Source organism: Podarcis melisellensis (genome assembly GCF_964234715.1).
Source record: "Podarcis melisellensis genome assembly, chromosome: 5".
Classification (NCBI taxonomy): domain Eukaryota; kingdom Metazoa; phylum Chordata; class Lepidosauria; order Squamata; family Lacertidae; genus Podarcis; species Podarcis melisellensis.
In genome coordinates this window covers 94,158,204-94,436,810 of record NC_138537.1, presented here as the reverse complement: position 1 = coordinate 94,436,810, position 278,607 = coordinate 94,158,204, and the positions used below count along the sequence as shown (strand labels likewise).

General features: G+C 44.3%; 2 protein-coding genes across 2 annotated transcripts in view; both read left to right on the top strand.

The window, feature by feature from the left end:
* Positions 1-55,088, top strand: part of VWF (von Willebrand factor) — a 166,087-nt gene extending 110,999 nt beyond the window's left edge. The window contains exons 38-52 of the mRNA XM_081911652.1: positions 7,542-7,747; positions 11,804-11,906; positions 13,693-13,767; positions 14,637-14,741; positions 15,333-15,538; positions 18,028-18,177; positions 30,531-30,641; positions 31,386-31,569; positions 33,501-33,541; positions 38,707-38,823; positions 41,906-42,004; positions 44,074-44,202; positions 45,434-45,473; positions 52,699-52,796; positions 54,733-55,088. Of these exons, the coding sequence (XP_081767778.1) occupies positions 7,542-7,747; positions 11,804-11,906; positions 13,693-13,767; positions 14,637-14,741; positions 15,333-15,538; positions 18,028-18,177; positions 30,531-30,641; positions 31,386-31,569; positions 33,501-33,541; positions 38,707-38,823; positions 41,906-42,004; positions 44,074-44,202; positions 45,434-45,473; positions 52,699-52,796; positions 54,733-54,921 (1,853 nt within the window). The 3' untranslated portion in view covers positions 54,922-55,088. The remainder of the gene's footprint in view (positions 1-7,541; positions 7,748-11,803; positions 11,907-13,692; positions 13,768-14,636; positions 14,742-15,332; positions 15,539-18,027; positions 18,178-30,530; positions 30,642-31,385; positions 31,570-33,500; positions 33,542-38,706; positions 38,824-41,905; positions 42,005-44,073; positions 44,203-45,433; positions 45,474-52,698; positions 52,797-54,732) is intronic.
* Positions 55,089-82,647: 27,559 nt separating this feature from the next.
* ANO2 (anoctamin 2) lies at positions 82,648-235,436 on the top strand. The gene is made up of 24 exons (XM_081911712.1): positions 82,648-82,879; positions 88,399-88,782; positions 114,953-115,051; positions 117,599-117,750; positions 118,391-118,445; positions 119,339-119,390; positions 120,827-120,882; positions 123,532-123,573; positions 130,750-130,814; positions 136,593-136,727; positions 140,412-140,572; positions 144,729-144,811; positions 158,836-158,919; positions 195,785-195,859; positions 197,449-197,650; positions 200,106-200,217; positions 204,203-204,260; positions 204,967-205,067; positions 210,124-210,272; positions 225,874-226,026; positions 226,168-226,220; positions 229,514-229,695; positions 233,789-233,894; positions 234,530-235,436. The coding sequence occupies exons 1-24, from the start codon at positions 82,850-82,852 to the stop codon at positions 234,809-234,811; spliced, it is 2,871 nt and encodes a 956-aa protein (XP_081767838.1). The 5' UTR covers positions 82,648-82,849; the 3' UTR covers positions 234,812-235,436.
* The last annotated feature ends 43,171 nt before the right edge of the window (positions 235,437-278,607 follow it).

Genomic DNA, 278,607 nt, shown 5'->3' with positions numbered 1-278,607 from the left:
TGATGGGACCAGTGGCCATGATCTTCGTTTTTTTGATGTTGAGCTTCAAACCATATTTTGCGCTCTCCTCTTTCATCCTCATTAAAAGGTTCTTTAATTCCTCCTCACTTTCTGCCATCAAGGTTGTGTCATCTGCATATGTGAGGTTGTTGATATTTCTTCCGGCAATCTTAATTCCGGCTAGGGATTCATCCAGCCCAGCCTTTTGCATGATGAATTCTGCATATAAGTTAAATAAGCAGGGAGACAATATACAGCCTTATTGTACTCCTTTCCCAATTTTGAACCAATCAGTTGTTCCATATCCAGTTCTAACTGTAGCTTCTTGTCCCACATAGAGATTTCTCAGGAGACAGATGAGGTGATCAGGCACTCCCATTTCTTTAAGAACTTGCCATAGTTTGCTGTGGTCGACACAGTCAAAGGCTTTTGCATAGTCAATGAAGCAGAAGTAGATGTCTTTCTGGAACTCTCTAGCTTTCTCCATAATCCAGCGCATGTTTGCAATTTGGTCTCTGGTTCCTCTGCCTCTTCTAAATCCAGCTTGCACTTCTGGGAGTTCTTGGTCCACATACTGCTTGAGCCTTCCTTGTAGAATTTTAAGCATAACCTTGCTTGCGTGTGAAATGAGTGCAATTGTGCGGTAGTTGGAGCATTCTTTGGCACTGCCCTTCTTTGGGATTGGGATGTAGACTGATCTTCAAATGGTTTACTTTACAACATTTCTTTGGGTGTCCTGATATTAGGGCTACCTGGGCTTGAACGAGAAACTATATGGGCTGTATTTGGAACCTGGCCCAATGAGTATCTGGGACCGTGTGTGTGCAGGACTTGGACATCTCTTTTGAACAGGAGCCTGTGATGCTGGCTTCAACAACTGGCCAGCAGCATGCAGCCTGTGTACTGACCATGCCTGTCATTCTGCCCTTGCCTGGTCAACAGGCCAGTAACTTTTGCCTGTTGCACTTCAGGTTCTAGCCCCTTGATTCCTCATCTCCAGCCACTGACCCCAGGGATTCCGAGCTAGAGAACATAACGACCAGGTTCAGATTTAGGATCACCTGCCACCACTCTCGGCCCTGATTCGTGAGTTTGACAATGATTGTACCTCTGGTGTTGATTTGCAGTGGATTTTTCAGCTAGCTGTTCCATATTCCACTGCCTCCCTCAAAAGTTGAGCAATGCGCAATTTGTATCTCCTCTTTCCCACCAGTCTAATTGCTACACTGGCCCACTTTTAAAGGTAAAGGGACCCCTGACAGTTAAGTCCAGTCACGAACGACTCTGGGGTTGCAGCGCTCATCTCGCTTTATTTTATTTTTTTTAATGATATTTATTAAAATTTCCAATAAAAACATACAAATACAAACAACAACAATAAAAACAAACATAAACAAAGGACAACAAGTATAATTTCAGACCTTATTTTCTCAACCTAATTTCCCCGACTTCCTCATACCTCCCCGTTTTGTATTCTAATTTCATTATCCCATCAGCAAATCCATTCCCTTATTTCCCAAAAGTTTTTTTTTATTAATTCCATTCCTTTTCTTACTCAACATCTCTGAAAGCCATATTATTTTTAAACCCATGTCAATCTAACATTCATTAATCTTATAATATTTATTAAGATAGTCCTTGAATTTCTTCCAATCTTCTTCCACTGTCTCTTTCACCTGGTCTCGGATTCTGCCCGTCATCTCTGTGAGTCCCATGTAGTCTATCATTTTCATCTGCCATTCTTCCAGAGTGGGTAGATCTGGCGTCTTCCAATACTTTGCAATAAGGATCCTTGCTGCTGTTGTGGCATACAAAAACAAAGTTCTATCCTTCTTTAACACCACATGGCTGACCATGCCCAGGAGAAAGGCCTCTGGTTTCTTCAAGAAGGTGTACTTAAACACCTTTTTCATTTCAAGCGCTCATCTCGCTTTAAAGGCCGAGGGAGCGGGCCTTTGTCCGCTCCACAGACAATTTTTCTGGGTCATGTAGCCAGCATGACTAAGCCGCTTCTGGCGCAACAGAACAGCGGCACCTGAGCAGCACACGGAAACGCCGTTTACCTTCCCACCGGAGCAGTACCTATTAATCTACTTGCACTTTTTGACATGCTTTTGAACTGCTAGGTTGGCAGGAGCTGGGACCGAGCAACGGGAGCTTACGCCGTCGTGGGGATTCAAACCACCGACCTTTTGATCGGCAAGCCCTAGGCTCTGTGGTTTACACCACAGCGCCACCCGCAGCCCATTGTTTTTGACTCATAATGTGAAGGTTGCCCAATCTCTGAGCCTCTCTGCTTAAATGTTGATTGTGCTGAGAGCCAACTGAACTTGTCTAATCCTTTTCTGAAGTCTATCGATCACATTTTGTGTTGGAATCCACTTTGGGACCACATCTGAAGTGAAAAGCAGTCTACAACTTTTATAAATGAATATAAAATTGAATAGTCTTATAGTGAATTGATAAGTTAAGCTAAGTTAAGTGTGCATTGTGTTGGAAAATAGTTATGTCATGCTAAATCTACCGTCAGTCAGTTTCATTGGTTGACACTGAGTTACAATATTTGTGGAGGGAGGGAAATCTCTCGCCCACTGTTCATAATTTTGTTTTCTAAACAGATTGATATATCTGCACAGCTCACTGTAATAGTAATACTATTACTTTTAATATAATTTTGTTTAAACTTTTGTTTATTTCATCAAATAAAATAAAACCTCAAAGCAGTTTACATTTCGATAATGAAATAAAATAAAGAAAAAATCACAAACCTACTTTAAAACATAATAAAGATAAAAATTACTTCAACTTTCTAAACATCTGGGAAGGCTTGTCTAAACAGGAATGTTTTAAGCAGGTGCCGAAAAGAGTAGAGTGAAGGCACCTGCTTCATCTCAATTGGCAGGGAGTTCCAAAGTTGTAGGCGCTGCCACACAAAATGATCAAGTTTTTACAAATGCAGAAAACGGGTATTATGTGGCATCTGTGGCAGTTCCAATTCTGCCGACTGAAGCGGTCCAGTGGGCACATGTGGCGCAAGGCGAGATGTTAGGTAAACTGGTTCGATGAATTTTCTATGCAAATAGTAACACTTTGAACTTGGCCCGGCAGCAAATGAGCAAGCAGTGCAGATCTCTGAGCATGGGTCTTATATACTGACAAGGCCTCACTCCTGTCAGCAATCGTGCTGCAGCAGTCTGCACCAACTGCATCTTCTGGATCAAGCACAGGGAAAGCCCCACATGAGAGGCTTTATGTCTCCATTTTGGTTCAAGCGTTACAAATAATACCTCTGACTTTTATAGCCCTGAACATATTTTAAGGACCACATCTAGAGCTAAAAAGAAAGCAACGTTGCTGCGCAATTAAGTAAACACAAAGGTATGATGTAACCTATGAGCATCACGCCTTGCAACGGACAACTTGCAGATGGATGCTGATGGTGTTTAGGAAAATGCTCTCATTTCTGAACATGACCTCACTGTCTGTGGAAAGGAGAGGGCATTGTAAAACTAAAAATAAATTAATCCTTGGCTAGTTACCCGTAGTAATGGATGTGAATGAGCAATGCATGCCTGCGACAAGAAATAGCCAGGGAATACATTTACAGTCCACCTGCCACCCGACCCCAAAGGCACAGATTTCATAAGGTCCAAATTGTATATGCTATGGGGTGAGATGATCCTACCTGTAGGGACTCGGGTGGCGCTGTGGTCTAAACCACTGAGCCTCTTGGGCTTGCCAATCAGAAGGTCGGTGGTTTGAATCCCCATGATGAGGTGAGCTCCCGTTGCTCTATCCCAGCTCCTGCCATCCTAGCTGTTTGAAAGCACGCCAGCGCAAGTAGATAAATAGGTACCATTGCAGCTGGAAGGTAAACGGTGTTTCTGTGCATTCTGGTTTCCACCGTGGTGTTCTGTTGCACCAGAAGCAGTTTAGTCATGCTGGCCACGTGACCCGGAAAGCTGTCTGTGGACAAACGCCAGCTCCCTTGGCCTGAAAGCGAGATGAGCGCCACAACCCCATAGTCACCTCTGACTGGACTTAACTGTCCAGGGGTCCCTTTCCCTTACCTGTAATATGTACGTAGTTGACAAATGTGTGACACGACATGGTGTTACATCACCCTTTTCCAATGACTCCTCTGTTCTAGGTTGGCTTGGGCTATGATGGGGGAAAGGGGGTAGGGAAGGAGAACTTGGGGGGAGTTCGGAGAGGCAAAATGTTCTTTCATCCAAAGGAGGTGGTATCAGGATTCTTGCGCTCAGCTCATGGCGCACCAGTGCCAATGGCAGCCACCATGATGACAGCAATGACATTCCACCATGACCCTCCCTAGGTTACACATAATTTTGTTTCATTCCTGAATAGCCAGTGATGATCCTGTCCAGTGTAAGAAAGAATGATACATGGGATAGGAAAAGTTCTGGGTTATGTTTGCGCTGAAGTCTAATAAAACTCATAACAGTCACTTAAATAAATGAGATAGCAGGCTCAGCAGCTACAAAGCCAACTTTCTGGCAGGGCTTTCGATAAAGATGTCTCTGTGATATATATTTTCCCCCGTTTTAAGATGCTACAAGGGTAACACCTTCGTTAAAGTCCGCTGCAGTTGCTTTACTAATATCCTTCAAGCACAAACCCGAACATATTTTAAATACACTATAGGTTGGATCAAGGGCCCCGTCTTTGAATCTTTCCTGCATAGTATATCCCACGAGAGGGATTGAGATGTCAAAGACCCTCTGCAGTCTTCTGCCAAAATGCAAAGGCAGAAGGAGAAGGGAGGACAAAGTTTGTCTGATGACTTCTGAATTGTCACAGTGATGTGCAGCCTGCAAGGTTAACTGCGGCACCTTGAAGCAGTCTCTGACAAAAAAATTTGAATTTTGCCCAAATTTCCACTTTTGCCATTTCGAACTCTTAAGTATCAAAGTTTGCTTTGAATGCCAATTCTGCATTCAAAATTTGAGTGCTTTAGATTTGTTGGTATGCATTGACTTCACTTCTCTTAACTTTGAGCTATCTCCTGCGTTGGAGGCAGTACGCCTCTGAATACTAGTTTCTGGGATTCCCAACTGGGCGTTGCTGGCAGGCATCACAGCCTGTTCTCCCCGGGAGAGCAGGATTCTGGGCTAGGCTGTTCTTTGGTCTGATCCAGCAGGGCAGCTTTTAGGGTTCTACAATCCTATATTTGATTTGAAGTGTATTGCGTTGTACAGGTCACAATATTGATGTAAATAAGATCTTTAACAAGCTCTGCTTATGTTCATGTCTGCACAGAAAATCCCTCTCATCAAAAACAAGAGAAGATGTTCAGTAGTTCAGTTTCACTGAAGCCTGTCAAAATCAACTTTAGGAAAACACAATACAGTGGTGCCTCGCAAGACGAAATTAATTCGTTCCGCGAGTTGCTTCATCTTGCGATTTTTTCGTTTTGCGGAGCGCGGATTCCCTGGGTATTAACGGCTTTAAGAAAAAGGAAGCAAACCCACAAGATGTTTTCGTCTTGTGAAGCAAGCCTATAGGGAAAATCGTCTTGCGAAGCAACTCAAGAAACGAAAAACCCTTTCGTCTTGCACGTTTTTCGTCTAGCGAGGCATTCGTCTTGCGAGGTACCACTGTACAGGGAATGATTGAGGTGTACTTCATTCGTGTAGCTAAGGGTCAGAATAGGTTTTTTTTATAGAGAGAGAGTGAGGAGGACTGTCATCCCATTCCCCTGATTTAAATTACCTCTCTTGAAGCTAATATTAGCCTTCACTGAGGGAGGGGCGGGATGCAGGTCCAATACGATACCTAGCATCCCCCACTTCCCAATGGCAGGGCTACTAATAACTATGGAGAAGGTTATTAGTTGTTAGCCCCTAAACCAGCAAGAATATGCATTGTTGGATTTTGATGGCAATCTCCCATGAAAGTAAGTGTGGAACGGGTGTTCTGTGAGCCCTTGTAGATTTCTAGATTCCACCCACAATGGAGTCTGGAGAGACAGAGAGAGGGGGGGCATTCTGAAATGGCATCTCCCATCTGCACATAGCCAGCTTTGCTACCTCAAGATCCCCAGCACTCAGTCTACCGCATGTGTAGACCAGCCCCTATTGACTGAGCTTGAAAGAATTGCTGTGAGACATGGAGATGCTCCAGAAGCACTCATTCCATAGTAAACACCCCCTGGAGTGTTAGGATATTTCCATTCCACCTTAAAAGGGAGCAGGATGTTTGTGTCACAGCCTGCGTATTTCCTGTTCACAGGATGTTTATGTTTTGTCTTTGCTTTCGTTTCTCTCTCTGTGCCTGAGACATTGAAGCAGGCAGTCATGTTTTCTTTGTTCTGACCAACGCTGAATAAAGTTGTAAATAATGCTCTCCTGCGTGCATCTTTCGCTGTGCGAATTCTGCTGATCAGAATCAGCTCTGGAATGTGGCAAGCTATTTCTGAGAGCTCGTGTCACTAATTGAATGATACTGCGTGTCTACGGGAGATCGATGGATCGTCTGGAATCGACGTGGGGCCTTGATGGCTGATGTCTCCCTGGCAATATCCCAACATGGAGCACTCTAAATGCCTGCATGTGAGCCATGTGTGCCAAAGACGGACATCCATTTGCTTGAAAAAATGGCATGCTGTCCAGTGCTGACATTTTTATAGGTAAAGGTAAAGGTACCCCTGCCCGTACGGGCCAGTCTTGACAGACTCTGGGGTTGTGCGCCCATCTCACTTAAGAGGCCAGGGGCCAGCGCTGTCCGGAGACACTTCTGGGTCACGTGGCCAGCGTGACATCGCTGCTCTGGCGAGCCAGAGCCGCACACGGAAACGCCGTTTACTTTCCCGCTGGTAAGCGGTCCCTATTTATCTACTTGCACCCAGAGGTGCTTTCGAACTGCTAGGTTGGCAGGCGCTGGGACCGAGCAGCGGGAGCGCACCCCGCCGCAGGGATTCGAACCACCGACCTTTCGATCGGCAAGTCCTAGGTGCTGAGGCTTTAACCCACAGCGCCACCTGCGTCCCGACATTTTTATAGTTGGCATCAAAAAGTAACCACAATAAAGACTTCAGAAAGTCGCCTTCTTCTTCTTCTTCTTCTTCTTCTTCTTCTTCTTCTTCTTCTTCTTCTTCTTCTTCTTCTTCTTCTCCTCCTCCTCCTCCTCCTCCTCCTCCTCCTCCTCCTCCTCCTCCTGTATTTTAATATTCAATGTGCCCAACTGAAATCTGAAATGGCACTCTTGGCATTTCCTATGTCAGGAAATGCTTGATATTTTACTATGTTTTTATATATGCTGTAAGCCGCCCAGAGTGGCTGGAGAAACCCAGCTATATAGGTGGGGTAAAAATAATAAAATTATTATTAATATTGATTGATTGAATTGAATTGAATTGCAGTTAACTTAGATTTTTCTCACCCTAGTCCAAGCATTCAGGATGGATTTAAGATTGACTGTTTTTATTTTGTATTGCATCTCCATTGCAGACAAATAATAATTTTTATTTATTTGTTTACTTACTGTTTTGTTTATTTCCTTGTGTCTGGTGTTCTTAACAGCTATGGAATGTCCAGTCTCGATGAGGTATGGCTACTGTCAAGGAGGCTGCATAAAGCACTGTGGGAATGGTACCAACACAGAAATCTGCATGGATTATCCCACAGAAGGCTGTTTCTGCCCACAGGGACAAGTGACCCTGGATGGCAGGTGTGTTCACGAAGAAGAATGCACCCAGTGCACCAGTGAGGATGGGACACGCCACCAGGTAGATCTCTAGATACTGCTTAACGGTTCTGAATCTTGGCTGGCTCTTAAGGAGTCAGCGTTGTTTTCCAGGGAGATCGTTCTTAGGTTCCAGCTCACTTAAGGACATCCATGTTACTCCAACTTTCTGCTCTCCATTTTGCCTTTGTGCTTCTAACCACCAAGAGAGGGAGCCCCACCGATTTGCCATTTGGCACAAGAGCCACTTGCTTTGTTCCCCTTAACTCACCAGGAAGCTAGCTTGGCTATTTCAAGAATTAGAAGGGGACCTAACTGCCCCTGCCCCCCCCACAACAATACATTTGCTAAAATCATAACCCATTACAGGTCAGGTGTAATGATGTCTGTATCCTTGGGGGTATCATTTATAGCAGGGGTCAGCAAACTTTTTCAGCAGGGGGCCGATCCACTGTCCCTCAGACCTTGTGGAGGGCCGGACTATATTTTGAAAGAAAATATGAATGGATTCCTGTGCCCCACAAATAACCCAGAGATGCATTTTAAATAGAAGCACACATTCTACTTATGTAAAAACACCAGGCAGGCCCCACAAATACCCCAGAGATGCATTTTAAATAAACGGGCACATTCGACTCATATAAAAACATGCTGATTCCCAGACTGTCCGCTGACTGGATTTAGTAGGTGATTGGGCCACATCCGGCCCCCAGGCCTTAGTTTGCCTACCTTTGATTTATAGCCACTAAAGAAAACACATAACCCTACCCCCCTCTTCACCTTTTCCATCTGCTCTCTCACACTTTTGTTCCTATACCTGTTGGTTTAAGAGTTCCCTCTTTTCTTCAAACCCCGATATAGCACAGAAGCCCCCTAAGGGTATCCCATGAAGAAGAAACTGCAATTAAATTTGCTCCAAGTCTGTAGTACATTATTGACAAAATAAATGAGTGCTGACCATTTAGGGAGGAACGTTTTGGCTTGCCATAGAATCTTTCCCCTCCCACTGCCGAGGGACACGAGGAAGGACATAAGACTCCCCGCTGTCTGTGCCTTCCCAGATCTCCAGCATTAAAGGTAAAGGTAAAGGACCCCTGACAGTTAAGTCCAGTTGCGGATGATTCAGGGGTTGCGGCACTCATCTCACTTTCCTGGCGGAGGGAGCCAGCGTTTGTCCACAGACAGTTTTTCCAGGTCATGTGGCTAGCAAGACTATGCTTCTTCTGGCGAAACCAGAGCAGCGCATGGAAATGCTGTTTACCTTCCCGCCAGGGTGGTACCTATTTATCTACTTGCATTTTCTGGCGTGCTTTCGAACTGCTAGGTTGGCAGGAGCAGGGACAGAGCAATGGGAGCTCATCCCGTCGTGGGGATTCGAACTGCCGACTTTTTGATCGGCAAGCCCAAGGCTCAGTGGTTTAGACCACAGTGCCACCTACGTCTGTCTCCAGCATTACAAAGGTTAATATGCATAAAACTCTGAAGGACATAAAAGCAGCAGAAGAAGGGTGATGCAATACACACGAACTTTTTAATAGCCTTGCAAAGGAACCAGGGTTAGGGCGTCATCGCTTTGCAGCAAATCTCCATCGGTTTTCGCAGCATGACAAATATGGTGCTCTTACAATTGAGAGCCACTTTTCTAAGGGCTCATCCTACGATACTGTTGTAATACTTCAAGATCCACAACAATGAAGGTCGGGGCAACCACAGTGTGGGCCAAATTTCCCCTGGGATCATAGTTATTAAAAGTACTGCTGCCCTGTCATATAGTAGGTGTATGTTTTAGAGTGGATTTCGTGACAGCTGTAAGTGGGAGTAACTTAATACCAGGAGTGAGAAAGAAAGAAGTAGCCTGAGAAGAGGTGGAGTAAGAAAGGCAACTAGGATAGGCTTTTCTCACCTGGCCATTTTTAACAGCTCCTAACCAAGGTGGTGGATGCTCTATATCTGGACCTTCCTGAAATTCCCACAGAGTCCATCTAATTCAGGGGTAGGCAACCTAAGGCTCATGGGCCACAAGCAGCCCACAGGGGTCATTTAACCGCCCCTCGAGCTGCCCCCAAACCAAACCACCTACTTGGCAAGTCCCCGCGCGCTGTGCTAAACTGGTGCGGCACAGGGATTTGCTTCCATGGTGCTGGAAATTGCGTCTGTGCCCACGGACGGATCTCTGCTGGAGTGAACCAGCCCAGGTGAGCTAAACCTTGCTGACCCCTGATCTCATCCTTCTGTTGGCCATTAAAGTGGGGGAAGACATTTTGGCAACGGAGAGGGAAACTGTCTAGGAATTTTCAGTATGCATACATACAATGGAAAGTACAGTGGTACCTCAGGTTACATACGCTTCAGGTTACACACTCCGCTAACCCAGAAATAGTGCTTCAGGTAAAGAACTTTGCTTCAGGATGAGAACAGAAATCGTGCTCCGGCGGCGCGGTGGAAGCAGGAGGCCCCATTAGCTAAAGTGGTGCTTCAGGTTAAGAACAGTTTCAGGTTAAGAACGGACCTCCGGAACGAATTAAGTACTTATCCCGAGGTACCACTGTAGTGATGGCAGAGGCTTTAAAAAAAAACTTATCCCATTTTTCTCAATTCCCCCTCCTCAGAAATCTCCAAATTTCCTCCCCATAGCTTCCTCATTTCCAAAGACAAAAAGTGTATGCCACACTCCCTTCTCAGCCCTTATTTATTTATTAATTGAAAATATTGCTTTACTGATGTCAATGTATCTGTCTATCTTTTTGCAAAGTCCCCCAATTTAGAGTTCCTGGCTTAAAATACACTGAGACTGAGATTGTTGAAATTTATTTACTCAAATCAATAAGCTATTCTGCACTTTTTGAACTTTGTTTTGCTTCTGTCGGCAACAGCTGACTGAATGCCTCTGGAAAGCTTTTAAGCAGGGCTTTAAGGCAGTGGCTCTTCCCTATCTGCAATGTTGGGTTTTCAGAGAGACTGGCTGTGGGGGAAAATGGTGCACTTAACTGTAATGAATTATAGATTTTGAATTATAGATTTTGGTTTTCCAATGCTGTGTATTCACTTAAAGCTCAGTCGAAGCAGGTTCTTTCCCTCAAATAATTCTGGGCAATGTAGTTGGTTAAGGGTTGCTAGGAACCATAACTCTGTGAGGGTTAAACTACAGTCCCCAAGATCCTTTAAGAGGAATAACGTGTTTCAGGTGTGCTTTAAAGGTATAGTATATACACAGCCTTATCCTCCGTGAGAATTTATTAAATCCATTTTATAGCCCTCAGAAATGGTGATAGTCGCTGCATCTTGCTTTAATGTTGATTATGCATTGTATGAAGAAGTAGGTGTTTTTGTGTTGTGAACTTACTATCAGTTGACTTTGATGGGTGACCCCAGGGACTTCGCTTTCCTCCTTTACATCCCATTTCTGCCTCTGTCTAACTTTTATATGAATTTCTGCATGTTCTGTGTGTATGTAGATCCACTGATCATGGGTAATGTACTGATGCTTTGGCTGAAATCCTAGGACTAGGCTTTTAAGTATTTCCCCTCAGTTTCCTTCATGTGCAGAACACCTGTCAATTGCTGGTCAGCTACCAATTTATTTATTGTCTTTTAGCAATGTCTCTGAGGTTTTTTTGATGTCTGTTTACTCCCGGTCTGAATCCAATAGAAAAGGACTACAGTCATATGCTGTAGCGAGAAATCTGGAACATTCTCAGCCTAAAATAGGATTAATTTGAAACATTTCGTTTAGTGAAACTTTATAAGGTCCAGCTTTACTTGGCTTACTCAGCCAATGTTTGGTATGTGTTCTTCAGCTTATAGAACCCCAGAATGCCTTGTATTTCCTCTAGTATTTTATAATTGTGCTCATAAAGTCAGGAAAAGGGCATTGCAGAGATCCAATTCATTCTTTTCATCTTGTGCTAAATGTATTAGCCCTAACATCTCTGGTTTCTTGTAATTATACTAACAAACCAAAGCAAAACCATATGTAGTATTCTGTTTGCTTTATTTTCTGAGTAGCTCTCTCTCTCTCTCTTCTCTCCCTCTCTTCCTCTCCCCCCCAACCAGATTGCATAACAAATAATCAGACAATTTCTCTTCTTCAAACATATAGCACTTGGAAACGTGGATTCCTTCCAATGAACCCTGCAAGATCTGCATGTGTCTAGAAAACAGGACCATCAGCTGTGCCATTCAGCCTTGTCCAACTCCCCAGCGTAAGTCAAGAATTCCCACCCTTCAAAAAAGACATAACACTTCCTTTACCATCTAAAACTTCCCTGCTTTTTCATGGATTAAGCTGTCGGTCCGACATTACCTGTACTTTCACCCCATGCCTTCTACGTGCATCCGGTAAAAAACACACTTAAAACATGTGTGCAGACCTTTCTGTTAAACACATGAAGATGTGAAAATGAGCCCTAATAATAATAATAATAATAATAATAATAATAATAATAATAATAATAATAAATTTTATTTATATCCCGCCCTCCCCAGCCAAAGCCGGGCTCAGGGCGGCTAACAACACTAAAACAGTACAACATTATAAAACATTATAAAAATGAATTAAAATCAAAATTGATGGCAACCATAAACTAAAGTTTTGTAAAGATTGCCAAAGGAGGGAGTCAGGCTGCGCCCTGACCAAAGGCCAGGTGGAACAGCTCTGTCTTGCAGGCCCTGCGGAAAGATGTCAAGTCCTGGAGGGCCCTTGTCTCTTGTGACAGAGCATTCCACCAGATTGGAGCCGCAGCCGAAAAAGCCCTGGCTCTAGTTGAGGCCAGCCTAACCTCTCTGTGGCTTGGGACCTTCAAGGTGTTTTTATTTGAAGACCGTAAGTTCCTCTGTGGTGCATACCAGGAGAGGCGGTCCCGTAGGTACGAGGGCCCTAGGCCGTATAGGGCTTTGAAGGTTAAAACCAGCACCTTAAACCTGAGCCTGTACTCCACCGGGAGCCAGTGCAGCTGGTATAGCACCGGATGAATGTGATCTCTAAGTGAAGACCCCGTAAGGAGTCTCGCTGCTGCATTCTGCACCCGCTGGAGTTTCTGGGTCAGTCTCAAGGGCAGCCCCACGTAGAGCGAGTTACAATAATCCAGTCTGGAGGTGACCGTCGCGTGGATCACAGTGGCTAGGTCAGGGCGAGAGAGGTAAGGAGCCAACTGCTTAGCTTGGCGGATATGCCCCCTGGGGGTGTTGGGATGGATGGAGCTTGCATGCCCATCCCTCCCTATCCTCTGTATTAAGTCCACTTGTGCTCAGTTAAAAGCCTGAGCAGGGCTAATTGCTCTTGCACAGTGTGGAAAGGCAATAGCAAGGCACAGAGCCACTGGAAGAGACTTTTCAGGAGCTGCATTAATTCCTACCTCTTACTATACCTCACTCAGGAGGCAAGGTGAGGTGACTACTGTTAAGTTGTGGGTGAACATATCACACGACACAGCAATTCTTCATATAGCTCTTGTTTATTCACAGGCCAGGACAGAACTCAACTGAAGGGTTCAGCCAGCCTGCTTATATAGCGCTCCACTACAACGCAACTGTAACAACTTTCCAAAACTATCCAATCACTGAACGTCACTTTCGATCCCTTATTTGCATAACTATCTACAGTATCCCCCTGCTGGCCCAGGGTGAGAACTTCAGTACATAACTACCTCAGGCAGCAGATCCACAGGGGCAGCAGATCCTGATGTAGATCTTCACTCACTTTTTCTTCCCCTATGGGGAGGGAGGTTCCATCTTGTGATTTGCCTCAGGTGCCAAAATGTCTTGGGCCGGCCCTGCCTCTACAGGTCATTGATTTCATCTGTGAAGCCCTCACTACTAGGCAGGGCCAGTTTTTAAAATATATATAGGGCCTGGTCATCTATGAGAAATATACCGCAATTCTGGCCTCCAGGTTTGTGTCTGTAGAGGAGAGTGGCCCTTGAGGGAACGTTTGGCTGTTCTTGCTTTGAGTATTAATGGACGTGGGTTATTGTTTCCCTCTTGTTGTAGCTCCTACTTGTGGTTCCTGTGAAATTCCAAGATTACGAAGGGATTCTGAGCAGTGTTGCCCGTTCTACGAATGTGGTGAGTCTCTGGGGGAGGTCGTATGCACAGACCCTCCAAGTGTCCCTATTTTCCAGGGACAGCCTTGATTTAAAGAAGCCATCCCGCCTTCTGATTTGATCCTGGATGAAATATACTCGGAGTCGAGTGTGGATTTCATGCTCTTTATTCAGCTCATAGTAGTGAGGAAGGAAAGTTCCCCCGAAATATCTGCTTTATATATATTATTTACACAATGGGCCACACGTGATTGGCTAATTCCTGGATTCGCCTGTAGCCAATCAGGTTGTGGATTCACTTCCACCTGAAGCTGGATTGGGTGGCTCATGCGGACCAGTCATACTGCTGCATTGTTCTAGGACCAATCAGACTGCTACATTTTGGATCCTACTGTTCTAGGACCAGACTGCTGCATTTGGATCCTATTCAACTCAGTATATAACACTGGAATTTCCCGCTTTTCCTTATTTTCATTGGAGAAATGTGGGAGGGGATGGAGTTATCCAAACCCCAAGCCACCTGAAGGCAATCCTGTGTAGGGAAGGTTTTTTCCGAATGTTTATTGTGTTTTTATATATGTTGGAAGCTGCCTGGAGTACTGGGACAACCCAATAAGATATGTGGGGTATAAATAGTAAAATTGTGTGGCCATGCGGAGACCCCCCCGACCCCCGGGAGGAATAATGACTCATGACAACGTGTTATGGGTTTAAAATTGGCCACAACTTTATTAAATTCTCAGATGTAGACCTTGGCTTAGGCATTGGGCCTTTATCCCTCCCAGCCCCCATCCGGGGATCTGGGGAACATCAGGGTTATCCAAACTGTGTGGGGATTGGGCTGGCTCTGAAAATGCATAACGCTTGATTCCTTCTGTTTTCTGTTTTTAGTCTGCGACCTGGTCAGTTGCAAAATGCCTGCTGTACCTCATTGTGAAGATGGTCTCCAGCTTTTGCAGACAAATCCTGGAAAATGCAGGCCAGATTATGCATGTGGTAAAATTCCTTTGAAACATCAAATACTGGTTTTACTTATGCAATTCTTTCTGGTGCATGTTTGTGTGTTTATGTGTATGTGTGAGCATATGAGATGTGCTCTGTGAGCTCCATGTACCGTATTTTTTGCTCTATAAGACTCACTTTTTCCCTCCTAAAAAGTAAGGGGAAATGTGTGTGCGTCTTATGGAGCGAATGCAGACCGCGCAGCTATCCCAGAAGCCAGAACAGCAAGAGAGATTGCTGCTTTCACTGCGCAGCGATCCCGCTTGCTGTTCTGGTTTCTGAGATTCAGAATATTTTTTTTCTTGTTTTCCTCCTCCAAAAACTAGGTGCGTCTTGTGGTCTTATAGAGCAAAAAATACGGTACCTGATTTCATTTTGTGGTGTTCATCTTTATTGCTGGTGGTGTTCTGTTTTTTTTTTAAAAAAAAAATATATGATTATTTGTTTTTGCTAGTTTCTTAATAAATTAATTACTGTTTTCAGATTTCACAAATACTGTTCTTAAAAAAAAAGAAGAAGCAAATGCTCCTTTTGCAGCTTGCTTGTTGCATAGCCTTGTTTGTTTCTGGATTTTTTGTTTCCCAGTGTGCAAAAAAGAGGATTGCAACCCACAGCCAATTGCTCCCTGCCCACCTCACCGGAAGCTTACTATTAAGAAGACTCAGTGCTGTGATGAATTTCAGTGTACTTGTGACTGTGTCAATTCAACAGTGGCCTGCCCTGCTGGATACTTATCAACAACTCTCACTAACGACTGTGGCTGCACATCTACCACCTGCAACCCCGACAAGGTGAAAATAATGAATTGTCCTACCTGCTCATGAAGAATGACTTTGTTGACAAGGCTCGCACCATGCATGGGCTATTCCTGCCCATCTCACCCCGACCATCTCCTTTATTCCCATCAAGAATGCTACCTTTGCAGAGTTTGTGCAAGTCAGGGGCTGGAATTGTGCCTCCCTCTCCCATCTTCCGCCAGCTCTGGTGTATCCAACCCAAATCCTGCTGGTATCTGAACGTTGTGTCATTTTGCAATAGGGGTGTAATGCATAGGGCTCCATCAGAATGGGAAGATAACATCAAAAGGAGATTGTTGTTATCAGGGCTGGATTTACCATATTTTTCGCTCTGTAAGACGCACCAGACCACAAGACGCACCTAGTTTTTGGAGAAGGAAAACAAGAAAAAAAAATATTCTGAATCTCAGAAGCCAGAACAGCAAGAGGGATCGCTGCGTAGTGAAAGCAGCAATCCCTCTTGCTCTTCTGGCTTCTGTGATAGCTGTGCAGCCTGCATTCGTTCCATAAGACGCACACACATTTCCCCTTACTTTTTAGGAGGGAAAAAGTGAGTCTTATAGAGCAAAAAATACGGTAGGTTTGATGAGGCCCTAAGCTACTGAAGGTAACGGGGCCCTTTATAGGTCCAGCTGTCCTTTGTCAACAACAAATTATTGCTGTTTTTTGTGTTGAATATATACTATATAGTAATTTATGGACCTAATAGGTATCTAAAGCCACTTGCACATAACAAAATACGTATTTTATCAAAGTGGTATTTTAGGGAGCATGCTAGCAGGTGGGGCCCATTACTCACACCATAGGAGCCTACACAACACAAAACACTGTTGCTGTATGTAGGTTTTATTTTATTTGTTTTTTATCTTATATTTTGGGAATGTACATCCAGGGTTTTTTTCCTTTAATTTTTTGGGGACCCCCAAAGAGATTGGGGCCCCAAGCTATAGCTTGTTTAGCTTATAAGTAAATCCGGCACTGGTTGTTATGTAAGGCAAGCTCTGGCATGCTAAATGTCAATGTTTGTTTTTGAATCCTATCCTAAGTTTCTTTGTAAAAGATTTCAAAACAGCTCTGGGGGTTGCTAAAATACATAACACACAATAAATGCAAAACACAAAACAAAAAAATACAAAGCAAGATGGACTGAAATCAGAATTACTGTATTTAATAAAACTGATAGCAGATTGTAGGCGCTTCCAGACAATCCGTTTATTGAGCATTCATTCTGATTTTTTTGCAGGGAGATTAGATGACATTTCATGAAAGCAAGTGTCATCCCACACTTTCCAGTGCATTTCTCTATCTCACGCCCCATATCAGAAAAAAATATGGTGTTTTGGGGGACCAGATTTGTTGTGCAAGCTTCTTGCTGAAGTGGTTTAAATTTGCTAAAATGTTTTGCAAATATATAAAACAGTTGCTGGGACCCATTGTATCTGCATCAGCATAAGGATTAAACTGAGAGTTTGCCCTGGAAACAAACTCAAAGCTTCCACAATTTCACATTGTGAGGGATGTTAGCAACTGTGAACAAACTGATATGCCTGTTGTCATACAAGAATATACATGTTGTCATACATACACCTGACCACCTGATAAATCAGGTCCTCCCTTAAAGAGGGCACGTGTTGCAGTGAGACCTGGCAACCAAACCGTGTTGTGGGTGGCTACGATTGGATAGCCACAACACCCAGTTGGTAGGTCCCTTGAGGCTGGGTTTAATCAAGCCAATGGGATGCAGCCTAAATGGATCAAGGGACCTATTTATGCCCATGCACATGACCCCGAGCTTCCTCTTTTGGCTCGTGCATCGGACCACCCGCCCACCTCTCCCTATATTTAGGGCTGTGTGCTTGATCTTGCTATTCCGTCGCGTGTCGTCTGTCGTTGGGACAGGGGCATGGCAGGAATTTTCCCCACTTGGCTGATTCGCTGGTGCCATTGGCGTTTTGCCTGCCGCGTAGCAAATCGTCACAACTTGTAAGGTTTCAGATAGGCTCTGGTTCAGGTGATAGGGATGGGAGAACACTCTCCCCATCCCTATGTGAAGGATATTCTGTTAAAGGAATCCAGGGACTCATTGGTTTGGTCAACCCCTGAGAGGGGGTTGAGCCCGTGCCTGAGTCCAGGGGGACATTTGGGTGGTGGAGATAGCCTGTTCCCGGCTTTCTGCTTATCCAGGTGTTCACCCTTGGCTGATATATGCTGGAACCCTGGGTCAGCGCTACCTGCATGGCAGCGAGCTAGTCGAATCGGAGCCTATGCAACCACTCACTTGCTGTAATAAGTAAAGTTGTGGCCTAAATTCTGCCAAAAACCAAACCAAAATTTGAGTCTTGTCTGAATTTATTTAAGGGGGAGGTTTAAAGGTCTGAACATGCAAAGGAATTCTTGCTTTCCTTGCAACCCAGCAAAATCCTATGAGAACAGTTAGTGTGCAGTTTTCTGTGAAGTAAGTGTCACGTTTTAATTATTGGCAGGTTTGCGTCCATCAAAATGTTGTCTATCCTATTGGGAAGATTTGGGAGGAAGGCTGCACGGAATGTTCTTGCACCGATATGGAAGATGCTGTTACCGGGCTTCGAATTACAGAATGCCTTGAGAAGGAGTGCAATAAGATTTGCCCACCGGTATGTAAAACTCCAAGATCTTCATTCGAATAGCAGTTCTGTCTAATGGGGAAATTGCACCCTTGCATAACTGCTGTGAAGCAGATGGCCTAAAGGCGGCAAGCTGTTCTTAGAAAGCACCCTTCTTCCTATGGCCATGTTAGTCTTCTGTAGGGATGGGAAAGAAATTCGATTCAGACCCAATTTGCACATTTGGAAACAATATGAGAACTTCTTTGAAGTTCACATTTCTCCAATATACTATGGTAAAGTGCCATAAAATGCACATATAAGTGAAAGCAAAATTAAAAATGCACAATATTATAGAAAATTTCTTGCAGAACTTTGTAAACAAGCATGCCTATGTTAGGAGAAATTAGCATTAAAATGCTGGTGGTTTTCATGATTCTCAAACTGATGCGGAAATGTGAAGAAGTGAATTTAAGATTGGAAAAATGAGAAACCGAGAGAAACAGAAAACGGGCAGATTCGCTCATCGCTGAACTTCTTTCCCTTCCCCACTGCAGCTTCTACTCTAAATGGAATGGTTGGCTGATTTGCATACCTAACACTTTATATTTGTTGTTCTTTGGTAACAAAGTAGTTTAGTTTCATTTCATAACTACCGACTGGTGAGCTTGACATCGATACGAGGCAAGGTCCTAGAACAGATAATGTGAGGACTTAGAAAAGGATGCTGTGATTACTAAAATACAGCATGGATTTCTCAGAATTAAGTCTTCAAAATTTGCAGTTAGCCGCTTGGTGCTACAAAACCTCAAGTTCAAAATGATCTAACAAAATATAAAAAACCAAATATGTATATATATATAAATTTTAAACCGCTAAAATATTGTGTGAAGACTTGTGCAGTACAGTAATAATTTCACTTGCGTAGCTGTAAGCATAGCAAACATAAAAAGGCATTCAGAGCTGAACCACACACTTGGCTCTTAATTTCCTGGCTGTCGACACAAACAAGGAAACATGCAACGGGACATAATTTTTCTCGTGCAATAGCAAAAAGCACAAAAGGTCATCAAAAGGTAACTTCTAAAAGTGGATCTGAGGCTTTTAAAACCATATTTGGTATGGTTTGCCTTCCTTCTGCTCCCTGGAGTGAGGCCTCATTGTTCATGGCACACAATGTAGGACACTGAACATATATCGCATGGGGACCTGCGCTAGCTCTGGCGCAACTGGGCGTGGGAACTGTTCCTTCTCAGTCTCCTCTTAACCTAAAACTTTTTCCATAGTTTCATTCCCCTCCAGACCATAATGTAGAAGAAGACCTAGACCTGCACATTCTCTCAGTTGTGTAATAAAACAAATTCATTAATACATCGCAAACCAGTGTTGTATTAAATGTTCCTAGCCAGGTTATAAAATCTGACACCTATTGCTTGACTAATATTAATAAAGCAATTTTAACTCTGGCTTCTGTTGTTTTCTGCGAGGCCGGTTGCCAGTTACAGTTGGTTTCACGCTCCAGATTCCCTGGCTGTGTGTGGGTTGTGGCAGGTAGTAAAAAACTTAAGAACTGACATCAGGAATACTCCTTTGCAGACGATCTAGGATGCAGCCAACAGAATTTAATAACAGGCTAGCACTGCACTCTTCTTGTGCATATGAGCAGAGCTGGTAACATGTTTGCTGGATTTTCAAAAACTTGAGGTGCTGCCAAATCTCATTTTAAACTCCCTTTACTTTAAAGAGCAGGTTTGCTGGGGGCACTTTTGCTAGGAAGCCACTTATAAAAAAACAACAACATTTCCACAAATGATTATGAGCTATCCACACTCCCTATTGTCAGTTTAAAAACCATTTTCATTCCAATCCCCCAAACAGATTTTTAAACTCCAGGGTGCTTAAAATGCAGCAGGAGAAGTTCTGTGGCGGAAACTCAGAGGGGAAAAAAGTCCAAAAAGTCCAGGTGTGTTCACAGATGGTTCCTGTGTGCTCTTTTGGATCATGGACATTATAACTTTTAGATGGGAAGTCCAAGGGACAGTGTAAAAATTATTTGTTGCAGGAGGGATGTTTTTTCTGCTCTAAACCAAATCCACCATCTACTTCTAAAACATTGAATTCAGAATGTTTCTTTGCTGAGGAGTACTAAAATGTTTTATCTGAGGATTTAAACCCAGATAAGATTTTCAGTTTTTGCTAAAGCCTTTCCTTGCTTTCCTTGCGGGTGGCGCTGAGGGTTAAACTACAGAGCCTAGGGCTTGCTGATCAGAAGGTCGGCAGTTCGAATCCCCGCAACAGGGTGAGCTCCCATTGCTCGGTCCCAGCTCCTGCCAACCTAGCACTTGAAAAGCACACAATGCAAGTAGATAAACAGGTACCACTCTGGCGGGAAGGTAAATGGCGTTTCCATGTGCTGCTCTGGTTTTGCCAGAAGCGGCATAGTCATGCTGGCCACATGACATGGAAAAACTGTCTGCGGACAAACGCTGGCTCCCTCAGCCAGTAAAGCGAGATGAGCGCCACAACCCCAGAGTCGTCCCTGACTGGACCTAATGGTTAGGGGTTCCTTTACCTTTACCTTCCTTGCTTTAATGAAATACAGGGTTGTCTTTTTCAAACGGGAGATCAAATAATATTTTCTGTATATACCGTCAGCTGCGGGTAGCCAAGATGGCTGCCTCTGGGTGTTGTTGGGCCTGCAGCTTGGCATCCTGGATCTTCAGGCGCACTGCTTGAGGCTTATGAGACTAATAACCCCACACAGTATGGAGGACACCATGTTGACTTCCCCTGCCCTAAGCCATAGGTTCGAATTAGGGCCAACACTTTATAAAATGAAAGCCTCAGCAAAAGACTGGCCCAGAAGCTGCTCTCAAAATGAGTGGCAGCGTAGAATCCTATCTCCCTCTTGTCTGTTTCATCACACACATACCCCCATATTAAAAAAAAAAAACCAACTGGGGCCAAGCATGAAGCCGAGCACAGCTGGACTTCAGCGCCTGTCTCCATCTCCTCCTGCTCCAGCTGTGGAGGCGAAGGAGGGCATGGAGTATATGTCCGCGCTACCCAGGGCGGGCATGCTCCTGAGGGGGGCATGGTGTGGAGGGTGCCCTCCCAGGCCTGTGCTAGCTGCTCTGACACCCGGTGCGGTGCACACGCACTGCAGCCAGGGGTGGAGCGAGCCGCAACTCCCAAGCCTCCCCCAAACCAGTGGCGTAGCGTGGGGGTGCAGGGGGGGCCGGCCGCACCGGGTGCAACATCTGGGGGTTAGGGAGCGCAAATCCATGGGTTAGGGGGTGCAAATCCACGGGTTAGGGGGTGCAAATCCACGGGTTAGAGGGTGCAAATTACTTGCCTTGCCCCGGGTGCTGACAACCCACGCTACGCCACTGCCCCAAACTGTCAAAATGAAGGGGGGAATTGAAGGCAGGCTTGGGAGGCTTGGGAGTTGTGGGTTGGTGGGGCGCCGAATGTCACACCCCTCCAACATCCTGACGCATGGAACACCCCCCTTCTCCCACTCTATCTCAAAAATTGGCTCTTCACTAATTAATTATATGCAGCCCTATGCTGAAGTGTTGATTATTAGGTACAATGAGCAATGAATTCAGGGTCAAGCGGTCTTCTGATTCCATCACAAAATACAAAGGAACAACTCCTAATCTGTGTGGATGATGAAGTAACCATGTACCTCCATACATTCCAGGCTGGCTTGCAAGAAACACTTACTGTGTAGCAGAATTTTCAGAAAAGAACTTCTAGGGCAGGCATAGGCAAACTCGGCCCTCCAGATGTTTTGGGACTACCACTCCCATCATCCCTGACCACTGGTTCTGTTAGCTAGGGATCATGGGAGTTGTAGTCCCAAAACATCTGGAGGGCTGAGTTTGCCTATGCCTGGATTAGAAGCATACCTGCACATTTTCCTTTCATAACTAGAGACTTAATCCCCTGCCCCCCTTTTAAAGGAAGCACAGAGTCTGGTGCCTCTGCCAGGGGTGCTTTGCACCTCTAGCCATTGGGTTGGTGACCCCATGTTTAAACCAACATTTAACTTAAGAGGCAAACCAGCCTTCTGTAACACATATCTCTCTCGCCTGATCTCTCTCGCCCTGACCTAGCCACTGTGATCCACGCAACGGTCACCTCACCTCCAGACTGGATTATTTTAACTCGCTCTACGTGGGGCTGCCCTTGAGACTGACCCAGAAACTCCAGCGGGTGCAGAATGCCGCGGCGAGACTCCTTACGGGGTCTTCGCTGCGAGATCACATTCATCCGGTGCTATACCAGCTGCACTGGCTCCCAGTGGAGTACAGGATCAGGTTTAAGGTGCTGGTTTTAACCTTTAAAGCCCTATACGGCCTAGGACCCTCGTACCTATGGGACCGCCTCTCCTGGTATGCCCCACAGAGAAACCTACGGTCTGCAAATAATAACATCCTCAAGGTCCCAGGCCTCAGAGAGGTTAGGCTAGCCTCAACTAGAGCCAGGGCCTTCTCGGCTGCGGCTCCAATCTGGTGGAACGCTCTGTCACAAGAGACTAGGGCCCTGCGGGACCTGACATCTTTCCGCAGGGCCTGCAAGACAGAGTTGTTCCACCAGGCCTTTGGTCAGGGCGCAGCCTGACTCCCTCCTCTGGCAACCTGCACAGAATTTTGCTTAATCGGTTGCCATCAATTTGATTTTAATTAATTTTTATAATGAAATATTTTTAGAATGTGTGATTATTTGACTGATTATTTGATTGTTGTTAGCCGCCCTGAGCCCGGCTTCGGCTGGGGAGGGCGGGATATAAATAATTATTATTATTATTATTATTATTATTATTATTATTATTATTATTATATCAGATTGCTAATGCAGCCTTGTGAAATGGACTTGGAGCAAGGAAGCAATGATAGCTTCGTTCTCCCTTTCCTTTGCCAAGAGTGCTGTGTTGTGGGCTGGGTGGTCCATAATGACCTTGATTGTCCATAAACCAACAAAGATGCCACATAAATCTTCTCTATCTAGCCTGCTGCTATTGCTAAGTTAGCCACAAGGTGGAGTACTGCCTGGACCAAAATGCCTTCTGGAGATTCATAAGCATGATTTTTGTGCACATCTTAAAACACAGCAATAATATAAAGTGGGTGACAACTTTGAAACCCTCCATGCAGAAACAAAATAACAAAGCATTTATTTCTTTATATGCTTCCTTGATTCTTTCTTCCTGGAAATTGCATTAATTATATATAACCACTTTTAAAGCAGAATAATTACCCGATTCCTGATTTTCAGAAATATACACTTTAATCATACACACATTGAATCATATGTAAATTGACAGTTAAATATTTCCCAACCCTTTGGACCAATGTGTGACATAGGAAAACTAGAATATTTGCTTCACTTATAGTGGGACGTGATGCATTATTAGTGTAATAGAGGTTGACCATGAAATCTATGAGTTTAATCACTAATATTTCAGTTTGATAGTTTTATTTGAAGTCAAAAACTTCCCCCAGATGTTCAGCATGAGTGTAAAAGGACTTACCATGAGATGCACTAAAGATCAAAAGGGCCTTTATTTAAAGGAATGCTAGCATTTAAAAGAAAATAGCACATTTAATTTTTAAATAAAATATTTAACAAGTTAAAAAGAAAGGCATTGCCAGAGTTGAAGGCATTAATACATGAAATATCAAGTCACCTTATATTTTGAAGACTTGGTATTATTCATTTATCACATTAGAAGTACTCAAAGCAGTTTGCATACATTTGCTTTGTAATCATTACCACTGTGTAAGATAGGCCAGTTTTATTATCCTATATTTATAGAGGGGAAATGGAGACTGAATGGTTGCATTCAGTTGCCTTATAAGAAAGAATGTAGAGTCAGACGAAGCTTAGTAGATGTAGAGCTTTATTTTATATCACCTTCCTTTCAAACAGACATACTAGTATTCTTCCTCCCAGATTTCCCCCTTTCCTGCTAATTTGATATAGGTCTTGGGGTAAATTAGTGTGCGCTTAGCCCGTGGACGCAGGTGGCGCTGTGTGTTAAACCACAGAGCCTAGGACTTGCCGATCAGAAGGTCAGCAGTTCGAATCCCCGCGAGGGAGTGAGCTCCCATTGCTTGGTCCCAACTCCTGCCAACCTAGCAGTTCGAAAGCATGCCAAAGTGCAAGTAGATAAATAGGTACCGCTCCGGCGGGAAGGTAAACGGTGTTTCCGTGCGCTGCTCTGGTTTGCCATAAGCAGCTTAGTCATGCTGGCCACATGACCCGGAAGCTGTATGCCGGTTCCCTCGGCCAATAAAGCAAGATGAGCGCCGCAGTACCAGAGTCAGCCATGACTGGACCTAATGGTCAGGGGTCCCTTTACCTTTACAGCCCAGGGCATTCTGAAAATCCTGGCATTTTATCGAGAAATGGATTTCCCACAAACATTAAGCAATGTTGGCTGTCATTTCTGGCCAAAGTGAGATTTGTACTAAGGATTTCCAGGTTCACAGTTCATACTCCTGTGTTATGTGTCATACTTGTGTGTTATGGACAATATGACTTATTCCTAAGTAAGCATGTAAAGTTGTGGCCTCAGCTATTTTACAACAGCTAATAAGATTACCTGTCAGAAGTCAGTCTCCCCTGGGAGTAGTTAATCTGAGGAAAAGGCTTTGGACCCTGCAGGATGCTGCAACATGCCTGACTCACCCAGGATCCTGAATGAAACTTCGGGCCACACCACAGACTCTCTTTATTCACCTTCTGATACCTAGGAGATATTTTGGGACGCAGGTGACGCTGTGGTCTAAACCACTGAGCCTTTTGGGCTTGCTGATCAGAAGATCGGCACTTCGAATCCCCATGACAGGGTGAGCTCCTGTTGCTCGGTCCCAGCTCCTGCCAACCTAGCAGTTCGAAAGCACACCAGTGCAAGTAGATAAATAGGTACCACTCCAGTGGGAAGGTAAACGGCGTTTCCGTGCACTCTGGTTTCCATTGCGCCAGAAGCAGTTTAGTCCTGCTGGCCACATAGCCTGGAAAGCTGTCTGTGGACAAATGCCAGCTACCTCAGCCTGAAAGCAAGATAATAATAATAATAATAATAATAATAATAATAATAATAATAATAAATTTTATTTATATCCCGCCCTCCCCAGCCGAAGCCGGGCTCAGGGCGGCTAACAACACTAAAACAGTACAACATTATAAAACATTATAAAAATGAATTAAAATCAAAATTGAGGGCAACCATAAACTAAAGTTTTGTAAAGATTGCCAAAGGAGGGAGTCAGGCTGCGCCCTGACCAAAGGCCAGGTGGAACAGCTCTGTCTTGCAGGCCCTGCGGAAAGATGTCAAGTCCTGGAGGGCCCTTGTCTCTTGTGACAGAGCGTTCCACCAGGTTGGAGCCACAGCCGAAAAAGCCCTGGCTCTAGTTGAGGCCAGCCTAACCTCTCTGTGGCTTGGGACCTTCAAGGTGTTTTTATTTGAAGACCGTAAGTTCCTCTGTGGGGCATACCAGGAGAGGCGGTCCCGTAGGTACGAGGGCCCTAGGCCGTATAGGGCTTTGAAGATGAGCGCCGCAACCCCATAGTCACCTTTGACTGGATTTAACCATCCAGGGGTCCTTTACCTTTACCTTTTTACTGCCTAAACGGATGAAACTAGAGATTAAGCATTTGTTACAGCTTCATTTTGGAGCAAATCAGTTCCACAACGGGGCTCAGAAGGCAGGCAATAACTGGACTGCATACTTCTCTGAATTATATGGTGTGGTTCTTACAAAATGTGAAGAAAAAATCATATTTTAGGGGGGAGGACACAGAAAAGCATGCGAAGATGAATATTTCAATCATAAAACACATCCGAAACACAAAATTTCAGGGGATGTGCATAAAAATGTGTGCAACTGAAAAGCAATTGTGTGTGTGTTTAATGCTCAGAAAATGAGACAGAACAGATTTACAGCTGAATACAGTGGTACCTCGGGTTACATACGCTTCAGGTTACAGACTCCGCTAACCCAGAAATAGTACTTCAGGTTAAGAACTTTGCTTCAGGATGAGAACAGAAATCGTGTTCCGGCGGCGCGGCAGCAGCGGGAGGCCCCATTAGCTAAAGTGGTGCTTCGGGTTAAGAACAGTTTCAGGTTAAGAACGGACCTCCAGAACGAATTAAGTACTTAACCCGAGGTACCACTGTACATGCAACACTGGCCCAGACTGGAAATTGGCTGATGCTTCCAGCTGGCTCCCTCGGCCTGAAAGCGAGATGAGCGCCGCAACCCCATAGTCACCTTTGTCTGGACTTAACCGTCCAGGGATCCTTTACCTTTTACCCAGGAGATAAGATAAAGGCAGGAGCAACAGGAGATATAGAATGGGCAGAGGAGCAGGGTTACCTTGTCATGGCTCCTGTTTGCTCCATGTCCTCTGCCTGACCCAGAGAGACCTTCCTAAACTGTGGGGTTGTCCCTGCACAGATGCATTGCAGCAGATTCCACATCCTTCCTTCAGTCTTAATCTGACCCCAGGTATTTTCATATAAAGACCAGAACATGTTGTTGTTGTTGCTTAGTCGTTTAGTCATGTCCAACTCTTTGGACCCCATGGACCAGAGCATGCCAGGCACTTCTGTCTTCCACTGCCTCCCACAGTTTGGTCAAACTCATGTTGGTAGCTTTGAGAACACTATCCAACCATCTCATCCTCTGTCATCCCCTTCTCCTTGTGCCCTCCATCTTTCCCAACATCAGGGTCTTTTCCAGGGAGTCTTGTCTTCTCATGAGGTGGCCAAAGTATTGGAGCCTCAGCTTCAGGATCTGTCCTTCCAGTGAGCACTCAGGGCTGATTTCCTTAAGAATGGAGAGGTTTGATCTTCTTGCAGTCCATGGGACTCTCAAGAGTCTCCTCCAGCACCAGAATTCAAAAGCATCAATTCTTTGGCAATCAACCTTCTTTATGGTCCAGCTTTCACTTCCATACATCACTACTGGGAAAACCATAGCTTTTACTATACGGACCTTTGTTGGCAAGGTGATGTCTCTGCTTTTTAAGATGCTGTCTAGGTTTGTCATTGCTTTTCTCCCAAGAAGCAGGCAATGACATTTTAAAAAAAGCAATTCAAACGAAGCCATAATAACACTCGAAACACAGATATGTCCGAAAACCACCAGCAAATGAAAAATAGTTTCAGCAGTTGGCGGTAAGCAAGCAGTGAGACTTTGGTAGGCTTCTTTGAGCACATTGTTCCATAATAGGAGTATTGTCTCCCAAAAAACCCCAATTCTGTCTTTACAAGTAGAAAGAACATGGTGAAAAGTGCAAGTGTCGTCTTCAGTCTCACTGTTGGATTGTACTTGTTTTGGCAAAGCAAGTCAAAAGAGTTATTGTAACAGAATATGAGCCAGTCTCCCCACAGCTGCTGCTTATTATTACTCCCAAATCACCTGCTCAAACCTAGAAAATTACATAAAACGTGACCTCCTGGGACAAGTATTATTATTATTTTCCCCCACAAGTCTCGTAGATAGTGATCTTCATGCTGTCCATATGACCAACTTTAGGAATATTTATCACAGGAACATCTTGTGTTTTAAATCTTCGTTAAATTTCTAAATCCCAACAGCATAATACAATTGGATAAACAATACAAGGGAAGCAGACATTCTGACGGTGAAAACATCCAGGTTAGCAGAAAGCCGAGGTGACAGAATCATCACAAATTTGACTGTAGCAGATGCAAAGCTTTCTACCACTTTCCGTACGTTGTTCCCATGTAATCATTTTGAAAAGGGACAGGAAACGCTCTTGGACTAAATTAATTTATGTTCCGAAGTATCAGAACTATTTACTGTATTTTTTCGCCCTATAGGACACACTTTTCCCCCTCCAAAAATGAAGGGGAAATCTGGGTGCATCCTATGGGGCGAATGCAGGCATTCGCTGAAGCCTGGAGAGCGAGAGGGGTCGGTGCGCACCGACCTCTCTTGCTCTCCAGGCTTCAGGAAGAAATCCCACAGGGCTGTCTAGGCTGCGGATAGCAGCCTGCTTCCCGGAGCGCCAGGCGCACTGAAAGCAGAGCGCCCGACACTTCGGGAACACATCTGCAGCCTAGGCAACCCTACGGGAGTTCCCCGCAGGGCTCCCCACGCTGCGGATAGCAGCCTGCCGCCCGGCGCGAGCAGTACCCTGAAGCAGAGCGCCCCGCGTGCTGGGCAGACATCCGCAGCATGGGGAGCCCTGCAGGAGTTCCCCGCAGGGCTCCCCACGCTGCGGATAGCAGCCTGCTGCCCGGCGCACGGGGCACCCTGAAGCAGAGTGCCCCGCGTGCTGGGCAGACATCCGCAGCATGGGGAGCCCTGCAGGAGTTCCCCACAGGGCTCCCTACACTGCGGATAGCAGCCTGCCGCCCGGCGCACGGGGCACCCTGAAGCAGAGCGCCCCGCATGCTGGACAGACATCGGCCAGACCCACAAGCTCGGGGAACAGCAGGGAGGCGCAGCGCCGCCATCCCGCTGTTCCCCGACCTGGTTCGGTTTCCCCGACCTGGTTTTGGGGGGGAAATAAAGGGGAATTTTTTTCCTTTATTTTCCCCCCAAAAAACTCGGTGCGTCCTAAGGGACAGAGCGTCCTATGGGACGAAAAATACGGTAAATGCTTTAGTTTAAAATAATCTGTTCATACTACTTTGGTTTATCATAACCTGTGGATTTGGCACTGTTCCGTCTGTTAGATGATGATAATGATTTACTTATTAAATTTGTATACCACCCTTCATCCAAATAATACAGGGCAGTTTCCAACATGAACATACAAAATGAGAACACAAAATACGTAATAAAGCAGACACAAACTAATAACCCCCTCCCACAAACACAGTTAAAAGGCGACAGATTAAAAGGCCAAAGGCCTGGTTATAGAGGAAAGTTTTACCCGGGAACTTAAAGATAGGTAATGATGCTCTCTGGGGAGAGCATTCCACAGCTGGGGGGCCACTGCAGAAATGTCCTGTTCTCGTGTTGTCACTCTATGGATCAGATGATGATTGCAGGATCTGGGTTGGTTCATAAGAGGAGAGGTGATCCTTGAGGTAGATCATATGAAGATAATATAAAGAATGAATGGTTAATAAGAATTTGGCATGTAGCAGGATATGGCAAACACAGTGAAACCAAGATATAGAATAGGTACCGCATTTTTCGCTCCATAAGATGCACCAGACCATAAGACGCACCTAGCTTTTGGAGGAGGAAAACAAGAAAAAAAATATTCTGAATCTCAGAAGCCAGAACAGCAAGAGGGATCGCTGTGCAGTGAAAGCAGCAATCCCTCTTGCTGTTCTGGCTTCTGGGATAGCTGTGCAGCCTGCATTTGCTTCATAAGACGCACACACATTTCCCCTTCCTTTTTAGGAGGGAAAAAGTGAGTCTTATAGAGCAAAAAATACGGTACCTAGAAGTACCTGAGTTAAAAATCTGGTTGGCTCTGGGAAAATGGCTGAATATGTATATAGCAAGTTATTTACTGAGGTTTCAGAAGAGCCTTAGCAAGGGTGATTGGAGGGGCAGCTCACTGCTCTGGTTGCTTCCTTTGCAAGAGGTATTAGGTTCTTTGTCAGGGGTCAGCAAACTTTTTCAGCAGCAGGCCAGTCCACTGTCCCTCAGACCTTGTGGGGGGCCGGACTATATTTTGAAGAAAAAAAAAATGAACGAATTCCTATGCCCCACTAATAACCCAGAGATGCATTTTAAATAAGAGCACACATTCTACTCATGTAAAAACACCAGGCAGGCCCCACAAATAACCCAGAGATGCATTTTAAATAAAATAACACATTCTTTTCATGTAAAAACATGCTGATTCCTGGACCGTCCACAGGCCAGATTTAGAAGGTAATTGGGCCGGATCCGTCCCCGGGCCTTAGTTTGCCTGCCCATGCTCTACGTAGTCACTTCTGGGGGATGGGATCTGCTGGAGGGGACCTGCAGCCGGGGGGGGGGGGGAGAGACAGACATGAAGGGAGGGGGAGAATGGGGAGGCACATCAGTATGGACATGCCAGATCCTACTCTTGCCTAGGTCCATACACAACCACCCCATCAGGTATAGCTGTCAGGGCAGAATGGGAGCAAGGATCTGCTCACAGGGCTTGCAAGAAGGTATAGCTTAAATAAAAAAACGCAGCTTAAATTTAAAAAAAAAATGCTTGCCAATGGTTAACTAGGGTTAGTCATCTCTCTAGTTGCGTGTGTTAATTCTGTAGTTAATGTTTGAGGGCAATCTGTAATGTTTGAGGGCAATCTGTAATTGACAATTCCTTCTCCCCCGCCCCAGAAAGGAAATAAACTAATTTCTAACTCACCTTTGTTTCTATTGTATAATCAGAATGTCTTTTATTCCATTCCCACCCCCCAGGGATATAAGTATGTGAACAAGGAAGGAGCGTGTTGTGGGAAATGTCTCAAGACGATGTGCGACGAGGTATCACACTGGTCTCCGGGAGATGAAGATGTCCATTGGCATGAGGTCAGTCTGTCGGTTGGACCATGGAAAGGGCACGGCTGATGTCTTCCCCCACTTATATATCACTATAATTAGACCTCGTCCAAGAGTACACCAACTAAAGTGTAGTGACTGTTGGGTGTCTAATCTGTTGGGATAGCCCCACAAAGTCCTGCACTGATCCTGACAAGGCCTGAAAGCCTTGGGCACCTCAGCACTAGGTCTCCGCTGGCGAGTCCCATAGGGGGTTATATATTCAACACCAGATATAAACACAATTGGGACTCCTAAAAAGAGAAGAACATGGTGGTGGCACCCCATTGAGAAGCCACATAGGGCATAATTGAGAAACTAACCCTCTTTCTGCCTTTGCCCGGCCAGGTTTTGGTGATACAAGGCAGATTAACGCTATTAAGTGTCGTCATCCTGATAGCATCCTTGGCAGCTGTTTTCTAATGACTGCTTGACATTTAGCAACAGCAAGGCCTAAGGCAGGCACAGGCAAACTTGGAACTCCAGATGTTTGGGGACTACAACTCCCATCATCCCTGACCACTAGTCCTGTTAGCTAGGGATGATGGGAGTTGTAGTCCCAAAACATCTGGAGGGCCGAGTTTTCCTATGCCTGGCCTAAGGGCTGGCTGACACGGTCGCCACAGTTTGCTTGGATGGGAGAAGGCAACTGCCTTGACACATTTCTCCCTCCGCTTTAAAAGAGGAAGGCAGTCTTCATTCCACAGAAGCCCTTTTCCTGCGTTTCCTTTACAGGTTGGCTCTGAGTGGCATTCCCCCTCCGATCCATGCATCGTCAGAGAATGCGTCCGGGTGAATGAAGAGGTGTTTATTCAGACAAAGAACATCTCCTGCGCTCAGGCACAGCAACCCAGTTGCCCATTCGGAACCGAACTGCGCTGTAGCCGAACAACTGGCTGCTGTCCTACATGCCACTGTGGTACGGAATGGTCTGTCACACACAAAAAGGGATCATCAGGAAAAATGGTCCACAGTCAAAGTTAAGCATTTGGCTTGGGCTATATGACTTAGCCTACAAACTCAACAGTTCACTTTCTGTTTTGTTTTTCTGTGACATCAAGAACATACTGATGCCACTATTTATGCTTTTTCCCCTCTCTAGCATCACTCACTTTCCCACTTTTCTCCTCAGGCCCCACTCACTTTTGCTTTTTTTATTTTTTATTTTTGCACTTTTCTTTTCAGACACACAATTGCCTTGTGGAATTCATTGCCCCAGGATGTTTTTTCTTGGAGGAGAAGACGACTGACTAAGCACTTTACGGCACCACTTTGTTGCCTAACAGTTTTGGAAGCAGAAACAGGCTGCGGAAAATAATATAGCAGTTTCTGCTTCCTTGGGAAATCAATGGTCCATTTCCGAATCCTCAATGTGGCCTGTTCCATTATGAGGTGGTCTGAGGGCTGTGCGCTGCCTCTGCTTCTTCGCTCCCCTTTAAAATGGTACACCACTTAGGGATTTGTTTATTTTTTAAAGAACTATTGAGAAATGGTAATAACCAGCTAAATAAAAACTGGATATCCAGCTACCCACAGCCTGAGCAGCTAGTGCCTGGGACTCCTGGCCACCAGCATTTTCTTTTCTTTTCTTAAATATTTTTTATTTATTTTTAAGCATATTAATTATCGTACATACCACAAAATTTCACATCTTATACAATCTTTTTGGACTTCCATCAGCACCTCTGATGATCCCCCATTTTTATCATTTCTTCTGCATTACTTAAATTCATATTGCCTTTAATTATCTTAACTAACATCTCCCTTTTTGTCCAATTATGCAATAATTCAGATTATTCACCTCACAAAACCTCTTGCAAACCTACAAATGTAATCTGATCATCACAATTACTTTTCAAATAGTCTGTAAATTTACACCAATCTTCTGTGAATCTCTGGTCCTGCTGGTTTCGAATTCTTCCTTGTCTAATTCTGCATAGTCCATCAATTTCATCTTCCAATCTTCTTTCGTCGGTAATTCTTCTTGCTTCCATTTTTGTGCCAACAATATTCTTGCTGCCGTCATTGCATATAAAAACAGCTTACAATCTTTTCTATTTATATCATCTCCTACAATGCCCAGTAGAAATGCTTCTGGTTTCTTAATAAATGTATATTTCAACATTCATCTAATTATATATCATTTCCCATAAGTTTTTAACCTTTTTACATTCCCACCACATATGATAAAATGTTCCTTCCTTGCCACCAGCACTTTCAACACAGATAGAGCAAATCTCTGGGAGTGATAGGACTTGATGTTCCATTGCTCCCAGAGGGAATCATACAGAACAAATGTGTTATTTGCCCCATGTATAGCACAATGCAGTAATCTACCCATGAAGTTACCAGGCCCCAAATAGCCTGATGGGGTGGAGCTGGGGCATCAGCCAAAGCTGGCGGGAGGCACGCTATGTCATGGGAGCGATCTGTACCACCAATGACAGCAATGGATCCAGGAGTACCCCCAGCTATGAACCTGATTCTTCAGGGGCCGTGTGGCTCCATCTAGTCCATCACTGCAGTCCAGAATGGTCATAGACGGATGTGCTTCTCCTGATGAACAGGAGAAATAGGGCTGCATGCTGTCTGCATATGGGTGACAGTGCACTCCAGATGACACCATGGAAATGCAGAATTTGTTGTTGTTGTTTAGTCGTTTAGTCATGTCCGACTCTTCGTGACCCCCTGGACCAGAGCACGCCAGGCACTCCAGTCTTCCACTGCCTCCCGCAGTTTGGTCAAACTCATGCTGGCGTCTTTTAATTTTATGGCTGCATATAGATTATTATAATCCCTGTGGTTGCATTGAAGGTACTCATGCTAATGGACACCCATTTTCTCTTGTAGAACCTGTAAGCGGCTGTGTTTTGAATGGCACCGTTCTTGCGGTAAGATAATAGCTAATCAACTTTTGAAATGATCTTCAGTTTGGAAGTTAAGAGATCTCTGTTTTGAAAATTTTCTCATTTCTCTCCGTCAGTTTTAAACCTTTAACCACAAACCTTAGGCTTAGTTCTCACCAAGGTGGTAACCCTGAACATCAGATCTCTGAAGAATGAATTTTGTCGGTGTGAAACATTTTTTTGGCACAGAAAACTAGATGTCAGGGTTAAGGACCTAGGAAACATACTGGGCCAGGCTATCTAGGTCAATGCAATCTACACAACAGGAACCACCAGTGGGTCCCATCCTGTTTTCAGGTGAACATCAGAACTGCAGCCCATTCCTTGGTTTTGGAGTAGCTTTTTGTTGGACAGACACTGGTAGCAGTAGCTCCACATATGTGCTGTTCCTGGGTGTGTATAAGAACAGGAGTAGGCTGGAGGGTGAAGAGAAAGGATGGATAGACCCAAAAGGAATGGCCAGACTGAGGAGGAGGTTCAGGCTCCGGGGAGGGTCTCATCACAACTCGGAGGTGCAGTAGGGCTTTGTTGAGGCTGCTTAGCCTTTCCGCCAAAGAGTTGACATGTGGGGTAGCACAGCAGCAGCTGCATTCCCACACATCAGCTGAGCAAAGCCCTGTTGTACCTCTGACTCACGAGGAGACCCTCCCCAACATCATCTTTGGGCTCTGGGGAGAGTCTCTTTCTGAGCCACAGTGCTCCCCACTTATGTGTGTTCCATTCATGTGCACAGGGACATAACCCCTGGGTAAGTGGGGAGTTGCCTGTATAGGTTTATGGTATAAATGAGCCTCATAGTTCTTCTCCCTCTACATTCGCTTGATCTGAACCATCAACCAGTTTTTTTGAGTACATCCAGCCTCGGGGTGCTTTACTTCCATGCTCTATATTCTCTCGCTCTTTTAAAAATTATTGAAGTAAGTCAAACAAAGCAATACCATAAAAATAACGGAAGTATAATTACCCCCCCCCCCAAAAAAAGTAGTACAGCATATCTGGAAAAGACTTAAATCAGATAAGCAGAGTACAGTTAAGACAGTGGAGAAGAGAGTCTTGTATGTCTGTGTTTGGCAACATGTGATTTATGCATTATTTTCCCAGCTACTGCTAAACTCCACATATTTTTATACCGATTATTATCGCAAGTCCATTTGAGGGGTTTTGATTTGGGGGGGATTCTCTACTTATAACTGGTCTTACTACTTTATGAATTAAATGTTTACACTGCTTCTTGCTTTTTACAATTTCAATAATATACAAAAGCTCTACTTATCAAAATCACGATAAAAATAGCCAATACTATGCGGAGTCATAAACGTCAGGAGACCATAAGGTTTCATAGGCTGCTTGAATCACTGATGTATAGAATTGTAGAATTGGAAGGGACCCTGAGGTTCATCTAGTCCAACCCCCTACAGTGCAGGAATCTCAATTAAAGTTTACATGACAGATAATCGAGATAACCTCTGCTTCGAAAACCTCTAAGGAAAGAGAGTCCACCACTTTCCCAGGGAGTCTTTTCCACTGTCAGACAGCTCTTCTTGTCAGAAAGTTCTTCCTGATGTTGAGCCAGAATCTTCCTTGTAAGTTGAAGCCATTGGTTTGAGTCCTACCTTCCAGAGCAGGAGAAAATAAACTTGCTCCATCTTACATGGGACAGTCCTTTACAAAACTAAAGATGGCTATCGTATTTCCTCTTATCCAGGCTAAACATACCAAACCCTCTCCACTGTTCCTCTGTTTCCAGACCCTTGATCATCTTACACACACCAGAAGTGGTACCATAAATTGGAGAGTTTTTCATACAATTATTCCCTTTGATTGACCAGGGAATAAACTCTCATCTCCTCTTCTGGGTTGTCTCCTTCTTCTCTGGCTTTCTAAGCACTTGAGTGACATGTCCCCGCTTGATTTCGCTACCCCTCTTACCATGAAAGGGATGCAGGTGGCGCTGTGGGTTAAACCACAGAGCCTAGGGCTTGCCGATCAGAAGGTCGGCGGTTCGAATCCCTGTGACGGGGTGAGCTCCCGTTGCTCAGTCCCAGCTCCTGCCAACCTAGCAGGTCGAAAGCACGTCAAAGTGCAAGTAGATAAATAGGTACCACTCCAGCGGGAAGGTAAACGGCATTTCCGTGCGCTGCTCTGGTTCGCCAGAAGTGGCTTTGTCATGCTGGCCACATGACCCGGAAGCTGTACGCCGGCTCCCTTGGCCAATAAAGCGAGATGAGCACCGCAACCCCAGAGTCGGCCATGACTGGACCTAATGGTCAGGGGTCCCTTTACCTTATTACCATGAAAAGGAACTGAGACCAAGGGACTTTCCTTCCAACATTTGCATTTTCCTCCATGGAGGGAATGCCTGTGGAGAAGGGAAGCTCACTCTGAAAGCAAAAAAAAACCCAAAAGGATTACAGAGAAGATGCCCAAGAAGCAGTTTGATTGTTCAAAAAGTTCTTCATTATTTTTCAATCCAATCTGGAGCCCCAGCAGCAGTTTTTAAGTAAGAATACAATTGCCCACAAATCTAATTAAGGCATCAAAAGCTTTGCCCAGAGAGCCAGAGAGGGAATCAGAGAAAGGCAAATTAGGATAGGATAGAGAAAGACAGAAAAAGCGGGGGAGGGGTAGAGAGAGGGAGAATGCTAGGAAAATATTTTTAAATCATTCTTATTAGCTCTATCTAAGGCCCAGTATTAGTTCTTCATTATTATAACTGCTTCAGGGGGCATTTATCTGTTTATAGTGCAATTCCATGAAAGTCCACTCAGAAGAATATCCTACTGAATTCATGGCAATGTATTCCTAGATAAAGCAGTATAGGATTGCAGCTTTGTTTGTTTGTTCTAAAAGTTGTGTCCTGTCTTCGTTCCCCAGTTGGAATGTCCAGGACAAAAGTGCAAAAAAACTAAAACTTTACAAAACTAGAAAAAAAAAACAATAGCACTGCAAAAACTCTCAGCGGTTTAAAGTATGTGTGTGTGTTAATTAAAAGTTTTTTTTCTTTGTAGAACACCCTTCCTAGTTCAGTTCAACCCATCAGTGTTTCTTTAGTACACCCACCCATCTTTCCTCCAGGGTTTCTGTTTTCCCATGAAAAAAAACAAGAATCTCCAAATGCGTAATCTGTGATTTGTAATATTTAGACATTCTCCTGAGAGTCTGGCCTTCATCCAATAAAATACTACTGGAAGTAACATGGAAGCAGGACTTGGTATCTCACACGCTTACATTTCCCAGACTTGAAAAATGTATTGTTAACCACCCTTGAAGTACATATTTCACTTTCCATTAAAGGAAAATCCCCTCTCTTCTTTCCTCACCTCTCCCTACTGGCCCCCATTAACAACGTTCAGAGTCTTCTGTTGCCATTATATCACTGGAGCCATTTGTTTTTGCCTTAATCCCTTTACATTTCCACCTCGTATCTAGTTACCAGCTTTATTCTCCCATAGTTTGGTTTAACTGCGTTCATTCTGAATTGCTTTAAACTTCCAACCAGGTGGCTTGACTTACCAAATGGAATCGCCTTGCAACAGTCATCTGGTTTCCCAGGCTTTTATTGAGCAGAGTGATTAAGGAAGACCCGGGTGCTCTTTGCCTTGATACTGACTTTTACGGCTTGCATTGGCCAGTAGTGTGTTAGCAGATGTTGTAGGATTCTCATGCAGCATTTCATAGGTGTATTTCACAAACCTAAATAATCTTAATAATATGCATTTGCCAGCTCCCAGTAATCTCCTTATTAATGGGGCTTTACTGTCCAGGATCCTGCCAACCTAGCAGTTTGAAAGCATGTCAAAGTGCAAGTAGATAAATAGGTACCACTCCGGCGGGAAGGTAAACGGTGTTTCCATGCGCTGCTCTGGTTTCACCAGAAGCGGTTTAGTCATGCTGGCCACATGACCCGGACGCTGTCTGCAGACAAATGCCAGCTCCCTCGGCCAGTAAAGTGAGATGAGCGCTGCAACCCCAGAGTCATCCACGACTGGACTTAACAGTCAGGAGTACTTTTACCTTTTGCCGTCCAGGAACAATCCCTGAAGAAATTATATAATAATTTTATCTGGGTGGCAGCTTTCCCCCAAACATGGGATATTAGTGGGTTTTTAATTTTGCCTTGCTGCTAGGTTGCAGCGTAGAAACTTCTTTTTTTCTAAATAAATGATTCACGCTAAAAGAATGGAGAACCATTAGATTCAGTTCTGTGGATATAATTCCCAGCAACCCTAGGATATAGTAATTTTAGATTTTCTGTGGCAACTTTAGCCAATGCAAAAATTAAATTCTCCTACTTCATGTAGGAATCTAAGAAATCAATCCTGTGTATGTGACCCTGTCTTAAACATAGGGCTGTGAATTCAGATGAAGGGGATCAGTATAATCAGGAGCCTGGTATAGGTTTGTCTGGTAATAATTGGCATATCATTTCCATGCGTGTGTATCCTTTGTTGCATTTATTGTCAACTAATGGATTGTAATGTGGGACGCGGGTAGCGCTGTGGGTTAAACCACAGAGCCTAGGACTTGCCGATCAGAAGGTCGGCAGTTCGAATCCCTGTGATGGGGTGAGCTCCCGTTGCTCAGTCCCTGCTCCTGCCAACCTAGCAGTTCAAAAGCACGTCAAAGTGCAAGTAGATAAGTAGGTACCACTCTGGCAGGAAGGTAAACGGCATTTCCGTGTGCTGCTCTGATTCTCCAGAAGTGGCTCAGTCATGCTGGCCACATGACCCAGAAGCTGTATGCCGGCTCCCTCGGCCAGTAAAGCGAGATGAGTGCCGCAACCCCAGAGTCGGCCACGACTGGACCTAATGGTCAGGGGTCCCTTTACCCTTTACCTAATGGATTGTAACCACAGCTGGAGAAAGCGGAAGGAGTTCATGCCACAATGGGGACTGAATGGAAAGGCAGAAGGACATTTGCTTGATAGTTCATTTCCAGTACATTCCCTGGACACCTTAATATTATTATCATTTTTGCTTGAACTATCAGCAAAGTAGAAGTTTTCATATCTTTTTTGGGGAAATTATATGTTTAGAGGCTGAACGGTTTTATTATTATTATTTTTCATCTGGTTAAGAATGGTCCATTCTTCATGTTTCTGATGAGAATGCATGATCAGTTGAAACTGCAGTTTTGTTCTCATCTTTCAGCCTGGGAAACGTGTGCTGTTGGATCAATGCACCAGCTGTCAATGCAGTCTACAGAGGGGACTGTTTCTGAAATATAAATTGACATGTGGAAAAATCACCTGTGAACCTTGCCCCAAGGTAAGAGAGTGTATGTTATGGCCCTGCTGATATTGAAGGTCTAGGATATATTCCAAGCTACTTTATTCTCACACCTCTGTTAAAAGACGTACACTCACAGTCGCAAATTCTACCAAAATTCATGGAAATGTGCAACATGCATTTTGTGCCACAGGAGTTGGCTGGACCATATAAATTAACTACATCCTTTTTCTTACAGTATCACTGATTTCCATACTACTTTGAGGGTTTTTAAAAATAACAATCAGTGGTATACAACTTTTACAAAATAAGTAAATAAATACTTGAAGCCGAAGGCCCTTTAAGCCTTGCCATAAAGAAAAGTAGGAGTTAAAGCACATGGTCTGCAAAATGTTTTAAATGTTTCTAATGCTACCTGTAAAATAATAATAATAATGAGATCAGGGTCTTTCTGTACACTTGACAGCTGCTGCCGGATAATTTTCAAGACACTTTTTCATTCTTCACGGCCACAATTCTTACCTGAATTTTCCATGTTCCCTCACTCCGGTTGGCTCAGAACGGAATATTGTTACATATTTAGTGTAAGCCTTATTTTTATTAAACTTGGTTAGAGTCGCATTTTGCATATTTCCACATGCAATGAGGTAAAGGATCTGTTTAACATCGCTTAAGAAAACATTTCTAAATACCTGAAATTACTGTTTTCATAGTGGATGCATCCCAAACTGGCGGTGACTTTAGGTTGGAGCATGTATGGCTCAGAACCTTGCTGAAATTCTCCCCCTAACTTACCAGTTCATACAACACAGCTTATACTGGTAGAAACTGCATGTGTGTGTGCAGCAGCAGCAGCAGCCAAGGTTTCTAGGGACCCCTATATTTCTCAAGAGTTCCTGGATGGACTGGACACTTTAAGTCTTTACATGTTAGAAATACAGCCATTATTTCAGGAAAATTGTAATATTTCTTATGTAGGCCCTTTGCCATCCAGATTTGCTCATTTAGTTTTTGTGTGAAGGCAGAACCCCTTCAGCGTCATTCAGTATAGATTTCCTATTCTGTGCCCAGTTCTGTTCCCACAAGACTTGCTTCGGAGATGAAGGGAGGTCTTAACATTCACTTCATCCCTGAAAGCAGCTGTTGAAAAGAGGGATTAGACTCCAGGGAAGCTTCCTCATCAAATGATGAAATCATTGAGGGGGGACAGGAAGAGGGGAGAAGGAATAAAAATAGACCTTTGCCAATCTCCCCCCAAGCAACATTGCATGCAGTATTTATGTATGTGTTGTTATAAATGACGACAAATGTGTGACTTCTAAGGACAGAGTCTCAGGTTATTGTTGCAGAACAGTTGCACTTCGAGATGCCCCCAAAAATGAAGACACAATTGACACGGGATTTTAGTTTAAGTTATTGGGCAAAATTCTGGCCACAACTTTATTGAATACAGAATGTGAGTGGTATTGGCTTAGGCATAGGAATCATCCAAACTATATCAGACTCCCACCCACATCACGGGGAATCTGATAAAAGGGTGAAACACAACCAGAGGGAGCCCTCGTGGGGTCCTGGTATGGCCCTAGCCCCTACCGCGGGGTTTCGGACAAGACCCAGGCCAACCCCTGATTCCTTTAACGGAATACCCTTGAGCTTGGAGTGGCAGGTGATAACCGCACCTCTCCGCCCCACACACTGCTGATCCAATGCCTAACCGCCAAACCTTACAAAGTTGTGACGATTGCTATGTGGTAGGCGAAAACCAAATGGCTCTGCCAATCTGCCAGATGGAAGAATTCCTACCAGGCCCCCATTGCAAAACAGGCGACCAACAATGTCCATAGCAAGGCCAACACACCAGATAAAGGGGTGGGCAGGCAGGGGATCCGCTGCGTGAAGGCAAAGAGGTCTAGCAAACATCACGCAGGGCTTAAATAATGTTTTGTGGCCACCCCCCAAGCCAAGCAATGGCTTTAGGGACCAAGTGACTGCGAAATGACCAGAGTTGAGCAGGGCATAGCCTTGCCCACACCAGGAGGTGAGAGATGCCTGGGGGCCCGAGTGCAATGCGTACCCTCCTTAAAGAGGATCTGATTTGCCACGCAAAAGTGTTTCAGCACAGAGTTGCCTCCCACCAATCGTCATCTGTAACCCAGTAACTACATAATCATATGGGGTATCTCCCCGCAAGGGACATGAGCCACTGGTGTGAGAAAGCGTGTTCTCCATCATGAAGAGCACGTGTTGTGGTGGGGTCTAACAGGACACCCCCTCTTGGTTACTGGATGACCATGACTATGATTGGGCCAATTTGGGTTGTTGGGGAGATTTTGATGTTACCATTTAGACAGATGGCCCGAAGGTTATATATTCTTGGCACACAGTTTATTTCAGTCTCTTTTGCTGCATGCATCGGATCACCCTCCCTCCCTAATTTAGGGCTGTTGCGCTTGACCTTGCTATGCATGTCATGGGGTCGTCAGCTTTGAGGCAGGGGCCTGGTAGGAATTTTGTCCATTTGGCAGATTGGCTGATACCAATTTTGGTTGGTGGAGGGTTGACAGTGCCTGTCCCTCCAACGCTGCTGCTGCAAGGGAATTCCGTTAAAGGAATCCAGGGATTTGCCATACTTTTGTCCGTAACCCTGGCTAGGGGCTAGGGCCATGCAAGCCCCTGGGAGCATGTGGGGAGGGGTGACGGTATGGTGCCCAGCCCCATTTTCTCCCCAATATTGTTTTCCCTTACTGGCTCTCGCTAGAATCCAGGAAGTCAGTTTTGTCCCTGGGCGTGGGGACAGATAGTCATAACCAATGCCTAAGCAACCACTCACATTTTAATAATGTTGTGGCCAAAATTATGCCAAAAACCTTAAACACAAATTTCTGTGTGAATTGTGATTTATTTAGGGGGTGGCTTGGGAACCTCAACACACAATGGATTTGACCATCTCCTGAATGGCATGTCCACTGGGTTACAGATGATGTGGCTTCAGTCTAGTCTAGTGGACTGCCATAGTCGATTATGTCCGTGAAGTGAGGCAGTGCCACTGCACTTTAGCAGATTACTTTGATGTCGGTGAAGACTGAGGTTCAGTGAAATCACCCATTTTATTTCTTTGCAGAATTACAGGATGGAAACAGTCTCTGGCTCCTGCTGCGGCAAATGCTTGCCATCTGCATGTTCCATACAGCTGAGGAACAGAACCATTATTTCCCTGAAGGTGAGTTGGTTTCACTTAAAACTGGGTCCACTATAATGCCAAGTGAATGCAGTTTGTCTGGAAGATTCCACTCTAGCATATATTCCATTGACAAGAAAGGGGCTTCTGCAAGAACATTTCCTGCCTTTTCAAACTCCAGATGAAAAGGCAACAAGCAGTCCGGTTCCTTGAGTGTCAGCTACATACAGGAGAGAGTCCCTTTTGTTTAAGAGGCACTTAGACAACTACAGTCATGCCTCTGGATGAATACGCTTCAAGTTAAGCATTTTCAGGTTGCACTCTGCAGTGACCCTGAAGTAACGGAGTGTGTTACTTCAGGGTTTCGCCGCATGCGCAGACACTCAAAATGACGTCACGCACATGTGCGGAAGCGGCGAAACGCAACCCGCAGATGCGCACTCATGTGTTACGTTCTCTTCAGGATGCGAACGGGGCTCCAGAACGGATCCTGTTCGCATTCAGAGGTACCACTGTACTGTAAGGAACTTGCAACAGGAGATGCACAAAAAAATGATGGTGATTATTTTATTTATATGCCACCCATCTGATTGGGTGGCCCAGCCACTCTGGGCGGCTCCCAACAAAACATTAAAATACAAAAAAATCTCAAACATTAAAAACTTCCCTGCACAGGGATGCCTTCATGTATCTTCTAAAAGTCAGATAGATGTTTATTTCCTTGACATCTGGTGGGAGGGCGTTCCACAGGGCGGGTGCCACTACCGAGAAGGCCCTCTGCCTGGTTCCCTGTAACCTCACTTCTCGCAATGAGGGAACCACCAGAAGGCCATCGGAGCTGGACCTCAGTTTCCAGGCTGAACAATGGGGGTGGAGATGTTCCTTCAGGTATACTGCATATATATCTCTGGATGCTTCCAGATGCTGAGCCACAACTCCCACAGATGGCTCCCCATAAGGTTGTCTTAGGAGTGGTTGTCTCTAGGCCTGAGTGACTGTCTGGCTTTCAGCATCATGAAATAATAATAATAATAATAATAATAATAATAATAATAATAATAATAAATTTATTTATACCCTGCCCATCTGGCTGGGTTTCCTCAGCCACTTTGGGCGGTTCCCAACAGAATATTAAAAACACAATAAAACATTGAACATAAAAAACTTCCCTAAACAGGGTTGCCCTCAGATATCTTCTAAAAATCAAATAGTAGTTTTTCTCTTTGAAATCTGGTGGGAGGGCGTTCCACAGGGCGGGTGCCACTACTGAGAAGGCCCTCTGCCTGGTTCTCTGTAACTTGGCTTCTTGCAGTGAGGGAACCCCCAGAAGGCCCTTGGAGCTGGACCTCAGGGTCCGGGCTGAATGATGGGGGTGGAGATGCTCCTTCAGGTGGAAGGTATCCAGCTTACAGTCAGGGGGGGGGGGACTTGAGGGAAGATAGGCAAAAGGTATTGTCTTGCTTAAGATGGAGGGCACAAGGAGGAGGAGACAACAGAGGATGAGATGGTTGGACAGTGTTTTCAAAGCTACCAGCATGAGTTTGACCAAACTGCGGGAGGCAGTGGAAGACAGGAGTGCCTGGCGTGCTCTGGTCCAGGGGTTCACGAAGAGTCGGACACGACTAAACGACTAAACAACAACAGTTGTCTTGCTTGGCTTCTTCCTTTTTGAACATGAACAATAAGGACTGGTTTATACATGTTTTGCAGACAAATACACTGTGTATCTGGAGGGAACAGTGGAGCTATCTCTACCCCCACAACATGAATTCTGCTGAACATGTTACGCATACCATGAGAACACATGGCCAGTTACCACAACACTTCAAGCTCCAAAAAATATTCACATTTATTTCTTTATTAAATTTGTATCCCATCCTAAATCCGAAGATCACAGGGCGGTCCCCACCTTTTGCCATAAGCAGATGACCAGGAGCGCATGGGACTGTTCCACAATCAGCATCCGGTGAATAATCCCTGGTTGGTAGAAGTACAAGCTGACCTTGAGACTTTCATCTGCTTGCTGTAGGGAGGGAGGGAGAAAAATGCAACTTGATGGTGGTAATGATGACTATAATTTGTATAATTGGAAACTCTGGTTTTTCCCACAGCCCACTGAAATGATCCAAGACGGGTGCGACACCCATTATTGCAAAGTCAATATGAAAGGAGATTTCACCTGGGAGAAGAGAATCACTGCTTGCCCGCCATTTGATACCAACAAGTGTCTGTCTGAAGGAGTAAGTAATGAGCCAAGTGCCCTGTTGAGTAGATCGCACAGTGTGGCGATGATGCTGCCGCCGATTATTATAGCACCATTTGTGTGGTTGGTCCTTTGCAGAGCAACACAAGCACTCTGCTGCTTTGATTTGCAGAACTGGCCCTGCTACAGGTGCCACATTGTGCATTTGTATGAAATCCGTATTTTAGTGTGACAGCACCCACACTTGGGGATTCCTGCTGTCAGGGAACTGCCATCGGAGAGTCAGGTGGAGGAAGGGCTCAAGGAGGCTAGGAGAGCTTCGGATGCGGAGGAAGGAACCAGTAGGGGGAGAGGGAGAGTTCCTGCAGAAACTCAATCAGAGGAATGGCTCCAAGATGTTTCCAGTGAGAACAGCGGGGAGGGCTCTGGACCTCTGCTGGGGACGCCCACTCCGCGGAGGAAACTGTCACGCAGAGAATCCAGAAGGAGAGTTTCCGTCAAGGAACTCTTATGTTGGCGTAAATTCCGGAAACGCCCACTGACGGATTCTGCCAGCGATTGAGGTAGCCACGCACCCATGGCTCCTCGGACTGGGAAAGTTTAGGAACTGATGGTAAAGCTTGGAGGACTTAGACGCTTACGCACGAGCAGCCCCCTTTTCCCATTACACCTGCCTATGGACATCAGGCAGGCACCTTCATCTGCTGAAACATTTTTTGTTTTTAGATAAGCTAACTCAGATATACAGAATGTTTGCAAGGGTTTTTAATTTCTCTTTAGCTTATTGTTAATTTTAATTATGTTCTGAATGTTTTAAATAATATATTTGAGGAGGACGGCCTCTGCCTCCCCCAGTTGATGGGCATTGGCTTTAAAAAAAGAGTGTGTGAGCATCGCTTACTTGCCCCCCCCATTATTTATTGAAGTTGGCACCCCTGAAAGAGAATTATTATTATTTTATTCGTACCCCACCCAAATGATTGGGCTGCCCCAGCCACTCTGGGTGGCTTCCATATACAATCACATCTCGGGTTACAGATGCCTCAGGTTACGCGATTTCAGGTTGCGCACCGTGCTGAACCCGGAAGTACCAGAACGGGTTACTTCTGGATTTTGGCGCTTGCGCAGAAGCGCGCCCAATCGTGACCCACGCGTGCGGAGATGCGTGGGTCACGGGTTGCGAACTTGCCTCCCGCACGGATCACGTTTGCAACCCGAGCGTCCACTGCATTTTAAAATATTTTAAATGAGATGTGTTCTCTTTTTAGGGCAAAGTCGCAAACCTTGACAACACATGCTGCAAAACATGTAAGTAGCTGTTTGGGTAGCTGCATATCTTTTATTTATTTTTACATTTGTGTTTTCCTCCAAAGAGCTCAAGGTGGCACATTAAGTTCCCATTTGCTGACTTGATCCTCACAGAAACTTTGTGAGGTAGGATATCCGGCGAGTTTCATGGTTTTCTTAAGGTTTGAACCCTGGTCTCCCAGGTCTTAGTCCCACACTCAAACCGCTATGCTGCACTGAATCACTTGCCTCGATTGGATGTGACTGGACTGCAGGATTCTTTCTGACACAGAGATATAGCACCCTGAGATGCAGGTATCCCCCATTTTTGGAAGCTTTCAGAAATGTATCTAGTACTTGTTGGAGATGTAGAGTAGAAACTGGTACTATGTTCCACATGTGGTGGCTATGTAAAAAAATGTAGATCTTCTGGGATGACATCTATATAGAACTTTACAAAAAGTTTAGGGTTTCATTTTTAAAAAGACCAGAAGCAATATATACTCCGAATTACAGGATCAGACGTTCCTAAGAATGTAAAAGAAGTTTTTTTTTTTATACGCCACAGTCGCAGCGAGAATCTTAATAGTGACTAAATGGAAAAGTGATGAAATCCCTTCCAGGTCAGAATGGTTACAAATACTAGCCAAATATGCAGAGCTAGCCCAACTATCTGAAAAAATGAAAGTTAACAAGTATTTATTGCAAAATGGGAGCTTTTCAAATCATATCTTAAGATCAATTGTTGTAGTATGAACTCGGTCGCAACCTTTGAATAGCTAAGTAAGAAACAAGGATATAAGAGAATAATACTTTAATATAAAATGAACTGATAGATTTATGCAATAAGTTTGTAAATATTAAAAGAAGCATAGAGAAGACGGGAGGTTAGATGTACCTTAAGAAGATTTACCATCAAAACAGATGATTTTACCCTTTTGTTTATTTTCTATTTGGTGTAACGACATAAATGTATGGTTTTTCTTTTTGATTTTTGTTGGTGTTTACAACAAAGCATAAAAAAAAGAGATGCACAATGGTCAATGACTCCTGCAGAAAAAAATGCATGCAAGAAAGTTCCTTCCTCAGGGGTTTGTTTTTGCTTTTGGTTTTAATTGCCTTCTCTAAAGCATAAACCTTTTGAGCTGATGATTCCCACTGCCAGAGGTTTAGGAAACACTATATTTCTAAAAGTGGAGACTTTACCCTGATTTTCTTCTTTTGCCTGGATCAGTCTCCAAAACTAATTCTTCAACATGACCTCAAATAAAGGCGTCAGTTGTCAAGTTATATGGTGGATAATTACAGAATTTGTTTATCACTGAAAACTATCCCTCCTTTGAAGGTCAAAATGTCAGCACCTCTTCACCCTTCATTCTCTCTCCTCTTACTTTTTGTTCTGTTCATGTGCCAATAAATAAAAGATGGCCATCCCTATGCAGCCACAGTTAACTGCTGTAACAAAACCCCAGTTTGAGGAATTTATTCCAAGATCATTTCTTGCCGTTGCCTGTCCATATATCAGCAAGTTCCAGTTTTAAGAAATAAAAGTCACTGGAGCTCTTGAGATAATAGACTCTCACTGTAAAGTGCTCACAGGTTAATTTAATTAGGAGGGTTTCTTTTATCTGCACAATGACTATTACTGAAAATAGCCAATTAACCATTACATAAAACAGATGTGAATGTAATACTGAAAAGGCTCAAAGACAACGTTAAAGAAACACTGCAGAAAATGAACAACAAAGCAAGTAAAATTTAAAAAGCCTCCTAACAGTGTAATCTGCCAGTTCTGGCTTTCATCTGCTAATGGAAAGCTTTTTATAGGATGATGCTGGATATGTTGGAAAGTCCGAACATTGACCAATATCAGTTTTCTGATTGGATTTTCTACTTATTCAAGATTGAGGGAAACCAGTGAAAATTCCAATGAATGGGCCAGAAGTTGCTTTTAGGACCAACATGTCAGTTCTAGGGCTAAGTCAAAACTGCCTGCCTCTTTTCTGCAAATGTTGAAAAGGACCTCCTCTTTATAGCCATTTTTGGCACTTGTGTTCACACATCTGCATGGTCTCAATGATATTCTTGTATTTCCTAACACTGACACTTAAAACCACATAGGAAGCCACTGCCAAACGACAGGATTAAATGACAGCTTGGGCAAATGAGTCTTATAATGGCAATGAGAGCAGACAAAATGAAGGAAAATGGCAACAAGAAGGAGCAGCAGCCAAGGGGCACAAATCACAGTCCAAGTTCAAGGTGCCATGAGTCACGTGCCACTCTTTCGCCACACCTTATCATGTACCAGTTTTGGCATGAAGATCCTGTTGTTGTTGTTTAGTCGTTTAGTCATGTCCGACTCTTTGTGACCCCCTGGACCAGAGCACGCCAGGCACTCCTGTCTTCCACTGCCTCCTGCAGTTTGGTCAAACTCATGCTGGTAGTTTTGAGAACACTGTCCAACCATCTCTGTCATCCCCTTCTCCTTGTCCCCTCCATCTTTCCCAACATCAGGGTCTTTTCCAGGGAGTCTTCTCTTCTCATGAGTTGGCCAAAGTATTGGAGCCTCAGCTTCAGGATCTGCCCTTCCAGTGAGCACTCAGGGCTGATTTCCTTAAGAATGGATAGGTTTGATCTTCTTGCAGTCCATGGGACTCTCAGAGTCTCCTCCAGCACCAGAATTCAAAAGCACCAATTCTTCAACGATCAGCTTTCTTTATGGTCCAGCTCTCACTTCCATACATTACTACTGGGAAAACCATGAAGATCCTAGACTGTATTAAACCAGAGTTCCCAAGTTCAGACATAAAAAGAGTTTGTGGCTTCTTGACTGAGACCGAGCCATTGTTCCTTGGTATGGAAATAACAGGGAATTCTTGCTTAATACAAGCCAGGAACGTCACAGTGAAGTTGGCTATCAGCAGGAGGAAGAAGGGACAATGGAGGAGAACGCAGCTCTGACGCTCATTCAAAAAACCCACACCTTTCAAAGTGAATACATTTAGCACAACCTTGTTGTTGTTGTTTAGTCGTGTGCGATAATGCTGCTTCATGCATTTGCCAGTGCCTTTGCAGAACCCATTTTAAGAACCTCTTATCTGGTGACAGCCATAGTGATGCAAAAGGGTAACATTGCTATTACAGATAAGATTTCTTGTACTGGTCATGTCGACAAATACAGTAGCAAACTATATATATTTTTAGCATTTTATTTATTTATTAACATTCTTATATTGCATCGGTAAACATTGTCATATTACATTACAGGACTTACTATAATATAATTTCCAACATGTATACAAAAATTATATACAAATTTTATATACCTAAAAAGAAAATGAAACAAACCAACAAAAAGAACAAAGAGAAAAAACCAATTTCCCTCCAAAAAATCATATAAATACCAACACACTAGACTTCCTGTCTTTCCCGTTGTATATTCCTTTTTTACAAATGAATTTCTTATTATTGTATATTTCTTTACATATTATCTAATACATTCCTATATCAATATGTGCTCTTAGTGTTATTTCTCAACTCAGTCTCACTCCAACGTCAATCAAATGCTAGCATAGATAGCGAAACTTTACTGTATTTTGGAACATATGTTTTACATCTATCCCACTTTTCCATAAATTTTTGTTTTGAATTGCCTCTCAGGGTATTTGTTAATTGCGCCATTTCAGCAAATTCTTGTAGCTTGTAATGCCAGTCCGTTATTGTTGGGGTTATTTTTAATGCAACACTAGAAATAACTGAAAAAATTATCAGTTTATTTGGGTACTTATCACTATGAATGGATGAGTTTGTATTTTAGTTCTTTAAGTATTTTCCCATCTTAAATTCAGCTCTTCACATTTCTGCAGCAATATGTGGTTTTTCAAAAATAAAAAATCCCTATTAAATTGCATTTACTGCAATTTTCTCCTAGCAAATATATTTTTGTATGCTGGTTTAATTAATATGCACATTTTTGTAAGCAATTTCCCCAAATAAAATACATTTCATGTGTTATTTTTGCTGATACATTACTGTATATATTACCGTAATGATACATGCATATTTGTACACCTTGCTTAGTTGGAGAGTTGCATTGCAAAATTCAGATAAGTGCAAATATTGAAGGATAGGTGTATTTTGCTTTACATATTGGTTTGAGAACTTAAGTTGTTTCTTATTAAAATGCAAACAAAATCAAATTTTCAATTCATCTGCCACATGCATTCTAGGTCATCTTTTAAAATTCATTTTACGAACACCAGCTACTATGCCCATATAGCTTAGTATATTGAGCCCTAAATCTCCATTTCTAAATCCCTGTCTTAAAGTTTTTTTACAACTAGGCTTGCCATACGTCAGGAAAATTCCTGACATGTCCTGGTTTTCAGTGTAAAAATGGCGCTGGGGGAATTTTGCCGAATTGGCAAAATGTCAGGGAAAACCCAAATGTATGGCAACACAATGGGAAAAGCTGCGGAAACAGCTGAAAAAGCTTTAAATCTCTATTTTTGGGTTAGGTCTTCTTTAAAAAAAGTCAACAACTTTGCGGCTGTCAGGAATTTTACTTTTTGAAATATGGCAACCCTATTTTATTTACAACAAACTGTACTCATGCGGCAGCAACTAACCCTCCATTTCAAAACATAGTTACATACAGAGCACATTACTGAAAGAGCAGGAACAAATACTTATATGTATACTCAGACGTCTATGGCCTTTATGCAGCCAGAATCTCCTTTTATAGACAATTCATAACGTTGCCCATCCAGTTCATATTTTGATTTAAGCCCCTGGGGGATTTTGTATTCAGAGTCGACATCCAATATAGTTCTTTCTGCAGGAATTTCTGATGGAATTGTAATCCTTTGGCACGGACCTTTTCCAGGCAGAAAAATTTAGGTCTTCCTGAATACATCCATATTCTGGAAAAGGCTGGATAAGGGGAGCTTGTATTCTGTGGTTCCTAGTGCAGCTTTAATGCTCACAGATGCTAACCTTGATGGATCTCACTGTTGTTCCCACATAGATCTCATTACAGAGGCACAAAATAGCACACACCGCTCCTTTTGCATTAAAGTTATAAAACCGTTTGTCTGCAAGACAGAGTTGTTCCACCAGGCCTTTGGTCAGGGCACAGCCTGACTCCCTCCTCTGGCAACCTGCACAGAATCTTGCTTAATCAGTTGCCATTAATTTGATTTCAATTGATTTTTATAATGAAATATTTTTAGAATGTGCAATTATCTGATTGTTTGATTGTTTTGATTGTTGTTAGCCGCCCTGAGCCCGGCTTCGGCTGGGGAGGGCGGGATACAAATAAAATTTATTATTATTATTATTATTATGTATAGTGTTTGTTGTCAGTAGGGTTCAAAAACCTTTTCCCCATGAGGCAATTAATTGTATACAGAAATCAGCCTCCAATTTCTTCTGCTAACAATGTCTCTAAGGTTCTGCTCACATCTTCATGAGAACTTGGGGCCAGCCTAACACTATATAGGTTGATTGCTTTATTGATTTGTCAATCATGTCTCTGATTTTCCTAGTATATCACTCATATATGAAAGGGACCACAATTTATTTTGGGGTTTTTTGTGTGGATTTTTGTGTGGTTCTATTGAAAGTTAGTAAAGCCTATCCTTTGTCAGCTGATTGAAATATCACATAAAATTTGGATTAGACAATGCTCCACCATTAATTTGTGCTATGCACACACACCAGTTTTTTCAATGTTCTGTACAAATTCACGATGCCTGAATAGTGGATTGATTGAATGGATTGAATGTAAACCTTGGTCTAAATAGAGCAGTTCTATCCTGGAGTGGTGCAATTTCCTCTATTAAATGAATCTGCAATTTTTTTTACATTTCTGATTATAATGCAACCATAGAATGCATCAGTATAATTGGCTACTGTTGTTGTTGTTTAGTCGTTTAGTCGTGTCCGATTCTTCGTGACCCCCTGGACCAGAGCACGCCAGGCACTCCTGTCTTCCACTGCCTCCCGCAGTTTGGTCAAACTCATGCTGGTAGCTTCGAGAACACTGTCCAACCATCTCATCCTCTGTCATCCCCTTCTCCTTGTGCCCTCCATCTTTCCCAACATCAGGGTCTTTTCCAGGGAGTCTTCTCTTCTCATGAGGTGGCCAAAGTATTGGAGCCTCAGCTTCAGGATCTGTCCTTCCAGTGAGCACTCAGGGCTGATTTCCTTCAGAATGGAGAGGTTTGATCTTCTTGCAGTCCATGGGACTCTCAAGGGTCTCCTCCAGCACCATAATTCAAAAGCATCATTGGCTATTGGCCAATTGGCTATTATGATGGACCAAAAGAAGGCATTTGGAATTATTTAAACATTCACAAAACAAAACAAAGCTGTCCCGATTGAGCTTCTGATTCAGATTGCCATAGATTTGAGTCTCCTGGACACTACCAAGATTTGTCAGAGCTCAGGACACAGAAGGAAGGAATCTATCAGACCTGTGAGACCCACAGCTGCATGTCTGCATGGGTCCCTGAGACCACATGTGTTAGTGAGGATGGACAATATGAATGCTAAAGCCCACACATGTCAATGGCATGTGTGATGCTCCTGTAGATTGGCTCCTAAACAGCTTTATTACTGGTGGTAGTTATTAAAGCAGTGACAGCCTTATTGCCATCTCATGGAGAAAAACTGCTCATGTGATATGCAGCACATGCTTTGGTCATGTCAATCCACCCATAGAACCCAACAATATTTACCCTGTCAAGCTCAGCCCACTTGTGTCACAGAAGATGGCTTACAGTTTTGGTATGCAGTATAGGGTGGAACCACTGAGCCTCTGAGGCTTGCCAATCAGAAGGTCGGAGGTTCGAATCCCCATGACGGGATGAGCGCCCGTTGCTCAGTCCCAGCTCCTGCCAACCTAGCAGTTCAAAAGCACCCGCCAAAAGTGCAAGTAGATAAATAGGTACCACTCCAGTAGGAAGGTAAACGGCGTTTCCGTGCACTGCTCTGGTGTTGGTGTTCTGTTGTGCCAGAAGTGGCTTAGTCATGCTGGCCACATGACGCAGAAAAACTGTCTGCGGAAGCAGACAAACGCCGGCTTCCTCGGCCTATAAAGCGAGATGAGCACCGCAACACCAGAGTTGTCCGCGACTGGACTTAACTGTCAGGGGTCCTTTACCTTTACCTTTTTATAGAATGGTAAGATGCATGCCTCTTTCTTACAGATGCTACCACTGCATTTTTCCTTCCTCTTTAGGTGTAGAGCCAGAATGCAAGCAAATCACAGGCAGACTGGAATATGTGAAAGTGGGCGACTGTGTGAATGAAAGCCAGCTGAATATCAACTACTGTGAGGTAACCTATCCTTACCCATTTCGTGAACTCTGGGTGAGCAAAGTTGGAGGAGATATTTCTGTAGACAATCTATGACATGTCCTAGCATCAACTCACAAAGAGCAGGCTGCAGGGATGCATGTTTCTTCCTCTCTGGAACAGTATTTTCTGGCTGTGTACACATTGCCAGCCTAAAACACACCCAGATCATTCTGTTTCTCAATCTGGATCAAAGTTGATTTGGCTGGGAGTGGAGAAGCATCAAAATAGACAATAACAGAATAGATCCAGGCTAGATATGGGTTGTGGCTAAAAATGTGCACTGCTCCCAAACCACCAGTAGGAGCGCACTGGGTACAGAGTAAACAGGAATGTGTACACAGCATCAGTCATTCTCCCTGTCTTCTGCCCAGCCTGAGTTGCATCATAATCAGCAACTTAAAATCTTCCAAGGAAAGAAGGCTTGCTGAGTGTGGGCATATAGTCAGGGACAAACTACACACGAGGCCCGACAACAAAGCCCTGATGGCCACTTTGCATAAAGAAAAGCAACTCTAGGGGTTTATTTCTCAGTAGAAACACCATGAGTGGGGAAGGGAGCAATCACTGTAGTGGAAGGATGGCCAACAGGGGAAGTATTAATCATCTCTTCTCCTGCCACTTAGCCAATTCCAAAGGTCGTTTCCGTTTTTGAATAGTCATTGGGGTTTACGTTTATATTAGGCCTCCTTTCTGTGTCTCTAGATTGGAGCCAATCCAACTATCTTAACCAGGCATTGGCAAACTCGGCCCTCCAGATGTTTTGAGACTACAGTTCCCATCGTCCCTGACCACTGGTTCTGTTCTCTAGGGATGATGGGAGTTGTAGTCCCAAAACATTTGGAGGGCCGAGTTTGCCTATGTCTGATCTTTACTCTTTCCTTCGTAGTTCTGGGATGGAGGTGAGGTAGCAGTCATTGTGACTCTGTGCTGCTAGCCAAGAGCCTTTTTAACTAGAGATTCAAAGATGTCACCTGGGGAGGGACCTTCGGAATGCAAAACATTTACTTCCCCAATGGTCTATAATACTTTGTGAACATTGTTTATACTTTAAAATGTTCTGTGTATCAGGAGGGTTTTATAGCAATAAATATCTACTCAATAAAGGAATAGAATGGGAAGCATCCAGGCAATGTTTAGAAACTCTTGAGTCCAATTAGAGGCCTGTCAGTCTCCATGTTAATGACCGAAGCTTTTCCAAGAAGTTGTTGGCAAGGCTATTACAGCTGAACACTGATGCTCCTTTCTGTGTTAGTGGGCATGATGTCATTTTTTAAAAATTTATTTTTTAAATATTTTTTATTGCTTTTTAACATACATATCATACATATCACAAACATACTTACACAGCCAAGAAAAAAGAAAAAAAGGAAAAAAAGAAAAACGAAACATGTAATACATAAAAACATAGACAACTCAACTTACATTGACAAACACTCATCGACTTCCCTTTACCTCGATTTCGGAATAAAGTTATCATATTTTTTATCAGCAGTGTCTCATTTTTCAAGCAATTTTTACGTAGTAAGCGTTATCTCATACCTACTGTGATTTTTCAAATATATATTTGTTTTTATCAACATTTTTGTTTTCCTTTTATTTCTGTTTCCATATATAACTTAAATTTATCCCATTCATTATTAAATTTTGTACTTTTTTGATTTTGTACTTTTTTGATTTGATGTCATGTTAAGTCATGGTTAAGGCAAATAAGGTGGAATTTTTGTTTAGGAGGAGTGTAGATATTGCAGCCAGAGTCCAATTTGCAAACCATGGTTTATAGAGAGCTGGCCTTCTGTCTGCACCTGACCTTTTACAAAACTAATTTCCCAGAGACTGTAGGAGCAATTGTCATGGCAGAACATTTTACTCTGGAAATAGTGTGGCAGGAATAAAAGATTTCTAATTTCACTTTCAGGGCAAATGCACAAGCAGAGCCATTTATAACATTACACTGAACAGCATTGAAGATCAGTGCACCTGTTGTTCGGCTACAGCGACAGAATCCATGCAAGTACCCCTCCGCTGTGCCAATGGCTCCATCGTACAGCATGAAGTCTTTAGCGCCAGACAGTGTGAATGTCTCTCTCGGAAATGCAAGCCATAAATATCTCTGGGAGCTAATGTGATTTTTTTTTTTTTGTACCCAGCTGCCAAGAAATTTACAATCCAATTCTAATTTTCTTTGCGTATTTTGTATTTTGATACCGTTCTTCTAGCCAAGGCATTCATTGTAACATACCAAGCAATAAACTCTGAACTCATTTAGCCACATATTTGGGATATTTTGCTTCCTGAATCTTGCAGTGTTCCTTATACGGGGTGGTGGTATGGACAACTGTCAGTTCTAGAATCTAGACAATTCACATAGCTACTCTGGGTTAAAAATTAAGGTCTCTGATCTACGTTTCTGCTGTTCCCACTGAATGAAGAGCACTGAAGTCAGGAACCATTGACTTCTAGGCCAGTGGGTTTTGCTGATGGGTGAACTGCCATCCCAAACTTTCAACTGAGAATTGTTTGCTCTCCAAGAACAAGAGTTTTCTTCCAGGTAATATGAGCCCAGAAACTCTTTCCGTCAGTCCTCCCAGCGCTGTCTTTAGCATATGCGCCGCCAGGGTTCAAAGATCCACCCAGCGCCCCCAAATTTAGTTTAGCCCCCAAATTAACTTTTATTATGCTTATTTCAGACACCACGCTTACGCCTTGTTTACGAAAGAAGGGAGGAAAAATAAACTTTTTATTTCGCCCTGACCCCGCTGCCGCGTAGCAGTGCAGCTCAATACAATACGTAACATAATATTTTGATGTAGGAGTTAATTTTGCGTGCATGGCGCCGTTGTGCATGACAAGTGCCGTTGCTGAGTCAAACGCCGCCGTTGTGAATGACAAGTACCACTGCTGGTGCAGCGCGTCTTTGGTAAATGAGCGCACAAAGTCGAATGCCCTCTAGGTATACATTTCGGTAATACTTGGGTATATATGTGTCAGGGAACTGCCATCGGAGCTAGAGGCGGAGGCAAGGCTCCAAAGCGATGCTGGAGAAGGGCCCAGCAGGGAGAGAGGCAGCTCATCGGCTGGGGAAGGAAATCAGTGTAACACCAGGGATAAAGGGGGGCAGATGGGGGAATCGGCGAGGGGGCTCCAGGACTCCTCGCCGGAGACCAGCGGGGAGAGCACGGGTCCTCCGTTGCCCACACCCACCCTGCGCAGAAGACTTCCACGCAGGGAGAGTAGGAGGAGACTTGGCATCAAAGAACTTCTTTGCTGGAAGAGGTTCAAGAAACGCCCACTGACGGATGCTGCTAGCGACTGAAACAGCCACAAAGTGAAGAGCTGTCCAGACAGAAAAGGTTTAACCAGGCAACCTAGCCAGGAGTGACGGCAACTTACGCACGAGCAACCCCTATAACCATTACAATATGTATTTTGTTTTTCTAGCTTGATCAAAATTATTTCATAACAGGTAGACAGTTAAGAGCTTAGGTGGCTTCAGCGGTGGGTGCCTAGCACCCCCCAGAATTTGGTGCCCGGATGCCCCACACCCCTTGCACCCCCCAGGTAAAGATGGCCCTGGTTTCAGCCGCTGAGAATCAAGACTGTTCTTGTAAGCATAGCCCAGTCCCAGGTTCTGCTTTGGGTGACACTGGAAAGAGATGGGACATTGGGAACTGGTTTTTACATATACTACATATTTTGGAAAGTGATTTGCCTGTCCATCCATCTCTTTATTCCCCATAGGTTAGGCCAGCTTTTGAGAGATCACAGCTAAATTTGGTCGAATGCCCTTTAGTGAAACACCTAGGTATATGTGTATTTTGTTTTTCTAGCTTGATCAAAATTATTTATTATTTCATAACAGGTAGATTAGGGACGCGGGTGGCGCTGTGGGTAAAACCTCAGCGCCTAGAGCTTGCCGATCGTAAGGTCGGCGGTTCGACTCCCCGCGGCGGGGTGAGCTCCCGTCTTTCGGTCCCAGCTCCTGCCCACCTAGCAGTTCGAAAGCACCTCTGGGTGCAAGTAGATAAATAGGTACCACTTTATAGCGGGAAGGTAAACGGCATTTCCGTGTGCTGTGCTGGTGCCGGCTCGCCAGAACAGCTTCATCACGCTGGCCACGTGACCCGGAAGTGTCTCCGGACAGCGTTGGCCCCCGGGCTCTTAAGTGAGATGGGCACACAACCCTAGAGTCGGACACGACTGGCCCATATGGGCAGGGGTACCTTTACCTTTAACAGGTAGATAGCTTAGGTGGCTTCAGCGGTGGGCACCTGGCGCCCCTCAGAATTTGGCGCCTGGGTGCCCCACATTGCTTGCACCCCCAGGTAAAAATGGCCCTGAATCCTCCCATTAGTCCCTTTCCTGAAACTTAACTTGTGAATGGGGGGGGGACGGACACAATGGATTGAGGAGTGGGCATTACCTGCAGCAACGGAGACAGTTGCCTGAACTTGAGGCAGTTTTCTGAACTAGAGAAGTTTAGCTCTTGACTTCACAGAGACAAAATCCAAATTCTATTTTCATCACAAATGAAATAATAACGTTTCCTGTCCTAATCTTCTCAGAGCCCACCTAAGTCATCACTGCCTTAAAAAAACCAAATCCTTATGTTATATTCATTTTCACTGATTGTCAGCTGCCTTGGAGTCCTACTGTCAGACAGAAAGACAGGATACAAACATTTGAAGAAAAGACATAATAAAGTACATTTTGAAAATTAATAAATTCTGTGTTCTCCCCCTACTCAATGTTCACACAACATTGCTGGTAATGATGACAAATACCTGAAGAGCCAATGTTTCATTAAGTCCCTGCAAGGTATACTTGCCTCACCCAGTCTTTCAATAATGAGGATGTATCCCGTTCAACTGAATGCGTCTCTTGTAAATAAGCTTCCGTATGTCAGCTCCCATCATTTTCAAATAAGTTAAAATTAGCCTTTGTTTCTTGGATTCTCACAGCCCTTTGACATCAACACTAACTGTCTTCAAAATAGTTTTAACTCCTTTATCAAAGTTCTTCCATTATTTCTTCATTTAACAATTTAACCTTATAGACTAAGATTCAGTTTTAATATTTTCTACATTCAAACGTTTATTATAGTCCCTAAAAAGTCTAAGTTCAAGAATTACACAGTCACTAAACTTGTTATATGAATTTGATTCTATTAAATATATGTGTGCTCTATTTCCCAGATTGAGAATAAATCTTAAACAATAAAATATTATTTTTTAAAAAAAATGCTTGTGTGAATTAAGAAAAAAGAAAAAAGTAATCATATTTTAAAAAGTAAAACTTGCAGCATGCTTAAAAAAAATTAAAAGTATATAAAGCAGAAAGAGAAAAAGAAAGACAAAAGGAGACCGTTTTTTTAACTTTCTACTTGAATCAGGTTTATGAAATCCCTCTATTCTTGACAATGGAATTAGAACTCATTAAAAAAAATTAAAAGGCAAAAAATAATCATGGTAAAAAGAGAAAAGGGGGTGGAGAAAAGAGAAATAGGGAAGGGGGGGGAGAAAAGCCATTTAAAAATATTTTGCAAATAAAATGATGAAGAAGTGAGCCTAACAATTTACATTTATGGCAGGAAAGAGAGGGTGGGTTGGGGGAAAATGCTTCACTATTAATGCTTCACTAATACAGCAGTAGTTTGGCTGAGTTCTGCATATTGTTATATGGAAGATTTAGCTGAGTGTTATCTGCTTCTTGGCGATGTGCCCAGAACAAGGAAAAGAAAGTTAAAAAGTGAAGAAGAAGAAGAAGAAGAAGAAGAAGAAGAAGGACAAAAAAATTAGAATCACGTCTCTCTTTTTAGTGTGAAGAAGTATCACAACGCTGGAGGGCGATTGTCAGGGGCTCAGGAGCAGAAGCACAGGAAAGGGAGGAAATGGAGAGCGAGGGGGAGGAATCCGAAGGAAACGTAAGCGATGACAGTGGTCCGAGGTCTCTGAGTCTTTCCAGCGAATCGGAAGACTCACAGAAAGGGGCTCCCATGGTCAGAGCAAGGGGGATGCCTAGGGGGACACCCCAGGAAGAAGGGGCCAGAGGGGACTCAGAGAGCAGCAGTTGGAAATCAGGACCAGCTTCCCCACCAGAGCGCAGTAGGGGGGAGGAGTCCCAGGTATCGGGATCAGGCTGCTCACCGCCAGCGAGACGAGATGAGTCAGGATTGGCCACGCCTCCATCGGAGAGCGAGGAAACGGTCAAGAGGAAGGTTGGAAGCTGGGCGCGCGCGCCAAGTTCAAATGTACAGGTGAGCGGCACAGTGGGTAGCCCGGATAGGGAGCCAGGTCCTAAAGCCCGCCGAAAGGAGGGACAGGAGTCAGGGGGGTCAGCGTCAGAGGAGTCCAGGAAGGAGGAGACCCCGGGGGGCAGAAGGACTCAGAGGAGAAAGGAGCGACGGAAGAGGTGGAGTAAGGCGAGAGTCTTAAACTGGTGTACAGGGGGTGGAGACTCAGACGGAGCTTCGCCGATCTAGCTTCTAGACGTAGAGCTGCACGCTGCAGCTTGTAAATGGAAACTGAACTTCAATAAAGACTTTTGTACATTACTACCGGCTAGCGTTGGTCCTCTGTGAGCTGGGACCTGGAGGCAGCTCTGACAGCGATGAAGAACTCCTTTTCAGTAATGGAATTACAGTGACCTGGTCTATTTCAAGTGGGAAAACTTCCCCCAAAGATAAAAGTTTTTTAAGGAGGTTCACCATAAACACAGAGCGGTTTTCTTGATAGGGAATTTTTCTAATGTCAATTATATGAAGATCGCATCTATGCATCTGGCCTTTAAGGACTGTTGTCCTCTTGTCCAGAATGCTGTAACTTGCCCGAGAAATCGTCTCTTGGAAAATCAGGCGTTTTTCAGAAGAACCGACTTCTTCATTTGTTTGTTCTGAATCTTCTTTTATTCCAGAAATGTCCGCTCTAAAATGGGCAGCACCTTGAAGCATGGAAATGTTATCCCTAATGGTTCTTAAGTTCTCTTCAAAAGTTGAAGCTGATCCAAGTTCTCTTTGAGGACATCTGAAGAAGTTGTCTCCAGGGCCATGTTCCCCTGCTCAGCCAAGACTGATTGATTGCAAATTGAGGAGGGCGAAGCACAGGCAGAAACAGCAGGTGGTCTTTTAGGGGAAATCTTGTTAAGGAAATAGATAAGATAAGAAATTTCATAAATCCCTGTTAAAGTCCAGGCAGACCGATAATTTGGCTACTCACGAGCTGATTTTTGCAGAGAGCGAAGAGGAGAGCTGTTCTCAGCGCCATCTTCAGAACTTGGGTCTTTTGTAGCAAGATGCAGAGAATGTTAACATGGTAACTTGCCAAAAGAGGCAACTTCTGGCCTACCCTCTGCTGTCCTTCAGATCTACCACTGTGGAAGACCGGAGGGCGAGACTTCAGTTGCCAGTTCAAGCTGAGCTGCTCATCCGTCAGGTACAAAATGGTGACACCGCCACTAGTAGGCTACTCTTGGTGCCCCCCCCCCCGTGTTCCAGATCAAGGACAACACCCATTGGGGATGCAGGTGGTGCTGTGGTCTAAACCACTGAGCCTCTTGGGCTTGCCAATCAGAAGGTCGGCGGTTTGGATCCCCTCGACGAGAAGAGCTCCCGTTGCTCAGTCCCTGCTCCTGCCAACCTAGCAGTTCAAATGCACGTCAAAGTGGAAGTAGATAAATAGGTACCACACCAGGGGGAAGGTAAACGGTGTTTCGGTGCGCTGCTCTGGTTCGCCAGAAGCGGCTTAGTCATGCTGGCCACATGACCCAGAAGCTGTACGCTGGCTCCCTCGGCCAATAAAGCAAGATGAGTGCCGCAACCCCAGAGTCGGTCATGACTGGACCTAATGGTCAGGGGTCCTTTACATTTACCTTTAAACATTCATTAAGCCACCCTCATCAAGACACCGCTGCTATCATAGCTGAAAAGGAAAACATTCACTCTCTCACGTGCAGTGGGGAGCTTTCCCACCAGAGGGCAACCTTCCTCATTAACACTAAGCAGGAAGTATTCCTGGCTGCTATTTTTTTTTAGATTGCACTGCTAAATATTTATTTTAGCATTTTGATACTGACTTTTTAAGTTGTGTTTGTATTCTAGACTTGAATGTATGCTTTTATTTTGTAAACTGCTTAAAGATTTTAACATAAAACAGTCGATTGGGTAGATAAATGAGCTTGGGGTTGATGCTTGGGGTTCTTCAACCCTTTCTATTCTTACAAACAAATATAAGTATTCTATACTTGATGTTCATAGACCCATATATTGTTAAACTGAGACACACATACAAAGATGTGTATGTGTATACACACCCACACCCCATTGTGAACCAGTGCTCAGACCTTGCCAATAGTAGCCTGTCAAATAATGGCCTTGAGCCAGGATCTTCTGGCCAGGGGATGTGAGTACCCTTCCCACAATCCAAGCCAGTGTGGGTATTGTTTAGAGCAGGGGTCAGCAAGGTTTACCTCACCTGGGTCGGTTCACTCCAGTGGAGATCCCTCTACGGGCCGGATTGCATGCGCACCCTCGATTTCTGGCATCTGCACAGACGCGATTTCCGGCATCTGCACCAGTTTAGCGCAGTGGGCGGGGACTCTCCAAATGGGCGGCTCGGTTCAGGGGCGGCTCGTGGGCCGGTTAAATGACCCCCGTGGGCTGCTTGTGGCCCATGGGCCTTAGGTTCCCTACCGCTGGTTTAGAGTGAATTGGGAGTTGGAAGAAAGCCTCCTTGCAGCCTGCAGATTGCAGACTTCAACCTTGAGAGTGACAGCACAGATTTTCCAGATGAAGAACCTGAATTAGCCCATGAATTGCCCAATGGTGTCCACTCATCAAGAAGCTCCCAACAGAGAAGACCATGGGTTTCCAAGAACATCCAGCAGCAACCCAGAAGACAGTTTTCATAGCTGTTAATGCCATTTGTTTTCCTGCTGCAACTCTGACTGTTGCAGGAGTGGGAATCTGGGAATCAAAGTCCCGGGCGAGAGATAGACAGGGTTATTTAAAGTGGTATGATAGTACCACTATTGCCCATGGTAGGCATACTCATCTTTTATCTCATTGCCACTTCCACTCAAATAAGTTTTCAGGCCTTTGATGCATTATACTTTGAGCACGTTTGATATTTATCTTACCTTTCTCTCTCTCAAAAATTATTGCCAGTGTCCAGTGCCCAGTGCTGTGCAAGCCATGCTCCTTCCTTCTGCATCTATTAATTTAATCAAGCCACTTGGGGCGCACGGTTTGATTAGATGGCTCAGAAACAGACCCTCCCCCTCAGGGCTGCTAATGTTGGCTCTTTCATGAGATCAAGAGATTAGATTGAGAAACGAGATCGGCCTGCAGCCAGGTTGAATGTTCTGCACATAAACTAGTTTAGCAAACTGCAAGAGCATGATAAGGACTCTACGGCTCCCTGCTGTTTTGCAGTGAGAGTGCATTTGAGTTGAGTCTCTAGTGGGGAAAAAAAATCTTTGAGCTGCTGTTCCTGGGTCAAGAGCCAGGAATATTTTTTTCCCTGTTGCATTTGTTACTGTGGGCGGCGACACAGTTATATAAGCAAGTCATGTGGGAAGGTTCTTGCTGATAATAAGGAACAGGTATTTTCTCAGGTATTTTCCTTCCTTAAAAACAACAACACAATAGCAATCAAATAAATAAATAAATAAATAAATAATAAATTTTATTTATATCCCGCCCTCCCCAGCCGAAGCCAGGCTCAGGGCGGCTAACAACGATAAAATAGTGCAACATTCTAAAAACATTTCATTATAAAAATTAATTAAAATCAAATTGATGGCAACCATTAAGCTTAAGTTCTGTAAAGATTGCCAAAGGAGGGAGTCAGACTGAACCCCGACCAAAGGCCTGGTGGAACAGCTCTGTCTTGCAGGCCCTGCGGAAAGATGTCAAGTCCCGCAGGGCCCTAGTCTCTTGTGGCAGAGCGTTCCACCAGATCGGAGCCACTGCTGAAAAAGCCCTGGCTCTAGTTGAGGCCAGCCTAAACTCCCTGTGGCCTGGGACCTTCAAGATGTTTTTGTTTGAAGACCGTAAGTTTCTCTGTGGGGCATACCAGGAGAGGCGGTCCCGTAGGTACAAGGGTCCTAAGCCGTATAGGGCTTTAAAGGTTAAACCAGCACCTTAAACCTGATCCTGTACCCCACCGGGAGCCAGTGCAGCTGGTATAGCACCGGGTGAATGTGATCTCGCAGCGAGGACCCCGTAAGGAGTCTCGCCGCAGCATTCTGCACCCGCTGGAGTTTCTGGGTCAGTATCAAGGGCAGCCCCATGTACAGCGAGTTACAATAATCCAGTCTGGAGGTGACCGTCGCGTGGATCACAGTGGCTAGGTCAGGGCGAGAGAGGTAAGGAGCCAACTGCTTAGCTTGGCGGAGTTGAAAAAATGCCGCTTTTGTTATTGCTGCAATCTGCGCCTCCATGGAGAGGGAGGTATCGAAGATTACACCCAAACTCTTAACGGACAGTGCTGGCACTAATTGCACCCCCGCAAGAGATGGGAGTTGGCCAAAGGACCTCTGTCTTCGAAGGATTTAACTTCAACCGGCTCCCACGTAACCATCCAGCCACAGCTTCCAAGCATCTGATCAGTGTGTCTGGGGCCGAGTCAGGATGGCCATCCATCAACAGATAGAGTTGGGTGTCATCAGCATACTGATGGCAGCCCAGCCCAAAACTCTGGACAAGCTGGGCAAGGGGTTATTTTTTTAAAAAAGAGTCCAAAGGCTCATGCAGGTCAGCGTCCTGTTCTCAGTGGCCGACCAGATGCTTCAGGGTAGCCTGCAAGCAGAACCTGATCGCAACAGAAGTGTTTCCACTTGTGATTCCCAATAAATGACGTTCAGAGGCCCACTGCATCCAACGCTGGAGTTAAAACTGAAAGCCCTCAACAATCCCCTTATAAAGGCCATCACTACATTTTAATGGGAGTGAATTCTATTGTTTCACTAGGTGGTTTATTTCATTTCTGTATCTTACAACATACGGCTTCATTGGATGGTCCAGGTTTTAGTATTATGAGAGAGGGCTAAAGACCCTCCCTGTACATTTTCCCCCTACTATGTCTTACATTGCCTTCCGTTAAGAGTTAAGACTTCCATGGAGGCGCAAGTTACAGCAACAGCCAAGGCAACATTTTTCCACCTTTGCCACATCAAGCAGTTGATCCCTTACCTTTCTGGCCCCGACCTGGCCACAGTGATCCATGCGACAGGCATCTCCAGGCTTGACTACTGTAATTCGCTCTATGTGGGGCTGCCCTTGAAGCTGTCCCAGAAACTCCAGCGGGTGCAGAATGCTGCAGCGAGGCTCACGGGGTCTCTGCCATGGGAGCATATTCACCCAGTGCTTTTCAAGCTGCACTGGCTTCCGGTGGAGTACAGGGTCAGATTTAAGGTGCTGCTTTTGACCTTTAAAGCCCTTCACAGCCTAGGACCCTCGTACCTACGGGACTGCCTCTTCTGGTATGCCCCACAGAGGACCTTAAGGTCCATAAATAACAACACCCTAGAGGTCCCGGGCCCTAAGGAAGTCAGATTAGCCTCAACCAGAGCCAGGGCCTTCTCAACACTGGCCCCGGCCTGGTGGAACGCTCTGCCTCATGAGACCAGGGCCCTGCGGGATCTGATTTCTTTCCGTAGGGCCTGTAAAACAGAGATGTTCCGCCTGGCCTTTGGCTTGGAGGCAATTTGATTCCCTCCCCCTCTTTCTTTTTTCTTTTCCTTTCTCCTCCTGCGATGAGGTTTCTATATTTTAATGCTGTATTTTAATTTTGCTTTTAAGTTGTATTCATTCAATTTGTTTTTATTATTGCTTGTGTAAGTACACACACGAGAGAGAGAGAGAGAGAGAGAGAGAGAGAGAGAGAAGGCAGAAGTTTTATAGATAACATACCATTGAATTCTGTAGCATAATGATGATCAGTGTAACAAACGAGCCATGAATACATGGAAGATGGAGCAAGCTTGTTTTCTCCTGCTCCAGAGGGTAAGACCTGAACCAATGGATTCCAGCCAATGGATCCAAAAGGATCTATCCAAATTGGGTGAATGGGCATTAAAATGGCAGATGTGTGTCAACAGGTAAGAGACATTGGAGCAATTATCCCTAACATGACAAGAAAGAGACCTTGGGATTGCGGTAGATACCTCAGCAAAACCTTCAACCCAGCATGCAATATGCTGCTGGCAGGTTTTCTGTGTTGATGGGCTCCCCGAAGAAGTCTGCACTGGGACCAGTGCTTTGAAACTTATTCGTAAATAACCTTCACCTCACTGGACTCTTTGTTTTAAAACACTATTTCCTGCCCCCTTCCCCAAACTCTGGAAGGCCGTTTTCCCTGGCCAATACTCCCAGTTCAGTCTGGAGGCAGCTTTTGCCCCAAGTTCCCTGATGGTGAGCAAGGAACAGATAGGTAGCCGTGTTGGTCTGCCATAGTCAAAACAAAAAAAATTCCTTCCAGTAGCACCTTAAAGACCAACTAAGTTAGTTCTTGGTATGAGCTTTCGTGTGCATGCACACTTCTTCAGATACACTGAAACAGAAGTTTCCAGACCCTTCTATATAGTGAGAAGGTGGGGAGGGGTATTACTCAGAAGGGTGGTGGGAATGGGTGATTGGCAGATAGCTTTTGATGAGCCTCTTGACGACTCTTAACGACTGCAATAGGTCTTACAGGAAAAAGCAAGGGGTGAGAAGGTGAAAAATGGCTTTGTCATGTATAATGAGATAAGAATCCAATGTCTTTGTTCAGACCAGGTCTCTCCATGGTTTTAAGTTTGGTGATAAGTTGCAATTCAGCAGCTTCTCTTTCCAGTCTATTTCTGAAATTCCTTTGTAGTAAAACAGCTACTTTGAGATCTTGTATAGAATGTCCTGGGAGATTGAAGTGTTCTCCTACTGGTTTCTCTGTCTTGTGATTCCTGATGTCCGATTTGAGATCTTGTATAGAATGTCCTGGGAGATTGAAGTGTTCTCCTACTGGTTTCTCTGTCTTGTGATTCCTGATGTCCTGGCGGTGAGGTGTGATTGGCTGGTGGGTTGCAGCCCATATCAAGAGCTCCTGTGATGGTGTTGGCATGACTGGGGTTGGAGGTGTGGGGCATTGAAGATCTCCATCTTGGGCCCTTCCATTCATTCTTGTGGTGGAATTTCTTTCCCTACCCATTCCTCACCCTTAGTCACCTGTCCACCTGTGCTTCTTCCTCTGCATGGTACCTCTTTTGGGGGGTTGCTAAAAAGCATGGCACTTACTGTTAACAACTTCATGGTGAGTAGCAGCACCTATTTTTCCAGAAAAAAACCACTGGTGCCACCACTGATATTGTATATTTAAATACGTTTTGAACTTGCCCCAACCATTTCAGCCAACTGGAGAAGAACTGATTTAATTGCAGCTCACCAGAGAAGATGGATTACAGGAACATTAAATGGATTTAGGGAGAAGTTTTATATAACTCCTCAATTATTAACTGCATGTAATCTCTCAGTCAACTTTAAAGACTTTCAAGCACTATTCTCCTCCAGTACGTGAAACACTATCTAGCATAACGGCATTATTTGTCACAGCTCTGCATTATCAGCTAACACCACTCTCCTAGCCTTGGGAAGAAAACAAAAACACCCAGTGAAGTTGGAACTAGGATGCTTTATATAATCTAAAAACACCTGTGTTTCTCTATTCATCTCAACTGGAAGTTGTACTACATTTATCATTTATTTAATTGGACATGTAACCCACCCCAAGGTCTTGGGTGAATAACAATATACCCGTTATTCCGTGCTATCCCTGGACACCAGAATCCAGTTTGAATAAGGACATCTCACAACATTTCCCAAAGGGAGAGAAGAGAGGCTGAGGTTCTGCTGAAGAAGTAGGAGGTGATCCGAAAGTTGAGTAACAATGTACATGACACCACTCAAGCTTGCAAAAATATACCATTTGCCCGATAATAAGTGTTGGAAGTGTAAAGAAAATCAAGGTACACTCTTTCACCTTTGGTGGACGTGCCCAAAGATTAAGGCTTTCTGGGAAATGATCTATAATGAAATGAAAAAGGTATTTAAATATACCTTTCTGAAGAAACCAGAGGCCTTTCTCCTGGGCATGGTCGGCCAATTGGTGCCAAAGAAGGACAGAACTTTCTTTATGTATGCTACAACAGCAGCAAGAATACTCATCACAAAGTATTGGAAGACACAAGACCTACCCACCTTGGAAGAATGGCAGATGAAAGTGATAGACTATATGGAATTGGCGGAAATGACTGGCAGAATCCGAGACCAGGGAGAAGAGTTGGTGGAAGAAGACTGGAAGAAATTTAAAGACTATCTGCAGAAACACTGTAAAATTAATGAATGTTAAAATGATGTAGGATTGAAATGAGATGGCCTTAGCAACAAAGTTAAAAGAATATGTAAAAATGGATTGATAATTAGATGAAAATATGAAGTTCAACATGTTAAGATATAAAATTAAGATAAAAACAAAGAGGGTAAGGATTTGCTGAATTACCATGTAAACTGGAATACAAAAAAGGGAGGCGTGAGGAGGTCAGGAAAATAAGTAAATGAAATATAAGACATGAAAAGATTGATTTGTTTTTAATTGTGCTTTTTTACTTATCACTTTTTTATGTATTTTGAATCTTTCATTTGTATTCTTGTATTTTTTTCCTATTTTTATTTTTTCTCTTTTTTATTTTGTAACTTTTTCTTGTTTATAAAATTTTAACAAATATATTTTTTACAAAAAACAAAAAAAAACCACAAAGTTGAGTAACAATGTCTCGCCACCCACCCATGAAGATCTGTTGGTGTACTTAAGACAGCATCCTTTATTTTGGCAGAAACTGCAAAACAGATTGAATCTTGGTTTGTCACCATGTCTTAAGTTTCTTTTAAAAAATAATGAATTATTTTCCTCCCCAGATCTTCTGGGAGATATCTCACCTTGTCAATATAAACAGCAATTGGGGATCTGTGGGAAGATAATTGTTTGAGCTTCCAAAAGGTGGGTAGTCAAATAGAAGGGGAAGACTCCCTTCTTTTCTATAGTCCAAATTTTTAACCTCCTTAAATGCATAAAAAAATCTAATGAAACTGAAAGTTTTGACAAGTATACGGTATCCCTTGCTTGCAAAGATTGTAGTTACTGACTTTAATTGTAAGCACCACTGAGGGGAATAACTAAAGGAAGATTCATCTTCATTATCTAAAAAGGTAATATCTATCCCCCTGGTAACTGACTTTTAACTCAAACCATCTGAAATAAATTTACAATCTCCAGGAATACAAAAGTTGGAGGTCTCAGGCTCTACCAGAGGGATGTGTCAATGGACAAGGAATGGCCTACTTCATATCCTGTAAGCTGCTTTGTAAAAGTTAGGGTCTTAAGAAGATTTTGAACTGGTTACAAAGATGTTAGCCTCAACTAGATGAAGTAAATAACAATTCCTGTTTTGGAAGGGTGTTTGGGGAAGTAGTCAGGAATTGGGGCTCTGGGTAAAAGCAGACATAAAGCCTTACATACAGGCAATGGTAGGGGACGTGGGTGGCTCTGTGGGTTAAACCACAGAGCCTAGGACTTGCCGATCAGAAGGTCGGCGGTTCGAATCCCCGTGACGGGGTGAGCTCCCGTTGCTCGGTCCCAGCTCCTGCCAACTTAGCAGTTCGAAAGCACATCAAAGTGCAAGTAGATAAATAGGTACTGCTCCAGCAGGAAGGTAAACGGTGTTTCCATGCACTGCTCTGGTTCACCAGTAGTGGCTTAGTCATGCTGGCCCCGTGACCCGGAAGCTGTACGCCGGCTCCCTTGGCCAATAAAGCGAGATGAGCGCCGCAACCCCAGAGTCGGTCACAACTGGACCTAATGGTCAGGGATCCATTTACCTTTACCTTACAGGCAATGGTGAAATTTGGGGTGGGGGGCAACATGGCAATCCAAAATATACCACAAAATATTGCTTGCCTTCTTTATCTCAGCAGAGACATTCCCATGGCAGCATGTAAGAAAGAAATACAGACTTTCCTTGGGTCAAAGACAAACTTCACACATGATTCTTTCATGGTATCGTTTCCTGTAGATGGAACAAAAGGTGGTAGATTTAAGCAAATGGTGAAGTTAAATTCGTATTTGATGTTAAATCTTTGCCTAAAATGGGAGGAGTTGACCTTAGAAAGGGGTGCAAAGAGGAGAAACTGATTCAACAGAGTTGCTGACTGAAATCAAGAGAGGTGTTTTAGTTTATATAATCAACCTAAAAAAAATAATTCACAGCTTGGGCAGCCTTTCAATTTAGTCATAAGTGCAATGCAACATTCAAGATATTTACTTCCCATTATTCCTGCTGTGCCTGTAACTGTTGCATCTGTGCGGAGGCTTTTTCAAAGTGGATGGACATTGAAATTATCTGTACGGTTCTCAGTGGTGGACTTGGGTACCATGGCACCCTGTGTGAAGCAAAAGTGTAGCGCCCTCCGTCCACGTACTGCCTTCCCAAGGGCCGGCAAGGAGGCACCCGGCTTTGGGAAGGAGAAGGGAGGACTATAGGACACAGTCAGAGCATCATGCCTCCTTTTCCTTCTGCTGCAGGTTTGACCCTTGGTGTCGCTTCTAGCAGGTGGACTGGAAGTCCAGCTCCTTTGCCAAACCTCTCACATCTGTTGTCAATAAAGCTGTGGCCTTATTCGATCCAATCTAAGTGTGTTGTGTCCATCATTGCAATGACCATGACAATTGGCAGAAGATGGTGTTTCATGACTGATATGCAAAGTAATATGACTGTGAGCGGCTGCTGAGACCACATAACACCGGTCTTGAAAGACCTACATTGGCTCCCAGTACGTTTCCGAGCACATTTCAAAGTGTTGGTGCTTGACCTTTAAAGCCCTAAACGGCCTCGGTCCAGTATACCTGAAGGAGTGTCTTCACCTCCATCGTTCTGCCCGGACACTGAGGTCCAGCTCTGAGGGGCTTCTGGCAGTTCCCTCACGGCGAGAAGCCAAGTTACAGGGAACCAGGCAGAGGGCCTTCTTGGTAGTGGAGCCCGCCCTGTGGAACACCCTCCCACCAGATGTCAAAGGAAAAAACAACTACCAGACTTTTAGAAGACATCTGAAGGCAGCCCTGTTTAGGGAAGCTTTTAATGTTTGACACACTATTGTATTTTAATATTTTGTTGGAAGCCGCCCAGAGTGGCTGGGGAAACCCAGTCAGATGGCAGGGTATAAATAATAAATTATTATTATTATTATTATTATTATTATTATTATTATTATTATTATTATTATTATCATCATCATTATCATTATCATTATTAGCTAACTGAAGCTTCAAAACTGTCTCACAGTTTCAGGTTAACAGTTTCAGGTTAAGAACGGACCTCCAGAACGAATTAAGTTCTTAACCAGAGGTACCACTGTATTTAAAATACACCACAGTGATCTGGAAATAACTAGATCATGAATAACCTAGGCCACCTATAGTTTCTGGTGAAGCTCAAAACAAAGGAAGTGCAAAGTGGTCCTAGCCACTGCCACAACATTTCAGTTTAGAATAATGGGACACATTTTCACAGGTAGCATTAGAAAAGGCTGATATCAGTCTGCACAATGACTGCAGACCAGGCAGAGTCTCATGTTGTCAACAGTTTAGTGGTATTACGCCTATCAACCAAGACAATAAAGAGCACATGCAGCCACTCGAGAGCTTGGGGCTTGGCTAGATGCTTCTAAATGAAAAGCAAAAGTTAGGAGAGGTTTTTGTACCACAGCGTCTGGCCTGACTCATCCTAGTCCTGTTGTAGCCAAAGCAGTCTCTCTCTCCCAGGTGTTGTTGGACTCTGGTGCTCTCAACATGATCAGGGATGATAGGAACTGCAACTCCACAACATCAGGAGGGCACAATGTTGACTATCTGAGACGAGAACTTGGCATCGGTACCCTGCAACCATTCTTAATTCACCCCATATTTACCAGCCACTCAGCATAAATAAACAATACATGGCCTTTTAAACTGTGTGTGTGAGAGAGAGTATTGATTTTGTTTGTTACTATGGTATGCATTTCTGTGTTTTTAAATTGTAAACTGCCCTTTAATCCTCAGATGAACGGTAGTATAGACATCTAATAAATAATATAATATAATATAATATATATGTATTTATTTGACAAGCGTCCCAAACATGCAATGCCATGGCAAGCGAAGGAGGAAACACCCATGAAAATAAAGGTGCATATTTTGCACAGCCCTTTCACCGCTAATCTGTTTCCTAGTAAAGAGGTCAGTGATCTTTTTGGAATACTAATCTAATGTGGATTGGTTCCCTGTGGCTCTGTCTCATTTCCTAAACCAATAAGAAGCAGCAAGTGTCTTTTTAGATTATTGCTAGTTGAAGAAGGGAGAAACTTGCTGATGTGAACTAATTAATACCACACTGACCACAGTTAATGCCTGGGTTTTATTCTACCCTGTCATTAAAGAACACATGGTCAGCATTTCTAAGAGGCAAATCCTTTGCAATGTTCTGTCTTTTTGTGCTTTAAGGAAAATGTTTTCAATAAACAGGCAGCCTCATTTTCTATTTCTCCCATGTGAGAGATGTCGCAGTACAAAATTGTCTAGGCTACAGAAGACAAAATAAAAAATCATTTGGGATACCAATGGCAAAAGGGACATTTCCCTGGGGATCCACACTTGCAACATTTCCATTCCTCTGCCCAAGAAAACTTTTACCAGCAAGAGCTCAAGCACAGACAAGGACTTGCTTTTGCCTCAGGGTTCGAGGCTAAGTAGGACCCGGTGGCCTTGCTCTGATTATACCATTGATTACAAGATAATCCCTTGAATATTTCATGTTGAAATGAGCATGCAGCAACCAGGTAGTATGGTAACATGAGCAAGCGGAGGTGCAGGCTTTTTAAAAGTCTGCCACACTTACCTCCTGCCAGGTAGCATTGTCCACTCTTTCAGATGAACTGCGGCTTTTTGCAGCAGTAATAAGCTAGGATTCCTTGCCTAATCCTCACCGACAGAAGCAGCTGCTCCCTTTGGCTTTTGAGCAGAGCGGATTCTAACTTAAGACACTGGCTTTGCCCTGGATTTTTCTTTTTCTTATCCCTCGCTGTTTGTGCTCTTGCTTTTGGCAGTCTGTACAGCTGGAGGCAGAGATGCTGCCGTCCCACCTAGGAGATACTATTGGGCGTCAGCGGCTGGTGGCTGGTTATTTTTGCTCTTTGCTTAGATGGTGATTATTGAAACAGAAGATCTGGCTAATTTGCTTTGGCTCGTGGTTGACTTTCAGAAAGCACAGGCTAGGATGGAAATAGCTGCTCATCAATGATACCCCAGCGTGAGACCAACACAGCCGCGTCCTCTTAGTGTCCAGGCAACTTCTAGGCAACTTTAAGCCCTTGCTGAAATATGGAAGCCCACGGTAAGGTTACCCTTGGCTTCACTGTTAATTTGACACTAGGAGGCGAACTCATGGAGGGGAAAGAACGGAGGTGACTTCAGAATGGTATTTGACTGGTTTTCTTAATTATGCTTTCCCTCCTAACAGGGTCCAGGGAAAAGGTCTTCTTGTATCTAGTTTTAGGTTTCTTGCTGGGAAAATATAAATTAGCACAGGCAACATAATCTATATGGGAAAACTAGAAAAAGAAAAATGGCAGGGGTGATAATTTGAGTATTATTATCTGTATATTTCCCCATATTTGTGGATTCTGAGATCATGTTCACAGGGTGCTGTCCTACAAGGAACTGGGGAGTTTTCAAAGGGCTTAGGCATGCTCTAGCCTGCATATTTCACAGGCTACAGCAGTGGGAAATGGGAAGTCACACTGGGATAAGAGCATCTTAGCAGCAGAGAGAGGGTCGGTCAGGCCTCTCAAATGAGGACATTCTGTAACCTTCTGTGACCACGGGGTCTCAAATTTCAGTGACCCCTTTTGGTGTGACACCAAAATCTGGTACCTCTCACACTCCACTCTGAATCATAGCTGCACCGTCCCCTGAGGCATCCCCAAAGCTCCACACCCAGTGCAACTGAATCAGTAAAGTAAAGGTAAAGGGACCCCTGACCATGAGGTCCAGTCGTGACCAACTCTGGGGTTGTGGCACTCATCTTGCTTTATTGGCCAAGGGAGCCAATGTACAGCTTCTGGGTCATGTGGCCAGCATGACTAAGCCGCTTCTGGCGAACCAGAGCAGCGCACGGAAACGCCGTTTACCTTCCCGCTGGAGTGGTACCTATTTATCTACTTGCACTTTGAGGTGCTTTTGAACTGCTAGGTTGGCAGGAGCAGGGACCGAGCAACGGGAGCTCACCCTGTCACGGGGATTCGAACTGCTGACCTTCTAATCGGCAAGTCCTAGGCTCTGTGGTTTAACCCACAGCGCCACCCGCATCCCTAACTAAATCAGTAGTGCTCCCCTAAATCCGCCTCTGCTGGCCGCCACAACAGGGAAGGGCCAGGGGCGTAGCAGGGGTGTGTGGTGGGTGCAGCCCACTCCGGGTGTCCCCACTGGGGGGGGGGCAAAATGGTGGGCGGCACTCACCATGCGGCCTGTGCCACGCGTCTCTCCTGGGAGTGACGCGGTGGCTTGAGCACCTGCAGCCTCCATGCTGCCCAAACGGTCTGCCTGTTGCCTCCCCCCCAGCTGTAGGGTGGCTGAGTGGGAGGAGGCAGGCAGACTCCTCAGAGGTCCCATGGAGCATCCTGCCCCAGCTGCCCCCCCCCCGGGCACAGGGCACGTGCACCACCCCAGGTGCCCGATCGGCTTGCTCCGCCGCTGAGAAGGTCCTGCCAATCTGAGCCCCAGTGGGAATGAGATGCCAATTAAAACTAGCCGTGTTGAAATCAATTTGAACAGGAGAAACCATCAGCCTGCTTCAAGCAGCCTGGTCCCAAACAGCCAAACCCTCTTCCTCCCCTGCCTTATTTCCCCCGATGTGCCTTTTGTCTCAGTATGGCTCTTGGACAGAGCTGGACAGAAGATCAGGCTGTGGGACTCACTATGCATGCCTTTTGTAAAACAGGGACCTCACTCCAGCCCCTTTTTTATTTGACTGGGGCTGACATACAAATAAGATCGGTGCCTACCCCATCAGATCTACTGTGGTTCTGATGAAACACTTCATGCAGAACTTTCATATGAGTGTAATAAATTATTATTATTATTATTATTATTATTATTATTATTATTATTATTATTATTTTATTTATATGCCGTCTGTGGGGCTCCCAACAAAATATTAAAAACACCACACACTAAAAACTTCGCTGAACAGGGCTGCCTGTTTATCTCTTTGGCATCTGCTGGGAGGGTGTTCCACAGGGCAGGTGCCACTACCGAGAAGGCCCTCTGCCTGGTTCCCTGTAGCTTCATATCTCGCAGTGAGGGAACCACCAGAAGACCCTCAAAGCTGGACCTCAGTGTCCAGGCTGAACGATGGGGGTGGAGACGCTCTTTCAGGCAATTAGCTTCATCTGCTAATTGTTTACTGAAGGCAAATGAGTGCAACGGTCACAAATCCAACTCTTCGGGATTGGCATAGTCCTTAAACTGCAGCAAAACCTTAAACTTACAATAAGACTAAAACCTTAGCACTTAAACATGCTATGTACAGATCACCACACAGGGACGAAGTAGAGAGAACCAAGAAAGAAAGAGAAAGTGAAACCAGGCTCCTTCTGGCCTGTTTTTATAGTTAGCATGACCTTGAGAGAGATAATAGAATCAGTTTGAACCATCTTAAACCAAAACAACACCTGCTCTCAGCACAAAGGAAACTTACTTGTCAGCTAGAAACTTCCAGCTTGCACCAAACAGAGAAAGTTCCAGAACCTTCTTGAATCAAGTAGAATAGAAAAGATCTCTATAATGTGACCCAATACTTTCTGTGCCAAAAAAAAATGCCAGCCATGACACTGTTACCCCATTCAGGACCCGGGAGTCCCCCACACCTGCCCTCCCCCTGTCCCCCAGAAACAGTAGTTCTGTCTTGTCAGGATTCAATCTCAATCCATTAACCGCCATCCAACCGCCTCCAGACATTCACATTGGACATTCGCCACCCTCACAGGTAATTCCTGTCAATGGAGGCAAATTCACACATGCTACTATGAATCAAGTACTAAGTAAGTAGTGAATTATTCAGCTGATTTAAATATTACAGAATTATTCCTCTTCTTGACCTTTGCTCCTCAGATATGCCTTTAACTCTCCCACACCCTGCCTACAACAGAAAAGTCACCCAGATCTCTGCTTCAAAAAACAGCAAAAAATACCTCACCGTTCCTCAAAATCAGCGCTCTGTACATTTTGGAAGAGTCAATGGAGCTTCAGAACCTTCTGGCTACAGAGTGACTCATAAAAATTCTGTAAGTAGAATCGGTGGAATGACCATTGACTTACTTGAACTTATCTGGGATCTGGTTAATTAAGCAGTTATGAATGAGTCAGGATATGTCTGATTAAAAAGTCGATCTTAGCAACTGGCTAAGTGGATGCCCTTCTGCTAGAACTCCCACCACCAGAGCTTTTTTGCTAGTCTTACCAAAACTCTTCTTTCCTCAATATTCCTCAGACATTTCACCTCAAAAATGGGTGACGTTTGATTGCAGCTTAAAGATGTGTGGAACCTCCTCCATGTGGAAACTCACTAGCCTTATCAAAAGCAGCAACAGGTGTGCTCCTCAGGTGCAGCCTGAAACATCAGAGGGGGTTGTACAGAAGAGGAAATTTCAAGCAGGAGTATCTTACCTTGCCTTTGCAGGGCTGCATCTACCAAAATTTGTTCTTGCATCACATGGAGTCTTAGCCTTTCTATCACTGCTCCTGGCTGTTGTTGCTTTATAAAAAGACTCCGTCTTATGTCTCTCCACAGCCACTACCACTTTTGCTGTGTGAATATCTATGTCTTGTCTGAACTTGCATTGCTCTCACACTCCTGTCCTCTCTCCAAACACACTGGAACCATCCCCATGTGCAGGTAATCTCTGGGTTGGCCAAGGTCAGGCACTCCACACCAACCATTGCAACTCATGAGCGGTTTTTCCTTGCAGAACCACACCCCAAAAGCACCTAGGGGAGCAAGCTGTCACCACAGTGTTTGTTACCAGAAGAAAAATGGAAGGGGTGAGTATACTCGCAGTCACTCTAGCCTCCTTCTTCCCCAGTGGCAGGACCTAAGGGAGCCCGGGGCACCTGGCATTGCACTCAGGTGGCACCACTCCTGCCCAAATGGCTTCTGTGCACGCAGGGGCAGGGACCATGTGCTCCAACTGCTGCCCTTTGCTCTTCCTCCGTGCCTTTCCTTCCTTTCCATTGATGCTCTCCAGCTGGCACAGGACCCATTCTGTGCTGACAAGAGCAGAGGCCGCCACCTTACAAGAAGCAGCAACCATGATGCTCCTGGTGTTCTGCTGTGGGGGTTGCTTCATGCAAACTCCTACATTCATACATTGCCAGAAGTTCAGCCTACACTTGAGTAGGACCCTGGTAGAGACACATGCCTGACTGGCATGTTCCGTCCCTCCTGGTCTTTCGTTCAGGAGCTTCAAAAACTTTCTTCAGCCCAAACATCACAGCAACTGATGCCAACTGACACCGGCACACTTAGGGATCCGCAGAGTTTGCGCAGTTGCGTAACAGAACTCAGCAACTCAGCATTTTGGCTAATCTACTTTATATAAACACACACTGCAACATGGCTCCTCCCCCTCTCTAGCATCAGACAGCAAAGAGGAAAAGAACAAAGGACAATAGTCCCACTTCACGGAACACAGGAACACAAACATCCTGCCTCCGTCACTTCTGTGGAGTCAAAACATATACCGTCATGTGAAAGACAACAATCCCATGAGTGCAATCATGGAGCAGGAATTCTAACAGTGCTGGTCTCCTTTTATTGAACTGGTGGCATAAGGGGCACTCTGTTTGCTAACCTGATGTCGGTCTTGACACCCCCCAAGTCATAGGAGCCCTGCAGGAGGGACTGGCTGGCAATCCTAAATGTTGGCGTTGTGTTTTTAGGATGTGCTCCATCCCTGGTGCTTTTCACTCAAGGTTTTAACTTTATTGATGGGGAGTGTTAGGCAGGGCCCCTTGCCCACTTCAGCTGCCTCAGGAAGAGATTCACTCGGGTTCCCAAGGTTGCGAGGGAACAGACTTCTCATGGTACCCATGGGGGATACTGCCATGGTGTGAGAGATAATCACAACAATACGAACACAACCCGTAGGCTAATAGTTAGTAGAGAATATATAATAGAATAATGATATCATTCAAATTGTAGGAATAAGCTAATCAAAATTCATACGTAGAATATAACAGCAAGGACCGTCAAGCCGTGTGTTCAAAACAGATGTCTAAGGACAGTATCGCAATAGTCTTTCAAAAGTTTCAACAGAAGACGTCTCAAAAGTTTCAAAAGTAAAATCTCTCAGTAGTCTTTCAAAAGTTTCAACGGAAAATGTCTCAAAAGCCTCAAAAGGACAGTGTCTCCGGAATGATACTACTGTTTAGTAATAGTCTTCATCAGCTGGAAATAAGATACAAGGCATACAACTGATGAACTGAGCTACCTGCATACACATTGTTATTGTACATATTAATTTTGATTGGCTTATTTCTACGGGTTGTGTTTGTATTGTTGTGATGGGTTCTTATTTCAACACAGGGGTTTGTTTTTGGTTCATGGTGTGAGAGATAGGCAGTTGGACATGGGAGGGACAATTGACTGGTAGGGAAGAATGCAGAGTTCTATCGGGCTACAATGAGGGGGCAGCCAAAAGAACTGGTTGACCCATGAAGGAGCCAGGCTTTGGGTTTCTGCAGGGCTCCTGCCGATTGGCTGAGGTGTGAGCCCCACCCCCCACCCCATATGTCGTTGTGCCTCAGAGACAAACCAGGAGTCTTCCACATGCATGTTCTCTGCTCCCCAGAGCCAGGTTCCTCCGATACCCCCTAAGCTTGTGGGATCTTTGTTGGGACTGGGGGAATGGCCATCTGCAGCTGTGGCTTAGTGGTTAGGGTGCAGCTCTGTGGTGTCTGCAGTGTTTGAGCATAGGAGCTTGTTGATATGGAAAAGGCAGGGGGGTCACCTTTCCCCCTGGTGGTGCTTGAACTCCTGCCTCCAGCTTATCTAGTGGACTTTGCCATTGTAGCTACCTATCCATTCTTAAGGAAATCAGCCCTGAGTGCTCACTGGAAGGACAGATTGTGAAGCTGAGACTCCAATACTTTGGCCACCTCATGAGAAGAGAAGACCCTGGGAAAAGACCCTGATGTTGGGAAAGATGGAGGGCACAAGGAGAAGGGGACGACATTGGAAAAGATGGTTGGACAGTGTTCTCAAAGCTACCAGCATGAGTTTGACCAAGCTGCGGGAGGCAGTGGAAGACAGGAGTGCCTGGCGTGCTCTGGTCCAGGGGGTCACGAAGAGTCGGACAGGACTAAATGACTAAAGAACAACAACATGCTGAGGTTGTGTGTACAGAACATTATTGGGGGCTGCTGTCTCCATATGTCTGTGCAGAGACAGCAACTGTGGGCTTTATCCTTAATTAGTTACTGTAGGGTATAGCCAACCTATTCCAGCGACCAACGCTTTTTTCTGCTGGACTTGTCTTTTCATCCTGTTGTTTTTTAGCCTCGCATGCTGGGCCGAATAGGTTGTGGCCAAAACTCAATTGGGAAAGTGCTGCTAAACCTGGCATAAATGGGAATATAGAATTGATCTCCCCAAGTCATGTTGCTTCTAAAATTGGAACTTGCCTATATAACTAGTGGCCATTGGTTAGACTCCTCTCCCATGAATTCATTGACATTTTTTAGTTGTCAAAATCCATTCAAGTATGTTGTCAAAATCCGTAACAGCCTTGCCACACAAGGCTCAGATGAACATAACACCTTCTCTTTGAAGCTTTGTAGCAGTTCTGTATATGTACAGAACATGATTTATATCTCTTGCAACGCCAAGCCCTGGGTCCTATTTACTGTTCTGAAAGACCTAAGCAAACAAGGATGATTTTGAAGGCTAGAAGAACCAGGGGGAAAGCCTTGTGATGCTTCAAAGTCTGATGTCAGGGGAAAGCTGTGCAGCTCCTGAATTTGTTTCTGGACAGCTTCTAACTCCAAGGAACCAACAGCATGTGTAAAAGGCTCTGTTATTTCCCATATTCTAATTTTTATTATTTATGGTGAGAAATTGGAAAAGATAATGACAACAACTACCTCCTTGATTGCTTGGTGCTTAATGCATATTAATAATCCATACAAGACACCAAGACTTCTTCAAGGCAGTCTTTCCTCCCCGCACCAGAAGAAAACAATTCTTTAAAAACTGAGACTAAGGGGTGGCTAATTGCAGGAGACCAAGTTGCTGTTTAAGTGTACAAAGTGATAGGGTAAAGGGTAAAGGGACCCCTGACCATTAGGTCCAGTCGTGGCTGACTCTGAGGTTGCGGCGCTCATCTCGCTTTATTTATCGGCGTACAGCTTCCAGGTCATGTGGCCAGCATGACTAAGCCGCTTCTGGCGAACCAGAGCAGTGCACGAAAACGCCATTTACCTTCCCACCGGAGCAGTACCTATTTATCTACTTGCACTTTGACGTGCTTTCGAACTGCTATGTTGGCAGGAGCAGGGACCGAGCAATGGGAGCTCACCCCGTTGCGGGGATTCGAACCGCCGACCTTCTGGTTGGCAAGTCCTAGCCTCTGTGGTTTAACCCACAGCGCCACCCCCGTCCCTTGTACAAAGTGATAACCAGGTGCTTATACAGTAGTGAGACCAGGCACCCCGTATCAGTGAACACAGGGGCAGGAATCTCTGCTCATTCAGTGCTCTCATCTCTGTGAAGGAAATCCTATGAATGCAGAAGCAGTCATCCTCAGATGGATGCCAGCCATGGATCAGTTGGGGTGGCAGCAGCAGACAGACTGCTCCCTGTTGTTGAGGGGGTTGGCTAACCCTATGGGTTCCCATTGACCCTGTCAGACATTTGGTACCCATGCACACCGAATGCCTGAACAGAACTTATCTCTAGGCTACACCTTTAACAGTTGTCTTAAAGGAGGGAATTTTGTTACGAAATGTTTGCTGTGCAAGGATGAAAGATAGTGAGGGACTTGGTTAATTCCCCTCTCTACACAGTTCTGCAAGGCAGAAGAAACCTTTGGCTATCCTATTGTTTAAGATCATTGCAAGATGTAGGGGAATACTTTTGAAACATAAATGGGTATTCAAAATGGCTATTTAGAATAAGTGATAAGCTAAACAAATTATGAAGCTAAATGCAAATTGCTGTTAATTAGCTGACTGATCATGCATGGAAAGGACCCTGGTATGTTGTGATAATGGGGCATTCCCCGTACACATCTCTGCATCACCAGAGCACCTCTACTCCAGCCTCCAGTAGCTCACTCCATTGGGCATTGGCCAGCATGCTCCCAGTCCCCTCTTGCATGCTTTGGGCAGGTGGGGTGAGCCATATTGGGGTCCAAGACTCCAAGCCACACTGCAAGCTCCACAGAGCTGTTCTCTGACCACTCAGCCACAGCGATTTATGACTCTCCTTGGATGTTCCCAGCCAGAAGATCCAATCAGGCTCCACAGGAGCTGCCTTAACCACTCTGCAAAAATGCGTACGTCAGAAGAAATTCACACAACAACGCTGATGAATTTTCATGAGGACTCTTTTAAAGAGAGAGAAATAGCAAACTGATGCAGAGAATCTGAGGTTGGAAAAAGGTGAAAGAGACAGACACACACACACGCCAACGTGGTTGTGGTGCTGGCCAGGAGGTGGGCCTCTCTTCCGGCCAGTGTGGAAAGGGACGTGAGGGGGGGCGCTGCACCTGTGGGAGAGCAACCTGTTTGAGAGCAAGGGGAGAGACCGAAAGAAAGGTTCAGTCGGCAGCTGGAGCACATCATCCCTGAACCAGCATGCACAGGAGGTGCCTGTGGGGGGAGGAGAGGAGAGGGTATGGTGCCACCTGAGTGTTCAGGTGGGTCTCACGCCTCAGCCCCTGGAGAGGGGGAGACTTCAGTGACTGCGAATGTACGTACTCTTCTCCCCGTCCCCCGCCGCCGCCCTGTTTGGGTGTGGCAGTGAAACACTCCATGTATGGTGACCGAGTCTTCTGCTCTATGTATGTGGCCATGTGAGGAAATTAAAAAATGCCCTTGCCCTTAGTTTCCCCTCCTGATAGTTCCCCGTTGTGAGCGATAAGTGTATATACCAAAATGCCAGAGATATAGCCCCATATCTCTGGATGTGACTGGATGCTGGAATAACACTATAAACAAACCTCTATTGTAGCAAATTAATGGAAGGGAAATGTCTTGCGCCAGGGTTGGTGATGGTGCAATGGATGCACCAATGTGGGCATCAAGGTGTATAGCCTTTGGTGCATGTGTGTTCAGCGCCACATCCTTACTCTGTTTTCTCCCAGTTCAGCAGTGTATCTTCGCTGGGGGAACAGTGCTGGTGGAGTGTACCTCAGACTTCGCCCACAAGGTAGAACAAGGCTTCCACCAGATTGCATGACATTTTAGCCGACAGATCTTGAACAGAGGAGGATTGTGACATTAGTCCCAGTAAACATGCACTGCAGTGAGGCAGTCCAATCTTGTGCATGTTTACTTGGAAGTAAGCCTTGCTGAATTCAGTGGGACTTGACTTTCAAACAAGCGTACCTAGGCTGCAGCTCAATACAAAATTACCCAAGAGCAAGCTGTGATGAACTTCAGTAGGATTTGCTTCCAAGAACTATGCAAATGCTTAGACCTTTAATCATGGATGTGGTGCATGGCGTTTAACAGTTCACGTTGAAATGATGAGTTGACCAAAGATGAGTGACCAAATTTAAAACTGTGAAACCTTTTTTTCTATCGAAGTTTGGAAGATGATAGTGGTGACGGCAAGGCATGGGATCAGATTTTATTTTACAAATAGTCCTTCCTAAATTTATTTGCCATATAATGTGAACCTAAGCATATTTAAAGGTAAAGGGACCCCTGACTCTTAGGTCCAGTCATGGCTGACTCTGGGGTTGTGGCGCTCATCTCGCTTTATTGGCTGAGGGAGCCGGCGTACAGCTTCCGGGTCATGTGGCCAGCATGACTGAGCCGCTTCTGGCGAACCAGAGCAGCACATGGAAATGCCGTTTACCTTGCCGCCAGAGCAGTATCTATTTATCTACTTGCACTTTGACGTGCTTTCGAACTGCTAGGTTGGCAGGAGCAGGGACCGAGCAATGGGAGCTCACCCTGTCGTGGGGATTTGAACTGCTGACCTTCTGATCGGCAAGTCCTAGGCTCTGTGGTTTAACCCACAGCACCACCCGCGTCCCAAGCATATTTACCAAGATGCAAATTGAGTGAGTTCAATTAGACTTACTTCCTATTAAGCTTGCTTTTGGTTGCAACCATGCAGCCCAACTGTATGTATATTTATTTGGAAATAGCTTGCACAGGGTTCAATAGAGCTTGCTCCCACATGAGTGGCCCATAGGTTTGCAACCGTAGGATTCAAAACTGTACATATATCCCTTGCTCCCCTGAATCTTTAGTGCCGCAAAACCCACCTGAGTCTGTAACTTTATGCAACCAGAGGCATCTTTGCAAGCTCCTGAAGTTCAGCCTCTTTGCAGCCACACCTGCTTCTTTGTCCCTGGTGTTGCTATGGTGACTTCTCAGGTGGCAGCCATGGAATGAGGCCCCTGGGTACCTCGAGATGATAAAGAGCACAACACTTTCAGCAACAACAACACTGGTGTTGTTCTCTTTCCTTCTGGTCCGGAGTGCTTTTTAAATATATATATATACATATACTTTTACATGCAAGGAAGGAGAAATAATAGTTGAAGACCATCTTCTCTAGACCTGGCTTATAGATTTCCTAGGATTCCCACCTGGGCCAGCAACTACGAAATGGTGCCGCGTACGGTGTGTCTCCCTTTGAAAGGGTAGGCTGAAAATCTGAGTCTAGGCATTTTCACTCTTGCAGGGATGGAACCAGAAAATCTGCATGGACTGCCTGTGAGTACAGCATGACAATTACACAGTGGGGGATGCTATAATCGACCCAGGGCTATGTCTCAAATAAATATGTAAATAGTCTGCACCAAGAAAGCCACGTTTCTACATTTTCCCCATGTAATTTATTCTGCTTTTCCTATTCATGGAAGGAGGGAGAGTTAAGTTCTGCAGGGCTCTAATGCTTCTCTTTCAGCCAATGAACGTTCTAATTCCTCTGTTCCTTTGGCTCCAGAGATTTCACCAGGCATTGCCTACACACTTTACCTGAAGGTATGAAGGTTGTAAACTTTCTTTCTTTTTACAATCAATGTCAGATTCTATGGCTGTTGCGCCCTGCAAAGCACTGTAGAGCACACACACAAGGCACTGAATATGCTATCGCCATCGCTTCCTCAATCTGCCAGTGATAAGTGTGTATAGAGGAGGCATGACATGGAATGACATGGAATCTGTGCTCTGTATTTGAATGGGACAAATAGGTATGTCTTTTGAATGCAGTGCATCATGAAAAATAAATAAATAGACATGCCTGAGTTGTAGGTATGGCAGATGGAGAAGGATGGAACACAACACAATGGAAGAGTGAAATTCTGTCTCCAGAGAAGGTGACAATGAATTTGTTGGGCAGGGGGGATATTCCAAAGAAAGCAAAGGCTACTATTCACTACTGCGTGGCTACAAAAGGAAAGGTATATCAGCTAGCTGATTTACATGGTGCTATAAGCAAAATAAACTATCAAAGGGAGGGGGGAGTCCAACAGCAAGCAGATCCTTGCTTCAAAGACAATCAAATTTTCAACAAGTGAGAGACATGAAGGAAAGGAAAGCAAAGCAAAGAAGCAGGGAGAATCAGAGAGATGCAATTACTTGTTTTTAGGCTTTGTTTTACGTTGCAGGTGAGGCCAAGGTTAAGGGGTGAGTGAGGAAAGATTTGAAAGAAGAGAGGAAGAGGCATCCTAAAAATAGTCCTGTGTATAAGAGCTCAAATGCACAGCATTATACACAAAACTGAACATCAATGTTGAATGAATTGCCTCCTTATTTGCATTCTGTTGCTAGGCTGGGTTTTGAAAGAAGGACTTGTTTTCAAATTCATATATCCCAAGACAATAACTTCCTCACACACTATTCCCTTGCTCTTGACTAGAAGTTTACAGAAGCTGAAGCCATATTAAAATGAGGGTTGTTGCTCTGGGAGTTTCGTAGACCAACCTGGCATGCCTTTATTGCTTTGCTTCGTCAAGTTAACTGTACACAAAATACTGCACCTCTAAATCCTGCAACAGCTGAAATAGCTTCTCGGGGTCTGTCGGTTGTATATACAAGATTTATTCAAAGTATTTGAAATGTTCACCCCAGGATGATGTTCCTCCTTCTGCTAGGCAATATTCTTCCATTCTGCATATCTCAAGTTTGTTGACCTACCACACAAAAAGTTTCAAAGAGATTCTCTGAAAAGTATTATCGATAAAAGCCAATAATAATCTTCCCCCAGTCCAACATAACAGCTTTGCCTCCAATATTGGGAAACAAGACATCCTTTATCTTTATTCCCTCAGGGGACTCTTCACTGTGGACATATACTGAGACAGTAATTCATAATTGCTTGTTGTTTATTCATTAATTCACATCGAAGTCCATATCTTCCAATTCCATTTCCTGTTTTCCATCCCTTTTTTTTAAAAGTCGGCTTCCGTTTTCTCTTCTTCCATTCTTTTTTTCAACAATGTCGTCAGAGACTTAGTAGCTTTGCCCTCTAATTTAACTCCAAATTTTATGCAGCTCTGTCTCTGCCGGCTCAGGATAATTATTAATTTCTCTGTTCATGCTTTCCTTCTCCTCCAACATCATAACTCCACCATTTGACTGTTTAACTCCTCCAGACACCTATGTGGAAGACGTCTCGATTTCATCATCTATTGCCTCCAGCTTACCATTCCATTCTCACATTCTGGCAATCCTCCATTAGTATTTTTCCCCAAGTACTCTTTCCCCCTCAGTCCATTTTTATTTGCTGTTCTGTGCATTTCTGTTCTAAGTTCTTCCAATTGATCATTCAGTAGTTGTCGCATGATACCAGCAATCAGTGGGGGTGTTTTTCCAGTATTTTCACCATACTGAGTATCCCCACCCCCCGAGATCCACACAGTCCTTGCTTACATTCCTAACATTCAACTCTCACAGTGAGCAGCCATGTAGTTTCACATTACAGTCAGCACATTCATCAGTGAATAGGAGGATTTAAAATAGGACAAAATAAAGTGAAAAATTCTCAGAGTTGGAGAATCTCCTGTCTGTTTATAAAGTTTCTTTGCTATTTATTACTGGAGCATAATTTTTGCTAGTTTTGCTTTCAGCCCCTTAATGGTTTCTCCTCTTAAGCCAGCAGCCTGGTCATATTGCAGACGAACATTTTAGCCAGCAGAGAGATGGCCTTGGTCATAATTTATACAAGTTTTGGAAATAATTGAAGAAAGGGAAGTTAGCTTATATTTGTCCTAAGGACTAACACCTAGGATGGTTATGCAGTGTTCAGGAATGATTACGGTTCTTCCACTCTTGGATGCTCACTCCATCCGTCGAGGTCCTTTGAAGATTTATTGTTCCTGCAGCATGGGAGCAGCCCTTTTAGAGCACTGGAAGTTAATCCCTGTTATCCCTGTTCCTCAGAGGTCACTGTTTTACATGCTGCAGGTCCTTTTGTGCCATTAGAAGCACAAAGCATCAGATACTGAATAGCCCTTGATGGACATCATTGCAGTAAGCGCTACGGCAGTGAGTCGCTCCCCTTCCTCCCTGTGCCATTTTGAGAAATCGAACTGGCTTGCATTCCAGTGACCTTCTCCCAATCTTTTTCACGTATGTAGAGCTGCACTTTGATAGGTTCACACCCATGAAGATACTTAGAAGCCCCCTTCATGGCAAACACGTGTATATAAATTGGAAGCAGAGCTGGTGGGGATGTGGACGTTGAGGTTCTGCATGCAACCACCACCAACGTCTAATAAGCCTGAATATGGTTTATATCTTTTCCAGTTTGTTTGTTTGTTTGTTTGTTTGTTTGTTTTGTTTTGTTTTAAACTCCCTCAAGTTCCCTGTGGGAAATTCTTAGCATAGGTAAGAACTAATCTTTGTTTATGTGGGGCTGAAATGACTCTTTACTGGTTTCCAGATACATTTAAGCTGCAATCCTTATCTATATACCATATTTTTATTTTTTGCTCTATAAGACGCACCAGACAACAAGACGTACCTAGTTTTTGGAGAAGAAAAACAAGAAAAAAAATATATTCTGAATCGCAGAAGCCAGAGCAGCAAGAGAGATCGCTGTGCAGTGAAAGCAGCAATCCCTCTTGCTGTTCTGGCTTTTGGGATAGCAGTGCAGCCTGCATTTGCCCTATAAGACGCACACACATTTTCCCTTACTTTTTAGGAGGGAAAAAGTGAGTCTTATAGAGCAAAAAATACGGTATTTGGGGGAGAAAGCCCCAGTGTACACAGTGGAACATGTTTCCAAATAAACATGTAAAGAAATGAGTTACAAATCTGATGCATTTTCTTTGACCTGAAAATATTGTGGCCCTTTAGAGTCAGAGAAGTTTTTCTTTAACCCCTACATACGATGGGGGGGAAATTCCTCCCAATGTCCCCAGGAGCATCAGAAACTGTCTGAAACATGGGGCTTGTGCACCATGAAGATGTGCCCAATTAAATGTTAGTGGGGTTTTCGCATAATTGGGAGTTTAATTTGCTGTATTCGGGATCAAAAAAGAATTTCTACAGGTCAGATTTGCAATGGTGAAGCACCAACTATCTTGCATAGTATATTTTTAAATTTAAACCCACTGCTGCATTTTTTAATTTACAGAGCAAGAATGAATACTCAGAATCTTTTAAAAAAAAATTAAGTGATCCAGAGTATCTTTAAAAACATCAGAAGAACCTTTCAGCATTAGGCCCAGGTCTACTTAGCTCTGCACTTAGATCCACTTGGATCATTTCAAGGAATACTGGGAACAAGCAGGTACAGTGGTACCTCGGGTTAAGAACTTAATTTGTTCTGGAGGCCCGTTCTTAACCTGAAACTGTTCTTAACCTGAGGTACCACTTTAGCCATTGGGCCTCCCGCTGCCACTGCACCGCCGCCTCATCCTGTTCTCATCCTGAAGCAAAGTTCTTAACCCGAGGTACTATTTCTGGGTTAGCAGAGTCTGTAACCTGAAGCATCTGTAACCTGAAGCATCTGTAACCCGAGGTACCACTGTAATTGGTGGTCCACCAGAATTTGGCCAGTGGAACACTATGAACCTTCATCTTCTTTCTGTCCACTTCTGGATTAAAATGTGGTTTAGAAGAACATGACACATATTTCATGACATATATAATTTCTGATAGATAATTCCTGCATTGCAGAGGGTTGGACACTAGATGATCCTCGGGGCATATTCCAACCCTACAATTCTATGATTTATGAAAGTATGAACAACGAGGAGAGAGGAGCTCCCACCTCTCATAAATTAGGACTTGGAGATCCCACAGTCAAGCTGATTGACAGTAGGCAAAAAGATGTACTCCTTCATATAGTCCATAATTGACTTATCCGGTTCACTAAGACAAGGTCTGGGAATGACAAGTGGCTTAGATGGCTTTTAGAAAGGATTAGACACATTCACAAATGATAGGACTTTCAGGAGCTATTAGGTAGGCTAAGCAAACATAACTTCTGTGGGGGGAGTTGCAAATGAAAAGATGTGTATGTGTCTTGAACCCCAAGCAGACTGACAAAGGTCAGGCCTTTGTGGCTATCAGGACCAACAGAATTTTGAGAACAGGTGAGGATCAGCTGAAGGGATGGGGGTAGGATTGTCAAGCACAACCAACACCAACAAAGTTATAGTACAGTAGAGAGGCCAAACTCCTCGCTCTGTATTATATAAGGAGGATTCAGGAAAGATATTATCTCTCTCTCTCCCCCCCCCCCACTTGCTTCTTCCCCAACTTCTGCCATGTAGCAGGTTCTGGCTCCAAGCTGGCAGGAGCAAGGAACTGGAGCACCTTTCTTAGGGGGCGTAAGATAGCAGGTCCCTCCTTCTCACTACCAAATGTAGTCAGGGGAGAAACGAAAAGGGGTGGCAGTCACTCCAGTGCCCTGCTGTTGAGTACACAGGGGCATCTGACCAGATGAGATGACCTGATCCATCAAATTGGCAGATACAGCAAATCGGTTCTTATGTTCTTAGGGGGCTGGGGGTTGTGGCTTGCAGTCCATTGCCTGGCTTGAATAATCTCAAGTTATTTGTTCCATAAGACGCTTTCTGCAGGGCACCTGCACTCTGTTGCGTTATACTGCTTAATCTGAGCCTCATCCGTCTCACTCCTCTCATACAACTGCTAATGACTGCAGTTACCGCACACATCACGTGTCTCCATGGCTTACGGGCAGGAAGACATTGAGTCCCCTTTCTTGAATTTGTCACAGGAGGCTTCTTTCAGTAACTTTCTTTGAACTTTTCCTCCAGGTTATCAACAACTACCTGGATGGGGCTCAAGCAGGTTCCACAGAGAGGCTCACACCTGGAGGGATGCACTTCCGAGACAGCAAGAGGAAAGTGGACTATGTTTTAGCTTATCACTATCGGAAATCTACCTCGCAGTCCAGTGGTGGTTCTCCAAGCCTCTCGCAGAGACCTCCTTCTTTGGCTATCATTTCTAATGGGGAAACGGCCAAAAGTCAATCTGAACAGCAGGCGTTGCCGCCACAAGGCCAGGAAGCAGCTTCTCCAGATGCCGAGGTCATCGATCTGGGGCCGTTGGAGGCTCTGGAGGAAGCGAAACGAGAGCAGAGGAAAGAGTTCGAAAGCAACCTGATGGAAGCTGGTCTGGAGATAGAGAAAGATGCAGAGGTAAGAGGAGGAACTGCCAACAGACAGGTGAGGCCAGAAATCAGGCCGGACTGTTGGCTTTCATTTTGCAAACAAAATAAGTACCTAAGTGTTGGTGCTGACCTTTAAAGCCCTAAACAGCCTCGGTCCAGTATACCTGAAGGAGCGTCTCCACCCCCATCATTCTGCCCGGACGCTGAGGTCCAGCGCCGAGGGCCTTCTGGAGGTTCCCTCATTGCGAGAAGCAAAGCTACAGGGAACCAGGCAGAGGGCCTTCTTGGTAGTGGCGCCCGCCCTGTGGAACGCCCTTCCAGCAGATGTCAAAGCGATAAACAACTACCTGACATTCAGAAGACATCTTAAGGCAGCCCTGTTCAGGGAAGTTTTTAACGTGTGATATTTTACTGTATTTTTGGTTTTTATGGAAGCCGCCCAGAGTGGCTGGGGAGTCCCAGCCAGATGGGCGGGGTATAAATAATAAATTATTATTATTATTATTATTATTATTATTATTATTATTACTAAGGCAGTCATGTCCAGAGTCCGGCCAGTGTGGCAGTTTATAAAAAGCTCAAGAACTTTTGGTAAAAATCCCCCCAAAAGCTCAAGGACTTCAATTCTAAAAAACGCTCAACAACAACAATTTCAATCCTTTAAAAAGCTCAACAATTTCAATCTTAAAAAACAAAAGTTCAAGAAAAGGTCACCAATGTTGGTCGGCCCTCACACATGTTCACTTCATCAAATCTGGCCCTCTCTGAAAAAAGTTTGGGCACTCCTGGGCTCTTGCTCAAAAGTTGTCAGACAAAATGCGAGCTCCTCCCCCAGACCCAAGCATCAATGAAATGGGCTGCCCTGGTTGGTAGTCCCTGCCATATGGGATTTTAGCCAGTTAAGTTAAATCAAAGCTGTGATGGGCAAGTCCCATTTTGAATATTACACAAGAGCTAGTGATTTCTAGAGCTCCCATTTCTGCTTCTGTCTCATTGTTGCCCAATCCAGACCTTGCGTGTTGGTAATAGTAGTGCCCGTATGCATAGCAGTAGCTCTCCACGGCCCATCCATTTTCTCCTCTCTCTGTGTCCTTCCAGGCATGCACATTCAACAATTTCATAGCTGATAATAAGTGTACATGCGGCTTTAAATTATCATTATTTTTGCAAAAAAAAAAAAAAAAGGAAGAATGTTATACATTTTATCTATCAACTATTTTTGGAGAGAAATATAAAAGTGTACATTCAGTTTATGATGCCATTAAAATGTGTTGGACTTCCTTCTCAATGTTTGAATATTTTTATTTATTAGACTTATACCTCTACGCCTTCTTCCAAAGGAGTCTAGAGCTATTTTTCCTGGGTTTCTAAACCGGACAGCTTGGCCTGTTTTGAATCTGGTCTTTGTCAGCTTCCTATACTCACTTTTCTGTGAGTAAGGCTGCAATCCTAATCCTATTTATCTGGGAGTAAGCCCTATTGAATTTAGCAGGACTTATTTTTCAATAAATGTGGTGTGTATGTGTAGTTTTTCTTACAACCTGTGAGGCAGGTTGGGCTGAGAGTTGGTTCAGTCACCAAAGCACATGGCATGCTTACAGTATTGTGTGGGTTTGGGGTTTTTTTTGCCAGAGCTGGCAAGCTTTTCTCTTTCTGTTTGATATAGCTCTTGCTGTACAATAACATGACAGTTGAAGCAAAAGCTCAGTGTCCCTTTTGCAGCGATTTTATACCTCCTGCGCCTTCACAACAGCCATGTGAGATAAGTTTAGATGAAAGTTGGTGGCTAGTCCAAAGCAGTAAGCCCAACAATGCTGAACTGAGTGACTTTTAAATGTTTAAACCGTACGTTTCAGAGGATGTATGTGCGTACCTGTACCTGCGTATCTAGTTATCAAGGTTGGAAAACTGGTTTTTCTTTTTGCCTGCTATGAAAAATCAGGAGTGGAGGGTGAGAGGTTGCCTGTTTTCCTAGGTTTGCTTGTGTTTTTATTTCCAGCGTTTCATCACCTTTTTATTCCAAATTATACGGTTGTAGACGTTAGTTTTTAATATATTAAGCTGCTCGGATGTTTTGGTGCTCTTGTTTTTACCATATGGAACAGGGGAATGCTGGTGTAGAGAGAAATGTGCTTTATAGTAGGGAGTGTAGTTGTTATCCAGTCTCTTGGAGAGTGTATTTCTTCTAGGGCAGGGGTAGGCAAACTAAGGCCCGGGGGCCGGATCCAGTCCAATCACCTTTTAAATCCAGCCTGTGGATGGTCCGGGAATCAGTGTGTTTTTATATGAGTAGAATGTGTGCTTTTATTTAAAATGCATCTCTGGGTTATTTGTGGGGCACAGGAATTTGTTCATATATTTTTTTTCAAAATATAGTCTGGCCCCCCACAAAGTCTGAGGGACAGTGGACCGGCCCCCTGCTGAAAAGGTTTGCTGACCCCTGTTCTAGGGAAATGCAGCAGTCAGATAGCACATGGAGAGGGGGGTGTTCGTTAAGTTGATTGTGGCACCAATTGGCAGGAAGAGGTGATTAGCTGCTTTCCCACCCATGGAAGGAATATGGGGTTCTTAGGAGTGGGTTGGTGCTGCTGGAATAAAAACTTAAATAAATTGTTATTCAGAGAGCTTGAGGTGGTGTTCATGGCTCTTTCCCTTTCCATTTTATCCTCACAAGATCCAGGGGAACCAAGGGAGCTTCATGGCTGAGTGGGGGTTGTAAATCCTTTGTACTCAGAAGATCTTAAATCTTCACTGTATTCAGCATGAGCATCTGAACAGAGTCGCTGTAACTCTCAAATCGCTTTTGACCCTCCCTCTGTAAGAAATGCCATGCACAAGATCAGCAGGTGAAAGACTGACAATAACATAACCCCTTGGCAGCTCATGACACTTGATGTTGTGTAGGTCTGCCATACGTATGGTATTTCCAGGACACAGTCGGTATTCAGCTGTCGATAACAGTGCCTGGGCAGAAAAACGATTAAATGTCCAGGAAAACCCGGACGTATGGGAACCCCTCTCAACAACTTTGGCCAAAAAAAACCTTAACAACTTTTGTGTCCAGATTTTCACTTTTTGAAATATGGCAACCCTAATGTTGTCCCTGCTGCCCTGCCCTGGTTTGGGGGGTGGCATTGGAGAAGAGCAGGGTGCTCATGCCTTAAACAGCTATATGACAAGCAGATATTAAACACAGTAAGCAACAGAGAAATACAATTATGGGGGAAATGCCACCCTATTTAAAAGAGGAAACAACTTTCCTAGAAACATAGAATTGTAGGGCTGGTTCTCTTGCATGCATGCATGTACACACATACACACACACTGAGTGACATCTCTCTGCCCCACCCCCCAACAATCATGCAAGCCCCTTTATATAGCTGGTGGCCTCTGAGCATGGGCCCTCCTGAGGTCATGAGCGCTCAGCCAGTGCCCCACTAAGCCAGCCACTGCCCATAGCTGTCAACCGTCCCATATTTGGCGGGAAAGTCCCTTATCCCAGTGCCGTGTCCGCTGCTGTCCCTTATTGATGATGTCCCTTAAATTTCCCAGGTTTCAAAGGAAGCAGCTCCTCTCCCTCCCTCCCTGCCGGCCAGGGAGGAGAGAGGCTCCAGCTGTGTTGCTTGGCTGCGTTGCTCACCCAATAAGGAGTCTAAGAATGACTGGGGGGTGGAGCTTGCATGCTTTGTGCTGATCAAATTGGCTGTGTTGCCTGGGGACTTGCTTTTGCTCAGCGCTTCCCAGCGGAGAGGTGACGGTCGGTTTCCTTGCTGCAAACCTTTGCCAGGTTGCTGCGCTGTGGGAACCACCACATGAGGCTTCGTTTGGCTGCTGGTTGACTAAAATCCCTTATTTTGGCTGCTGATCCCTTATTTTCGAGGCTGCTGGTCCCTTATTTTCAAATCTGTAAGTTGACAGCTATGCCACTGCCCATGATTCTGATGTTTACACCCATGATGCAGTCATGCTTATGAACATAAGAAGTGTCTTGCTCTATCAGACCAAGGCCCACCTACCCCACGTTCGCAGACTCTACCCCTGCTCTACATGGACCATCAGTAGTTAAATGAAGCTTCAGTTGCGCTGCTCTTTAATAACCACAAATGGATCCTTTGCTGTATTCATTCATTATAGTATATGTCAAAGCTATAATAGGGCAGTCATTTGAGATGAGCTTTGGCACCTGGACAAAAAAGATTGCCTTGCAGGCTGTTGTGAATGAAAGGCGGATTGAAAGGCACAGAGCATTTAGGAGATGAAGGCTATTTTTAAAAAAGCAACCTTTTTTTAAAATTTTTCTTCTAAAGGCAAATAAGCTTGTACCTCTCAGGACTTGGTCCCATAAACCCAGAGTTTTATACAACCCAGAACATCTTTTAGGCAAAACATCCCTGGTAAAGAAAGCCGAAAGGTGTCTGGTAGTTGCCTAGATGAAGATATAAGGCATCGGTTTATGTTTCCTTGCTTAAAGATAGAGATGTTCTTATATTGTGATTTTATGTTGTGAATTGCCCTGAGACCTGCATGTATAGGGTGGTATACAAATATAATGCAGGTGGCGTTGTGGGTAAAAGCCTCAGCGCCGAGGACTTGCCGATCGAAAGGTCGGCGGTTCGAATCCCCGCGGCGGGGTGCGCTCTTGCCGCTCGGTCCCAGCGCCTGCCAACCTAGCAGTTCAAAAGCACCCCCGGGTGCAAGTAGATAAATAGGGACCGCTTACTAGCGGGAAGGTAAACGGCGTTCCGTGTGCTGTGCTGGCTCGCCAGATGCAGCTTGTCACACTGGCCACGTGACCTGGAAGTGGCTGCGGACAGCGCTGGCTCCTGGCCTATAGAGTGAGATGAGCGCACAACCCTAGAGTCTGGCAAGACTGGCCCGTACGGGCAGGGGTACCTTTACCTTTACCTAATAATAATAATAATAATAATAATAATAATAATAATAATAATGCTCCTACTTAATCCAGCTCCATCTATCATAAATGCTCCTCACATCTGCCAATTTTGCCTCATTTATTGAAGAAAACTACTCAGCGAAAAGTGGAAGCAACAGGTTCCTGCACATTTATTCTCTCTTTTTTTTTCCAAGTGAATTTTTATTGTTTTCCTTACATATTCTTTTCCAACAAATTGTAATAGCACCATACATGCCCTTTGACTCTGCCGAGTCGCGACCCCCCTCCCTCCCCACAACTGGTATATTTATCCTCTTTCCATCACGCACATCATTCTCATATTAGTACTATTATACATTGGAGGTATTATGTCAATCCTGCTAGTGTCTTGACCTAAATTCTTCTTTAAATATTCAATAAATCTACTCCAGTTATTTTGGTATCTTTGATCTCCCTGGTCCCGGATCCTCCCTGACAGTTTGGCAAGTTCTGCAAATTCTGTCAACTTCGCCTGCCACTCCTGAATAGTTGGTATATCTTGTACTTTCCATCTTTGGGCCAGAAGGGTCCTCGCGGCAGCTGTAGCATACATGAACAAATTTTGATCTTCTATTTTAATTTCTGTTCCTATTAAGCCTAATGGACAAGCTTCTAGTCTTTTGGGGGAAGTATATCTAAATATCTTTTTGAGTTCATTATAAATTGATTCCCAATTTTTTTTTACCTTATCGCAGGTCCACCACATATGGAAATAGTCACCATCTGCCTTTTTAGCACATTTATTCTCCATAAGAAGTTGGATGCCAAATTAGAGGAAATTCTTAGATATATATTTCAGATTCTGAGATCAACAAGTCAGCTGGCATCAAGTTTCTTCAGAAATATGTCACTATTTACAGAAACAGTGGGTGAGGTTCAGCGCTGGTCCTTCTCAGAGCAGACCCATTGAAGTTAATGGACATGATTAACTTGGGGTCATGGATTTCAATGGGTCTGCTCTGCACAGGACTTAGCTGAATGCAACCCATTATGGATAGGGATAATTGATAATCTGGGATAATCTGCTAGGGAATGAATGGGACTATGAACACCCTATTCCCACACCCCCTGGGGTGCCTTGGAGATGACCCTTTGTTGTTGCTGTTTAGTCATTTAATCGTGTCCGACTCTTCGTGACCCCATGGACCAGAGCACGCCAGGCACTTCTGTCTTCCACTGCCTCCCGCAGTTTGGTCAAACTCATGCTGGTAGCTTCAAGAACACTGTCCAACCATCTCGTCCTCTGTCGTCCCCTTCTCCTTGTGCCCTCCATCATTTCCAGCATCAGGGTCTTTTCCAGGGAGTCTTCTCTTCTCATGAGGTGGCCAAAGTCTTGGAGTCTCAGCTTCAGGATCTGACCTTCCAGTGAGCACTCAGGGCTGATTTCCTTCAGAATGGAGAGGTTTGATCTTCTTACAGTCCATGGGACTCTCAAGAGTCTCCTCCAGCACCATAATTCAAAAGCATCAATTCTTCGGCGATCAGCCTTCTTTATGGTCCAGCTCTCACTTCCATACATCACTACTGGGAAAACCATAGCTTTTACTATACGGACCTTTGTTGGCAAGGTGATGTCTCTACGTAGGGTCCCTCTACAATTCTAGGATTCTATGGGTTGGGTATATGGCTGGCAGGAGGAAGAAGGGGCCAAGACTAGACTAGAGGCTTCTTGTGATAACTGAGTGAAAGCATCACCAGGAGTACAGTACAAGGGGCTGCACTACTAACCCCAACCATAAAAGCCACATTTGGAAAACTAGCAGAATCTAGCAGACGTTCCGTGCTCATTTCTGTGAGATTTGCTCCGGGGAAATCTGTTTGAAGCTTTGTTAACCCAGAAAATCATGGGGATTTTGAGCTGTAATTGAAGAAATTTCAGGTGGTATTCTGGCATACAGATATTTTTCCCCATCATTTGAAATTTAGTGCAACATGGCAGTATATTGATTTTTTAAAAAAATTACAGTTCCATAACAGAACGGGTAATGCAGCATAAAAGGAACTTCTGGGACAGAAGTGCTAGCGTTAGAATCAGGAAAATGAAGATGGCCATCTCCTCTTCTGCACATCTCTCATTGCTGGTTCTTAAGGGCAGCTTTCTGATGGTGCCATAGAGGCAGGATTCTAATGTCCTGTTAGCCTGTGATAGCCGTGCAGCTCAGCTTCCACCCTGCTGTCCTTCCATTAGTGATCTTTCAGCAGAGTCATCATCCATTCAAACCATTCACTCATAGGATTACAGTACATAATTAGGAAATTAAAGACAGCAGTAGCAACAGAAAAGGTGTCAGGGCTCGGGTTGCCACTCATCCTCCAATAATACGGGATTGTCCCGTATTTCAGTGTTTCAAAGTTTGTCCTGTATTTGCGTGCCGAGGTCCCCAGGTCCACCCCAATAACTCACACATCACACAGAATTTTTGTTTAAGGTATTTGGCATAATTTTGGCCACAACTTTATTAAAATACAAAAATGTTAGTGGTTGCTTAGGCATTGGTTACAATTATTTGCCCCCCCCAATTGGGGGACAGACTGACATTCCGCACAATGCGAAAGTCAGAAAAGGGGAATACATTTGGGGGTTGAGACGGAGCAGGGAACCTGCCCTCCCCAAATGCAGCCAGGAGCTCTTGCAGTGGCCCGAGCCCCCTTGACAGGGTGGACAAGCAATAGTTAGCCCCCAATTCCTTTAACGGAATCCCTTGCAGCAGCAGCATTAGAGGGGCAGGCACAGTCAATCCATGCCCCTCAACCAACCAAACCATAAACCAATGCCTAACCGCAACCTTACAAGTTGTGACGATTTGCTACGCAGTAGGCAAAAACCAAATGGCCCCAGCCAATCAGCCAGATGGACAAAATTCCTACCGGGCCCCCACTCCAAAGCAGACGACCCCATGACAGGCATAGCAAGGTCAAAGTTAACAACCCTAAATATAGGGGGGGGGCAATCTGATGCACGGGCGAAAAGAGGAAGCCCTAGCCTCGTGCAAGGAGTTTTAGCATTTCTGGCTGTCAATGGCAACATTAACTTCTTCCCAACGACAAGGGAAGCCCAATTGCATCAATTGGCTCACCCCCAACTTTGGAGTGTCCTGGTGGCCCCCACCGCAACACGTGCTCTCCATGGAGGAGAACACGCTTTCCCCTATTTCCACTCTGTTGCTTCTCTCTCTCTCTCTCTCTCTCTCTCTCTCTCTCTCTCTCTCCCTCCCTCCCTCCCTCCCTTCCAAGATAAGGATCCTTTCTAAATGCCCATCTCCGGACTCCAGCAGGGAAGGCTTGGCTGGAGAAACCTCTCCTCGCTTTCCCCCTTTCCTCTTTTTGCAAACACATCCACTGAACCCTGTCTGTGGAGCCTACCTCCCCAAAGAATGAGAAGTATTGGTTCAAATTAGCCACAACTTTATTTAACTTCAGAATGTGGGGAACTTGGCATAGGCCTTGGCATGTAACCCTCTCAGCCCGTCCGGGACTGAGGATGTGCAGGGCAATGAGGTGCAGTGGGCGGGGACGGCAAAGCACAAACTTACACAGCGTCCCCTCGCACCTTACCTCTGCCGGGAGTTTGACCTATATGCCGCAGCTCTAGGGCCAGGGACTCCTGCAACCAATCCTTTTATGAAATGCCTCCCCCCAACTTGAAGATAGACTAAAGGATACCTTGCCAAGGCCTAAGAACCGCCAAAGTTGTGATGAAATGATACAGGGAAGGCAAAACCTTCCAATGCAAGGAAAATTCCTACCCGGTTCCAAATACAGCAACCATCTTATGACCATAGCAGCGCCCGCTGGAACAGAAAATATTAGGCTGCAAGGAAATATTATTAATTTGGGAGGGATAGGTGGGCGAACCTGGAAGAGGAAGAAACAAAGTGAGGTTTGGCCGAGGGGGGTCGGCCTCTTTCCCTTGGCCTTTGCCCCACCCCCAGGCAGCCATCCATTGTCCTCCCAGGCCGGGGGCGGGACGATAGCCACCCTAACCCAGGTGGGAGGCACCAGACCAGGTAAGCCTTCTCGGTTTTGCAAACCCTGCCTACCTGTTGGGAAGGGAGGGTGGAAATTCTCTTCACTCTCTCTCCTCATCCCGCCCCCACGGAGGAACAAACTAGGGCAAGGCTTTCATGTTGCTGCTTCCATTTCCCCGAAACTTCGGTGTGGGTTAAGGCAGCCATGCACAGAACTGCAGCCTAGGAGCACCGGGCCTCATCCTTCACAAGAGCAACAGGTTCTGAGTCCCTAGAAACAAGTGGTTTTGTGTCAGTGTGGCCCAGAAGCCCAAATTCTGAACTTAGTTATCTGCATGACATTTAAGAGAGGAGGGTGGGGAGAAGTACCGTATTTTTTGCTCTATAAGACTCACTTTTTCCCTCCTAAAAAGTAAGGGGGAAATATGTGTGTGTCTTATGGAGCGAATGCAGGCTGCGCAGCTATCCCAGAAACGAGAACAGCAAGAGGGATTGCTGCTTTCACTGCGCAGCGATCCCTCTTGCTGTTCTGGCTTCTGAGATTCAGAATATTTTTTTTCTTGTTTTCCTCCTCCAAAAACTAGGTGCGTCTTATGGTCTGGTGCATCTTATAGAGCAAAAAATATGGTAGCTCCCCACAAGACTTGTCCTCCCCTCCTGACACCTAATATTTTTATATCTCAGAAATTTGAAAAGTGGAACAAAGCCTGCCCCCCATCAGAATATGCCCCCCCCCGCTGTTTATTTATTGCCCTGGTCTGTATGTATTGCTGTACGCAACTGGATGTGTGTGAAAGGGTGTGTCAAAGGTCATGTATTTAAGCATGGGTAGCATAGCATAGGCAGATTTACAAATTCGTGTGTGTGACAAATTTCAAAGCAGCCCTCTGGTTAGGCTGCAATAGATTATAATGGATTGCCATGGAGTAATTTCAGCACCAGGTGGGGGGAGGAAAGCCTCCCACCTCCCGCTGCCATCCTGTCCTTTATTTTGCTAGAACAAAGGTGACAACCCTATGTCAGACAAAAGAGAAATATAAAGCTATACAACTGTAGAGGCACAGCACATTATAAAATACTTAGCTCAATACTTCACATAGTACATTCTGCTTGACTTGTAAGAATGCAGAACCACAGAACAGAGGTTCTGAGAGAGACAGACAGGCAGGCAGACAGACAGATCTGGACTCTGAATTAGCCGGTTTCAAGTAGATAAAATACTGAACCACACTTTTTAAGGGAATCTGAGACCAGTAAAAGTCAGACCCTTGATAGACACAGACTGTTGTTTGGTGTGCTGGTGAAATGTACTTTGTTATGTACTGAAGCTCTCACCCTGGGCCAGTAGGGGGATACCATAGATAGTTTTCACCCAGGTCCACATATGCAAATAAGGGATTGAAATTGACGTTCAGTGATTGGATAGTTACAGAAAGTGTAACAGTTGCGTTGTAGTGGAGCTCTATATAAGCAGGCTGGCTGAACCCTTCAGTTCAGTTCTGTTCTGGCCTGTGAATTAACAAGAGCTGTTTGAAGAATCGCTGTGTCATCTGGTATGTTCACCCACAACTTAACATACTTCATATCTGAAGTCGGTGACCCCCGTCACCCTTGAAAAATGTTGTGTGCACCTCCTTAATTACACTTTACTAACCTTACAGAAAGACTAGTCTCAACTACCTGAGATATTGTAAATAAAAGGATTAATCTCAGAATGCATACTGGGAACAAGAGACAGGACATCAGTCAGTCACAGGCTTGAGATGATTGCAGACCTCCATGCTCAGTGCATGGGCATTGTGGAAAAGGGTCAAAATACTGCTTGACTTGTACTTGAGGAAATCCCTTCTGTGATTCATGTGCGAGCAGGAGGTTAGATATCAGGCCCTGTGGGAGCCAGTGCTGCCCACAGGATTTACAGACCCGAGAACATAGAGGAGAGAAAGAGTGAGCTGTTTCCAGAGAGCGTAGACAAAGAGACACTACAATCCAGGGAATGCTGTTTAAATGCTTTTGTAATGTTCTTAAGTGGGTCCCTTGTGCATCTACGCACATGGTCACATTGTCAACCGAGCACCACAGCAGGATCCAAGAGAACAGCAGAATGGTGGCTTTACTAACTAAACAGATGATAACAGGATTAGCTCTGAGAGCAGCTTACAAAGAACTGCCTTGGTACGGGGCCAAAACACACACACACACACACACACACACACACACAAACACGTCATAAATCTTGCCAAGTCATAGGAAGAACTATGGTTTCAGTGTTCCCAAACAGTTCTTTAGAATAGACGACCATGCCACTAGACCCCAAGATAATAATAATTAGGTAAGTAGGGCTCAACCTTTAAAAGAACCAGGTAGGCAAGATTTTCCCCAAATCCAATTCCTGCCATTCTTAGAAAAAATTGCTTTCCAAATCTCCCTGCCTAAAGAAGGGTGAATCTGTATGTTTTGGTTCTCTCTGTTTCTCATTTTTCTAATCTTAAATTCAGTTCTCCACATTTATGCAATAACTGAATACTCGGTAGCTCAGTAGGCAGAGCATGAGAATTTTAATTTCAAGGTCATAGCTTTGAGCCCTGTCTTGGGCAAAAGATTCTTGCATTGCAGAGGGTGAGTCTGCTCTTGTGGTTCCTCCCAACTCTACAATTCTATGGTTCTCTTTGAAACGCATTTTTAAAAAATCCTTTGAAAATTCACCAGCATGGGGCCATTTGGAGGCTTGTTGGGAATTTGCAGATTTAAAACTTTATTGTACTTTGAGCGTTTTTGCTTAGTGCTTTGGAATCAGGAAAAGAGACAGGATCATTACTCCAGCAGAGAAAATATTTCTCCATTGATTTGTTTTGCATGCAGTTGTAGTAAAAGAGCTTAACAGACACCAGTGGATATTCATTGCTCAGCCCAGGAAAGCCCTTTGTAATTATCAATGACTTTGTTTTTAGCAGAAACTGATCTTTAAATCAAACCCAGTGGGAAAGTCAAGGCAGGAACTGGTGGGTGCCTCTAGGGAACACTTAGCAGTACATAAAATACTAGAAGCAACATGCGCATAGAATCTCATGGGAAGGAGTGATTGGTGGTTGATTTGGAGTGACAAAGTTTGGTGGGGAAATGTTTAAGAGCAACTGCTTTTCAACTCAAAATAGCCCACCTATTTTGCTTCTTTTCTTTAAGAAAAAACAGAACTCACCAACAATATGAATATTGCAATAATCAATATGGGGAAATACGAAGGGAATAAAGGAAAACATTGGTTGACTCTGTAGGGCAGATTTTAGAAGCATCAGTTAATTGAAACTGCCAAGACACAACAACAGAATATGAAAACAGAAACCCTTGCATTGCAGGGGGTTGGATTCTGCAGTACTATGATTCCGTACCTGAGGTGAACAAAACTGCATATTAGCAAGAAAAAGAGATAATGATGTTGAGCGGCAATGCAAAGCCAAAAAGAAAAACGGAAGTTCAATTTTAGCACTGCAAAATTTGAGAGAATGCGTTTATGGCCTGTTCTAATCAAATTATTATGAATTAAACATGTCAGATCATAAGGTCACACACTCCTTATCCCCATCTCGTGCAGAAGAGCTGGATAGCAGCACATCTTTGGAGAAATTAATAAGAACCCTTCCGAAATAGACCAAGGACTTCATAGCCTAGCACCCTGATGCCCACAGTAGTTAACTAGATGCATCTGGGAAGCTCACAATAAGGTCATGAGAGCAATAGCCTTGTCCTTGATCTTCCACCATCTGACTTCACCGACTGATCCTTGAGAGGGAGAAAAAGGTTTCTGTCATTACTTTCTCCACACCATGCAAAATTTTCTAAACATCTCTTATATAACCCCTTATCCATCTATTGTTTCAAGGAACCTATGGGGGTATTATTTGGCTAAGATTTGGGGGAAGTCAGTAGGGTTGTGGCTCCAGGTCCCTTGAGGCCGTGAGCAGCTAGGGGCTTACATGGGAAGATGAAAGAATCACGGGAGAATTGCTTTGGGATAAAATAGGTCACGATTTTATGGATTACAGATGTAAGTAGGTCTTGGCATAGGCATTGTAACCTGAATCACCCAGTCTGATTGTTTGATGGGATAGCTCAGTCGGTAGAGTATGAGACTCTTAATCTCAGGATTGTGGGTTTGAATCCCATGTTGGGCGAAAGATTCTGCAATGCAGGGGATTGGACAAGATAACCTTCGTGGTCCCTTCCAACTCTACAATAATATTATTCTATGATATTATTCTGTGATTCCAAGTGTTAATCCCAGGTTAAGAATCATCTCACAATGTACATTAAATGTTCATCGCTAGGGAGGGAGATGTCATCGTGCCACTCCTTGGTGTGTGGAGTGCCCAGGACCCAATCCTCTCCCCAATGCTTTTTAACATCTTCATGCACCCCCTTGCCCAGATTGTCCGGAGCTTTGGGCTGGGCTGTCACCAATATGCTGATGACACTCAGCTCTATCTATTGGTGGATGGCCACACCGGCTCGGCCCCGAACACACTGACCAGATGCTTGGAAGCTGGGGCTGGATGGTTTCGTGGGAGCCGATTGAAACTAAATCCTTCAAAGACAGAGGTCCTATGGCTGGGTTGGGATGGCACGGGGATGAGGGACCAACTCCCTTCTCTTACGGGGGCCCAATTGGTGCCAGTGCCTTCCGTTAAGAGTTTGGGTGTAATCCTTGATGCTTCCCTTTCCATGGAGGCACAGGTTATAGCAACAGCCAAGGCGACATTTTTCCACCTTCACCACATTAAGCAGTTGGTCCCTTACCTCTCCCACCCCAATCTGGGCACAGTGATCCATCTTCTCACTAACCCTCAAGCAGAACCTCAAGCAAAAAGTGAAGGGTGGCTGGCTGGGGCTGCCGAGTGCCAGCTGAGCTCCAGGCAGGAGGTGTGGCCTGGCTTTATAGTTTTCCCTTGGGTCCGCTCCAAAGCCACAGCCACCATGTTGCCCACGATCAGTCAGAATCCAGAGCAAACCACCAGAGGTCTGTGCAACCAACTGGGGGAAGAAATGGCATTATCCCCAGCTGTGTGGGAACACAGCGCCTGCCACCCGCCCCCGGGGCCGCTCACCAGGAGAATAGTAAGCGTTTTTTTGTGAACTTCCTTTTCTTTCAAGCAGTGACTTGAAGGAACCAAACCCTTATTTGCCCATGTTTAAGTTGGTCTTGGGAGGTGAGGTAAAAAGGTAAAGGGACCCCTGACCGTTAGGTCCAGTCATGGACAACTCTGGGGTTGCGGCACACACTATAGTAAAAATAAATGACTTTTTTTCCTGTTCACTTTTTAAAAATAATACTTTAGGACAACACCTGTTTTCGTGTTTGGTCCCACTTTTATAACCCTTGCCGCATCTAACAAATGAATTCTATTCCCAGAGTGACAGTTAGCGTGCAGTGATGTTCTGGCACAAACAATCGTGTTTTGTCCTGACAGATACTCTTAGAAGTGGAAAGATTTTGTTGTGGAAAGGCTGTGGAGCTGGTGCTGGAAAGAATGCAGAAGAAAAGCGTTCATCTTCATAAGCAGAAAGCAAACTCCTCCTCCATTACTTCTAGAATTTTCTATACAAGCTGTTTTTAAAAAGCTCTGACAAAGCTGAGGGTGCACATTTGTTCACTTTTATCGCTTCTTGCTTTTTCAAACGGATTTTTCCCTGGGGTGGGCGATGAATTCAAGAGGACATTATTAAAATGCATGAAGATAAATCTTTAACCAGTTGTAAAAATACACAATAAAGCAGTACTATACAGCACATTAAATGCAATTTAAATTAATTTAGCAGTTGCATTCAACTGCCTTTCTTCACAGCTTTAGGATGTTAAAATAAAATATTATTTTCTATGGTTTTTAAACAATCTTCTCCGTCAGTTCTGATACCAGTTTTTGGGTCTATATTTTCTTTGCACAGCTTTACAGACAATATGCACACATACATATTCTCCCACACTTAACAGCCTCAAATAGATCTAAACTTTATGTCTTGACAATAACAGGCTTTTTTTCATTCTTTTCTAGCAGAGTACTGCTGATCAAGTTCAATGCTGTGATTATAACACTCTGGTTTGGGCAGGAGTGCTTTCTCCTAAACTTTTTTGATCAGTGATCCTGTCCCTTGTTTGTGCTGTTATCACCCGTCATTTAATTGTAAAATGTATTTCCTCTGAAACGGTGATTGTAACACCAGCAGTAGTTGAAGAGTGCCTTGTAAAAAAATGCAAGCTAATTTAAGACATTTTGCAGCAGTCTGTTTCAGCAGTATGTGCCTCTCCATAATCTGTACACTGGGGAAAAGAGGTGGCTAACTTTGTCCAATTTCCTGTTGGTGGACTGTCTGTTCACTGCATGTTGTTGTTGTTTAGTCGTTTAGTTGTGTCCGACTCTTCGTGGCCCCATGGACCAGAGCACGCCAGGCACTTCTGTCTTCCACTGCCTCCCGCAGTTTGGTCAAACGCATGTTTATATCATTCGAGAACACTGTCCAACCATCTCATCCTCTGTTGTCCCCTTCTCCTTGAGCCCTCCATATTTCCCAACATCAGGGTCTTTTCCAGGGAGTCTTCTCTTCTCATGAGGTGGCCAAAGTCTTGGAGCCTCAGCTTCAGGATCTGTCCTTCCAGTGAGCACTCAGGGCTGATTTCCTTAAGAATGGATACGCTTGATCTTCTTGCAGTCCATGGGACTCTCAAGAGTCTCCTCCAGCACCAGAATTCAAAAGCATCAGTTCTTCAGCGATCAGCCTTCTTGATGGTCCAGCTCTCACTTCACTTCACTGCATGGTAGCGGTCATCTACATTCTCTGCTCATCTATATTCCCTTTCTTCCTTTCCATCCCAGGCCCCAGGCCCACAGGTTTTATAGGCATTATCTGGGCATGAGAGGGACAATTGCTGGGCACCCCGCTAAGCGGGGGAAATAACAGTGATCTTCTGTGATATTATCCCAGTAATATGCATAGCAAGCAACACTCCCATTTGAGTACAAAACAAGAACACCACTTAGGGCACAAAGACAGGCTAATGTTTGGCTCTGGGGAAATGAAATAGTTTGGGGGATAAAAGAGGGAAACCCCCAGTTCACAATGCCATGCAAAACGCAATGTTCTGTACAGGCACTCACCAGCTAAAATGTCCCTTTGCTGCCCTGCCCTGTGCCTCTTTGTCATTTCCGCTGCATGTCATCTTTGCACAAGCTTAATCTCTTGTCATTTGCATTTCATAAAATACATGGCAGCTCTGCCTGATCTTGCTGTTTGGGAAGACATCAATTCTTCTGTGCTGAAGATTTCACTGTTTGCCGGTCTGCTACCTTTAACCACAGTCTCTGTTTGTATGCCCCCAGGGGTATTGTCATTTGTCTATTTCCCTTGAAGTCATCCAAGGAAGTGGAGGCAGTGGCAGGAAGGTGGGGAATGACGAGGACTGAGATTTAGTACTTTCTTTTACTATTTGACTATTTTTATAATTTTTTTTAAAAAAATAATTTGATTGAAGAAATTTTAACATAATCAAACGTTCTAATTACCTTTTACAATTTCAATTAACACCCCGCCCCCACGCGACTCCACCCAACTTCCTTCCCTGGTTTACAACTTTTTTAAAAAAAATGTTTTTACTGTATTTTATAATTGGTGTTAGCTGCCCTGAGCTGGGTCTTGGCCTGAGAGGGCGGGGTATAAATATTATTATTATTATTATTATTATTATTATTATTATTATTATTATTATTATTATTATTATAATATTCTTCTGCTTATATTTTTATATAGCTTATGTATATTTTTAACTTCATATTTATATTTTCTATTTGCATTTGTCCATTGTAAGTGTATTATTCAAATCCTGAATATTTGACCACAGTGGTACCTCAGGTTAAGAAATTAATTCGTTCTGGAGGTCCATTCTTAACTTGAAACTGTTCTTAAAATGAGGTACCACTTTAGCTAATGGGGCTCCCGCTGCTGCTGCACAATTTCAGTTCTCATCCTGAAACAAAGTTCTTAACCTGAGGTGCTATTTCTGGGTTAGCAGCGTCTGTAACCTGAAGCGTCTGAAACCTGAGGTACCACTGTATTTTTAAAGTTGATCCATTCATCAATTCTCAGTCATTTCCTTAGCCCTAGCTGTTTTTTGTTCACTGTTTTGGTGCTGCTGACAAGTCTAACTTGTCTGTAATTGTTCAAAGGATCTGTAAAGTTTACTTTCTCTTTGAAGAAGGAGAATTCATCTTGGCCATAACTCTGTGGATTAATACTAGCTAGAAGTAGTAGTAGCAACAATATCATTTGTTTAGCTTTAAGCCATAACAAAGAAAAAAATACCGTATTTTTCGCTCTATAACACGCACCCAACCATAACACACACTTAGTTTTTAGAGGAGGAAAACAAGAAAAAAAATATTCTAAACGAAACAGTGGATGTATGATTTTTGTGGTTCATGCTGTGGCCACAGACATGTGATCTGACAGTGAGTTTGGAGTAGCCCAATGCAAAAATCCTGAGGATCCATGTGGATCCGTGCTTTGTAACCACATTTTAAGTGGGGAGGGAAGGAAAAGCACTCAAGGGACAAGGAGCACACGTGGGGTGTGTGGAGAAGGATGCTGCTAATAATGAAGAAGAGGGGTATAAGAGGAGAAGGCTCCTCTCCTCTCCCACTTTGCTCCTTTAAATCAAGCAGGCTCTGCTTTTCTCCCTCCTCCCCGCTCATCCCCGGCTTAGCGAGCTGAAAAACTTTGCTGCTATGTAGCGAGCTGAGTGGGGAGGAGAGAGGGACAGAGAGCCTGCTTGCTTTAAAGGAGCCAACTGGACAGGAGCCGCTTACACTTGTGTAAGTGGCTCCCCTCCTCTCCAGCTTTGCTCCTTTAAAGAAGCAGGCTCTCTGTCCCTCTCTCCTCCCCACTCAGCAGCTCTTCTCCCGCTTTGCTGTTTTAAAGCAAACCACGGAGGAGGGAAGGAAGGGGAATGACTGCAGCAGATCCCCCCCCCCCCGCCACCCGTAGGCATTCGCTCCATAACACGCACAGACATTTCCCCTTACTTTCTAGGAGGAAAAAAGTGAGTGTTATGGTGCAAAAAATACGGTACTTTGAGGGTTGAGCCACAAATTCCCTGGCAGCCAATGCAAATAGAGAAATGTCCAAGCTGACATAATTTTCTTTGTCCAGCAACAGAAAGTACACAAACTCACTTGATGAAACAATCCTGCCGATGAACTCAGACATATATTTTTCATAAGGATCTTTATATTAAGGATACTGAGTAGGTCATGAACCTCCAATTTCTTATAACTCATCCATAAAGGTAGACGGCAGAACACAATTCTGTAAAAGCAATTTTATGAGAAGCCAATGTAATTACCGTTAATTCCAAGAAGTCAGTTTTCCAATAAGGTGGGACAAACCATAGCAATGATCCTTGGAGGAATAGAAATTTCTAAAACCAGCTTGCTCTTCACACAGAATACAGTTGAAGGAGACCTACTTCTACGCCTTATTAAGTAAAAAAGTGGCATATATTTTAGAAGAGATAGCCAACAAACTGGTTGACTTCTTATTCTGCAGAAAATAGGGAATGCGTTTGTTTTTTTAAAAAATAGGATAAACAATAGAAGAAGTGAACACATAAGATGGAAATTAAAACAATATATTTAAAGTAAACATTTCTACAAAAATCTACTGTATATGATACATCCCCATTTTTCAAAGAATCATTTCCTTTAACAAATAATTCTGGTTTTTTTATGCTACTTGCTCAAAAAGAATGATTAATAATGCCTTCAGTAAGATTAACATTTTGAATAAAAACTTACTTCTCCAAACCTTTATTAGGCATTACAAGAATAGGCCATCATAAAACATCCATGGTACAGCCATGTAAAATATAGTTTTTCTTTGGGATTCTCAGCCACCCTTGCAGTTACTTCTGGGTTAATGTCAGACAGATAGAATCTGATATTTTCATTGCTCTTTGGTGTTAGCCTACCCATAAAAAGGGGATAGCATGCATTTTTGTAGCTGGCTGTACAATGGACAGTAGAAAAGAATATGTTCTATGGTGTCCGGCACATTCAAAGAACATCCACAATGTCTATCATATCTGGGAATGTTTAAATATCTGCCCTTGACCAAAGCTGAGGGGGAAACGTTCAGTCGTGCTCACATAAATGCCCTGTGTTGGACTGGAATTATGAATTCCAGAGATATAAATGACCCTGTTATCTGTTGCATTTAAACCATAGAACATGGGGGAGCAAATTTTATTTACTCGTTGTTTTGTTTTTCAATGTACCTTAATCTGGTTTGAATATTGCAATAGACATATTGCTCACTTGAATTATACAAGAGTTCCAAGTCAAAACCGATAGATCTGATTTTGCTATGTAAGAGTTGGAACCATCTGGACTTATAAGAGTCCTTAAGTAAGTTGGAGAGCAGGCTCGAAGGTTGGCAACGAAAATGGCAACGCAACCAGTATTTTATAGTGCTAGTCGACACCCAATATTCCGTCATGTGTATATCTAGTTCTGCACACATCGTCTCATACTTGATTTAACTTGGGAGCCCCAGGATACGTCTCAAGAAACTTGAGTTTATAAATGAAAACATAAACTGTCAGTTCTTTGAATTTCCATCTTCTCCTCAGTGGAAAAAAAGCCTGCTTTTCCCCCTCTTTGTATGAGAAATAAATGAAAAACATGATATTAAGAAGACTAAATAAAACTTGTGTAATTCACCATGACCTCAGTTTTCTTTATAAAGCTGCTCATAGTGCCATTAAGCATCATTACCTTTTCGGCACCCTAACCACTTGCAATCCTGTCATGCAATGGGGAGGAGAGCTATATAGGTAGGAGACAGAGTTTGGGAACCTACAAATGCCTGTTAATGGCTACTGTCATCACTTCAATAAGTGATTCCCAAGAGTTCTTGCGAATATATATTTCAGTATTCAGAGCTGACAATGAAATGCATTGCACAATTATAATGGTCTGGTTCAAAGGTTGCTAGTTGTGTTTTGTTACCTTTTCGCTGCTGCAACTAAATATCACTAACACTTGCATGACAGCCCAATCAGTGTATAAGGTAAAGGGACCCTTGACCATTAGGTCCAGTCGTGACCGACTCTGGGGTTGCGGCGCTCATCTTGCTTTACTGGCTGAGGGAGCAGGCATACAGCTTCCGGGTCATGTGGCCAGCATGACTAAGCCGCTTCTGGCGAACCAGAGCAGTGCACGGAAACACCGTTTACCTTCCCGCCGGTGCGGTACCTATTTATCTACTTGCACTTTGAGGTGCTTTCGAACTGCAAGGTTGGCAGGAGCAGGGACCGAGCAACGGGAGCTCACCTTGTCGTGGGGATTCGAACCGCCAACCTTCTGATTGGCAAGTCCTAGGCTCTGTGGTTTAGACCACAGCGCCACCTGTGTCCCAATCAGCGTATAAATCATTGCAAATGAGAGATCAGGACTCAGCTTGCATTGAGGTTTGACTGTTTCAAAACTCATAAACCTACTGTGGAGTGGAGTGGACTAGGTGGGGGGGAGCTCAATCCCAGCTGTAGGGGTGAAGGTCTCTCATCTTGCAGAGAAGGCCCACCAAGATGATCAAGGATCTGGAAACCAAACCTTATGAGGAAGTGTTGATGCAAGTTGAGTATGTTTAGCCTGGAAAAGACGCTGTCCCATGGAAGATGGAGCAAGTTTGTTTTACTCCTGCTCTGGAGGTTAGGATCTCCTGTGGTGCAATGGGTCAGTGCGTCTGGCTGCTAACCAGAAGTTTGGTGGTTTGAGCCTACCCAGGGATGGCTGTGGGCAGAATTCCTGCATTGCAGGAGGTTGTTTTCAGACTACAGTTCCCATCATCCCTGACCCCTGATCCTGCTAGCTAGAGATCATGGGTGTTTTAGGCCAAAAACATCTGGCGGGCTGAGTTTGAGGAAGCCTGGACTAAATGATTCTTGGAGTCCCTTCCAGCCCTAGAATTCTATAATTCATTGACCCAAATCAATGGCTTCAAGTTACAAGAAAGGATATTCCAACTAAATGTTCAGGAAGAACATTAGTAAGAGCTGGTCGACAGTGTTCAGAAAGCGGTGGACTCTCCTTCTCTGGAGGTTTTTAAACAGAGGCCATCTGTCAGGGATTGCTATGATCGCAGGGGTTAGAACTAAATGATCCTTGAGGTCCCTTCCAACCCCAAATTTCTCTGATTCTGCAACATGCTATGGCTTATGTCAGGGAACTGCCATCGGAGCTAGAGGTGGAGGGAAGGCTCCAGAGGGAAGCCGGAGAGGGTCCCAGTAGGGAGAGAGGCAGCCCATCTGCTGGGGAAGGAAATCAGTGTAGCACCAGTGGAGAAGGGGGGCAGATGGGGAAATTGGAGAGGAGGCTCCAGGACTCTTCACCGGAGACCAGCGGGGAGAGCACGGGTACTCCACTGCCCACACCCTCCCTGCGCAGAAGACTTCCGCGCAGGGAGAGTAGGCGGAGACTTGGCGTCACAGAACTTCTTTGCTGGAAGAAGTTCAAGAAACGCCCACTGACGGATTCTGCCAGCGACTGAGACAGCCACAAAGTGAAGGGCTGTCCAGACAGAAAGGGTTCAACCAGGTAACCTAGCCAGGAGTGGCGGCAACTTACGCACGAGCAACCCCTTAGAACCATTACAGCTTAGCTCAAAGTAGCAGGAGAACTGGGGAAGGAGCAAAATGGCTTCTATCTCCTTTTCAGGAACCCATGCATTTGCAGAAAGCCACGATTCGTCTCAGTGTTCCATGTGAACCAGATCACAGAAATGGAGCCAGGAAAAAATGTTGATAAAATATTTTTTGCTTATATTTTAATGTAACAACATAAACATTATTATTCAATGGAATAATGATGGAGTTGTGGAGGAGGCGCCAGAAATCTAAACTGAGCCCATCTGAAAATGACTCAAGCAAACTGTTATTTCAACAGCTCAAATGCCTTAGCAGCTACTAACAGGTAGGACCAGATAGTTCGAGAGATCATGAATTAATATGCGCAGGGGCATGATGAGCACAGTCTGATTGTTAATATAAGAAGCATTTTCCCCAAGGTATTAGTTCATCTCTGAATGTTCAGCCCTTGTAGAAAACTGTTTTAATGGGGTTGAACCAGAATGGGTAATCCATGATGAAAGATTATATATTTCTGCATCTTTCAACAATAGAATCATTCGTTGTCAGCTATTTTTCCAACCAAGTAAACAAATGCTGGGTTTCAGCTCTTCTGGACACATTAATTAAATTTTGCATCTTTCAACAAGGGAATATAACAATACAAAGGTTATTCAATAAACTGAAATTAAACACTGTGCCTTTGTTATTGCATGCAAAAAAAAAAATCAGACGGGAAATATTATAAATATATTTTATTGTTCCTAACATACTTAGTGTTTTAACAAGTGGGGCCTACAGAAAAACGTTTCAAACTCCCCTCACCCCTTTATAGGCATGCTCCTGTTTAGGGTGCCAGCCAGTTATGTTGTCCTGTGGTCTAAACCATTGAGCCTCTTGGGCTTGCCGATCAGAAGGTTGGCGGTTCAAATCCGCACAATGGGGTGAGTTCCAGTTGCTCAGTCCCAGCTCCTGCCAACCAAGCAGTTCGAAAGCACACCAGTTCAAGTAGATAAATAGGTACCACTGCAGCTGGAAGGTAAACGGCATTTCTGTGCACTCTGGTTTCCATCATGGTGTTCTGTTGCACCAGGAGTGGTTTAGTCCTGCTGGCCACATGACCCGGAAAGCTGTCTGTGGACAAACACTGGCTTCCTCAGCCTGAAAAAGATGAGCGCTGCAACTCCATATTTGCCTTTTACTGAACTTAACTGTCCAGGGGTCCTTTACCTTTACTTTATTTTACTTCAGTGGGACGCAGGTGGCGCTGTGGTCTAAACCACTGAGCCTAGGGCTTGCCGATCAGAAGGTCAGCGGTTCGAATCCCTGTGACAGGCACTGGCAGAGGAAGAGGAGTGCGGGAGGAGCTCACCAGCCCTGGCAGCACGATCCCAGTGGGGTGCCATTGTGGCTGCCGCCCACCTCCACTGGGCACCACGGCCCAAGGATGCGCACCAGCCCTGCCCCCGCCTGCTCTCCGCTCCCCCCCCCTCTGCCACTGGCAACGGGGTGAGCTCCTGTTGCCGGTCCCAGCTCCTGCCAACCAAGCAGTTCAAAGGCACATCAAAGTGCAAGTAGATAAATAGGTACTGTTCTGGTGGGAAGGTAAATGGTGTTTCCGTGTGCTGCTCTAATTCACCAAAAGCGGCTCCGTCATGCTCGCCACATGACCCGGAAAAACTGTCTGCGGACAAACGTTGGCTCCCTTGGCCAGTAAAGCGAGATGAGTGCTGCAACCCCAGAGTCGTCCGCGACAGGACTTAACTGTCAGTGGTCCTTTACCTTTACCTTTATATTAGGTATGGTATATAGTTTAAGATGATGTTATCCTCTGAATTTTTTAACTCTTCCCCCACAATAATACTTATATATCCAAAAAATTGCTAACACTGAACTGGAATTACTCTCAAAATGTAGATTAATCTGGGAATAATATTCATTTTGAGAGCATTAACCCTTCCCCACAGGGTACGGTTTAGTGACTCCCATCTATCAATAGCTAAATAAACCTCATTAATTACAAATATTCCTATATTACTGGAAGCTATTAGTCATTATTTTTCAACCAATGAGGACATCTACATAGAGATTTCTTTTCAACGCAGTGATCAGGAATCAGGCTTTGCAGTGCAATTCCCATTAATGTTAAAATGAATTATAAAATTCAAATCCCATACACAAACATGGAAAATCTGTATCTTGATGTTTGTTAATTCAATGCACATTGTGAATTGCTTGGTAGCTCCCTGGGACTAGTGACGAAGCAATTTGTGTAAGCAGAGGCAGTACCAAGTGACCCAGAAGGATTCTGTAAATACCCTAGACACCACCTCTGAGCGATAGCTGGTCTCACTTTACATCAGAACTGCAATAAATCAGCAAAAAATACCCAACAGAAAATCCCATTTCCTTGGCTTCATCTTTTGGAGATGTATTTTTGTAAAACGAACAGGAGCAGTTTTATTCACAGTTTCACTTGATTACAACGCAGCTGTGTTACCTAACTCTGTCAAATGTAGTAAACAGAGCCCCTGAGTGTGCTGGGTGCCTTGAGAAAAGTGCATAATAGAACATGAGAACTTAGGAAAAGCCATTTCCCGTTCCCGGGGAGATGACGTTGCGGGCTGGGAGCAAGCCCTCCCCACGTGCACAGGGTGGGATCACCCCTACACCATTGGATGATCCCCGGCCACGTCATCCTTAGGCCGTCCAATCCGGATGGTCCAGGGGTGAAATATACTCAGAGTCGCAAAGTGATTTCATGCTCTTTATTCAGCTCATAGTGGTGAGGAGGAATGAATGAATGTCCCCTCAAAGTATCTGCTTTATATACATTATTTACACAATGGGCTGCACATGATTGGCTAATTCTGGAATTCTACTGTAAGCCAATCAGGTTGTGGATTCACTTCTATCTGGAGCATGATTGGGTGGTTCCTGCCAACCAATCATATTGCTGCATTGTTCTAGGACCAATCAGACTGCTGCATTCTGAATCCTATTGTTCTAAGACCAATCAGACTGCTGCCTTTTGGATCCTATTGTTCTAGGACCAATCAGACTGTTGCAGTTTGGATCCTATTCAATTCAGTACATAACAAGGGGCATGGTGCAGGCTATTTAAACTACCCACGGCCGAGGGCTTGCCCCTGTTTTTCTCCCTGCTAGGTCAGTTCTCCCACCCTCCCTCCCTTAGGTTAGGCTCTTCTGTTTCTTGACCTTGCTATGGACTTTGGTTGGTTACCTTGGTTGTCCAAGGGGCCTGGTAGGAATTTTTCCACTTGGCAAATTGGCACCGGCCATTTGGATTTTTCACCTACCTTGTAGCAAATCGTTACAACTTTGTAAGGTTTAGCGGTTAGGCATCAGAGTATTAGGTTGAAGGTGAAGGGACGTAGTGGCCTCACCTACCCCTCCTAATTTAAGGGTATTCCGTTAAAGGAATCCACTGGGCGTGGTCTCCGTCCAAAGCCCCAGAGGGGGGGGCTGGGGCCATGGCCGACCCCTAGTAGTGACCCTGGGGGAGTTTCTGGTTGATGTCCATCAGCAGGGCTCCCCCTACTTGTGGTTAACCATTCCAAGACTCCTGCAGACGGGCAGAAGTCAGATATAGTCAGGTGGTTTCCAATGCCTGAGCCAATACCACTCACATTCTGTAAACAATACAGTTGTGGCCTTTTTTGCCCATTAACCTAAAATACTGTTTCATGTGTCTTTATTCCAATTCCTGGGAGTGTTTGGGACCTTGCCACGCAACTCCTTCACAATGATTAACAGGATTGATCTATGTAGCCCAAGTGTCAATATTTCTAGCAAGATACGACATGCTACCATCCATATCACCAGTACTAGGACTATTTAAAGTGTTGTTGTAGCATTGATCGAAGGACAAGAATGTAGCATCGTTAGTGTTCATGTTGCATTACAGAAATAGCATAAACAAAATATGGGTCCCTGACTTGCAGGTCTCATTATGTAAATTAAGGATAGGTTTAATCTTAAATGAAGGGAAAAAACCCACCCAGTAATTACGTAGTCAGAGCATCTCTAACTGATTTCTATATTGCTCAAAGATTTTTTTAAAACCCTCAACTCTAGTTACTAGCTCTGTACATATTTTTAAAGGAAAGAATAGGAAGGATATATGTTGTATCATAATTATCCATTTTTGTTTTTTTTTCATTTTTTCATGCAATGTAGATCTCTTATTTAATGCACTATCTCAATCACCTTCTTTGTGGTTCAGGCCATATTGATATATTGATATTGGTATTGGTATTGGTATTGGTATTGATATGCAGGCAGGAAAGTGAGGTTGAAGATGGCTTTTCCAAGATACCCAATGGCACTCCAGCTCAAGCTGAATGAGACGTGAGCCCAGGATGCTTCGTGCCTTTAACCCTGAAACACTTTATCCACTATAATTAATATGTTATCACTGAAACAACACTATAAAAGTGTGCTCTGTTGTGAAATCAGAAAATACAAGGTAAAGGGCATTACTTTTATATAATCTGCACCTTCTTTTTCAGCTGCCGCTTTGTTTTGTATGTTGCGCCTTTAGTTCCTCTAATTTAATTTGTTATTTAATTTGTATTTCAAGAAAATATGTCCTCTTTTCACCTTTCAGAATAAGACACAAGGACTGAGTTTTGTCCGGATACATGCACCATGGAATGTACTTAGCCGAGAAGCAGAGTTTCTTAAAATAAAAATGCCCACTAAAAGGGTAAGTAGTACGCAGCTCTGTTTTAATTATTTTGAAACTTGCAGAACATTACAGAGGAAAGGCAGTGAAGGCTGGTTATTTCTAACTTCTGATTATGGCAATGAAGAAGCCCCCCTCTCCAGTGACTACCTAGGCTATGCTCCCCTCCACGTATAAAGTTGTTGTTGTTGTTGTTTAGTTGTTTAGTCGTGTCTGACTCTTCGTGACCCCCTGGACCAGAGCACGCCAGGCACTCCTGTCTCCCACTGCCTCCCGCAGTTTGGTCAAACTCATGCTGGAAGCTTCAAGAAAACTGTCCCACCATCTCGTCCTCTGTCATCCCCTTCTCCTTGTGCCCTCCATCTTTCCCAACATCAGGGTCTTTTCCAGGGAGTCTTCTCTTCTCATGAGGGGGCCAAAGTATTGGAGTCTCAGCTTCAGGATCTGTCCTTCCAGTGAGCACTCAGGGTTGATTTCCTTCAGAATGGATAGGTTGGATCTTCTTGCAGTCCATGGGACTCTCAAGAGTCTCCTCCAGCACCATAATTCAAAAGCATCAATCCTTCATCGATCAGCCTTCTTTATGGCTGCAGCTCTCACTTCCGTACATCATTACTGGGAAAACCATAGCTTTATAAGGAAATTGGCATGACACATGTTAGTTGTTTAATGGAAATGTTAGTTGTTTAATGGAACTGTAGTGTTGGGAGGGACCTGAAGAGTCATCTCGTCCAACCCTCTGCAATGCAGGAATCACAGCTAAAGAGGCCCTGACAGATGGCCACCGAACCTCTGTTAGGAAATGTCGACTATCTGAGGTTGGGGATGCAGGTGGCGCTGTGGTGTAAACCACTGAGCTTCTTGGGCTTACCGATCAGAAGGTCGGCAGTTTGAATCCCCGTGACAGGCTGAGCTCCCGTTGCTCGGTCCCTGCTCCTGCCCACCTAGCAGTTTGAAAGCACGTCAAAGTGCAAGTAGATAAATAGGTACCGCTCCGGCGGGAAGGTAAACGGCATTTCTGTGTGCTGCTCTGGTTTGCCAGAAGCGTCTTAGAAGCTGGCCACATGACCCAAAAGTTGTCTGTGGACAAACACCGGCTCCCTTGGCCTATAGAGCAAGATGAGTGTGCAACCACAGAGTCATCCGTGACTGGACCAAACGATCAGGGGTACTTTTACCTTTACCATCTGATGTGGTTTGTTCCACCATCAAGGAACTCTTAACCCCCAGACAGTTCTACCCAATGCTTAGTCCTTTCTTGTAATCTCTTGATTTGTAGCAGCATCCACTGGTTTGAACCATCTTCCCATCAACAGCTGATACCTTGATATTTTCCTTGTTTGATTGTTAGGTTTCTTTTCTTACAGAACTTCTCTCCACTAGGACTGCCTTGAAATAACTCAAGCTTCTCCCTTCCTTTTCACTTGGTGCTACCTAAGCCAATATATTGCTGTTCTGGGGGCGGGGGGGGGGGGAGAATATAAACTAACCTGATGAGGAATGATTGCTTCAGTCTGCCTCTTAAAATAGATCCCTTCGCATTCAAACATTCTATATCCTGTGCTGCGTGGGACATGGGTGACACTGTGGGTTAAACCACAGAGCCTAGGACTTGCCAATCAGAAGGTCAGCGGTTCGAATCCCCACGACGGGATGAGCTCCCATTGCTCGGTCCCTGCTCCTGCCAACCTAGCAGTTCAAAAGCATGTCAAAGTGCAAGTAGTTAAATAGGTACCACTCCGGCGGGAGGGTAAACGGTGTTTCTGTGCGCTGCTCTGGTTCACCATAAGCGGCTTAGTCCTGCTGGCCACATGACCTGGAAGCTGTGCGCCGGCTCCCTCGGCCAATAAAGCAAGATGAGGGCCACAACCCCAGAGTCGGCCACAAGTGGTCCTAATGGTCAGGGGTCCCTTTACCTTTATCCTGTGCTGCAGATCAGCTGAACGAATGATGGCTGAGAAGCACTATTGAATGTTTGTACGTTAGTAAACCAAAGGCAGAGACGTAATCTTTTTGTAAACTACTTTGAGGTTTTATAAAAGCAGTATATAGATAGGACTAGCCCAAAACATTTTGGCACCTGAGGCGAACCACAAAATGGTGCCTCCTCACCACCAGCGAAGAAGGGGTGAGTAAAGACCTATATCAAGAACATGGCGGGGAATAAAGATCTACTTTGACATCTGCTGCCCCTGTGGATCCTACTGCCCGAAGCAGTTGCCTCACCTTGCCTCAGAGGTGGGCCGGCCCTGACACAAATGTTGTGAAATGATAAAATAAAATAAATATTCCTAGCTAGCAGTTCAAATATTCCCAGGGTCTATTCAGACATTGCAGACAACTACTTCTGGGGGTGACATTTTTTCTTTAAATAGGAGCTCATTTTCTGGAACCAAAACTGGTGGTGGGACAATACTCAGTAATTCTCCTTCAATATTGGTGCTTCACTAACTTTTCTTGGATATGGGCTCTGGGAACACTGCTGGTGAAAAGATGCCATTCAATTATTCTAAACAAATTAATATTTGGGAAGCCACCTGCTTACGTATGCTCTCTTTGTTTCTCCAGACGTATGAAATAACAGAAGAAACGGGAATTGTCAATAAGCTGTCTGAAATATGGCAGAAGTTTACAAAACCTTTGCAGCCTAATGTGCCACAGCAAAATACCACCAGAATGAAGCATTTATCTTACCCTTTCTCCAGAGAAAAACTCTATTTGTGAGTACTTAACAGTATAATTCCCTGAGAAATATAATTCATTGAGGAATGTTGTGGTGATTGAGACTGCACATACCTTCCCATCGTATACAGTCTTCATGGGACTGTACTATTTAAGAAAACAGTTGAAAGAGTTACATCTTTGAGTGCCCTCACCTACCATGTATGGTGTCAGGGATCTCAAACTGAGGATCGTAGCATCAGAACGGGCACCTAGATGCTTACAGAATTTGATTTCAGACCTAATCCTCTCTAAAGTTAGTGTGCAAATCAGAGCGTGTGTAAAGGTGTGTGCATACATATATATTTGTTAAGTATTGTTGTTTAAAGTTGCAGATGCAATAAATCCTGTATTTTATCTTGGCTGTGTGTTGTTGTTGTTGTTTTAACCAGCTAGGTTTGGAATGTATAGATTCTTATTCCTCATATACGAATTATGATAATGATAGAAAAAGAAATTGTGCAGCTCAGCAGGTAGAGCATGAGACTCATGCTCTCGGAGTCTGGGTTTGAACCCCACATTAGGCAAGTTTAAGGGCCTTACTCTCAGGGAAGTATGCATGGGACTGGCCTTCTTTTGCTCTTCTGGGAATTGCATAAGGCACATTTTAACTGATCTTGTCTATCACTGTTTCTCAAGGTACAACATTCAAGATAAAGACACGTTTTTTGACAATGCTACCCGCAGTCGAATAGTAAGTCAGCTGAGGGGGTGTGACGCATGAGGGAACCCCCCTGTGCTTAATTGCATTCACTGTTATTGCTGATGAATACATATTTTTTTAAAAATCTATATTTGTGTCTCTCTACAAGTGGGGGAGGGAGTTATTGGTTTGTGGGGATTTTGCTCCTTGTTTTTATCATGTATTTTGTGCTTTTATCTTGTATTTTTATGTTGTGAACCACTTGAGATCTGCGAAGGAAGGGTGGTATTCAAATTTCATCATCTTGGGTCCCTGGTTGCATGGTGATTTATAGTCACTGAATAAGGGAGAGGCTACAAACCCTGATTATTTCTAGCGCTTTTTTTCTGGGGAGATGCAGCGGTACACAAACTCCTAAACATTTTGGGAATCTTTGTAATTTTGTCCATTTACTGTATTTATTTTTCCTGATTTGAACTATAAAATGGAGTCAAAACGAGAGTACCCCTAAACTTTTTTTTTTAAAAAAAGAAAAAAGCACTGCTTATTTCTATTATTTTTCATTGGGGAGGGTATCTTCTTTAATTTTTATATACTGTACGTTGTTTGACTCTTATCAAACCCTTGATGGGGAAGCCATGACGGTCAAAGAGAAGATGGGTTCAAATATAGCCTTCTCTCTGATATGATAGTTTGCTATATACACGGGCTGTTATTGTTGTTACCGTATATAGGAGCTTCCAGTTGCTTGATCCTTCACCTGCAGTTTGACATAGCACAGGACTATGAAATACTGGTTGAAGAAAGCTATTTTATTTAAATATAGTTTAAAAACTATGGTATGTTGAACATCATCTTTATGTCTTACTGGCTTCATGCAGAACATCTATTTCTTGGAAAGAAGTTATCTGTTAGTTACACCATGTTTGTGTGTTTCGATGCAGGTACATGAAATTTTGAAGCGTACATATACTACAAAAGCCAAAAACAGCATGGGTAAGAAATAATTCGCTTTTAAAAAAATGTTATTTCAGAAGCTGCTTTTTAATATTCTTGAATTCTTGTTCTAAATGTTGAATCTCAGATGCTTGTAAAGATATATTCATAGTGCATTCTGCTATGTCTTAATAGGTTAGGGCAAATCCTGGATAATCAAATAAAAAGACATGTTTCTGAATCCTGCTCTGTTGGACATCATCGAGAATAAACTACGCAAAATCGTAAAAAAAAAATATATTGACAGAATAAATTGTCTAAAACCAAAGGTTAACAATCTGCATAATTTATACAGGTTACATTATTAGTTTTTTTGTTGGAAGAAAATGTAAAGGTTTTGTTAAATCACAGATTGCACACATTTTTTGAATTTTGCATTCAAAGAAAAGCATTCTCCTTGGGCCAGTATGAACAACACCTAACATTAGGGTGCAAACTGTTCTGGAAACATTTTGTAGCTGAGTGAATTCAGAATGAATTCCCTGCAAGAAAATAATATTGCTTGATTTTAATTTTAATTTTATGGCTAATATTGAGCCTTGAGCTTTATTGGCCTTGCCTAGAATATAACTGGAAACTTCCCTTCCCCCTTCTCCCAAATTCTCTTCTGCAGCTTCTGTTAGATGACATAATCTTTAGTTCTACAAATATTCAGTACATAGGTGGCATTGAACGTCGACACTTGATATAGGATTATTTTTCAGTAGCACTCACACTTTAAGCACTTTTGATTGGAGTGGCAGCAATATGTGAGCAAATCTTGGTCAAAATTGGTGAATGGAGATACTGCAATCCAAAAGCCAACTCGGATGTGACAAAACAAACCAGCTAGATTTCAGATTCAGATGCCAAGTTTTTATTGCAGAGCTCAAATCATTTTAAATTACCGTATTTTTCAGTCTATAAGACGGCCCCATGTACAAGATGCCCCCTATATTGGGGGGACTCTGATTTAAGAAAATGGGAAGGAGTTGGCCCCCGTGTATAAGACGCCCCCAAATTTTGGACATTCTTTTTTGGGGGGGAAACCTAGTCTTGTACACAGAAAAATACGGAACTTTGAATTTACTTGTAAAATGTATATCCAACTCTGAAACATAATATTTCCACTAATCAGATTTTAACATTACATTCATAAACTGGAATATAATAATAAATAATAATAATAATAATAATAATAATAATAATAATAATAATATATTTGTCTCCCCAGCCACTCTGGGCGGCTTCCACAAAGACAAAAAAGTACACTAAGACCAGAAATACACTAAGATGTCACACATTAAAAACTTTCCTGAATCCACATTGATTTAAGGTGGCATTGGGGGAAGAGAAGGGAGGAGTTCCATTGTGCTAGTGGTATCGCATTCTTTGGCCGAAAAGCAAATATATATGTGTGTTTAAAAATAACTATTGCTATCTTTATTTTTCTTTAGGTATTAACACTTTAATAGCAAACAATGTTTATGAAGCAGCCTTTCCCCTCCATGATGTAGGTATACACTCTCTTGTCAATTTCCTAAGAACCTTGTTAAAAGTCAAAGAATGCTTAATTGCTGCTACATATGAGATTCCGCTGGAGTGCAAACCTCCTGTTAAGAAGCAGTATCCTTCAAATAAATAAGGGATATTCAGTGTTATGTTGGAGGGGATGCCAGGAAACAGGGAATTATGTTCACATGTGGTGGGGGTGTAAATATGTACAAATTTTTTGGCAAAGGGTGTTTAAGGAGATAACAGAAATCACTGGATTAAAGCTGAGCAAAAGTCCAGAGGTAGCATTATTATCAATTTACAATGGCGTGGAAGGTTCGCAGACTATGAAGGACTTGCTCACAAATTTATTGACAGCCACACGAATCATTACAGCTAGGAAGGGGAAGGGGCAAGCACAATATAAAATGGGAGAATGGTACAAAGAGGTTTGGGATATAGCTATTAATGATAAATTAACATGTGCCATTAAGGTAAGATGGGGAATATCTAGGAGAAATGATTTTGAAGAGATATGGAGGGTGTTCGTAGAATTTGTACTGTTAAAACGGAAAGGGGTTAAACCAGCACAAGAAGTGTTGAAATTTTGGGAGGTTGGATAGTTATAATGGAATGGTCTTGGTGGTGGGGTGCACGTTTTTGTGCTTATTTATGTATGAATAATAATAAGAATAAGAATAAAAGCAGTATCCTAGTTTTAGGCTTATACATAGGACTCCTTCACACAAAAAAGTTCTCGTGGGATTTCTTGTTGGTCCATTGGTTTCAGTGGGCCAACTCCAAACATGATTTAGTTGATGACCACCCCTGGTCTTCAACATTGAATTGCATTCTAGCAGGCAGGAGAGGTCAATATTATATTTATCACCATCACCATCCTGCTTTAGTTGAGATTCCTGCATTTCAGGGGCTTGGACTAGATGACTCTTGGGTCCTTCCAAGGCTATGATGCTATGATTATATATAGCAAGGGTGGGGAAACTATGGTCCTCCAGCTGTTGTTGGAATCCAGCTCCTAGCATGGGAAGAGGTGATGGTGGATGGTAGATGCAATGTCTGGAGGACCCCAGGTGTGCTGGCCCCGGGGGGAAGGTTACTGTTACCGTAGTCAAAGTTCAGTCCTGAGTCACTAGCCTGGAAATAGTCCACAAGGTGTGAGGCGAGGTCCGAAGCAGGGAGCTGGGCGGGGACAGGAACACTCGAAGATCAGAAGCCAGAAGCCGGATGGGGAACAGGAACACTGGAGGAACAGGACTGGATGCTGGCCGAAACAGCTCTTCAATGATGACGTTGCTCCCGCAACCTGGGACCGGGCTGACTGGCCTTTATCTTCTCTGAGGCCAGGGGCGGTCCCGGCCCCCAGGAGACCCGCCTCTCCTGGCCTTTAGGCGAGCACTCCTCCTGGGAGAAACCAGTTCCCTTCGCCTCTCTGCCCTGAGCCTCTGCAGTTCAGGAGAGGCTGAAGGGTTACTGGGCCCAGGGGGAGACTCACCTGCAGGCACTGAGTCCTCAACCACCTCTGGGGCCAGAATGGATTCACCTGGTGCCTGCTCCTGAGGATCCGGCACAGGTGCAGGCTCCTCAGAATCAAGGCCCTGCCCCAGTTCAGCCGGCCCTGGAGGCGGGGACTCCTGTGCAGGCTGGGATTCCTCCGGTTCACTCTCAGAATCGGAATGCCAGGCCATCACACCAGGTGTCCCACTGTTGGTAGTGGTTAAGAGCAGTGGACTCGTAATCTGTTGAACCGGGTTTGATTCCCCGTTCCTCCACATGCAGCTGCTGGGTGACCTTCGGCTCGTCATACTTCTCTGAAGTTTCTCAGCCTCACTCACCTCACCGAGTGTTTGTTGTGGGAGAGGAAGGGAAAGGAGAATGTTAGCCACTTTGAGACTCCTTAGGGTAGTGATAAAGCGGGATATCAAATCCAAACTTCTTCTTCTTCTTCTTCTTCTTCTTCTTCTTCTTCTTCTTCTTCTTCTTCTTCCTCTTCCTCTTCCTCTTCCTCTTCCTCTTCTTCTTCTTCTTCTTCTTCTTCTTCTTCTTCTTCTTCTTCTTCTTCTTCTTCTTCTTCTTCTTCTTCACCACTGGACAGCCTCAGTGAGTTTTCAGCTTAAGGCATGGTAGTGGGGTAGAGAACAGATTACAGAGATGGGCAAGAGTAAAAGGAATTTTAGAAGTACAATGGTACCTCGGATTACAAACACCTCAGGTTACAAACACTTCGGGTTACACACTCCGATAACCCAGAAGTAGTACCTCGGATTAAGAACGTTACCTTAGGATGAGAACAGAAATCGCCCAGCGGTGGCAGCGGGAGACCCCATTAGCTAAAGTGGTACCTCAGGTTAAGAACAGTTTCAGGTTAAGAACGGACCTCCAGAATGAATAAAGTTTGTAACCAGAGGTACCACGGTACTTAGATTTTCTGACACTTAGAAATGACTAGTTTCTAAAACCTCTAGGGGTTTCCTCTGAATGACAGGGAAGGCATTGATGTGGATTGTATTGATCATGTTTGGCTTAAAGCACCTTAATACTAAAAATTGTTGTTGCTGCTGCTACTGCTACTGTTCTTGCTACCTGCCCTTCGCTAGCAGGTGACTCCTGCTCCCTACAATATTTCTTACCAATAGCATTGTCTTTTCAGGGTGAATATGACGGTGAAGACAAAGAAATGAATGAAAGAAAGGTAAAATAATTTACATCTTCAGTTTGGTTGGCGTTGGGTTTGAATGTGTCAATCTGTTCCCTGCAATCAAGCCATTGTGCTGAAAATATACTGCAAACTGGGCACAGTCCAGTCTGAAGCTCTCCTGCTCTGTCACAGCTCCTGTTAATTTCAGTAGTGTTTGCACAGAGGAATAATTTTCCATTGGATTGTATCCATATTGGTTGCGTGTCGAGGTCCCCAGGGCCACCCCAATAACTCACACATCACATGGAATTTTTGTTTAAGGTTTTTGGCATTATTTTGGCCACAACTTTATTAAAATACAAATTTGTGAGTGGTTGCTTAGGCATTGGTTGCGACTATCTGCTCCCACCATGGGGGGCAGACTGACATTCCGCACGCCTGCGAAAGTCAGAAAAGGGGAATACACTTGGGGGTAGCGACGGAGCAGGGAATCTGCCCTCAGCCCACCCCAAATGCAGCCAGGAGCTCTTGCAGTGGCCCGAGCCTCCCTGACAGAGTGGACAAGCAATAGTTAGCCCCCGATTCCTTTAACGGAATCACTTGCAGCAGCAGCATTAGAGGGGCAGGCACAGCCAATCCATGCCCCTCAAGCAACCAAACCATAAACCAATGCCTAACCGCAACCTTACAAGTTGTGATGATTTGCTATGCAGTAGGCAAAAACCAAATGGCCCCAGCCAATTAGCCAGATGGACAAAATTCCTACCGGGCCCCTGCCCCAAGAGGAGACGACCCCATGACAGGCATAGCAAGGTCAAGTGAACAACCCTAATTCTAGGGGGGGAGGGATGGGCAATCCGATGCACGGGCGAAAAGAGGAAGCCCTAGCCTCGTGCAAGGAGTTTTAGCATTTCTGGCTGTCAATCAACAAATGGCAACATTAACTTCTTCCCAACAACAAGGGAAGCCCCAATCACATCAGTGGCCAACGGTCAATTAGCCTGCCCTACAACTTTGGATTGTCCTGGCGGAACCCACCACAACAGGTGCTCTCCATGAAGGAGAACATGCTTTGTGGCAGAAATTTTAGGATATGTGGTTTATTTACACACATTCAACCTGAGCCTACAATGGAGGTGCTCACAGCATTAACACCCAAAGAGGGTCTTGCTTCTTCCATAGTCACAGACTTGTATTCCTGCAGAAATCAAGCATGGCTCTCCCTCTCTGGCTTCTGTCTCCTTCTAGCCCAGCTGACACACATTCCACGCTTGCTTTTGTCTTCCTTACTACCAGCCATGCAAGGGAGGGGGGGCATCTTCCACAGAGCATCTTCCTTTCTTATACTAGCCGTACTTAGGGCCTTTAACTCAGCAAGAGACTTGCCTGGCTAATTCAACAATGGAATCCTCCAGGACCCCAAGCATAGCTGTCAACCGTCCCTTATTTGGTGGGAAAGTCCCTTATCCCAGCGCCGTGTCCCTCTGCTGTCCCTTATTGATGATGTCCCTTAAATTTCCTGGGTTTCAAAGGAAGCAGCTGCTCTCCCTCCATCCCTGCCAGCCAGGGAGGAGGGAGGCTCCAACTGTGTTGCTTGGCTGTGTTGCTCACCCAATAAGGAGTCTAAGAACGCCTGGGGGGGGGGGGGTTGGAGCTTGCATGCCTTGTGCTGATCAAATCGGCCGCGTTGCCTGGGGACTCGCCTTTGCTCAGCGCTTCCCAGCGGAGAGGTGACGGTGGTTTTCCTTGCTGCATCCCCTTTGCCAGGTTGCTGCGCTGTGGGAACCACCGCTTGAGGCTTTGTTTGGCTGCTGGCTGGGCTTTCTGCCTTTGGCTTGGAGGGGCTCAGGTGTTGAACATACCTGTGCTTGGAAAATCCCTTATTTTGGCTGCTGATCCCTTATTTCTGAGGCTACTGGTCCCTTATTTTCAAATCTGTAAGTTGACAGCTATGACCCCAAGAATTACAGGGAACGCAGGCATCATGCAGGGTGAACCCCCCAAACTCACAACAATATTGTGTTGCTATGACCTCTGTGTTATTCTTCCACCGGGTGTCTTCAGGATAACTGTTTGTAGAAATGGTCAAATAGATATAATTTATGAATGCTGCCTGTAAAAAAATGAATCTATCATAGCTAGCTTTCAGCATTATATCCCATGCTAATAAAGAAACAAAATAAAGAACTACTAGTTTGATACTTGGAGAGGAAAGGGAGTGGTGCATTGATTTCAGAAGAAAGAAGAAGGGGGGTTATTGGTCATTTATATACTGCTTCTCTGACTCAGCCCAGGCCATTTAGCATTTGAAACAGTCTGGAATATGCCCCCAGTGCAGAAAATTGCTACTGAAAATTCCCTTAGTTGTTTACAGCATTTTGGGGGGAAGATAGCATGGGAAGGGAGTTCAAGATGAAGCTGCCATAGTTTAAATATTTATTTGTTTTTTAACGATTCCCCCCAATGTTTTTACCTGTACTTATTTTATATGTAAGCTGTCTTGAATCCCTGTCAGGGGAAAAGGCTGGTTATAAATGTAAATATAATAATAGGGCCCTTATCCAGATTGGGAGCACATTCCAGATCAGAGTCCCACACATTCCCCCCCTTAAAACCACATTAAGTACCTAAAAAAACATGAACAGCCTAATTTATACTTTGGCTCTCGTTTTCCTCAGCTAAATGCTTTAACATTTCCTAATATAGGAGATGGCCAATAATTTTGGATGGTCTTCTTTTAGTCTACAACATCTTACTTGAAATGGGATGGCCCACCCTACACCTGCATATATATTTCCTAAATGTGGCCACAAGCAGGGTTTTTTTCTGGGGGGAGGGGTACACAGGGGTATGCGTACCCTTTAACATTTTGTGAATCTTTGTACTTTTGTCCATTTACTGTATTTATTTTTCCCAATTTGAACCATAAAATGTTGGTTTCTTGAGTCAAAATGAGAGTACCCCTAAACATTTTTTTAGGGAAAAAAGCACTGACCACAACTATAGGTTGATATAGCAACATTAGCATGCTCATTGCCATGTCCTTTCCTAATACAGTGGTACCTCGGGTTACATACGCTTCAGGATACAGACGCTTCAGGTTACATACTCCGCTAACCCAGAAATAGTACCTCGGGTTAAGAACTTTGCTTCAGGATGAGAACAGAAATCGGGCTCCAGTGGCGCGGCGGCAGCAGGAGGCCCCATTAGCTAAAGTGGTGCTTCAGGTTAAGAACAGTTTCAGGTTAAGAACAGACCTCCGGAATGAATTAAGTTCTTAACCCAAGATACCACTGTAATTCCTAGTGGTCCATTTGCTTTTTTTCCCACTCAGGTGAAAATGCTCCACATTTCTTCAGATTGAACTTCCTCAGCAAAGGATGCTAGGTTAGGCAGGCCGCTGGTGCATGTTTTAGCTGCCTTTCTGAAGTCTCAGAGCTCTTGCTCATCACTGCACCGTACCATGCTATGAGTCTTCCCCTTCTTAGCCTTGCTTTCCATCATGTCTCTATTGGACTGGTGAAAGATTTCCAGTTTTCCTTAAATACTGAAAGTGCTGAACGTGCCCATGCACAGGAACATTTCCTGGTGGGATTGCCCCCCCCCCCCCAAAGGAGAGTTTGGCAACACAGCATCTGGCCACTAAGGGGTGCTGAAAATCCACAAATGGATGACATGTTGTCAGAGATGCACAAGTCATCGGTAAATGGAGGTGCATAAAACCTGAATAAATGGAGCGTCATTTTTATCTGTATCCGCCCCAAGGAGAGGTAGCTGAAATTTTCTTCTGGAGGGCAAAATGCTGACATAGCAGCTAATCTTGCAAGGACTCACTGGATATCACAGCAAAAAGTGGAAACGCTACTTTAAAAAGACTTAGTGCCTGGAAAAATATTCACCCCAGAAGTTGGGCTGCCCTTCTCCTTAACCTGCCCATTTAGGTCCTCTTATGAAGTGTTAAGTATTAAAAACATAAAAGGTTCTTTCCAGAAATACTGCATTGATTGCTCACACATGTTCCTATGGCCCAGCCATAAGACTTGACTATAGAATTTCTACGTATAACATCATCTGTTTTCTATCTGAACCTGAATAGTTTCAGTGTTTAATTTCCTGAAATGCCCTGATCAGGTTTAAAGTGAAGGGAGACATTTTTAAAAAACGGTTTTCAGCCCTTTTGATGGTGTTTCCTTTAAGGTACATAATACAGCTTCCATTTCCTTGCAGTGTGTGGCCCTCAGACAAAGGTAGACTGACACTAACTGGGTTTTATTTTCTTGTAAGCAAGCTCCCTTGATTAAGATTTATGTACCAACTCATAATTTTGAATTGTGGTGCTGGAGGAGACTCTTGAGAGTCCCATGGACTACAAGAAGATCAAACGTATCCATTCTTAAGGAAATCAGCCCTGAGTGCTCACTGGAAGGACAGATCCTAAAGCTGAGGCTCCAATACTTTGGCCACCTTATGAGAAGAGAAGACTCCCTGGAAGAGAACCTAATGTTGGGAAAGATGGAGGGCACAAGGAGAAGGGGATGACAGAGGACGAGATGGTTGGACAGTGTTCTCAAAGCTACCAGCATGAGTTTGACCAAACTGCGGGAGGCAGTGGAAGACAGGAGTGCCTGGTGTGCTCTGGTCCATGGGGTCATGAAGAGTTGGACACGACTAAACGACTAAACCACAACAAACCGACTCATAAAGCAAAGGCCAGTCCTAATCAACCGCCTTCAGGATTTTCTTGTGGGGGAAAACAAATGATGCAAATGTTCATAGAATTGTAGAGTTGGAACAGACCCTGAGGGCTATCTAGTTCAACTCCCTGCAATGCATTCATGATAGATAGCCATGCAACTCTGCTTGAAAACCTCCAATGATACAGAATCCACCACCTTTCCACTGTCAAACAGCTCTTGCTGTCAACAAGTTCTTCCTGATGTTTAGTCTCCTTTCTTGCAATTTGAATCCGTTGGTTCAGATCCTACACACTGTGTGAAATGACACTCAGAATTCAGGAAAACCAGTGATTTTATGAAGCTTTGGTTCAGCCTCAATGGGGACATTTCCTGAAAAATGCTTTAATAGTGAGAACATTCTTATTTAATCCGTCTTGGTCTCTTGCTCTCACTAATACTGGTTCAGATTTCTTGTTTTCTCCTGATGCCAACAAACTAGTCAGTGTGATGGATCACAATGATGCATGGCCAGTTAGATTTATCTGGGTGATGATGTGCCTGAGGACAACAATTCCCATATTAGCTGGCTGGGTGATCTCAAAAAATAAGGAATCCCATCAATGAATGCAATTCAGTTTTGGCTACATGATGACACCATGGATAGCAAAGGAAGCCAGTTGAGAAAGAGATCGAGAGGGGAAAATATAATTGAATCAACAAAACATTTTCACAGTCACTGCCAAAATAATGACAAAAGAGGCAAGCACTTTTCAACATTGCAATAATATTCCTTAAAAAGAAGAGGTAGTGAGTCATTTTGTCTCAACAATTCTCATAATAAATATATTTTAGAAAAGTTGCAACTCAAATATTTTCAACAACATTTTCCATCTTGATAGGCGGCTATGCAGACAGCCCCAAAAAGAAACTGTTTATTATTTGTTTTGATATATACCAGAAATACATAATTATCTCACAATATATTATCATTCTTAGAAGTGAATAATGAACCTTACTCATTGCAGTATGCAAAATAGTGGGCATTTAATTTGCTTTTCAGTGTAATTCTATCCATGTTTGCTATGATGTAAGTTCCACTAGTAATCATGTTTAAGATTGGACAAGGTTGCATCTTACTAAGTTATACTTATAGTAAACTCATTGAAATCCCTGCCTTGTTCATTGATTCTAGTGGATCATCTCTGCATATGACTTAGCTGGATATATCCCATAGCCTGTACATAGTTGTTTTAAAGACGATATCCTGGAAAGATCATTGAGGAGCAATGATGTGTGAGGAACAGTTGCCAGGAAACTGGAACACACGTGATAAATAGGGGTGCAGCGTTCATTCAGAACTTCCACTGACACCTTGTCTGAATTTACTGTAAACCCTATTCAGTTATAGTTGTGTCCAGGGCATACAACCCAATTCGATAATGTTTATTTGGAATGCAAGCCCCACTGCTTTCAGTTGGGTAAAAAAAAGGTAAAGGTAAAGGACCCCTGACAGTTAAATCCAGTCGTGAATGACTCTGGGGTTGTGGCGCTCATCTTGCTTTACTGGCCGAGGGAGCCGATGTTTGTCTGCAGACAGTTTTTCCAGGTCATGTGGCCAGCAGGACTAAGCCACTTCTGACAAAACCAGAGCAGCGCACAGAAACACCATTTACCTTCCCGCTGGAGCGGTACCTATTTATCTACTTGCACTTTGATGTGTTTTTGAACTGCTAGGTTGACAGGAGCTGGGACCGAACAACAGGAGCTCACCCCATCGTGGGGATTCGAACCGCCAACCTTCTGACCAACAAGCCCTAGGCTCAGTGGTTTAGACCACAGCGCCACCTGCGTATACTACTAGATTAATGCACATTATTTATCTAGTCCCTACTCTACCCCTTCCTGTTTAGGCTTTTGGGGTTTATTTGCTTAGATTACAACCCAAGATTGTATTGTGTAGACTTGGAATTATTTTAAGCACACTAAGTGGTAATAAACCCCCTTGCAAGGCAGGTGCTATAGGCCACCCCCAACCCCTGTCAAGGGCAAGGGCAAATAACCAGAACACAACATGTTGAAACAGACCAGAACTTTATTGACTGTAGGAAAGTAAGCAGAGTTGGTGTGGCATTGAGATAAGGCTTTGTTTGGTCAACAAACTGATCATGGGTATGCGATGAAGAGGGTGAATCAGTGTAAAAGAAATTTTCTCCCCATTTCATTGATGGAAACCTTACTGTCAGCTGACTAGCTTTGTTTGATACAACCCTCAGTGGTTAATTTTGAAAGAGGGGTGTTGGGCCTTCTTCCTCCATGTAGCAAGCATCTTCTTCCTCAGATATTCTGCATTTTAATCCAGATGTTCATATATGTGCTACATGATGCACTTTTTGTTATTATTTTGCATGTTCTGGAGCATGTTCAGGTTTCAAACTTGAGCTCACATCTCATGGGACCCAGTCATGGCTGCATTTAAGCCCTTTATTTTATTTTATTTTATTTTATTGTCATTTAAATGCAGTATGTCAACAGTATATCTGTTTTCCCCACACAGCTGCTGTATCAAGAATGGGCACGATACGGATCGTTCTACAAGTTTCAACCTATTGATCTTGTAAGGTAATTAATTGCGCAGCAACAGCTTCTTGGCAAAATTGTAAAGTTCCTTCTTTGGCAAAACTGACAAAGTCACACTGATTTGCACTAGGGGAAGATTCTGGTCAGTAGGGCCTTGCATCGGGCAGTTAGCCTCTCCCTTTCCATTATAATAAATCACAGATTTTATTGCAGAAGATTTAATGAAAGGTGATATTAATGAAAGGTGATGTACCTTTCCAAAATGTCATTTAGTAGTTTTTGAAGGTTCTGAGTTAGTTTCTGAGAGGCAAAGTCATTGAGAGGCTTTTGCATCTCCGTCTCCTAGCAGTTAAATGAATTTCCTCTTTCTGATTAGGAAAATATTTACCATCCAGTACATTAACTGCTCATTTCCATACCATCCCACGTTCCTCAGATGAAAATAGGGACATTTGTCACTTCCTTGCAACTGACCCTCCTCAACCTCCCATCTTTTGTGACCCTGTCATTCCCACCACCACTATATCAATGGGACCAGCACACACGTCCTCCACTGTCCTGAGAAAACCCCTTAATCCTGATTTAATTTGATTCTTTGGTAGATTGAAAAACACACATCAATAAATAAATTTTAGAAAGTGGGTAGATTAGACTCAGGTGCACAAAGCATTTTTTTTTTTTAAAAAAATCAAGACTCCTTGCACTGTGCACCCCCTTTCTTCCCACCCAGGAAGAAGAGCCAGTGTGGTGTAGTGGTTAAGAACAGTGGACGCATAATCTGGTGAACTGGGTTCGATTCCCCACTCCTCCACATGCAGCTGCTGGGTGACCTTGGGCTAGGCACACTTCTTTGAAGTCTCTCAGCCCCACTCACCTCACAGAGTGTTTGTTGTGGAGGAGGAAGGGAAAGGAGATTGTTAGCCGCTTTGAGACTCCTTCGGGTAGTGATAAAGCGGGATATCAAATCCAAAATCCTCTTCTTCAGGGCAGCCCTGTCCTCTGTCTGCCCCTCAGAGCCAGCCCATCACACAAGACTGGGCCCTAGAAGCCATAGCCTCCCCTTCTCCTCACCTGCACTCCAATAGCTGCTTGCTACGAGCTGCCCAAGAGAGGCGACCAGCAGCAGCAGCCATGGAGACAGCAACAGGATGTTCTTTCACAGCCGCCACAGCCATCATCATCATCATTCAAGATAAGTGCAGGCTCATCCTCCTCCGTGAGCTCAGCAGCAGCAGCAACACTGGTGGGGGAAATAGGGACATTCCAGGGTCAAATCAGAAACCAGGGCTGTTGTAATTTCTGGGCTGTCCCTGGAGGGTATGCAGTTCATGTTGAACTCAGGTGCCAGTCTTGCGTAAGCCAGTTCATGGAGTGTGAGCCTTCGACATGCAACACCATTCTTGTGGAATGCCAAACAAGCAATTGCTCTTCATGGAACCACCATCATGTTTAAATATTGTGTCAAAAGAACTTCCATTAATTCAAATGTTTGGTTATGTAATCTAGAGATGCATAACCTTTTCAAAAGTGTGGGCCACCGTCCCTGTGTGCAGTGAGCAGGGCCAAAGGCAAACGTGGGAGGGACAGCCCCCACACCAGCCACAAACATTCATACACCCCACCTTCATACTCATCCACCCCCCCTGCCCTATTCACACACAGCCCATGTTCCCCTTTCTCAGCGCTGAGCAGGGAAATGCAGGGAATGGCCAATGGAGGAAAAGAGTAATCTCTCGTTCCATCAGCAGTTCACTTCCATGCTGGAGGATCATCAGGCCTAGCTATCAAGTTGTTGAAACTGAAAGTGTAGCCTAGAACATCGTTCAGTGGTGCATTGTGCAGGGAGCAGAGCATCAGCAAACAGGTCAGTGTGGAAAGTTTGCAATGTGCAAATAGCAAATTGCAGTGTGCAAATAGGAAGTTTGAAAACCACAATGCAGAGGCATGCGTCTGCAAGGCAGCACCCAAGCGGAGTGAAGTTATGAGACAGAATTTGGATTCTTCCTCCTGTGCCCAAAAACTTCTCCTGCGAGAGCTTTTTGGTTACCTTTTGCCAAGTGTTGCAACAGATATGACTTCTGCTTGCCATTCTGTTGTGTAACAGAGATAAGTAGCTGCACATCATATGACTCACGGTTGCGTGAATGTGGGAGATTTAGAGAGAGAGGCTAGGATGCAAGAAACCAAATAGGCATCCCAGATAAGTGACTCAGCAACATTTAGTATATTTTGTTTATCTTGCCCCTTTCTGTCCTACAGGCATTTCAAATTCTTTCCAGTCTATGTCACACGTCAAAATGCTGTTCCAGATAGCCCAGGCATGTAAAATGCACCCCCCCCACACACACTTTTTATCCCTCAACTCCTTCTTATTTACATTTGGGTTACCATTCCAGTCCATCAACCCTTTCACCACTTTGCTCAACACCTCTAGGAAACTCCCAGCAGAGTGTGCGGTCTAACCCTCTAACCCTCCGCCCATGGTTGTCTGCAGCAATTGTTACCCAATGGCATACTGCCTCCGACCTTGGATGCTAAATTTGGCTATCTTGATTTGCATGTTCAGACCCAGAAACCTACCCCCTAAATAAATTTACACTTGACTCAAATTTTGGTTTTTGGCAGAATTTAGGCCACAACTTTATTTATTACAGAAAGTGACTGGTTGCATAGCTTCTGGTTCGACTAGCTCCCTGCCATGGAGGCAGCGCTGACCCAGGGCACCAGCATAGTTCAGCCAAGGGTGAACACCTGGATAAGCGGAAAGCCAGGAACAGGCTATCTTCGCAACCCAAATGTCCCCCTGGACTCAGGCACGGGCACAACCCCCTCTCAGGGGTTGACCAAACCATTGAGTCCCTGGATTCCTTTGACAGAATACCCTTCACATAGGGATGGCGAGACCGTTCTCCCATCCCTATCACCTGAACCAGAGCCTATCCACAACCTTACAAGTTGTGACGATTTGTACGCAGCAGGCGAAACCCAAATGGCAACAGCCAATCAGCCAAGTGGGGAAAATACCTGCCGTGCCCCTGTCCCGACGACAGACAACAGATGGCGGCATAGCAAGCGCAAAATGCCCTAAATATAGGGAGAGGTGTGTGTGTGTGGGGGGGTGTTCCGATGCATGAGCCAAAAGAGGAAGCTCTGGGTCATGTGCATGGGCATAAATAGGTCCCTCGAACTGTTTGGACTCCATCTCATTGGCCAGATTGCACCCAGCTTCGAGGGACCTACCAATTGGGTGTTGTGGCTGACCTGTGTACCCACCCACAACACAGGGTGTCAGGTGTCCAGGTCTCACAGCAATATGTGCCCTCTTTAAGGGAATACCCAATTAACAGGCATTGCTAGACATCTCCATGAATTTGCCTAATCCTCTTTTAAATCCAGCTACATCTCAAGAAAGCAGATTTCCTAAATTAATTATTGGTTGTATGAAGAAGCATTTCCCTTTGGTTTTCCTGAATCTATGGCCTATCAACTTAATTAAGTGACACTGAGTTCTAATGTTATGGGGAAACAAGAGCATTTCACTCTGTATATCTTTGCAGTGGCGTAGCGTGGGTTGTCAGCACCCGGGGCAAGGCAAGTAATTTGTACCCCCTAACCCGTGGATTTGCGCCCCCTAACCCATGGATTTGCGCCCCCTAACCCTAACCCCCAGATGTTGCGCCCGGTGCGGCCGGCCCCCCCGCACCCCCACGCTACGCCACTGTATCTTTGTAACTTTGATGCACACTGTGCCCAACTCAATTCCAATGGGTCATACATAGGAGAATTTATTGTGGATTGAGCCTTAATTAACTTTCGGTAAGTATTTATAACTACTTAAAAAAAACTACTTCTGACAGGATTGGGGTGTTAAAATGCCCTTTGCTCTGCAAGTAAACTCAGTGGACTGTACTTTTGAATATATATAAGTAGGATTTTGCTGCTGGTCTCCTAAAGATCTTTCCATGTTATGTACATCTTTTTTCTGTCTCTCTGGCAAATCATCTTAAATATTAATTTAAATTCTAGACAACTTTGCTTGGGCTCAGAAGAGGCAGGTGCCTCCAAAATACCTTGGAACTCTTGATTTAGAAACAAAACTAATTGAACTTTATGCTCTGAATGACACCTTTTGACATCTTTGCTCTTTTCCCTTCTGAGACTTCCTCAAAGTCCAATTTTATTTGCTTTAAAAAAAAATACCAGATGTACACATCTACAGGGAAAAAGAACTCGTTGAGAGTACACAATGATCGGAATCATTCAAATGAAAGAGAATGCCTAATCCTGAGCTTTAAAAAAGAAAAGAAAAAAATGATGTATTGGTTCCTACTGAGCTCACTCTTACAGTTTTATAAAGGTCTCTTTAGTTCTAACTTTGTGATACAGGAGGAATAGAAATAAGTGAGACAATTAACGTCTAATACATTCCAAATGAGCTGAAAATTGCTAGGGTTTAAATGTCATCCACCGTTTCTCGAGAGTAAGCATGAACTATCTAGATGATTAGCAACTAGATGCACTTGTCACTTTTTATGGCTTTATCAGTGCTCTCTCTCTCTTTCTCTCTCTCTTTCTCTCTCTCTTTCTCTCTCTCTTTCTCTCTTTCTCTGTCTGCTTCTCCATTCATGCTCAATGCTCATTCTTTTGTCTAATGCAGATTTTAAGCCTTTATTATCTGTCTGTTCTGGTTAATCTTGTATGACTAAGTGATACGTTGACAACATAACAATGTTAACAATTATGATGCTGTGTTTAATAATACATAAACATGTCCTATTTTTCCCCTCCTGAATATTTAAAGGAACTTGATTGTTTCAAACTTCTGTGTCTATAAATTTACTGCTCACTGAACAGCTGAATGTAACCTTTCCGGCAAACTCTCCGAGAAGATACTTGGCAATTACAAAATAAAAAAATAAAAAAAATGCCAGCAATTGTGTATTGCCAAAAGGTAATAAGCAGGGCTGGTCAATTTATTTTTGCTATCCAAGGCTGCTTCATGGCATGAAATACCCTTGAAAAGAGATGTTAGTCTGAGAATTAAGTTGGTAGGTCACCCATAAGAGAGTAGTGCTGGAGTAGATTTCCTTTATTGATTTGATATCTAGATGTCTACCCTGCCTTAATCGAAACCACTCAAGTATAAAACCTTTTGGGTTTGGTGCAGAGGTAAGGAGACACTACACTTGGCCTACACTCAAGTAGGACCCTGGCAGAGACACATGCCCGACTGGCATGTTCCCTCCCTCCCTCATGGTCGATTGTTTGGGAGCTTCATAAGCTTTCTTCAGCCCAAACATCACGGCGACCGATGTCAACAGACACCGGCACACTTAGGGATCCACAGAGTCTGCGCAGTTCGTGTGACAGATCTCAGCAACTCAGCATTTTGGCTAATCTACTTTATTTACATATAAACCCACACGGAGCACTGCAACATGGCTCCCCCTCTCTCTCTAGCGTCAGACAGCAAAGAGAAAAAGAACAAAGGACAATAGTCCCACTTCAGGAAACACAGTAACACAAACATCCTGTCTCCATCACTTCCCACTTTGTGGAGTCAAAACATATACCGTCATGTGATAGACAAAAATCCCATCACTGCAGTCATGGAGCAGGAATTCTAAGATGGTAGATGAGTCCATAGCAAAAAGGAAGTTCACTTTCTTTTCATATCTTGCACATCAAAGCAGTTTTAATTATCTGTTTTACAATGGGTGGTTAACTGCACTGTTGGTAAAATACGTTGATACTGTTGAGGGAACCCTAGAAGGACTGTTACTAATCTTTTGAAATTTACATTATGTTTTCTTTCTTTAGAAAGTATTTTGGAGAAAAAATTGGAATGTATTTTGCCTGGCTGGGCTTATACACAGAGTTTCTTATTCCATCTTCGGTAGTTGGAATCATTGTGTTCCTGTACGGATGCTTAACCATTGAAAGTGACATTCCTAGGTAAGATTGCACATCCACAGTGTGGTTTGATATCTAAGATGATGCTCAGGTGCATTATCGATGACTTTGTGCTGAAAGGTATCCATTTACAGAGCTGGTCAGCTGAAAAAGAATGAGGATGAGATTTTTTTACTCCTCCAGTTTCTTTTAAATACTTGTCTGTCCTCCATTCGTTAAAAGCACATTGCCTTGCTTGCTACCATTGCAGTGTCCTGCCATACAAATATCTGCCCAGCACCTTCCATTGGTATGTTGTTGTTGTTGTTGCTGCTGCTGCTGCTGTTTAGTCATATAGTCATGTCTGACTCTTCATGACCCCATGGACCAGAGCACGCCAGGCACTCCTGTCTTCTACTGCCTCCCACAGTTTGGGCAAACTCATACTTCGAGAACACTGTCCAACCATCTCGTCCTCTGTCGTCCCCTTCTCCTTGTGCCCTCCATCTTTCCCAGCATCAGGGTCTTTTCCAGGGAGTCTTCTCTTCTCATGAGGTGGCCAAAGTATTGGAGCCTCAGCTTCAGGATCTGTCCTTCCAGTGAGCACTCAGGGCTGATTTCCTTCAGAATGGAGAGGTTTGATCTTCTTGCAGTCCATGGGACTCTCAAGAGTCTCCTCCAGCACCATAATTCAAAAGCATCAAGTCTTCGGCGATCAGCCTTCTTTATGGTCCAGCTCTTACTTCCATACATCACTACTGGGAAAACCATGGCTTTAACTATTTCTGTTCTGACATTCTCAAATATATCTCCATCCTCTGCCTCCCCCCCCCCCTTACTCCCCTGTCTTCATATGCCTCATCACTGAGGGCCAAACTACCAATTATCTTCAGTCATGTGTAACGGTTTGCTTCAACATTGACTTCTCCCTCTCCACCCCAGCAAATGCAGCCATATCGGCTGCAATCAATAGTGGAAGATCAGGGAGTGTATTTGGGTGCTTTTAAGAGAGAGAATGTATACATAAGTTGGCGCCATGCCCCTTAGATTGTAAATATGAAGGTAGGATTTGTGACTCTTTATGTCACAAATAATGGGGCACGGGTGGCGCTGTGGTCTAAACCACAGAGCCTAGGACTTGCCAATCAGAATGTTGGCAGGTCAAATCCCTGCGACGGGGTGAGCTCCCATTGCTCGGTCCCTATTCCTGCCAATCTAGCAGTTCAAAAGCACGTCAAAGTGCAAGTAGATAAATAGGTACTGCTCCAGCGGGAAGGTAAACGGCGTTTCCGTGCGCTGCTCTGGTTCGCCAGAAGCAGCTTAGTCATGCTGGCCACGTGACCCGGAAGCTGTACGCTGGCTCCCTCGGCCAATAAAGCGAGATGAGCGCCGCAACCCCAGAGTTGTCTGTGACTGGACCTAATGGTATGGGGTACCTTTACCTTTATTTTATGTTCTGTGAACAATGCCTAGCTACTGTAAGCAAAATTATTGTGATCACAAAAATTACTATTAAATAAATATTGTATTGATTTTGCATTCTTGGTTAAAGACAAGCAAACATATCAGATGCTGTGCAGTTTCCCAGTTACACTATAAATGTGACTTCTGTTCTGTCCATTAACTCCGTATTATACATTCTGAAACTGTGCTATCATTGGGAGAGCTGAAAGTAACATTACTGTGGGTATGAAAAAGGTCCCACCTTTCCAACAAGAATGTAATTTCCTTGTCCTACAAAAATACTCTTTTAATATCTAAAGTGGTGGAGTTTATGGCAAAACTGGATCTGTAGCACCCTCTGCTGTTTTTCTGCCATAAGAATGTGTTTTTGTATTTTATAAGGAGGTGATGAACTTTGGTCCTCCAGGTGTGGCCAAACTAGGTATATTGAGAGTTGTCATTCAAGAATATTTGCAAGTCCAAGGCTTCCCCACCCTGTTTTAAAAGGTTCAATGCTCATTCTACCTTTTAAGGAGAAACCTGCTTTCATGGTCACTGTATTTCAGCTGCTCACGCTGTGTCAGTCTCTTTGCATTTTGCTGAGCGTATTGTAAGGCCTGCTCAGAGAAATTGAATATCACTGGTAGATTTGCGATAGATCAGAATGCAAAGGTCATGTGTTTCCATGGGTGCAAATGGCTTCTTGATGCAGGATGTTCTGAACAGGAAAAACCGTTCAGAGAAAGGGCTGAGGATATTTGTGAAAAGAAGCAATAGAAACTAGGTTTGAGGTGGCAAATATGACAATTGGCTGAGAGGAAGTGGAGAAACAGAGAGGGCTTGCCAGATTTTGGAGGCTTTGTAAAGGAACAGCATCTCTTTCCCTGGGCTTAAGCTGTGCCTTCACCTATATCTACCCTTTTATATTTGCAAATAAACTCCAATATTCTTGAAATATCAAAATGACCTCCTTCCAATGGAAACTGAACCTAGTTAAGCATTCCACCTAGAACACATCACTCAGAGGCGTAAGGTGTGCCTAACAGTCCTACTTTGACCAAAGTGAGTGTTCATTAGAGTGGGAAAAAATAAATGATAGACAAAGGAAAAGTGCTCAGCCCTTCCCCTGCCTGTCGCTTCTTCTCCACACTAATTAATAATAATAATAATAATAATAATAATAATAATAATAATAATAATAATAAATATTTATATCCCGCCCTCCGCAGCCGAAGCCGGGCTCAGGGCTGCTAACAACAATAAAATAGTACAACATTCTAAAATCATTCATTCTAAAATTAATTCAAATCAAATTGATGGCAACCATTGGGCTGGAGTTCTGTGAAGATTGCCAAAGGAGGGAGTCAGGCTGTGCCCTGACCAAAGGCCTGGTGGAACAGCTCTGTCTTGCAGGCCCTAATTACACCCCCGCAAGAGATGGGAGTTGCCCCCCCCAATCCCATATTGTCCCGTCCCAGCCAAAGGACCTCTGTCTTCAAAGGATTTAACTTGAACCGGCTCCCACGTAGCCATCCAGCCACAGCTTCCAAACATCTGATCAGTGTGTCTGGGGCCGAGTCAGGATGGCCATCCATCAACAGATAGAGTTGGGTGTCATCAGCATACTGATGGCAGCCTAGCCCAAAACTCTGGACAAGCTGTTTTTCTTCCACCTGCAGCAACCACTTGGATGGGAGAAATGACTGGGGAGGGGGAGGGCAAGGAAAATGGTGAGCAGGGGAGGCTCACCATTTTCCTGCGTATTTTCCAAGCCACCTTCTCCTGCGTATTTCTTGGTGCCACTAAATAGCACCCTCCTCTTAGCATTTTGTCAAGTTCCCACACCTAGAGGAGGATGCTATTTCAATTTCATTTGGCATTAAGCCCAAAGAAATGCTTCTTAGTGGTTCTTAGTGATTTTTTAAAAAAAATATTGCCTTACTGGAGCCATTTTTCATTCTCTTTTTGTAATTAAATTGTATTGATTGATTCTGCAAAGAAGTGGGTAAGATCTTAATAATCTTTTGTTCCTACTGCCGCTTGTCGTCGTTTTCATTTGTAAGTCACCACGAATATTTTTTTTAAATAGAAACATGGCCTGCAGATATTTCAAATAGATAAATAAGAAGGAAAACAACCAATGAATTTAAATAAATACGCCCTTCACTTAGCCATCATCTGGATGTCTGAACTTCTGCCATTCTGTTCTCACTGAATGAAAGTCTGTGACTGTTCCGTAGCAGAAAGCAACTTCCCTCACAGATTACATGTTATTCTAATCTTTTTGGATTTTGCTCTTCATAGCAAGGAGATGTGCGACCAACGTAATGCCTTCACCATGTGCCCTCTGTGTGACAAGACATGTGACTACTGGAACCTTAGTAGTGCTTGTGGCACGGCACGCGCCAGCCACTTATTTGACAACCCTGCCACCGTCTTTTTCTCCGTTTTCATGGCACTTTGGGGTAAGTTTTGCTTTGAATGTTATATAGCTCAGTTAGACAGGGCAACATTCATAAGATGATGCTCAACGATGGGTTCATTCCAGGTTTACAAAACACCACAAAAGTAGTACCAATAAGGAAACAAGGGCTTGTTGGTAGGTTAAGAGGCAAACATGTAAAGGGGTTAATTGGTGTTTTAACTGGTATGGGGAAATTATAGAATCGTAGAACTGTAGACTTGATTAGATTTGTTCTTGATGCAGTCTTGGTTTGGTTTATTGGGTTGTACAAAAAGAGGTGCGGGAACTGTTGTTAGAATCCCCCGCTCAATTAGCCCTAACAAGACAAGCATATTAACCTTGATGCCTTTCTTAAGCAGTCCAAGCTCTGAATTCCCCCCCCCCCCATTAGTTTGGGCATTAAGGAGACAATGGTCTCAGAGGCAGCCATACAAATGTGCAAATCTTTCTCACTCTGCCCTATCAGTTCCTTTGCCTGTGGACTGAGCCTGTTGATTAGGGGTAGAGCTTGTGTTGAACTGCATGTTGTTATGATCCACGTGTGTTATACAGTGGTACCTCGGGTTACATACGCTTCAGGTTACAGACTCTGCTAACCCAGAAATAGTTCCTCAGGTTAAGAACTTTGCTTCAGGATGAGAACAGAAATCAGGCGGCAGCAGCAGGAGGCCCCATTAGCTAAAGTGGTGCTTCAGGTTAAGAACAGTTTCAGGTTAAGAACGGACATCCGGAACAAATTAAGTACGTAACCAGAGGTACCACTGTATAAGAATTTTCACATACTAGTGCTGGATCAGGAGACCAGTTACCCAGCTGTTCTTGGCACTGGCGGAGGAAGAGGCCTGCAGGGGGAGCGCATCGCCCCCGGCAGCGCGATCCAGGCAGGGTGCCTTTGCAGCTGCTCCCCTGTAGGCGCCACACCCCTACAGGCGGCACACCACGCCCCCAGGACACGCACCACGCCCCCAAGATGCATGCCAGCCCCGCCCCCACCTGCTCTCTGCCCCCCGGTGCTGGAGCATGAAGCTCTGCCACTGGTTCTTGGTCGGAGGAGTTTTGCCAACCTTCTCTTTGTTGGTTATGGTCATCAATGCTCCTTAAGGATGCAAGATTCAATGACTCTTGGGCAGGGCCAGTGGGGTTAGCCCTTAGGGTATCTTCAGTAGCTATGTGGCTAGTTATCACTGGATGGCAGCAGTCTAGGATAGTCTTTTGTAGGGGAGGCTCGGCTGTTTCTTTATTGCTCTGCTTCCTCTCCTGGGCTCTAGTTAGCACCATGGTGGATTTATTGCACGTTCATAGAATTGTAGAGTTGGAAGGGACCCCCAAGGGGCATCTAGGACAACACTCTGCAATTCAGCTAAAGCATCCATGGCAGTTGGCCACCCAACCTCTGCTTGAAAACCTTCAAGGAAGGAGAGTCCACCGCCTTCCTAGGGAGTCCGTTCTACTCTTGAACAGCTCCTACTCTCTGAAGGTTCTTCCTGGAATCTCCTTTCTTCCACTTAACAGGATCCAGCTGTGCGGCTGACCCTGGTTTCCATGCATTTGTGCACAGGGATGTACATGGAAGCATGGCAGCTCCCAGTGAGTTCCATAAAGCGTGTTCTCCTTCATGGAGAGCACATGTTGTGGTGGGGGCCGCCAGGACACTCCAAAGTTGGGGGCGGGCTAACTGATCGTTGGCCACTGATGCGATTGGGACTTCCCTTGTTGTTGGGAAGAAGTTAATGTTGCCATTTATTGATTGACAGCCAGAAATACTAAAACTCCTTGCACGAGGCTAGGGCTTCCTCTTTTCACCTGTGCATCGGATTGCCCGTCCCTCCCTCCCTAGAATAGGGTTGTTTGCTTTGACCTTGCTATGCCTGTCATGGGGTCGTCTGCTTTGGAGCGGGGGCCTGGTAGGAATTTTGTCCATTTGGCTGATTGGCTGGGGCCATTTGGTTTTTGCCTACTGCGCAGCAAATCGTCACAACTTGTAAGGTTGTGGTTAGGCATTGGTTTATGGTTTGGTTGATTGAGGGGCATGGATTGGCTGTGCCTGCCCCTCTAATGCTGCTGCTGCAAGGGATTCCGTTAAAGGAATCGGGGGCTAGCTATTGCTTGTCCACCCTGTCAAGGGGGCTCGGGCCATAGCAATGAGCTCTTGGTTGCATTTGGGGTGAGGGCAGATTCCCTGCTCCGCGTAACCCCCAAGTGTATTCTCCCATTCTGACTTTCGCATCGTGCGGAATGTCAGTCTGTCCCCCATGGTGGGGGCAGATAGTCGCAACCAATGCCTAAGCAACCACTCACAAATTTGTATTTTAATAAAGTTGTGGCCAAAATTATGCCAAAAATCTTAAACAAAAATTCTGTGTGATGTGTGAGTTATTGGGGTGGACCTGGGGACCTCGACACGCAAGGCAAAGTAAATCCCACAGTGGGAAGGACCAGAACTGCTTCTCACACCCTGGGCCTTGGGGTCACTAGGCTCAGTGGGCAAGTTAATTCCCCAGTCCCAGTGGTATTCTGGTGGTTGCTGTTCCCTCCTGTTATGATGGACAGGGGCATTTATTTATTTATTCATTCATTTATTACCCACTCTTCATCCTAAGGTCTTGGGTGACGGAACAACAATTTAAAACACAGCATTAAAAACAGTTTTAAAAAGTACAGAAAATGCCATCAGAGAAAATAGGGTGGGTCTTGAAAATACAGACTTTCAAGTGACATGCACCACGGTGAAGAGGAGCATTTTCATCATAATAAAGTTCCTGCATGGGCTCTATGATTTTTCCAGGGCTCTTTGCAAAATAAACCACCCAGTCACAACTTGTCATAGCAATACCATTTGCTAGTAGAGTGTGATAGCAGAGCTATAGGCCATTAAAAAAAATACAGTTGTTCAGTTTTTCCTATAGCCACCCTAATCAGACTGGCAAAATAAATTAAGTATGTTGAATTAGCAAGAATAGCGGCAAGGCTATGAGACGTTACAGACGAAAAATTTACCAGAGGGGGGGATATTTACAGAGTTTATGTAAAAGACCATTGTCAAAATATTAATCCGTCAGCAGGCCTTGATTGCGTTTCTGCAAGTAATAGGTCAACTTTATAAATTTAAAGTAATTAGAATAACAAGGAGAAAATAAAGCCGAGTGTGTAATTAAGGTATTCAGTTTGGGAACTTAATGGGAGGATCGGAGGTCATTTCAAATTCATTACAAAATGATGTACAAAACAGGTATCAATTAAGGAATGAACGTTTGTTTATTTTTATTATTTCTTTAACACCTGTTTAATATTTTGTTATATAGTTTTAAAACCAATAAAGCATTTTTAAAAACAAAAAAAACAAACAAACCATGTTATATGTGGACTAATACACAGACATTTTCAGATATTTGGGCATTGGATATTGCACCTGTGTAGCCAGTGGAAATGATTAGGGTGGTGAAGGACTGTTCTACCTGCCGTCCCCCTGGAAGGTGATCTCCTTTTCTCTAGTTACCAGTCCTGACATTTTAGAAAGACTCCCTTGACTGCAATGAGGCCAATAGGTTATCATTCATGATGACCATACAGACTAATATTCAGTAATTTGAAGCTGGATTATGATAAATGCTACCCAAATTATTAATGTTAGGATTTCAAGACCGGATGAGCTCTGGTGTTCTATTCAAGGTATGGGAAAATATAACTTCTGGAAAGCATGTTAAAATTTTCTCTCAATTACCGTATTTTTCACTCTATAACACGCACCCGACCATAACACGCACGTAGGTTTTAGAGGAGGAAAATCCGTAGGCATGCCACCCTTAGGCATTTCCTCCATAACACGCACAGACATTTCCCCTTACTTTCTAGGAGGAAAAAAGTGAATGTTATGGTGCAAAAAATACGGTATATGCTGTGTTAGAATTTCAAGGTCATGCAATGAAACTGTTTGGCAACAGGTTCAAGTCAGGCAAAAAGTAGTGCTTCATTTCAGAAAAGTTCCCTGTATTGTTGATTATACTCTACCTATTCTAGGCGTCATTCTAGACTGCTCAGGCTCTGATTTGCTACATATCTGTATTAGGAGAGTTTGAATATTCAGCATACTGGTAATCAGAATAATCAATTTTGACTCTGAAGCCCTCTTCTGATTAAAATTGGATTTTCTTTCTCAGCCACCATGTTCCTTGAAAACTGGAAGCGTTTGCAGATGAGACTAAGTTATTTCTGGGACCTAACTGGCTTGGAGGAGGAAGAAGTAAGGGTTTTTTATTATTACTTTTTTAAGTAGTCCAAATAGTTTTCAATAAAAAAAATCAGGTGGAGACTTGCTATTATAAATCCGTAGGGTGTGGCTGGATATGATATTGGGACAAAAAGAGGTTCAATCTAAAGTAAAACAAAGGTAAAGGACCCCTGGACAGTTAAGTCCAGCCAAAAGCAAATATGGGGTGCGGCGCTCACCTCTTCAGGCCGAGGGAGTCAGCGTTTGTCCACAGACAGCTTTCCGGGTCATGTGGCCAGCATGACTAAACCGCTTCTGGCGCAATGGGACACCATGATGGAAACCAGAGCAGCGCACGGAAGCACCATTTACCTTCCCACTGCAGTGGTACCTATTTATCTACTTGCACTGGCATGCTTTTGAACTGCTAGGTTGGCAGGAGCAACGGGAGCTCACCCCATTGCAGGGATTTGAACCGCCGACCTTCTGATCAGCAAGCCCAAGAGACTCTGTGGTTTAGACCACAGTGCTCCCTGTGTTTACCTTACCTCAGCCTAGAATGAGATGATTGCTGTCACAGGAACAGAGAGGTGTAGTAAGAGTGGATACCGGGATATTTTCAGTACCAAATAAAGTCGGATTTGGTGGGAACCATCCAGCCATGCGTTTGTTTAGTAATATAATATTAATAGCAAGCATAACATGGCACTGAGATTTTAAGTTTTCTTTAAACAACTTCCGTTTCTGTTATATGCTGTTGGTGGAAAATCGTTTCATAGGAAAAAGAGATAAATCTCTCAAGCCTTTTCAGCTGAGTTTATCTTTGGACTATAGTAACTCTGTCCAGAATAATGTTTGGAGGAAGCTTCCCTTTTCTGTTGCTGAGCCCAGTTATCATGCAATGAAAATCTTAACGTTTTCTTGTATCCGTCCCTGGTTTAACACTGACCTATATTCCCTTATTCTACCTTTTCAATATGCTTTTTTAAGAAGGGTTAACATGATTTGCAGCCTTCTAGATTTCAACCCCTTTCCCCTTGGTTTCTAGTAGCTACATGTCAGAATGAGAGGTGGACGGTGTAGATGAATTCTAAGATTCTGCAGATGTTGAGTGGGGAGGGAGACAGGGGAAGAATCAGAAAGTTAATAAATGATATAAATGTGAAGATTAAAGGGATAGGAAAGATGGTTAGCCTTAATCACAAAATTAGAAAGATTACTGGAAAGAAGAAAAAGAAATAACTTGAGATTGACACAGTGAACTACCATTAAGGCAACTGAGATGCATGAGAAAATGAAGGGAATCAGAACTGAACATTCGAGCAGGGATAAAAAGACTCCTGCATTAGCTCTGTTTCTGTCTTAGATGTTAGTCATTGATGGAATTCTGTTTCTCAGTATTTTATTTTTGCTGTGCGTTTAAATTTACACCAGTTCAGAACCCGGTATAATTATGATCGTTGTTTAAGATAGGGGAGGCTGCTTGATGTAGGAAAATTCTCCAGTCTCCAGACCAGGGTTGAACCTTCAATCTATCCAACTGTTAGTTATATGTAGGGGGGAAAGTATATTGTTTCAAACAGAAAACAAATCAATGGATGTCAGAACTGTTAAAAAACAACACAGATACGTTATTTTAAAATTCCCATAGGTAACTTCCATAGTGTAAACAGTATATTTGAGTCTATTCCTTGGTCACAGAAAAGTACTATTGACGTCAACAAGGCGTTTGCATAAGTACAAAATTCAGGATTTTGCTTTTTGTTTCCGAGATGGGAAGTCTCAGTTTTCATTTGGAACAATTATTTGGTCTTTAGCTTGGCTCACATGGTTTTCAATAAGTGTCTGGCAGCTGGACTGGCGGCCTTCCAGCATTAGTGGATGTGTGTGATGTGGATATATATATATATTCTCCGGACATGGATATTTAGACTTCCTCAACACATCAGAGTCATTTACAATTGTCACGGCCACCCAGGACGGGTCCCAGCTCACAAGAGACCTCACTCCGTTGCAGTTTATTTACAGGAAAAGTTTATTGAAGATTTCTGCTTCTCGTACAGTTCAGCATCGTGGCCGTACGTCTGTCACGTTAGACCGCTGAAGTCCCCTCTGACTCCTCCCCTCTTCCACACCAACTTAATAGCCTGGCTCTAGACCACCTCTTCCTCTCCTTTCTTTTCCGCAGGGTCTTCCTGCCCCCCTGGGTTCCCTCTCTCCGTGACTCGCCTGAGGCTGAATCCTCTGCCGCCTCTTCCCCCCTCCTTCTGGCTTTAGGGCCGGGCTCCTCCCCTGAGCTCTCTCCACTTCCGCGCGCCTCTACGTTTGAACTTGGCGCGCGTACGTTGCTGCTGACCTTTCTTTCGACCGCTACACCACCCCTTGTTCTGCTCTCCACCCTTTCCGGCTGAACACCTTGCTCCAACCCCCTTTCTCTGTTCTCTCCTAATCCTGCTCCCTCCGAGAGGCTGACGACTCCACCCCCTTTACTCCGTTCCGGCTGAGACGCCTCTTGCTGCGTCTGTCTTCCACTGGGCTCCTCTCCGCTTCTCCCTTCTCCTCCCTTTTGCTTGATTAAGGTAACCCCCTTTTGAGAATCCTCTGACTCGCTGCTCAGACTCGTGGATTCCCTCAGAATTCCGTCATCTTCTTCCTCATCCTTCTGCCCCTCCTCCCACTCGCTCTCCGTCTCCTCTGTCATCTCCTCCTCTCTCCCAGAAACCCTGACATCCATCCCCCCCTCGAAGCCCCCCCTTCCCCCCTCCCGCTCGCCGGGTGCAGGTTGAGGAAAACGTGGTTCTTCCGGGGTCGGTTCAGGATACAAGTTGTCCACTTCAACGTTCTCCTCTGTCATCTCCGTATATGTGTGTTCGAACTCGGGTTCCCCACCCACAGACCTCACAGTCTCTTCCTCCATCACTGCTTCTCCTGGCGCTGCCTGCCAAGGACCTACCATCCATCTCTGACTCCATGCCTCCCTTGGCTGATCCACCCACCAACAAGGGCCTGTCTCCTCCCCCCCCAGTCTCGGATCCCTGGTCGGGCTTGTTTCGGGCGTATGGCCCTCGGGTGAGGAGAAACCCTCGAACGTGCTGTCTGACAAAGTGGGCGTGAAAAGCCAATCATCAAAATACTCCTCGGGCATGGGCTTGTGCGGAAAAAGTGCATGGAACTCCTCCTTCAACAGGGGTTCGTCCAACGCGTAACCCGGCACCCAGCTATTGGCAGAGGCCGGAGTGCCTTCCCTGGCTAGAAAATATTCAACTCCCTCCTCCCCCCATCTCGAGTCCAGTATCTCTGTGACCTCGTTAAGAGGTTCTGGTCTTGGCGATTCCCCCCCCTCAGGCGCCCTCCTACGTGGCTCTGGGAGTGCTCCTGACTCTTGAAACCTGTGTGGGGTTTTGTAGGGAGTGAGCACCGACCTATGAAAGACCGGGTGCACCCTGGAACCCTCCGGAAGGGCTAGACGAAAAGCCACCGGATTGATCTTAGCCTCAACTTGATATGGCCCTAGCTGCCTGTGTCCTAACTTCTTCTTGGCCAATGACCTGGCCGGCATCGCGTGGGCTGCTAACCACACCCAGTCCCCAATCTGGATGTCCTCTCCCGCCCTCCTGTGCTTATCGGCCTGCACCTTATACGCCTGTTTTGCCAGCTCCAAATGTCTCCGCAGCTCCTCGTGCACCTCTTGCAACTCCGCTGCAAACTGGTCGGCATCTTGAGGCCCCCCCCCTCCTGGTGCCGCAAATCTCGGGAAGGTTCTGGGATGACGGCCATTGTTCGCGAAGAAAGGCGTCACCCCGGTGGATGCGTGTTTCGTGTTGTTGTAGGCGAATTCAGCCATCGGCAGATAGTCCACCCACGCCGCAGGTCGCTGGTTGGCGTAGCACCGCAGGTACTGCTGCATGATCGCGTTGACCCTCTCCGCTTGACCGTTGGTTTGTGGATGTCTCGCCGATGTCAGGTTGATTTTGACGTGCAAGATGCCCAGAAGCTTTCGCCAGAAAGTGGAAACAAACTGGCGCCCCCTGTCGGACAAGACGGACTGCGGAAGTCCATGCACTCTGAAGACGTGATCGATGAAGAGCTTTGCGGTCTGTTCTGCCGTCGCCACCTTGGCACAAGGGATGAAATGCGCCATCTTGGTGAACAAGTCCACCACCACTAACACCGCCGTCTTACCTCTGGAGCTGGGCAGGTCCGTAACAAAGTCCAACGCTACCCTCTCCCACGGTTGCTGCGGTGTCTCCAGCGGTTCTAGCAATCCCGCCTGCTTCTGGTGCACTGGTTTGGACCTCTGGCAGATATCACACCTGGCGACGTAGTCCGCCACCTCTCCTCTCATCTGGGGCCACCAAAAGTCTCTAGCCACCAACTCCATCGTCTTCTCTTTGCCGAAATGGCCTGCACTAGGGGCGTCATGCAATTGTTGCAGAACCTTGGCTCGAAGATCGTCGGTGGGCACGTAAAGGGCACCCTTACGAGTCAAAAGTCCATCTTGCAATTGGAACTCATCGTTGTCTCGCGACCCTCCGCGTAGCTCCTCCATCTTGGACTGTGCAAACTGATCCCTTTGCAACGCGCGTCGCACCGCGTCCAGGTCGACTGCGATGGTAGCGCACGTCCACGCCTGCGGTGCGAAAATGTGCTTTGCTGCGATTGGAGCTGCTTCCTCCAAGTATTGCGGCTTTCGGGACAGCGCGTCTGCAATAACATTGGAGTCTCCTGGGATGTATTCTATTTTGAAGTCGAAATCCGCAAAGAACTCCGCCCAGCGCATGTGTCGCTGGGTCTGTAACTTAGCCGTCCGCCAATACTCTAAGTTCTTGTGATCCGTGCGGACTTGCACCGTGTGCTTGGCTCCTATTAAGAAGTGTCGCCACGCTTTGAAAGCTGCATGAATGGCCAACAACTCCCTGTCCCATATGGTATAATTGCGCTCCGTCTTGCTGAGCTTCCGGGAGTAGAACGCACCCGGTCTCCAGTTGCCTTGTGAATCCTCTTGCAAAAGAACGGCCCCAACCGCTCTGTCTGACGCATCGGTCTCTACCCGCATGGGTCTGCCGGGATTCACGTGGAGCAGCTGCTCTTCGGAGGCGAAAAGACCTTTAAGCGTCCGGAAGGACCGCTCCGCTTGTTCGGTCCAGACGAACTTCTTCTTCTTGGAACTGAGGGTGTCAGTGATAGCCGCCGTCGCGTTCGCAAAACCTTTAATAAACTTGCGGTAAAAATTGGCAAAGCCGATGAACCTCTGGACCTCTTTCCGATTTCGAGGGCTTTTCCAGTCCAACAGCGCTTGAACCTTAGCCCTGTCCATGGCCAGTCCCTCGTCGGACAACTTGTAGCCAAGGAAATCAACCTCTCTGACATCAAACTGGCATTTTTCCAACTTGGCGTACAGCCTGTGGTCCTTCAGCCTCTGCAGGACCTCCCTCACGTCCTTATCGTGATCCTCCGGCGATTCCGAGAAAATCAGGATATCGTCGAGAAAGCAGACACACTTCTTGTAGAGGAGACCTGCTAGCACGTGGTGCATAAATGCTTGAAAAACGTGGCTGCCATTTTGGAGACCGAAAGGCATGACTCTGTATTCGTATGTGCCCAGAGGGGTGAACATGGCGGTCTTCCACTCATCTCCTTTCCGGATGCGGATGAGATTGTAAGCTCCACGTAGGTCCAGCTTGGTGAAAATCTTGCCCCTCCTGACGGTCGCTAAAAGGTCGTCAATCTTGGGCATGGGGAAAGCTTTGGGCTTAGTCAAGCTGTTTATGAACCTGTAATCCACTATAAGCCTTTTTTGGGGCGTGTTTTTCTTCTTCACAAAGAACACAGGGCTGCCACCCGCTGCTTTAGATTCCTGGATGAAACCTCGCTTGAGGTTATGGTCTATGAACTCCCGAAGCTCTTGCATCTCGTCTTCCGACATGGAGTACAGCTTGGCAGCAGGCAGTTGCGCCCCTGGCACTAAATCAATCGCGCAGTCGTAAGGTCTGTGAGGCGGCAACTTGTCAGCTTCCTTCTCACAGAAAACCTCCAAGAAGTCCTGGTACTTGTGAGGCACTGTTTGCACCATACCCAGATGCAACTGCTGCTCGGCTTCTCCTCCCTGATCGGTCTGAAAGCAATGCTGAGCACAATACGATGAACAAAAGGTGATCTGCCGCTGGTACCACGCAACCGCGGGACTGTGCCTCTCCAGCCAACTCATGCCTAACACGATGGGTGTGTCCGATAAGTGGGTGACATTGAAACTAATAAGTTCTCGATGGTTGCCAATCTGCATCATCATGGGAGGGGTTTGCTGCACCACTTGCCCCCCCAGCAACTTCCTGCCGTCTACCGTGACCACGTTTAGAGGCGTCGTTGCAGGCAGGAGCGCCATGTTGTGCTGCTTAACGAACTGCAGTCCCACGAAGTCGGCGTTGCTTCCCGAATCGATCGTTATTGGAACCTCGAGGAGTCTCCCATCAGGCAACTGGAGTGTTGCTGTGAGCAGAACTGCCGGTCTGGGAGGCAAAGGGTCCACGCTCTGCAGTGATGCTGGGGGCTTGTCTACAGATCCGCCTGGCTGAGCCCCAGTAGCTCTGCTTCCAGCCAGGCACTGTCGTTTCCCTGAAGCTGCTCCCCTGGTTGCACCTCTGCTGTTACAGTTGCCAGTGCTGCAGTGTGCTTCTGGAGCCTCTGGGGGCACTCTTTCGCCATATGGTGCGCACTGTCACAGATGTAACACTTCCTGGTTCCTCTAGGAGGCTTCGCTTTGGCTGCACCAGGGACAGGGCTCTGGGATGGCTTCTGAGCCCTAGCACCACCAATCTCCATTGGCTCCTCGCTGTCCTTCCCCATTGGCGAGGGGTGCGCACGGCTGAAATCCCTGTGCACAAAAGGGAGAGTCCTCGCTTGCGCACGCGCTTGGGGCCCGTCCTCCTCGTGCCACGGACGTCCCTCATGTCGAATTCCAATAGCTAAAGCCCGTTGCACCACGTCTTCTAGGGTCTGGGGTCTGTCCCCCCTAGCGATCTCATCCTTGATGGGGGGGCTCAATCCCTCCCAAAAAAGATCTCTGACCGGCTTACTGTCCTTTGGCCAATCTAAGGCGGTGAGCAATGCAAAAAATTTAGAGTGGTATTGGCGCACAGTCGCTTTCCCCTGCCTCAGCCCGTGCATTTGACGGCGCGCAATGTCCACATCCACAGAGGATTGAAAACAAGAATCCATCGCTTTGATGAACGCAGTTGAATTGCGACGGGCCGGTCCATCTTCGCGCCACAGATTGCGTAGCCAAGCCCTGGCCTCCCCATGCAGGTGCGAAACAATGAACCCCACTTTCTCCTCCTCATCTTTAAAATCGTGACGGAGTAAATGCAGTGCATATACGACGTCCGCTCTGAAATTGGGATAGTCTTGCAAGTTGCCATTAAAATGCGGAACCAGGGCACCCCCCCTCCGTCCAAGCGCAATGCCCTCCGCTCTGGAACCTGGGGCCCCCGCCCTGTCCGCGTGTTCCCACCTTGCCTGCAAATCCTGGCACGTCTTCTCCAAGTCGTCATTCTTCTTCTGCGAAGCAATGACTGCCGATGTGAGAGCGGTAACCTGATCCCGCAGTGCAACCAGCTGCTCCTCAGCGCTCATGGCTGCTCCCGTTCGTGAGCTTCGCAAAAAAAAATTTTTGCTTTCAGGGGAGAGGGGACTTACTGTCACGGCCACCCAGGACGGGTCCCAGCTCACAAGAGACCTCACTCCGTTGCAGTTTATTTACAGGAAAAGTTTATTGAAGATTTCTGCTTCTCGTACAGTTCAGCATCGTGGCCGTACGTCTGTCACGTTAGACCGCTGAAGTCCCCTCTGACTCCTCCCCTCTTCCACACCAACTTAATAGCCTGGCTCTAGACCACCTCTTCCTCTCCTTTCTTTTCCGCAGGGTCTTCCTGCCCCCCTGGGTTCCCTCTCTCCGTGACTCGCCTGAGGCTGAATCCTCTGCCGCCTCTTCCCCCCTCCTTCTGGCTTTAGGGCCGGGCTCCTCCCCTGAGCTCTCTCCACTTCCGCGCGCCTCTACGTTTGAACTTGGCGCGCGTACGTTGCTGCTGACCTTTCTTTCGACCGCTACACCACCCCTTGTTCTGCTCTCCACCCTTTCCGGCTGAACACCTTGCTCCAACCCCCTTTCTCTGTTCTCTCCTAATCCTGCTCCCTCCGAGAGGCTGACGACTCCACCCCCTTTACTCCGTTCCGGCTGAGACGCCTCTTGCTGCGTCTGTCTTCCACTGGGCTCCTCTCCGCTTCTCCCTTCTCCTCCCTTTTGCTTGATTAAGGTAACCCCCTTTTGAGAATCCTCTGACTCGCTGCTCAGACTCGTGGATTCCCTCAGAATTCCGTCATCTTCTTCCTCATCCTTCTGCCCCTCCTCCCACTCGCTCTCCGTCTCCTCTGTCATCTCCTCCTCTCTCCCAGAAACCCTGACAACAATATTGTTCTAAGTCAAACCGCCTTCCCTCTCTTAAACAAAGATCTTAATTCCACTGGCTTCGGCACCGGTGTGACTCCAATAATTTCAGCTAAACCACACTGGTGAAAATAAGTTGGGAATTAAACCCAAAGATCAGAAACTTGTAAGCTTAAAGCTGTCTTTGGGTGTTTTTCATTTCACTTAAATCAAGAAGGGGGCACACGAATCATTGCACTACCTATGTACCCTTTGCCGATCTCCCCAGATTTCAAAGTTGAGAACTTTCTGTACTCACGGAGTCTCCGTGTATATTTCAGAAACCAGATTCTCCAGGTTTTTAACACAAATGAGGAGACGCAATGAGCATTCTAGGTGACCAAAATGGTAGCAGGGCAGAGCTAGTGCATTCATCTGTACTCGCCCCACTTTCAAGTATCCTTATTACTCTATAGACCAGGGGTCAGCAAACTTTTTCAGCAGGGGGCCGGTCCACTGTCCCTCAGACCTTGTGGGGAGCCGGACTATATATTTTTTTTTGGGGGGTGAACAAATTCCTATGCCCCACAAATAACCCAGAGATGCATTTTAAATAAAAGCACACATTCTACTCATGTAAAAACACCAGGCAGGCCCCACAAATAACCCAGAGATGCATTTTAAATAAAAGGGCACATTCTACTCATGTAAAAACAAGCTGATTCCTGGACTGTCCACGGGCCGGATTGCGAAGGCGATTGGGCCACATCCAGCCCCCGGGCCTTAGTTTGCCTGCCCATGCTATAGACGAACAAAGGAAGACAACTAAACTCTCTGGCCTATAGACCTATAGACCAAAACGATACACACAAAGAGTGGGTTTTCTTTTTTTTCCTGGAAGAATGCTCAGGTATGAGTGTCATCCATTTGTTCTGGCCACGTTTGCCTGTGCTGGGGAGTCTGAAAAGAAAAAGGTGGGGAAGGAGGAGTGACAAGGACTCCACATGCTCAGGCCACTGCTAACTGCTGGCCATCTGGACCTGGCAGGGTCCAGGAGTGCTTCTTTTGCCCCATGCTGGGCTTGATTTTTTTAAAAGTAAGCTAGGGAAGCAAGGGGGGATTCAGGTGGCGCTGTGGGTTAAACCACAGAGCCTAGGACTTGCTGATCAGAAGGTCAGCTGTTCGAATCCCCGCAACAGGGTGAGCTCCCATTGTTCGGTCCCAGCTCCTGCCAACCTAGCAGTTTGAAACAGTGGCGTAGCGTGGGGGGTGCAGGGGGGGCCGGCCGCACCGGGCGCAACATCTGGGGGTTAGGGGGCGCAAATCCATGGGTTAGGGGGTGCAAATTACTTGCCTTGCCCCGGGTGCCGACAACCCACGCTACGCCACTGGTTTGAAAGCACATCAAAGTGCAAGTAGATAAATAGGTACCACTCCGGCGGGAAGGTAAACGGCGTTTCCGTGCGCTGCTCTGGTTCACCAGAAGCAGCTTAGTCATGCTGGCCACATGACCCAGAAGCTGTACGCCGGCTCCCTCGGCCAGTAAAGCAAGATGAGCGCCGCAACCCCAGAGTCGGCCACAACTGGACCTAATGGTAGACGTCCCTTTACCTTTAGGGAAGCAGACTCATGCCTCTGCCTTCCGCCAGTTAGATGGCGTTGACGGTGAATGCTTCCTTTGCACCGTGGAGGGGTTTTTCTGAATGCCCCCATATAGAACGTGTGAGAGAGATTCAGTGGTGATTTGTCTGAGAGAAAGCATGTATTTGTGATGTGGGAGCAGTGCTTTTTTCTAGGGGGGACCCAGGGCTATGCAAACCCCTAATCATTTTGTGAATCTTTGTACTTTTGTCCATTTATTGTATTTCTTTTTCCTGATTTAAACTATAAAATGGTGGTTTTCTTGAGTCAAAATGAGAGTACCCCTGTGGGGGGAAAGCACTGTGTGGGAGGGAGAGAGGGAGATCATTGTGTTCTCTGTGTGAGAGAGGAAAAGGGAGGTGTGTTTTATTTTATTACATTTATATCCCACCTTTCCTTTAAAGAACTCCGTCTCCCCTCCCCTTTTTATTGTGAGCTAGGCTTAGGACAGGCTTCCCCAACCTGCGCCCTCCAAATGTTTTTTGGCCTACAACTCCCATGATCCCTAGCTAGCAGAACCAGTGGTCAGGGATGATGGGAATTGTAGTCTCAAAACATCTGGATGGCTGAGGTTGGGGAAGCCTGGTTTAGGATGAGAGACAGTGACTGGCCCAAGTTCACCTAGTGAACTTTATGATCCCTAGTTTTATGGCTGAAGCTCCCAGGTCCTAATTCAACACTCTAGCCTCTCCACCACACGGACTCTCTGACATATGTGTGGTTGGGGAGAGTTGCAATTGGGCAGAGAGGGAGAGATCTTGGGTGAGAGAAAAAAAGAGAGAGAGAGGGATCTCCCTATCATATATTTAGTATACTGCATCAGGTATTAGTTATTGTATCAGTGGTCTGAATACCCCACTTAATTTAGCTTTCTGGAAAACATGAAACCTGCTTAACTATAAATATTTATCATATTTTACATTCAGCGAAAAATTTCAAATACTGTTCGGCCCCACAATGACCATAGCTGTCAACTTACAGATTTGAAAATAAGGGATCAGTAGCCTCGAAAATAAGGAATCAGCAGCCAAAATAAGGGATTTTGCTATGGTAAAGAGTTACTTACATTGATAGGATTGACAGACGCTGTCAATCCGGCATGGGGTGGTTGCAGCGGGAAGGGCGTTTACCGCCCTTCTGCATCCCTCCCCATCCCCTCCTCTTCCTCCTCCCTCAGGCCACCTCCTCAGCTGCCACCACGCTGCCGCCTCCGGGCTCGCAGGCGGGAGTCTCTCTCCCTCCCCCTCCCCGGCGGGGTAGGGCCAATGGAACTCCTCGCGCCAGGATGACAGTGCCAGCGCACGCTCTCTCTCACGGCGGAGGACCCTGAGCCACTGCTTCCCTCCCGAGCCAGGCAAGCATGAAACCCGGGAAATTTAAGGGACATCATCAATAAGGGACAGCAGCGGGACACCGCGCTGGGATAAGGGACTTTCCCACCAAATAAGGGACGGTTGACAGCTATGCACAATGACACCCCAAATGTTTCAGATGCTTTGTGTTTAAAAAGAAAGCTGGTCCACTAAGCTGAGCACGGCCCATGAATAGCCCATCTGTTGCTTGACTTGTCTCCTGTTTTTGCTGCCTGTGTCAGTTTGCACAGTATCAGAGAAGTTGTCAGGCAAAGAACACTTGGGCTTCGGCCACCGGCCACAGGTCTGATGCAAAGCTGCACCGCTTCTGTTCAAGCAAGAGCCCCAGAAAGGAAGCATGAGCCTTCCTGAACTGGTTATACAATCCTGTTTACAACTAACTGCTTTGTTCTGGCACTGTCTGACTGATCTCCCTCATCTCCACCCGCGCATTGTCATTTTAGTTTGTATTCCTCAGGACAGGGCTTGTGCCTCATTTTGGTTTGTGAACAGTGCCTGCCACTATAGTTTTCTACTTGATATAAGCTGCTCTGAGAGATAATTGTTTGAGTGAGATTGAAATATAATAAACAAACAAACAAACAAACAAAATATACATTTGCCGGGCAGGATTTGATTTGGTTCATGAGTTGTGTAGGTCTCATCAATATATATTCATTTGAAACAGACAACAGGCAAAGTGTGTTGCGTGGCTATTCCCTCCCCCCCCCCACAGGTGGAATGAAATAAAGACACCGGACACAAGTATTAAGGTTAATGGGCGAAAATGGCCACAACTTTATTGATTACAGGTAAGAGAGGTATTGGCTTTAGGTATTGGCCCCTAACCGACTATCCGGTCTAACCGGGAAGGGTTAAACACCAACAGGGGGAGCCACCCGAGATGCATATCCCTAGGCGCTCCCCGAGGGGTTACCGCTCGGGGGCGCGCTTTAGGCCCTAGCCTCCATAGGTTTCCGACGAGGCGTTGCCCCTCGGAGTCCTTTAACGAACTACCCTTCAAGCTTTGGGGGAGGTGATGGCGCTCCTCCCCCCCGATCTCATTTGCATGACAATTACCCCGGCCAATGCCTACCGCCAAAACCGAAGAAGTTGTGACAAATTGCTACGAGGTAGGCGAAAAACCCAAGTGGCCCCAAAAACCAGCCAATTCAGCCAAATGGGAAAATTCCTACCTGGCCCCTTGCGGCGACCAGCCGAAGCCCATAGCAAGGTCGATGGCAAAACCTAAAGGGTGGGTGGGTGGGAAACCGCGTCGGCTGCAGAGAGAAAAGGGGCGAGCCGAGGGCTGCCCCGACCTTAAGTGGCCTCTGTAAGGCCCGCCCCTGACGCCAGCCGATTGGCTGGAGGGTGTGGGTGTAAAATCACGGGGAAATCCTAGCTTCCTGCGAGGCTGACGCCAGCCCCGCGGGAGTGCGGGCGGGTCGAGAGCCCGCAACCCCACCTCCTCCCGATGGTCGGTAGTGGCATTCTCCCTCATGGAGAGCCCATGTTGCGGTCGGGGCTGATGAGACACCTCACTGTTGCTAGGCAAAAGGTTTGGCCATTCTTTTAAGCAGGGGCGGGCTGTTACTGGGGAAATTTATATGTTGCCATTTATTGATTGACAGCCCTATTTGTTAAATACACTGCACGCAGCAATGAACTTCCTCTTTTCGCTGCGTGCTTCGGATCACCCGCCCTCCCTTCCCTAATTTCAGGCTGTTTGCTTGACCTTGCTATGCCTGTCATGGGGTCGTCTGCTTTGGGGCAGGGGCCCGGTAGGAATTTTGTCCATTTGACTGATTGGCTGGTGCCATTTGGTTTTTGCCTACTGCGTAGCAAATCATCACAACTTGTAAGGTTGCGGTTAGGCATTGGTCTGGGAATTGGTTGGTGGAGGGGTATGGATTTGGCTGTGCCTGCCCCTCCAAAATGCTGCTGCTGCTGCTGCAAGGGTTTTCCGTTAAAGGAACCCAGGGGCTCCCCATGCTTTTGTCCGAAACCCCCTGGCAAGGGGCTAGGGCCACGCAAGCCCCTGGGAGCATTCTGGGGAGAGGTGAGGCACGGTTCCCAGTCCCGTCTCTCTCCCCAGGTGACTTACCCTTGCTGACTTCGTGGGGGGTGCAAATGTCAGAGCTGTCCCCGTGTGGGGTCAGTTAGTGCTACCAATACCTAAGCAAACACTCACATTGCTGTAATTTGAATAATGTTGTGGCCAAAATTATGCCGAAAACCTTAAACAAAAATTAAGTGTCAATTGTGTTTTTCTTTGGGGGGGGGGTCTTGGGGATCTCGATGCGCAAATGCCGCATCTTATTTCAAAACCAGTTATAAAGTCCAGTGTGACTATTTTAATTCAATTGTTTATTTAGTAAGTATTGGAAAATGTTGGTTCTAAATGTGTTCTCCCTTCCTCTCCACTGCCAAAAACGTCCCAAGGAACTAGTAAAGGTTAGACTTCTTTTTCCATTTTGATAACCATATCAGTGTTACAGTGTAACCAGATAAGTGTTTCTTATCTGATTGGTGTGTTTTTTAATTGTGAGCTACTGAATCGTGTATCGATGTGCTTCTATTCCATTTGATTATCTACGAATCTTCTGAATGTTAAATTTGCACCACATTTTTACATTTTTCTTTAGGAACATCCCAGACCAGAATATGAAACCAAATTGCTACAGAAGAAATCCCAAACCGAAAAATGCAAAAAAACATGTCAAGATGAGGTATGGCATTTCAGTTTTACCGTAAAACAAAATGACTGCCTTGGTTTCTTCCATCTGTCTGTCTGGTTGTTTTTACTGTATCTAGTTTTGAAATTGTTTTGTGGGTCTTTGGACTGCAATAAAGTTTTGATTTGATTTGATTTGATTTTTACTGTATTTTTGCCTTCCATTTCTTTTCAACATGCATATTATGTTTTTCTTAGGGCCATAACCTTTAATTGATTAACACCTTGGTTGAATAAACCGGGTTTTGCTCCAAAAGACAAATTATTGCTTATTTTGAGGTGGATGGGCAGGGTACTATTTTGATTTTGTTTGTGTTCCTACAATTGAAAATGAAACGGATAATTTTCCATTGATGAATGGTGGTGTTTTTTAATGACTGATCCTTAAGTATTAAAAAAAGACTCGTTTTCATAAGATACACATTGACTGATACTTATTTCAAGTGAATTGCTTGGTTAACAAACAGCTTTGGACAATTCAGTACTTCTGCTGCCACTGCCTAGACTCTGCAGAGTGGGACAGTCACTGCCACACCAACAACCCGGCCATTTATGGTGGCAGTAGGAGAAGGTAGGGAGACAAGCAGATGGAGTCTGATGCCATGTAGTGTTGGCTGTAAGAGCATCTTGGAATCCAGCAGATTCTAGGCTGGCTTCACTCATTTTGAGACTTTCTGCTGGTGGGGATATCACAGATGTACCTTCTGGTTTCCCTCATATTCAGGAAGCAGAAGAGGTAGGTCTGTACCAATAGGAGGTCAGCTGAATAGCCCAGAGCAGGGGTGCCAACTCCTGGGAGCCCAGCCTTCCCCCGCCCCAAATTTTTAAAGGAATGCCTGGACTCTTTCCTCAGAGCAAGGTGTTCTGGGCAAGGTGGACCATGAGAGTTTCTATGCCACTGTGGCATTGTCGAGGCAGCTGCAGTTTATTTTTTAGATTTTTTTAAAAAGTTAATAGTTAAACAGCTAAATTTAAAAGAGAATTTCTAACTACGATGGCAAAATCACAGCAGCACAGGCCCTCCCTTTGACCACCTTACCCGAATGCCTTTCTTTGAGGAAAGACACCGCAGCATGTTCTCAGAGTGAGGCAGTGGCACAGTGAGCCAAGCCGCAGCATTAGGAGTGGCAAAACAATGAATGAGTAAGGTGGCGGGTTGGGGAAAGAAGGAGCCAGGGTCATGGCGGCAGCGGAGGAAAGGAGGAAGACGGGATTGCTCTGGAGAGCCATAGGAGCTGGCAGGGCAGGCACAGGCAGTGGCAAGCGAGGAAAATAAGCGGAGGGCCTGTGGGGTACTTATTTGCCACCCATCCTGAATGAGGCAATTTGCCTCTTCCTAGAGCTTGCCTAGGAACGCGGGCATAGGCGCCGACTCCATGGGGCCTGAGGGGGCCCGAGCCCCCTCAAAAATTTGTTTGGGGGGGCTCCGCCCCCCCAATAATTTAACAAAATTATTAGTTATATTATGCTTTATAAAATCACAAAATTATGTTGGTATTTTTTATTTTCCTTGTTTGACGATAGTTACCTTTTAAAATACATTCAGTAATGAGTTAAAACAAAGCCACTCCCGATCTAGAGAGGGGGTGGGGTTGCGGGCTCTCGACCCAGCAACAATCTTGCGGGGATTCCCCCTAGCTCATTAATATTCACCGTCCACGGCGGCAGCCAATCGGCTGCCACAAAGGGCGGGCCCTCACAGGTTCACTTAAGGTCGGGGCAGCCCGGGGCTCGCCCCTTTCGTTCCCCCAGCAGCAGCGGTTTGGAGGTTTTGGGCCCCCCCCAATATTTTTTATAAGTCGGTATGGGCCCCCGCCCCCCCAATATTTTTTTATAAGTCGGCGCCCCTGAACGTGGGTGACGCTGTGGTCTAAACCACAGAGCCTAGGACTTGCTGATCAGAAGGTTGGCGGTTCAAATCCCTGCGACTGGGTGAGCCCCTGTTGCTCGGTCCCAGATCCTGCCAACCTAGCAGTTCGAAAGCACATCAAGTGCAAGTAGATAAATAGGTACCACTCCGGTGCACCGGCTCCCTCAGCCAATAAAGCGAGATGAGCGCCGCAACCCCAGAGTCGTCTGCGACTGGACCTAATGGTCAGGGGTCCCTTTACCTTTAGAGCTTGCCTGGACGACAGTGCTGGATTTATGTATAAGCTAAACAAGCTATAGCTTAGGGCCCTACCCTCTTGGGGGGCCCCAAAAAAATTAAAGGAAAAGAAAATTGGATGTGCATTTCCAAAATATAATATAAAAAACAAATAAAATAAAACCTACATACAGCAACAGTGTTTTGTGTTGTGTAGGCTCCTATGATGTAAGTAATGGGCCCTGCCTGCTAGCCTGCTCCCTAAAATATCACTGGTTTGCTCATTTTTATATACAGTGGTACCTTTGTTCTCAAACTTAATCCATTCCAGAAGTCTGTTCCAAAAGCAAAGCGTTCCAAAACCAAGGCGTGCTTTGCCATTGAAAGTAATTTATTGTTGACAAAGGACAGCTGGACATATAAAGGGCGCCATTACCTTCAGTCGCTTAGGGCCTCATCAAATCTAAATCTGGCCCTACTGGATAGTAAAGCCCAATAGGCTGGTTAGTCCCCTATATCTAACAATCTTCAAGAGAAGCACTAAGTTTCAATGCAACCAGAACTTCTCAAGGGGTTTTCTCCACCCACCCAGTTCATCAAAGTTTACCATACTGAGACAAACCATCTGAATTTCAGCAGAAGCCAAAACAGTTTCAAAGATGTGTTCAATTTCTTGCAGGAGGGTTTTAACACAACCCAACAAAAACCACAGTGTACTTCATAGTGTCATAAATTAAGATACTACAATGCTGTGTTTCATAACTGCTTTGGAGTAATAATTCTCCATATTCTAGTAATGCAGCTTTCATCCCAAAATGAGCATGACTTTCTCACCAGGCTGAGGTTTCCCCATAAAAGGCAAGGAACTGCAACTGAGCAAAGACTGTAGACGATAATATTAGTTCTTCCATTGCCCAGACTATCATGGTGCATTAAAATGTATGCATTGGGATAATTGTTTCCATTAATATCAGTGGCTGTCATGCATGCATAAACCCTGGCAGGATAATGAGGATACGGATAAGCTTTCTGTCTTCTACAAAGCGGATGTTTTGTCCGTTTGATAAAGCTGCCAAGTTAGGAAAGTTTTAACAATATCCATATTCATCAGAGATCCGCTTTGCACGACCCTTGCTCTGCTTTGTTAAGGACAGATGTAGGTTGTAGGACAGATGTATGCATTGTGTTAACCTTTTGTGTGGACTTTGCTTTGGTCAAAACTGTGTTTGGGCTTGTTCAATGGTGTAGCTCCCATAGGAAAGCTAGTACCAGAAACTAGCGTTTTCCTTTAATTTTCACCGATATATATTTATATATAGACACACAAACAAACTTGTGTACCGAAGAGAGTTTGTTGCCAGTACTTACTGCAGTTTTTCCCTTTCCTGTATAAAGCTACCTTTGTGGAGGGAGAAAGGGAGAGAAAGATAAATATGGGTGATAATAGATGCTGGAGTCTTTCTTGAATATTCCATTAGAATATTCAAATGAATTGCTATGCACTTGTCTAATGTCTAATGTGTGATTTTTAAAGCTTCCTTTTTTAAAAATACCATATTTACTCAAATCTAATGCTCACCTTTTTTGGCCAAATTATGTTGTGAAAAGTAATGTGCGCTTTAGATTTGATTACACATTTACATTTGCCAGCAAATACTTTTTTTGGTTTCAAGGTTCTGGAAACTGAGGTGCGCATTAGATTCAATGGCACATGAGACTTGAATAAATATGGTACAGGTTTATTGATTTTTGAGAATGTACCAAATCAAAGGAGAATAAAAAGCCATAACTGTAGCTGTGACTGAGTGAAGTACAGAGGTTGTTTATATCTTCTTCTTCTTCTTCTTCTTCTTCTTCTTCTTCTTCTTCTTCTTCTTCTTCTTCTTCTTCTTCTTCTCCTCCTCCTCCTCCTCCTCCTCCTCCTCCTCCTCCTCCTCCTCCTCCTCCTCCTCCTTCTCTTCTTCTTCTTCTTCTTCTTCTTCTTCTTCTTCTTCTTCTTCTTCTTCTTCTTCTTCTTCTTCTTCTTCTATATTAATAAATATGGAGGAGTGGCTCAGAATTTACATTAGAATGAAATCAGATCAAAACCCATAAAAAGTTGGATGTTTAGCCTGGAAAAGAGAGGAGATATGATAGACATCTTCAAATATCTAAAAGGCTGTCATGTGAAAGATAGAGCAAGCTTGTTTTTTCTCCAGCTCTGGAGGGTGGGGTTCAAGCCACTTACAAGAAAGGAGATTCTGGCTGAACACCAGGAATAACTTTCTGATAGCGGAATGGACTCCCTTGGGAGATGGTGGACTCTCCTTCCTTGGAGGTTTTTAAGCAGAGTTTGGATGTCCACCTATCATGGATGCTTTAGCTGAGATTCCAGACTGGATGACTGGACTGTACAATTCTACGATTCGAGGCAAAAGAGGGATAGGATCAAATGGTTGGGGAAAGGGAACAGTCTCAAACATGTCAAGGCCAGGCAAAAGGAGACTCTGTTAGAGGGGAGGGGAGTTTGATGTGTGAGTCATTGGAGGTTTATATAATACACTACTTTTGGTTATAGATGTTATAAATGGAAACCATGTGACTTCAAGCCTGGCAGTGGCCAAAAGCAAAGCCCCCAAGTCCTTATGTTCTGCACTGGCATTACAGGCAATTTGAAATAATAATAATAATAATAATAATAATAATAATAATAATAATAATAATTTATTATTTATTATTTATACCCCACCCATCTGGCCACTCTGGGCGTCTTCCAACAAAATATTGAAATACAATGGTCTGTTAAACATTAAAAGCTTCCCTAAACAGGGCTGCCTTCAGATGTCTTCTAAAAGTCTGGTAGTTGTTGTTCTCTTTGACATCTGGTGGGAGGGCGTTCCACAGGGCGGGTGCCACTACCGAGAAGGCCCTGTGGCTGGTTCCCTGTAACTTGGCTTCTCGCAGCGAGGGAACCTCCAGAAGGCCCTTGGCGCTGGATCTCAGTGTCCGGGCTGAATGATGGGGGTGGAGACGCTCCTTCAGGTATACTGGACCGAGGCCGTTTAGGGCTTTAAAGGTCAGCACCAACACTTTGAATTGTGCTCAGAAACATACTATGAAAGCTATGTGTTTATGCTGTTTATGCAATATGGGAAGTCGAGTCATTTCTCATGCGGTATACAAGGGCACATTTGTGCTCACCATGGGAATATGTCAACCCAAGCATTCGGCATTTTGGTTTGGTTTTGGTTTTCTCACCATACTTAACTCCATTTTATAAAGGCGTGTTCCACAAAATCAATAATTTATCTCCTGGGGATTATGTTGCAGTTATTAGAGGTTTTTATTCTGTTGTAGTAGTGTTTCTGAGCATGACACATTTTGCCATCGAGGTCTCCATGATGCAGTAAATATTTTATCTGTTAGATTGAAAGTGGGGGAAAGAGCTTGTCAGGAGTGGAACAGAGACACAAGGTTGATTTATCACTCTAACAATGCCCTAAAGGTGCTACTATTTCAAAAGGAAGCTGAAAAGGCTGGAACATTTATAATGAATGCCTAAGGTTAAGCAGCGGAACAAACAGTGAATAATTAAAAATAATTACATGCACCTGAAAACAGATGATGACAAGTTCTTTTTTTAAAAAGTGATCCGAAAAGGCTTCGATGAGAGTCCTCACCATATTGCGTGTGAGTTATTTTATCATTGGGATTCTTCATTTTCAAAACCCATAATTATTTATTCATAAATATGGAATTATAACATAGTAAATGATGCATCAGTATAATATTCTTACAAGCATCCACTAGCGTAAGAATTAAAAACAGTCACTGCCTCAGATGGCTTTAAAGATCAGTGGTTCCCAACCTTTTTTGGGCCATGCCCCAATTAAGTATCTCTAAAACCCTGACCCCCCCCCCCCGTCGCGACATATAATTCTCATTATTCAAAAAGTGAGCTCCTGTTCATGTGGAGGAAGCCTAAAAGGCCATTCACATGGTCTAAACAAGCTTCCAAATTGCCCCCCTTAAAAATCAAATTGTGCCCCACGTGGGGAACCACGGGATTAAATTAAATAATTAGAACTGATACGGGACGTGGGTGGTGCTGTGGGTTAAACCACAGAGCCTAGGACTTGCTGATCAGAAGGTTGGCGGTTCGAATCCCCGCAACGGGGTGAGCTCCCATTGCTTGGTCCCAGCTCCTGCCAACCTAGCAGTTCGAAAGCAAGTCAAAGTGCAAGTAGATAAATAGGTACCACTCTGGCGGGAAGGTAAATGGCGTTTCTGTGCGCTGCTCTGGTTCGCCAGAAGCGGCTTAGTCACATGACCTAGAAACTGTAGGCCGACTCCCTTGGCCAATAAAACGAGATGAGCACCGCAACCCCAGAGTCGGTCACGACTGGACCTAATGGTCAGGGGTCCTCTTTACCTTAGAACTGATACAGTCCATTGTTGAGAAGTAGACCTGTGCATACCAATTGCTGATCAGCAAATCGTGCAGGAGGACTCTTGTCCTCAATTGTTTCCTTCACGTCTGCCTGTGGGCATCTAGCTGGTTAGTTACAGGATTCTGCCTAATGAGCCTTTGGTCTGATCCTGCAGGGTTCTTCTACTTCACATATCCTAAAATAGTGTCTCCAAGAATTTAATGATTTTCCCCCCTTGAGGACTACAGTGGAACCTCGGATTGCGAACGTGATCCCTGTGGGAGGCACGTTTGCAACCCGCAGCATCCGCAACCCGCAGTGCCGCATCTGCGTACGTGCGGGTCGCGAATCACCGCTTCTGTGCATGCGCGAGCGTGAGACCAAAACCCGGAAGTAACCCGTTCCAGTACTTCTGGGTTCGGCGTGCTGCACAACCCCAAAATGTGTAACCTAAAGTGTCTGTAACCCGAGGTACCACTGTACTCTGATTGTCTACCTGTTCAGGGAAGTTTTTAATGTGTGACATTTTAATGTATTTTTAATCTTTGTAGGAAGCCACCCAGAGTGGCTGGGGAAGCCCAGCCAGATGGGCAGGATACAAATAAATTATTATTATTATTATTATTATTATTATTATTATTATTATTATTATATTTTATTTTACCTTCCCTTGGATCAGGGATGGAAAGTAAGGCATCACTCTTCCCCCAGTATTAAAGTTGTAAAAATAAAAATAAAAATGAGTCTAGTTCAATAAAGTAGTTCATTTTTATTTATTTACTTTGCATATTTTCTGTACCGTAACACTTGGCTTCCTTGGCTTTCCTGAATTAGAACATCAGGATTGGGGCTAGCATTTTTAAAGCATTGTTGCATTTGAGTGTTCAGGCTCCATTCAGCATAAACTGAAGCTCGGTGTGAACATGGTCAGATGTCATACCCTGAGGTAAATTCTGAAGGCAACCTGTTGTCTTCAGAGCAGCAAGTGCTCCACTGGCTTAGGGCAGTAAGAAAACCCGATGCAGGGCTCACCCACACTTCCATTTGGTCTGTGTTTCTAGGCAAAAGTCCAGGCTTCCCAGATCTCTGTCCAAGAACTTTTTTTTTCTTTCCTCCAGCAAGAAAAGCCCCGCTCTTTACTGCTGAATCAGAGCAAATGACAATCTGCGGCAAACTCAAATTGCCGTTTGCTCCAGTAAAGATCGGGTTTTCCTGGGGAAAGTGGCTGGACAAAAAAAAAATGTGCTGGGACACAGAAAGTGCAGACCAAGCCTAGAAAATGGAGGGCCACAAGTTCATGAGGTGTTCTGAGAGCTGCACATTAACTTTCCCCCTTTGTTTTACATGAAAGCGTGTTCTCCTTAATAGAGAGCACGTGTTGCGGTGGGGTCTGGAAGGCCACCCCTCTGTTGCTGGCCGGGTTAGTTTGGATGACCATCTCCAGTGATTTCGCAGTTGGGTTGTTGGGCAAATTTTGGTGTTGCCATTTAGGGGGTTGGTCCAAAGTTTATAAAATGAAGTCACCCAGCTCTGACTGGGCTCTTTTGCTGTGTGCATCGGATCACCCACCCACCCTCCCTAATTTTAGGAATCTTGGTTGACCTTGCTATGCCTGTCATTGGGTTGCCTGCTTTGGGGGCAGGGGCCTGGTAGGAATTTCATCCATTTGGCTGATTGGCTGGTGCCATTTGGTTTTTGCCTACTGCGTAGCAAATCGTCACAACTTGTAACGTTGGGGTTAGGCATTGGTTAAAAAATTGGTTGGTGGAGGGGCATGGATTGGCTGTGCCTGCCCCTCCAATGCTGCTGCAAAAAGGGAATTCCGTTAAAGGAATCCAGGAGCTTGCCATTCTTTCATCCATGAATGGGGCTTAGGGCCACGCAAGCCCCCGGGAGCATGTGGGGGTGGTGGTGAGGGTCTGGTGCCCGGCTCCATGCTCTCCCCAATATTGTTTTCCCTCACTGGCTTTCACTGGAATCCAGAAATCAGTTCTGTCCCTAGGCGTGGGGACAGATAGTCATAACCATTGCCCAAGCAACCACTCACATTTATGTATTTTAATAAAGTTGTGGCCAAAATTATGCCAAAAACCTTAAACAAAAATTATGTGTGAAGTGTGAATCATTTGGGGGTGGATTGGAGGACCTAGACGGGACGTGGGTAGCACTGTGGGTTAAACCACAGAGCCTAGTACTTGTTGATCAGAAGGCCGCCGGTTCGAATCCCCATGACAGGGTGAGCTCCTGTTGTTCAGTCCCAGCTCCTGCCAACCTAGCAGTTCGAAAGCACATCTAAGTGCGAGTAGATAAATAGGTACCGCTCCAGCGGGAAGGTAAACGGTGTTTCCGTGCGCTGCTCTTGTTTGCCAGAAGCAGCTTAGTCATGCTGGCCACATGACCCGGAAGCTTTCTGCGGACAAACGCCGGCTCCCTCGGCCTATAGAGCGAGATGAGCGTGCAACCCCAGAGTCGTTCACGACTGGACCTAATGGTCAGGGGTCCCTTTACCTTTACCTGGAGGACCTCGACAGGCAATTAGCTTCTTGAGTTGCTACAGAGTGCGGTAGCTGACATACTGAAATGGAGACAGAAATGAGGAGCATGAATGTGATGGTGTACTATTCTTCACAAGGACATTGTACAGTGGCCCTGTGAGGGATGTTGTTATCACGATGAACAATCCCCTCAGCGGCATTTCCATCCCTGTTTAAGAATTTGCAGGATTCACGAGAAAATAAATTAGTCCTAAGCCTCACGTTGTGCATCTTGATTGACATTTCCAACTTGGAGAAAGTAACTTAACAGACACTAAACTGAGTAATTTTAGAAAGGGATCCAGAAATAGGTTGTTGTTGTTCCCAATGTCTGCTCCAGGAACTCAAGCCAAGGAATGAGAGCTCTGTTCAACTGTAAAATATTTTCCTTGAGAAAAAATGTGGAATCTACCGTCTGGGTTCAATCAGGATTAAGAATTAGTGTAACGTGGTCACATTCCTCCAGCAGACAGATGGAGAGGGCAGGTAGCCGCAAAGCTAAACGACAGACTTTACCGTAACTCTGATCATCTGCTTGAATGGCCAAGCAAGTGGAGATACTAGGGAGGAGGAGTGGAGAGGGCAGCCAAGTGAGTAGCAGTGACTACTTCTTCCCATTGCTAACCATTGTTATACAGTGGTACCTTGGGTTAAGAACTTAATTCGTTCCAGAGGTCCGTTCTTAACCTGAAACTGTTCTTAACCTGAAGCACCACTTTAGCTAATGGGGCCTCCTGCTGCTGCCGCTGTGCCGCTGCTGCATGATTTCTGTTCTCATCCTGAAACAAAGTTCCTAACTCGAGGTAATATTTCTGGGTTAGCGGAGTCTGTAACCTGAAGTGTATGTATAGCTGTCAACGTACAGATTTGAAAATAAGGGACCAGCAGCCTCTAAAATAAGGGATCAGCAGCCAAAATAAGGGATTTTTGTCAACCAGCAGCCAAACGAAGCCTCATGCGGTGGTTCCCACAGCGCAGCAACCCGGCAAAGGGGATGCAGCAAGGAAAACCACTGCCACCTCTCCGCTGGGAAGCGCTGAGCAAAGGTGAATCCCCAGGCAATGCGGCCGATTTGATCGGTACAAAGCATGCAAGCTCCACCCCCAGTCGTTCTTTGACTCCTCATTGGGTGAGCAACGCAGCCAAGCAACACAGTTGAAGCCTCCCTCCTCCCTGGCTGGCAGGGAGGGAGGGAGAGGAGCTGCTTCCTTTGAAACCTTGGAAATTTAAGGGAAATCATCAATAAGGGACAGCAGTGGGACACGGCGTGGGGATAAGGGACTTTCCCACCAAATAAGGGACAGTTGACAGCTATGAGCATATGTAACCTGAGGTGCCACCGTATTTGTATGGAATAAAGAGCAGGTGAACAAACAGTAACCAGCAAGGAGCATCTATTGCTGCTTTCCCCCAACCCTCTGTGAGGCAGATGAAAATGAATGGCTAGTGCCATAAGTGCTTCCTGGAGGGGTGGTCGCCTTGGAAATCCCTGCCAAAGGCCCATCAAACCCAGGAGCAAGTATTTGGCAATGAATTTAGTTTTCAGAAGATTCAGACGCATGGTAGGGAAGATATTTGTCCCTTTCTCATAATGCACTGGCCTCATTTACTCTCACTCGCCATTAGGTGTGGATCAAAATGGCGTCCCAGTTAAACACCCCATTCAGTTTCACTCATAGCCCCATTTGGTTCTGATTTGGAGATATTTCTTTGCTCTCATGCAGAGGTCCTTTTTCGATTCTACATGTGGGGGATTTAACCTCAGCTGTCACAGCTTATATGATTGCAGAAATATTTTATGGGCTTCTGCAATTGCATCGGCTGCAAATATCTTGCTGCAGGATAGCAACAGTTCTCACAAATGGGGACTTCACATTTGTGAAGCCTGGCTGAAAGTTGTATCAGCAGAATCCCTGTATGCCAGGCATAGGCAAACTCCGGCCCTCCAGATGTTTGGGACTACAATTCCCATCAGCCCTAGCTCACAGGACCAGTGGTCAGGGATGATGGGAATTGTAGTCCCAAACATCTGGAGGGCCGGAGTTTGCCTATGCCTGCTGTATGCTCACTGAGCTTCAATTTCAGGGCAACATTGAGCAAGAGCTATGATGAGTAGTGCTGTGCAGAAAATTTCTCAATAAATCTCAACAATAGTTTTCTTCCAGTCCAACATAATAAATTTACCTCCAATAAATCCTTCATCTTTATGCACACATGTGTCTCTTTGCTGTGGTCATATATTAAAGCAGTAATCCATAGTTATTTAGTTATTGTATTTACTTATTGTATTAATTTGCACCCAGTCCCATATATTCCATTCCCATTTCCTGTTGTTCCATTTTTCTATCCTAATTTAGAAGAAAGTTCTTACACTTCCATTCTTTTTCCAGAAGTGTTTCCAGAGGCTTGGTAGCTTTCCCCTCTAAATTCGCTCCAAATTGTACACCGAATCCTTTCTTTCTCAGCTCTGTCTCTGCCAGATCAGAATATTTCTTATTCTCCTCCAACATCATAACTCCACCGTTTAACTTTCACTCCTCCAGACACCTGTGTGGAGGTCCTCCCCATTTCAGCATCTTGTTGTTGTTCAGTCGTGTCCGACTCTTCGTGACCCCCTGGACCAGAGCACACCAGGCACTCCTGTCTTCCACTGCCTCCCGCAGTTTGATCAAACTCATGCTGGTAGCTTCGAGAACACTATCCAACCATCTCATCCTCTGTCGTCCCCTTCTCCTTGTGCCCTCCATCTTTCCCAACATCAGGGTCTTTTTCAGGGAGTCTTCTCTTCTCATGAGGTGGCCAAAGTATTGGAGCCTCAGCTTCAGGATCTGTCCTTCCAGTGAGCACTCAGGGCTGATTTCCTTAAGAATGGATAGGTTTTATCTTCTTGCAGTCCATGGGACTCTCAAGAGTCTCCTCCAGCACCAAAATTCAAAAGCATCAATTCTTCAGCAATTAGCCTTCTTGATGGTCCAGCTCTCACTTCCATATCTACTGCCTTACTCTCCTGTTTTGGCAGTTCTCCATCAATATTATTCTCCAAAGGTTCTGTGTCTTCATTAGCCTCATCTTTCTCTGATCCATTTTCATTAACCATTTTATACGTCTCTGAACTCTTCCAATATATATAATTAAGCCTAGATCACTACTAGCATTAGAAAGTCTGACATTAAAAAAATTGTCTTTACCTGATGTCAGGACCTGCCCAGCAGGTTGTTGCAGCTGTTGTGATTACAAAATCATACCACGGTTGTTAACAATCCCCTGTTGAACAATCCCCTTCTCTGCAATTGTTAATCAATGAACTCCTGTTTATATATCTACTATACATTATAGCTGATCACATGGCAAAATTATCACCTGATTATACATTGTAATAGTGTATTCAGTTTTCAGTCCCATTATGAGGCGTGCAAAATCACTCTAGAATTAAAAATGACTTGGGTAAAGAAAGAGCAATTCACTTCAGGAATGGGAGGATTTAAAAGCATGATTTCTGAGATTACCCTGTTCTTGCACAGCAAGCGTCTTAAAATACACTTTGTGATTGGTAGGACAGAAATGCTCCAGATAATAATATTCAGTAAACGTAAGAATTGTCAAACGCTCTTGTGCTGCCACCACCAGAGGAAACCTTTCTCAGCAAGAAAGTGAGAAGGTGGTGTGGTGGTGACGGATTAGCTCTCTGGGCAAGTGACAGTAACAGAATTAAGGTGGGGGATCACACTGAACTGAGAACTAGGCATTAAAGGGAAAGAAGGCAATCAGATATGGGGGTTGCCATCTCAGTGGCGGATCTTGGGGTCTCATATTTCAGTGGCACCCTGTGCAGTGCCAGAATTGGGTGCCCCCACGCCTCTCACGCTCCATTTTAAATCATAGTTGGGGCATCCCTTGTGGCACTAACAAGGTTCCGCTCCAAGTGTGACCGAACCAGTCAGGCACACCTAAATGTGTCTCTGGCCATCTTTGTAGCAGGCCTGAAGAACATTTAGTTGAGGACATCAGATTCTGTCATAGGGAGCCATTGATTTTTGTGTTGCTTTTTCAAAAAAAAAAAAAAAAGTCAACACATACCAAAAGAGAGAAAAGTGTCCTAGAAGTTTTTTCATGTTCAAGCAAAAAAACCACCCTCCTGTGAAGGTAGCTTTTACTGAAACTTTCGTGTCTTTCTAAAGAAATTGGATAAAGGAATTGAGGGGATGCTTATCAAATTCGCAGGTGACACCAAACAAGGAGGGGTTGCTAATGCCCCAGATTCTAAATTACCTTAACGGATTGGAGAATTGGGCCCAAACTAACAAAATGAATTTCAATAGGGACACCAGTTGAAAGGTTCTGCAGGTAGGCAGAAAAAAACAAGCTGCACAAATGTAAGGTGGGGGACACCTGGAGTACATGTAGAAAAGATCTAGGGGTCTTAGTAGACCACAAGCTGAGCGTGAGCCAACAGTGTAACACAGCAGCAAGCAAAAGCTAGTCTAGGCTGCATCAACAGAAGTCTAGTGTCCTGATCAAGGGACGTAATATTCTCATTCTATTCTGCCTTGGTCAGACCACACCTGGAAATCTCTGTCCAATTCTGGGCACCACAATTTAAGAAGGATATTGACTAGCTAGAATGTGTGCAGAGGAGGGCAATCAAGATGATCAAGGGTCTGGAAATCAATCCAATTGAGGGAGTTGGGCATGTTTAGCCTGGAGAAGAGGAGACTGAGGGAAGAGATGAGGCCATCTTCAAGTATCTCAAGAGCTGTCAAAGGGAAGATGGAGGAAGCTTGTTTTCACCTGCCCCAGAGGCTAGGACCTGAACCAATGGCTTCATGCTCCAAGAAAGGAGATTCTAACAAAACACCAGGAAAAGATTTCTGACAGTAAGAGCTGTTTGACAGTGGAAGGGATTTCCTCAGGAGGTGATGAACTCTCCTGCCTTGGAGGTTTTTAAGCAGAGTTTGGGTGGCCACCTGTCATGGATGCTTTAGTAGAGTTTCCTACATTGCAGCGGGGTTGGACTGAATGATCTTTGAGGTCACTTCCAATTCTACATTTCTTTGATTCTATGAAATTCAATATTCTGTTTACCTCAGTGGAAACGACACATTGATATGCATGGTTTACTCATTTCCAACAGAAGAAAACATATGGCTATTGAGAGTCAGCGATAATCTCCAACTTTAACGGTTAGTTTGAAAACATTGAGACTCAGTTGTCAGAGGAATATAATATAGATTGTGTATCCACTATCCACAACTATATAGATCGTGTATCCACTAGCTACTGACCCTAGTTCAATTCTTTGGAATTCAGGAAAGTTCAATACAGCAGCGTATGGAAACAGCATGTTCTTCTGTTGCCATACATGAAATAGTCCTCACCCCACCCCCTTTATGGAACAGGGAGGAAATGCCCTTTGTGGGGGGGGGGCATATTTAAGTGGGAATGAACTATCCGGAACTTGCATTTTGAAATATCACATTGTCTCCCCAGTGTGTACACTGAACTAATTACACTATCAAAAGTTGTCAGAGCATCACCAGAGCCAATTCATGATATATTTTTCTTGTTAAAACAGTAATAGCATCTAGATTTAATTGCACCGATTTCCACTTATGTCACTATGTTGCAGTGACACTGATGCATATTTGTTTTATGTGGTGAGAAAGAATGTTTTACAGGGAATGTGAAGAGGTTCTATGGAATGAAGAGACATTCCTTAATTGGACTCTATATCATCAAGAAGGCCAAGCTAAAATCACTCTTGTGACTAGTCAGGAGTAAGGATAGACAAAAGTGGCTCAGTTGGTTCTGACATTCATTCACAATTCCGTCTGGTATTTTCCATTCTGCAGCAATTGCTTTATTTGCTCCAGTTTCTCTTTACTTCCATTGGCCATTAGTGCAGAAATATACACATTTTTATATACTGTATATCATTGCACACAATAGACATTCATGTCTTAGCATGAACAGATATATACAAATGAATTACTTTCTCTGTGCGTTGCATTTCAAGGTTAATGAATTTCCAGAGGCTAACTCTGTTAGTCTTTAGCAGCAAAAACAACAAAACCTTGTGGCAGCTTAAAGACAAAGTTAATTAATCAGCTAATGGCCTGTCAGAATGCTGTCCATGCCTGAAGTTCTACCCCATGTCTACTCAGAAGTAAGTCCCATTCAGTTCAATGGGGCTTACTCCCAGGTAAGTGGGGTTAGGACTGTAGTCTATCACATTAGCACAACCACAAAGAAGTATTTTTATTGCAATGTTTATTTCCTAAATGCATACTTCATACAGAAAATAGCTGTGTATGCATCTCCTGAAATATAACACTCAAACTAATTTATGTTTTAGATGTTTGCAGTAAACATGATTTTGTGTTTGACAGCTTTGAATCCTTTATTGTGACAATGTATATTCCTGTCATGTGGAAAAGAATAATAATTATGTGCTCAGTTTGTTTTTTCAAATTCAATTGGAATTTGTCTGCATTACAGCAAGGAAACAAAAATTGCAAAACCAAGATTTAGGGGTTGGGTGGATGGTCAAAAATGAGCTGTCAAATCCAGATGGTTCTCCCAACTTTAACCAAGGAGCACAGATGAAGTCTACAGGCTACAGAATAGGCAGGTTTTAAAAGATAATGAGAAAGAGGATGCAGTAAGACCTAATCCATATGCATTTCATAAGAGCTGCATGTCTTTTGAATATTATTCTCCCTTCACTCAATGCTGAGAAGATGACATGGTGGAGGTTGTACCTAAGAGAGAAGACTGTAACAACAAAGCGTGTTCTCCTTCATGGAGAGCATGTGTTGCGGTGGGGTCTGCTGAGCCACCCCTCTGTTACCAGGCAGGGTCTCTAAAGATGGCCTGGGGCAGTGATTGGTTCACTGGGTTGCTGGGGTAAAAGTTATGTTGCAATTTTGGTGGGAGGGGTAAAATGTTTAAATACTCTGCATGCAGCCTGGAGCTTTCTCTTTGCTGCGTGCAACGGATCACCCACCCGCCCTCCCTTGTTTTGGGCTTGTGCTTTGACCTTGCTATGCCTGTCATGGAGTCGTCTGCCATTGGGGCAGGGGCCTGGTAGGAATTTTGTCCATCTGGCTGATTGGCTGGGCCATTTGGTTTTTGCCTACTGCGTAGCAAATCGTCACAACTTGTAAGGTTGCGGTTAGGCATTGGTTATAAATTGGTGGAGGAGGGGTTAGGATAGGCTGGGCCTGCCCCTCCATGGTTGCTGCGGAAAGGGAATTCCGTTAAAGGAATCCTGGGGCTTGCCATCTTTTTGTCCAATCCCTGGAATGGGACTAGGGCCGGCAAGCCTTCGGGGAGCATGCGGATGAGAATTGAGGGTCTGTGACTCAGCTCCATTTCTCCCCGACTTGCTTTCCCCCGCACTGTCCTTCGGTGGTGCCCAGAAGTCAGTTCTGTCCCCAGGCGGGGGGACAGATAGTCTTAACCAATGCCTAAACAACCACGCACGGTTTTGTATTTAAATAAAGTTGTGGCCAAAATTATGCCAAAAACCTTAAACAAAATTTAAGTGTGCATTGTGAGTTATTTGGGGGGTGGCTTGGGGACCTCGACACGCAACAACAAAATCCAGTTCTAGGCTGGAGAAGAATTGGGGCAAAAAGTCAAATGAATGGATTGGTAGACAGCAGCCAAGTACCAGCCAGGATGAGTCACAACTGGGCAAGATAAAATAGGGGCTACTTCAGCTAGTACATTGTACGTGTGAAGCAGAATAGGTGATGGGGATCAGTTGCACCAAGAAAGGGAAGGAGCTGTTGAGAGTGACTATCCTCCATTCTGGGCCTTTTTCATAACAAGTTTGACTAAAGGATTGATTCCAACTCTACATCATTTTTGGGGTTGCTGCTGCTTGATGCTAGTTGGCAGTCAAACACCTGTTCCTCCAGGAAGGGGACAGCTTTTCATGAATAACTGAGACTTGACAAGACAGGGTGTCCTATTCCGTCTCAGGTATGTGCTCCTAAGTTCTCAGCACAGCATCGATGAAGGGCAGAAGGGGGAAGGGTTGCTGTAGGATTTCCATAATGTTTACTTATTTCCCCGTTCATCAGACTACCTTTAATGAGTGCATGGGCCTAACACTGAGCTCTAGGAGCAACTTGGCAATTGTGTAAGTATAGTGACATAACTGCAGAAGCATATTTACTGATAGAGTTGGTCTCAAAGTTAACGCTGGGGTTCTTCAGGCTTTTGTTGCTTGTGGGGTTTATGTGTCCACATTAGGACCCCTCTATTTTGGCGATAAGGGACGCGGGATGCGCTGTGGGTTAAACCACAGAGCCTAGGACTTGCCGATCAGAAGGTCAGCGGTTCGAATCCCCGCAACGGGGTGAGCTCCCGTTGCTCGTTCCCTGCTCCTGCCCACCTAGCAGTTCGAGAGCATGTCAAAGTGTAAGTAGATAAATAGGTACCCCTCCGGCGGGAAGGTAAATGGCGTTTCCGTGCGCTGCTCTGGTTCGCCAGAAGCGGCTTAGTCATGCTGGCCACATGGCCCGGAAGCTGTACACCTGCTCCCTCGGTTAATAAAGCGAGATGAGCACCGCAACCCAGAATCGGTCACGACTGGACCTAATGGTCAGGGGTCCCTTTACCTTTTTATTTTGGCGATAGCTAAACACCATGACAACAATGAGGCTGCGCTGTTATATTTTAGATCCACCACATATCTGGGTATTCTACTCAGTTTAGAGTATGACTGCTCAGTGGAGACCACTGCACCCCTAAACAAAGGTAGAGGGGGTACGTTGTGTGATCCATCTAGGAAGCTGGCAGATCCAGATGTATTTCAAAATGCTCGGTCCCAGCTCCTGCCCACCTAGCAGTTCAAAAGCACGTCAAAGTGCAAGTAGAAAAATAGGTACCACTCCAGCGGGAAGGTAAACAGTGTTTCCATGCGTTTCTCTGGCTTCACCAGAAGCGGCTTAGTCATGCTGGCCACATGACCCGGAAAAACTGTCTGCGGACAAATGTCAGCTCCCTTGGCCTGTACAGCGAGATGAACGCTGCAACCCCAGAGTCGTTCATGACTGGACTTAACTGTCAGGGGTACCTTTACCTTTATCCCTTTCCAACAGACTTGAGCCTATCAAGGTCCTTAGTAGTGGTACCTTGGTTCTTGAACTTAATCCGTTCCAGGAGTCCGTTTGAGTCCTGAAACCGTTCAAAAACCAAGGCATGACTTTCAATTGACTGCAGGAGCAGTCAACGTCCGGCGTTCAACCTCCGGAAAACATTTGCAAGCTGGAACACTTACTTCCGGGTTTGCGGCATTCAGAAGCCGATTTGTTCAACAACTAAGGCGTTTGGGAACCAAGGTACCACTGTATCATGAACAAGTAAGCCAAGATTATGCAAATGGAGAAAGCATAGAACAAAGAACATAGGCTAGAGTCCGCTTTAGAGCAGACTCCATGATGGCAGTTTTTTATTGCCTCTATATATCAGGTGCCACCATTGCATTTGCACAACACAAGTAAAGCTTTTCTGGATGATAAATCTTCAAAACTAGAGCTCTCTTCAGGGACCAAAGATTGTCTGTTAGTATGCTGGGGCATGTTTATGAAGCATCTGCTGATGAAATATTTAACATCTGCTGCCCCTACCTGCCTGCGCTCCAAAATAATTTGTGGTTTTCTACTGTTGGACACTTAAAAAACCCCCAACAATTTCTGAATGAGGCCATTGTGTGGCCACCCCTAATCAAGCTGTTCCTTTAACCTTTAGACTGAAGTAATTATAGGCCTGTCTTCAATATAAGTGGCTGGTTAGGTCAAGGTTCTCTTAGATGAGACAGATTATTTACAGCCATTTTAACTTGGCTTCAGCTCTGGCTTTGGAACGGAAGCTGACCTTTGCTGAGAGAAAGATGGGAGAGCATGTTCTTTCCAATATTCTTGGGCGTCTCAGAGGCCTTCAGCATCATACACAATAGTACCGTTTTGAACTACCTGTCAGGCAAATTTGAGAAGGGTTGCTGTAGCGCCATTTCACAAGGATGAAAGAGGTAGTTGTTGTTTTTTAACCTATATGCTCACATCCTTTAGAATATGGGGGAAATGGGCAAAGGTTTTAGCCCCAGGACTGTCACATATAATTCTGATACAACATCATCCTTTATTTCAAAATAAAATAAAACACCATATAATGCAAATGTGTGGAAAGAACAGCAGTTACATCATTCAAAATATTATTATTGCAAGGGACAACGTCTTATGGTAGCAGAGAGTCATTTAGAAAATAATCAAATTTCATGGTGATTAGGATATCACTTGAGATCATTTCTTACAAATATACAAATTAAACATGAAGCTACAAGAAAATTAACAGAATATGAAAATACAGTAATAAGAGATAGCATAATGACTAAGGAATTAGTTTCCCTTTTATCCAAAACGTTTTGAGGACCAGGGAGAAGAGTTGGTGGAAGAAGATTGGAAGAAATTTAAAGTTTATTTGCAGAAACATTGTAAAATGAAGGAATGTTAGAAGGATGCTGGAATGAAATTATGTGGTTTTAGTGGAAATGTTATAAAGGATTAAGTAAAAATAGATTGTTAATTGGTGAAAGGAGAGAATGTAAAGTTACATCATATTAAGATAAATTATAGAACAAAAATTGGGAAAGATGGAAAGGATTTGCTGAAATAGCTAACTGAACTAGAATACAAAAAAGGGAGGTGTGAGGAGGTCAAGGAAACAAGCAAATGAAAGATAAGTTATGTGATGTGTTTTTTTAATTGTTTCTATTTTTCTGTTTTTTTTATTGTGATGTGTTGTCTTGTTTTTGTTTAATTTGGTGTTTTTTCTTCTTTTCTTTCTGTAACCTTTAAAACTTCAATAAATATTATTTAAAAAACAAAAAACAAAAACGTTTATTGAGAACCACTTTTGCCCCCAACAAAATCTAAAAAGCTGGTGGGAATTAAATTGAGATATAAACACTGAAGTGGATAAATGGAACAATTTATGGACAAAAGCAACTACTAGGGAACATTGACTAAAAATTGTGCATGGATAGTATTTAACACCAAGGTGCCTAAAGCCCAATCTTTCCCTCTTATGCTGGAGAGGATGCCAAATTGCAGGTACATACCAATGTATGTGGTGGGAATGTCCACAAATAGAACAATTTTGGTAGGAAGCTTTGAAAAAGATATCTCAAATTACAGCTCAGACAATCTGCATAGCCCAGTTTTTTAGCCTTCCTTAATTTATATACTCCAGATATGGACAAACTGAGAAGTAAGGAATTTACATTTACAAGCGCATTTACAAGTACATTTTCAAACAGCAGCCAGAATGGTAGTAGCCAGAACTTGAAGAACTTTGCGATTAATGAATATTGTTAGGCAAACAACCATAATGCAAAGATTGTCACAAAAATAGAATGTGGGAAGGGGAGAGCAAAAACAAGAATTTTTTATGCTGTATGGTATGATTTGATTAAATATACAGATGAAACAAAACATGAACAAGAAGTACCTGTTTATAAACATCTGCAACCTTTTAGATTTCTGCATTGCAGTGGTTGGACTCAATGACCACTGTGGTCCCTTGCAACTCTACAAGTCTATCTATCTTTTATTTCAATAATAAACAGGCAATACTCTTTAGCTCACTCATATACCTCTGCATTTTCCAAGTTGATTTACTGAAGGATCCATTGAACTGGTTTATGTAATCAACCTCATTATTATATACTGTGAAATAGTGTTTCATATTTACCCCCCAGTGACTCATATTTTCTGTCAGTCATGTTATGGTTTATGTCCTGTTTTATGATTTATGTTTGTACAATTTTGTAACAGAAACATTATTATTATTATTATTATTATTATTATTATTATTATTATTATTATTTACTGCTTCTTTGAAGAAGTGATTGGTCTCAACCACTGTGCAAGAGAAGGCTGAGAGGCTATTCCTGAAGAAGCTTAGAGCCCTTCCAAAACCTGTCCCCCTATTTATTGGAGAATTTCTTCTCCCGCAAAACAAACTAATGTTTTTCCGTCTCCTTTGTAGAACACTGTATAATTCATTTAGAATCTCAGTGGGTGCTGCATGGAACTTACTTTATTGCTGAGAGAGAACTGGTGGAGATGGCGGCGTGTGTGTTTGTTTCATTAAGCATTTTCCTAGCTGGCTGCAATTCTTGATCTGAATAAGTCCCAAGAGGAGAAGGTAACTCATGGCATCTTCCCTTGGGCTTTAGCAGAACGGTAGGAAGCTGAAGAGGCTCACTACCTGGTCTGAGTGCACTTTGATGATATTGTTTTTAAGTTCTTCCTTGTAACCTTTTAAAAAGTTGGCTTGCAGGATGATGGGAGATAAAGATCTGGCCCCGTAGCTCAAAAAGATGAACACCCGTCCCAATCTGTAACCATTACCAGACTGACTCAGTAAAGTTTTAATGGCGTCCAAGAAAGAAGGTTGTTTCTCCTTCTGAGGCATTAAAATTAGAAACATCAGAGAATGGGTTGTGCTAATGACCGAAGGAAATTTTGTCTACGTGAAGCTTGTTGGTTTAGTTTTGGGGCTTCAGTTGACGGCCATATATGGAAGTGTACACATCAACGCTCTTGGCGGTGTGTGGTGTTTGGTTTTTATTTTTTCCATGCAGATGTATGTGGCAGAGAAAAGAAATTTAGTCCTTCGTGCATAATGGGCTTTTACAGTTGTATGACAAAGGGAATATTTTAAATAGCTTTGTTTCTGGAGATTTGATTCTTGGTCAACAACTTGCGAGAGTGCTCAGTTCAGTCCCTGAAGATACGTATAAACGCCCTCCACCCACCCCAAAAGAGAAAAACTCTAATGTCAAAGTCTCGTTTTCCATTTGCATCCTATGAATTGTGTGAGAGAATCTGCAGGTAAAAAAAGCAAAGTGTGTTAATGTGAGGTGGCGCATCCAGCACCACTCACCTGTCACCAAATTGGGCACTTAAGACAGGCCTGAAACTCATAATTTTGGAACAGGATTTATAAAAGCTCTATGTGATTTCATCATATCCTTCACCAAACAATAAGGGATTTATCAAAGGCAACAGAAATGAAGTGCCAGAAATGACTGGCAAAAAAAGAAGAGCAGGGCTCTCATCTTTGAAGTGCATTTCTTTCTTTTCTTTTCGTTTTACCTTGAATATCCCAATTAATCCCAGGGGCCTTTTACACACGATTAAAGATATATGCATAAGTGATTTTAAAGGAGTGATGCATGGAATTTATATGAATATATACTTACTCTTTGTTCTATTTCCAGGAACTGAACTATTGCCTAATGCATTTTCCTTTCGAAATGAGTAAAATAAGTATGTTGGGCTGCCTGAAAAATTGCAGTATGCATTTTTGTGCTGTAAGAAACATTACGAAGTCTGGAGGGCTGTTTTTGTGTTACAGTCCTATCTGGCAATTTTCTTTTTCCTAAAAGCATTTGACTAAATCAAGAAAACTAATGATTGCTACTTCAGTGATACCCAATCTGTGTGTCAGGGAACACTAGCATTGCCAGGAGAGGGGACTGAAATGTTCTTTGCAAAATTAATTCTTCAGCATCCACCACACTGTGCATGGTGAAAACACCTTGTGAAGCATTGACCCACCAATGCCAAATCAATATCTCAAGGGAGAGATGGGCAGCAGCATCTCAAAGGACACTCTGATTTAGGATTACCACCTTGGTTTATTTATTTATTTATTTTGCAGCCCCTGCTCCACTGCCTCTGACAGCACCTTAAAAGTAAAAAAAACTCAGCAGGAGAAGCTGGTCGCTTCATCTCCATGCCAGGCAAAGCTACACCTGCTTAGTATCTGCATGCCAGCCTGCAGTTAAATGCATAGGTTGCCTGAAGATAAAAAGGTAAAGGTAAAGGGATCCCTGACCATTAGGTCCAGTTGTGACCGACTCTGGGGTTGCGGTGCTCATCTCATTTTACTGGCCGAGGGAGCGGGCGTACAGCTTCCGGTTCATGTGGCCAGCATGACTGACCTGCTTCTGGCAAACCAGAGCAGCGCACGGAAACGCCGTTTACCTTCCCGTCGGAGCGGTACCTGTTTATCTACTTGCACTTTGACGTGCTTTCAAACTGCTAGGTTGGCAGGAGCAGGGACCGAGCAACGGGAGCTCACCCCATCGTGGGGATTCAAACCGCCGACCTTCTGATTGGCAAGTCCTAGGCTCTGTGGTTTAACCCACAGCGCCACCCACGTCCCTACCTGAAGATACTTAACTAGTTTTACTTAAAACATTTAATAATAATACCTTTATTGTCATTGTACAACTTGTGTACAATGAAATTAAATGAGCCTCCCCCCACCCACCCAAACACTCAATCTCTTATCGAACAACTCACCACCTCGCAAGTCAATTGCGCTATGCTATTTTCCATTCAGCAGCCTAACAGCCCATGGATAGAAGCTATGATTTAGCCTGTTGTTATGGCTGATTATACTTCTAGATCTCCTGCCCAAGGGTAGAAGATTGAAGAGGTGCTGGCTGGGGTGTGAGCCATCCCGAGAATTTTTCTCACTCTCCTAAGGCAACGATCTCTTGTGATGTCATCAAGGGACAGCCCATGATATCATGGGCTGTATTCACCACCCTCTGTAGAGACTTTCTATCCATGGCTGTCAGGCCAGCATACCACACTGTGATACAATATGAAAGGACACTTTCTATTGTGGACTGGCAAAATGGGTTCGTCAATTGTTGTTTATCATTGTTCTTTCTGAAGAACCTGAGGAAATGGAGTCTCTGTTGGGCCTTTCTGACCACCTGAGTTATGTTGATTTTCCAAGTGAAGTCCTCACTAAGGTAAACTCCCAGGAATTTAAAGGAGGAGACTCTCTCCACACAGCCCCCTTCTCTTCCTCCAGAAGTCCAACACCATCTCCTTTGTCTTATCCAAGCAGGTGCTTCCAAATACACCTAGAATTTTGCTGGGAGAGACAGGGGCCAGGCTCACTAATGCCCATCTAACACTACGTGGCGATGCAGACTTTTGAACCCTTTCTGCATGTCTACGAACTTGTCAGAGAAATCTTGCAAACAGAGGCACAAAGTGAAAGCAAATGCTAGTGTAGGGCCAGGAATTGTGGCCTCCAGGACCAAAGGTGACCCCCGTAACCAGGAATATTATCCAGCTTCCCAGCTGGCAGTGCAGAGGAAGTGGGTGCATTGGTAGGAAGAGGCACTTGGGATTGGTTGCCTTTTGAGAGTGAAATGCAGCTTTATCCCTTGAGCAGAAACATTCAGCAGAAACGAGACGGAAGCAGGAATTCAGAAGGTGAAAAGGTAACAATTAGGCAGATTGATGAGCAAGTATATCGGGAGGTCTGAAGAACCATGTTTCCTTCTCTATTAACATTTTGCTGATGTTACACTTTTTTCCTGTGTCAGGCATTAAGCAGGGGGCACACCTTTCATTAATGAAAGTGTTATCAAACTATAACCACAGATGAGGTTTTGCTATAGACAGGGTATGACATCATAGCACCTTTCTTGAAGGGCAAGTCACAGATAAAGTATTGCAGTGTGTTTAAAATCTTCAGCAGTTAATTGTCCCTCTTGGCTATTTCTTATGCTTAACTCTTTACCATGTTGGAAAAGGGAAGAGAGGCATTTAAATGAACACAAGTGTGGCAATCACACACAGGGCCCCCGGACGTTTGACAGTCTGTTGACCCTGTGCCGCCACTGTGATTGCTTTTTCCGCTGCCACCACCCCATATCTCACGGGACACACGGAGTCCAGTCAGTTATTAACATAAACAAATAATCAAGTTTATTTTTAAATGCAGGAACAAGCTTATGGTTTCAGTTAGTTTTTCTTGACAGTTTCTTATTCTTAGTTCCTAACAACTCCAAACTGATTATTCCAACTGTCTGACTCCACCTAACAATTCCTCTCACTCTCTCACAATACAACTCTACCAACCCACACCTGAACCTCCCTCTTCCTTCTTCAACTCCCAAACCTCAACCCTCAACTCAACTGACTTTCAAAACCTCCCACTCTAACTTTTATTTTATTTTTTAAGAATATTTATTAAAGTTTTCAATAGTAGTATAATAAAAATCAAAAAGAAGAAAGAAAAGAAAAATAACAAAAATACAAAAATGAAAATAATTAAAAGCACACAAAATTTCCATTACTTATTTCCATTAACTTATTTCCCAGAGCTCCTCATACCTCCTTTTTTGTATTCCAATTCAAATTGTTAGTTCAGCAAATCCTTATCAATAAATTTTAACCTAATTCTAAACCTTATTTTCCATATTCTCTTAGGGCATTACAGCTGGAAACCACTTAGTTTCTATCCAACATCATTCTAACATTCATTAATTTTGCAATATTTCTGTAAATAATCTTTAAATTTCTTCCAATCTTCTTCCGCCGACTCTTCTCCCTGGTCTCGGATTCTGCCGGTCATTTCTGCCAATCCCATATAGTCCATCACCTTCATCTGCCATTCTTCCAGAGTGGGTAGATCCTGTGTCTTCCAGTACTTTGCAATGAGTATTCTTGCTGCTGTTGTGGCATACATAAAGAAAGTTCTATCCTTCTTTGGCACCAATTGGCCGACCATACCCAGGAGAAAGGCCTCTGGTTTCTTCAAGAAGGTATATTTAAATACCTTTTTCATTTCATTATAAATCATTTCCCAGAAAGCCTTAATCCTTGGGCACGTCCACCAAAGGTGAAAGAATGTACCTTCATTTTCTTTGCATTTCCAACATTTATTATCGGGCAAATGATAAATTTTTGCAAGCTTGACTGGGGTCATGTACCACCTGTAAATCATTTTCATAATATTCTCTCTTAAGGCATTACATGCCGTAAACTTCATACCTGTGGTCCATAACTGTTCCTAGTCAGCAAACATAATGTTATGTCCAACATCTTGTGCCCATTTAATCATAGAAGATTTCACCGTTTCCTCCTGAGTATTCCATTTCAACAGCAAGTTATACATCTTTTATTCCCCCCTTGCCAATCACATCACACCTATTTTAACCCTTTCCTTATGACCCATCTAGGAGTCAAACGCCACAACAAATAACTCAGAGCTTGATATTCAAGCCAAACGGAGGGCTTGGCCTGTGACTAGAGAGTCAGAGGTTTTTTTTTTCCGCCTTTGCACTGCTCCTTAGCACTCTTCAATGCTAAATTGAAGCAAACATCAATGCAGAGAAAACATGAATAGCTGTTTGCTCCAATTGAGTGCTAAAAAGTGATTTTCCGGGACAGCAGGACAAGAGGAAGCAGTGTGGATAAGCCCTGAGTTGTGCAGGCTCATGAAAGTTTGGCTTTTCACCCAACAGAAGGTGTGCTTTGACATGGCACAAAAGCTGGTCCTGCAGTCTATTTTATGCTGCATTCACTCATTAAGTACTGGGCAAGTTAGAAGAAGAAATAGTGTCTTAGTGAACTGGGCAGTATCTTTGTGGCAGCCAGCGTAACTTGTGATCCGGAGCCACCAAGCTGAATTGCAGCCTGTCAGCCATGGAGAGTGGTTTACCCTTCCTTTATTTATTTTTTTATTGCTTTGGTTTTCACAGAGAGCAGAAACATGTGGTTTATCAAGCTCCCAATCACCTGCCATACATAACCGATGGGCTGCAATTGGCTTAATTGGCCACAGTCAGGACTGTCACCTAGGGATGCGGGTGGCGCTGTGGGTTAAACCACTGAGTCTTGGGCTTGCCGATCAGAAGGTCGGCGGTTCGAATCCCCGCAACGGGGTGAGCTCCCATTGCTCGGTCCCTGCTCCTGCCAACCTAGCCGTTCGAAAGCACGTCAAAGTGCAAGTAGATAAATAGGTACCACTCTGGCGGGAAGGTAAATGGCGTTTCCGTGTGCTGCTCTGGTTCGCCAGAAGCATCTTAGTCATGCTGGCCACATGACCCAGAAGCTGTACGCCGGCCAATAAAGCGAGATGAGCGCTGCAACCCAAGAGTCGGCCCCAACTGGACCTAATGGTCAGGGGTCCCTTTACACTTTACCATTAGGACTGTCACCTAAACAGAAAAAAGCCCAAACTGCCCTTTTGCTTTCTTTCCAGACGGTTTCCAGAAAATCATTTCAGGACTATTCCACTCCTTTTTTTTCAAATGATCCACCACAAGCCCTGTTCAAATAGCACTTTTTAAAAGAGTTGGCAATCCTACTCACATGTGTTCCAGCATGCCAGCCTGCTTTGGGGCTAAACCTGTCAAGAAAGCACGACACACATGCATATCTCATATTCATACCAGTTTTTCTTGTACTGCCCCACTCCCCATGTTTTGGATGTTTTCCCACATCTCCTGCCTTGCCTTATACTCTCTCCATTTGCAGGTGGTATTACTTGCATGGTCAAAATTCAGCATGAAAACAAGATAATATAAAACACAGAGCAAGTTTTAGAATCTGTTTCATTTATAATAATTATTATTATAATTATAATAAATTTCATTTATACCCCACCCACCCCGGCCAGAGCCGGGCTCGGGGTGGCTAACACCAGTAAAATTACAGTAAAATCATAATGGGGAGGGGGGAGAAACCAATTTAAAATGCAGGTTAAAATGCAATTTAAAATTCAGCCTCATTTTAAAAGTAGCCTATGGATCAAAACCATAAGGGGAGGGAAACATAAGGGTCAGACTGAGTCCAAACCAAAGGCCAGGCAGAACAGCTCTGTCTTGCAGGCTCTGCGGAAAGATGTCAAGTCCCGCAGGACCCTAGTCTCTTGGGACAGAGCGTTCCACCAAGTCGGGGCCAGTACTGAAAAGGCCCTGGCTCTAGTTGAGACCAAGAATTATGAGACTGAATTTTGCTTCCTTCCCACTGGGAGAGTGCCATTTTGTCCCCTGCTTTCTGAACTACCTGACCTTGGTAATCTTTACACCAGATTTGTAAGGTAAGCCAGTGTTGTTGTCTTTCTCATATTGGAGATGGGAGCTGAGAGCGAGAGGCAAGGATGTGAAAATCCAGCTACCTTCATTGCCAGCAATTTAAAAATTGGGTCTGGCGAGTGTCAGCTGGGCTGCTGAGGACAACAAGAAACCTGTTTCTGTTGCCCCAATATGAGCTGCTATGTGTGGGACCTGGCTGGCATCTCCTTATAATAATAGCAACATGCATATAGTGCTTCTCTCTCGCCCCAGAGTAATTACAAACATCAACCACTAATTGGAGGAAGGGTTCCCAAGTTAGGCTTAGCTGTGGAATGCATTTGGCTCCAATTCTGTCAGCACTCAACACCCGAGTTTGCAAATTGGAGAACTGATGATAGATAAAACGATTAGTTAGATATCTTCTCCATTAGCAATGCAGATTGAGGAGTTCTAAAATTTCCCAAACAGTGTGTGCATAAGGCAATATTTCACCTCGCTGACAGTAAGCCGTTCTGAAATGTGCTAGCCTGCCTGACTGTTGGTATACCTTAACCTGTCCTCGTCTATGAATGCCTGAGGCCAGGGGTCAGCAAACTTTTTCAGCAAGGAGCTGGTCCACTGTCCCTCAGACCTTGTTGGGAGACGGACTATATTTTTTGGGGGGAAATGAACGAATTCCTATGCCCCACAAATAACCCAGAGATGTATTTTAAATAAAAGCACACATTCTACTCATGTAAAAACACCAGGCAGGGACGCGGGTGGCACTGTGGGTAAAACCTCCGCGCCTAGGGCTTGCCGATCGCATGGTCGGCGGTTCAAATCCCCGCGGTGGGGTGAGCTCCCGTCTTCGGTCCCAGCTCCTGCCCACCTAGCAGTTCGAAAGCACCCCTAAGTGCAAGTAGATAAATAGGTACCGCTTTATAGCGGGAAGGTAACTGGCGTTTCCGTGTGCTGCGCTGGTGCTGACTCGCCAGAACAGCTTCGTCACGCTGGCCACGTGACCCGGAAGTGTCTCCGGACAGCGCTGGCCCCCGGCCTCTTAAGTGAGTTGGGCGCACAACCCTAGAGTCGGACACGACTGGCCCGTATGGGCAGGGGTACCTTTATCTTTAAAAACACCAGGCAGGCCCCACAGATAACCCAGAGATGCATTTTAAATAAAAGGGCACATTCTACTCATGTAGAAACACGCTGATTCCCAGACCATCCGTGGGCCGGATTGAGAAGGTGATTGTGCTGGATCCAGCCCCTGGGCCTTAGTTTGCCTACCCATGCCTGAGGCCCACACCTGAAGCAAGTAGCATCTGGTGAAGTCAGATCAGAGGCAGGTGAAGCAAATCAAGTCCAGTCAACATTTGCAAAATCAAACCATAGCAAACAAGGTGCAATCAGAGGTTGTCTTGCACAGAGGGCAGAGAAAAACAACACCCTTGTTTAGCTGGATGAAGTTGTTGCCCCAGCAAGGAGCTGAAGATCTTATGTAGTGTGGTCAGCTCTGCCTGCCTAGAGGAGCTGTCGGGGTTGTTACCTGACACTCGTTTTGCAGTCTTTGACTTCCACAAGGCTGGTCAATGGGGGGTCATGTTCTTCGGTACGGCTGTGTCATCTGGTTGGAAGAGTCCCAAATGGCATATGGATGGTTCTCCCCACTGAAGAAGAAACCTGAGCTTCATCCTCATCAGAGTCCTCTGCCGCACATTGCAGGCCCCAGGGTGATGCCATATCCTAACTTTGCGTAGCGCAAGCCTGTTGAGACACAACATACATAGGTTTGGGCTTTAGAAATATGCTTGTCATTTTATATCACTTCAGGTCAGTGTGAACTTTCTCATTGAGCACATTTGCACATCTTGAAAACTGTGTGTGTGTGTGTGCATGCATATAATGTGTTGCCATGAAGTTTTCTACATCAAATACTCATAATCTAGTATTAGGTACTCATTGGTAAAACAGAAAAGCCATGGGGTCAAGTAGGTTCTGCCTGGCTTGAACTTTATCCATCAGGAACAGAACATTTCCTGCCCTTAGTAAAGCAGATTGCCAAATTCAGCTGGCTTTGTCGCTACTGTCATACCCTGAAGTTAATGCCATTCTGAGTTTCACCTTTTAAAAATGTAAAACAAACTTGTTTCCTTGCACAAGCAAGTAACTTGTTCTTTGTTTCGTTTTCTCCTATCTGATCAAGCTCATTTGTGGTGAACAAAACATTAAGGAATGATGCCCAGCAGAAGAAAAACAAATCTTTTCCTAATAACGATGCACGTTTTGTTAAAAGTTTCCAGATGCCTAATCTGTTGCTAATTTGGTCGTCCTTGCTTGGGCACAAATGAAACAGTATTAGGATGATTCCATTTTGTAGCCACATTGATGCTTTTAAGTTTAAGAGGTTGTTCCATTAGAACCACTGAGTTCTGTTGGATTGTATGTATCAACGTAAGTGATTTGTGCTGTGCAGACTTGTTTTTTCAATAGCAAAATTAATACAGAAAAGGGAATAATAATGTGGGTAACACTCTATGTCTGAGATCCACATCAGTCATAGGATCAGACTTGGGGTGAGGGTGTCTGTGCTAATGGAAAGATATGCAGGTCGTCCCTGGATATTTTTTTAATTTAAATTATTTCTTATTCCCTCAAAATTAAGTTTTGTTGTTGTTTAGTCGTTTAGTCATGTCCGACTCTTCGTGACCCCCTGGACCAGAGCACGCCAGGCACTTCTGTCTTCCACTGCCTCCCGCAGTTTGGTCAGACTCATGTTTGTAGCTTTGAGAACACCGTCCAACCATCTTGTCCTCATCAGGGTCTTTTCCAGGGAGTCTTCTCTTCTCATGAGGTGGCCAAAGTACTGGAGCCTCAGCTTCATGATCTGTCCTTCGAGTGAGCACAACAAAATTAAGTTTAGGGGAAAATAATTGGCAACTTTGGTCCCAGGTTTTGCAGCCATTGCACACTTAGTGGAACTTATTCAGTAACCTTGGACCTCATCCCCCAGGACTCTGGTGACGATGAGATGCACACACAAAACAGCTTGCCTAATGGTCTCCATTCAGGTCCTCCATGAATCACCGTTCAGGATGTGCAAACTGCCCCTCCCATCCGATATATGTTGCTGGTCTCTCAAATGCCTCAGATTCCTTCTGCCCCCAAACATAATGTTCTACATTCGCCGTGAAAATTTGTATTTTGGTGACATTTGGTGTAAATGCTAGTAGGGCCCCAATTCTTACGTTGCTGTAAAGAGGAACAAAAACTCAGTGCTCCCAAAAGGGTACCCAGATAGCATTTGAAGTCTTATTCTCATCAGGTCTCCTTGATTAGAATCTGAGCCAACTGTATCTTTTGTCCATGATCCTTGCTGTTACTCCTTTTTAATAATATATTATAGTTCGTCTATTTTTAAGGGGCATTAATAGTTGCGTGTTGTATAGGAGTTAATATAAGGAGCGTTAGCATGTCATCTAAACTGGCAATTATATCATGTTGTAGATCCTGTAGAAAGAAAAATACACTCAGAGGAGTTACATGGAAAGTATCAGACATTTGAAGGGCAGCCCAGGACGCGAGGCCTCTGGAGAGAAGGAGAAGGCAGTGAATGTGGGAAGGCCTGAGCGTCCTCCTCGCACTTGTCACTTTTAATCACTGTCAATAACTTTTTTGTGGCTGAGTCACATTCTCGGAGTTGAGCCTGCCAGCCAGAGTCCCACAGTCGTTAATTGTGGTGATTCCAGGAGAAGGTTTTGGAAGGTGGTATTGGGATAATGTTGTTCCTCCCTGTGGGAATTATCCTCCCGGGTTTCTCAGGACTGTAGTATCATATCCTATATAACGGCTAGATCTATACAAATGAAAGAAGCATTTCAGTTAAAAGAGTGGTTAATAATAATAATAATAATAATAATAATAATAATAATAATTTATTATTTGTACCCCGCCCATCTGGCTGGGTTTTCCCAGCCACTCTGGGCGGCTTCCATAGAAACCAAAAATACACTAAAATATCACACGCTAAAAACTTTCCTGAACAGGGCTGCCTTAAGATGTCTTCTGAATGTCAGGTAGTTGTTTATCGCTTTGACATCTGATGGGAGGGCGTTCCACAGGGCGGGTGCCACTACCGAGAAGGCCCTCTCCCTGGTTCCCTGTAGCTTTGCTTCTCACAATGACGGAACCGCCAGAAGGCCCTTGGCGCTGGATCTCAGCGTCCGGGCAGAACGATGGGGATGGAGACGCTCCTTCAGGTATACTGGGCCGAGGCAGTTTAGGGCTTTAAAGGTCAACACCATCACTTTGAATTGTGCTCGGAAACATACTGGGAGCCAATGTAGGTCTTTCAAGACCGGTGCTATACGGTCTCAGCGGCCACTCCCAGTCACCAGCCTAGCTGCCACATTCTGGATTAGTTGTAGTTTCCGGGTCACCTTCAAAGGTAGCCCCACGTAGAGCGCATTGCAGTAGTCCAAGCGGGAGATAACTAGAGCATGCACCACTCTGGCGAGACAGTTCATGGGCAGGTAGGGTCTCAGCCTGCGTACCAGATGGAGATGATAAACAGCTGCCCTGGACACAGAATTGACCTGCGCCTCCATGGACAGCTGTGAGTCCAAAATGACTCCCAGGCTGCGCACCTGGTCCTTCAGGGGCACAGTTACCCCATTCAGGACCAGGGAGTCCTCCACACCAGCCCGCCCCCTTCGTAAAGGGAAATCAAGTTGTGAAAGAACCATATGGTGCCGCAGTGTTTTATAATGCAAGTCCAGTATACCTGAAGGAGCTTCTCCACCTCCATCGTTCTGCCTGGACACTGAGGTCCATCTCCAAGGGCCTTCTGGCGGTTCCCTCACTGCAAGAAGCCAAGTTACAGGGAACCAGGCAGAGGGCCTTCTTGGTAGTGGTACCCACCCTGTGGAACACCCTCCCACCAGATGTCAAAGAGAAAAATAACTACCAAACTTTTAGAAGATATCTGAAGGCAGCCCTGTTTAGGGAAGCTTTTAATGTTTAATAGGTTATTGTATTTTAGTGTTTTGTTGGAAGCCACCCAGAGTGGCTGGGGGGACCCAGCCAGATGGGCAGGGTATAAATGATGATGATGATGATGATGATGATGATGATGATGATGCATACAAAATGGCTTTTCTTTACTAATGTAGCTGAGGTCAACATCTGGCCAGTTGCAACCAGTTCAGTGGTTTGCTGGGTAAAATCAGTGAGTTCCATTATGTGTCAAAAGAGCAGGAAAAGTGTGTATCTCATGTAAGAGTATTGTGTGTTGGATAGGGAAGGAAGGATTCGGCAAGGCAGCGAATTATTCTCTAGGTACCGTTTCAACACATTTCCCCTGTTAGGTTCCTCCAATACTACTGAGGAAAATATCTGTAACCTAGAGGCAGGCGAAAGGACCATTAAATGCTGCTAAGATACTTCAGCATAACATTGTAATTTGAGCAATACAAATTGCAGAGAAAATTTGCCAACTGGCTTATTTCCATTAGGCCAAAGCTGATTTTATTATAGCAAATAATGTTGGTTGAATGGGTAATTTTTGCAATAGATTTGTGATAAAATACTTTCTGTCAAGAGATGTAAAAGCTTGGACAGGTGGAACTTGTTTAGCAAGGCATTTTTAAAAATTTTTTAGCAGGAAAAGCATTGTGAAGGCAGCAGAATAATTGTGATTTTATTTGACAGTTTGTGGAAGAGCAGATATAGGCACATGACATTAATCTTAAAGCGGTATGTTAGTAACTTTAATGACTATCCAGTTCAAATACTGCTATGGTACTGGAGTAATTAAAATGAAATTATAGTCTTAAAAATTGCTCTGTCTCTTTGGTATCTGTTTATTGTTCCAATAATTGACCTAGTAAAAATGCTCCTTTCATAAGTAAAATATGTAGGGAGGGCGATATTTTATTGATTTTGTGACACAGAAAAACCCCACAGAAACAAAATTGAACTTTTCAAATGAAGTTCAAAAGTTAATCTATTTTTATGGGCTTTGCAACGTACCAACCAAAGCTTACTTAGCTTTGCTTGGTTGAACCGTTTAATTAATTTGAAATATATCCTCTTAGTTTCAGTCAACTTTAAGTAATTGTGTTTGGTTGGCTTGCTTGCTTAAATATAAGAAGTAGATAAGTTAAAATGAATCGGTTGTGGCTTTGTTGAACAATCAGTTAGAAAGAAAATTAAATGTTGTTACAATGGCACCTGATTTCTCATATAAAACCTCTGGAGTTCCAGTAGCCAGAGCAATGCTCAATAGCAGCCATTCTACAGTGAATATTCTAGCAATATGGGAAGTGGCAGGGCACATAAACTTCCTCAGTCTATCCCTTGTATATTCTCTTTAAGACATCTGTTTTCTTGGGATTTTAAAACTATTTTAAAAAATGGTGTGAAAAAACAGTCAGCAGTTCAATCATATATTGGACTCACTGAGTTCAGTGGAACTTTTTCCTGCGTAGGTCTGGATATTTAGGATTGTAGCTTAAAATTTCTATATAGAAGGCTGTGTTATATCTACAAAGCTTGTGTTAAAATGAACAGCCCAAATCACAAAGAAGGAAACTTAAGTCGCCAGAGCGAGGAAGGGCGTTTTCCTTAGCCACTGCCAGATGGTATAAGCATCATTGGCCCAGCTGAATCAGTGGCCTAACTTTTTCCAAGACATCTTTATGCATTCAGTGCTTCTTCGACTTTCTGTACTATTCATACATTCATATGTACCTAGGCCACGCTTCCCACCCCCCTCAAAATAAGGTGGAGGGGAGGTCGGGAGAGGAAGAATCATAGCAGCCGAGTTTTGTTCTCATCCAGGTTTCTTATATGCAAGCAGTCCTGAGTCATCATGACACATACAAGCAGTGGCATAGCGTGGGGGATGCAGGGGGGGCCAGCCGCACCGGGCACAACATCTGGGGGGGCGCGCTCGCACTCGCAGCTCTCTGCCCCTACCTGGCTCACTCACTCTCTCTCACTGCAGTGCTGGCTGTGCGAATCCAATCCAAACCGCCGGGTCGCCGCCCACTGTGGAGGGGGGGTGCCAGGCGTGCGGGTTAGGGGGCGCAAATTACTTGCCTTGCCCCGGGTGCTGACAACCCACGCTACGCCACTGCATACAAGATTTCCAGAGGGTGATAACGCAGGTCCCCTTAGTTTGTCTTCTGACCATAAAGGTAAAGGTAAAGGGACCCCTGACTATTAGGTCCAGTCGTGACCGACTCTGGAGTTGCGGCGCTCATCTTGCTTTATTGGCCGAGGGAGCTGGTGTACAGCTTCTGGGTCATGTGGCCAGCATGACTAAGCCGCTTCTGGCAAACCAGAGCAGTGCAAGGAAACGCCGTTTACCTTCCCACTGGAGCGGTACCTATTTATCTACTTGCACTTTGACGTGCTTTTGAACTGCTAGGTGGGCAGGAGCAGGGTCCGAGCAATGGGAGCTCACCCCGTCACGGGGATTCGAACCACCAACCTTCTGATCGACAAGTCCTAGGCTCAGTGGTTTAACCCACTGCGCCACCCGTGTCCCCTTCTGACCATAGTTGCATTATAAAAATGAATACCTGTAGCTATTCTTTGGACGCTTCTGCTGATGGTTTTTTTGGGGGGTGGGGCAGGGAGAGATTGGGATTTGCAAAAGCAGATGTGTTCTTAAGAAATAGGTGCACCCTTTTGGTGGAAAAAGTCTTCGATTCAGCCAGCCACATGACTTAGATCAGGCCTGTCCAACAGGTAGATCATGATCTACTGGTAGATCACTGGACGTCTTTCTTAGATTACTGGTAGATCACTGGCTCCCCCCAACGAAGCTCAACAAGTTTGGGTCCCCTAAAAAAAGCTCAACAACAACTTTGACCTGAACTCCCAAAAAGGGGGCTGATCACTGCCAGTTTTTAACTCTGTGAGTAGATTGCAGTCTCTTGGGAGTTGGCCACTCCTGACTTAGATGTAACAGCTACTCTTCTGTTTCAGAAGTCATGGCATAGCCATATTTAGGAAAATAATATAAGCAGCTGTGAATATGTGTGTTTCTTTGTGTGGTGTGGGAACTGGAGGGACATATTTTGCTGGTCACAAGGGCAACTTTATTTACTGATGCTGCTACGTGACATGAAAGGCGTGTTAGTGATATAATGTGTAGAAGGTAGACCATAATAGATTTGCTTGCTGACAGGATGAGTAAGCCAGAGAAAACAATGAAATAAGACAAATAGTAGTTCTTAATTTCTAATTTAAAAAATTGAGGGGGGGGGGACCCTAGGGAAGAAATGTCTACAGTAAAAATTCAGTCTGCTTTTTCAGTTATAGATTGTATGAGAGTAATGTGTCTTCATATATTGGATAAAATTTGGGATGAACAAGAAATTTGGTTCAGTTTGCATTATAATGTATGAATCTACCCAATTTGCACTTCCCAAAACAATATGGGAATGAGAGCACAGAAATGTGCACATCTCCAAATATCGCAATGACACACTGAAACACTGATAAATTTTCACGCACACTTTTAAAAAATCACAAAAATGGTGTGGAGATGTGAAGGGCTGACTTTAAGAGTGGGAAAACAAGAAACTAAGAAAAACCCAGATTAACAGATAAAATCTAATTGAAGGCAATTCTATTGATAGTAAGAACTAAGGTAGAAATCATTTCCACACTTATTAGGGACTAAGATCTCCTGGAATCCATCAGTGATAGTGAACTAAGTTTTACTCAGAGTAGACCCATTGAAATCAAGAAACTTGATTATGGTATTTAAAACTTAGTTGAATAACACCCAATGGGACTTCTGAATAAACTGTTTATGATTGCACTGTATTTCATCACACTGATTCCAAATTGCGCTTAACTTTTCACCTTATTTATTGACTTGGTATCATAACTGATGTTTTCCCTATTATGGCTTGTACTAGGATGAGAAGGAAAAACTGACCTGGAAAGACCGTACCCCTGGCTATCTAGTGAACTTTGCATCTATCTTATTTATGGTAATTTTGAATTTTATTTCCTTGCTTCTTTAACAGTGGCCTATATTAAATTTACCCTGACTGCATGGATCTTCAGACTGAATCAATATTCCCTAACATATGCATTACCTTTGCTGTTTTCCCTCAGTGTGTCCTTCTTTTAGACTGAATTGGTGATGGACTAAGAATTGCAAAAGTTAAAAACGTCAATTGCACCACAAAGTCCAGATTCAGTGCTTGGTGCCGGATTGGTTCAATTACCAGCTCATTTGCCAGATCGTGGTTGCCCCTCCCAGAACATCTCAGACCGTGGATGTTGGAGCACAGTGGTCGCATTGTTCTTGCTCTTTGCCTGAGCCACTCCCCAATAAGCATCTTCCTGAGCTGCTACCCAGGCACTGACAATACTTGCTTTTTGCTCCCTGGACTGCCTGGTTGTCTTATCTAGTCACCTTCTCCCAATGCATCACAAAAAGAAAGACCCTAACTGAGCTACCAGGCAGAGAGAGAGACAGTCCAGGCCACAAACGCCAGCAGATATTGCACATATACATGTGTTGCTTTACTCACGTCCTGTGAACTAGTGCCACAAGTGTTGCATTGCAGCATTTGAGCAGGTGCCAAGGAGGTGCCAGGCAGAACGGCATGTGGCTGGTCTGTGTCAGTCCACTAGCCTGTTGCCTTCCAGTGCAGTCGAGGATGATGTTCCCTTGCCAGTGTTGGAGTAAGAGTCAGCTTCTGATTGGCAATCAGAAGGTTGGCAGTTCAAATCCCCACTACGGGGTGAGCTCCCGTTGCTCGGTCCCTGCTCCTGCCCACCTAGCAGTTCGAAAGCACGTCAAGTGCAAGTAGATAAATAGGTACCACTCTGGCGGGAAGGTCAACGGCGTTTCCGTGCGCTGCTCTGGTTCACCAGAAGCGGCTTAGTCATGCTGGCCACATGACCTGGAAGCTGTACGCCGGCTCCCTTGGCCAATAAAGCGAGATGAGCGCCACAACCCCAGAGTCAGTCACGACTGGACCTAATGGCCAGGGGTCCCTTTACCTTTAAAGATGCTAATAGCAGTCATCCTTTACAGATCCAACAAGGAGAATAATAGTTCTCTGAGCAAAGGCATAGACTGTCAATCATGGAGATGCAGACTCACCAGCGTGAGGGACACCACCCTAGCATGTGGGTCACCAAAAAGTCCTTGAAGGACAGCATGCCCTCAACAGGATAAGCAGCCACATTTCTTCATGTGTTCCAGGGGCACATTTAGATGCACATGCAAAATTGAGGCTTGGTAGTTCTAGCCAGGACTGAATATCCTAGAATTAGTGGTGCTCCTATGCCCATGTAGTTCAGAATTGAGATCAGCAAACTGGATGATGCTGTGGTGGCATAAGCAGAGACAGCCCCGCATCAGTACTATTTAATCCAAACCTAAAAGGTCAATGGAGAAAACCCATTGGCCAGCCATGTGCAGAGCATTTCCTTTCAAAGAGGAAGCTGCTTAATATGTGGGCTCTCTAACGCCACGCAAGCTCATTAACTGCGGCAAGTAGATTTACATGCAAAAATGCATGAATGTATGCATTTCTATGAATACCTGTATGTCTCTTTTCAGATTTCACTGACATTTTCCTTGGTCTTTGGTGTGATTGTGTACCGGATAACTACAGCGGCAGCACTATCCATGAGTCCCAACGAGTCAACCAAGTCTAACGTCCGAGTGACGGTGACAGCAACGGCTGTCATCATTAACCTTGTTGTGATCCTTATCCTAGATGAGATTTATGGAATGGTTGCCAAATGGTTGACAGAAATGGGTAATGCTTTTTCACCCTTCATAAGTTCTGCTTCTTGCCAATAATGTACAGTAACTGTTTTTGTCCCACAAAGTAGGACTTTTCATTCATTTTATAATATTCAAACCTCCTTCAATCTAGAGCAGGAGTTTTATACTGTACTATATTTTGCAAAATGCTGAAATTCCCCAGAAGCTTATAAGGGATTCCTTAACAATAGTATCAGTAATGTGGCACAATGGGTTAGTGCATCTGGCTTTTAACCAGAAGATTGGTGGTTCAATTATTCAGTTATTGACTAAAGAAGAAGAAAGGGCAGGGGCATAGAAGGATGGTAGCTGAGTGCAACATCCCAGATAATGTAGCAAGTCAGTTACAATTTGCTTCCAGTTACAGTAACTACAAAAGAAGAGACGCGGGTGGCGCTGTGAGTTAAACCACAGAGCCTAGACTTGCCGATCAGAAGGTCGGCGGTTCGAATCCCCACAACGGGGTGAGCTCCCGTTGCTCGGTCCCTGCTCCTGCCAACCTAGCAGTTCAAAAGCACATCAAAGTGCAAGTAGATAAATAGGTACCACTCCGGCAGGAAGGTAAACGGTGCTCTGGTTCTCCAGAAGCGGCTTAGTCATGCTGGCCACATGACCCAGAAGCTGTACACCAGCTCCCTCGGCCAATAAAGCAAGATGAGCTCCGCAACCCCAGAGTCAGTCACGATTGGACCTAATGTTCAGGGGTCCCTTTACCTTTACCTTTACCTACAAAAGAACAGTTATTAGCCACCAACCCAGAAGCACCCTTATTGACTAGAATTCAGAAAAGAGTTCTAGATATAAACAGTTGCAAGCACCTGTCTGCCAAGGGCAGATTCACACAGTTAGTTAATGTATCACACTTTTGTGATTTGTTCCACTCCCATTCAGAATATACACAGAAGGGAGATTGCAAATAGACAAGCTTTGACACAATTTCCTATCCATCTCATGGCTAACTGCTAATGGCTACTCCCACTCCTTGACTTTTTGCATTCCTTCATTCTTCCACTGCTTGCTGAATCTGAATCTTGGAAGTTGTGCAAAAGCAAGCCCAAGGCTGGGAGGAAACCCCAGCACCATTGCAAGGCAACTGAGACATGGTCTCTGGCCTCATGGAAGAGCCTGCCACATATTTAGGTAAAGGGACCCCTGACAATTAGGTCCAGTCGTGACCGACTCTGGGGTTGCGGCGCTCATCTTGCTTTATTGGCTGAGGGAGCCGGCGTACAGCTTCCGGGTCATGTGGCCAGCATGACTAAGCTGCTTCTGGCGAAGTAGAGCAGCACACGGAAACGCCATTTACCTTCCCGCCGGAGTGGTACCTATTCATCTACTTGCACTCTGACTGCTAGGTTGGCAGGAGCTGGGACAGAGCAACGGGAGCTCACCCCATCACGGGGATTCGAACCGCCTACCTTCTGATTGGCAAGTCCTAGGCTCTGTGGTTTAACCCACAGCACCACCCACGTCCCTTCACATATTTACTTCCATTTAATTTTTTATATTGCTAAATCAAGCAAGGACGGTGTCAAAACAGTGTGCATAAAATCAAAACACAACAGGCAAATATCAGAAAAACATGACACAGAGTTGAAAGACAGAGTAAGCTTGTGTAAATAAAATTGTTTTGGGGCTGTCGTCTAAAACTAGACACAGGATGCCTGCCTAATATACGAAGGCAATGAATTCCGCATTGTAGGTGCTGCTAGACTAAAGGCCCAATTCCTTGTGGATGCCATAAGGAAGAGTAATCAATGCTTTTCCAGCAGATATGAAAGAATGCACAGGAATGTATGGAGAAAGGTTTCTCCCAGGTGTAACAGTCACACCTGAAATCTGGCCTGTGACATATTGGCAACCAGTGCAGATTCTTCAGCAGTGGGGTCATATGCTGTCAATAAAAAGCTCCAATCAACAGCCAGATTGCCTTAAGAGCAGCTCTGCGTAGAGTGTCTTGCAATAATCAAGTCATGAGCCCCGACACTGAGGTCCAGCTCCGAGGGCCTTCTGGGGGTTCCCTCACTGCGAGAATTGAAGTTACAGGAGACGAGGCAGAGGGCCTTCTCGGTAGTGGCGCCCGCCCTGTGGAACGCCCTCCCATCATATGTCAAAGAAATAAATAACTACAACTTTCAGAAGACATCTGAAGACAGCCCTGTATAGGGAAGTTTTTGATGTTCTTTGTGTTTTTATATTTTGCTGGAAGCTGCCCAGAGTGGCTGGAGCAACCAAGTCAGATGGGCAGCACATAAATAATGGAAGTATTATTATTACTACTGCTATTATCCCAAACATGTCTTGATCATTCTTCCAGATGTACATATGACATTTTGCAAACTTATCAGCATCTCCTTTGATCACGGAATATGGCTTATTGGTTTATTGTGTGTCACATAAATTATAGTTGTTTCCATTCACCTGTCTTTCTGCTTTCTTCACGACAGAGATACCCAAAACAGAAAAAACCTTCGAGGAGCATTTAATTATGAAAGCTTTCCTTCTGAAATTTGTGAACTCCTATGCACCAATTTTTTACGTGGCATTTTTTAAAGGAAGGTGGGTTGAATATGATTCTTTAGCAGAAAGTTGATATTTGTAGTTGTTGTTGTTTAATCGTTTAGTCGTGTCCGACTCTTCGTGACCCCCTGGACCAGAGCATGCCAGGCACTCCTGTCTTCCACTACCTCCCGCAGTTTGGTCAAACTCATGCTGGTAGATTCGAGAACACTGTCCAACCATCTTGTCCTCTGTCGTCCCCTTCTCCTTGTGCCCTCCATCTTTCCCAACATCAGGGTCTTTTCCAGGGAGTCTTCTCTTCTCATGAGGTGGCCAAAATATTGGAGCCTCAGCTTCACGATCTGTCCTTCCAGTGAGCACTCAGGGCTGATTTCCTTCAGAATGGAGAGGTTTGATCTTCTTGCAGTCCATGGGACTCTCAAGAGTCTCCTCCAGCACATTTGATATTTACACATTGCAAATTTCAATATACCGTACATATGTTCTGCTAATGACACCTCACTGCATGGATTGGGGGGAGGCTGGAAGCAGATGGAGAGAATTGAACTGCTCCTGGCCATCTCCAGAAAGCCCACTGGGAAGTGAGAAGTGAGGCTTCTCCCTCATGTGAATACTCTGTATGGACAGGACAGGTTGTGGGTTGTGTTTAGCCTGCTTGGCACAAGTTGAGAAACCTCTGGACTCTTTGTGACATGTGGGGTTCCTGCATTTGTGCCTCGTGTCTTAGGAATGGACTGTTGCAGAGGGAGTATGGCAGATGCCAGCACCTCCCCTCTTATAAGTTAAGGGGGCACGCAGGTGTTTTTCTCAAGGACACCCACAGGCAGCACATGGAGACTGCTCCAGAAGGGACATGGAGACTGCTCCAGAAGTTGTGACAGACATTGGTGAAGGATTCTCCAACACATCGTTCTGATTTGCTACAGATACATATATGCAGCTTTCCTGTACCTGCTAAGTAGACCAGGCATAGGCAAACTCAGCCCTCCAGATGTTTTTTGAGACTACAATTCCCATCATCCCTGACCACTGGTCCTGTTAGCTAGGGATGATGGGAGTTGTAGTCCCAAAACATCTGGAGGGCCAAGTTTGCCTATGCCTGGAGGAGACACTATCCTTCTACAAGAGAAGGAAAGACAGCCATGTGTGAATATTTAAAAATTCTCAGTTACGCAATATTAACTGGAATGAATGGAAGACTTCCTGCTCTCTGTAGGGCTAGATCGAGAAGTGAGAGTCACAACAATTTTCAAAGAATAATATTATTATTTTATATAACAAAAACTTTTAAAATTTCAAATGGCAAAATCTGCAACTATATATGTGTTTGTAAATTTATTTATATATTTATCACTGGAGAGATTGGCTAAAATGAACAAATCGCTTAGTAGTAAGTGTAGGAGATGCACAAAGCAGATTGGAACCTTCTACCATATGTGGTGGAGATGTCCAGAGATCAGAAAGTTCTGGGACATGATCCATGAAGAAATAAAAAAAGTTACTAAGAATTTCACATAGCAAAAGACCAGAAACATATCTTTTGGGAACACTGAATAGTGTTATTCCAAAAGAAAATACTAAATTATTTCTGTACGTGACATCAGCGGCAAGAATCCTGGTGGCTAAGTACTGGAAGGGTAACCAGGTACCGACCAAAGAGGGATGGTTATATAAATTATGTGAATATTTGGAACTGGCCAAATTGACAGATATAATAAGACCAAAGCCAATGAATACAGTCAAGAAGGAATGGAATTGCTTGAATGATTATTAAGAAAGACAAAGTTCTAATGTAAAAATTTGGCTGTGTCTAGAATGACGTGAATGGAAAAGGAGAAACATACATATCTATATACGAAGATGAAAATAATACTGAAATACAGATAAAATGTGAAATGTGAAAGGAAGTGTTGTGAGAGTGACGGAAGTCTATTATTTTGTAAAATAGTGTTTATCGTATTGAAATATTATACTTTTCTTTATTCTTTTACTGTCTATTTTTCTTTGCATTTTCTTTCCTTTTTCTTCTCTACTTTTTCTTTCTCCATATTATTCTTTATGTGTGGTTTTGTATTGATGTATTCACTTTGCAGTAAAACAAATTTTAAAAATTTAAAATTTAATTTTTTTATATTAATATAGTTGTATTACCATCTGAAACTGGGGGGCGGAGGGGGAAAGTGTGTGTGTGTGTGTGTGTGTGTGTGCCTAAGGCTGCAATCTTAGATAGATTGAATCCTCTCTCAGAGTTTGGTAGGGCCCCCCAGGGGGATGTTTCTGGTTTTTTGTTTTTTTAATGAATATTTATTAGCTTTTTCCACAATAAAACAAAACAAAAATTAAACAACAAACAACAAACATACAAAAGTACAAAAGTACAAAACTTAAAAAACAGTTAAAAAAACCACAATTTCAATTACTTAATTTCTTTTGACTTATTTCTCAGACCTCCTCGCACCTCCCCTTCTTGTATTCCAATTCAAATTATTAGCTCAGCAAATCCTTATTACTTATTTCTCAACTTTAACTTAATAATTTATCTTAACATATTATTATTTTACTTTTTCTCCTTCATCCCTTTCCTCAATTTATTTTTGCTAACCTTATTTTCATTTAATTTAATTCATTTTAAAGTCCAATTCTACCTTATCCAAACTTAAACATCAATACTTATCCATCAATTCTTATTCTTAAAACATTTTTTCTAAGGTCGACCAAGATTCCCTTCCACGAATTTCCCAATTTTCATACTAATAACAAACAAAATAAAAACAGATTAAATTGTAATTATGAACCCTTTGGATTCCCAAACTCCACCCCCCTTTCCTGGTTTCAGCCCCCAACAAGTGTCCATCAGTCTTGATCTACTATAGTAGATCAGGGGGATGTTTCTGAGACATACCAGGGAAAGACCGGGAAGGGGTGGATTCAAAGCTTCCTTGGTCCCCTCACACACACTCAAACTGGGGGGAGATTTAGACATGCTCAGGAGTCTATCCGCATCTCTCACCTCACCTCACCAGCTTCCAGTGGAAAGCAGGGGAACTGGGGGGGGGGTCACTCTTCTACCCACACTTCTGCCCTGCTGGCTCAGGCCTCCCAGGACATTGGAAATGGTGGGCTAGCTGTCTTTGGGTTTCACACACAATCCTAAGTATTGCAGCTTTAAAAGGTAAAGGGACCCCTGACCATGAAGTCCAGTCGTGGACAACTCTGGGGTTGCGGCGCTCATCTCGCTTTACTGGCCAAGGGAGCCGACGTTTGTCTGTTTTTCCGGGTCATGTGTCCAGCATGACTAAGCCGCTTCTGGCGAACCAGAGCAGCGCATGGAAATGCCGTATACATTCCCACCAGAGCGGTATCTATTTATCTACTTGCACTTTGATGTGCTTTCGAACTGCTAGGTGGGCAGGAGCTGGGACCGAGCAATGGGAGCTCACCCTGTTGCGGGGATTCGAACTGGTGATCTTCCGCTCGGCAAACCCGAGGCTCAGTGGTTTAGACCACAGTGCCACCCGCATCCCACTATTGAAGCCTTAAAGGTAAAGGGACCCCTGACCATTAGGTCCAGTCGTGACCGACTCTGGGGTTGCGGCACTCATCTCGCTTTATTTGCCGAGGGAGCCGGCGTACAGCTTCCAGGTCATGTGGCCAGCAGGACTAAGCTGCTTCTGGCGAACCAGAACAGCACACCATTTACCTTCCCGCCGGAGCAGTACCTATTTATCTACTTGCACTTTGACGTGCTTTCGAACTGCTAGGTTGGCAGGAGCAGGGACCGAGCAACAGGAGCTCATCCCATTGTGGGGATTTGAACCGCTGACCTTTTGATCGGCAAGTCCTAGGCTCTGTGGTTTAACCCACAGCGCCACCCGGGCGTCCCATTGCAGCCTTAGTTAGTTATAAAATATAATTGTCCTCTATTAATTTTAAAACCGTATTCATCATTTGGCTGCACAAAGTAAGCTATTTTAATTTATCGTTCTGATACTGATTTAATCCAGATGTGTGTCCTTGTTCTCAGGTTTGTAGGCCGACCTGGACATTATGTGTATGTATTTGCTGGTTACCGAATGGAAGAGGTAAGTATCCAGTTTTAAATCTTACTTTGAAATAGAGAAGGGAGAGGGATTCAGTTTGCTTTGCATTTTAACGTGAATCTAACTGAATTCACGCATCCAAAATAATATGGGAACACAGCTGTCCTTCAAAATATTCTCTGAGTTTTGCTGTGTAGTTCACTAACCAAGAAACATACACAGAAGTATGTATTAGACAAAGTGTGCATAAATATATATATATATGCATTCTATTACGGATAATTACTTGTACAATGTGTTACATTAGCTAAAACGGCATACAAAAATAGCACCAGGAGAAACATAGACTAAAAGGCTGCTGAATTTTCATTAAATACACACACACAACTCAAACTGGTATAGAAATGGGACGAACTGGATTTAAGATGGGGGGGGAATGAGTAAAAAATAGATATTTCCTAAATCTGCTGTGCTGCTTGAAAGTATGTAATATTATAATTCTGATTATCTGGAGGCAAAAACACATAAGGGTGTCATTATTCTCAGCTGGGTTTTCTAAAGCTGCCGTTTTCCTGAAGCTCAGATTGATGCTTGGCAAATATGTGGGAATGCCCAGTTGCTTGCATGCCCTGCTGCAGAGACAAGCAATGGCACTGCGGGTGTTGCCCCCCCCCTGTATTACCCACTCTCCGGAAACCTCTACTTAGTGATGTTGTGTCTCCCCCTTGCCCTTTCTCTTGCCCTCTAGTGTGCTCCTGGAGGCTGCTTGATGGAGCTTTGCATTCAGCTGAGTATTATCATGTTGGGAAAACAGCTGATCCAAAATAACATCTTTGAAATTGGAGTTCCGTATGTATTTCATTCACATTCGTGCTCTTGTTTCTGTAAGGTATCATGTCGTGGCTTTTGGTTTGCATGGCAAGACCCCCAAACTGACCCCCATAAGAATAAATAAATTCACATGGACACAGATATTTTTTTTAAGGTTTTGGGGCAAAAATTTGGCCATAACTTTATTGATTACAGGAATGATAGCGGTATTGGCTTAGGCATTGGCAAGACTACTGTATTTTTCGCTCTATAAGACGCACCTGACCACAAGACGCACCTAGTTTTTGGAGGAGGAAAACAAGAAGAAAAATATTCTGAATCTCAGAAGCCAGAATAGCAAGAGGGATCGCTGTGCAGTGAAAGCAGCAATCCCTCTTGCTGTTCTGGCTTCTAGGATAACTGTGCAGCCTGCATTCACTCCATAAGACGCACACACATTTCCCCTTACTTTTTAGGAGGGAAAAAGTGAGTCTTATAGAGCAAAAAATACGGTATATCTGACTCCTTCCCCCTTTGCAGGAAGTCTGTAAGGGTAAACCACCCAAAGGGAAATTGCTTTGGAGAAACCCGCCTGCATCTCCCCTGGTGTTCCCAGAGGCCTGGCATGGCCCTCACCCTTCAAGCGGACTTCGGACAGGAACCAGGCCCTGGCTTCCTTTTACGGAATACCCTTGAAACTGGAGGGGCAGGCGATGGCCGACCTCCCCCCCCCATTCATCATAAGCCAATGCCTAACCGCCAAACCTTACAAAGTTGTGACGGTTGCTAAGAGGTAGGCACAAACCAAGTGGCCTGTGCCAATTTGCCAAATGGAAAAAAATCCCTACCCAGCCCCCGACTCAAGCCGGGCAACCAGTCAAAGTCCAAAGCAAGGCCAAAGGATCTAAATTAAAGGGTGGGTGTTTGGCAGCGCAAAGCAGGAGACCGGCACACATCACACGGCTGCTTTTATACTTTCGCCCACTATCACCCTTTGACATGATTGGGCAATAGCCCTGGGTGATTGTGGTGCCACCTCGGCGTGAGGGCGATAGCTCCACCCATGCTGGGGGGGGGACCAGTTTGAGGGTCTGCCCGCAACCAGGACCATTTATTAAGATGATCCCATTTGCCAAAGCCTACTGAAATATTACTATTGCTTGCATACATTATTATTGTTGTTTAAACTTATTAGTTGCTTGTCACCCAAAGGTCTCACAACAAAGAAAAATATACAATACAGTGGTGCCTCGCAAGATGAAATTAATCCGTTCCGTGAGGCTCTTCGTCTAGCGGTTTTTTTGTCTTGCGAAGCAAGCCCATTAGCGGATTAGCGCTATTAGCGGTTTAGCAGCTTTTAGCGATCAGCTGATAAGCGGCTTAGCGGCTTAGGAAAAGGGGGGAAGGGGAAAAAACCCACAGGAACTTGCAAGACATTTTCGTCTTGCGAAGCAAGCCCATAGGGAAATTCGTTTTGCGAAGCGCCTCCAAAACGGAAAACCCTTTCGTCTAGCAGGTTTTCCGTCTTGCGAGGCGTTCGTCTTGCGGGGCACCACTGTACATGATACTATATGGGGGGTGAGCGGGGTGAGGGTTGAGAGAATAATATAATACATTAGTATTTGATATAACATAACATCCATGGAGGAAAAAAACCCAGCTTTATAAATAGTAGTGAGCAAAATTAACAATACTGAAACAAACAAACAAACAAACGAATGAATGAATGAATGAATGAATGAATGAATTCAACTGTCAAATTTAATTAGCATAAGAGAAAAGGTGCTGGGGTTTTATTTCCCCTAACAAATTAGTTCCTTATGAGTAAATTGATTAACATAAATTACTTGCAACACATTTAAAAACGAGAGTGATACTGCAATTTTTTAGGAACACGTGTGTGGAAAAGGTGTCTGATACAGTACTGGGAGGAGCCTTCTGTCATAAACAAGGTGGCCTCTCAATGCTATCTGTAGCAGGAATGCGAGGCAAGTATTTTGGAATGTTTTGGCAAAGATGTCTGAGCAAAAGTGAGGGAAGTCAAGAGAGTTTCCATAAGACGGTGAAATCTGTCTCACTAGAGTGGTGCATGCTCTAGTTATCTTTCGCTTGGATTACTGCAATGCGCTCTACGTGGGGCTACCTTTGAAGGTGACCTGGAAACTACAACTAATCCAGAATGCGGCAGCTAGGCTGGTGACTGGGAGCGGCCGCCGAGACCACATAACACCGGTCTTGAAAGACCTACATTGACTCCCAGTACATTTCTGAACACAATTCAAAGTTTTGGTGCTGACATTTAGAGCCCTAAACAACCTCAGTCCAATATACCTGAAGGAGCGTCTCCACCCCATCATTCTGCCCGGACACTGAGGTCCAGTGCCGAGGGCCTTCTGGCGGTTCCCTCACTGTGGGAAGCCAAGTTACAGGGAACCAGGCAGAGGGCCTTCTCGGTAGTGGCGCCTGCCCTGTGGAACGCCCTCCCATCAGATGTCAAACAGAACAACAATTACCAGACTTTTAGAAGACATCTGAAGGCAGCCCTGTTTAGGGAAGCTTTTAATGTTTAACAGACCACTGTATTTTGTGCCACTGTTTCTGACCCCTCCTGTCATGGCAGTGATCACAGCCAATTTTGGGCTAGGTCACACCAATTTTGGGTGAAATCTTGCCTCAAATCGTGTGAGATCTTGCACACTCCACAACATCTCTTTCTCCCAGTTTTGGTTGAGACCTCGCTCAAAATGTGTCTGATCAAAATGGCCTCGGCCCAGTTTACCTGAAGGAGTTCTCCACCACCATCGTTCAGCCCGGACACTGAGGTCCAGCGCCAAGAGCCTTCTGGCAGTTTCCTCACTGCGAGAAGTGAGGTTACAGGGAACCAGGCAGAGGGCCTTCTCGGCGGTGGCACCTGCCCTCCCATCAAATGTCAAGAAAATAAACAACTATCTGACTTTTAGAAGACATCTGTTTAGGGAAGTTTTTAATGTTTGATTTTTATTCTGTTTTTAATCTGTTGGGAGCTGCCCAGAGTGACTGGGGAAACCCAGCCGGATGGGTGGGGTATAAATAATAAATGATGATGATGATGATGATCTTGTCCAAATTTGGCACCGATCAAGGTGGCTCTTCACCACTGGGGGAGGGGGCAGGGCAGGCAAGGCACACCTGAGGCAGCAGCCTTACCCTGCCTAATGACTGGGCCGGGTCTGCTTAGTAGTACTTTTACAGAATATCTACAAACCGTTCTCCACCACTTTTTGTGGTGTATGCCACCCAACAAAGAACCCCAAACAACACCCCAGCCTAAGAGTCTGTCCAGCAGTCTCAGCTTTTGTAGCTGGAGTCAGTCCAGTCCCCGCCCTCCTAGGCCAGGTGGAAAAAAGGACTGCAAGACAGGGAGCAAAGCTTCCAGGACACACGGCCAAGAATGTACTCACGGGGGTTATTTGTTAATCATATTTTAGGTCTGCACAGTGATGATCTGTACTGGCTTTCATTATAGTTACTTTAGGCAGCCTACCAGAGGCAGATAAGAATGAAACAGAACGTTAGTGGCACCAGTAATGGCCAGAAAAGCAAAAAATGAAAAGTGAACCTCAGACTGGTAATGGCAAATGCATTATATTGGATGGAAGTAGCCAGTGCTTCCCCCCACCCTCTTCCCCCCCTTTTTTTGACAAATATGCTTTCCTCAGATGTGATCCCAGATGGGATCTGAAAAGCAACCTGAGAATTAAAACTGGCAAAGTAGCTTGTAGCAACAGGGGAAGGGATTGAATCATCAACCTCAATGAAGACATATTCGTCAAAGCACATTGAGCATTTTTCTTCACTTTATTCAATTCTCCATATGGCACCAGTTTGAGGTCCAACTCTCTTCTCCCCCATTCTTAACAAAACTAAGAATATGGGGGCTGCAATACACACGTTTTATTTTTATTATTATTTTATTTGCAAAGTTAACAAGGAAAGGGGGGGAGAGAAAAAAACAAAACAATAACAACCACCACCAAATAATATTACTAATAATAGACCACCATCAGACACGCTTATCTGAGAGTAAGAAATGGATCTTACTTCTGAGTTGACATCCATAGGATTGCACCAGAGTTCGTTTTGGGGGCCTAATCCGGCCCACTGGTCGGTTTAATCCGGCCCCTTTGGTAGTTTATTTTGTGAGGTAAAATCCTAACAAAACCTCAACAACTTCAATCCTAAAAAAATGCTCAACTGTGAAAGAAACTGTGAAAAAAGTTTGGACACTACTGGCATTGCACTGAAAGTCCAGCTCCCTACCCTCAAAGGTTTTCAATTGATGGTTTTTTATTACAAATACCTGCCATTACTTCCCCACTTTGGTTAGGTGTAAAAGAAAACTTTTTTGTTTGAACAGGTAGCTAATAAATAGACCTATCACTCCATCATAATCTCTTTTGCATAGCACGCATACTTCAGGTTCAAGGGATTTATTGCAGACTGCAGGGAGGAAGGTTTAGCGTGGCTCTTTGTTAAGATCCTGGCAGCAAAGGATTAACCTGGATTTTTACTCATAGGTATGGTGCCTGCGAAACATTCTTTGAGCATCTTTTTTCATGGGTGTCCTTAAGCTGGTATCTCTGGTGTCATTCCTGGAGAATACTTGATTATTATACTCCAAAGTTTATTTTCCAGATAATGCTTTATGTGTTTATTTAAGTAAGTTCAGGCAGTGGGGCAGAGAGAGCTCTTACCTCACATCCCTGGTGCACAGCTGTCAACTTTTCCCTTTTCTTGCGAGGAATCCTATTCGGAATAAGGGAATTTCCCTTAAAAAAGGGAAAACATTGACAGCTATGCCCTGGTGAACTGCCAGAAAGCTCCTTGGTTTGTTGTCATCGCAGCCTCAAGATGGTTGTGAGGATGAAATGGAAGAACCCAGTGAGGCCAGAGCTGCTTCTACACACATTTAGGTTTGCTACATAAAACAAAAAATAATGCTTTTCTTTTATGCTGCTTCCCTGGGCAACTAGTGAGGCTGTTAAAAGTTCTGTTTGAGATCCCCAAGCTGTTTTAATTAAATTTATTCCCTACATTTTTTTTTTTTATTCCCCAGTAAGTTAAAAAAACTGTTCCGGAAGCTAAAGGATGAGGGGCCTGAGACGAAGACAAATGAATCTGATCCTTCCAAGCCACCTCAGCAATGGGAGCTGGACCATGCCTTAGAACCTTTCACTGGGCTGACGCCAGAATACATGGAAATGAGTAAGGCTTTTGAAATATCTCTTTTCATCCGCTAGTATCAAAGCCGTCTTTTTTCTAAAAAGCTTATAGAACTTTGATAAAGCATGCAGAACTTACTCCTGTTCTTTAAAAACATTTTTTTTAAAAAAAAAAAAAAAACACCTACTAGGATATGGTTACAAGACGTCCCCGTTTCCCGGGGACAGTCCCCGGATTTACAAATCTGTCCCCGGACAAAATCCGTCCCTGGAATGTCCCCGGATTTCATTTAATGTCCCTGGATTTATATTTTAAGTGTTGTAGATTTATTAGTAGGGAATGAATGTTGCATGATGGGTTCAACGACGCAAGACACATCATATGGGGACTTCCGGCAAGGCAAAATGGCGGGCGCCATGGCAGTGAGCAGCTCCTGAAGCCATCCAGAGCCAACTGCGCTACCAGGCTGGCTCCGGGCTGCTGAGGCTGCCACTGCCGCTGCCAAGGGGGAACCGGAGATGCCCGTGTGGCACGTCAACTGGGGGAACCGCTGACACACACACCCCCGTGACTCAAATCAAGCCAGGTGCAAGAGCACCTGGCCACCCAGCCGACTGCCCAGTGGCGCTCCAAGACCAGGAAAACCCCAAAGCTGATGCAGGGAGAAGGAGAGAGGAGAAGGAAAAGGAAGAGAGAGAAAGAGGAAGGAGAAAAAATAGGGGAGCCCCGACCTTGCCGCACCGCTGCTGCTGCCCCTGTGGGGAAGAGATAGGAGAGCACCAGGAGGGCAAGGACATGTGGCTGAGCCCAGGCCTGACCGGAGCCTACTCCATGGCGGCTAGCGCTCCAAGAGAACAGGCTGTGGCCCAGAGGAAGGCCGCGCAACAGAGAAGACTACAGAAGAGAAGATATTCTATTTTTTTAAAAAAAGCTTTTTAATAACTTTTTTTCTCTCTTTTTTTTTAAAAAAAGTGTCCCTGGATTCCTTGGAAAAAAATCTGGTAACCTTATACTAGGAACAATTAGAAATACTCATGAGGTCAATAAGTAAAAATTTTTTCCATATTTGGTGGTATATTACCCCGGTCAAATTGGCGAAAATGTACAAAATGGGAAACAAAGTTTGTTGGAAATGTAAAAATAAAGATGGGGACCTTTATCATATGTGGTGGGTATGCGAGAAATGAAAAGATTTTGGAACCTGATTTATGATGAATGAAAGAAACTTTTCAGATACACCTTCCAAAAAAAAACCCCGGAGGCATTCCTATTAGCGATAATAGGGGATGAAATAAAAAAAGAAGACCATAAGTTATTTCAATATGCAATGGTGGCAGCTAGGGTACTTGGAGCACAAAAATGGAAGTCATCAGAGATACCAACAGTTATGGGGTGGCAGGCAAATCTTTTTGAATATATTGAATTAGCAATAATGATAAACAAAATTTGACACCAAAAAGGGACAGAGTTCACAGAAGAATGGAGTGAATTTATGACATATATAGAATTGAACTGTGGAAGCTTAAGAACTACAGCAGGACTAGGATAACTCTTGTGACGTGTGTAGAAAAGCAGAAGAAACTGTAAGAGGAGATGTATATTATGAAAACCGTAACTGGGAGGGAAGGAAAGATTTATACGATCTGAAGAGAAACCAGAAGGAAACCAGAAGGAAGTTGAAGCGCGATTTAGTGCAATGTAAATAAGATGATATTAAGAATGAATGTAAAGATTGTTGTTGTTGTTTTTTTGGAAAATGACAATAAAAAGTATTTTTAAAAAATCCATATGGCATTGCATAAAACAACCAGAATAAACTAACCTAATTTAACAGCTTGAAATTAAACAGGAGAGAGAATAACGCCTAACGGTAGTATATGCAAATGGAGAGGCGCCATTGCAAAAAGGCCTTCCACAGGGACCCACTCAAAACACACATTCGGAGTCGTGGGGCTTGGGGAGATGGGTGCCAGGTGAGTCTCCCTTAACCAACAGATGAGGAACCAGACGCACTCAGGAAAACCAATTGCTTGTGCTCGGGGCAGAGTTTGGCTTGCCTATAGCATACAGGTTAGGAGGAGGTGGCAAGGCCACCCCGGCCTCAGCCTATGCTTGCACAGCGATTCAGGTTCTTGCTGCAATCTATTGTTAAATAAAAGCCCTCAGCCCAATATCAATGGCCTCCCTCTTTATTTCTGGCTTCAGGTACAATTTAAATATTTTTATTCCAATTACACACACATATATATATTCCAGCAGGTGAATCTGATTATCTTTAATATTAATGGCTCACCATCTTTGTAATTTTACCATGCGGCACAATATGCTGAGTGCTGGCTATGAGATTCAAGAAAGATGGAAAGCCAGAGTAAAATTAAACCTTCTTCTCCCTGTGGTGCACAGTACGTATCACTAAATTCAGCTGTCAGGTTCACTGCTGATTGACACAGACCACCCACATGGAGCGGAAGTTCTTTGAGATGCTCAGCACTGAAGCTGTCAGTTGAGATTGTTCTGAAAGGGCATCAGGCAGAAATGAAGATGAAAGGAGCACTTCAGTGGAGAATGTTTGCATACTTTCAAAACTGGGTAAAAGAACAGGACTCACAGAGAGAGTCACTGAATTCAGAAAGGAAATTTTTAACTGCAAGGGGGGAAAAATGTTGTGGTGAAATGCAGCAACATGCTCCTGAGAAGGAATGGAAATACTGATGTAGCCTAATCCTAAAATGCCACCTTTTTTATAATAATTTTTTATTATTATTTTTTCCATAAAATCTCCAATCATACAAATTCCCACATCACATATTTTAACTTATTGGACCTCCCTCAACTCCTCTGACAATCATCCGTAGTTAAATTTCTATCTTCACATTCCTTAATTATAGTATCGCCTTTAAATAAAAATTTTCTGTCCTCATTTACATTCTTGCAATATTCCTTGTTTTTTTCACAAAGCTTCTTTAAAACACACTAGCGTTGTATGTTCCTCACATACAGCTTTCAAATATTCTCTGAATTTTCCCCAGTCCTCTAGAAACTTATGGTCTCTTTGGAATCTAATTTTTCCGGTTAGTTTGTCCAGTTCTGCATAGTCTGTTAGTTTTGTTCTCCATTCTTCCAAAGTCGGTACTTCTTCTTGTTTCCATTTTTGAGCCATCAATATTCTCGCTGCTGTTATTGCGTACTGAAAAAGTTTACAGTCCCTCTTATTTATTTCCTTTCTAGTTATTCCCAGTAAGAAGGTTTCTGGTTTCTTTACAAAGCTATATTTCAGCATTTTCTTTAACTCATTATATATCATTTCCCAGAACCCCTTCACTTTCTTACATTCCCACCACACATGAATAAATGTACCCTCTTTCTCTTTACATTTCCTTTTTTTTAATTTTTTTTTATTAAGTTTTGCATAAATATATTTCACAGACATACAACAGACAAAAGTAAATGAAATAAACATAAAAAGAAAAGAAAAAAAGAAAAGAAAAAGAACATAAAATACGTACAACATGAACAACACAACTTACATTAATTTTACAACAACATTGATCGACTTCCCTTTATCTCGATTTCGGATAATGTTATCTTAATTATCTTTCTGCTGTATCTATTCCAAAATAAAATTTATAACATAGTAAGCGTTATCTCATGCCTACTGTGATTTTTTTTTTTTTAGATACATCTATATTTCTGATTAACATTTTGATTTTCCCTTTGTCTCTATTTCCATATATATTCTAAATTTATCCCATTCATTACTAAATTTTGTACGTTTTTGATTTCTTATTTTCTGAGTCAATTTTGCCAATTCTAAATAATCCATTAATTTAAATTGCCACTCCTTTAATGTTGGGGTTTTTGCTGTTTTCCACTACTGTGCTATGAGGGTTCTAGCGGCCGCTGTTGCGTATTGAAGAAGGGTTCTATCTTCTTCTTTAATATCTTTGCCAATTATCCCCAGCAGGAAGGTTTCAGGTTTTTTAAGAAATGTATATTTGAGAATTTTTTTAAATTCATTATAGATAGATTCCCAGAATTTTTTGAGAATCTCGCACGTCCACCACATGTGAATAAATTCGCCCTCTTTACTCTTACATTTCCAACACAGTTTGTCGCCTGTTCTATAAATTTTATACAATTTTATCGGCGTTATGTACCATCTGTACATCATCTTGTACATATTTTCCTTAAGTGTCGTGCATGCCGAAAAGTTCATATCTTTACACCATAAAGCCTTCCATTTATCAAACTCTATATTATACCCTAGATCTACCGCCCACCTCACCATCACCTCCTTTACTTCCTCATCCTTGGTGTCCCACTCAAGCAACTGGTTATACATTTTTGATAATAATTTTGTTTTACTTTCTATTATTTCAATCTGGAATCTAGTTTCTCTTTACATTTCCAACATTTGTTACAGGTTTTGTACATTTTTGCCAATTTAACTGGTGTCATATACCATCTGTATACCATTTTCATAACATTTTCTTTTAACGTAGTAAATGCCACCTTGATTGGATTCAGTTTTGAAATCTGTGTAGCTTCGTGTGATTATCCGTCTTCACCTGTTCTGGTCCTTTTTGGCCATACAATCTGAGAGATAGCAGAGCAATTCTACCTGTCTGTATGTTAGGGGGAGATATTCTGAAACAGTACATGGGAACCCTTAGTTTAGAGTCATGTTTAAGGTCCTCCAAAGGCAAAAGTCTTCTTCTTTGGCGATCACTCGTAGCCGAGTCAGATTGTCTTCCATAAACACGGTTTTAACAATGAGTCTGTAAGTGACTGTGGAGGCCAGTTCTGGACATTGGTTCCCAGGCGGGAGTTGATCGCAGTGTGGATTTGCCAAGCGTGCCTTCCTCTTAGCACGTTTTGAGTTCGAGTGTCTTCAAAGTCCATGACACCTTTGGTAAATGCTGTTCTCCAACTGGAGCGCTCGCAGGCCAGTGTTTCCCAGTTGTCTGTGTTTATACTACATTTTTGCCTTGAGACAGTCTTTAAACCTCTTTTGTTGACCACCAGCATTACACTTGCCACTTTTAAGTTCAGAATAGAACTTATATGATCCAGTGAGCGAGAAAGGCAAAAATATGTGTAATAAGAAACACAGACCTGCCAACAAAAATGGCAGGCCCATATCAGATACCTGCCTCCACTTCTATAGTACAAGTCACTCTGGAACTCCACTCCTACAACCAAACACTACGAGTGTGCCAGTAACTCTTTGACACCCCAGGAGGAAAGAGAGCTCATCGCCTCCTTTGGAGAGTTACCAGCGATGGAACAACAAGATATTATAAATAGGCTGGATTTACTTAAACTTCAGCTCCTAAGGATCGCCTGCAACGGAGTTCCTACGAACGATACCCACTCTAATTTAGCGGTGCCATGCCCCATGGAGATGGAAACAACAATTCCCCAATACCCAGCATATAAGGTGCCCTCTGCAGTAGATGGGAAGGTCCCACTGCTGGAGGCAGACTCTTCTCCTCCCCTTCACGCTGGTAACTCATCCCTGCTTTTAATAGACTTAATAGACTTATCTGTTCCCTCTGTGATTAACCGATCCAAGAATGGAACTCAGGATAACACCCCCCTGGATAAATCGTTGTCCCTTCACCCCTCCATGCCGGACTTGGAATCAACATACATCGAAGACCATCCACGTCCTGAGACGGTAGTGGCCACCTCAAGTAAGGCTTCTCCACCAAAAATCCAACAATCATGTGAGGAAGACACCACAGTGCCGCGAGTCACCACAGAGTGGACTGAAGACCCAGCAGGACATATAAACCAAATGATCACAAATGGATCGGTTAGATCCCCAAAGAGGACAGCTCCAGCGGACTTGGCAGGAGCCTCTTCAGGGCCTAGTTGGGCCCGACAGCTAAAAACATCAAATATTATCTATATTCACAATAGCTCAAGAGGCACACCTGCGCCAAAAGGAGAGAAGTCATCTACCATTAGTCAAAGGAAAATTACTGACTTCTTTAAATTTGACAACCCACCAAGATCAGCGTTCCCCCCTTCTCCATTGTGACTACCCAAACCTCAGCCAAACTCTCCCCCGTTCTCCCTTTTAAGCTGGAACATAGCAGGTTGGAAGGGGAAAAAATTCGACCCAGACTTTGTAAAACTAATAAACTCACACCAAGTAATTCTCCTGCAGGAAACATGGGAAGAGGGGAGAGTAAATATTAATGGGTTTGATGCTATATCATTACCAGCATGCCCGTCCACTAAAGGAGGCCGGCCTAGTGGAGGATTAGTCATAGCAATTTCCTTGAAAATACGGGCAAAACTCACGCTTGTAAATGCTTCCACCCTTGCAATTACAGCCCTGATTACGGGGAAAAACTTCGAACTTGCTATAACAAATGTTTATCTTCCTCCTGGAGGCAACATTGCTGACTTATACAATAAATGGGGAATCCTGGAGGAACATCTTATTCTTTGTCACTCCAAACACCCCAATATACCCAATGTTATAGCAGGGGATTTCAATGCTCGCATTGCAACAAACTGGGAGTCCTTAACCAAAGCCAAATGGTGGATAACCCCTGAATTCATTAATGACCTCTCCCTCCACAATCAAAGACTCTCCAAAGACGGAAGGGTAAATGAAGCAGGAACCCTTCTTTACCAATTGGTACTACGTCTAAACTTAGTGATTCTAAACGGGAACTGCCCACCTGACATACCGGGTGAGTTCACATACATAAGCCCCTCTGCAAACAGTGTCCTGGATTATATGCTGGTATCTCATGATATATTCCCCAAATTTTCCCATTTTAAAGTTGAAAATATTCAACTGAGCGACCACCTACCGTTGGTCGCCACAATGACTATAGACTGGACCCCAGATGGAGACAGACATCCAACACATTTGGTTACGAACCCAGTACTGCAAGTCAAAAGTGTAAAATGGTCCGAACTTCATGCTCAAAAATTCTCAGCATATTTACAACAAGGACTAAAACAAGCATATTCAGGATTAATTGAGGATTATCATGATTACGACCAAACCCTAAGACTATTCTCGAATCTGTCGGAAGATCTAACGTCTTTTTTCTCTGTCCCGATGCATATAATAAATCGAACACAAAGGAAGACAGGTGCATTGTGGTTCAACAGTGCTTGTAAACAGGCTAGACAACTTCTTGGTAACATCTACAAAGAGTATAAAGCCTCTGGGGCAACGGTCTTGCCAAAAGAATATTTCCAAGCAAAATCGGCCTACAAGCAAATTCAAAAGGGTGCCAGACTGGAATGGCAAGCGAATCAATGGCGGGCAATTATAGAAGCCTCATCATCACGGAACACCAGACAATTTTGGCTCCTGGTAAATAAAAGAACTAAAAGATACCCTTTAACTATTATTCCCGCCCCAGTTTGGGAATCTTATTTAAAAAATTACTTTGCCACAACTGACTGTATCGTCAACACAAGAGACGAATTTCAAGATCAGCTTCCCCTCTGGCCCCCTACCGATCCGGAAGACATCCATGACCTGATCGTCAACCTTAAAACAGGGAAAGCGCCTGGGCCAGACCTGATCCCAGCAGAAGCTATAAAATACCACGCAGACTGGTGGGCCAAGGTCCTGGCGAACATCTTCGATGCAGTTAACAACTCTGGAATGATTCCGGAAGTATGGAAGGACGCTGTTATCGTTCCAATCCACAAAAAGGGCTCACCAGATGACCCGGGGAACTACAGGAACATCAGCCTGCTCTCAATAGTGGGGAAACTGTATGCCCGCTCCCTGTTGAACAGACTAATCCAATGGGCCGAAGAGAAAAAATTAATTGGGCCCGAACAAGCCGGATTCCGCCCAAAACAGTCAACAATTAATCATATTCTAATTTTACAGCATCTTGCCTGGAAATATTCCACCCCAAAAGGTGGCCAACTCTGTGTGGCATTCATTGACCTGAAGGCAGCATTCGATAGTATCCCCAGGAGCATCCTCTGGGAAAAACTCACCCGCTGGGGCATCGACAGAAGGCTTCTCTGGCTAATAATCAAACTCCATGAGAACTCAGCGGCCAGAGTGAGATTCACCCCGGAGGGTGATCTCACGAATTCAATTCCCATTAACAGAGGTGTCCGACAGGGTTGTATATTGGCTCCACTCCTGTTCAATTTGTTCATAAGTGACATGAGGACTCCCCTGATAGAGGCCCAAGAAAGGATTCATGCACCCCGCCTAGCACTTTATCGCTGCCCCTTGTTACTATATGCGGATGACGCAGTCATTCTTTCTTTTTCTAGAGTAGGTCTCAGGAGGGCCCTAAAAATTTTTGGATCATACTGTCACGCAAATTCCCTTACAATTAATTATGGAAAATCTAAGATCCTGATTTTCTCAAAGAGCCGGAAACTCCATAATTGGAGAATTGATGGGAGAGTCATCGAACAAGTCTATAGATTCCAATATTTGGGAGTCTGGTTACAACATAACCTCAGATGGAAGGCCCATGTAGCCTATGTTACAAATAGAGCCAAATCTATCTCCTTGGCGATCTTGCGATTCTTCTTCACCGATGGGGCCCTTCATATCCCATCGGCGTTGAAAGTCTTCAAGGCCAAGGTGATCCCGACGATTGCTTATGCCATCTCAATTTGGGGGACTTTTGCCAACCTATCTCACCTGGAGGTCATTCAAAATCAGTTTTTAAGAGGGATATTGAAACTGCCCAACTGTGTAAGTAATACAGCGTTACGCATGGAACTTAATATTGTATCCCTGGAAAATGCTCTGTGGAAGCACATACTTTGTCACTGGTTATCTCTATGGCACAATCTCCCAAACTTGTACTTGATACAATGTATGTGGAGAGATGATTTCCAGAGCCCATGGGTAAAAAAATTACAGCTGAAAATAATGGCAATGGGAATCTCCCCATCCAAATTACTAGAGCAGGATATAGTTCCAGCTAAAAGAACAGTAACCTGTAAGCTAGAGGAGATGGACTTGCAGCAGAAAATGATCTTGGGCAATGGTACCTGCTCACCTCTAAATCTTGGTTTATTACCCCTCTTAAGGCTCCCAAACTATTTGAATTCTTTAACTTCCTCAGCTCATAGATATGCCTTTGTAAAGGCAAGATTCAACACCTTCCCATCGAACGTGCTGAGAAATAGATTCTCCAATGGACAGATATCGCTCTTATGTGATTGTAATTGTGGGGCACCAGAATCGTTGCATCACATAATTCTTGATTGTGCTTTTCACTTATCGGCCAGGAGCAAGTTTCTTGCTCAATATCTTAAGGGAATTGCCGATGATACGACTGAAGCCAAATTGAGATATCTATTAAATGATGATGACCCCCTAAGATCACTCATGGTTGCCAGATTCTTGATCAGCGTCCTATCCCTAAAGAAGAGAAACGGACTCCTGTGTGGCTCGGATAATCCCTTTAAACCATGATCTATGCTTTAGGATGTAATTAGGTGATATCACCATTGATGTCTTCTATCAATTTATGAGCAGAGGGCGATGTTTATGCTACAAATTTGTTGTAATGTATGATGTTGGTCTTTTGTTTTTGTTTTGCTTGGTTCTTGTCTGTTTTTTTTTTTTTTGTAAGTTTTGGCGGTTTTAAATTTGGAGGTTCAAGTACATTATGGTGGTATGGGAAACTGTTGTGTGACGGGCCAATGGCCGTAATAAAGATCAATTCAAAATTCACTCTGGAACTGATGTCATTATCTTGAACGCCTTTCCTACCACATCGTTAAATGGAGCAAGAGCAATGAAACATACAGCATAATGAGATCTAGGCCCAAAGGAAGTTGCATGATGGAGACGAAGCCCAACAAGGGCCACTTTCTCAGCACTATCCCCTCTGTTCCTTACAATGTGCAGTTCTACCCCGGTAGCCAATGCTGATTGAGGTGTTTTGTTTTGTGAAATCTGCCCAGAATGCTTGCTAGAATAAGCAGCACCCTGTCACTAGCTAGCATGATGCTTTATACATTTCACTAGCTGACTTCAAACCAGAAATGAAATATAACTTAAACAGAAACTAAATGTGCTGTGGTAAGGACACATTGCATGCCAGAACACTAATACTGCTGCAATGATAACTTGATCTTGATAACGGGAGAGGTTTTTTGAAAGCCAAAAATCAATAATAATACACTCTCTTATAATTAGCTGAAGACTTTGTGAGCTTCAAAAACGAGCTGCACCTTGACTGCATCTGGGTCTAGTTTGTAGCTGCCATCATGGGAATACTGTTCGAAGAGACTGCACAGGGCAAATGTTGAGACTTAAGGCAACCTAGGGACGCAGGTGGTGCTGTGGCTTAAACTACAGAGCCTAGGACTTGCCGATCAGAAGTTCGGCGGTTTGAATCCCTGCGACAGGGTGAGCTCCCATTGCTTGGTCCCTGCTCCTGCCAACCTAGCAGTTTGAAAGCACGTCAAAGTGAAAGTAGATAAATAGGTACCACTCCAGTGGGAAGGTAAACGGTGTTTCTGTGCGCTGCTCTGGTTTGCTAGAAGTGGCTTAGTCATGCTGGCCACATGACCCGGAAGCTGTACGCCGGCTCCCTCGGCCAATAAAGCGAGATGAGCGGCACAACCCCAGAGTCGGCCACGACTGGACCTAATGGTCAGGGGTCCCTTTACCTTTAAGGCAACCTAGCAGGATATTTACAGCGTAATTGCCATGCAGCAGTCAGGGGTGATGGCTGGTTCCTCAACAGAAAGCGAAGATTAAAATCAGAAAGTCAAACTTAAGAACAATGACCCTAGGCTCCAGCCCAGCTTCATGTCCTGAGAATTTTTTAAAGGATGGGATATACATTCCTTTGCCAAATAAACGTTCCAAGGATATGCAGGACACCATCCTACTAGCAGATTCTCTGTCCTGCATCCAGCTGGCATGTCTGTCACTGAACTTCTGTTTAGATTGCAATGAACGTATTTTGCTATCCAGTTTTTCCCTTCCCTTCTACTAAGCATGAGTACGTGAACCAAGGATTTCTGTGGTACTTCGTTGGAAAGTTTCCAAAAAGCCAATATAACAGAATTAATTATTTTCCTGCTGAAGGCAGTCAGAAGTCTAGCATCCATATAAAGCGAGGCAGAAAGAGGCTCAGGGTCTCTAAGCCTTCCAGGATTAATTCTGAAGATTTAGAAGAATTCCCCCTAAAGCAGGAGAATACATCAAAACAAAAGAAATATTGCCACATTCTTCTGTAATCTCCATGATGTAGCAGGATTTGAAAGTGTCATCTTGGAGCATCTTGTGGAGGCATGTTGTATACATCAATTATGTGAGAAATCATTAGCGGCTATTGCAGACACACAATAATCAGGCTCTTTCTTTGTAGCGCTGCATCAATTTTTTGTCAGTCTCGGTTTTTGCTGTGGAAGTCAACAAATGTTCATAAACAAACTCACATGCCAGTCTTCTATGCTTTTGCACAAATTTTTCCTGCTCGTTTGCTCTTTAGGGGGAAAGAAATACCATTCCCATTACAAGAATCAGTGAAATTCTATTCAAATGTGCATTCTATCAAAAGTAACAAAGTGCTAATGTGTAGAATTGCCTGCAGATGCACATCTGAATGTGAATCTTGTTCATCTGCACTGCCTTATTTTTTTTTAAAGATATTTATTAAAATTTCAAAAGTTATACAAAAAAACACAACAATAAAAACAAAACACAAACACAAAAATAACAAATATAGAAAAATGCAAAACTAAAAACAATTTAAAAACAAGTAAAATTTCGTTCCCTTATTTTCTTATAACTTACTTCCCAGACCTCCTCATACCTCCCCTTTTTGTATTCCAGTTCTAATTATTAATTCAGCAAATCCTCACCCTTAGTTTTCCTTTAATTTTCAACCTTTCTTTTCTTTTTACTTAATCATTACAGCTGAAAACCACTTAATTTCTAAACCAACATCATTCTAACATTCATTAATTTTGCAGTATTTCCCAAGATAGTCCTTAAATTTCTTCCAATCTTCTTCCGCCGTCTCTCTTCCCTGGTCTCGTTCTCCCAGTCATTTCTGCCAGTCCCATATAGTCTATCACCTTCATCTGCCATTCTTCCAAGGTGGGTAGATCTTGTGTCTTCCAATACTTTGCGATGAGTATTCTTGCTGCTATTGTAGCATACATAAAGAAAGTTCTGTCCTTCTTTGACACCAAATGGCCGACTATGCCCAGGAGAAAGGCCTCTGGTTTCTTCAGGAAGGTATATTTAAATACCTTTTTCATTTCATTATAGATCATCTCCCAGAAAGCCTTAATCCTTTCACGTCCACCAAAGGTGAAAGAATGTGCCTTCATTTTCTTTACATTTCCAACATTTATTAGCGGGCAAATGGTAGATTTTTGCAAGCTTAACTGGGGTCATGTACCACCTATAAATCGTTTTCATAATATTCTCTCTGCACTGCCTTATTTTTACTGCATCACAATGTGACACAGCCTTGGTTCAGTTATGTCAACAAGAAGCAAGGTGTTCCCCCTTTCCCCTGACCTCACTGCCTTGCAAACAGTTTTCCATCTTTTCATAAATGCTGCAAATAATTGCCAAGAAGGAAGAGTTTAGTGGAAAGGAGGTATGTTTCAGAAGGGGCAAAATGTTCACAAAGCAAACACCACTATTCCCTTCCATAGTCTGCACCAAAGCAGTCAGTTTGGCTGCATAGCCCTGGTTGGCCCTTCTAACTTGAAGATTTCTTTGAAAACAACTTTGAAGAGCTATGTTACAGGTGAGAGCTAGTATAGCATAGGGTAGAGATGAAACTATGGGCTAATAGTCTGGACATAATAGTGAAAGACAAAATCAAAGGCAGAAGGAAAGGAACTCATGGCCAACATGGAGCAATGTCACCTAGTTGATTATGTAAAGGTAAAGGTAAAGGGACCCCTGACTATTAGGTCCAGTTGTGAACGACTCTAGGGTTGCGGTGCTCATCTCGCTTTATTGGCCAAGGGAGCCGCCGTACAACTTCTGGGTCATGTGGCCAGCATGGCTAAGCCGCTTCTGGCAAACCATAGCAGTGCACGGAAACGCCGTTTACCTTCCCACTGGAGTGGTACCTATTTATCTACTTGCACTTTGATGTGCTTTCAAACTGCTAGGTGGGCAGGAGCTGGGACCGAGCAGCAGGAGTTCACCCCATTGTAGGGATTAGAACCGCCAACCTTCTGATCGGCAAGCCCTAGGCTCTGTGGTTTAACCCATAGCGCCACCCGCGTCCCTTAGAGCAGCATGCGAACCTAATCCAGAAGTTTCCTCTTACAAAAGTCAGAAAAGTCCGTCCATTCTGCACTCTTTGGTGTGATGAGGTTTTCTTGTTGGTGTGACAGATTTCCCTTCAATTCCCTCCTGTGACCAAAAGTGGATGATAGCGTTCAGGCTGAATTTCCTGCTTCATGTCCCACGGCTCACCAATTCAAGACCCATTAGAAGGGGCATGTGGTCCCCCAGTCTTATCGAAAAAAGTTCCATGCACACACCTGAAAAATTTCTGCACACATGAAGGCTTTGCTGATGTGGATGCCACTCTAGAGCATCTAGAAATTTAATTTGCATTTCATTAGGCATTGTGACATTATGGTGCTTTAAGTAATGAAAAATACTATCTCCCTTCTGTTGCCATGCTTTCTCATGTGTAAGAAAGATGTAGGCAATGGTATTATTTAAATACACAATAGATATACACACACTTGCACAAGTGCCTGGAATTGTGAGAGTCTACAAGTTGAGATTAAACCCTCAAAAAATGAGATGCTCTGTGTAGGGAAATCATCTACTCCACATGAAGGTATACAATGGTGTAAACCACTCAGCCACAGTGTCTCCATCTTGCTGTGATCCAAGCTCAGTAATAAAGATGAATTCATGCACGCTCATACTGCAAACCTGCCCATTGAAGGAGAATGTAACTCCCACCTGAACTGGTTGACACCATCTTCCTGAACAGACAAGCTACCCACCACCAGCATATCCATCTGAGTTTCAGTTCAATGGCCCTCATCTATTCCATTGTTGTTGTTTAGTCATTTAGTCGTTTCCGACTCTTCGTGACCCCATGGACCAGAGCACCCCAGGCACTTCTGTCTTCCACTGCCTCCCGCAGTTTAGTCAAACTCATGCTGGTAGCTTCGAGAACACTATCCAACCATCTTGTCCTCTGTCGTCCCATTCTCCTTGTGCCCTCAACCTTTCCCAACATCAGGGTCTTTTCCAGGGAGTCTTTTCTTCTCATGAGGTGGCCAAAGTCTTGGAGCCCCAGCTTCAGGATCTGTCCTTCCAGTGAGCACTCAGGGCTGATTTCCTTAAGAATGGATAGGTTTGATCTTCTTGCAGTCCATGGGACTCTCAAGAGTCTCCTCTAGCACCATAATTCAAAAGCATCAATTCCTCGGCGATCAGCCTTCTTTATGGTCCAGCTCTCACTTCCATACATCACTACTGGGAAAACCATGGCTTTAACTATACGGACCTTTGTTGGCAAGGTGATGTCTCTGCTTTTTAAGATGCTGTCTAGGTTTGTCATTGCTTTTCTCCCAAGAAGCAGGCGTCTTTTAATTTCGTGGCTGCTGTCACCATCTGCAGTGATCATGGAGCCCAAGAAAGTAAAATCTCTCACTGCCTCCATTTCTTCCCCTTCTGTTCGCCAGGAGGTGATGGGCCCAGTGGCCATGATCTTCTTTTTTTTGATGTTGCGCTTCAGACCATATTTTGCGCTCTCCTCTTTCACCCTCATTAAAAGGTTCTTTAATTCCTCCTCACTTTCTGCCATCAAGGTTGTGTCATCTGCATATCTGAGGTTGTTGATATTTCTTCCGGCAATCTTAATTCCGGCTAGGGATTCATCCAGCCCAGCCTTTCGCATGATATATATATATATATATTATTGATAAACTTCTTGCAAACCTACAAACGTCATCTGATCTTCACAAATACTTTTTAAATAGTCCATAAATTTACTCCAGTCTTCCGTGAATTTCTGGTCCCGCCAGTTTCGAATCCATCCTGTTAGTTTATCTAGTTCTGCATAGTCCAATAACTTCATCCTCCATTCTTCAATCGTCGGTAATTCTTGCTTCCATTTTTGGGCCAATAATATTCTTGCTGCTGTTATTGCATATAAAAAGAGCTTACATTCATTTCTATTTATATCACTCCCAACAATGCCTAGTAAAAATGCTTCTGGTTTCTTTATAAATGTATATTTCAACATTTTTTTCAACTCATTATATATCATCTCCCAGAAGCTTTTCACCTTTTTACATTCCCACCACATGTGGTAAGCGACAATCAATAGGGGTGAACTCCAGCTGGTACCATCCTGGTACTACCAGCATGACCAAGCCAATGTAAGCAGTTCATCCATAATATCCAGTAATTTTCCCATGAAAATGTCATTCACAACTGATAGTTGCCATGATCCTCAAGATTCAATGAGGCTTTCTGACAGTTACCTCCTTCTGCCAAAGAGGCGTTTATAACCTTGTGGACCTAAGTGGTGTTCACCATGCCTTTAAAAGTTTATATATATTGTATAAGCATAGCACTGTATGTCCATGGCTTTGCAAGTGATTGCAGACTTGGTTTTTCAGGCCTTAGGAAGAATGTTTTTCTGTCTTCTAGTTATACAGTTTGGATTCGTCACACTCTTTGTCGCTTCCTTTCCTCTGGCTCCTGTGTTTGCCCTGCTCAACAATGTCATTGAAGTTCGCCTGGATGCCAAAAAGTTTGTCACCGAGCTAAGGAGGCCAGATACAGTAAGAGCAAAAGATATAGGTACGTTTTTTAAATTTAAAATTATTGTAAAGATGGTGTATAGAAAGGCGGAAGAGAAAAATATGAGGTCTGGAGTTTGGTTTGCAATGAGAACAGGAATGGAAACTGCACAGCTTAACAAATCTTTCTTCTCTCTGACAGGGATTTGGTTTAACATTCTGAGTGGCATTGGAAAATTTTCAGTAATAATTAATGTGAGTATTGGCTTCTTACGTATGCTATGACAAGCGGGGATTTGACTTAAACTGTCAAGAATTTCAGGCTTTTCTTGTTTAAACATCAATTTCTTTGTTTATAAAAATGTATACCACTTAATATAATATAATTATTTAAGCAGTTTACATAAAAAAATGATAAAAATGCAACAACATTCCATAAAAATTTCCTAAAACCTAGATTAAAACAAAATGAAATTATACATCACTAATTAAACTGAGCAGTGTGCTAAACAAGAGAGTCTGAGTCCAGGAAAGCTCGGCTAAACATAAAAGTTTTTTGTTTTTTAAGTGTTTGAAGGTCATTACTGTCTCCACCTCACTTTATTTCCTGGGAAAAGGTATTCCAGAAGGTGAGTGCTGTCACTGAGAAGACCCACTTCCAAGTTGTTGCTCCTCAGAAGATCTCAAAAATCAGTTTGGTCTGTTCATTGTGTGAGGCTTTGAATATTGAACAACAAAGCCTTGACATTGGCTTGGTAGCTAACAGTTGGCTAGTACAGCTCTTTCAGCAATGGTGTAAAATGTGTAAAGCTGGATGTCCCACTAAGCACCATAGCAGCTGCATTTTATGCTAACATCGTAGCATAGAAAGGGTAGCTCCATATACACTGTGCTACTGTTGTCTAATTGTGCAGTAACCAATATATGGAGCACCATGGCAAGGTTGTCCCTGTTTGACACACCAACCAAAGGTGGTAATGGTCCTCAAGAGGTCACCTTGGCCTCAAGTGAAAGCAGTGGATCTAAGAGCACCCCACAAATTATGCACCTGCTCCTTCAGAGGGAGTACAAACCTGTACAGAACTGATACCCAACCCAGTTCTTGGGACCTGGGAACTGCCCTGTTGATTCTCAGGCCTGAATCCAGACTGGGATACATTAAGATAATAAGCTTCACCAAAAGACAAATTCATGTCTACTGGCCGTTATAGCTATGGTCTACCTCCAGTACATCTCTGAAGACATTGCTCTGAATTTCAGGTGCGGAGGGCTATGCTCAGGTTCTACTTGCAGGCTTCCTGTGGGAATCTGGTTGGGCATTGTGAGATCCAGTAGGTCTCTTCTTGTGTTTTGATTGTAGCTGAATCACGACCACCTTCTAGATTGCTTTGACCAAGGTGTATTGGACCTGTGGGTCCACAGTGGGCTTCTTCAGTTATGGTTGCCCATTGCTGCCTCCTTCAAAACAACAGGAACCATTCTATTATGCAAAAAGGCATTAAACAGGTTCACCCATAAATTTGAACTAATAATAATAATAATAATAATAATAATAATAATAATAATTTATTATTTGTACCCCGCCCATCTGGCTGGGTTTCCCCAGCCACTCTGGGCGGCTTCCATAGAAACCAAAAATGCACTAAAATATCACAGATTAAAAGCTTCCCTGAACAGGGCTGCCTTAAGATGTCTTCTGAATGTCAGGTAGTTATTTATCGCTTTGACATCTTATGGGAGGGCGTTCCACAGGGCGGGTGCCACTACCGAGAAGGCCCTCTGCCTGGTACCCTGTAGCTTTGCTTCTCACAATGAGGGAAATGCCAGAAGGGCCTCGGCGCTGGACCTCAGTGTCCGGGCAGAACGATGGGGGTGGAGACGCTCCTTCAGGTATACTGGGCCGAGGCCGTTTAGGGCTTTAAAGGTCAACACCAACACTTTGAATTGTGCTCGGAAACGTACTGGGAGCCAATGTAGGTCTTTCAAGACCGGTGTTATGTGGTCTCGGCAGCCGCCCCCAGTCACCAGTCTAGCTGCCACATTCTGGATTAATTGTAGTTTCCGAGTCACCTTCAAAGGTAGCCCCACGTAGAGCGCATTGCAGTAGTCCAAGCGGGAGATAACCAGAGCATGCACCACTCTGGCGAGACAGTCCGCGGGCAGGTAGGGTCTCAGCCTGCGTACCAGGTGGAGTTGGTAGACAGCTGCCCTGGATACGGAATTGACCTGCACCTCCATGGACAGCTGTGAGTCCAAAATGACTCCCAGGCTGCGCACCTGGTCCTTCAGGGGCACAGTTACCCTATTCAGGACCAGGGAGTCCTCCACACCAGCCCGCCCCCTGTCCCCCCAAAACAGTACTTCTGTCTTGTCAGGATTCAACCTCAATCCATTAGCTGCCATCCATCCTCCAACTGCCTCCAGGCACTCACACAGGACCTTCACGCCTTCACTGGTTCTGATTTGAAAGAGAGGTAGAGCTGGGTATCATCTGCATATTGATGGACACCCAGTCCAAACCCCCTGATGATCCCTCCCAGTGTCTTCATATAGATGTTAAAAAGCATGGGGGAGAGGACGGAACCCTGAGGCACCCCACAAGTGAGGGCCCAAGGGTCTGAACACTCATCCCCCACCACCACTTTCTGAACCCGGCCCAGGAGGAAGGAGCGAAACCACTGCATAACAGTGCCCCCAGCTCCCAGCCCCTCTGAATCAAATTTCTCCCACATCCCCATCTCACAGTGGGCAGCCATCTGCCTTGGGGTAATCTGAATGCAGAGATTAAGTGCAACCACACACTCGCCATGTGTGATTCCTGACAACTGACATACTGCCTCTGACATGGCAAGTAGAGCCTAGCCATGGTGGCTAGAAGCCATCCATAGCCTTATCCTCCATTGCTGCTTTATTTTGAGTTTACATCGCAGTCCCAAAACTCTGCATCAGATTCAGGCTTTATCCTTCTCACTATCTGGCTCACGGCCACTTCTTTTGTTCCCTTAACAACTCATACTTAGTGGGCCATTACTAGGCTGGTCTGGCTATTCCAGCAATTGAATCCATGTTGGATCCAGGAATTAGAAGAACTCATAACAATATGTTCAATTTCAATTGCGTAAATTGCCAGAAGGCTCATCCTTCTATTATCATCCTTCTTTGTTCACTCATCTTTTAAACAAATAAACTGTTATCTAACATCAAACTGATGGCAGTAAAAATCTATCCAAGATTTATATTAAAAAGGCATAAAAGGCTCCCTATGCAGAGCTCTTGAACAAATGCCAGACTCCTTGGCCATTCAGCCACTGCTCATCTATTTTTATTAAACAGCCAGATTACAGGTCAATCTGGTAGGATGCTCTTCCACACTGCTGTGGAGACAAATAATACTTGAAAGTCCAACTAGTTCTTGTCCTCAAGTCACAAAGCAGCTTCTCTGGGGATTTCTGGATATCTTTTGGATCACTGTCCTCATCCATAAACTGACTCCAAAGTATACTATGCATATCTGTGCTCATATGGTAAAGGTTTTTCTTTTCTCCCAGGCTTTTGTCATATCCGTCACTTCTGATTTCATTCCGCGCCTTGTCTATCAATATGCATATAGTCACAATGGAACCATGCATGGCTTCATCAATCACACTCTCTCATACTTCAACGTCAGCGATTTCAAGGCTGGAACCCAGCCAGAAGCCTCAAGTTTCGAAGAGGATGTTTCCCTTTGCAGGTAAAGCAGCTGTACCAATCACTGGCTATTGTATTTAAGACTTATGGTAGGAGCAATTTTGGTAGGTGGTTCCAATAACTTTAGTGGGTTAAAATTCGAGTAAGACTGATCTCTGTCATTGACAGCAAAAGGTAAATTTTTCAGCCACGTTTGCCCTTCCTGTAAGATCCTCACATTTTCTAAAGCTCAGTGTGCCCAAGACTTGACTCCCTAGGAAACACACACAATATTTCTTCTTTAATCATTTGGAAACAAATATGAGAACAAAAAATAGTATCCAATAGGTATCCATGTTTTCTAGGGGCAGCCCCTATTTCTGGTCCCTGGCCCATATAAATCACTGTCCTTGTTTTGCATTCTGTAGATGCCTTCTTAAAATATTATTAGTGTGAGTACATGTTCGCTGGAGTTGCCATTATTGAGGTTTATCCCTCTTCCTCAAGTCTCTAGAAGTCAAATCTCAATGTGGATGAATGTGCCTTGACTGAGTGGATACAGTATGTTTTCCCCACAGGTGGAAAAGAATTTTGGGATTGAGATTTTGATCAGAAAAACATGGGGAAAGATTGATCAGCCTCTTTCTCTTCCCCCTGCTCTTATCAAATTTAGAGCCCTCAGTGGAGACATTTAAGTAAAACCATTAAGTGTCAGGGAGGCTTCACACCTAGTTGGGTTCTTAACATAGAGGGAGGCTATGAGCTTTGTATTTTAGCTCAATTAAACACATAGATGCAGACATTTCATTTCTGGAAAAAAATTTGGGGAGAAAGTCAATGGTATTACGTGGAAGCTGGAATTTCCCATTGGGGCTTCATTTGATATTAAGGTGTTTTTAACTGAATCCATAACAAATTCAAACACTCCCCAGTGATGCATTCTTAGAATAGGTAGGGCAACATTTTTATCCACTACTCTGAAATATCTGGTATTCGTTCTAAATGAACATTGCAACAGTGGCAATAATCTGTCAACAATCTGTGACATATAATTAGCCATAATTTTTTTCTTGCAGAGTACAAGGGTTATTTTTTTATTATTATTCTGCTCAAGGCAAAATGAATATGACACCTTCCTCAGTTAAACACTCCTTTCGTATAGATCATGAGGATGAATTTATCGGACCCTACCATCAAGTTTGTCACTAAAAGCTTATCCACACGACACTAGAGCAAACCTGAGTTTGCAACCAGGTGTGCATTTGACAAACACTGCAGGCAATCCCATCACTTTGAGAAGTACCCATGTCTGATACAAAGATTTGTGTGTTTCATTCATAGGCTATATTTTTAAGATACAGGCTTTTAACAGGGAATGTCCAGCCTTTGGTTCTAAATCTCTGTCTGCAAAATGGTAATAACCATCAACAGCTAATTCCTCCTTCTTCAAAGCAACAATGTTTTAATGCAAAGTGATTTCAACATAAAAGGGAAAAAGTGTGTTCAGTTATGTATCATTTTTGAACTGAAAGCGACAAGTGTTCGCTGGATAGATTTTTTTATTCCAAACATGGGATGAATTAGCAAATATTGACAACTTACACTCCCATTTCTGTTTTTGCTGGAATTCTCAGACATCCCTCATCCTAATAAGTTACAATATGGCCAGATCATGTTGATCAGTTTGCCAGTATAATATCAGAATTGCACACTGCCATTATGTGCACATTTACAGGTGGGAATGCAGCCATTTGCCACCGGACAGATACTTCCATATGATGCTTAAGTCAGACAAGTGGTCCATTTCATCAGGGCTGTCACTTCCAATTGGTAGTAAGCCTCCAGACTCCGAACTCAGCACCTTTCCCAGTTTTGTTATATGAGATCATTCTCAAGTCCAGGATGTAGGAAGGCTGCCTGCTCCAGGGAGGGTTGCACCCCGCTGAAAGCAATCGTTTCTCATTTATGCTGCTATTATAAATAACTTAGTCTCATTGCTGGAAATACTTTCACACTCATTTGTGTACAGATAATTCAGAAACTCCAAAGTGCAGCACCCCAGATTACTGAGTTGTTGTTGTTTAGTCATTTAGTCGTGTCCAACTCTTTGTGACCCCATTGACCAGAGCATGCCAGGCACTCTTGCCTTCCACTGCCTCCCAGAGTTTGGTCAGACTCATGCTGGTAGCTTCGAGAACACTGTCCAACCATCTTGTCCTCTGTCGTCCCCTTCTCCTTGTGCCCTCCATCTTTCCCAACATCAGGGTCTTTTCCAGGGAGTCTTCTCTTCTCATGAGGTGGCCAAAGTATTGGAGCCTCAGCTTCAGGATCTGTCCTTCCAGTGAGCACTCAGGGCTGATTTCCTTCAGAATGGAGAGGTTTGATCTTCTTGCAGTCCATGGAACTCTCAAGAGTCTCCTCCAGCACCAGAATTCAAAAGCATCAATTCTTTGGCAATCAGCCTTTTTTATGGACCAGATTACTGTGCTGGGGTTCAAATTAGAGCTCAAATAAGTCCTGTTTTAAAACAGCTACACTGGATGCATTTCTGGGCACAGTTTAAGCTGTTCACATTAAGTGTTTAAAGCCCCAAATATCTGAAAGACTGTTTCCACCCCTATTCACCTTATTGGGGGCTTTCTTGGTCCTTCGGCCGCCCTCAGAGATGTTGGGGAAAGGTGGCTCAGGAGAGGGTTTTCTCTGTGTCAGCCCCTAAATTCTGGAACTCGCCCCGTCCCATCCCCAGAAGCACCTAGCATTTTCATTGTTGCAGAGGCACCTCTTTGCAACAGCTAAAATGTTTTGTTTTTGTGGGACTCATCTCTCCTGCTTAATACTGTTCTGGTTCATTTGGAATGGCTCGTTGGTTTTATAACTGTGGTGGTTTTATCTGTTTTTGCAATTGTTGTAACACGGCCTGGGATCTTAGGGTGAAGAGCGGGTAAGATATTTTGTAATAAATAGAATAAAAGAACTGAAATTGAACCTGGGACCTTCAGCATGTCCAACTCTTTCCTTCCTTCCATATTTTGTCTCCCACTCTCTCTCAGTCTTAAATTATCCCACTATACTAAATATAGGCCAGACCTTGCATGCTTCTCTTTTGAAACTCTCTACTGTGGGAACCTAAGTTGAACGTTCTAAAACTGTGCCTTCTATACAAATAAATATATCTCTATCCTTTTGTATTCTTTTAAAGAACAAAATTGGTATATTTACGTGCCTAACAACCATTCTCCTTTGTATGCTTTCTCAGAAGTAAGTCCTACTGAGCTCAAGGGGATCAAAGCTCAACAAAACAATTTATTATATTTATCTTCATAAAAAGGGTATAGTTGTTCACTATTAAGCCTATTTACTTGCTGGTAGAAAGTGAGCTCCATGGGTACCAGTCACAAAATGGTTACCATGGGGAGCATGGCATAACACAGGCATAGGCAAACTCGGCCCTCCAGATGTTTTGAGACTACAGTTCCCATCATCCCTGGTCCTGTTAGCTAGGGATGATGGGAGTTGGTAGTCCCAAAATATCTGGAGGGCCGAGTTTGCCTATGCCTGGCATAACACAAAGAGGCTGCCATGTGGGAAGTGACATGACACAAAATGGTTGATGCATCTGAAAAAAAGCAGAAAAAGAGAGAGCGCCACAATGTGTTGCATTCATGCCGGCACTTCCGCCTCCCATCTCCTGCCCATCAACTAAGAAAAGGGACCTACATCTGCCACTGCTGGGCACAGACAAAAGTTATTTGCATCTCTGCTCTCTGTTCAGAACCATTTAGGGAGGACATGTGTGCAATCTGGCATCCAGTGAAATGTGGGCAGCTTTATTTATTTATTGGATTCCATTTATCAGTCACTTCACCTAGAATGTCTCAAAGCAAATGTCTTGCTTGATTTATCAGAGTCAACCCATGTCAGTCAAAATTGTTAAAGCAATCCATGACTGCTGCCCGACACATGGGGCTGTGGTTGGTGCGTGTGAAAAAGAAATATTGAAGCATAAACGGAGAACCCAAATACTGTTGCTGGAAATGAAGGGTTTAATTGCACAACTGCTGGGGAACTTTCTAGCTGGAAAACTGAACTGATCTGTGTTATGTGTAGCAGATATGGCTCAAGAATGTGCAGTTTAAAGCAATGGCTCCATTTTACAGGTTTAAGGATTACAGAGAACCACCATGGTCTGAAAACCAGTATGAATTTTCTAAGCAGTACTGGACTGTTTTATCTGCCCGTTTGGCCTTTGTCATTATCTTTCAGGTAAACCCTTTCTGCATTATATTACTTCACTGCCACATGTAATGCATTGATTGCTGCCTGCAGTACAGTGGTACCTCGGGTTAAGTACCACTTTAGCTGCCGCCGCACTGCCGAAGCCCGATTTCTGTTCTTATCCTGAAACAAAGTTCTTAACCTGAAGCACTATTTCTGGCTTAGTGGAGGGTGTAACCTGAAGCATATGTAACCCGAGGTACCACTGTACTTGTTTGTCCATTTATTTTTATTCACGCTTGTTCACTAACCCTTTCAAATCCCCTTGCCCTTGTGGAACAGTCTCAGCTAAACTAGAAGAGAATTAAAACATCTTGATATATTGGTTTCTGTTCAGCTAACAGTATATTGCTGATGGAGTATTGGACGCAGCCCAGAGATTATTATATTATTGAGCACCCTCCATGCCTGCTGTGCCTTATCCCCGCCCAGCGTGTGAGAGCGGTGAGGGCTGGGTTAGCGCGCTCGGTCCACACTTGGGGGTATGCGCACATGCACCCCAGGCACTGGTAGACAGTGCTACACCCCTGGCTATACCTCCCCAAAATGAGTGCTTTAGGGATCTTTTCACTGCTGTACGGAACACGTCTTCCTCCTGCTTATTTAATTTATTTCTCATGCAGAACCTGGTAATGTTCCTCAGTGTGCTTGTTGACTGGATGATCCCAGACATCCCCAAGGATATCAGTGAGCAGATCAAGAAAGAAAAGAGTGTGCTGGTTGATTTCTTCTTGAAGGAAGAGCATGAGAAACTGAAACTGATAGAAAACTTTATCAGGCGAGACAAGCAAAGGAGCAAAAATGAGACAAGAGGAAGGAGAATTCGAGCGGCAAGTTTCTGCCAGTTCAACCGAAGTCAGCGGGGCAGCTTAACATCCTTTAGTTCACACCACACTGATGTATGATTCCTTGAGGGCACATCTGCACCACTTATAATCGCTCTGTCCCCAGAGAACTGTAGTAGTGAAAGACGCTTATGTTCTTCAGCTGAATATTCTCATCATCACTCTAGTCCTGCTACAGCTCCCAAGATTTGGAGAGGAATACATGACAGCTGAGCTAGCATGATGCACATATAGGTTTGTAGTGCAAGAAATAACAGCCAGTACGAAACATATCGAATAATAATTTACCTATTGTCTGGTTAGATCTTGAGGGGGGAAGTGATTGGCTATTGTTTTGGACAAATAGATTATACTGGTTTTCAGAAGCTTCATTTTTAAATTTCTCTGCAGTATTCTTAATCAGATGTCCTACGTGAAAACACGCTGTATATTTATGTTACAAACTCATGTAATTTTATACCAATTTGCCTGCATTGCTTCTTCTGCCCCATCCCAAATCCTGATAATTATAGTTTGGTGAGAGTTCTAATACCTCTCTTAGAAATCCCCCACTCCTTCACAGAACTACCTTAAGAGTACACCAGCTCATGTTGATGGACCTCGTTTTGAGTGGCTGGACTGAAAGCTGCAGAACCGTAAAAACAAAATATTTACAGAGCACTTTGACATTTAGTAATGTTTCTCTCTCATTAACAGCACAGTCCTGTACCTACCAATAATAATAATAATAATAATAATAATAATAATAATAATAATAATAAAAGGTAAAGGTACCCCTGCCCATACGGGCCAGTCTTGACAGACTCTGGGGTTGTGCGCCCATCTCACTTAAGAGGCCAGGGGCCAGCGCTGTCCGGAGACACTTCCGGGTCACATGGCCAGTGTGACATCGCTGCTCTGGCGAGCCAGAGCTGCATACGGAAACGCCGTTTACCTTCCCGCTGGTAAGCGGTCCCTATTTATCTACTTGCACCCGGAGGTGCTTTCGAACTGCTAGGTTGGCAGGCGCTGGGACCGAGCAGCGGGAGCGCACCCCGCAGCAGGGATTCGAACCGCCGACCTTTCGATCAGCAAGTCCTAGGCGCTGAGGCTTTAACCCACAGCGCCACCTGTGTCCCTTATAATAATAATAATGATTTATTATTTGTACCCCGCCCATCTGGCTGGGTTTCCCCAGCCACTCTGGGCGGCTTACAACAAAGATGAAAGATACACTAAAATGTCACATATTAAAAACTTCCCTGAACGGGGCTGCCTTCAGATGTCTTCTGAATGTCAGGTAGATGTTTATCGCTTTGACATCTGATGGGAGGGCGTTCCACAGGGCGGGCGCCACTACCGAGAAGGCCCAACTCAGAAGTAAGTCACATAGAGTTTAGCAGGGCTTACCCTCAGGTAAGTGAGTATAGGATTGCAATCTAAAAGTATGAAAAGCCCAGGAGAGACCACAGCATGCATATCTGATAGAGAGTGAGAAGAACACTTTGCTTAGCACCTGATTTTCTCCTCTTTCGAATCCACCATCACATTGTGTATCAGTTTCCACATACAGAAGTACATGTGCCTAGCACCATTCACAAGACCCCCCCCCAAAAAAAACCCTGCATTGCATGGCAGGGGGTGGGACTAGATGCCCCTCATGGTCCCTTCCAACTCTACAATTCTATAATTTTAAGAGTAAATTATACTTTTCCAACCTAGGCAATCCACTTGTGATTTAGACAGTACCAAGCTTGTGTTCTTGTCCCATGGCTCAGTCCCATCTGATGAGCAAGTGGGACATAAATGATGGCGTTCATCTGGGCAGGAGGCAGAAGACATAATGAGGAAGGTGGTGCAACAGTGGCAACCTGTCCTTGGGTACCAGCACCATTTAGAGTACAGGTAGGTTGTCTAGGTTGTGAGCCTCAACTCTTTCCCTCTCTGCTACCTTGTCTCCTTCTTGCCTCCTTTTGTCGTCTTCCCCATTGTCAACCTGCTCCATCGGTGCAGAGACCTGTCTGTTTTTGCTTTTGAAACTATGTAAAGCACCGTGTACACTGATGTTATGAATAAAAATAAAAATCGTAGTTTAAATCATGGGTTTTGCTCAACACCCACACAAACAACAGGAGAAAGCCCAATCCTGCTCTTCCTAAATAGTGATCTGCACATTTGGAAATTCGGACTGAGTACAAGAATCCATGAAACATCACTTAAACCAGCTTTAATGGGGGAAATGTCCATTTTAGAATACTGAAGTTATCATCGAAGTTACGGTGCTGTAAATGACTGGCTGATACAAGCATATCTAGAAGTGATCACCTGTAGCTTCATCTTCAGATGAAGCACAGCATTTTAGTTCACTGATATCCCTAAGAGGGATATAATGTAATTTTATGCATTAACTTAGTCCTTGATCACACTTATCACTTGCTGCTGTACAATGACAGTAAATCAAGATGTTCCTATGTAAAATTCAGAGAGTTACCACTTAGGCATGCCATCTAAATGTATTTAAAGATTATTGTTATGAGGGGATTTTTGGATTTTTTGCCCCTCTTATTCCTTGATCAACTTTCTGTTAGTTAGAAAGACAAATGGCCAGAGTGGAGATTTGAGAAGCTGGATGCAAAGGCGGCAGGCTGAGAAGCCAGGCAGAGAGATTCTTCTGGAATCTAAGGCTGCAGCTACGGGAAAAGACATCCTTGAGTGTTGATGCTTTGAACCCCTCCATCATAGGCTCAGGTTGTACATATGTGTAAATAAACCATACATCATAAAGACACCACAGTCTCCGCTGTCCCTCATTCTCAAAGGAAACACAAACCCAAGTAAAAACAAAAAAAATTCATTCCAGTAGCACCTTAAAGACCAACTAAGTTAGTTCTTGGTATGAGCTTTCGTGTGCATGCACACTTCTTCAGATACACTGAAACAGAAGTCACCAGACCCTTCTATATAGTGAGAAGGTGGGGAGGGGTATTACTCAGAAGGGTGGTGGGAATGGGTGATTGGCAGATAGCTGCGATGAGCCTGTTGACGACTCTTAACGACTGCAATAGGTCTTACAGGAAAAAGCAAGGGGTGAGAAGGTGAAAAATGGCTTTGTCATGTATAATGAGATAAGAATCCAATGTCTTTGTTCAGACCAGGTCTCTCCATGGTTTTAAGTTTGGTGATAAGTTGCAATTCAGCAGCTTCTCTTTCCAGTCTATTTCTGAAATTCCTTTGTAGTAAAACAGCTACTTTGAGATCTTGTATAGAATGTCCTGGGAGATTGAAGTGTTCTCCTACTGGTTTCTCTGTCTTGTGATTCCTGATGTCAGATTTATGTCCGTTTATTCTTTGGCGTAAGGTCTGGCTTGTTTGTCCAATATAGAGAGCTGAAGTAATACCCCTCCCCACCTTCTCACTATATAGAAGGGTCTGGTGACTTCTGTTTCAGTGTATCTGAAGAAGTATGCATGCACACGAAAGCTCATACCAAGAACTAACTTAGTTGGTCTTTAAGGTGCTACTGGAAGGAATTTTTTTTTTGTTTTGACTATGGCAGACCAACACGGCTACCTATCTGTAACTAAACCCAAGTAAGTTCCTGAAACTCCTAGAATCTTACACTAGGGATGGTTGCATGCAACAATAATTTTATTTCTATCAAGATTGGCCTTGCACCAGGGGCAAACAGTTAAAACACCCCCCTGTGGTGAGACTCATTCCATAGACCCTATAACCACCACAGCTTATCTTATGGGTTTTTGTGTGAGGTAAAACTTTGGTACTCGGAGACTTCAGGCAGAAGTTGAGCAAATAACAGTGGTTTATTATATAGAAGAAAGGTGTTAAAGCAAATGAAGTGTCGGGAGATGAAGTTCTTTCAGGAAACAGTTCACTCATTAATAATTATAGTGAACCAAGAGGATGTTACAGACTTCTAGACTAGTTGGTTAAGTGTTCAGCTTGTTTCTAGTTTGGTTACTTCAGTTTCTGAAAACTTCATTGCATAGGTGTTAGAGCTTAACACTTTGCTTCTCAGACAAGGTGGTACTTTCTGCCAGTTTCCCAACCTCTTAACAATCCCACTCCTGCGGTATTTCCAAATAACAGACCCAGGGGATCACCACCCCCTCATAAACTGGTTTGGGAGTCTTCTCTTTCTGGAAAATCTCTCCCCTCTTGACTGGAAGGAGACCTGAGGAGACTTTATCCTCACAGCTTCCACAGCCCTCCAGAAAACTCCTGTCTGAATACTTTCACAAGACACTAAACACTGTCTTGCTAGCTAAGCTCAGAGACTCCTTTCGCTGGCTGTAGATATTTTCCTCAGAGTGGATGTTATACACACAGATCAGATCCAATTCTCCAACTCTCCCTCCAGCTATTTCCCTTAAACTATATGCCAAACTATCTGAACCCTCCCTCAGAAACGGCTCCTTTCCCTCCAAAAACTGCTGGCTCCACCCCCTGTCTGTCTGTCTATCTGTCTTGGTAACCAATCAGAGAGAAGTTCTGGCCTTCTAGTGGAATTTTGAAGCACTATAAAACCACATTCTGGTCTGGCTCAGCTGTCCATCACAGCCCCATGCCTCCCCATGCCAGGGTCTCAGTTCCGATTTTGGGCCCTTGGCCAGTTATTTATGAAGGAAAATCCTGCTCTTAAGAGGGCAAACCACATGGTGCAAATCTTCTGCACAATGGTCCATGATATGCACAAATGAGGGCACCCAGAATTACTTAGCATGATCTTTGGAATGTCTTGGACAGTTGCGTTCTCATTTATTCATAGATCGTTCAGAGCACCTCAAGGAGAAACTTTCCCAATGTTTAATGCATTTTCATTGTATATAGCCTCCATTGTTCCACAGAATCTGAGAAAGTTGAGCCACGGGGGGGGGGGGGGAGAGAGAGGGAGAGAGAGAACGAGCAGGTGGCTGTGGTTAAATTGCATCTAGAATTTCATCCTTTTTCTGTGAAAGTTAATGTATGTTAGCCTACTGGACAGTCTCTGGAGTCTTGCATAGTTCCCCACCCCTCCACCCCATCCCCAAGCTCCAGCAAGGCTGGGAAAAGAAAAAGCTGCCTTGCTGGGTTATCAAAGCCTTGACTGACAGCTTCCCTGTCTGCATATGTGATACACTATCTATTTTTATCTTGATCCTGAAAGCTCAGTTTAATAGAAACTTGGCAGGTTGGTTCTGAGCGCTGGTTCGGTCCCCAAGGATTAACATTCCCACAGAAACCATTGACTTCTCTTCCCATCCCCCAGGTCGCAAATGAAAGCCTCTCCTAAATGCCTATAACTGGAGATCTGCCGATTGCCCAACTCCCCGTTCCATTGTTGAACTCACCATTTTCTCACAGTGCAGTCCTTCCTTATCAGCCTGAAACTTGTAAGGCTAGCCGTAAAGTGACTGCCATTGTGCTTTCACCTCTCTGAAGGTTCCCTTTCCCCTCTCTTTCTCCAGTGTAGTCGCCCAAACAGCATTATTCAATTGAAACCTGAAAGCATATGGAAATATAAAGTAAACCCAAACAACAAGCAGTATCCAATCCATTAAAAATGATGAAAAAAATGTTCCTGGGGTATGATGGAAAGGCCTCAGCCAACAGGATTCTGCTAAGCTAATACTGAAATCAGTGGGTTTAAGTACACTTTCATACGCAGTGGGAAATATGAGGAACTGCCTCTATGACAAAAATGCTTTTCAAAACCAAATACGAAAAGAGCTTCGTTCATCTTCTAGAACCAGAAAGAGGTGCAGTCCTATGAGTTCCTCTGGTGCTACAGCTGAAATGGGGAAAACACACATGAAGGAAAAGAAGAGTTTTGTGTGTGGGAAGCGAGGCAGAGAGAACGTAGAGGGGGAAAACACACATGAAGGAAAAGAAGAGTTTTGTGTGTGGGAAGCGAGGCAGAGAGAACGTAGAGGGGGAAATAAACTAAGAGAAAATTACTAAAGTTACCGTATTTTTTGCTCTATAACACTCACTTACTCCTAAAAAGTAAGGGAAAATGTGTGTGCGTCTTATGGAGCAAATGCAGGCTGCGCAGCTATCACAGAAGCCAGAACAGCAAGAGGGATTGCTGCTTTCACTGCGCAGTGATCCCTCTTGCTGTTCTGGCTTCTGAGATTCAGAATATTTTTTTTCTTGTTTTCCTCCTCCAAAAACTCGGTGCGTCTTGTGGTCTGATGCATCTTATAGAGCGAAAAATATGGTAGGCATTTCTATTGCACTTTGAACTGCAGCTTAAGAGAAGCTGAGCCTTAGTGCATTTTGCTCAGATGAAAAATGCTGTAATTAGGGTTAATACATGGAGTCAGGAAATGCCCGTGTGATGTAGAGGAAAATACGGCAAATTTAATACACTGGTCTCCCTTCACATCTGCAGCAGCACCAAGTATGGAAACAGATTTTTGCTTTGAGGCTGGCTGCTATCATATTGTCAGGGAACTGCCATCAGGGCCGGAGGGAGAGAGCGGGCTCCGGAGGGGTCCCAGAGAGCGTCCCGGGATGGGGAGAGGCAGCCCATCTTCTGGGGAAGAGAATCAGCGTAGCACCAGTGGAGAAGGGGGGCAGATGGGGGAATCGGCGAGGTGGTCCCATGACTCCTTGCCAGGGACCAGCGGGGAGAGTAAGGGTCCTCCGCTGCCTACACCCTCCCTGCGCAGAAGTCTTCCGTGCAGGGAGAGTAGGAGGAGACTAGGCGTCAAAGAGCTTCTTTGCTGGAAGAAGTTCAAGAAACGCCCACTGACGGATTCTGCCAGCGGGTGAGTGGCTGTCCGGACAGAAAAGGTTCACTCAGGCAACCCAGCCAGGTGTTGCACCGGTTTACACACGAGCAACCCCTAGAACCATTACACATATACACACTATTCATACTGTTCCTGCTGCTACTAGTACCCCCCAGCCTTATACTATCTGTCTCGAAGGCAAACTGAGGGTGGTGTATATGTTGCCTTCCTTTCCTTATCTTCACAACAGACATGTGAGACACATCAGACTGCGAGTTACTAGCCAGCCATGACCCAGTTAGCTTCACAGTTGAGTGGGGACTTTGAACTTGGCTAGTTCAGGCTTGCTGCCCCTTCAGCTTAGTCAGAAAGCTGTTGCTTCCAGTCAGGGACTCTGGTAACCTCTGACTGCAAACTGACAGCTGTGTGAGCTACCTAAGGCTTGTCAGGCCCGGTCTGAAAGGAAAGGGAATGCATTCCCTAAGGTGCCCTGTACCAGCAAACAATAGATCACTTTTGACATTTTTTAAGCACAGGTGGAGGCAAAAAGTATTCATTCAGGAACAGGGCAGTTCCAATCCAGGATCAAGGAGAAAGACCTTCCATTTTTCACTTTCAAACTGAACACGCGAAGAGGGCTTTTGTAACACAACCAAACCAACAGCTGGTTCTGAACTATGACTCATATTGTATCTTAGTTCGTGGTCATTATCTAGTTCATGGCTTATGGTTGTGAACCATACTGTTTTCCTACAACATGCTTGCACTTGTGTCAGCCAAGTCAACCTCAATCCTGTTGGCTTCTCGGGAGTTCACCCAGCCTCCTTTTTTGCTGTCTACAAAGGGATTGCGAAAGCAGGGGAGAGGTTAGGAATCAGACAGCCCACAATTCGGGCCAGGAGGCCCAAGCTGTACCTTGTATGACATACCTTGCATGTTCAGTCTCCAGCTTAAAGGATATGAGGCAACCAAGCCGGAAAGGACCTCTGTGAAAGCCTTTGCTGGCTCATACGTTGTGTAAGTGTGTCCTACAGTAAGTGGCTAATAACAGAATGTGCAATCATAATAATAGAATACTTGCTTTTTAGATACATATTATATGAGGAAAAATAAGTCCCATATGTTTACATGACTTCCTTTTTATGATACAGTACTTTCTTTAATCCTTAATGGAACACAATTCCATTAATAGAGTGCCTTGTGGGAATTTTCTGCTTCAGTTACATGGCTTCATAAAACAGTCTTCTTCTTAATGATAATAATAAATAATTTATAGTTTACAAGCCTGATTTTATTCCAATCTCAGCTCAAGTGTACATTTTTCATAGGAGTATTTCATAGTCTATTGTATAAAGTGCTTTTTTAAAATAGGACATGTATTTGCTTTCCCCTTAGTCAGTGAGGTTACTTTCCATATGGGCTAAGGTGCGTATAAAAAAAGGATTGTTTAGTTGTTTAGTTGTTTAGTCGTGTCCGACTCTTCATGACCCCATGGACCAGAGCATGCCAGGCACTCCTGTCTTCCACTGCCTCCCGCAGTTTGGTCAAACTCATGTTTGTGGCTTCGAGAACACCATCCAACCATCTCGTCCTCTGTCGTCCCCTTCTCCTTGTGCCCTCCATCTTTCCCAACATCAGGGTCTTTTCCAGGGAGTCTTCTCTTCTCATGAGGTGGCCAAAGTATTGGAGCCTCAGCTTCAGGATCTGTCCTTCCAGTGAGCACTCAGGGCTGATTTCCTTAAGAATGGATGCGTTTGATCTTCTTGCAGTCCATGGGACTCTCAAGAGTCTCCTCCAGCACCATAATTCAAAAGCATCAATTCTTCGGCGATCAGCCTTCCTGATGGTCCAGCTCTCACTTCCATACATCACTACTGGGAAAACCATGGCTTTAACTATACGGACCTTTGTTGGCAAGGTGATGTCTCTGCTTTTTAAGATGCTGTCTAGGTTTGCCATCGCCTTTCTCCCAAAGAGCAGGCGTCTTTTAATTTTGTGATTGCTGTCACCATCTGCATTGATCATGGAGCCCAAGAAAGTAAAATCTCTCACTGCCTCCATTTCTTCCCCTTCTATTTGCCAGGAGGTGATGGGACCAGTGGCCATGATCTTCGTTTTTTTGATGTTGAGCTTCAGACCATATTTTGCGCTCTCCTCTTTCACCCTCATTAAAAGGTTCTTTAATTCCTCTTCACTTTCTGCCATCAAGGTTGTGTCATCTGCATATCTGAGATTGTTGATATCCAAAAAAAGATACACACACACAAAGACACACATACACCAGTCAATGGTGTAGATGCTCAAAGACAGATTGGGCAGAAATGTCTCTTGCGCAAGCCTACCGAAATGAATAGGCACCCTGGAAGACCATAGTCCTTGAAACAAGAGCATGCTAGACCTTCCGTGGTTCTGGATAGTTTAATAATGAATAAGCATTGGTGCTTTTTTTACTACCCATGTTCTTTTCATATTATTGGTTTAACTGTTCTGGGAACAGTTTGTTTAAAAATAATGAACTATGTCAACATTCTGCGGGAAATGAGGCCATAAGGAGAAACAGTCTTTCTTCTTCCTAAGTATCCTTCTCTACCATGCCAGCATTGTATTGACATTCAGAGTTCTTATTTTTAATTCATAGGAAAATTTACGACATCCGTAACCAAGAAGCAAGCAATGTGTAAGAGAGTGACTGTGATTAGATCCATGGACATCTGTTGCCCTATATGACAGGGAGAAATTACGTATGCAAGTCATGCAAATAGACTCCTGGCCATGGTGAATTTCCAGAAGGTCTGCAGAATTTCTGACCCAGCACAGCTCCTCAGATGGTGCCACTGTTCATCTCCCTTTCTGACGATTTGTGGGGCAGACTCTCCCAAGTGTTCCTATTCAGTTCATGTCCAGAGACCTCACTGCTCAAGGCTGTCACTTTCCCAACTCCCCTATTTGTAGCTTAAGGCCTCAGTTGCAGCAACTGACTTCAGAGTCCTTGGGCTGGAGAACAGACCACCTTCCAGGTAGATTTGGGTAGAGCACCCAGTGGCCTACTCTGCATGTGGACTGACTTTCCGTGTGAATTTGAAACGTCGTCAAAATTGCAGCTCTTCTCTTTGATTGCCCAGAAGGTGGTGTTTTGTTTCATCATGGCAAATAGAAACATAATAATCATGCCTATGCAAATCCTGAAACCACACGCACAAAGCCACAACCTTACCTTATAATTAATGGAGCAGCCTGGTACACCAACCAGATTGATCCTGTTATGGAATATTGTGTGACACTTCAGACAGCTTTTTGCCCAGTCAGAAACCTGAGCAAGGAACTGAGGGGTCAGGGAGGTAGGGGGCATAAAAGGATTTCAGTGACACTAGTAAAATCCCTCTGCAGGGTTTTACACATTCTTTGCATTCCACCAGAAACCAAGATGCACAAGAATAAGATTCAATAGTGTGATAACATTTCTTTTTAAAAAAAACAACAAAACTTCACAACCTTCCTCACAACATTGTGTCCTCAGCCATGGTCTGTAATCGACACTTTTGGTTACAGAACATAATTGAAGATGCAGAGCAGTTCATCTCAATGGCCCTGATGATGATGATTTTAATGCATAAATAAAACCATTACACCTTTAATCTTGTGCACCTTTGAGACTCTGCCTCTCCCTGTGACTGGTGCCTTCCCTCCTTCTCTTTTTCCGCTGGAATCCACCAAAAGCAAAATCTGAGGCAAGCCTGGAGATTCCCGCTCAGGTGAAACTTCTGAGGGCTTGCCAAAAGTAGAATGGGTTTCATTGTAGCAGCAATAACAGCAAGTGGCTTAAACATGTTTCTGCTGAAGGCAACACATGTTTTTATAAGCAGAGACTGTGGAGGATTTAAATACCTGAGTTCTCTTTTCAGTGCATACTTGCCATCCTCCCAGGAGAGCTTCACCTATTCCTCATGCCGTCATCAGGCAGGAGTAAACTGCAGATGTGAAGCCCAGTGAGATGAGAGGCCCAGACGAAAAAACCTGTTCATACATGTAGCCCTCAAACATCCGCTGCCACTGGCTGCTACTGCATTTTATTTCAGAAGAATTTAACCATTTTTGCAGGAAAAGTGAAGAAGCGTGGAAGAGCAGGGAGCAAAACAAGGGAAGACTTTTTCATTAAAAAAAAAAATCACGATGGTCCTGATTTTGCAAGTTTGAATTATGGCCATTTATTTTTAAGGCACAAGTGTTACTCAAACAATTAAGAAACACCTTTTCCATAATGTTCAGCTGGTGGTCTGTTTTGATTTTTGTGTGGTTGTAATTGCATTATAATTGTTGTAAATGGCTTTGATATTTTATATGAAATTGCAATACGCAAATATTTTTTAATAACATGGACACATAATAAAAGGTTAGCTTATCAATAATGGTTACTACCTTCTTTATTTGACAGAGGCCCTATGCGCAGGCAGAAATTCAAATGATGCACATTTTCATAGCAGAGGAAAGCAGTAGCTGTTGAATTTCTCTCCCTTGGTCAGCTTCTATCAGTTTAAATATATATATATTTGACAATTTTTCTAGGTTAAAAATGCCATTTTCATTTTCTATGTTAAAAACCCAACTACCTTTAAGAATCAGTCGTACATATACAAACCATGATGATCTCTTGCATTTTTAGAAGTGTTTTTAAATTTTAATTTTCTTTTAAGTCACAGAGTCACATTCCCCAAGTATGCAGAAGGCATCCCCTTATTTTTGGGATGGTCTCATTTGCGTGTTCAGACCCAGAGACCTCCCCCCTAAATAAATTCAGACAAGACCCAAATTTTAGTTTTGGTTTTTGGCAGAATTTAGGCCACAACTTTATTGATTACAGAAGGTGAGTGGTTACATAGGCTCTGGTTCGACTAGCTCCCTGCACCCTTGCAGGCAGTGCTGACCCAGAGCTCTATCATAGGTCAGCCAAGGGTGAACACCTGAGATAGGTGAAAAGCCCAGGAACAGACTCTGTTCACTCCCCAGATGCTCCCCTGGACTCAGGCACGGGCACAAGCCCCTCTCAGGGGTTGACCAAACCAGTTGTGTCCCTGGATTCCTTTAATGGAATATTCTTCACATAGGGATGGTGAGACCATTCTCCCATCCCTATCACCTTGAACCATTGCCTATCCACAACCTTACAAGTTGTAATGATTTGCTATGCAGCAGGCAAAACTCAAATGGCAACAGCCAGTCAGCCAAGTGGGGAAATTCCTGCCGTGCCCCTGTCCCAACGACACACGACACATGATGGCATAGCAAGCTCAATCGCACAATGCCCTAAAATTAGCAAGAATCCTGTTGGCAAAGTATTGGAAGACGCAAGAACTACCCTCTCTGGAAGAATGGCAGACGAAGGTGACCGAATACATGGGATTGGCAGAGATGACCGGCAGAATCCGTGACCAGAGGAAAGAGACAGTGGAAGAGGACTGGAGAAAATTTAAAATATATCTTAAAAACTATTGTAAAATTGTGGACTGACAAGATGTCAAGGGGTGAGAAACAAAAAATTACAGCTGTAAATGTTAAATCTTAAGTAAATTTAAAAGAGACTTGATTAAAATTGGCTGAAGGGTTGCTCGAAAATATGATAAAATAAGGATGTGGTGAAAGGAAGGCATGGGGAAGTCAAATTTTTGTTGTATGTTTTTGATGTGTGTGTTTTGTTTTGTATTGTCTTTTATTTGTGTAAAAAATCAATAAAAATATTTTTTTTAAAAAAAAAATTAGGGAGAGGTGGGCGGGTGTTCCGAATGCACGAGCCAAAAGAGGAACCTCTGGGTCACGTGCATAGGTATATATAGGTCCCTCGATCTGTTTAGACTGCACCCCATTGGCCAGATTGAACCCAACATTGAGGGACCTACCAATCAGGTGTGGTGGCTAACCAATCCAACCTACCCACAACACAGGAAGTCAGTCTCCAGGTCTCACCGCAACATGTGCCCTCTTTTAGGGAGGACAGATTTCACTTACAAACTAGTTCATCAGTCGAATATTTGTAACAATGACTATCTGCTAAGTGCTCAGCCTCGTTCTTTGTGGCATCTTGCATTGCATCTTTGGTTGTCTCTGGAGCTGAAGGAGGGAGAGGACAGAGACTGAAGAAAGAACTGTGAGTGCAGGGGGCCGCTTTCCCCATTCTTTGGACCCCCGGGGAAACCCAACATATCTGCTGCACCTGGAACAGGGTGTGGAGCATGAAGCTGAATGGGACACAGCTGTGGGCAGCCTGAGGATGGACCATCCACCTGCACATAAAAAGCAGGTCTAGAGGGAGAGACTAGAGTGACGTCCGCTGTTTAGAGAGACTCTTCTCATTGTGAGCTGAGAGTTTGTTTGGACTCTGGGTGAGAACCTGTAAACTCAGAGGAAGGTTATGTCAGAAGGGAAATGAACTGATATTGATAACTTTGTATTCATGTCACATTTTTATATGTAACTGTGTATTGTTGTCATATTTTTGTTCTGTCAGTTGTTGCTTCAGTTTTCCACACACCGCTTTTAGAAATATTTCTAATATATTAAACAGAATAGAAATCAAATAACCCATCAATCAATTAGTTGCCATCCTTGTGTCGCTCTTGTATTGACATATGCTTGGAAAGATTTCCACTACAATCGTAAATCAATTTTAGAACTGTTTGTTTATGGTGTTCCTGAAAGAGTTAAAGAAATGATCGTTTTAGGAGAGGATTCTGTGTCACTCAGCCACAATTTCCATGACTCCTTGGCAATTAAATTGTTTTAAGGCTGCAGTGCAGATGTGAGTCAAAGCATCAGCTGACCATCTCTTGATTAATGGTGTGTGTTTTGGAAGTCAGATGGCAATTACAATCATCATCAAAGTATAATTTTAAAAGAATTAATAGTACATCTGCAGGGTATTAGCATAATGAACAGTCAGAGATCATATCCTATAGTTTGGAAATCTACTATATTCCTGCCCTGTCATGGGCTCAGTCCAAATGGAAAGCAGCTTACAACAACCCTTCAATGTCGTCTGATATTATCCTGGGCCTGTTGTTGTTCAACATCTTTATGAACAACCTGGATGAGGGAACTGAGGGGATGCTTATCAAATCTGCAGATGCCACCAAAGTGGGAGGGGTAGCTAATGCCCCAGAAGACAGAATTGGGATTCAAAATGACCTTCACAGATCGGAAAACTGGGCCCAAGCTAAAAAATGAATTTCTAAAGGGACAAATATACTTCTACACTTAGGCAGGAATAATCAACTGCACTAATATGTGATTGGAGAGACCTGACTTACCAGTAGTACATATGGAAAAGATCTAGGGGTCTTAGTAGACCACAAGCTGAGCATGAATCAGCGGTGCGATACAGCATCAAACAAGCTAATGCTATTCTAGGCTACATCAGCAGAAGTCTAGTGTCCCGATTAAGGGAAGTAATAGTCTCACACTATTCTGCCTTGGTCAGACCATACCTGGAATACCGTGGCCAGTTCTGGGCACCACAATTTAAGAAGGATATTGACGAGCTAGAATGTGTGCAGAGGAGGGCAACCAAGATGATCAAGGGTCTGGAAATCAATCCTTATGTAGAACAGTTAAGGGAGTTGGGCATGTTTAGCCTGGAAAAGAGGAGACTGATGGAAGAGATGAGGCCATCTTCAAGTATCTCGAGGACTGTCAAAGGGAAGATGGAGAAAGCTTGTTTTCACCTACTCCAGAAGCTAGGACCCGAACCAATGGCTTCAAGCTCCAAGAAAGGAGATTCAAACTGCGGGAGGCAGTGGAAGACAGGAGTGCCTTTTTATGTATGCAACAACAGCAGCAAGAATACTCATCGCAAAGTATTGGAAGACACAAGATTTACCCACCCGGGAAGAATGGCAGATGAAGTTGATGGACTATATGGAACTGACGGAAATGACTGGCAGAATCCGAGACCAGGGAGAAGAGTCGGTGGAAGAAGACTGGAAAAAGTTTAAAGACTATTTACAGAAATTAATGAATGTTGGAAAAATGTGGGAATGAAGTTATATGGCTTTAGTAGAAATGTTATAAGGAACTAAGTACAAATAGAATATTAGTGTATTAAAGGGAAAAATAAGGTTAGAATATGTTAAGATAATTACAGGACAGAAAATAGAGGAAGATGGAAAGGAATTGCTGAAACAATTAACTGAAGTGGAATACAAAAAGGGAGGTGTGAGGAGGTCGTTGAAACAAGTGAATGAAAGATAAGATATTGAAATTGTTTGATGTGTCTTAAATTGTTTTTGTTTTGTTTTGTTAGTTTAATGTCTTAGTGTTATGTAGTGTCTTTGTTTTTGTACTGTATTGTCTTGTTTAATTTTTTTTGTAGTGTTTAAACTGTTAATAACTATTATTTTTTTTTAAAAAAATGGAAGACAGGAGTGCCTGACGTGCTCTGGTCCATGGGGTCACGAAGAGTCGGACACGACTAAACGACTAAACAACAACAACAATTGACAAGCTGGAATGTGTGCAGAGGAGGGCAACCAAGATGATCAAGGGTCGGGTAACCAAACCTTACAAGGAACAGTTGAGGAAGCTGGGTATGTTTAGCCTGGAAAAGAGGAGGCTGAGAAGAAGAGGAGATGATGATGATGATGATGATGATGATGGTGATGATGATGATAAATTATTTATTTGCTGCCCAACTGACTGGGTTACCCCAGCCATTCTGGGCAGCTTCCACACTGATAAGATAGCCATCGTCAAATATCTCAAGGGCAAGATGGAGCAAGCTTGTTTCTCTTGCTCTGGAGGGTAGGACTCGAACCATTGGGTTCAAGTTACGTACAATAAAGGAGATTCCAACTAAACATCAGGAAGAACTTTCTGACAGTAAGAGCTGTTCGACAGTGGAATGGATGCATTTCTTCTGCCTGAAATACAAGCTTGTGGTTTCTTCTTGGAAGGAAAGATTTCCGAGTAACATTTTGATGAGACAGGCTTTGTATTCACCCTAACAATGGGACATAAACTACACAAGCACCATAAGGAATGAATTGGAATATGAATTCCTAGAAGCACTGGATAACTTGCCATGAAGGCATTGCGGAAAATACATAAAGAGAAGGAGGTGATGTGAGAAGACAGCCATGTGCATAATCTTCTGCAGTCATGCAAAGACCACCTGGGAGAGCTCTTCTCCTTTGGTGAACCTCTTCTTACAAATGGAGTGAAAAAATCCAAACACAACTTCACCATCCTTGCAGAAAAGGGATTTTGCTGAAACAAATACAGTGGTACCTCGGGTTAAGAACTTAATTCGTTCTGGAGTCCGTTCTTAACCTGAAACTGTTCTTAACCTGAGGTATCACTTTAGCTAATGGGGCCTCCTGCTGCTGCCGCTGCGCTGCTGCTGCACGATTTCTGTTCTCATCCTGAAGCAAAGTTCTTAACCCAAGGTACTATTTCTGGGTTAGCGGACTCTGTAACCTGAAGCGTCTGTAACCCGAGGTACCACTGTATTAGACCCAAACCTCCTTGCCAATGTTGAGTCCTGGGCATTTTTAGTCATTTCCATAGTCCACCTCCCCTGCTTGGGGGCCAATTAGCACCCAGGTGAGACAGCTGAGTAAACTGGTATTTTTTTGGGGGGGGGGCATTTCTGGACCTCCTCAGTGGTATGATTTATTAGGGGATCTTTAGTTTTGCTTCCGGAGCAATGTTGACATATCTACCTGGGCAAGGGAAGAGTTGAGCTCTACCTCTCTTTTAAATCAGAACCAGTGAAGGTCCTGTGTGAGTGCCTGGAGGTGGTTGGAGGATGGATGACGGCTAACAGATTGAGGTTGAATCCTGACAAGACAGAAGTACTGTTTTCGGGCGACAGGAGGCGGGTGGGTGTGGGGGACTCCCTGCTCCTGAATGGGGTAACTGTGCCCCTGAAGGACCAGGTGTGCAGCCTGGGAGTCATTTTGGACTCACAGCTGTCCATGGAGGCGCAGGTTAACTCTGTGTCCAGGGCAACTGTCTACCAGCTCCACCTGGTACGCAGGCTAAGACCCTACCTGCCCGCGAACTGTCTCGCCAGAGTGGTGCATGCTCTAGTTATCTCCCGCTTGGACTACTGCAATGTGCTCTACGTGGGGCTACCTTTGAAGGTGACCCGGAAACTGCAATTAATCCAGAATGCGGCAGCTAGACTGGTGACTGGGAGTGGCCGCCGGGACCACATAACACCGGTTCTGAGAGATCTGCATTGGCTCCCAGTACCTTTCCGAGCACAAGTGTTGGTGCTGACCTTTAAAGCCCTTAATGGCCTCGGTCCTGTATACCTGAAGGAGCATCTCCACCCCCATCGTTCAGCCCGGACACTGAGATCCAGCGTCAAGGCCCTTCTGACAGTTCCCTCATTGCGAGAAGTGAGGCTACAGGGAACCAGGCAGAGAGCCTTCTCGGTAGTGGCGCCTGCCCTGTGGAACGCCCTTCCATCAGATGTCAAAGAGATAAATAATTACCTGACATTCAGAAGACATCTTAAGGCAGCCCTGTTCAGGGACGTTTTTAATATGTAACGCTGTACTATTTTTAACACTTGATTGGGAGCTGCCCAGAGTGGCTGGGGAAACTCAGCCAGATGGGCGGGGTATAAATAATAAATTATTATAATATTATTATTATTGATAATGCCCATCCCTGTACATTTTTGAGCACTACATAAATCAGTGCCATAGCTGGGGGGGGGGGCAGGGGGCTAGCTGGGGTTTTTTGTCCCAGGTGAAGCCTCCAGAGGGGCGCTATTGACCCAGGTGAAATAAAGCCCAGTTTTGCCCCTGTAGAAATCTCAGGCCTTCCCCTGGCCTGAGCCTTCTTCATCTTATTCCAGGTTTATGGCATTCAGCACATTAGTTACAGGTAGGATCCATAGTTGAAACTGTGTGTGGTGGCTGAGGGGGGAAAGCCGAATTCCATGCTAGGGATCATAAGGAAAGGGATTGAAAATAAAACCAACAATTATTTGTTGTTGTTTAGTTGTTTAGTCGTGTCCGACTCTTCGTGACCCCCTGGACCAGAGCAGGCCAGGCACTCCTGTCTTCCACTGCCTCCCGCAGTTTGGTCAAACTCATGCTGGTAGCTTCAAGAACACTGTCCCACCATCTCGTCCTCTGTTGTCCCCTTCTCCTTGTGCCCTCAGTCTTTCCCAACTTCAGGGTCTTTTCCAGGGAGTCTTCTCTTCTCATGAGGTGGCCAAAGTCTTGGAGCCTCAGCTTCAGGATCTGTCCTTCCAGTGAGCACTCAGGGCTGATTTCCTTCAGAATGGATAGGTTTGATCTTCTTGCAGTCCATGGGACTCTCAAGAGTCTCCTCCAGGACCATAAATGCAATTACAGTCATACCTCAGGTTGAAGCAGCTTCGGGATGAATATTTTTGGGTTGCGCTTTGCAGCAACCTGGAAGTAACGGAGCACGTTACTTCTGGGTTTCGCCGCTCGCGCATGCTGAATCGTGCCCCGCAGATGCATGGACGCGGGTTTGTTCGCTTCTGGATGCGAACGGGGCTCTGGAACGGATCCTGTTCACATCCAGAGGTACCACTGTATGCAAATCTATGGTGTGACTGCATTTGGATTACTGTAGTTCTGGTCACCTCACCCCAATATGGTATTATGGCATTGGAAAGGCTTTAGAAAAGGGAATGGAGCAGCTCTCTTATGAGGAAATGTTGCAGTGTTTAGAGAAGCTACGTGATAGAAGTCTATACAAACGCATGGCTTGGAGAAAGTGGAAATGAAGGAATGGGTTTCCCAAAACCCAAAACTGACTGTGCAGGCAGTTTGAAAGTGCACCAAAATCCCTATTTTCCCTTAGCTAAAATCCATTAACTTGAGCTCTGACTCAATGTATAAACAGAAACCCGGCTATATAAACAAGTGCTCAGAGCCCTCTCCTTTATCAGTTTGTGACCTCAGGGATGACCCTGACTGCACCAGTAGAAGAGAAAAGACACATTTGTACCTTATCTTATGTGCTGACCACAAAAGACGCACAGACCTAAGTCCGCAACAACGCCAAAAGCGTGTTCTCGGAGATGACACCTTTTCCTCCAAGATAAGAGTAGGAAGAGAAAGATCCTTTTATGGTCAGAAGTACAGGAAGGAATTCCCTTTTATGGTTAAGAATACCAGAGCAAGAACATATGTGATGTCGACCTGCATACATAGGCTGACGTGGATGGATTTATATGGGAAAGAGGGAGTGGGTGCCTGGAGGATACATATACTGCATGAAACTTGTCATTTCTTTGGACTGGCTGTGGATTTGATCACGCAAGTGCCTTCTGCTCTCCGGAGAGCAGAATAAACTCTTTCTTTGAATCAGCCTCGGTGTCATTTGACTTCCTTACTCCTGTCCCAGAGCAACACAGACCCAATCGGTGAACTCCAATAAGGCTATAGAAAGAGAAAAGCTTTTCTCCCTCGAACAGTAGAACTCACGGACATGCAATGAAGCTGACCCTTAAAAGAGGATTAGACAAATGCATGGAGAAGAGGGATAGAAATGGCTGGTAGCATCAGAACCAACTCCTAGAGGCCCAGGTCCCTTCACCCCCTGCAATAAAATATTTGAGGGGACCAAGCCTTGCTGCCTTTCATTCTCCTCCTCCTTTGGATTTTGTTTTCCAAAGTGTGTTCTCCTTCATGGAGAGCACCTGTTGTGGTGGGGGCCGCCAGTACACTCCAAAGTTGGGGGCAGCCTAATTGACCATTGGCCACTGATGCAATTGGGGCTTCCCTTGTTGTTGAGAAGAAGTTAATGTTGCTATTTGTTGACTGACAGCCAGAAATGCTAAAACTCCTAGCACGAGGCTAGGGCTTCCTCTTTTTGCCCATGCATCGGATTGCCCATCCCCCCCCCATATTTAGGGTTGATCGCTTGCTATGCCTGTCATGGGGTCATCTGCTCTTGGGACAGGGGCCCGGTAGGAATTTTGTCCATCTAGCTGATTGGCTGGGGCCATTTGGTTTTTGCCTACTGCGCAGCAAATCGTCACAACTTGTAAGGTTGTGGTTAGGCATTGGTTTATGGTTTGGTTGGTTGAGGGGCATGGATTGGCTGTGCCTGCCCCTCTAATGCTGCTGCTGCAAGGGATTCCGTTAAAGGAATTGGGGGCTAACTATTGCTTGTCCACTCTGTCAAGGAGGCTCGGGCCATAGCAATGAGCTCCTGGTTACATTTGGGGTGAGGGCAGGTTCCCTGCTCCGTCGCTACCCCCAAGTGTATTCCCCTTTTCTGACTTTCGCAGGCGTGCGGAATGTCAGTCTGTCCCCCACAGTGGGGGCAGATAGTTGCAACCAATGCCTAAGCAACCACTCACATGTTTGTATTTTAATAAAGTTGTGGCCAAAATTATGCCAAAAACCTTAAACAAAAAATTTGGTGTGATGTGTGAGTTATGGGGGTGGCCCTGGGGACCTCGACACGCAACAAGTCATGCAAAGGAACTTGTAAAAGGGTTGCTGGATGACAAGAGAGCTGGGACTGGGCAAAAGCCTCTGGCATCATTTCTTACGGCCTTTGCAACTGGAGGAAAGAGAATATGTAAAAATGGATTGATAACAGATGATAATATAAAGCTATAATATGTTAAGACATAGAATTAAGATAAAAACAAAGAGGGAAAGGATTTGCTGAATTAAACATGTGAATTGGAATACAAAAAAGGGAGGTACGAGGAAGTCAGGGAAACAAGTAAATGAAAGGCAAGATTTAGAAAGAGGGATTTATTTTTTAATTGTTTCTATTTCTTCTGTATTTTGTATTTTTGTTTTCTTTTTTTTCTATCTTTTTTACCATTTTTGTAATCTTTTTTGAAATCTTAATAAATATCTTTTAAAAAAGTGAATGCAAACTGCTTACTCTGTGTGCAGCTTCACTGCGCTCTGCTAGGAGAAGAGAGGAAGCAGCTTCCAGCTGCATATCATTAAAAAAAAATTAACTAATTCAGACAACTTGGAGGGTAAAACCCCCCACCTATGAATCATCATTAATTTGCCATTTACCCCAAGGTCCCTGGGTGCATTATGACTATTTAAACACAATATTTAAAAGCCATTTAAAAGAACTTACCGTCACAGAAATAAGGTGGGTACTAAAAATACGCCCAAGCAGGCAAATGCAAAAATTTGCAGCCAGCCCTTGTTGATTTTGTGGGGGGAGCAGGGCAGAGGAGGCAACCAGGTACCTAGAAACCTAGAGTTCAGTTCAAGTCCCTTTTTAGCATTCAGAATTCAGAGTAGCCCTAGACCGGTCGCTGTTTCTGAAACCTGCCAGCCTCACAGAGCTGTTTTGTGTATAAAAAATTGGCGTGGGGGGGGGGAGTAACTGTTTCACCAACACAAGGTACCTCTGTTGCTAGGATTGGGGGCAGGAGCTTATCTGCCCCCCCCCAATAATATTTTGCTCACATTGGTGCACTGGCTACCCAAAATGTGTACTAAAAAGAGTGTCTATGTTCAGGAAACTGCATACATATTTTTGTCGTGTGTTTAAAGAACAACAGTCAAATACTTTGTAGAATGGGGTGGACTTTTAATATTGGAGAAACTGAGAAAAACCAAAACTGACAGATTTGTCTATTTTTACCTATATTGCAGGTCAAAATGTGAGAACTTTTTGTTCAATTTACTATTGTTTTAAAAGTCACTTCTTTGAATTTATAGCATATCAGTGCAATATTCAAATATTGACCAATGAAGAGTTCTTCCGTCTTATCCAGATTTATATGAGCATCACTGTGGGCAAAATTGCCATAACTTTTTTTTAAAGGAGCATCCCACCTGATCCGAGATAGCTGGCCATCCACATTCCAGACAGTTCACGGCGCAGGGCTCAGTTACAGGAAGTATGTCTGAAACCTAATGTAGCTTGTCCCCCTCAACGCCTGTGGGAGAGCAAAGTATGTTGGCCAACTTGATGCACATAGAGACCTATAAGCTCAGCTTACCAGCCAGGCTAGAGGCCTTGTGCCTGTTGTTTCTTTGTAAGTGCCTTAAAGGTAAAGGGTAAAGGGACCCCTGACCATTAGGTCCAGTCGTGGCCGACTCTGGGGTTGCGGCGCTCATCTCGCTTTATTGGCCAAGTGAGCCAGCATACAGCTTTCGGGTCATGTGGCCAGCATGACTAAGCCACTTCTAGCAAACCAGAGCAGTGCACGGAAACACTGTTTACCTTCCCGTCCAAGCGGTACCTATTTATCTACTAGCACTTTGACGTGCTTTCAAACTGCTAGGTTGGCAGGAACAGAGACCGAGCAATGGGAGCTCACCCCATTGCGGGGATTCAAACCACCGTCCCTCTGATCAGCAAGTCATAGGCTCTGTGGTTTAACCCACAGCGCCACCCTAGGAGCAGCTTTACTCCCAAGGTTGTAAACACATTCCGAAGCATCTTGCTGTTCTGAGATGTACCTTCATGTGTTCTAACCCCCTCAGGTAGAAAGGAATGCAAAGAGATCACGTGCAGCAGGGGGTGCTTAGAGAGAGAGTTCTTTGTTCCCTAGCTCAATGAATAGATAATGAAGGAAAGACCATACATGGTATAGTTAGTATTGTGTTGTAACTTTAGATTGGAGGACGTTTATACATATGTATTGCTTTAATAGATAACAGCTATGTATATAAGGTGCTGGAGGAGACTCTTGAGAGTTCCATGGACTGCAAGAAGATCAAACCTCTCCATTCTTTAGGAAATCAGCCCTGAGTGCTCACTGGAAGGACAGATCCGGAAGCTGAGACTCCAAAACTTTGGCCACCTCATGAGAGGAGAAGACTCCCTGGAAAAGACCCTGATGTTGGGAAAGATGGAGGGCACAAGGAGAAGGGGATGACAGAGATGGTTGGACAGTGTTCTTGAAGCTACCAGCATGAGTTTGACCAAACTGCGGGAGGCAGTGGAAGACAGGAGGGCCTGGCGTGCTCTGGTCCGTGGGGTCACGAAGAGTCGGACACGACTAAACAACAACAAATGTATATAAGGAGGCCCCATCCTTTTGGTGTGTTGCTCAGCTTTTAGTGAGTGATCCCATTGAGCCTTTATTGCTAGCAATAAACACCCTTTTGTTATTCCTCAACACTGCTGGAGTTTTTCCTTTCAACCCAGAAATTTATTTTGCTACAAACTTTGTTACTTTCTGATGGCCCCTTATGAGATAAGCAGCTCCTTTGTTCATAATTAAAAATAAGTCATGCAATAACAGGAGCTGAGCTGAGATTTTTGTTGTTGTTTAAAAAAATGCAGAAACGGCACATATTCAGATGCATGATAGAGAGTGGTTTGTTCCTGTTGCCATGTGCTCGGTCCCAGCTCTTGCCAACCTAGCAGTTTGAAAGCACGTCAAAGTGCAAGTAGATAAATAGGTACCACTCTGGCAGGAAGGTAAACGGCATTTCTGTGTGCTGCTCTGGTTCACCAGAAGCGGCTTAGTCATGCTGGCCACGAGACCCAGAAGCTGTACGCCGGCTCCCTCGGCCAATAAAGCGAGATGAGCGCCGCAACCCCAGAGTCGGCCACGACTGGACCTAACGGTCAGGGGTCCCTTTAGTCTTAGGTGTAGGTGGGGGGGGGCTTGCTACCCTGCTTAGGTAAGCAGATGCAGTGAAGCTTAACCAACCACCAGCCTACCTGCATCTCAGACTATTACAGTGGTACCTCAGGTTAAGTACTTAATTCATTCCGGAGGTCTGTACTTAACCTGAAACTGTTCTTAACCTGAAGCACCACTTTAGCTAATGGGGCCTCCTGCTGCTGCTGCGCCCAGTGGCGTAGCGTGGGTTGTCAGCACCCGGGGCAAGGCAAGTAATTTGTGCCCCCTAACCCGTGGATTTGCGCCCCCTAACCCGTGGATTTGCGCCCCCTAACCCGCAGATGTTGCGCCCGGTGCGGCCGCCCCCCCCTGCACCCGACTGGCTGCGCCACCAGAGCATGATTTCTGATTTCTGTTCTCACCCTGAAGCAAAGTTCTTAACCTAGAGTACTATTTCTGGGTTAGCAGAGTCTGTAACCTGAAGCATATGTAGCCTGAAGCGTGTGTAACCCAAGGTACCACCGTAGAGGGAATGGAACTGGTCAACAAATGGACCATCTGTGAAGGAAGAGGAGGGTCTTATTTATTTATTTAAAATAGGTACAAGACTTCTGCAGACTAAAACTAGATTGCACAATATATATATATTTAAGCTGAAAAGAACAAGGATTCCCTCCCTTCCCGCAACTTCTGCAGCCATTTGGAAGTGACACCTGGGGTGCCATGACTTATAAGGAGGGAAAGGGGTCCTGTTGTGAGGCAGCCACACGCAGCACCTCTGTCGACAGCAAGCTAAGGTTTTAAAAGAAAGAAAAAGGTGGGGTGGGAGTTGCTGCCTGTATCACTTATGGGCAAGCCTGCATCCCTCCACATCTGTAAGAGGGATTTAGGACGCCTTTCACTAACCCAATATTTGAGATGAATTTTCTCACTGCAGAAATGCTGGCTGAATTCTACAGAAGGTCCATCTGAATCTGTCTGTCTTTCTGTTCAATGCAGAAACCAAGCCGGAGCGCACAATAATATATCTTTTCAAAGCAGTGTTATAACTGATGACAGTTTCTCCAGGCTCTGGGAGATTTCCACTGAGACTAACCTGGTAAGTTTCGCGAGGTACATTTCCCTGGGCTTCTCTGAAGGAGCAGCGGAGAGAAAGGAAATCTTTTGTTTACCTATTATTTTAAAGGGAGACGGAATACCACACACTCCCTAGGCACCTGGCAGTCTGTAAAATAGGCAACCCCATGCTTCATTCATTCCTTCATTTATTTATCCATTCATTCATTGTTAACAGTATTCAGCAGAGCAACTGAGAAATAATCCAGTGACACAAATTAACCTAAATATACAAACAAGCATCTCTGCCTGCATCTTGGATGATCAGAGGTAGTGGTGGGGAGTCTACAGTGAGGGGGGGAAGTATTTGATCCCCTGCTAAGTTTGCCGGTTTGCCCTCTGACAAAGAAATGACTAGTCCGTAACAGGGACACGGGTGGTGCTGTGGGTTAAACCACAGAGCCTAGGACTTGCCTAGCAGTTCGAAAGCCCATCAAAGTGCAAGTAGATAAATAGGTACCGCTCTGGCGGGAAGGTAAACTGCGTTTCCGTGCGCTGCTCTGGTTCGCCAGAAGTGGCTTTGTCATGCTGGCCACATGACCCGGAAGCTGTAGGCCGGCTCCCTCGGCCAATAAAGCGAGATGAGCGCCGCAACCCCAGAGTCGGCCACGACTGGACCTGATGGTCAGGGGTCCCTTTACCTTTACCTTTATTGTAGCTGTGAGAGACAGAATAACAACAGGAAAAACCCCAGAAACCCAGAAGACAAAAGTCAGAGATTATAATGAGTGAAATAAGTACAGTATTTGATTCCCTATCAGCCATCAACCAGCCCCTATCACTCATTATAATGCACATCAATCTCTGATTTTGTCTTCTGGGATTCTGGGGGGTTTTCCTGTTGTTATTCTGTCTCTCACAGCTACAATGAACCTACCATTAAAATTATGGATTGGTCATTTCTTCGTCAGAGGGCAAACCGGCAAATTTAGCAGGGGGTCAAATACTTTTCGCCCTCACTGTAAGCGAGCCTCCTGGCTCAACTAGACTGCCCCCCTCCTCCCATCACAGTCTGGGATGATGTTGACAGTTTTAAAAACGAAAACTAAAGAAAACCCTTTGCCCTTATGAAATTGTTTCTTTGCTTCTGTAAAGAAGCAATCCCACGAGGGACTTTGTTTTTGTTTTTTTTTACTTTCGCATGCCAGGATATCCAAGGCAGGCAAACAACAAAACAAAACAAAGCAAAATAGAACCACCTCCCTTCGTTGCAGTGGAGTCCTGACTGTATTTTGAGACTGGCTCAGTCTCCTCTGGAGAGCAAGCAAGCTTTGAGCCATTCCCTAAATGCCTCCACCCCCACCGGAAACAGTGATTCCGGCTCAGATTCCAATGGGGGTGGAATTCTCCCTGTTTGCTGCGCTCTGGTTCAGAGCTTGGGGCTACGGGAGAAATTGTGCTGGATTATCAAGTGGAGTTGATAAGGCCTGGTTTGCCATCGGATTCCACGTCAAGTGAAAATTCAGGGTTTTTCTAGGAGCTTTATGCTGGCGGGGGGGGGGCGGGGATATGAAGCGAATAAAACATTTCAATTGCCAACATTTCTCAGGGAATGTGGGTCCATGCACCCTGTATTTGTGTACTGTATGTATGTGTGCGTAAATACCATATATAGATTGATTATAGGCTATACTGTATTTATTGTGGCCTATGGTGGAAGTTTTTAATTTTGAAATTTATTTCATAAAATTGTTGTGTTTGGGTGTTTTATAATCCCCCCTCTGTAATCTGCTTTGTGAAGGCAGTGTGTGTGTGTGTGTGTGTGTGTGTGTGTGTGTGTGTGTGTGTGTGGAACAGCTTTGGACAGAATCCTTTATTTAAACAGGTTTCAATTTCCAGTTGAAACAGGAATAAATTGCTTCTGTTAAATCATTTAGGGCAGTGACATTTTCCTGGTATTAATTTCCAAAGCATCAAAATCCCAGCTAAGAAGGTGAAGGTGAAAAGATAGTCTTTTAAACTAGGAGCTACAGCTAATTTGTACGGCTTTTCCTGCAGTGGCCACTGAATACCCCCCTAAGCAAACCCTAGGATGGTTTTAGCCATTTCTGTTCAGGTAGGAAAACTGGTACCCAGGCAGCTGTGTTAGTTTGCTACTAGCCCTTTCCTGCTTTCTTAAAACACAGGGTACAATTCAGAAAGGAACGGGCATATATAATAATAATAATAATAATAATAATAATAATAATAATAATAATAATAATAAGTTTTATTTATATCCCGCCCTCCCCAGCCGAAGCCGGGCTCAGGGCGGCTAACAACATTAAAACAGCACAACATTATAAAACATTATAAAAATGAATTAAAATCAAAATTGATGGCAACCATAAACTAAAGTTTTGTAAAGATTGCCAAAGGAGGGAGTCAGGCTGCGCCCTGACCAAAGGCCAGGTGGAACAGCTCTGTCTTGCAGGCCCTGCGGAAAGATGTCAGGTCCCGCAGAGCCCTAGTCTCTTGTGACAGAGCGTTCCACCAGGTTGGAGCCGCAGCCGAAAAAGCCCTGGCTCTAGTTGAGGCCAACCTAACCTCTCTGTGGCTTGGGACCTTCAATGCATGCATGACCTCAGGCTCAGAACTCTACTTTATAATTTTTACTTCATTCTTCTACACGTGTTTATAGTAGGTTAATATAACCTAGAGCCTCTTTGCCCTGGGCAACCCTATTCTTCTGACTGTAAATTGTTTTAAATTGTTTCAGTATTGCATTTTTATATGTGCTTGTATCCTGCAGCCCTGGAGCCTTAAGGTGACAGATGGGTAAGTTAATATTATTAACCACCACTACAAATATTATTAGGGACGCGGGTGGTGCTGTGGGTAAAACCTCAACGCCTAGGACTTGCCGATTGTCAGGTCGGTGGTTCGAATCCCCGCGACGGGGTGCGCTCCCGTTGCTCGGTCCCAGCGCCTGCCAACCTAGCAGTTCGAAAGCACCCCCAGGTGCAAGTAGATAAATAGGGACCGCTTCCTAGCGGGAAGGTAAACGGCGTTTCCGTGTGCTGCGCTGGTGCCGGCTTGCCAGAGCAGCTTCGTCACGCTGGCCACGTGACCCGGAAGTGTCTCCGGACAGCGCTGGCCCCCGGCCTCTTAAGTGAGATGGCCACACAACCCTAGAGTCGGACACAACTGGCCCGTACGGGCAAGGGTACCTTTACCTTTACCTTTTACAAGTATTATTAATTAAGTATTTAATAGCTAATTAATATACCACTGCCGAAATGGCTCCTAAGCAGCTAACCACTATAAAATCACCCCATAATTAAAATTCACAACATTAAAACATCCTTACTTAAAATATATAATAAAACAAACAATTAAAAAAAACATAAGAGTTAAACATAGTTTTAAAAATAAAACCACAAATTCAATTCAGCGGAATGCTTGTCTGAATAATTGTGTATTAAGGAGCCAGTAGGGTGCCAACACTAATGAGGCCTCCTCTTTTGTTTCTGCAGGGAGGGGCATTCTACACTACTAGTGCCAACAAGGGAAAAAGCCCACCTCCATGTTACCATGTGGAGAAAGAGGAGGAGACCCCCTAGGAAGTCCATTAGAAAATGAGTTTCAGGCATCAACATGTTAAAAAAGGCATCCTTGCAGATCAGTTGTATGCAGCTTGACAAGAAGATGTTGACAAGAAAATGACTCTGAATATCCTTTTCAGTGTCATATATCATTGCACGGAACAGGTTAGGTTATGAATTCTGAAACTAACGAACTTATATGAGTATACTGAAGACCATAATGAAGTTAAGAAACTATGCTACCAAACATATAATAGCAGTGGAAGTCTATCTTTGACCAGCAAAGTGCTATGAGGACAGAAAACCACCAGAAATTATGGCCATTGGAACAATCACTCACATCTATTTCAAACCTATTTATTACCACAGCTGTCAACTTTCCACTTTTCTTGCGAGGAATCCTATTCGGAATAAGGGAATTTCCCTTTAAAAAAGGGAAGCATTGACAGCTATGTTTACTACATATATGGTAGCCAACTCATTTCCTATACAGTGGTAACTCAGGTTAAGTGCTTAATTCGTTCTTGAGGTCCGTTCTTAACCTGAAACTGTTCTTAACCTGAAGCACCACTTCAGCTAATGGGGCCTCCTGCTGCCGCCACGCCACTGGAGCCTGATTTCTGTTCTTATCCTGAAGCAAAGTTCTTAACCTGAAGCACTATTTCTGGGTTAGCGGAGTCTGTAACCTGAAGTGTATGTAACCTGAAGCATATGTAACCTGAGGTACCACTGTACTTTGCTGCATGGAATGTCCAGTTAGGACATACAGTGGTACCTCGGGTTAAGTACTTAATTCGTTCTGGAGGTCTGTTCTTAACCTGAAACTGTTCTTCACCTGAAGCACCACTTTAGCTAATGGGGCCTCCTGCTGCCGCTGCACCACCGGAGAACGATTTCTGTTCTCATCCTGAAGCAAAGTTCTTAACCTGAAGCACTAATTCTGGGTTAGCGGAGTCTGTAACCTGAAGCATATGTAACCCGAGGTACCACTGTATTATGACTGTAAATGAGAGGCACAGCCATGCTCCTGAGGGAGGTACAATATGAAAAGCACATACTATAAAAAGCACATACATACAAATTTGGGCTATGTACAAACATTCATCTTCAGTTATGCAAAGAAGAATTATTCTGATCTGCAGAATAAATCAGCAGCTGGTTATCACTTGCATAAGAAATTGAAGAAAAAGTAAAGGCAGTCATGTCAACCCATTAAGAAAAAATCCAAAATACATATTAGGGCAATACCTTGATTAGGCCAACCTAAAGTGTTCCAAAATAGCATGGAACATTTTCAGTTCACAGAATCGTAAAGTTGGAAGGGTTCTTGAGCATCATCAATACAGGAATCTCAATTAAAGCATCCATGACAGATGGCCATCCAACCTCTGCTTAGAAGTCTCTAGTGAAGAAGAAGCCACCACCTTCCAATGGAGTCCATTCCACTGTCAGAAGATGGGACCCAATGGCTTAAAATTCTGAATAAACATCAGGAAGAACTTTCTGGCAGTAAGAGCTTATGATGGTGGATCCATGATTCTATGATTTGGCCAATCATTTTCAAACTGTTCCTTACATGGAATACTACCTTACACCAAGTCAGACCATTTGTGCATCTAGCTCAGTATTGTCCACGCTGACTGGTGGTAGCTCTCCAGGGTTTCAGACAGGGAATTCTCCTGGCCTGATCTGGAGATGCTGGACCTCCTGTATGCAAAGCAGATGCTCTACTACAGCTCTTCCTGAGAAGCTTATCAGGAATTACTTGATAAGGTGGTCAGAAGTGACGGACAAGAATTTCTGAGACAGTGTGCCATGCAATACTCATCTTTCCCTACAATGGAGAGCACAAGACAATGTTGGATGCGTTCTTGGTCACACTGTCCTGGCCAATGTTCCATCTGAGAGGAGCATAAACCCTTCTATATTCACTAGAATCATTTGTGATATACTGTAGTGTGGTGTAAACCACTGAGCCTTGGGCTTGCCAGTTAGAAGGTTGGTGGTTCGAATCTCCGCGATGGGGTGAGCTCCTGTTGCTCGGTCCCAGCTCCTGCCATCCTAGCAGTTCAAAAGCATGTCAAAGTGCAAGTAGATAAATAGGTACCGCTCCGGCGGGAAGGTAAATGGTGTTTCTGTGTGCTGCTCTGGTTTCACCAGAAGCGGCTTAGTCATGCTGGCCACATGATCCGGAAAAACTGCCTGCATACAAACGTCAGCTCCCTCGGCCACTAAAGCGAGATGAGCGCCGCAACCCCAGAGTCGTCCGCGACTGGACTTAAATGTCAGGGGTCCTTTACCTTTTTACAGTTACAATGCCTTTTGACAGGTAAGTCAATATGGGGAGGGGAGTTCTTTTGGGGGTAGAAAGTTTGGAAACCACTGCATCCAGAAACATATACTTCCTTCTCCCTTTAAATCTTTTCTAATCTGAGTAATGGTACCCAATTTATACTTCACAGTTACTTTTGAGAAATCCTAATAGCACGACATGTCAGAGAGGATAAGCTGATCCTTAAAAAAAAGAGAGAGAGGATTTTAAAAAATCTGGCTCTTATTAACTAATGTGCTTGCCAAAGAAAACTAAGTGTTCTCATTTTCTGAGAACAACTGGAAAACATTCTTTCTCCTGCTGACTTTTTGCAGTTCAGCTGCTTTTGTTGGGGAAGGTATTGTTTTTATTATTTTGCGCAGTAATGTTAAATATATTTCCTTGAAAGACTAGCCTCAAGGTCTGTGTCAAAACTCATCAGCACCTCTGCGTGTGTGTGCGTGCGTGCGTGTAAAGGCTACACCTTCTGGAGACTGCTCAGGTGTGGCAAATAAGAGTGTTAGACTCAGACTGGAGATACTTTAAATTTCCACTCAGGCTGGGGGGGGGAAGGGCAATGATCTGCCATGTTATTTCCTTGCACCTCCCCCTGCCAGCAGCAAGGGATTTGGAGCATGGTGGGGATGTCTTGGGGACTGCGTAAGCAGACAAAACACAGTGCCATTCCCCCAGACACGCATAATGTTTTATTTGTAGAGGCAAAGCCTTCTTTCTAGTTCCAGAAGGAAATGCCCCAAACACTTTACACCCAGGAAGCCAATTAAACAATGAAAACATTAGGAAATCAACAACAGAGGCTGCTTCCACATTTGCAGTGTTCTGGAAGTGTTCCAGGCACTCATTTTTGGGTTCATATCCATATGGCATTGTGCTGGATTTGAGCATTCCCCCAGCTCCTCCCTTAGATTATTCAAGTTTCCCCTAGCTGCGGGGGGACCCTGATAGGCACAGTAGAGGCATGAAACATGTTTGTTTTAAAATAGATTCAAACAAACCCATTCAATAGTTGGAGTTGTTATTTGTCTAGCATCTTAAAGTGAAGCTTCTTGTTGTGGGTGTGCTATCCCCTTCCAACTCGCCTGTTCCTTAAAAAAAAAAAAAATTAATTAAGTTTTCCATTTTAATAATCCAGTAGAAACCACATTAAAACATTCCAAATTGCAATACAATCAAAATAGCCAAATATAAAAGCCAAATTATATATCTTTGGGTAACTTTCCATGCTCTGAATTTCACGGAGTGACTTGCCCAGAATGAGCAAACATGGAACTCTCTGCCCCAGGAGATTCTTCTGGCTCCCTCTTTGCCAGTAGGTTTTTTTTTTTTTTACATAAACTGGTGGCACTGTGGGTTAAACCACAGACTTGCCGATCAGAAGGTTATGACAAAGCGTGTTCTCCATAACAGAGAGCACGTGTTGCGGTTGGGGAAAACAGGCCACACCATAGTGACTAGGCAAAATTTGGATTGGAGAACCCAAGCCTGTAAATGGTTAATTGGGTTGCTGGGGATTTTTGACTGTTGCAAATTTGGAGGAGGGGTCAGAGTCTTTAAATACAAGGGACGGACGTGGGACGTCCTCTTGGCCATTTTGCACCGGATCACCCGCCCTCCCTCCCTTTTATAGGGTGGTTTTTCTGATCGTTTGACCTTGCTATGCCTGTCATGGGGTCGTTCGCCTTGGTGCGGGGGCCTGGTAGGAATTTTGCCATTTGGCTGATTGGCTGGTGCCATTTGGTTTTCGCCTACTGCGTAGCAAATCGTCACAACTTGTAAGGTTGGCGGTTAGGCATTGGTTAAATTGGTGCTTGGAGGGGTAAGTGCCTATCCCTCCAAATGATGCGAAGGGAATTCCGTTAAAGGAATCCAGGGGCTTGCCATTCATTTCGTCCTTGTCCCCGGAGTCGGACTTGGGCCATGCAAGCCCCACCGGAACATGAGGGTGAGAGGTGATGGACTGTTTCCCGGACTCATTTTCTCACCCAATACTTGTTTCCCACGCTGGCTTCCGCTGGTGTCCGGAAGGCCAGCTCTGTCCTTGAGGGCAAGGACAGATAGTCATAACCAATGCCTAAGCAACCACTCACATTTTTTGTATTTCAATAAAGTTGTGGCCAAAATTATGCCAAAAACCTTAAACAAAAATTCTTGTGTGAAGTGTGAATTTTTGGTGGGTGGCACTGTGGGACTCAACACGCAACAGTAACAACTCCTGTCTAATATTTAAAGGGTGGTTGCTGCAACACTGAAGTCCCGATTCCTATTCTATGCGGACAGACCAAACAGCAGCAAACACCACCAGGCTTATTTCTATTCCTGACATGGGACAAATAAGTAAAGGCCAGCAATTTCTGCTCCCCTTTCCATCAGAATTTGCTGACATCCCTATTTTTAAGTTCCAGGTGGAACTTTGATTTTTACCCAGCCTCTGCAAATATAAAATTATGCCAAGTTGAAGAGTATAGTATAGGCTTTTTTTCGACATGTTATTTTTCTGCGTCAGGGAGGTCCCCCATCCTAGGAAGCATTCTAACATGCAGCAAAACAGCTGTTTGCACCAGCATGCAGCATTTCCTGAATACAGAGCCTTGCTGGCCTGCTCTTTGTGCTTCCTATAAGAAAGAAAAAACACTTTAACATTGTTTAATCTCACCATGCCTGGAGCTGGGGTCAGGAAAGGGACGTGAGTGGACTGCAGGTTAATTGAGGGAGAATTGATTTGAGGCACGATCTAAGTGGGTAATGAATTTGAGAAAATATATCGTCTGTGCAGAACATTAATTTGGAGAAATAAATTAATTTAAGAGGAATTCGTTTAGATGGAATGAGTTGTCGTGAACACAGTGGAATTTCTGAATAAAGACGGCAAGACCAGGAATAATTGTGCAGGTCGTATTTGAGGTACGTAATAGGGACTCCATAATATCGTCGAGTCCATGGTCTAAAATTACTTAGCTTCACCAGTAGACAAGACAACAAGGATCAAAACAGCTATAAAATATGTGTGTGGGGGGGAGATGATGATGATGATAAGCTGTTACCCTTTATTTTTGATGCATTTCAAATGAAAATGATTTTCAAGGGAAATGACTCTTGAAGCAGTTGTTTAAGCCTGTCACCATGCTTAAACAAAGGTTTGAGGTAGCCTTTCTTTCAGAGACTTAGCAATGGGGGAAAAAGGGGGGTGAATGTTGCAAATGTGAGTGGATAGTATAGTTTATTATTACGGTTGGAGACCAGCTTGTAAAACGCAAATGGAACCACAAACCCAAAAGCAAAACAAACATTTAAAACAATATGCAACAGTGGATTTTAAATTTTAAAATGTGGTAGGCATATAATCACATAAAAACTTTAAGATAGACTGTCATAGAAAAATGACCCAGAGTCACCTGTGGATCCGAGTTTGGGAATTTTCTTAACAATCTAGTTTGAATCAGGGGATGGTCTGTGCCTACAGATCTGTGTGCAGAATCTGGCGACCGTCCGGGTCGTCTTGTGATCTTTGCCTAACAGAAGAAGATCAAATTTTTGCCTTACCTGGAGGTCAGCAAGCCTCACCAGCTGGGGCACAATGGTTTCTCTATGTGCTACATGCCTTGTGGTAAAAGGGACATCTAAAAAATATGTGTTCAGAGCTTCCTATTTTCCATAGTGGGCAGGCGCAAAGTCTCTGGGCATATAGGACTTCTTAAAAAGATCCTTCCAAGACCGGCGAGAGCAGAGCAGCGCTTCTGGCAAGTGTAAAAGCCCTTCTTGCATTTTTGGATACAAGAAAAAAGAGATATGCTGCTGGTGCAGCTATATATCTCTTGATCAGTGGCGTAGCGTGGGGGGTGCAGGGGGGGCCGGCTGCACTGGGCGCAACATCTGGGGGTTAGGGTTAGGGGGCGCAAATCCACGGGTTAGGGGACGCAAATTACTTGCCTTGCCCCGGGTGCTGACAACCCACGCTACGCCACTGCTCTTGATTTCTACAATTTTGGTGAGTGGATGTAATTGCCCTACTTGTTTGTAAAGACCATTTCCTATGAAAATAAGTTTTACTTGAAATATATGGCACTTCCTTTTCTTACAAAGTTCTTTTTCCGTCTTGAAGTTATTCCATTTTGTCCTCTCAGCAACTACGTAGGGTATTTAACTCTCAGCGTGACAGTTCGAATCGGCAGTTCGAATCCCCGCAACGGGGTGAGCTCCTGTTGCTCGGTCCCAGCTCCTGCCAACCTAGCAGTTCGAAAGCACAAAGTGCAAGTAGATAAATAGGTACCGCTCCGGAGGGAAGGTAAACGACGTTTCCGTGCGCTGCTCTGGTTCACCAGAAGTGGCTTAGTCATTCCTCAACCTCAGCCCTCCAAATGTTTTTGGCCTACAACTCCCATGATCCCTAGCTAGTAGGACCAGTGGTCAGCGATGGTGGGATTTGTACTCTCAAAACATCTGGAGGGCCGAGGTTGGGAAGCCTGACCTAACCCTTGATATATACACATGCAGCAGTATAATCTGGAGGCAGTAGAATAAAATATATTATTTCAAGGTCGAAGGTCACATCTTGAATTCTTCCCTACAAAACTCCCTGCAAATAGAAAATTACAGCAGGGAATTGTTTTCTGCTTGTGACGAATTTTTGATTGATTTGGTGGTTTGTTTGTTTGTTTGTTTATTAATGGTATATCTACCTGTATCTGAACTGGTGCAATTCTCTCCATCACAGCTGATTCCACCAGCTCATTGCATTGCTAACTGGAGTGATAAAGAGGGGAGAGTCTGAAAAAGGAGTGAAATTTTGGAGAGAAAACACGTAGAAAGGAGAGGTATATATAATTAGCAGCTTCAGAGGTGGAAAATTTGCATTAATATAAAGTGAACAGACAAACTTATTTTTTTCAGATTATAATTATTATTATTATTCTCTTGGCATTGAACTGATCTTCAAAAATCCTGACTGAAGGCTGCTGGAGTAACATTTTTTCAAGAGAGAAATGTGTAAGTTGAAGTTTCTTGTTGGCTTGAAAACAAGGCTCCTCTTCAGTAGCAATGTGTACAGGCCTCCAGCCTTAGTTTACAAACTCACCTCGTTCATTTACATCTCCTCCTCCTCTTGCTTAAACTAATGCATTTGTTATATTTTTGACAAACAAATGCATTTTCCATCACCGTTTCTCTCCGCTTCATCTACACTGGTGGTCGATTTGATGTTGGCTTTGAAAATTCCATCTGCTGAGCAGTTTATGCAGATTGATGTCCGGCAGCCGTCAGCCGTGTGGTATCAAATTGCCATTTTAAAAGGTCTTTGGGCTGTTCAGAAAAGCAGGTGTGGGTCTGGGTAGAGGTGGGGAGAAATACAAAGCTCGACCAACTATTTCTTTATGTCTGGCTCTATAGATTATCTTTTACTTACCCCGCCCCACGATTTCCAGAATCTGACCAGAGCAGGCCTTCGGGCATTTAGAAAGGGTTAGTATCTGGGTCTTAAAACCACATGTTCATCCCAGCTCTATGACATCAAAATAGTAGTGTTTCATCCCTGCTCAGGAGAACTATTTATTAATAAAATAATAACATATTTATATACCGAGAACTCCTCTTGCTGCTTCAGTTCATTTTTAACCTGCTGCCCTGGTCATTCACCATTTCTTTAAAAAAAAAATTATATATATGGTCCCATCATACATTTTCACTTCAGTGATCATTTGTTGTATTTGTTGTTTAGTCGTTTAGTTGTGTCCAACTCTTCGTGACTCCCTGGACCAGAGCACACCAGGCACTTCTGTCTTCCACTGCCTCCCGCAGTTTGGTCAGACTCATGCTGGTAGCTTCGAGAACACTGTCCAACCATCTCGTCCCCTGTCGTCCCCTTCTCCTTGTGCCCTCAATCTTTCCCAACATCAGGGTCTTTTCCAGGGAGTCTTCTCTTCTCAGGAGGTGGCCAAAGTATTGGAGCCTCAGCTTCAGGATCTGTCCTTCCAGTGAGCACTCAGGGCTGATTTCCTTAAGAATGGAGAGGTTTGATCTTCTTGCAGTCCATGGGACTCTCAAGAGTCTCCTCCAGCACCATAATTCAAAAGCATCAATTCTTTGGCGACCAGCCTTCTTTATGGTCCAGCTCTCACTTCCATACATCACTACTGGGAAAACCATAGCTTTTACTATACAGACCTTTGTTGGCAAGGTGATGTCTCTGTTTTTTAAGATGCTGTCTAGGTTTGTCATTGCTTTGCTCCCAAGAAGCAGGCGTCTTTTAATTTCGTGGCTGCTGTCACCATCTCAGTGATCATATCCCTTATAAAGAGGAAAGCGATATAAATGCTCTTTAATAATAAAATTACAAAAAGAAGTAACAATTGTTAGATATATCTGCTGCAGCAATTTGCAAATGGATATGATCACTGAGATGGTGACAGCAGCCACGAAATTAAGGCCCCATTAGCTAAAGTGGTGCTTCAGGTTAAGAACAGTTTCAGGTTAAGAACGGACCACCGGAACGAATTAGGTACTTAACCCGAGGTACCACTGTAATAGCATAAGCAAGAAAACGGTCCTTTCCCTGAGAAGCAGGGAGATGGTGATAGATGAAGGAAAGGAGTTGGAAAGGAGCAAACCCTGGATCGATTCCAGAAATATTTCCGCCCCACCTGCAACCTGCGGTTCCAGCCTGGATTCCTGTCAGGGCGGAACTCAACCTCATGCCGACAGAGAATTGTGCTTATCACAACATCTGTAAAACAAAAAACCAACCACGAACCTCCAGCCTTCTGTATGCATTTTGAATGTTCGGAATTAATTATTAGGGGAATACACACACACACACACACACACACACACACACACTGACAGAAACATACAGTCTGAACATTATATTATGATATGCCTCCCTTCAGGCTGTACCAAACTTTACGCTGAGGGAGGGAGTGGAGCTGGTGCAAGAGAATGTCACCCACTGATTTCAGTAGAGCAGGAGAATTACCGTACTTTTTGCTCTATAAGACTCACATTTTCCCTCCTAAAAAGTAAGGGGAAATGTGCATGCGTCTTATGGAGTGAATGCAGGCTGCACAGCTATCCCAGAAGCCAGAACAGCAAGAGGGATTCACAATATATATTTTTTTTCTTGCTTTCCTCCTCCAAAAACTAGGTGTGTCTTGTGGTCTGGTGCGTCTTATAGAGCGAAAAATATGGTATGTGTTTAAGGATTTTGAATGGCCCAAGTTCTGCTTTTGACAGCAGGGAAGACATGTGAGTAAACACAATTCTTTGCACATTAGCCTTAATAATATCTTAAACCGAACCCACCCCGAATACGTGTTCCTGAAGAGCCAGCCTCTAAACCCACCCCCTCACACTTGGCTGGACTGAGTGGGAATACAGGTTTGCGTGAGGAATTTGCTAGGAGAGGTGTTGTCCTGATCGTAGACAGAGACCTACATAGCATCATATGCATGCAAATCTCACCACCAGTAGAATCACTGGCTAGAGTAATTATTACTCTTTCTCTTGCACAGCAAGGTAACAGGTTTAACAGGTCCATAATCTGGGAAGGGTAAAGCCTGTTGACAAAAGCCAAATAAAAAGACTGCAAATATCAGACTACTTTAAAAAGATGAAAGGCTTCCCATCGCTGACCTTCACCTTTGCTTGGGGCTCCTTAGAGTGGGTGGTGATTTCTGCTGAGCTTTCTAAAGCAATTCACACTTCCTAATTCTCCTGCCCAGTGGAACCTGCCTTTCACATCTGTCTGGATCAGACTGAGCTGACAAAATGTTCCATGTAAATCTTACACTCACTTACTCTAGAGTAACCTCCACTGAACTCAATGGAACTTGTATAGCATTGTACCTTGAGTTCAAGGACAAAGTACAGTATTTCCCCCCTGACATTTATTTATTTTTGCACAATTTTAACAAAATAATTAATTTGGACAATATTGTACAGTACCAGAGGGGCACCTGCATTCACCTATTTCAGCAAAAAAAAAAAAAAGCAAGAAATTTTGTGGCACATTCAAAAACTGAACAATTTGTTATGCTTGAGATCTCAAGGACTAAAGTCCACTTCACCCTGATTCTACTCCTAACAATTCTTCTCACCCTTTGCAAACATGTGCATAGACTCTGCAACTGAAGATTAGGCTTCATGCCTCTGATGAGTTTGGATTTGGATTTGATATCCCGCTTTATCACTACCCGAAGGCATCTCAAAGCAGCTAACATTCTCCTTTCCCTTCCTCCCCCACAACAAACACTCTGTGAGGTGAGTGGGGCTGAGAGACTTCAGAGAAATGTGACTGGCCCAAGGTCACCCAGCAGCTGCATGTGGCGGAGCGGGGAAGCGAACCCGGTTCACCAGATTACGAGTCCACCGCTCTTAACCACTACACCACACTGGCTCTCTATGATGGTGGTGTGGCCTCTAGTCTATGAAAGGTGATGCCATAATATGGTGATGCCGTCATGTGATATTACCACGCCAGTGCCCATAGGCATTTGCTCAGCCAAATCACTGACCAGATGAAGAAACATGACTACTTGAGGAGATAGGATAGCCATCTTCGGATATATAAAGGGTGGACTGTCCCATGGAGGATGGAGCAAGCTTGCTTTCTCCTGCTCTGGAGGACCCAAGCCAATGGATTCAAGTTACAAGAAATGAGATTCTGACGAAACATCAGGAAGAACTTTCTGACAGAAAGATTTTCAACAGAGGAACAGACTCCCTCAGAAGGTGGTGGACTCTCCTTCACTGGAGGTTTTCAAGCAGAGTTTGGATGGCCATCTGTCATGGATGCTTTAGTTGAGATTCCTGCGTTGTAGGGGGTTCGACTAGGTGCCTCCTGGGGTCCCTTCCAACTCTTCAGTTTTGTGATTCTACAAAATGGGCAGTCCCACTCTGACTAATGTTTAGCATGTGCACCTGGCTGGGAGTGAGAGAAGGGCTAGGCTTATTCTCATGTATACAGCTGCGCTTGCCCTGGAACAGCACACAAAACTCAATGTTGCTTTGCTTTGGGGAGGGGTGATTTGGGCTAGCTTACTTCCTTAGTTCCAACCTGAGCTAAACCTTCCAGATCTTGCAACCAACCTTGGACTGGCTTGGAAGGTGATGAGGCTGGGCGTGAGATCCAAGAGATCTCATGCTCTTCTCTGTCACTTCAGTCTAAGATTCCTGGAAGAGAGTTTGCGTCCCACTTTCTCAATAACAGATTCAGGATTCAGTAACACACATTCACAGTCCTCTTCCTCATGGCTTTGGGGAGATTTTGATCCTTTGGGCGATGTCAGTAGTGAAGTGATATACTTCTGCCCCCTCCTCCCTGGTGTTCACTTGCATATGCAGTAGCTTTCTTCTTGGAGGTTGGGAATTTCTGGCTAGGTTCTGGAAATTCTGAGAACACCCCACAACTTTTAAAGTCCCAACAAGCTCCTCTTGTTTACCAGCTTCCCTCTTCTCTTCTCTCCCACACATGCCTAAAGGTGCCAAGGGATCAAGCAGACGGTGGGGGAGAGGAGAGCAGCTGAGAGGATTGGTGGTAAAAGCTTTTCCTAGACTTCCACCCACCTGCAACTGAGAACAACAGCTGTTTTTGTTTTTGTTTTGCCTGGTCAATGAGTCAGGTGGACTCAACAACGGCAGCAGCAGCAAACTAGCAGAACTGACAGTAGTGGAACAGATTAAAACAGGCTTGGGCAAACTCGGCCCTCCAATTATTCTAAGACTACAACTCCCATCATCCCTGACCACTGGTCCTGCTAGCTAGGGATTGTGGGAGTTGTAGTCCCAAAACATCTGGAGGGCCGTGTTTGCATATGCCTGGGTTAGAAAGAGGCCCTTAGTGACAATGGCCTTGGCTGCCATTATCCCTCCTCTCCAACTTGGTAAATGTGTGACTGTGTGAGAAATGGGGTAGGAGTGGAGGCAAATGAGAGGGCTAGTAGCATTGCTCCCCCCCATTTTTGTGGAGTGTTTTCGATACAGAATGGAATCATTATTTTATCCCTAATGGGATCCCTTGCCTTCACTGGGTCCCCATGGCTCTCTGCCATGCCTCCCTGTACCAGGCTGTGGGCAACCAGCTTTCATTATTTAGTTTGCCTGCTCCATTCCCCTCATGCTATATCATGGGCAAGGTCTCTCTTCAGCTAGTTTGCCCCTCACACACTCTCCCTCCTGTCATTCAAAGTCTCCCACCATAATCCAAGGGTTCCAGTTCCCTTGGGGCAAGTGCTTTAAATCATGCCTCAGAATTGACTATATAAATCCAGAGTCAACTCATCTGCCCATGTACTGAAACCAAAGCCACACATTGTTTGCCAGATGTGAAATATATTGTCATCATTTTCAGCTCTCTTAGCCCACTACTATGGATAGCTAGCTATAGGATCTACATATATATAAGAAGCAATTACAATGGCTAGGGAGGCATAGATCGAGGAATTGTAGTTGGAAGGGTCCATAAGGCTCATCAAGTCCAACTCCCTACAATATGGTTACCAGACGTCCCTGTTTCCCGGGGACAGTCCCCGGATTCACAAATCTGTCCCCGGATTTCATTTAATGTCCCCGGGTTTATATTTTAAGTGTTGTAGATTTATTAGTAGGGAATGAATGTTGTGTGATTGGTTCAACAGCACAAGACACATCATATGGGGACTTCCAGCGAGGCAAAATGGCGGGCGCCACAGCAGTGAGCAGCTCCTGAAGCCAGCCAGAGCCAACTGTGCTACCACGCTGGCTCTGGGCTGCTGAGACTTCCACTGCTGCCGCCACTGCCAAGAGGGAACGGGGGATGCCCGGCGCATCAAAGGGGCAACCACTGACCCAAATGGAGCCGGGAGCAAGATTGCCCGCCCTCCCGGCTGACTGCCCAGCGGCAGTCCAGGGTCAGGAAAACCCCGGAGCTGACACAGGGAGAAGGAGAGAGGAGAAGGAGAAGGAAGAGAAAGAGGAAGGAGAAAAAAAGAGGGGAGCCCCAACCTTGCCGCACCGCTGCCGCCTCTGCCACTGAGGAGAGGTAGGAGAGCACTGGGAGGGCAAGGACATGTAGCAAAGCCCAGGCCCGAACCGAGCCTACTCCACGACGGTTAGTACTCCAAGGGAGCAGGCAGGGGCCCAGAGGAAGGCTGCAGAAGAGGAGACTACAGAAGAGAAGATATTACTTCTTTTTAAAAAACAACTTTTTAAATAATTTTTTTTCTCTTAAAAAAGAAAAGTGTCCCCAGATTCTTTGGGGAAAAAATCTGGTAACCTTACCCTACAACGCAGGAATATTTCACGCAACGTGAGTCTCAAATCCGGAGATTAAGAGTCTCATGCTCTACGGACTAAGCTGTCCCACTATGACATGACCCCGAGGCCACAGCCCTGACAAAGGGAGCAATGATTGAACTTGCATTAACCATTCCATGTTGGTGCCAAGAGGAAAGAGAATTCAGATTAGCCTTGTGCTGGCTCTTCTCCACTTGCGTAGCTGGCCTGTTCAGAGTGGCTGTCAAAGATGTGGCGCCTTTTGTAGATATTGAAGGAATTAGAAGATGGTGGTCCTCCCCACAGCTGCAGTTGATTAATCTTCCAATTAAGATGATTCACGGTTACAGCTCTGCTTAAAAGGGATTAACTGTTTAAGAATACAAGGCTCAGAACACCAGGCTTTAGAATGCCCAGTTCTCAGAAGACTTTTTGGGAACCCTTGTGTTTGTTTACTATTGTCCAGGCATCTGGGCTTCCTTCAACCTCCTGCCATCCGCATTAACCAAATACAGGCAAAGTATTTCAAGAAAACAAATTCCCTCACAACTAGCTCTTTACCCTTTCCTCCTCATTTCTCAGGCTCGAGGACCGATTCCCGTGCTCTTTCGCTCTCCCTGCCACATCCGTGATGAATTGCATTTGCAAAGTGCGCGGAAAGAACACAGGATTCCATTGATTTTATTTTGCTCCAAAATGTTTCTAATAAATAAAGTGGATGGTTCTATATATTTTGGGCTATCATTAAAAAACACATTTGCTGAAAGGTCACGATATAAATAACAGGACTGAAAGGTCAAGATATAAATGGAATTTCAAATAAAACCCATTTCCTGTGTCGAAAAGTGTCTCCTGCGTATGGTGAATTGGGCCATTTGTGTTATTTCTCAAGTCCCGTTGCTCCTCAGTCCCATCTTCCTTCTTACCATCCCTCAGCTTACCTCCTTTGTTTATACTGTTGCTTAGCCTTATTGGCTGTAGCAATCCATGAGTTCCTTGTCAGCAATATGTACGACTTGATGATGCCATAGGTGCAATTTCAGAATTGTTAGCCGATTGAAAAAAGCAGCTTACTTTTTGAACTTGTTCAAAGCAACTAGCCTCCACCTGGCTGAGCACAACAAAAGACTCTGGCTGGATCAGAGCAAGAGTCCAATTACCATATTTTTCACCCTATAGGACGCACTTTTCCCCCTCAAAAAATGAAGGGGAAATGTGTGTGCGTCCTATGGGGTGAATGCAGGCTTTCGCTGAAGCCTGGAGAGCGAGAGGGGTCGGTGCGCACAGACCCCTCTTGCTCTCCAGGCTTCGTGGACCTCTCTGCAAGCGGGGGGAGCGCTCCCGCCGCTTGCGGAGAGGTGCCTGCATGCCGAAGCCTGCGCGCGCTGAGCTCAGCACCTCCAGGCTTCGCGGACCTCTCCGCAAGCGGGGGGAACCAGCCCTGGGCTCCCACTGCTTGCAGAGAGCTGCCTGTTTAGGGGCTGGGGTCGGGGGAAGCTCGGGCGGGCCTCCCCCGCCCCAGCCCCGCAACTGGGGGGGATAATTTCCCCCCTTTATTTCCCCCCAAATAAACTAGGTGCGCCTTATGGGACGGTGCGTCCTATAGGGCGAAAAATACGGTAGCTCAGTGTCCCGTTTCCAGTGATGTCTAGCAAGATGCCTCTATGAAGCACAGGTCAGCACAAAGGAAACATTTATCTACAGACCTGTTAGATAAATTAATGGAAGATAAATAGTATCAATATCACATACACATAGCTCTAATGCGATCCACAGACCCAAAACAGACAGTATCAATATCTACTTACCATGATGGCTATATGCTACCTTCAAGATCAGAGGCACCCAGCCTTTGAATATCTCCCATGGGCTTCCTATAGACATCTAGCCACATGGTGGCAATGAGAGAAAATGCTATGTAGAGCAGGCATAGGCAAACTCTGGCCCTCCAGATGTTTGGGACTACAATTCCCATCATCCCTAGCTAACAGTGGCCAGGGATGATGGGAATTGTAGTCCCAAACATCTGGAGGAGGGCCAGAGTTTGCCTATGCCTGATATAGAGCTTTGGTCCGTTCCAGGAGGTCTGTTGTCTGAAAGGATCCTTTGCATATCAGAAACTCTACCAAGTTCCCGTTGGAAAGGCAATTTCACATAAAGAACCAAGGTTATCCCACAGAAAATGCAAAGAAATAATGGAACAGTTAAGAAATATACAGGATATGAGGAGTAACCCTTCTGGGTTAGCTTGAAGTGTTAATTTCTAAGGAAGGTGTATGCTATAGCACAAGGGGGGGGGAAACCCCAGCTATTGATTTGAATATGTGAATTTAATATGAAGAATGATCCCAAAGAGCACTAGATTCTAAAGATTTTAAGCA

Bases quoted from the DNA above. Each gene is read 5' to 3' on its own strand.
- ANO2 (XM_081911712.1), top strand. From the start codon at position 82,850: ATGGAACCAGAAAATCTGCATGGACTGCCT. The intron at 119,391-120,826 runs GTAAGAAATAAT...ATTTTTCTTTAG, and splicing joins AAAAGCCAAAAACAGCATGG to GTATTAACACTTTAATAGCA. The intron at 204,261-204,966 runs GTAAGTATCCAG...CTTGCCCTCTAG, and splicing joins CTGGTTACCGAATGGAAGAG to TGTGCTCCTGGAGGCTGCTT.